The following is a 244,440-nucleotide window of genomic DNA, read 5'->3' as shown; positions in this document are numbered from 1 at the left end:
CTTGGGTTGTTTCCAAGATGTGACAGTTACAAATATACAGCTATAAACATGGGTGCACATATATCACTGTGGTATGATGTTTTCAGTTCTTCTGGGAAAATACCCAGGAGTGGGATAACTGAGTCAAATGAAATATCTAATCCTCACTTTTTGAGGAATCTTCACACTGATTTCTACAGTGGTTTGCAGCAGCCCACACTCCTACCAGCAGTGGAGAAGTGTTCCTTTTTCCCCTCAGCCCTCCCAACATTTGTTATTGGTTGATATCTTAATCTTGGCCATTCTTTCTGGGGTGAGATGGAATCTCAGAGTTGTTTTAATTTGCATTTCTCGAACGATCATTGATGTTGAACATTTTTTTGTATTTTTGTTTGCATTTGTACTTTTTCATCTGTGAAGTGTGCATTCATCTCAGATGCCCATTTTTGAATGAGGTCTTTGAATTTTGGGGGCCTGATGTTTTTTTAATTCTTTGTATGTTTTAGGTAGAAGTTCTTTGTTGAGGGGCAGTTGGCCAAGATATTTTCCTAATTCGTGGGTTTTCTTTTCACTCTGTTGGAGATTCCCTTTGACATGCAAAAACTTTTTAATAAGATGAAACCCCATTTGTTGATTATGGGAAGTATTTCCTGTGCAGTTTGATTTTTATTTATGAACTCTCTGCCTATTTCTTTGTTGTGAGATTTTTACCTACTTTGTCTTCCAGCATATTTAGTGTTTCTGTTTTAGAATTTAGATCTTTGATCTATTTTAACTTTAGAGAATGGTTATAGACATGGGTCTAGTTTTAGTTTTTGGCATATGGAAAGCTAGTTCCAGCACCGTTTGTTAAAAAAGTTATCTTTCTTCTAGTAAACATATTTGGCCTCTTTGTCAAAGATGGGGTGGCTGAGTAAGTTTGTAGCTGTGGCTGCATCCTCTTATCTACTCTATTGATCCTCAGATCTGCTTTTATTCCAGTGCCATGCTGATTTTATTAGAGTAGCTTTGTAGTATAACTTCAAGTCAGGGATTGTGCTGCCTCCTGCCTTGCCGTTGTTGCTTAGAATTGTCTTTGCTATTCTAGGTCTCTTCTGGATCCAGATAAATTTTATGAATGATTTCTCTAGATCTATGAAGTATGCCTACGGTATTTGGATTGTATTAAATCTGTGTAACAATTTTGGGAGAATAGCTATTATCACAATGTTTGTTCTTTCTATCCATGGACAAGGAATGTCTTCATTTTCCAAAATTCTCTTCAATTTCCTTCTTAGAGTAATGTAATTTTCAACGTATAGATCTTTTACTTGCTTTGTTAAATTGATTCCTAAATATTTCATTTTTCTGGGTGCTATAGTGAAAGGTATGGTTTCTTTATTTCTCTCTCAGTGAGTTTGTGTTTGTGTATAGGAATGGTATTGATTTTTGGGTATTGATTTTGTATCCAGCTACAATACTGAGTATGGTTATTACATACAGAAGTCTTTGGAGTTTTGGGTGTCTTCTATGTCATGTATCATGTCGTCTGCAAATAACAATATTTTAACTTTTTTTCCTGTTCTTATTCCCTTTATTTCTCTATCTTGTCTAATTGCTCTGGCAATGTTTCTAGAACTATATTGAATAGGAGGGGTGATAGTGAACATCCTTGTCTTGTCTTCCTGATTTTACATTGAAAGCTTTCAGTTTTTGTCCATTTAGTAAGATGTTGGCTGTTGGTTTATTGTATATGACTTTTATTAGATTGAGGTAAAGACCATCTATTCTAATTTTCTGTAGTTTTTTTTAATCATAAATGAGTGTTGGTTTTGTCAAAATCTTTTTCTGCATCTATTAAGATGATCATGTGATTATTGTCTTTGATTCTGTTGATATGGTGTATTATGTTTATTGCTTTGCATATGTTGAACCACACCAACATTCCTGGGATGAATCCCACTTGATCATGGTGTATAATCTTCTTGATGATTTGTTGCATTCTATTTGACAATATTTTATTGAGGATTTTACATCTATGTTCATTTGGGAGATTGGCCTGTAATTCTCTTTTTTGGTTGAGTCTTTTTCTGCTTTTGGTATTAGGGAAATACTTGCTTCCAGGAGTGAGTTGGGGAGAATTGCTTCCCTTTCAATTTCATTGAATGGCTCGAGGAGTGTTGGCATTAAGTCTTCTTTGAATTTCTTGTAGAACTCCACAGTGAATCCCTCTGGACCTGGGCTTTTCTTTGTTGGTAAGGATTGAATTGCATTTTCAATTTCATTAATTGAAACTGGGTTATTCAGCAGTTTTACATTTTTGATGCAGCTTTTCTAGGAGTATTTCTAAGAAATCTGTCTGTTTCTTCTGTGTTATCAAACCTATGAGAGTAAAGGTTTTCAAACTAGGTATTTATGATCTGTATTTCCACAGGCTGTGGAATGATTTCACCCTTTTCTTTTTTTATTGCATGGATTTGAGTTTTTTCTTTCCTCTTTTTGATAAGGTTGACTAGGGGTTTATCAATTTTATTTATTTTTTTCAAAGACTCAACTCTTCAATTCATTAATTCTTTGCATTACTTTCTTAGTTTCAACTGCATTAATTTTTTCTCTGATTTTTATAACTTCCTCCCTTGTTTGGTCTTTGGTCTTTACTTGATCTTTTTTTCCTAGAAGAGTGAAGTATAGCATTAGGTTGTTTATTTGTGTTTGTTCCATATTCCTGATGTGGAAATTTACTGCTATAAATTTATCTTTGAGGACTGCTTTCATTGTGTCCCACGGGTTCTAGTAAGTTGTATTTGCATTTTCATTTGATTGTAGATATTGTTTAATTTCTTCTGTGACCCATAGATTGTTTAGTAGAGTTTCCATGTGTTTCTGGTATTTTGTCATTGATTTCCAAGTTTATTGTGCTATGATTAGATAATATGCATAAGGTTATTTCAGTTCCTTTGCATTTATTTAAGCATGTTCTGTGGGCTAGTATAGTATCTATTTTAGAGAATGATCCATGCAGCTGAGAAGAATGCGTATTCTAATGTTTTTGGATGGAACACTTGATACACATCTACTAGATCCATTTGTTCACAAGTTTGATTGAGTTCTGTTATTGCTTTGTTGATTTTTTGTTTGGTTGACCTGTCTCTTTGTGACAATGGGGTGTTAAGGTCTCTGTCACAACTGTATTATTGTTTATCTGATTTTTAATGTCTATTAAGATTTGTCTTATATAGTTAGATGCTCCCATATTTGGTGCATATGTATTTATGATTATAATCTCTTCCTCTTCAAGTTGTCCCCTAACAAGTATGTAGTGACCTTCTTTATCTCTTTTGATCATTCTTGGTTTGAAGTTCACATTATCTGCAAACAAAATAGTTACTCTGGCTTTTTTCTGGGTTCCTGTTACATGAGTATTGTTTTCATCCTTTGACTTTTAGTCTATGAATTTCCTTTTGAGTTAAATGTGTTTTTGTACCCATCACATTGTTGGATTTTGATTTCTTAATCCACTCTGCCATTTACATTGATGGATATAACTGATATGTACTGACTTATCCCTGACATGTTATTTTTCTGTTGTTGGTTTTCTGCTTTTTCTGTTAATTTTTTGCCCTGCTTAGTGGCTTCCTTCTGCTATTGTTCTTAAATTGTATTTATCTTTGTCTCTTTCTAGAGTATTTTTCAGTACTCTGTAGTGTTGGTTTGATGGTCATAAATTTCTTCAGTTGTTCTTTGTCACTGAAGTATCTTATTTCTCCATCAATTTTCAAAGATAGTTTTGCAGGGTACATTGGTCTGAGTTGAAAGTTGTTTTCTTTTAGGACTTGAAATAGTTCACTCCAAGCTCTTCTTGACTTGAAGATATGTGTTGAAAATTCTGCTATGATTCTGATAGGCTTTCCTTTTTAGGTAATCTGTTTCTTTGCTCTGACAGCTTTTGGTGTTATTTCTTATGCTGAATTTCTGATATCCTAATTATCATATGTCTGGGTGAGGATTTATTTTGGTTATGGCTAATTGGGGTTTATATGCCTCACTTATCAGACATCAGATTCTTTTCACAAATTTGGAAAATTTTCTGCTATCATTTCTGTAAATAATCTTCATATGTCAGACACCTATTAGTCTTACGTTGTTTCTTTTTGCATTATCTTGCAGTTGTTGAATTGTTGTTCCCCAGTTCCTTGTTATTTTTAAGAGATATTTTCTTACATGATCATAAACTGTCTTCAAGGTCTGAGAATCTACCTTCAGCTTCATTCAAGTGGTTTTGCCAGCTTTCAGTGGAATTTTTAATTTTCTGAAAATCCCTTTGAATCTGTTTTATGCATTCTAATTCTGTCTTATATTGTTCATTCAAAGTTTCCATCATTTTCTGATGTTCCTCTATTTTTTAACTAGATATTCTTTAGATACACTCAACATTTCTCTCATAATGTTTGTCATCTTTTTTTTTTTAACCTGGGAGATTATTTTGGATCTGACTTCCTCTATACCTTCATGGAGTTGTTTATTTACTTCAGTTGTTGCCATTTCAGAAAGTTCAGTTGTGTGATTTCTACTGCCTTCCACTTTAATATCTCCAGGGTTTATTCTTGGTGGGCTGGAAGACTGAGACTGCACCTTGCTCTTTTATTTTGTCATTTTCCTCTGGAACCTGTGTCGCTGGCCAGCACACTCCTAATGGCTTTTATTGGTATGCAGTGCTGGGAAGAGCTTCAATCTCAGATAACCCTGTGACTAACCAGGGTACACTCCAGAACTATGGTGCCGGGAGCCTTGTGCTCTGTGACCTGTGAGGCTGGCTGGGTGTTCTGCTAATGGATTGAGCCTGGTTTCACTGAGACACTGGACTAGGCAGAGCTCACATCCTCCATGCAGCTAGAAAAGATGCACACTTAGAGTGTAGTATGCTGGTGCCTTGCACCTGGTTGGGTAAAGTTCAGAACATCCAGGACCCAGGCTGCTAGCCAAGATGCATCCCCAGGGTGTATCACTAGGGGCTTGTGCCTGACTGAGTGGAGTTCAGAACCTCCAGGACCCAGGTGGGTAGCATGGATGCACACCCTGAGTGTGACACTGGGGCTTTGTACCTGGCTGGCTGGAATTCAGAACCTCTGGGACGTAGATGGATGCGCCCTTGGAGTATGGTGCTGCCGGAGCCTTGTACATGATTGTAAGGAGTTTAGAGCCTGGGTGTACCCCTGGCATGTGGGGCCCTTGTTGTATCTTTATGTTCTTTAAAAATAGACATTTAATATTTGAGAAAGTTTAATATGTTGCCTTTAAACAGACAGTACATACAATCTGATAATCTAAAATTTTTAAGTAAAATTTTCTCTCCCTGTCTCAATAAGTAATATTTCATGGAATCCCTACTCCCTACCATGAAACAATTTTGATCTCCCTCACTCTCAATTGGTGACATCTCCTCCCCCATGTGATAGACAAAACTTGTGTCCTCTCATGACTCTCTCATATTCTTCAATTCCTCAAACTTGCTCGCAGACTTTTCTCCATCTGCTCCCAATGAAGAGGTGGTTTTCAATCCACAGAGCACAACAACATCGTTTGGGGAGTTTTTTTTTTTTTTTTTAAAGTAGATACTCAGGACTTTTGCTGGATGATCATATATTTCCAGGGATAGGGCAAAGCATTAGTCATTTTCAAAAGCTCCTTAACTTTTTCTGATGCATAGTTAGTACTAGTATATCTGAAACAAGATAAACGAGCTCTTTTTTCCTTCTTACTTTAACTTCTCTTTCTTCCTCTTCCATTTACAAACTTTTCATCCCTAAAACCATTATCTGGGTAGAGAAAGGAATGTCTGTGGTGGGAGAGTAAGGGAGCCAAGATGACTCAGAACAAAAAATTAGAACCTAGAAAAGTCGCCCAGAATACTAGTGTTTTGGTGACAAATCAGACTAAGATGGGTGAGAAGGTAGCTGGATGGAGGGCTGGCCTTGTGAGAGATATTAGAGCCCAGCAGAATAAGGAAGTATCTTTCTAGAAAGATCTGCCTAAACGAGACATTCACATGAGGAGTATCAAAGAAAAATTTGCTCTGGACAAGGCAACTTCAAAACTTATCCTCCCCCCCCAAATTTAAAGAGCCAACCAAAAGTAGATACCTGAAGTAAGAGATACTTCTCAGATGAACAAATGTAATGGTCAGGGACTTCTGGGAGAACATGGCAGACAGATAAGAGCAGCTACAGAGGCTCTCTGAGATAGCCAGCTTAGATTACAGGAATGATGCAGTGTGGGGAGTCCTAAGCAGGGGGAGATATACCCTGCCAACCCAGGAACGAACTAAGCTGAGAGAAACCAACTGGAAATGCAATCCCAGTGCTACAACTGGAACAGCTAAAGTCTCAGTGCCGAAGCTCAAACTTGCACCTCTGGAAACCACAGCTTGAATTTCCTGCCGCCGCTGCTGCATCTGAATCAGCAGAGCAGGGATGGAGACTCGAAAGCTCTGAGAGCAGGAATCAGCAAACTGAATTGAGAGCAGAGCTGGCGGGGAGCCCTGCATCAACCTGTGGTGAGTGAGAGGAACGGAGACCCATCCATAGACAAGGAGGCTCCAACAGAGGACATTCTGGGACTGGGCAGATTAGCCAGAACAGGACATTGCAGTGACTTAAGTCACATAATCTCCTCTCAAACAGGATTGGTAGGAAGCGCTTGACCTGGTTGATGCCATGGACTAAGACTCAGTAGGCTACCACAAACCAGGTCCCTGCGGCTGGCAGTACACCCTAATGCAGTGAGGCCTTCAGCAGGTTGGCTGACCTGGAGGGGTGGGCTTAGGATAGGCTGCCCAGGTCTGTGTCTCCCTAGTACATTGTAGTGGGTGGGAACATATAGCCGGCACAATTCAAACAATCTGTAATCAACATTGAAAGAAACTGGGCCTGCTATATATGCTTGTATGGAAGGAACAAAAAGTATGGGAAGAGGGAGTAACAAGAAAGGGTCCTCAGTCCCCAATCCTGAGAACACTGATCCAGGAAAGGTAAATGCAAAGGAGAATGAAGACAGAAAACAGGCAATATCAGGCATGGCACCAATAGACATAAAGCAATATCTACAGGACCTCATAGATGAGTTCAAAAGTGACGTATTTAATGAAGTAAAGCAATATATAAGTAGAGTAGTTAAAGAAATGCTAAGCACCCCCCCAAGAAAAAACAGATGGTGGAATGGAAGAACACAAAAAAAGGGGAGAATTGTTTGATGGAGAAGATAGAGAAAACATAGAATACATGAAGCAGGTTCAAAGAGATTACCAGGAAGCTAAAAACTCTATTGAAAGCTGGCATAACAGCTTGAAAGAAACTAAGGTTAGATTATCTGAACTGGAGGACAGATTTGTAATGTGGGAGCATGAAATGAAAAACTTCTTAAAAATTACAAGGAAACAAGCAATAATAATACAAAGGCTAGAAGATGATAAGAGGATATATAAATTAAGACTTAAGAATGTAAAGGAAGAAGCAGGGATAGAAACAAATGAACTGCAAAGGCTATTCACAGAAATAATAAAGGAGAACTTCCCTAATATAGGAAAAGGTAAAGATACTCAGATCTATGAGGCATACAGGGCCCCAGCCACCTACAACCCAAACAGAGCTACACCCAGGCATATAATAATCAAAATTTCAGAAATCCAATATAAGAACAGAATATTAAAAGCCGTCAGAGATAAGAAACAGATCACTTACAAGGGAACATCCATCAGAATTATAGCAGACTTCTCAGCACAAACCATCAAATCATGAAGAGTGTGGGGGGAAATAATTCAAGCTTTGAAAGATAATAACCTCCAGCCAAGATTGATATATCCTGCACAACTGTCCTTAGAAATTAATGGAGAAACAAGGTGCTTCCAGGTAATGAGGAACTAGGGGAATTTGCAACCACCAATTCAACTCTACAGAGAATACTGCAGGATATTCTAAAAGAGAAAATACCAAGATTCCAGAAACAGTGGCAGAGAGGCCACAATGAATGGAACAGAAAGTGAAATGAAGAAGACAAACTGACAACTAGTGACAGAAAAAGAGCTCAACAGAAATGAGGCAGAGAAGGTTGGATAGTAGGAACAGCTATTTTGGAGAAAACAAGACATCATAATAGCTAGAGCTGATTTAATATCATCTTGTTTTGAAATCCCATCGAGCTTTTGTTCTTCTGTCTCCATCAGTCTTAACATGTTGTATCTATTGGATTTTTTTATATGTGATAATATAAATAAAAACTTTTATAGACAAGGAGATTATACAGAAACCATTGTTAATTTTCTGTTAGTTGATCCTAAATACCCTGCAATACTGTCATTCCCTTGAATGGTTTTACATTGTCTTGATATGTTTGATGCTACAGTATACGGAGTTATATTCAAAGATTTCAAAGAAAGAGACACTATGGTAGCTACTTTAATGTCAGGATATCTTGTGGTGAAACACTATTTTGCTTAAATGGTTATGTTTTTACTGGTGCTGTTTTGTTGATATGTCCTCTTTTATCTCAATCTCCTTTTTTATTATTTATTTTTTTATTTTTAATGAAGGGAAAAAATGAATAAAAAATAGCAGGATATATTATAGCAACCCACTTTGATTTCTTATTAACTTGATTTGAAACCCTGTATTGCTCTCACCATTTTGTTTTGACTGATTTTACTCTGTTCTGATTTGCTTGATAGTACCAAGTTTGAGAGTATAGGCAACAATTGTGAAGACAATAATATTCACTATGAAGCCTGTTCTGATTTGGCTACTATCTTCTTTTGAAGTCCTATAATGTCTCCAATGTTTTGGTTTTATTGGTTTGTTCTTTACTGTTTTGTTCAATTTTATTATAACTGATGATATAGGCAATTCTTTTTAAGATAGCAAGAGGCATTATGGTAACAATTGTTGATCACCTTGTATTGTTTTTACATTATGTACTACGTCCATCCTTTTGATTTGACTGACTCTGTTTTGTTATGTCACATTTGGTTTTATTCTCTTTTAAAAAAGTAATAAGAACGGTGGGAGTAATAAAACCCAAAATGTGTAATTGTCATTGTAAAAAAGAGAGGAAAAGTAAGTGCTCTAAAGGATATAACTGCATGTATATTTAAGCATATAAGTTAGATAACTATATTACTGAGTTTTTGTTGGATCATTGAACAGAACTGTCTGAATATCCACTTTATATGCTTTAATTTTGTATCTTGAACAACTATTTCTAAGATGACAGTATGTAGGGGAGAACATGGTGGACAAATAACAGCAGCCACGGAGGCTCTCTGAGATTACCAGCTTAGAATCCAGGAGCGGTACCATGTGAGGAGTTCTAAGTGAAGGGAGATGTACCCTGCCGACCCAGGAACAAAGTAAGCTGAGAAAAACCAACTGGAAATGCAATCCTGATGCTATAACAGGAACAGATAAAATCTCAGCACAGAAGCTGGAGCCTGTGCCACAATTTGAATTTCCTGCTGCCAGTACTGCGTCCCAATTGTCACGGCAAGGAGAGAGACACGTGAAAGCTCTGAGAGCGGGAATTGGCGAACCAAACAGCGTTGAGAACGGGACTGGCAGGGAGCCCTGCATTGACCTGCAGTGAGTGAGAGAAATGGGGACCCTTTCATAGACTAGGAGGTTCCAACAGAGGACATTCTGGAAACTGGCAGACTAGCCGGAACAGGGCCCTGCAGTGACTTTAGTCACATATTCCTCTCTCAAGCGGGATTGGTGGGGAGTGCTTGGCCTGGTGATGTCATGGACTAAGATCCAGTAGAGTAGCCCAAATCAGGTCCCTGTGCCTGCTGATGCACCCTATTAGTGAAGCCTTCACTCAGTTGATCTGGAGGGGTGGGCCCAGCAGAGGCTTGCCCAGGTCTGTGTCTCCCTAGTACACTGCAGTGAGCAGGAACACCTAGCCGGCGAATTCAAACAAACTCTAACAGACAAAGAGAAAAAAAAAAAACAAAACTGGGCCTTCTATATACGTTTGTATGGAAGGAACAAAAATATGGGGAAAGGGAGCAACAAGAAAGGGTCCTCAGTCCCCAATCCTGAGAACACTGATCCAGGAAAGGTAAATGCAAAAGAGAATGAAGACAGAAAACATGCAATATCAGATAGGACACCAATAGAAATAAAGCAGTATCTCTGGAGCCTAATAGACTAGTTCAAAAATGAAGTATTTAATGAAATAAAGCAAGAAATAAGTAGAATAGTTAGAGAAATGCTAAGTACCCCCCAAGAAAAAACAGATGGTGGAATGGAAGAACAGAAAAAAAGGGGAGAATTGTTTGATGGAGAAAATAGAGAAAACATAGAATACGCGAAGCAGGTTCAAAGAGATTACCAGGAAGCTAAAAACTCTATTGAAAGCTGGCATAACAGCTTGAAAGAAACTAAGGTTAGATTATCTGAACTGGAGGACAGATTTATAAGGTGGGAGCATGAAATGAAAAACTTCTTAAAAATAACAAGAAAACAAACAGCAATAATTCAAAGGCTAGAAGATGATAAGAGGATCTATAAATTAAGAATTAAGAACACAAAAGAAGAAGTAGGGACACAAACAAATGAACTACAAAAGCTATTCACAGAAATAATCCAGGAGAATTTCCCTAATTTAGCAAAAGGTAAAGATACTCAGATGTATGAGGCATACAGGACCCCAGCCACCTATAACCCAAACAGAGCTACACCCAGGCATATAATAATCAAAATTTCAGAAATCCAATATAAGAACAGAATATTAAAAGCTGTCAGAGACAAGAAACAGATCACTTACAAGGGAACACCCATCAAAATTACAGCAGAATTCTCTGCACAAACCATCAAATCATGAAGAGTGTGTGTGTGGGGGATAATTCAAGCTTTGAAAGATAATAACCTCCAGCCAAGATTGATATATCCTGTACAACTGTCCCTAGAAATTGATGGAAAAACAAGGTGCTTCCAGGATAAAGAGGAAGTAGGGGAATTTGCAACCACCAATTCAGGTCTACAGAGATTACTGCAGGATATTCTAAAAATGAAAAATACCAAGATTCCAGAAACAATGGCAGAGAGGCCACAGTGAATGGAGCAGAAAGTGAAGTGAAGAAGACAAACTGACAACTAATGACAGTAAAAGAGCTCAACAGAAATGAAGCAGAGAAGGTTGGATGATAGGAACAGCCATTTTGCAGAAAACAAGACATCATAATAGCTAGTGTTGATTAATATCATCTTGTTTTGAAATCCCATCAAGCTTTTGTTCTTCTGTCTTCATCGGTTTTAACCTATTGTATCTTATTGGATTTTATTATATGTGATAATATAAACAAAAACTTTTATAGACAAGGAGATTATACAGAAACCATTGTTTCTGTATAATGGCTTTACATTGTCTTGATATATCTTTTTTTGGTCTTTTTCCTTTTTATTGGTACCAGGGATCGAACTCACGACTGCCTGCTTTCAAGGCAGGCGCTTATGCCGCTGAGCTAAATCCCCAGCCCCTGTCTTGATATGTTTGATGCTACAGTATATGAAGTTATATCCAAAGATTTTAAGGGAAGAGACACTATGGTAACGACTTTTATGTCGAGATTATCTTGTGGTGAAACGCTATTTTGCTTAAATGGCTTTGTTTTGACCTGCGCTGTTTTGTAGTTATGCCCTCTTTTTTATCTCAATCTCCTTTTTATTATCTACTTTTTCATTTTTATCCTTTTAATTAAGGGAAAAATAAATAAAAAATAGCAGGATATATTATAGTAACCCACTTTGATTTCCTATTAACTTGATTTGAAACCCTGTGTTGCTCTCACCATTTTGTTTTGACTGATTTTCCTCTATTCTGTTATGTTTGATAGTACTGAGTTCGAAAGTATAGGCAACAACTATGAAGACAATAAGATTCATTATGGGTTGACTATTATCTTCTTTTGAAGTCCTATAATGTCTCCAATGGTTTGGTTTTATTGGTCTTATTTTTACTGTTTTGTTCAATTTTATTATAACTGATGATATAGGCAATTCTTTTTAAGATAGCAAGAGGCAGTATGGTAACCATTGTTGATCACCTTGTATTTTGTTTTTTATATTATGTATTATGTCCATCCTTTTGATTTGACTGACTCTGTCCTGTTACGTCACATTTGGTTTTACTTTCTTCAAAGAAAAAATTAATAAAACCCAAAATGTGTAATTGTCATTGTACAAAAGAAAGGAAAAGAAAGTGCTCAAATGGATATAACTGCATATATATTTAAGTGTATAAGATAGATAACCATATTATTGAGTTTTGTTGGACCATTGAGCAAAAATGTTTCCAGTCTCACTGTTTGAAAGTCCTCTCTATATGCTTTAATTTTGTAACTTGAACAACTATTTCTAAGATGGCAATATGTAATTAACTAGTGATTTCCTACTGTTTATTTTTTCTAAAATTCTGTAATACCTGTACCCTTTTTCTGTTTTTTTTCTTTTTTCTCCTTAAATAAAATTTAAAAAAAGATGACAGTATGTAATCTATTAACTAGTGATTTCCTACTGTTTTTTTGAAATTCTGTGTAACATGTAACATTTTTTTTTCTTTTTCTCCTTAAATAAAATTTTAAAAAAGAAATATAATGGTCAATAAATACATAAAAAAAGTTCAACATCACTTACAATTCTCAAAATGAAAATTAAAACAACACTGACTTTCCATTTCACTCTGAAAAGAATAGTTATCACCATGAAGTCAATCAGTAACAAATGTTGGTGAGGCTGTAGGAAGAAAGCCTTCCTCATTGCTGATGAGAATTCAAACTGATAAAATCACTAAAAGTTAAAAATAGAAATTCCATTTGACCCAGCTATTTTCTTTCTTGGTATCTGCCCCAAAGAGTTAAAGGGATCAAACCACAGTGATATCTGCATACCCATATGTATAGCAACACATTTTATAATGCCTAAATCTTGGAAGCAACCTATATGTCCATCAACAGATGAATAGATTTTAAAAAATATGGCATTCACACACAATGGAATACTCCTCTACTTTAAAGCAGGATAAACTTGAGTCATTTATAGAAAAATGGATTGAGACTATAATGAGACTATACATTGAGACTATAATGTTAAGTGAAGTAAATCAAACACATAAGCTAAAATAGCATATGGTTTCTCTTTTATATGAAAAACTCAAAATAAAAATAAAATTCAAAATAAAAGATACAGTGGTACCTCAATTCATGAATGCTTTGTTTGGGAACAGAAGTGTTCTGCAAAATTTGACCTCTGTTTGCAAACTTTGCATCAGGTGACATTGAACTTCATTGGGAAATTTGATTCAGTTTGTGATGGATTCTGTTCACAACCAGAGTTGTGCGAAGAACTAAGTTCATGAACTGAGGTACCCTATAATAAGAAAAAGGAGAGAGAAAGTTATTGTAGCTGGGGATTTACCTCAGTTGCATAAATACCTTCCTGGCAGGTGTGAGATTGTGAGTTCCAACCCTGGTACCCCTCTTCCCCAAAAGTTATTGTAATCCAACATGGACAATATATCTCTAATTGTACTTTGATTTAGTATAATTGTCTTATGTGTTTTTGCCTATTTGTCTGATTGTTAATGTATATGATGATTAACTTTATAAAGATTTAAAAGATAAATAAATGAGCCTGATGCTGGCTGTGATGTACAGTTTAAATCTAACTATTTGGAAATACTGTCCTAACCTAAATTGAGGGACATTCTAAAAATTAAGTAAGTCATGATCTTAAAAGTGCCAAGGAAATGTCGTGGAAAATTTGAAGAACTGACCTAGATTAGAAGGATCTAAATGCATCACTTGATTCCTAACTCTATCGTTTTACTATAAAAATTTTTTTGAAACAACTGGTGAAACCTGAGTGAAGTGTGAGGATTCATAAAAGTAATCAAGGTTACTACTGAAATTAAAATCCAGGAAAATCTAACATCTAAGGTTAACATTGGAATTAATGTTTTGATTTGGATAATTGTGTTGCAGTTATTTTTCCTTGCAGTATTGTTAAATTTTTTTGTTTGTTGAAACATATACTAAACTATTCTAAGATGATGGGACATTGGATGTAAATTGTTTATTTAAAAATTTTGTTCTTGTATTTTTTATTCTTCTATAAATTTGGTATTACTGAGTTATAGGCTCACGATTATATATGAAAAAAAGAAACATAAAATTCACATTGTATAACAATATCCCTAGCCACTGATAAGGGAGATTTGTGAGTAGCTTTTAGAAATCCATTCCCTCCTTAATTATCAGGGACTTAATTTCTCTTCTTTCATCTATACTTTCAATTTCCTGCTTTAAATGATATCTGTCCCATCAGTATAAAAATATGCTCACAGTCTATAGGCCTTCCTGGAATTTTACCATCCTTGGATGTATCCATAAACAATATAATGCTCAATTTTGTTTACTGGAATTGGATTGAATGGATTAATGTATTCAACATGGTTTCTGATGTTTATCCACATTAATGTGGATAACTAGTTCATTTTTTATTGCTATTAATGTTTAATTGTATGAGTATGCTCTATCTTATCCATCTTTCAAGTGACTAATATTTGGCTGAGGTGACGTAGTTTTGTCCCTGCCTGCTGATCCAAATGAGCAAAAGATATTTTAGAGAATATAACCTGGAGAGGAACTGCTGGGTTTATAATGTACATACGATCATGTTACTAAGGAATAAGGCTAAGGTATTTCCCAAAGTTGTCACGCCAGTTTACAATCCTCTTATTAATGAATTAAGAGTTCTTCTTACTGTATATTCCAGTCAAAGCTTCATAATAATCCTCTCTAATTTTTACCACTCAAGTAAGCATTAAGTCTTATCTTGTGGTGGTTTAACTTTGAATTTACATTATTAATGAAGTTGGAAAATCTTTTCATAATGTTTAGGGCTGTTTATGCTTCTTTTTTAATGAAATTCTTTCATTTCTGTAGTGTATGTCTTGGTTACTTTTCTCTCATTGCTGACCCAAAATGAAGGAAGAAAGGTTTATTTAGCTCATTTGTGAAGGTTTCAGTCTATAATTAGCTAGCTGCAAGGCAGGGTGGCATGGCACTGAGGCAACACGTCAAGGCGGCAGCCAGCAAAAGCAGCCAGAGCAAAAAGGGGGGAAGAGCAAGCCTCTTTTCCTCCTTTATATTGCATATAAGCCACCCCTCCTTCAGGGTGGGCGTAGCACTCAAACCACTTCTGTGCCTTCCTGTTGCACAGGCTGAAAATTAAAATCCAGGAAAATCTAACACCTAAGATTAACACTGTAAGTGTAAGTAAGAATCCTGGCACCCTGAATCTCTTAGTTAAACTCTAAACTTCTCAAGGTGACAATGTATTAACCGTAAGAGTTTATTTGCTGGGTTTGAACTTTCTTGCCTTCTGCCTTAGCCTCTTATAATTCTGGGGTTACAGTCATGTGCCACCATACCTGGTTAAGTGTGTTCTAATATGGCCTGTATTTTAATCTTTCATCCCCTGCTTGTTTTGCAAATACCTTTTTGTTTTTATCTTTTCATTTTGTGATGATGAGCAGAAGTTCTTAATTTCAATGTAATTAAATTTGTTAATCATTCTCTCTTGTTTTTTCTTGTTGTGTCTTATTTATTGTTTTGGTTTTTTTGAGACAGGGTCTAGATATGTGGGACAAGTTGGCCCTGAAATCACTGGGTAGCCCTGGCTAACCTCAAATTTCCATTGATCTTCCTGCCTCAGCTTCCTGAGTGCTGTAATCACAGGCATGCACCACCATGCCTGGCTGCTTTTGTATCTTATTTAAAACATTACTTAGCAGTCATAGAATATTCTTTGGCTAATATTTTTAGTTTTATTTCCTACCTAGAATTTTTTATATGGAGAGTGTGATATAAGTGAGTCCAATTTCATTGTTTTTAAATTTAGCTGATCAAATTTCTCAACACTTTCTCTCTAAAAATTCTTCCTTTTCATACTAATCCACAGTGTCATACCAGAGTTGAAGACTGAAATATACTTGTGCCTATTTCTAAGTTTCATAAACTGTTCAGTATCTACTGGCCCATCTTTTCATGATAACAATACTACCTTAATTATGTTAAATTTCAATATTCTTGATGTCAGGTAAGGCTCGTTCCCCCAGCTTTTTAAAAAAAAAATCCTGGTTATTGTTGTGCTTTTATATATACATTATATTAATCCATATATGTATGTATCCAAATATATGTGTATATCCAAATTAAAGATTTTTCCTTTACAAAATTCAATTAAATAAATAAAAGGGAATATAAAGATCCCCTAACATCTCCAGTCATATTTAAAGGGTCATGATTTTACTCCATAAACTTAAAGTGTTAATCATGAAGTTAGAGACAATATTCCAAGAACTAACATGTAGCATCTACTTTTAAAATAAGAAAAAAACAATAAAAAATTCCTGGAAAATTTGGAATCCTCTTATCTTATGGCAAAATCAAAATGAGTCAGCGGGCAACCAAGGGGAAAGATACAAAAACCCCTGAGAGTAGAAGCCCTAGGTGGAGCCGCTCACGCCTTGATCAGAGGAAAGCAGTGAAGAGACTCAAGAAGAGGCACGGTTTCCTGACGTGAAATACCTCTAGCAATTAAAGAAAAAAGATGTCATCAACTAGATCAGATCCATAAGGTGTGGCTGATAGGCCAGAGAGGGTGCATTTGCCTTTTCACACTCACGCACACCAATTATCACAACTTAAAGTTGCCTCTCCCTTTTCCTCTTCAGCAGCACATATATCAGTGGAAGAAATAGAAACAGTTGCTAAAGAGGCAAGTTGAAATTCTCTGAAAAAGGAAAAAGGTATAAATCCTTAAATTACAGTAACTACAAGGGACATTTAAAGGTTATTTCCTAGATCCAATGATTCTGTGGCTTTGCCTCATTGGAAGAATGATCTAGATGTCCCTTCCATGTGGGTCCATTACGTATCATGGTCCCAGACACAAGACCAAACAAAATTCCATCATTTAAATCCTCTTACATTAAGTTAGCTACATAATAAATAAATTCATCAGGACAAAAAGAACACAGTCCAATTTCAAATATAACATTAATTCTAAAGTCATAATATAAACCCTGCAGGACATAAGGAAAAATAACCAGTCATTTAAGCTGCACAACTAACTTTTAAAATCTGCTATAAAACATTGTACTTATAGTCAACAATGTGTTGTACACTTAAAAATGTGTTATGGTATATCTTACCTTAAGTGTCATTATTACATTAAAATTAAAAAGTTGAATTGCATAAACCTACAAACCACTTGACAAAATGTACCATAAATAAACTGAAAAACATTGGTCAACCAAAATAATTATTTTCAAAACATCTAAAATGCCTAAAACAAAAGAATTTTCTTTATTCATGGGGAATCTGTGCTGATGAGTAAGAAACAAACCCTAACAGTTCAGATAAAAAATAAGCAAAATGTATTAAGTGGATTTTTAGGAAAAAATTACAATAACTAATAACCAATATTGTCAACTTCATTCATAATTGAATGCTTGAAATCAAAACACTGTAATAAAATAATTTTTATATCATATTGCTAAATGAAAAAATTAAGATTTAACATTTGGGAAGATACAGGAAAACAAGTAAATTCATACATTGTAGATAAGAAATATAAATCAGAATAATTTTGTTGGCTGGCATGGTAATCTAATATCTATTAAAATTGTAAATACACATGATTGAAACAGACTTTTGAGAAAATGGAGAAAAATATGAATGTAGCAAGGTTTTTTAAACATTTGAAATATGTTTAAACATATGACAATTGTATGTATGAAATGTTTTGAAATATGTATGAAACATATGAAAAGTGATAATTATAAAGGGAAAAATGATAATCTGGACCATACATATAGTGACATAGATATAGCAAGTAGAAATCTTATGCACTGATTGGCTCATAGAACGTTAGATATGTTTAAGAAAACTTAATGTGTATAATCACCAAAAGACATGTACAAGAATGTTCATGGAAGATTTATTTACATTTCATCAATCATACAGTGGAGAAATAGTGGTAGCGTTATAGGACAAAACACTATTGTGAAGGTAATGAATGATTACATGAAATATAACGATGAATGCTAAAGAAATCAGGGATGAAAGGCTATATAAATGGTAGAGTGGTACTTCTGTTCACAAACAATTCCCTCCATGATTGTTGTTGTGAACTGAATTGATAGGAAATTGAATGAAATTTCCTCATAAGTTTCAAAATAGGTAAGATAAATCCATTCTGATCCCTACAAATGTGGTTTCAAAGCAATGTTGGTCTTGAAGTGAATCAAATTTTCTCATGAAGTTCATTGTAAATAAGGTTCATCACTTCTGAACCATACTTGTGTTTAACCACAAAAAACGAAGCAAAGTCCACTACAGTATAAAGAGAACACTAACCTTACTTAAGTCATTGTTACTCTGTATGCTCTTGTCACCTTTATTACTGCTCTGCACTTTATTATTACCATCATGCTTGTGCTCTTTGGAGCCCTGCTGGATTGGATAATACTGTACAGTACTGTCTGTGCTTAAAAGCACACAAAAGTGCTCCACTGAACATGCACGCAGGTCTGTCTGTATCAGCGATCTCCACTAGAGGAAACCACAACAGAGTATCAGAGCTGGAAGAAGGATGCATTTATACTCACTGGGGAAAGACAGCTGTGGTCAAGTTCATCTCGATGTAGAGTTCATAAAAAGAAGCAAAATCTTGCCAAGCACTTCTGCTTGTGAATTGGATTGTTTGTGAAGAGAAGTGTTGATGAACTGATGCCTTACTGTAATATCATATTTACCATTCATTCACATCACATTCACACCACACGAAACTACCCTACAAGGGGAGAGTGCAGAGTAATGGTTGGCTTTGGAGGATAAGTAGGGACTTAATGGGAGTACAAGGATACATTCTGGAATGTTGATAATGTTCTGTTTATTAATTTAGGTGCTGGCTACACAGCTATGGCCACTTTGTGGAAACTCATTGAGCTGTACATAATATGTGCACTTTTCTGTATGTATTATATATTTTTTATTATATACTTCTATGAAAAGTTGATTCAAATATGTATTCATACTAGAAAAATATATCTAGCAAAATCCTTAGCTAAGACTTTAAGAGAAATTTCAAAAAACACAGGCAAACATTTGTACAAAGGTATTTGTTATTGCCTTTTGGTAATAAAAAAGAAAACTTAAGAAGAATCCAACAGACCACAGATAAAAATTGGTAGTATGTTCATACAATTATATAGCCATTATGGTAATTTTGGTAGCTATCTATTGGAATGGAAAGATTTTCAGAAATCAATGAAGTAATTTAGAACAGGTTGTATTCTGTGCTCCCATTTTCCCCAAAAACTTAAAAAAATATTCAAGTATATAAAAATAGACCCTGCACATACATATATCCACATAAGCTAGTGCATGCCTAACTTTTTTGAAATTTACCAGGTGTCTGACATATTTATTTCTGAGGAAGGAGATCTGGGGCTTAAAAGTAATGAGAGATTAAATTTCTTTCTTTTCCTAACTTTCTGTTCTGTTTGATGTTTCCCATGAAATGTACTATATCTATTTGTATTGTATTTATTTAAGAAAAATTTGAATTGTTAGAATATACAGTATAGACATAGACATAAATATGGAAAGAGAAATCTATGAATGTAGACACAGATATAAATGTGAAGCAGAGAGAGAAACATAGGAACTTTCAATTCCCAATTTGTTGTTTAATTTGAGGGACATTAACTGGTGGTCCAACAAATTCAGAAAGGGAGTACAGAGGAAAAATCTGGAGGTCAAAATTAGGAATAAAACTAGTTTAAGTCCAAATAAAATGTCTAACTTGTTAAAATGAGTACATTTTCATTTATTTATTAAATAGAATAACTAATGTAAGTCTAAAGAAAGCCTAATCAGTTTATGTGTAATATTCTCTAATAAAATGTTATGGCAGAACTCTAACCAGTGCACCTCTGTCTTGTTCTGTATGCGCCATCTCGATAGGGTTAAGTTTCTATTTCTTGTAAAAACTTAAGTTTTAGCTTCTTGTAACTCCCCTACCCTCTTTCTGCATGTTATTGCAGGTGTGCTGTTCTGAGATAATGTTTAACCTCAGGGTGGGAGTAACAGAATGCACCAAGAGTTCCAGAGGTTATCAGAACTAAGTCAACAACTTTACAGCTTTGCAGTTTTTAGCTTTAAATATCCCTCCCTTAGTCTGCTAGGCATGCAGTCTCTGGGTCGATCCTAAGGGGGCTGCATTGCCAGGCCTGGAATAAAGCCTTTGCTCCCAATTTCTTGCTTCCTTGAATTTTATTCCGGAGTCTGAGCTATCTCATAAAAATCTACCCTTGAGATAACATTTTCAGTCATGCACAAAGGACACAAACTGTGAAACAGTTTGCACATCATCTTTTATGACAAAATATTCAAATTTAGTATTGTTGATAATGCATGTTATGATGTCAGAGAAGTATTAGCATATTTTCTCAAACTATGATTTGCTTAATAAGAAGTTTGTTTTTCTTCCATGTAAAAGTCCAAGGAGGTAGCTCACAACTAATATGAAAACACAAGTAGTGTCATGTTCCAAGCACCTTACATTTTGTTACTTTGCCATCCTCAACATAAAGCTTCCAGACCCAAGATGGTTGCTCTGGCTGCTGCTAAGATGTTTATCTTGCAGCCATAGCTGGTTGGAAAAGGAAATGACAAAATGGCAGATACTGTTTTGTTTTGAGAATACAATATAGTAGTACAAAAATATACATTAGGGTTCTCTAAGAAACAGAATTAATAGGATATATGAACATATTTACTACATATATGTAAAAGTAGATTTACTATGATGAATTGGCTTACACAACTTTGGAGGCTGAAAATTTTCATAGTCTGCTTTCTATGTAAGTCTAAAGGCCTGACAACCAGGAAAGCTGGTGATATGAATTCCAGTTTCAGGACAGGAGAGGTTGAGATGCACTAGCTTGAAAAGTGATGGAGGGGAAAAGATACAAGTGGCTTCTTCCATTTTTTTCTCTGATCAGATCTTCAACAGACTGAATGGTGCCTATTCACATGGGGAGTTCAGTGTATTTTACTAAATCAAATGCGAACCTCACCCATAACCATCCTCACAGACATGCTCAGATAATTTTATATCTGAGCATCCTGTGACCCCCCCTCAAGTTGACTCTTAAAACTAACCATTACAAATTCAACTTGTGTCAAGATAGCACCCATATACTTACCTTTAACCATACTTAATCTCTAAATGAAAACAATTTTTTTTTTTTTTTGGTGCTGGAAATTGAACTTAGGATCTTGCACTTGCCATGCAAGCCCTATGCTACTGAGCTAATATTCTCAGCCCTCTAAATGAAAATAATAACAGTCATAATTCTACGTAACATGACACAACTACCCTGTGTATAAACAAACCTCTTCTCCAGAAAGTAAAATTCTCAGGTGAAGTTTACTCTTCTCCATGAAATACTGTAACTTACATGGTATGATGTTAAAGAACAATACTTAAATAATATGACATAAAGTCAATGTATCATATACAATAATATAACAAGAAGAAAGAAAACAAACGTACATTTATAGCAACCTAAGGAGGAAATGTTCATGACTTCTGCAAATGACCTTGTGGTCTTAGTTGACACAGAAATACCTAGATACACAAATACTAGAAGTATTTGGCAAAATACTTTGGCAGTGCAGGCACGGTGGTAAAAAGAAAGTGCAGCACAATCAGCAAAACTGACAATATTGTCCCGTACAAGAAAGAAAAAGACATGAAGGCTCTGTAAACGTGACGTAAAGAACTGTGCAAGAAAAAAGACAAGTTGTAAGTCCAGTTGGTGGGTTTTAAGTCGAACAGTTGTTAGACAGTTTGGCCTGTGAACTGGGAATGTGTGTGTTGGAAACAAGGTAGTTTGGGGAAAGGTAGATGGATAGATCTTTACAAATGATTAGCTACTTTTGTGCCTTAGGTTATGCTCACAGGAAGCATCTACTAAACAGAAGGCACCAAACATTCAACTTGTCTACAAAACAAAGAAACTTAATCTACAAAGTCAGTGGCCCCTGGCCTTCCCCACCTCACAGCAGGCCCTGGAATAAAAGGTCCATAATAACAAGTTCAGAGGCCATATGTCCAATAGAAGGATCTTTTCCCTTGAAGTTGAGCATAGTCATCACTTCTGCTTATTGATTCTTAGTCTGTTTTGTTTTACTATAATGTAATATTATGAGCTAAATGGTTTATAAAGAAAGTAAACAATTCTCCCAGTTCTGGAGGGTTGGAATCTCAAGGTTGCACATCAAATGAGGGCTCAGTGTTGTGTCACCCGAGTGGAATGCAGAAGGGCAAGAAAATGCAACAGTGAGCAAGAGGGTGGAAGGCAGACCTGGTATTATATGAAGCTTACTGTCATGATAATATAACCCGCTCCTGTGGGAATTACAGAATCAATATATTCATGAAAGCACACCCTTTATTACCTGATCATCACTTATTAGTTTGTATCCCCTAATTCTGTTTCATTGGAGATTAAGTTAATATCAGGAAGAAAAGAAAACTCATCACTACTGATTCTATTTATATTAAGATATAGCAAATAGTATGAATAACTGCATAACCACTAATTTGAAGTGTTAGGTGGAATGGAACAATTTCTTGAGAGACACAAAATAGCAAAATGCACACAAGAAGAAATAAATAATCTGATGAGTCTGCCTGTTAAAAATATCAGATCAGGAATTATTAACTTTACCCAAAAGAAAGCCCCACAACTATATGGTTTCAGTTGAGAATTCTACAAAATATTTAAAGAAGACATAATAGCAATCACGTATAATCTTTCTTGGAAATTAAAAGCTGACAAAAATATCTTAGCTCATCCTGAGCTAAAAGCATTATATTCATATTAAAACCAGAAAAAATGAAAATTACTGACCAGTATTTCTCATGAACATAAAAGCAAAAATCCTTAATGAATACAACAAAAGGAGTTATGCATCACAATAAAGTGAGATTTAAAGAAGAAAAACCATGATCTAATCAAGTGAAAAGGTAAAAGTGGTAAAATTCACTACCCATTCATAATAATAATTGTCAGTAAAATGGTATGGGAGAAAATTCTTCACTTGGTGAAAAAAACCTACAAAGAAACTATAGTTAACATCATACTTAGTGTGTGAAATCGGAAAGATTCTCCCTGAACTCAAGAACAAACAAAGAATCCTCACTTAACATCCTACTCAACATTGTACTGAAAGTTCTTGCAAGTGCAGTAAGGTAATAAAGTAATATTGCAAGTGCAGTAAGGTAGTAAAGTAATTTGTATCGAGGTGTCCACCCACGACCTCATGCGCTCCTTGAATTTTTTATTTTTCTAACGTCTTTTCATAAGAACAATTATTGATTACAACGAAAGACACTTTTATTTTTTTTGACACGTTTTTAAACTGGATGCACCGTATTTTGACATATTAATCATTTGTACAATAAGCTATTCAAGATAGTGTAATAAATATTCTTATGTATTCATCTTTGCTTTCATCATTTCTTAGACTAGAATTACTGAGTTAAGGTACCTAAATGTTTTAAAATTTTATAATACATATTACCTGATTTCTTGCCAGAAAGTTATTTAATCAAACCCAAAAGACAAAATATAATTCAGAAATGAAGATGTTAATTTTATACCAGACTGCACAGAATGCTTTAAACTAACATTTTGTAAATTGAGACTATAGGTGGCACTAAAGGATTAAGGAATGTTTTGTAACCACTTTCAGAATCCTAGGCTAAGTGGACACCTCTGCCACCTTCTTCTAAAGCAGGTAAACTAAAGACAATTCATAAAAAATCATCCTTTGTGTTCTTAATGTTATCTATAAAAAACTGTGATTACACATTTCCATCCCATTCTTTTGGAATGATCTGTCATCCCTGAAATGCTTTAACAATATAATCCTGTTTGAATTTATATTATCCTTTAGCCTGGGGAAGTGTATTTTCTCATGCCATTTGTAAAATATTCCTTAAAATACCAATTGTTTATAAAAAAAAAAACCTTGCTATCATTCATTCTTCTGCTATAACTTTTCAAGAAAGGAACATAGAAGTCACATGTCAGGAAGGCAACTCTCTCATGATCTAACAAAGCTTGAAACTGTAATACTATAACTTTCTGTGGTGTACTTAATTTGCTATTTTCTATGCTAACTTTCAAAACTTGTACTATGAAAATTGTAATTTAAACAAATGGTGTAGATTCCAAACTATTGTGTGCAGCTAAGGATGGTTTTGAGTGTCATCACTCGGCACTTGAGGATTTGCACAATCCAATGGCTGTGAAGCAAACAGATTTTTAGGCTTGCTTTTTTGGAATACCAAATGCTCCAGCTGGAGCCATACACTAAGTACTCTACTGCTTGCCTTCCCTACCTTGATGTAGCTTTCACTATATAAGCTTCTTTAGCAATGACAATAGAAAATAATTTTAAATTTTAAAAAAAGCTTTAGCTGACACACAAGTGTAGATGTTTATGGAGGCGGTGTGCTTATCCAATACCTGTATACAATGTGTTATGACTGAATCTGGATACCTAAATGTTTATCATTTTTATTGTGAACCTTTGAATCCCTCTCTTCTGGTGCTTTATAAACTTTATAAACTCTTGGTACTCTGTTATGCTACAGAACTTATTCTTCCTATCTAACTGTATTTTGTTAATTATTGTCTGATGTCCCTCTATCCCTTCTCCTCCTTCTTAGCCTATAGTGACCATCTACTGCCAGATGGTCAGGGCTTAGAAGTATCAGCCACATTCAAGCAAGATGTCATCCACAGGGCCTGTTTTTTTCTCTACCACTTCTTGTCCTTGTAATATTTTTATATTTATTAGTGTGTGTTTGCAGTACATAATGGTTACTTTCATAGTGTGGGATTGTTACACATCGTAATTCTTTTCACTCCCCCTTCCCTCTTCTTGTTCTTTGTTCCTTCTGTTTCTTTATCCTGTTATTATTTACAGACTCTATCCCCCCTTTCCTATTGTCTTTTGTGATTGTTCTGTTTTTTTCTTTTGTTTTTGCTTTATTTTGTACCAGAAATGAAATTCAGAGCCTCTCACTTGCCAGGCAACAGCTGCACGGCTGAGCTACATCCCCTGCTCTCCTATTATCTTTTATTTTGTGCTTTAAATTATTTATATCTCAGGTTCCTCATATCAAAGAAACCATACAAAATTTAAACTTGTGTGCCTTATTTATATGGTCTCAAGGTGCATCTGTTTTGCTACAAATGACTCAAATTTAAGGGAGTTATACTCTCATTATAAATAGGACATTTTCTTTATTCATTCACCTGTTGATGAACATATAGGCTACTTCCAAGACTTACCTATTGTGGTTTTTGTTTCTAGAAACATGAATATGCATGTATCACTGTAAAATATGCTGTCTTCAACTCTTTTGGGATGATACCTAGAAGGGAACTATCTGGGTCAAATGGAATTTCTAGTTTTAGTTTTATGCAGGAAACTTCATACTGATTTCCATAGTGGTTGTACTAGTTTGCACTCCCATCAACAATGTAGCAGAGATCCTCTTTTTTGCTGCCTCACTAGAATTTGTTATTATTTGATTTCTTGATTATAGCCACTTTTTCTAAAGTAAGATGGAATCTCAGTGTTATAATTTGCATTTCTTTAGTGGCCAAAGATGATGAACATGTTTTCACGTATTTATTGGCCATTTGTACCTCTTTTTTTTTAATTTTGAAGGGACTAAAACCAAATGAGAGAAAAACAAAATGGTGTCAGTCAAAACAAAAGATGGCCATAGTACATGACTTAAAACCAAAATACAAGGTGATCTACAATGATGTAGGTGGTAGATGTCTACCATGATATCTCTTGTTATCTTTAATAGAATTGCCCATTTCATAAGGCATAATAAAGTTGAACATTAGCAGTACAGAACAAAATCAATAAAAACAAAACTTTGGAGACATTATAGGACTTCAAAAGAAGGTAATGGTCAAGCTAGAATGGGTATCATAGCGAATCTTATTGTCTTTAGAGTAGTTGCCTATACTCTCAGGCTTTATACTATCAGACTTAACAGATTTGAGTAAAATCAGTCAAGACAAGACAGCAATCGAACAAAACAGATTCAAATAAAATAAGTCAAAATAAGACAGTGAAAGCAATACAAAGCTCTAGATTAAGTTAATAGGAAATTAAAAATGGTTACCATAGTATATCCTGCTATCTTTGGAATAGCTGTCCATGCTCTCAAATCTAGTACAAGTAGACAAACTGGAATAGAATATAACCAAACTAAACAGAACAATGAAAACAATATGAGTTTTAAATTATGATACAAGATTACCAATGTCCTCTGCCTTCCCTTTTTAGACAATTCCTCCCCTGTCACTTTCACAGAGTGCATTGTACATTTTGTATACCACTAACTCCTTTAGTTTTTAGATTAGGGAGGCAACCTGCTATTTACTTAAGTGGTTCTGAACTTTTTTACCCCTGAGCTTGATCTCAAGTTGTATCTATTTTTCTATAAAGAGCCTCATGGTTTTCCTTCTTTATAGCTGAGTAGTTATTTATTATATAAAAGTGTTATGTCTTTCCAACCAACCTGCAGCTGAAAAGGGAGCCACCCCCACTTTTTTCTGGTTCCCTGTCACATAGAGCATTATTTTCTCACCTTTGACTTTCTGTCCATAAACGCTCTTTCAGGGTAATTATATTTCTTATGTAGAGCCTTTTGATGGACCCTATCTCCTGATCCACTCTGTCTGTGTTTCTTTTTATTAGTGTATCAAGACCACTCATGTTAGCGATTTTGGCCCACCTTTTCTGCCTCATTTCTGTCATGTTATTTTTCTGTCATTGTTTGTCTACTTTCCCCCCTTCATTTCAATGTCTGCCTCATTCAGCAAGCCCCTCTGCCACTGTTCCTGAAGCCATTTTTACTGAAGTCTTTTTTCTCTCTCTCTAGAATGTCCTTCAGTATTTTTTGTAGGGTTGAATTGGTGGTCATGAACTTCCCCAATTCCTCTTTGTCATGGAAGCATCTTGTACCTCCATTAATTTTGAGAGATAATTTTGCAGGGTACATCAATCTGGGTTGGAGATTATTTTCTTTCAGGGCTTGGAATACTTCACTCCGAGCTCTTCTTGATTTGATGGTTTGTGTCAAGAAGTCTGTCATGATTTTGATGGGTTTTCCTTTACAGGTGATCTGTTTCTTTTATCTGACAGCTTTTAATAGTCTGTTCTTGTCTTGAATTTCTTGGATCTTGATTATTTATGCCTGGGTGTAGATATATTTTGGTGATAGCTGGCTGGAGTTCTGTATCCCTCACTTATCTGAACATCATTTCCTTTTCCTATGCTTGAGAAGTTTTCTTTAATTATTTCTGTGAATAGCCTTTGCATTTTATTTGTGTTTACCCTGCTTCTTCACTCATGTTTTTTATTCTTAAGTTATAGATCCTCTTGTCATCTTCTACCCTTTGTATTGTTACTTCTTGGTTCCTTGTTAATTTTAAGAGATCTTTCCTTTTGTGATCACACATTGCAAACCTGTCTTCAAAGTTCGATAGTCTATTTTTAGTTTCTTTCAAGCAGTTTTGCCAGCTTTCAATAGAGTTTTTAATTTCCTGGTAATCTCTTTGAATCTGTTTCATGTATTTTAGATTTTTAAAATATTCTTTGTTGAAGGTTTCCCTCTGTTTTCTATGTTCCTCCATTCTTCCATCCATGTCTTCTTGAGAGGTGCTTAGCATTTCTTTTATTTTTCTTATATCTTCTTTTACTTATGTTAGTATTTCTGTTTTAAGTTCTTTTATAATTTCTTGAAAATATTTCTTTATGTCAGATGCTGTTCTGCAGAAACTACAGATGTGCAACCCCTGATCTCTTCTGTGTTTACCTCTCCTAGGCCAGTTCTGTTTGGTTTGGAGGCTGGAGACTTCCTTTCGTTTCTTCCTCTTGTCATGTTTCTGGTTTCTTCCAGACAAGTGGATAGTGGGGGTTCCTGGCACTTCCTGTATTGGTTAAAAATACTCTGAAGCATGCTGGCTAGGGATTGCTGCCCTCCCCAGCCTGCTGGTAACACTGGAGTACAAGCTGGGGCAGGACAGGTTGACTCCTCCCTTATGAGCTGGTCAACCACTGGGAGTCTTCACCACCTTAGTGTGTGCTGCTAACAGTCAGGGCTGGTTAGGGATAGTTTCAGGGAAACTTTGGTCTTGGTTATTGGATCACACACCGGGGTGGGACTCAGTCGAAGCAATTCTCACCAATCTGCTCTGTGCTAGGAGTGGCTGAATGAAGCCAGGTGCAGTTCTGATTCCAGGCTTATCCTGCCAGACTCCAAAATGTTGCCTAGCCAGTTGCCCACTCCCGTGGGGGGACTGAGTTCTTCACACTCACCGCCAGCCAGTGCCATTTTCTGGTTCACCACTCCCCTCCACGACTGCATCTTCTCACTGAGGCCCTTGGGCTGGCCAACTCCCAACTTCACCATGACTTGTGTCTTCAGATTCCAGTGGCATTTCACACACAGTGGGACTGGTTCTGGTGAGAGCACATCTGGCTACAGTCTTCTGTTCATGTTTTTCTTTTCTTTTCTTTTTCTCTCTCTCTTTTTTTTCCACTTTAGTTCCTTCCTAGGTCAAGAAGATCCATCTCCTTCCATCTGGTGTTCTCCAGGATGCTATATTCCAGCATCTGAGCTGTTTCTTCCAGAGAGGCTTTTTACTTTGCTACTTATTGATCTGCTATCTTCCCAGCTTCCAATTTGTGGGCTTTGATCCTGGCTTTTCAGATCTGCCTCTGTTTTCTAAAAGGACTCAGTGGGCTGCTCCTGAAAATGGGTTGCAGATGTGTTCAAAAGATTCCAGGGTTAATGTTTGATAGGAACAATCAATCTTGTAGTATTTGAAAGCATCCTGAGTGCAGGCCATGCCAGGCCATAATGGAAGAGAGGGCAGGTAGGCATTTTGAAAAGTTAATATCTGGGAATGAGGCAGTCTTCACTGTCAAGATTATTACACTCTCTCAAACTCTTCATTTTAAGCCAGGAAGATGAATATGTGTCTCTCCATTGTGCAGCTTGAGGGTCCCCGAGGATCTTTCCTTTGCAGATGGTAGCTTGTAAAAGTCACAGAAGGCAGCCCATCCAGCTGGGGTTGTCTCCAAATGTGCTAGGGGCAAGCAGTTTGGCACTGTGACACCGGAAGAGCCCTCTGATTCTTGATATATTTCTTGAGTAATTGAAATTTTATTCAGATTCAAATTTTATTCTTGCTAAGGTCTACATCTTTAAGAGTTTTACCTATTTTATCTTCTAGAAGATTCAGTGTTTATGTTTTAATATTACATGACTGATTCATGTTGATTTTAGTTTTGTTTGAGAGATATGGGTCTGGATTCAAACTTCTTCATTTGGGTAGCTAGTTTTCCCAGCACCATTTATCTTTTCTCCAGTACTTTTGGCACCTTTGTCAGATCAGGCAGCTGAATGTGCCTGAGGCTGTTTCTGAATCTCATGTTTGTTCCACTGACCCATATGTCTATTCTTGTGCCACTCACATGCTGTTTTTATTATTGTGGCTTAGTAGTATAACCTGAAATCTGAGAGTATAAAGACTCCTACTTTGCTCCTATTACCCAGAATTGCTTTGCTGTTCTGGTTCTATATGAATTTTAGGATTGTTTTCTCTAGTCTAGCTGAGTCAAATGTGACCATTATTCTCTGATTTTTTGAAAAATTTTGACACTAATTTCCACAGAGGTTGCACCGGTCTGTACTCTCACCAACAGTGGAGAAGGGTTCCTTTTTCCCCACAGCTCTGTCAGCACTAGACATTGGTTAATTTCTTGATGATAACCATTCTTTGTGGAGTGAGGTGGGATCTCAGCATTATTTTAATTTGCATTTCTTGAATGACTAGTGATATTAAGCCTTTTTCATATATTTATTTGTCATTTATATTTCTTCATCTGAGAAGTGTGTATTCATCTCAGATATCCATTTTTAGATTGAGTCTTTGAATTCAGGTGGGTCTGAGTTTTAAAAATTCCTAATATATCCTAGATGTAAGTCCTCTGTTTGAGGGACAGTTGGCTAAAATTTGTTCCCTCTCTGTGGGTTGTCTTTTCACTCAGTTGGTGATTTCTTTTGATATGCAAAGGATTTTTAATAAGATGATATTGCAGTTGTTGATTCTCTGCAGTATTTCCTGTAAAATCTTGTTTTGTTCATGAAGCCTCTAGCTATACCTGCATCTTCAAGATTTCTACCTACTTTCTCTTCTAGTAGATTTAGTGTTTCTGTTTTAATATTTAGATTTTTGACTCATTTTGACTTTTGTTTTGTGCATAGTGTTGGACATGGGTCCAGTTTTAGTCTTTGACATGTGTAGAGCCAGTTTTTCCAGCACCATTTATTAAACAGCCTGTCTTTCCAGTGAACATGTTTGGCCCCTTTGTCAAAGACATTGTGGTTGAACATGTTTGTAGTTCTGTCTGGATCTTCTAATAGGTTCCACTTAAGCTTGGGTATTTTTTTGACAGTACATGCTAATCTTATAATAGTAGCTTTGTAGTATAATTTCAAGGTGGAGATTGTGATGCCTCCTGCCTTGCCTTTGTTGTCCAGGGTTGTCTTTGCTATGCTAGGTCTCTTCTGCTTCCAGATGAATTTTAGTAATATTTTCTCTAGTTCTGTGAGCTTTGTTAATGGTATCTTTTAAAATTAGGATTGCATTAAATCTGTATGACAGTTTTGGTAATATGACCATTTTCACTATGTTGGTTCTTCCTATCCATGAGCAAGAGATAGCTTTCCATTTTCTGATGTCCTCTTTAATTTCCCTTTTCAGAAAACTGTAATTTTCCAGTTCTTTTGCATCCTTTGAGAGATTGATTTTTAAGTGTTTCATTTTTTGAATGCTATTGTGAAGGGTTTGGTTATCCTAATTTCTCTGTCAGTGAGTTTGTTGTTTGTGTACAGGAATACTGTATTGAATAGGAGTGGTAATAGTGGACAGCCTTACCTTGCTGATTTTAGAGTGAACATTTTTAATTTTGTCCATTTAGTATGATGTTGGCTGTTGTTTGTCATAGATGACTTTTATACAATTAAAATAAAGATCATCTTACTCATTTTATATAGGATTTTTATCATGAATGAATGAATGTTGAATATTAAAAAAAGCTTTTCTACATCTATTGAGATGATCATGCCATTCTTGTCTTTAGATCTGTTGATATGCTGTATTATGTTTCTTGATTTGTGTAGGTTGAACCATCCCTGCATTCCTGGGATGAAGTCCCATTGGTCGTGGTGTATAATCTTCTCGATGATTTGCTGCATTCTATTGGCTAGTACTTTATCGAGAGTTTTTGCCTCTGTGTTAAATAGGGAGCTTGATCTGTAGTTCTTTTTTGGTTTGGTCTTTGGTGTCAGAGTAATACTTGCCTCCAGGAACTAGTTAGGTAAGGCTTTCCTTTCAATTGCCTTAGAGTTTGGGAATTATTGTCACTAAATCTTCTCCAAATGTCTTGTAGAATTCAGCAGTGAATCTCTCAGGAGCTGAGATTTTCTTTGATGCTAAGTTTTTACTTACATTTTCAATTTCATTAACTGATATTGGGTTATTCAGAATTTTTATATCTTGTTTATTCAACTTTTATAATTCATAATTACCTAAGAGTCTGTAAATTTCTTCTGCATTTTCCATGCTATGAGGGTAAATATTTTTTTGTAGTAGGTATCGATGATTTGAATTTCCACAAGCTCTGCAGTGATTTCACCCTTTTCTTTCCTCAATGCATGAATTTAAGTCTTTCTTTTTTTAATAAGGTTGGCTAAGAGTTTGTTAATTTTATTTATTCTTTCAGTGAACCAACTCTTTTATTCATTAATTGTTTGTATTTTTTCTTAGTCTAAATTGTGTTAATTTCTGCTCTGATGTTTACAATTTCCTCCCTTGTATGGCCTTTGGGCTTGACTTGCTTTTCTTTTTCTAGCGCTTGAGGTGCAACATTAGATTTTTTATTTGTGCTCATTCTATTTTTCTGCTGTGAGAATTTACTGCTATAAATTTCCCTCTCAAGACTGCTTTTATTGTGTCCCACAGGTTTCAGTATGTTGTATCTGCATTTTTATTTAATTGTAGTCAGTGTTTAATTTCCTTCCTTAACTTCATTTTTGAGCCATTGGTTGTTCAGGGGGTTGTTATTTAATGTACATGTATTTATGGACTTTTTGCAGGTTTTTTGCCATTAATTTTCAATTTTATTGCACTGTGGTCTGATACTATGCATGGAATAATTTCAATTAATTTGCATTTACTTAAGTATGTTCTTTGGGCTACTATATAGCCCATTTTACAGAATGTCCTGTGTGTATCCGAGAGGAATGTGTATTCTGATTTTGTTGGGTGGAACATTTAAAGTCCATTTGTAAACATGTAAAGTCCATTTGTTCACAGGTTCATTTCATTTCTGATATTTCTTTGCTGATTTTTTTGTCTAGCTGATTTATCTCTGTGACAATAGGATATTAAGGTCCCCTGTTACAACCATGTTATTACTTATTTGATTTTTCATGTCTATTAATATTTGTCATATAGTTGGGTGCTCTCATATTTAGTGCATATATATTTATGATTATTATCTCTTCATCTTGAAGTTTTCCCCTAAGTAGTATTTAGTAATCTCCTTTTCTTTTGATCACTCTTGGTTTGAAGTTCACTTTGTCTGTAGAATTTCTTCCCCTATCTTTTTCTGGGTTCCTGTTGTATAGAATATTGTTTTCTATCCGTTGACTTTCACTCTATGAATTTCTTTTTGAGTTAAATGTGTTTCTCATACACAGCATATTGTTGGCTTTTGTTTCTTAATCCACTCTATCAGTCTGTTTCTTTTGATCAGAGAATTCAGGCTGTTTACATTAATAGTTATAATTGATATTTATTGGCTTATCTTTGCCATATTATCTTTCTGTTGTTTGTTCCCAACTTTTACCCCTCTGTTTAATTTCTTGTCCTGCTTGTTGGTTGCTTTTTTCGCTTCTGTTGTCATTCTTGGAATTGTGCTCTTTGTAGGGTTGATTGGGTGGCCATGAAATTCTTCAGTTATTCTTTGTTGTGGAAGTACCTTATTTCTGCATTGGTTTTGAAAGGTAGTTTTGCAGGTATCTGAATCTGGGTTGGAAGTTCTTTTCTTTTCGTACTTGAAATGCTTCACTTTATGCTCTTATTGACATGATGTCTTGTGTTGAGAAGTCTGCCATGATTCTGATAGGTTTTCCTTCATGGGTTCTTTTTATTTGTTTGTGTTGATTCCTGCTTTTTCATTGACACCAATTATTCTCATATTATTTTCTCTATGTCATCTTGTAGCTGTTGAATTATTTCTTCTTATTTTATTATTTTCAAGCTATCTTTCTTTTCATTTTCATCAACTATGATTGTGTTTTCAAGGTATGAGAGTCTGTCTTTATTTGTGTTCAAGTGGTTTTGCCAGCTTTCAATGGAATTTTCAATTTCCTGAATATCTGTTTTAATCATGCATTCTATTTATTTCCTATATTGATCATGAATGGTTTCCATCCTCTTGTCATGATTTTTTTATCCATCTCTATCTAGGTTTGCTGACCATTTCTTAATGATTGTTCCCATTTCTTTTTTTTTTTTAATCTGAGAGATTATTTTTTTATTTAAAGAAAAGGAAACAAAAAATACATGGAGATAAAAAAGGGTAGAAATAATACAAAATTACAGAAAAGCAAATGGTAAGAAATTGCTGGTTGATAAGTTACATATTGTCATCTTAGAAATAACTGTTCAGGTTATAGAATTAAAGTATTTAGAATGACATTCAAAAAGTGACACTACAAACAGTTCTGCTCAATGATAGAACAAAAGCTCAGTAATATGGTTATCTGTCCTACACATTTGTTTTACATCTCAAAGAGGGTAAGATTAAACATATCAAAACAGAACAAAACAGTTAAAAAAACAATTTAAAGAAATACAGATTTCAAAGCAAGTCCACTGGAGATCTTCACTGTCTATCTAACTGTCTCTAGTTTCTTACAAATAGTTGTCCCCATCTTCACCCACTTTATATACTTATTGCATATTATAGAACTAATCAAATCATTACAGGATGATGAAGGCTTTTTAGGTCTTCAAGTTCTAACATTAGGGAAGACAATAATAACTACCATCACATCTCTCATTCTCTTTGTGATAGCTGTCCCCATCTCTACATATGCTGAAGTTGAGCTCAAGAAACTAGTCCAATGTCATTCTAATCAGCAAACAATAGTATTGCTAGAATTTATATCATAATGCTACAAAATTAGCCTTGGGTTTCTCAGCGTCTCTTCCTCAGAGTATCTGTTCCTTACATCTTGCATTATATAATCTGTTCCCGTAAATAATTAAAAAAAAAAAAACCCATGTGTGAATTTCTACATATATTTCTATCCTCTCTGTATTATAGGGAAAACCAAGTCATAGCAAGACAGCAAAACAATTTCCTAGAAAAACATGCAATGGATAAGACATATAAGACTACAATATAAATGATCTTCCATTGCTACTATGTTTTCTCTTGTTATTTTCAATAGATTTGTCCACAACACTGGCTTATTATAGTTAAACATAGTATCACCTATTTTTATAAAAACTTAACTTTGACAGCATTGTAGGATTTGAGAGCTGTTACTAATTAATACCAGTATGGATATCCTTTACAACTTGTCATGCTCAGAGTAGTTGCCTCTACTTTTAGGGTTGATGCTAACAAGCATACCAATTTCAAATAAAATCAGCCAAGGCCAACCAATAGTCTTATGATTCAGATTCAATTAAGATCAGTCATAGTAAGACAATGTAAGTAATACAGGATTTCAGTTTAAGTTAATAGGAAAGTAAGGATAGTTACCATGGTATAACCTGCTATTTTTGGTTCTAGGGGTCTGTGCCCTCAAATCTGACATGAGTGGACAGACCAGAACAAATTAAATTCAAACTAAATATGGCACTAGGACTACTGTGTCTTTTAAATCGTTATACACCATTAACAATGACCTCTGCTTTTTTTAAAATATAATTTCAGAGCTGTCTATACCAAAGACTATAGCTTACTATCTCTGCCTCATGTCTGATACTCCACTTTTCTGCTATAATTTGTCCACCTTATTCCCTCATTCCGTTGTCTGCCCCATTCATTGAGGCCTCTCTGCCACTGTTGCTGGAATCCTGGTATCTCTTCCTCTCTTTCTCTGTAATGTCCTTCAGCACTCTTTGTAGGGTTGGATTGGTGGCCATGAACTCCCACAGTTCCTCCTTGTCTTGGAAGCATCTTATTTCTCCATTAATTTTGAGAGAGAGTTTTGACAGGTATATGAGCTTTGGTTGCATATTATTTTCTTTCAGGACTTGGAATATTTCTCCCCACTCCCTTCTTGACTTAAGAGTTTGTGTTGATAAGTCTGCTGTTATTTTGATAATTTTCCCGTTGTAGGTAATCTGCATCTTTTCTCTGGCTGCTTTTAATATTCTGTTCTTTTGGTGGATTTCTGGAATCTTGATTAATAAATGTCTAGGCATAGATCTGTTTTGATTGTAGGTAGCTGGTGTTCTGTATGCCTCTTTTATCTGGATATCATTTCTTTTTACTATACATGGGAAATTTTGCTTTAATATATCTGTGAATATTTGTATTTCATTTTTGGTTGCTCCTGCTTCCTCACTTACATTCTTTATTCTTAAGTTATGTATCTTTTTGTCATCTTCTAGTCTTTGAATTGTTTCTTTCTGGTTCCTTGTTATTTTTAAGAGGCTTTTTCTTTCATGATCATATGCCATAAATCTCTCTTCAAGTTTCAGAAGGCTGTCTTTAGTTTCTGTCAAGGGATTTTGCCAGTGTGCAATGGAGTTTTTAGTTTCCTGGTAATCACTTTGGATCTGTTTCATGTATTCTAAGTTATGTTTAAATTCTTCTTCAGAAGTTTCTCTTTCTTTTCTGATTTCCTCAGTTCTTCCATCTGTGTTCTCTTGGGTGGGGCTTGTCATTTCTTTAATTAATCTCTTTATATCTTGCCTCACTTGGATCAGGAGTACAGCTTTGAATTCATCTATGAGGTCATGAAGGTATTTTTTTTGATTTCGGCTGATGCTGTGTCGAGTATTGGATGGTTACTGTGCTTGTTCTCTTCAGTGTTTACTTCTCCTGGACTTATTTTCTCATGTTGGGCAGCTGGAGATTTTTGTTTATTTTTGTCTCTTGTCATGTTTCTGGTTTCTTTCAGACTGGAGTGTCCTGGGGGTCCCTGGCCCTCTCCGTATTGCTTAGGGCCTTTCAGAAGCATGCTGACTTGAGTTTTTGTCATCCTCCCCAATTTACTGTTATCTGGGGCAGGCTGGGATGCAGGGGCGGTACAGGCTAGCCTCCAGCCTCTGTGCCAGTCAATCTGTAAATTAGGCTGTACTTTCTGGATGTCACTGAGTTGTGACTATTTTGTATCTGCTTATTGGACCCCAAGCAGAGGCTTGGTTTAGCTCCAGTAGCTTCTGCCATTTCTCTCTGTACCAGAAGCAGCTGACTAATGTCACTATGGCACAGGTTTCTGCCCAAATCCCAGCTGTTCTCTTCCAGACCTCTCTGTGACAGGAGCACCAGGACAGCAGGTCTGCCCAAATCCAAGATGTCTTACACTTGTTCTCTGTATGATGCTGAAGCCAGCATGGTGTCAGGCTCTGCCCAATTTCAAGATGTCTTCCACCAGACCTCCCTACAGTGGGACTCAGTGATGTCACCGAGCTGTAGGTTCTGCCCAACTCTAAGATGTCTGCCGCCAGACTCTATGTTATTGATGTCCCCGTGGTGTCGGGCACTGCCCAGTTCCAATATGTTCTCTGGCCAACCCCAGCAGCCGTGGGGTCCCCAGTACTCACCAGGGTTTGGTGCAGGTCCTCCTCTTGTGTCTACTGCACACCATGCCGCTCGCCCTTCCTGCGCTCTCGGCACAGCATGGAATGGTCAGAAAACTGCACAGCGTTCGGCTTTGGAGCTCCAGAGCCTTTCACAATTTCCTCTGGTGCAGCGGGGCAGTCCTGGCTGCTTCTTGGGGTCCCAGGTCTCAGTTTCCAGCAGTCACCAAAAGCCAACACAGCTTTTCCTGTTGGGTCCACGGGTCAGTTTGTTGATTTAAAGGCACGGGATTTGCAGCCTCCCGTTATCAGCCTTCACAGTCTCAGCACGACTTTAAATCCTCCAGCTGCACTGTCTTGGTTAATAAGAATCATTATCCTTTTGTCTGGCCCTCTCCATGTTGTCATATTCTAGCTTCTAATATGATTTCTCTGGAGACACTCTCCGCCCGATCCCCTAGCAAGCCACCATTTTTTTTCTCTGAGAGATTATTTTTGATCTGATTTTCTCTGTAGCCTCATGGATTTTTTTCTTTAGTTGCTACCATTTCAGAAATTTCAGGTGTGTGTCTTCCATTTTCCTCTATCTCGTAGTTTCCTGGACTTGTCTGGGTGAGCTGGAGGGAGATTGCATTTTGCTTCTGCATCTTGCCATTTTCTATTCCAAAATTTTTATTTTGGTTTCATTGTTTATTGCTGTAAATTTTTATAGTTGGTAACTATATCACTATTAACAATTTCAAGGAAAATTCTGTTGTTCAGGTATATCTTCTGTGTGTAGAAAGTTCTTGATTTGTGTCTGTCTCAATATCATAGCTTCTCAGTTAATTAAAAGTGCGATATTATCGATTTGGCTCAGTGTGAAGTCCTTTTTTGTTGGGGTGTAGTGAGGTTATTACTCCAGAGCTTCTTGGTATTGTTACATAAGGGAGAACAATTGATTACAACAAATATGATGTTCTAGCTAATGTACTACAATAGCTTCAAGCACAGTTGAGAAATGGACAAATTGTGGTAACTATTAATCTTGTATCTAAACAATAGGAGCAAAATCTACAATTACATAACAGATTAAGTCCTAAACTGGAGGAGTCCATGCAAAGTGTTTCCCCTTGGTAGAGTGGTTTTACCCTGTGATGGGGAAATTTAAAGATAGTGCATAAAACAATGATAAATGAAAAGAAATAGAAGGGTGGAGGAGAAAGGATGATCACACAAGCTTTGGGAAACTAAAGAAGAAAACAGCAGAGAAAGAATGATGGAGTAAGCAAGGGATTATCAGAACTTGGTTTTGGGGGGATAGGATTAGTTTTTTGTGTCTGGAGTTCTCCCCAACCATTTAGAAAAGAGAGAGAGAAAAAAAGATAAGACAAAAGAAAAGAAGTAAGAAAAAGAAAAAGAGTTATTGTTATTAGATCTTCCCTGTGTTGCTGGAGAATTTGACAGTGACATCATTGAGACCCATGTTCTTGGGAGCAACTTTTTAAAACATTACTTACTCAGTTTTATTGCCTGTTAGGGAATTGGGCAGGGTTTTTATAACTTCTTGATTCCCTCTTCTTTTTGCCATTACATTATATGCTGGCTCCACCCCTATGTGGGTGTAACACTGACACCATCAATCCAAGCTCCAGACAATGAACCAATCACAAAGGCATAATGCAAATGCATGAGACCTGGGGACCACTGACATAAACCATGACATGGACTATGGGTTTACGCAATGTCTCCCTTTTCCAAAGGCCCTTCTCTTTACCCCAGGCTGTCCCAAACACTCAAGCTGTGATGTGTCCTTGGTCCTGTCAGTAGATGGGAAAGGCAATTAGACTTCACATCTGTGCTAAATGTCGAAAGCAGGACAAGGAAGGATTCAATGCCAGTAATTTCAGACCCAGCCATTTCCATGTGCAGCACAAGCCTGGTCTGACTTCTCACCATGAAGAGTGGGCCCTGTGTCTTTCTCAGGTTGAGCCCACTCCCTGACCTTGACTTTCTCCCATAGCTGTCTCTCACCCAGTCACTGTTGATGTGCTATACAGGGATTGAAGTCATTTTTTGGTTGTTTTGAGTTTCAGACTTAAACAATCAACCTCTTCCTGAAATAACAAATTATTAAGCACTGTCTTGCCATATGGCAGGCACCACACTGGATTACCTCTCTGAATGTTGCCTATCATTTGAAAGGAGTCAAAACCTTGAAGCAAAAACCTATGCTGTTTTTGCTATTCATAATAACTGTGGGCCCTTCCTGGGACCCAGACTGGCAGCCTGGGACACCACTTCTCCTTGAAACTGCCCACCCTGGGTCCTTATTTGGTGTCTATGAAGGCAGATTTCTTTCTCTGGTAGCAGAGATGAGTGAGCTTCCAGATTGCTTTTTTTTTTCTATGCATTGTGCTCCATTTCTTCAATGTCTCTGTAGCTTCTTATTTTCCTGTCAATTTCTTGCTGATTCCTAGAAATCTACTTCTTAATTCTCTTGCCAAAATATTTTCTAGGTAACTAGATTCCTGATCTTGAACAGGCTGAATTTTACTGCTGATCACTGCTCTGCCATTTTCTCTCCAGTTCTCATTTGACTGACCATGCATGAGATGATTCTCTTGTGTTACCAAATGCTTACAGTTATTCATATGGACCAGGTTGTTTCTTGCCTCTCTGCCTTTTCCCAAAATGTTCTTCATGCCTGAAATGCTTCTCTTCCATTTCCTCACCAGGCTAGTTATTTCTTTTCTTTGGCAGTCCACCTCAGCTTATTTCAAGAAGACTTATGTGAGTCTTCTAGACTCAATTTGATGCCCACATTTAAGCTTCAATAGCATGTACTTTTTCCATGGTGAGTATATGGCATCTTCAGTATTTTGCTAGTATTACTATAAAATATTCCATCTTTTTCTTTGACTAGATTGCAGGATCTAACATAATTAAACTTAAATTTCTAACCAAATTCCTTTCCAAGTACCAGACGTGTTTGCATAAGTTTACTAAATATCCGCTCCTGAAAAATCTACATGCTCCTTATTTGCATATCTATCTGCCATAGTTACTCCTCATACATTAGAAGTCATGGTTCATGTTACTTTTGGGAATTCCCTGTCCTCTAAAGCTGGCAAGCTCCTCTTAACCCCAAAACCCTACATGCTTTAAGAAACCATCAACGCCTCTCAAGGAATTAACCACTTCTTCCACTGCTCTGCTTCTAATTTTTACACACTTCAACTATTGTGTTTTGAGCATGGTTTTATGATTCTCATCTTAGTGCTTTGCCTAGATGTATAGTGAGAGTAACTGATGTAATTGATCTCCTGGAGCTGTGTGTTTGGAGGAGGTCACTGTGAGGTAAATTCAAGGCAGAAATCACCTCACTCATTCTCTTCATGCTTTTTATGAGCATGGAAATCTGAGGATCTAAACACCTAAGTCTCAGTTTCTCTATCTGTAGAATGTCTTGTGATAAGTGATCTGTGGGTCATAAGCTATCAGTTATTTTACAGGTAGTAAAGAGATTTTACTGTTATAATCCAACTCTCATGACATTCTACTTCTTGAAGAACAAAACATTTTGATAAAGTATCAGTGAGCTGCAAGGAAAAACATCTCCTAAAGTTATTAAGTGACCCTGGGATCAAAGTCAGAGGAACTTGGTTATTGGAAACACAGTAATTATTTGTCTCATATAGATGGTGTCTTTATTAAATATACAGAGGGCAGGCAATTCAATGCACTGCAATTCAAAAGACATTTATTGTCTCTGTTTTAAAGTGCACATGCTGGGTTAGATGCCATAATGGTCACTTGGAAGACCTACCCTTTGTAGACAGTTTCTGAAGTCTCAGTTGCTGTGACAACTGTATATTTAGAATTTAAGAAGCTGCTTTGAAGTGTCAGAGAGCATCTGTTGTTAACTTAACATAAAGTTCTGTTGAGGATTTTCACATGCATGAGAATAATCTCCCAATTTATGCTGTATTGATGGTAAGTCATTGAGCTGTCATCTTTCCTAGGAACATATTCAAATGAGAAAGTTCTTAAGCAGAAACAAACAATTAAATAAACTGTTTACTGGATGCCTGATGGTACTTGAAATGAATACAACGAATACATAGAATCCCAAGGTAAGTTTGGCGGGAGATACATTAGCAATGACTCCACTCCTGGATGTTATTTTAACTCATGTAGTGACTCATACCCTGGGCTTGGAGCCAGTGACTTAGTTCAAAGATCAACTCTGTCACTTGACTCCTGAAATTTTGATTTCTCCACCTGTGGAATAGGAAACTATTCTAGCCCTCAGGATTGTTGTAAAGACCAAAAAGGTCATTATGTGAATTTACAAATTTCAAGGTGAAACTAGTAATCAAAATAAACAGTATATCTATGAGATCAGAAGAAAGGAGAGAGTAACAGGTTTAAATCCCCATGTCTGTTCTCTGTGTCCATGAGGAAATAAATACCCTTGTTTTCTTATTCCCTCATGAAACTAAAACATGTATTTATGTATATTGGAATATGAACTTTCTTTTTTATAATTTTTAATTTTATTTAAGGATAAAAAGAAAAAACAGAAAAAGGGTGCAAGTTACACAAAATTAAAAAAAATAAACAGCAGGAAATCACTAGTTAATAGATTACATATGGTCATCTTAGAAATAGTTCTTCAAGTTACAAAATTAAAGCATACAAAGTTGACATTCAAACAGTGAGACTGCAAACAGTTCTTTTCAATGATCCAACAAAAACTCAGTAATATGGTTATCTATCTTATACGTTTAAATACACATGCAGTTATATCCTTTAGAGCACATTCTTTTCCTCTCTTTTTTACAATGACAATTACACATTTTGGGTTTTATAACTCCCACAGTTCTTACTACCTTTTTTTTTTTGAAGGGAATAAAACCAAATGTGACATAACAAAACAATGTCAATCAAATCAAAATGATGGACATAGTACATAATGTAAAAACAGAATACAAGGTGATCAACAATGGTTACCATACTGCCTCTTGCTATCTTAAAAAGAATTGCCTATATTATCAGTTATAATAAATTTGAACAAAACAGTAAAGAACAAAACCAATAAAACCAAAACATTAGAGACATTACAGGACTTCAAAAGAAGATAATAGTCAAACCATAATGGGCATCATAGTGAATCTTATTATCTTCACAGTTGTTGCCTGTACTCTCAAACTTGGTACTATCAAGCAAAACAGAATAGAGTAAAATCAGTCAAAACAAAATGGTGAGAGCAATGCAGGGTTTCTAATCAAGTTAATAGGAAATCAAAGTGGGTTACTATAATATATCCTGCTATTTTTATTTATTTTTACCCTTAATTAAAAAGATAAAAATAAAAAAATAAATAATAAAAAGAGGAGATTGAGATAAAAGAGGACATAACAACAAAACAGCACAGGTAAGAACATAACCATTTAAGCAAAATAGTGTTTCACCACAAGATATCCCGACATAAAAGTAGTTACCATATTGTCTCTTTCCTTGAAATTTTTGAGTATAACTTTGTATACTGTAGCATCAAACATATCAAGACAATGTAAAACCATTCAAGAAAATGACAGTATTACAGGGTATTTAGAACCAACTAACAGAAAATGAACAATGGTTTCTGTATTAGCTCCTTGTCTATAAAAGTTTTTATTTATATTATCACATATAATAAAATCCAATAAGATACAACATGTTAAGACTGATGGAGACAGAAGAACAAAAGCTTAATGGGATTTGAAAACAAGATGATATTAAATCAGCACTAGCTATTATGATGTCTTGTTTTCTCCAAAATAGCTGTTCCTACAATCCAACCTTCTCTGCCTCATTTCTGTTGAGCTCTTTTTCTGTCATTACTTGTCAGTTTGTCTTCTTCATTTCACTTCCTGCTCCATTCATTGTGGCCTCTCTGCCACTGTTTCTGGAATCTTGGTGTTTTTCTCTTTTAGAATGTCCTGCAGTATTCTCTATAGAGTTGAATTGGTGGTTGCAAATTCCTCCAGTTCCTCTTTATCCTGGAAGGACCTTGTTTCTCCATTAATTTCTAGGGACAGTTGTGCAGGATATTTCAATCTTGGCTAGAGGTTATTGTCTTTCAAAGCTTGAATTATTTTGCCCCATGCTCTTCGTGATTTGATGGTTTGTACTGAGAAGTCTGCTGTAATCCTGATGAGTGTTCCCTTGTAAGTGATCTGTTTCTTGTCTCTGACAGCTTTTAATATTCTGTTCTTATATTGGATTTCTGAAATTTTGATTATTATATGCCTGGGTGTAGCTCTGTTTGGGTTGTAAGTGGCCGGGGTCCTGTATGCCTCATAGATCTGAGTATCTTCACCTTTTCCCATATTAGGGAAGTTCTCCTTGATTATTTCTGTGAATAGCCTTTGCAGTTTATTTGTTTATATCCCTGCTTCTTCCTTTACATTCTTAATTCTTAAGTTATAGATCCTCTTATCATCTTCTACCCTTTGTATTGTTATTGCTTGTTTCCTTGTTATTTTTAAGAAGTTTTTCATTTCATGCTCCCACACTACAAATCTTTCCTCCAGTTCAGATAATCAATCCTTAGTTTCTTTCAAGCTGTTATGCCAGCTTTCAATAGAGTTTTTAGCTTCCTGTTAATCTCTTTGAACCTGCTTCATGTATTCTATGTTTTCTCTATTTTCTCCATCAAACAGTTCTCCCCCTTTTTTTATCTTCCATTCTACCATCTGTTTTTTCTTGGGCGGTGCTTAGCATTTCAACTATTCTATTTATATCTTGCTTTACTTGGTTAAATACTTCACTTTTGAACTTTTCTATGAGATCCCAGAGATATCATTTTATGTCTATTGATCCTGTGCCTGATATTGCATGTTTTCTGTCCTCATTCTCCTTTGCATTTACCTTTCCTGGATCAGTGTTCTCAGGATTGGGGACTGAGGATCCTTTCTTTTTGTTCCCTCTTCCCATACTTCTTGTTCCTTCCATACAAGTGTATATAGGGGGCCCAGTTTCTTTCTTTGTTTGTTACAGTTTGTTTGAATTGCACTGGCTAGGTGTTCCCGCCCACTGCAATATACTAAGGAGACACAGACCTGGGCAGACTATGCTGGGCCCACCACTCCAGGTCAGTCAACCTGCTGAAGGCTTCACTGCATTAGGATGCACTGCAGAGTGCAGGGACCTGGTTTGGGCTAGCCTACTGGGTGTTGCATTGGGTGTTGCATTGCCCAGGTCAAGCACTCCCCACCAAACCCGCTTAAGAGGGTAATATGTGCCTGAAGTCACGGCAGCGTCCTGTTCTGGCTATTCTGCCCGGTACCAGAATGTCCTCTGTTGGAGCCTCCTAGTCTATGGAAGGGTTCCTGTTCCTCTCACTCACCACAGGTTGATGCATGGCTCCCTGCCAGCTCTGCTGTCATTTCAGTTTGCCAATTCTCACTCTCAGAGCTTTCACATCTCTATCCCTGCTGTGCTGATTCAGATGCAGCACGGGTGATGGGAAATTCAAGCTGCAGTTTTCAGAGGCGTGGGTTCTAGCTTGGGCACTGAGACTTTAGCTGTTGCAGTTGTAGCACTGGGATTGTATTTCCAGTTGGTTTCTCTCAGCTTAGTTCATTCCTGAGTCAGCTGGGTTTATCTCCCCTTGCTTAGGACTCCTCACACCATACCATTCCTGGAATCTAAGCTGGCTATCTCAGAGAGCCTCTGTAGCTGCTGTTATCTATCTGCCATGTTCTCCTGGAAGTCGGAATATGAACTTCCAAAGAATATAGAATAATGACATGAGTACACATTGGTATATACAGCCACATAGAAGCAGAAAATAAAACTCTTCTGAAAATAAAATTTTAATAAAGTAGAGTGAAATACTTCCTTATATGCTAAGGAGTATGTTTTTGCTAATATCTGTTATTGCAATAACACTTTAGAAGGCACCTAATGTAGAAGAGATGAAGGATAATAATGTCTGAATGGATGCGTAGCTTCACTGAAGCAGGCTTATTCATATGGAAGCATAAATGTCAGAAACCAAGGAAAATTGCATCTTATTTGTAAGTATTTTATATTTTGTTTAAAATTCTATCCCTAAAATATGATTCTTAAAAATAAAAAGCAATAAGAAATAAAATAAAATAGAGAAAAAGAATCACTACTGGTATTCTATTCCAAGTTAGAAGCAATAACATAAAGTTAAAAACTAGCAGTAGCTAAGATTATGCTTAGTCATAGGAAAGAACTTCAGGCTGGTTTTTAAAGATTAATTTGTTAATTAGGTGAACATCTGGGTTTTGGTTTATCACTTCCGTTGGAAACCTTGATTAATTTATGAGATTTTCATCCCCATTTACTAAAATAAGCAGTGAGTTGCATGGCATTACACACCAACAATAACTAAAGTTAACTGGATTCTACATCTTTTCACATTTCTCCCTTCAGCAATTCCTTGCTACTTTGAGTGAAACCACACGCTAAGGGAGGCTGTGTGTTTTTGTATGTCTGAGAGATACAGAAATGAGGAATAATAAGTAATTGAAATATGAATTTGAAAAATAAAAGAATATATGTTTTATTTCCTTAGATTTATGGTGACAAACTCTGCAGAGGTAAACAAAAATATAGCCAAACTTAAAACTAATGAACACATTATCTTGGTGCATAATTTTTATAGAATTTCAACTTGGAAATCATGTGAATGTGTTATTGTCTTTCAGCAAAGGGCTTCCTCAGATTGTCTATGGAGTAAAATGTTTTAGGGTTGGGTTTAGGAAGGCAGACACAAAGACGCAGTCACATTTTATTGCAGTTTTATGAATGATATATCAGGGAAACACCCCTCGGAAGAAGAGGAACCAAGACAGAGAGGAGGGGACAGGTAGATGGTGACTGCCAACACCGACCTGCCTGATCCTAGTCCTGCAGCTAGGTCACGATCTTTCCTATCCTTGATACTTACAAATCACATTCAGTTTAGGAACTCATCCATAAGGATGTACCTGAATATGATGCATGCTCTTGGTGGTATAAAACCATTTTTGTGAACAAAGGGGAAGTAATCACAGTGGTTATTAACCTTATTTCTGCTTTTGTTTAGCCTCTCATTATTACTTCATCCAGTTTTTCTTATCAACTTTACTTTTTGGGCGTATGTTACCTTGTTATATTATACATTTATATGAGGCACAATAAATTCTTTCTGGAACTGGAAAAATATGATTAAATATATAAATAGCCAAACTAGGGAAATGCTAACGTTGTTTTTAAGTAGTTTTAATCATTTTAGGGTAAATCTTCTGCATTGCCAAGCATACCTGTATGTTTACAATGAACATAATTTGTTTTATAACTAGTTAGATAATGCAGAAGAAAATGTTTGTGGAAGAGCTGATTGACCTTTTCAAGAGAAAAAAGTATGTAATTGTGGTGGAGAAGGCCAGAAAGGAAGAGTCTTGGGATTTAGTCTAAATTTTCTTTTCACTATGTGCTCCTATGAAAATATAGAGGTACAATGTAAATATGTAGGATTGCTTGAAATATTTTAAGAAAGAAATTTTCCATTTTCTAAAGATTTGCTTTTCCTCTGTAAAACAACCAGCTGTGGAAAAATAAGATTTTTATTTAATAGTTGTCTGTAACATACTTTATTGTACTTTGAAAAATAAAAAAATATCCAACTCTATATCTAATTGTGCATATAGGATATATGTTTTTATTATACAAGACTAAGAATCAAAATCACATAGAGTAAAAACACAATTTATTTGGATTCATTTTTATTTGAACAAAAATTAGTAAGGCTTTAATAGTCCTTTAAGTATTTTTGAAGTCTTTTTAAAAACACTTGACAAAGAAAGTGACTCACAACCACACAGAAGGCACAGTTTTTTTACTTTTGTGATACAAATAATAAGAAATAAATTTGGGAATAAAAATTTAGCCATGCAAATTCAGTAAAATAAAACCTGCTGAGAAATTCACAAATGTAAAGTTTCTACATGTGTAGGTGAAATAAGAGAGGGTAAATGTTGGTGGAAAATGAAGGTAAAAGAATGAATTGATGCTTTTTAGGAAAATTTGATATAAAAAGACTGATTGGAAATCTTCATTCTTTCCTTTCTGTCAGTCAGCATGATAAAGAATGTCTACCATGCGCCCTGGTTGCACAACACATTGGTTGCACACACTGGAAATCTTGCAGTCCACTTTGTACAGATATATCTATTCTGTGGATAAAAAAGTGGTAAGAGATACTGTAGTAAGAGTAAGAGGCCAATTTCTATCCTCTTCCCAGATGAATATATGTTCCCATTGTTTTTCCTCAGATGTTCCTTCATTATTTCACTCCAGTGTACTGCTCTGTGAACTCTTCTATGAATTTCCAGGTCTACGAATAAAAGAACCTTAAATTATTTATTACTTTCCATAAATGCAAGTCATATAAGGGCTTTGATATGGTTCGAGAAAATTATATTTATCAATAAATAAATATGAAGAGTAAGCAATCATTAAATTCTGTAGATAATTACCTTTGAAACTCAAGGACTATTTAATTGCATAACCTGTTTTCAAGCTATTAACAGTCAGCCTTGGCTTTGTAACAAACCCCGTTAAGAACCTTTAATGGTGTCAATAGACAGCTTTACAATAAATATTCAGTAAGCAAGTACTTAGGCTGAGTACTAGAATATGAACATAGACCATTTCACCAATTTATTATACATTGGTCCAATTAGCTAACAGTCACACAATTAGCTGGTAGTCTTTTGCCTAAGAATCAGTGAATGAAACTTTTTGGTTGTCTTTCTTATCTCAGATGTGATGGCCAAATAAAAGTATTAGAAATTTGAAATTCTTTCATTAGACTACCATATTGATTTTGGAAATGGGGGATAAGGGAGGTTCACTAAGCACTTGTAAAACTACATTATTCACGAAGTTGATCTTTGAACTTGAACCTAGAGAATAAAATCTTAGGCAACTAGGAGAGAAGAATGGTCTTGGTATTTATAGACAATATTTGTTCCAAGGAGGAGTATTTATTTTATGAAGGAACATTAATTTTTAGTTAAAATAAGCAAATAGAAGCCCACTAACCTATAGCACACTAAAATGACTGCCTTATTTAATCTTTCACCCTAGTCATGATAAATGTCCTAGAAATGTTTGTAAATAAGTGCAACAATTGATGATTAAAAAAAGGGAAACTATTCTACTTGTTTTTTAAAATTTAGAATGAGTAACACAGATTTGTATTGAAATTGAAAATGTTGATTTAAAAATGTTAGCTTTTTATTAGGATGACTTGGAGATAGAGGAGGAAAATTTTAAAAAAGATTTTAGGGAGAAGGGAGACAGTCTTAAAAGAGACAGAAGAGAAGAAAATCAGTCAGACTGAGAAAGGAAGTACTCAAAGAATGAACACGAAGGATGAGAAAATTACTGGATGACAAACACATGCAGAGAAACAAAACAGAAGAAAACAAAACACAAACAAACTATACTCAGAAGATGGGGAGGAGACTGCACAGGTGTCAGGGGAGAGAGGTCCCCTAGGTTGGTGGGAGAATGAGCTGAAATCTGGGGGCTGTTTGCCTTTCAAAGGAACATTGTCTTCCATGTAAATTTTTAACTGTGCTTGAAGGAGTATCCCTGTTTTGTTTGTTTGTTTGTAACCAGAAGCAACTCAAATACACAATCTTGGGCTTGGCAGGCAGGCACTGTGCCACTGAGGTATATTCCTGGCCCTAAACTTTTATATTTTCAGGAAATTCTAAAGATTTTGTTCATATCTGTTCATGTCTGAAAGCATCAAGTTTCAGAGAGTGACTTTTTAAAAAAGAAAATCAGTTTTTCACATGCAAAACAACCCAATCATTTTATTTTTTGCTCTGAAAGTTGAGCTGCCATATCCACAATTTTAACTTTATTTTATCCTTAGAAAACTTAAGAAGAGAAACCTAAGGTTTTTACTTGGTTTGTTTGCATTCCAGTGAAAAAGTAAACACAGTATTTAGAACAAAGGATATATAGAAAATGAGTGAATTTAAATAGGATAATATCTTTGCTAGAAATAAAGAAGTAAATGAATCTAAATAGGATATTTTACAATAAATATTCAGTAAGCAAGTACTTAGGCTGAGTAATAAATAGGATATTCATATAAATATGTATAATTACTATGCATTAACTTAAAAAAAGAAAAGAAAAAGGAAGTTAGAAGAAAGAAATGGTCCCATAACTTTCCTTTCTAGAAAGTACAGAGGATTAGGTATCATTTAGATTTTTTGTTTTTAAATTATTATGTAATAATCTTCTATTTGTGTAATATTCTACTAGATTTAAAAAGTTACAAAATAAAATTTCTGTAAATAAATTTTCTTTTCTGTTTAAATCGGTAATTTTTAGCTCCATTAGAGGCTCTTCCGAATGTTCTCGACTCCAGGTAAATTTTATCTGATGGGATCCTCTGAAGTACTTATTTCCCCTTTACATGACTGCAGAGCCCCTGCAACCCCAAGACTGGATTTTCTCCTGTCAGATGATTTCCCATGTATTCATTCAGTCCTGGCTTGTTATTTTTGATATTCACCCAAAGGTGTGCATGAATTACTTTGCTGAAACTGTTTCTTTTGCTGGAGGGGAAGTTCCTGTGTGTGGTTAGTGATGTTCTGTTCTAAGTCAATAAATGACAAAGACAAAATGTTAGATGATTTGTGGCAGTTATCCCTGCAGGCAGCCACAGTTCACAAAAATACGAATTTCATTTTATTGTATCAGAAGACTACGGTTAGATTCTCCAAGACAAAGAAGAAACAAAGACTTCTTAATGGCTGCCTTGAGGTTAATTGGCTAAGCAATTTTCTGGTTTTGGGCTCAGCACAGGTTTGTCTTTCTGTAGTTCTCTGCTTGTAAACAGACTTCTTTGAGTTGGAAAAGGTTGGGCATTTGATGCTGCTGTTGCTATGGATCTTTTGTGGGCCTTTTTTCTCCTGGCTTTGTTTTTAGTGTCAGATTTTAGTTCCAAAATTACCATGGGCACTAAAAAATCATGAAGACAACCAAGATGGCTTAGGTACTGGCCTGCATGTGCCCTTCATTCCCTGACGTGAATTCCATGGGATATGCCATGGGCAGGAGAGATACACAATAGACAGTTTATTCAGGAGTTCTACATCTAATCTATTGGCTCAAGTGCATGGACCCAAAGATATTTGTGCATTTGCCTAGTGCTTAAAATTATTTTCAGGTAGGGAGTGTTTTGTTCATTTTGATATATACAGAAACTACCATTTCTTTTTGAAATATTTTTTTCTGAGCCTTCCAATAAATTCTGAGGTACAGAGAGGCTAAGTGCTGAGCTCCCACATAACGCCACCAAACACGACTCATACTTACTCTGGATGGTCTTCTTGTAGGGCAGGGATGTGCTGAATAACTTCATAAATTGTGCTGTGCAAATCTTGCCCTGATATACCATCAGAGGTGGGAACAGATCTGCTTGACACCTTGAAAAGTGGTATGTCAAAAAACCAAAAATTAACCCAAGTCAATAGTGTTTCCATTCTGTTGTGTAGCTGAAAACATCTGGCAATAGTGATGATTAGAGAATTAGAACTGTTTCTCAAGCCTATAATACTTATTTCCTCCTTGCCAATTTTCTGCACTTATCCTTTGGTGGTCTGCATAGCAGCATAACTATAAAGTCAGAAGAGGAATAGCTTTACAGAGCTACTGTATTTTTTCTTTAAGAAAAAAGTTAGCAATACCATTAAGTAAATATAATAGGAAGAAATAGCAAAAGTGGAGATATGGCAGTTTGGAACAAGAGAGCACATATTCTTATCTTTTTTATTACATCTTAATTATTCTTCTGATATTATTTGCCAACTACATGTGGGAAGTGGCTTAAAAGAAAGAATAGTGTACAATAAATAGCTCTAGTCACATTATAAGTAAGCAAAGGCAGTACCAAGAAACAGTGTGCAAAGAGTGATGTTTTGGTTAGAAAATACTAATGGGTCCTAAAAACTAAAAGCTTCACTAAAACGAGAAAGACTATTGTAGTTGTCTAGAAAAATATTTTATTTTGTTGAAGATACTTTATTGAAGCTAATGTTCATGTTTTATTAATTCTCATTCCTTCTATGTTCTTCTTCCAAAAAAATACAGTCTTCTAATTATTTAAGGTCTGATTTTCCTTGCCACTCACTTTCTGTTTACGTCATGCTTTCGTGTATTTTCAGTCTTTCGTATTTGTATAGCTTCACCCAGAAGAGTCTGAGGAGGTCTCTTGTCTCATCTCAATCTGACCTGCTAGGTTAGATTGGAACACCTTGGTTTTATGCTCTTCTGGAGTCTCCATTTTCATTCCACTTACTAAAGCTCTGTCCTATCATTCTGTGTTGAGAGTATTTGATCTACACTTTGTACTTGAGATAGCCTCTTGATTTCTTTGGGTATGGTAAACCCTATCTATAGATGATCACTAACTTCTTTAACCTAATATTAGGATGATTAAATAACAAATGTGTTCATTTTATACAATTGCCTTCTGTCTGATTCCTGAAAGGGGTGCTAAATGTACCTCTTAAATGTAATAAAATATACAACAGGTTGGATGAAAGTATTTTCCTTATACATGCAACACAAAAAGGGAATTCCAAGAGGTTATCTTGATTTTTAAAAACTAAAATATTAGTAATTCCATCTATCCCATCCCCACTTTGTAAAGTTAGTGTGGGTTGAGCCCTGGACTTTTGCACTGAGCTCAGCACTACACCCTGCCCCCCCCCCAAGTGCTGTTATTTCCCTTCTTAACTTCAATCTTCAGATTTGATTTTGTTAGTGTATCTCCTTTTCTTCTTACGACCATCATCTTTGGGTGCCAGCGTTCACATGTAACTGCTATTCTGGCTGCTGCTCACTCCGATCCTCCTCCTCATGTGCTCACCCTTATTCTCCTCCTTCTGGTTTTTCACTTCTTCCCCAAACCACCTGGGTCTGGGCAATTCATAATCCCAGCAGAATTCTCAGGAGGTTTCAGCTTTGCAAATGGGCATGGCTCCAAGTCAAGTTCTATTTGTGACAGAAAAAGTGGGGCTCTGAGATGCAATTAAAGGATCCATTTCTGTGCACCACCTTTTGAGGAATGTTAACAGTTTGAGCCATCAATAGTCCTCTCAGTATCCCAGCCCTTGTCCTGATTAATCACAATCTAAGCTTAAAATTTCTTATAAAAAGCTAAATCACTTCTGATGAATTCCTAGTAATAAAAAGTGTGAATCACTGTAAATAAAGAAAAGCCCCTTGCCTCAAAAACCCAATTACAAAGGTTCCCAGCTCTTCAGGGTCCCCCTCTATCATCTGAAGCCACATTTTAGGGAGTGGTTTCTGCATCTGTGAATAGTTATAAATCATTAGTTTGCCAAATATTTATTTTGTCTTTTTGTTGTGAAAGTCAAGGGTGAGTCAACACTGCCCGAGATGGAATAGGGCTGGAATAGGGCACTGCATAGCCACTGTAGGGAAGTTCTCTTCATCTATGACAGTGTGGTGCTGTGCTGCTGACCTACCCTTAGGGAGGGGGAAACCCAATCACAATGACTCACAGGACATTTCTGAAATAGTCTGTGGCTAAGAGACCGGCTGCATGAACCTTGCACATGGATAGAATGCACTAAACCAGTGAAGGAGCCATTTCATAACAAGAAGTAGTCCTTCTAAAAAATGGAAGTGAGAATGCCCAGACCCAGGCAACCCCTTAATGACTCCTTCCATAAATGGACTATCGTAGGGGACCAAGGAAGCAGAAGAAAAACAAGTCCTACACAAACCTGCAACAGTGTTCATGAACTGATTAGCTCAGAGACATCTTCTGCATTAAGAGGTCTTAAACAAGACTTATTATTTTAATAAATTTTCCCCTCAGACTGAATAAAGGCTTTAACTGTTAGCAGCTCTCTCCTGCCTTTACTAATGCCCCCATTAGGATAATAATAAAAATTTATACCTGCATACTTTAGGTCTGTACTGTATGATAACTTCTTTATGAAGAGCACAGGTACCTTCAAGGGTATGATAAATTGTTTTTGAAATGCACTCAAGAGTTATGAGAAGGGAGTGAAGGGAAAATGAGGAACAGAGAGAGTTCAGTAAAATTATGGACTGCAACCACTAAAATAATTCATGATAATTTCAACCAGAGTTTCCTGATCCTCTATTGATTCGGCTCTCTCGTACTTCAGCCTAATTAGTTCCATCCTCACTGATTTAGGAGTAGAGGATGTTTATTAATTAGCATAACCATATTAGCTTTACTTATAAAGCCTGAGAAAGATGCCTTAGCTCCCCAGATTCGGCAACACCCTCATTGCAGAGTTAATGCAGTAAAGGGTAATGCAGCCTTTTGACCACATTTCCTGAGTGCTTAAATCCATGCTGCTTGCACCTCTGGGGAAGCAGAACTGTACTTGGTTAATTCACCACTAGGAACACCAACCCTGGAAACACCCGAAGCATCTGGAATAGCAACAAATTCGTATATTCCGAAGTCATCCAGAGCATCTTCATGGCCTGAAATGGAAAACAATACTACTCACAAACCCAATCTTTTGATTCGCTATTGTTTTAAAAACCATTATAAAACTTATCTTCATTGTCGACTTTAAATGGTATACAAAGCCCACGGAATACTCCTAAGCCCCTTTGGTCATATTGATGCTGAGTAATACTGGAAATGAATTGTTCTGAAGCTGAAAATTGAAACTGAACTGCAACAATTACTCTTAAAGCCTGACACAGAACCAATATACCACACATTCAAATATGCAGAGGTGGACAGGCTTATCTTTTGCAACTTTCACTCATCAGAGATTCATGGACTCTAAGGCTTCAGCCAGATGTCACAGCAGCTTTTGATCCACACATAATACCCACTTTCCACTGCTGGATCTAACAGAGATCATCAGAAATGAAAACAACATGTCAATAACTATAGCTGCTTAGATATACAAAACAGTATAATGCAATGTTACTATTTGCCTCCCCTTCATCTGTAAAATAATGGGCATGGAGGTGGTTTGGAGGAACTGGATGGTCTGACATTGAATCCTATTTAAGTGAGCAAAGCCTACAAAAGTGGGACAACCATATTTATTGAGCATTCAGAGATCATATTAAGGTCTCCACCTATATCCTTTTATTTTTCTCATAGAAGTCCTAGGTGGAATTTTCTATATTTGTTATAGATGGGGAAACTGAGGTCAATAAAAATAACTTTTCTAAGGGGAAGGTGGCATATACAGGACAGAAATCCAGGTCTTGTGATGCCAAGGCCCAAACAAAAGCTCTATTATTAACACATATCGGAGTCAAGCATGAAAGCCATGAGAGTCGTGGAGACAAACCAGGAGGATGGACCCCTGGTCAGATCTTCCTTTTCTCCTTTCCTTGAGATGGAACTGCCAGGATTTGATGGGACTAACACAGGGAGAAACTTGTTTGGCATTTTCAAAACAGTAATGATAGGTTGATAACTAAGGGTTCAACAGAACACAGTAACTGTGGCAAGTGACTGCTCGCTCTGACCCTTAGTTGTCTTGCTGGAAACGTCCAGACTCATCTTCCAAATGTGTGTGGCTTACATTAACTGTACAGGGACAGCACTTATAAAGAGAAGGCACCATTCAAGGTGTAAGTATTTTTAATGCTGTACTAGTATTGTCTTATATGAATTCTATTATGTTAATAGCAATGTCAACTAACACCATTAATTAATGCCAACAATATTATTTAATATACTTTAACATTGATAACATAATATACTTTAACATTGATAAATACCTGAAAATGTTTGTGCTTTCCTGTATTCTGTGTCTGGCCTGAAAAGACAAGTAGATATATCTATTAGGGATAATAATAGAGGAAAAATATGCAAGAATAAAATTATTTTCACAGAAACATGTATATTACCTGCCTTCTAGCTTCTGTTTTATGACTAAAGTCAAAAGAAAGAAAACACAATGAGTTATATTTTAGTAGATATACAAAGCTTAAAACTTTTTAAAAAATGTAAACCTACCTCTGTAGGGTTGACATTTTTTCCAAATGAAGAGAAGAGACATAGACATAATCAAAAATAGTGATATTCCAGTTATAGTTGCTAAAGGGGACAATGATTTTGCTTTTTGTGCAAACTTCTCCAGTCCTAAAAAAAAGAAAAGTATGTTGTAATAATAAGTTACTATATAAATTGATGAGTTTATGATTTTTCTTTATCTTAAATAAGACAATATTGAAAATTTCTCTTTCACCATCCTATTCCAAGAAAGACACAAAATAAAAGGAATGTTCTTATTTTAGAATACATACACACACATAGGAACAAATCTCTTTAGGGATATTTGTACATGGAAATGTGACCTGCCTGGGATCATACTGACACATTGTAGAAGATGTAGCGAATAACTGATGTCCTACTTCTAATTGTTATTTGTCACCTTGACTTAGATCTGCTTCAGTTCACTATCTCTATATCCCAGATGCTAGATGGGCCCCTACTTCTCTCTCTCCTCTAGTGTAATTCAAGAATGTGAATTTTCTTAGGAGTTAAAATGTAGAAAGAAAGGTATTTTAAATATACTTGACTCATTTTTGGTCAATCAAGATACGCCAATTAAGATGCATGTGATTGTCAATAGATACTTAAAAGTTCAATTTTATGACTAAAATTCACTTTTTAAGTGATTTTTAAAATTAATATTACTGTAGAAAATGTGGTAATAGCTAACATCTGAGCATTTGCAGTATATCAAGCTCTGCCGTAAGAGTACATTACAGTACTCACAGTACTGTTACCCTAACAGTAACTCACTGAATCTTCCCAAAAATCTTATTAGGGAGATATTATTTAATGAACTCCCTTTGTGGATGAGGAAGCTGAGGCTTGCCTCAGGCCACTCAAGTTACAAGTGGGAGCTATGACTCCAGAATCTTAACACTTTCTGCCATCTCCTTTTAATACTACTTTAACACCACCTACTACACACACTTATGTTAATATCAGCTCCAGACTGTGCAAGAGGAAGTAGTTGTGATCTCCAATAAATTCAAGTCATAACTAGATGTCTTCTGCATCAATATGGGACTCAGATATTGAAACAGAAATGAATCATGATCTTTGACTATCTCTTCCCAGCTTAATGTGGGAGTGCAACTCATATGATACTATTTCCATCCATAGTAGAGAATGGTCTGGACAATTTGGGTGTGGTGAAGAACATTGTGGCCACTCAGCTGTGCAATAAATATCAGTCTGGTTCTGTAATCTACCAGAAAGCAAATCTCCAACAGCCAAGATAAGCAGGAAGGCTTCATTTTTTTCCCCTCAGTATTTAAACAGATATTAGACTACTTTATACCTTGGGTAGAAGAATTAAGTGCAAGATTCAAAATGAACTAGGATGGCGATTTATTGGATCTAGTTGTAATCTGGAACATTATAAAACTAATAGAAAGATGGCCTCCTTTTTCTCTTCGTTATGCATCGTAAAATACAAAGTATTCTCCTACTGTTAGAAAAATGGCCTTTTTGAACTCTGTTAGCATTTGGGTGATCTTTGTGAGGTCTTTAGCCTTTACATTTTTCTGTTTTACATTTTGTTTTTGGTGTTGTGCTGCTACTTCACAGATCTGTTCTCTCTAAAGACCTGCATAACTTTAGGTGAGCCACTTGACTTTGAAGGTTTTGATTTTCACAGCAGTAAAATGAGGAAGAAAGAATAATAGCTTTTAGATTGTATTCTTGTTCCAATACTCTACAATTTGGCATACCAAGAGAGAATTTATGTGAAACTTATTACATAAATCAAACACTATATCCAGTGACATACTAGTAACTCTGTCTCAAAAAATTGTTTGCACAAGTATATAACTGAAGTCACTTATTTTACTGATATAAAGGATAGGTAGCAAATAATAACAAAGAAGTAAAATATGCAATACTCTTTGTTGGTAATTCCACATAGATAATTGAAATATATATATATATATATTTTCTACCTATGTGTGAAATTCACATCTTGGTAAAATTAAACTTAAAATAAATACTGATCATTGTCCAATTTAGTAAAGTAATTGTTGACATCATTGATGAGCAAGTGTAATATTGACATGAGTGTCTGTTGGTTGGTGCTTACTAAGATGAATATGAAACAATGAGGTTCACTGAAACTTCATTCATTTAGCAGAGACTTGAAGGACTGCTGAATTGGTAATAGTTTGTATACTGAAAAAAAAGTTGGGCATGATGGTGCATCCCTGGAATCCCAGCTTACAAATTTTTTACTGAAGAATGTTTTACTTTTATGAAATGTCCACATTTTATCTGAAGTAATGTTTTTTGTTTTTAACAATTTTTCTAATTCTTTGATAAGTTATCTGATACTGGTGTAGATACACTGTCTTTCTTCTGGATATTTGCATGGTTTGCTTATTCAGCCTTTGTATACAGTTTCTCAATATCCTTATATATACGGCATGTTTCTCATAAGTAGCAAACAGAATCTTAAAATCTAGTTTAACAGTATTTGTCTTTTAGTTGGAATATTTAATCCATTGATACTTAATTGGACTACTTATACATTTTATTTTTGATCTTCAAATCATATGAGTTTTTTCTCTATTTTCTGCATTTTTGGTTTTTTAAAAATTTCTTTCCTTACCTTGAGTTCTACCAATTAAAACTACAACAAATAAATAAAACACATTCTGTACATTATGCCATTTCAGTTGTGTGGTGAAACTCACCTTTCCTTGAACTTTCTGTTAGATTCAGTATTCCTACATCATTTTGTTGTTCTGCATAGCAACAGTCTCCAAATTCTCTATTATCCTTAGGGTGCAATTTTGAAAGCTCAACAAAAGTTAGTTTTATTTTTAAACTACAAATTTAGAAGAATCTATATTCCAGTATAATTCTCAATAAGATAAAAACAAATAGAATGCTGAGACATTAGAAGTGATGAAAAGAGGAAAAATTGATTATAATACCAAATAATAAAAAAGCAAGATTTAAGATATATGCTTGGAGGGTCATTTTCAGCAAATTAAATCTCTATGTTTTAATTTTAGATTAGATATAAAAATCAAAATTAATGGAGGAATTTTCAGATAATATACAGCTAAATATTTGAGCAGTATGTACATAAAATCAGATGCATATTTGTTTCCCACTTGATATAATTTTATCATAACAGTAAAATGAAATTAATAAAAAAATTCACAGCTTCACTTATAGGTACAGGAACAGAAACTGGTATGCAGGTGTTTTTTTTAACTTGGCGGGAGTTATTTTTCCTGTTATTCTGTGGTCAAAATTAACTTTTATTTTTTAATTTATTTTTATTTTGTTTTGCACTTGGCAAGTAGGACTTTATAATTCAGTTTTTCTTCTAACCTTTTCTAATACCAAATATCAGTTACTTCAAAGTCTTTTACTTCATGGTAGCCAGATGGCCTTGACCAAAATTCAGTAATTCTGGTCCCCTCAAAAAAAAAAGAATTAAATTCAAGCTCCTGAAATGTGCTTTACTATGAATAAAATGGCAGAAAATCATTTCAGAATGGTATCAATTGTTTTGAAATTCTTCAACTTGAAAATATACAAATAGTTATCTCAGAGCACATTTCATTTTAATGGTGAAGTTTCACTTTGGCATACATCAGACAATTTGCCAGACAAGTCTGTGATTCAAAAATTGTACTAGGTTTATTAAAAAAATATTAGCTGTCTTATGCTAACATGCGTAAGCTGCATTTCTTCTCTTTCATTTTAACGTGTTGTCTCTTTTGATACATATTCACTAAGATGGCCAGATTTGCAATTCTTTCATATATAGGATTACACTCTTCCCTGTCCCATTTCTTGTTTGTTTAGACTCCTTTTTTTCTGCCCTCCTTCTTCCCTTGACCTGTCAGAGGACCAGTCTCTAGTGACCATCACCTGTCACCTGAAGCCTTGGAGCCTGAGGAATGGAAAGAATCCTTTTCTCAGAGCAAAAGATCTTTCTGGCCCTCTCCTCCTGGCTGTCTGCTTTTAATATGGCTTTTCTGAGAGCACACATTCAAGAGTACAGTGGCTGTGTCTCAGACCCAGGCAAGTGTGTTTTGGCTAGATAAACTTTCAGAACACACTTTATAAATAAGATGGTAAGAAAATTCTGACCCTATTACCCCAGAGAACGCACAGAGATCCCCAGTGCAGTTCTGGGCATTTGTGGCAGCTCCTTTTTTCTCTTTTCAGAGAGTTTACATTATTTGTTACCACATAGCATGCCATTCTCCCTATTATTTGAACATGATTGACTCCTTTAACAAAGCCTTAGTGCAAAAGCTATTTGATCCCTCCTTAGACAAACAAATAAAATGGAATACACGTTCAGAGCAAATACGGGCAAGAGGTGTGGTATCCATGGTATCGCATCCCTGCTGTTTAAGAGACTGCACCCAAAACAGGATAGCCATATGCTACCAGTCAGCGTGTGTATCTCTAGACCAGAATGGAGTCCTGAGCTCTCTCTCATCCAATCTACTTGATGATTATGGCAGCTGATTCTTATCCCTGTAACAATGAAGGCAACATACTGAAGTGTGTGCTATTTCCACACTCCACTGTGTTCGCACCCGACAGAATTATTCTGTGGTTGATACTAAGAGGGAGTCGCCCAAGGTCTCAGACTCCGAAATTCAGGGTTGTTGTTTTATCTCAATTGTTACCTCCAGTGACCTAAAGTGAAGGACATCTCCTGGAAATTATGACTTAAGAAATTTTTAGATAGACGGAAAAAATTAGTAAATTCATTTTCCTTCCTTGGGTCTTTTTCCTAGTCTTTTGTTATGAAAAGATGTAGAATACAAGTAATTTTTAAAATGGTAGATTTCTCAGGATTATATATAAATTCAAAACATTTGTATTATGGGCTAAATCTTAAACTACTGCCATATAGTCTTAGGGAACTCTACATTTAGATACTTTTAATAAATGTGAACATTTGATTTTTGAGCAGATGATTACATTTCCATGAACATTTTCATTATATATACATATATATGTATTGCACATCATAATCATGATTTAGGCTCATTTAAAACTTTCAAGTGGGAATATCTGCGTTCAAAGAAGTCATTAATTAAGACAGTAATTATTCTTCAAAATACAAATGATAACACATCATTTTAATAACTTTTTTCTGGGAATTTCTAGATATTATTTCAGTTACAGATGTTCGCATAACTCTTATGAAATTATACCTATATTAGAGATAATTTAGAATCTGTATTATATAATATCAAATTATCTAGGATAATGAGAAAATGTCTCTAAGACCACGTTCCTATCAATATTCTCAGTGACATCAAGGGCTAGAGTTTGTATGGTGGTTACAAAGAAAGTCTTTGAATTCAGAAATTACTTTATCACTTCCTAGGTGTGTGACATTGTCCATTATCTCTGTTTTCTTTAGGACATTTATGCTGAGATACTGAAAGGTCAATTAATAATATCTCAAATTAAACGAGCATTATGGCTCACAGAGGTAGAACTCTCCATCTGCTGTAGTTATACACAGACAAAAACAGATAGCTAATTGTAATGATCTTCTGTCTTCCTCTCAATTGAAAGTCCTCAATAAAATTTTTGATTATCTCTTGACCTTGCTATTTTCTTTCTGTATCTGTGACCTTGGAGACTTCATTGATTCAATTTTCTTTTGCTCTCCACATCCTATTGCTGAGAGTTTTTGACTGGCTGCATTTTTTGCCTCATTTAATGACCTTTGTCTATTTCCTACAGCTTCACTCTGGCTACACTAAACATCAACTCGATCCTGGAAATGTCTCAAAGGAAGATACCTTATCCTTCTAAATAATTTCAAATTCCCCACAGTTCTTAAGATAGCTTGCTCATCAGAGTGAATGGTCAGTGAGTACTCAGCTGATAATTACAAGTGATGGTCATTTATAATTGTAGGTTAGTGTACATGTAAATCTTCATTGCAGAGATCCATTCATTTGGGAGACTAAAAAATTAATACTTAATGAAACATGCTAATATTACTCATTTCTTCCTTCACTTTTCTGCTGTTTCAGTTAAAAGTTCTGTGGACATTTGGGAGTGGGAAAATGGCTCTGAAAACCACAAAGATGTCATTAATGTTGACAACCCTGGATCCCTCTGAAAAATAAGCACCTGCTCTTCTTATTTACTGTAATAACAAATGCCTGGTCTTTGCACAGGTCAAACAGGTTTGTTTAGATTTTGCCTAAGGCAGTTATATGACGTTAAGACTGTAGCTGTCTTGGGAACTTGGTAATAAGATCTTAATCAAATATTGGGGGCTTCTAATATTATGAAAATACTCTGGCTAAATATTAATAAAGAAAGTTTAGGCAGTGTGAAAACCTTAACTGTAATATACTTCTACATGTTATAGTCAGTTTCAATTGAAATGAACATAAAGAACAAGTCTAAGATGACACTTCAAGTGTTACAGATTTTTATATGCTTACTTATGGTTTGCTTTAAAGTTATGCTACTGGGTTAACTAGCTGGTCAGCTACTGGGTTAACTAGCTGATTAAGTCTATAAATATTTGGTAAAATAGAAAGCAAAGAATGTACCTTAGCTGCTTGCATGATTGTTAGCCATTTTAAGTTTTAAACAGGTATTACTGCTAGCAGGAATTATTTTTTCCTATAGTGTACTCAGTGCTATTCCCAGTGTTTGGTTTATGCTAAGTGAATGAGTGCTTAATTAATTAATTTTATTTTATTTTTTGGTGCTGGGACCTCGAGTTTGGCAAGCAGGCACTTATGCTGCTGAGCTAAAGCCCCGGCAATGAATGCTTAATTTAAAAACCCTAAACACATATATTTTGGGTGTCTGTAAGGAAATACATCATTTACTTCCTCCAATAAAACCTAATTAAGGTAAAAATTCTACAGCTGCATTCTCTAATATGGTAGTCATTCAAAAGTTGTGGCTGTTTACATTAAAATTAGAATTAATAAAGTAAAATAAAAATTCACTTAGTTGCACAGTCGTATTTTAACTGTTCAAAAGTTAAATGAGGCTAGTGGCTACCACACTATCATACAGATAATGAAAATTTTCCTCACTGAAGAAAGTTCCACTGGATAGCAATTCTCTAAAGAGTATTACATTTTCTCCATATTACAACATTCTAAAGATATCTTATAAATTCTAATATATGCCAGTGGTTTTGCAAATATGAATATCCTTAACTTTACAAAGTTCTTATCCAGACCCATCCACAAAATATTTGTTCATCAATCTGTAGGCGAACAATAGTCTTATAATTCTTTTTGGCTCTTTAAAAGCTTTTCATAAAATTTAAAATTCTATGTGGGAAAAAACAAGTGGTTGTCACACTTGTGTGTGTTATGTATTTAGTCTGCCAGGACGTGCTTGCAAGATTTTCATCCAGCAGGTCTGATGTGTCTTACTGAAAGGAACTTGCCAAGGTGATATTGATGCAAGTGGCCTAAGGGACACATACTGAAAAATTTAGCCGTAAGATTATAAGAATAGTATTTTTGTTTCATTTAATGTGTTGGGCTTCTTTCTTATGGGTCCTACACTAGGTACTATGGTTATAAATGTGGAGAGAGGGCATCAATGAAACTATCATCAATAAGCACCTCACCCACTGTTTCTTGTTCAAACTTGCCCCAGGTTTCCCCCAAGTGGAATCTAGTTTATACTTTTCTGTATGTAAAAGACTTGACAGTAGCAATAGAAGTAATAATAAAAGAAGATAAAGAAAAAAGGTGAATGAGAAGGAAGAAAAGAGGAAGGTGAAAGACGGGAAAGACAAATAAGAAAAGAAAGAAGTAAGAGAAAAAGGAGAGAAGTGGATGAATCCAAGAGGCAGGTGGAGGGAGAAGGGAGGGGACTTGGTGAGCGAATGTGGGGTAGGGCAGAATGCAAACGGAAGGAGTCTGGGGTGACATTAGATTTCTGTCTTAGATTGGTAAAGGGCAGGGCCATTCACTTAAACAGGAAACACAGACAGAATAGTAATTTATGGGTAAAGATAGCTCAGTTTTGATATTCTGGGCTCCTATTCTGCCTGCTAATTCCAAAACATCGGGGCATACAGTTCTAGAGCTTTAAAGATATTTTAGATGCACCAATGTTATATGAAACCTTGGGAATGAATGAAATCATACAAGAAATAATAGAGGACAGTGAAAGCATATTGACGGGAGGAGAGAAATGACAGCAAGGGAGAAGAGAGAGAGAGAGAGAGAGAGAGAGAGAGAGAGAGAGAGAGAGATTGAGAGAAACAAACAGAGAGGTCAGAATCGGAATTTGGTTGCATCCATGTTTTGATGATGGTTCTTAACTATTTTGGGTTGATGACATTTCTGAAAATAAAGTGATTTCTACAATTCATCTAATTTTATGGACTTAACACAGTTTTGTGACTACCAAGGTACTGAGATTCTTGAGAAGTTCCATAAATTTCATGTGTTTGAAGGGTGAACAAAAGGAATCCACGAAGAGCAATGATAAAACTGTCAAATAGAAAACCAGGTTCCCAGCTCTCAGAAATCTGCTTATGTGACCTAATGTGACTGCGTTTTGTGAAGTTTCTATTTGTTAAATCAGGAAAGCAATAATTTCCTTCTATTTCATTTCAAGTTATTTTTTTTCTTTGAATCACAGACACCACGATTTAGTTGACCTAGGAAAGAATTTTTCAGGGCACAGGTAGGTATGTGATTGGGGCAAACGAAGCCAGCATGCATTTGTGTCTTATTGGGATCTCTCCTTTTGTGTCACACTTACCCACAGAAGTGATGATAACGGTGAAACGCGTTTCATCTTGCCTCCCTGTTACGTTGTTGTAAGCACAGCACATAAAGTCAGTTGTCTTTTGGGTGACCTTGTCAGACGCCACTTCCAAGACAGGCCCGTACTTGATGACGTACGTTGCATTTTCAGTGTTCTGGATCCAGGAGTAGGTGTTAGGGGGATAAGAGTCAGCTGAACAATCAAATAGGATGGCTTCTCCCAGGTCAACGGTAAACACTTCCCCTACTTTCAGCCCTTTATCCGAATTAACTCGAAGTCCATAAGGTCCATCTGTATCAATGTAAAGAAGAAATAGAGAGGTAACATAAATAATCACAATACAAGCTTTGAGTTCTGGAGAGCTTAGTAGCATTTTATTGCCATTGAAAATCTTCACATGAGACTTTGGAAGACAGATCCTCCCAAAATATGATGAGGATCTAAATATATTTTGTTTTGAAAATTGTCATGAAAATTGAAATTATGTTAGATCTGCTTGAACTTCTTTGAAGTAATGAAATCCTAAAGTTTAATTTACAGTTATACATACAATTTCATCATCATTGGGATGTAAAAATTTCAATAATGTATTGGTAAATGTACAATCTTGTTAAAAACAGTCTTTCTGAAATAGAAATTGTACTTGGAAATCTTTTATCAGCATATTATGGTCACTGTTTTCTCTTTGGCAATCATGTTTTTAGTGCTCTCTATATTTCTTCTCAGTGCTAGGATAGGTCATACAAATATTTATCAAAGACTTAGTTTCACAAGGAACATAGATTTGTGCAAATAGATGTAGGAGTGTTATATATATTCATGACATTTTAACAGTTAAATAATTTTTAAACTTTCTTCACCTTAGCTTTGCTTAGGATTCCATTTAGAAAAATATATATCTTCACTTTGATTAACAAATATCTACTAATCAACAATAAACTAGTAAATCATGGATATCCCATGGTCTTTTTCCTCACAGTACAATACCCTTGAAACACAATTAGCATTCCTGTGGGATCTAATCTCCCCATGTGTCTTATTGCTGAGAGAAGAGAGAGAGAGAGAGAGAGAGAGAGAGAGAGAGAGAGAGAGAGAGAGAATTTTAAAAACTCCCCAGCTACATAGAAAACTCATAAGTCAACATTGTACAACTCAGTATGTCTGAGAAAACATAAGTTTTCCTATCTAGTCTAAATCATGGATTGCAATCTAAAACCCTTCACATTTTAGGCTGACTGTACACATTTTTCAGCTGATCATGACATTTATTGGATATTTGCCATGCAAAGATACTTCAAATCCATATAGATATGACCCTAGTTAGTCTTTAAGCAACCACATGAGGTACATGATATTGTTCTCATAATACAATTTAAAAATTTTATTTGTACATAGTCACATAGTTATTAAATAACGGAGCTGGGACTCTTAAAATATATGCATTTAATTATTTATATTACTTTCCAAAAAAGAAATAAAGTTTAATTCAAATAATTTTTACATCAGAAATTTTTCTTATTCCTTAATTATTAGTTCTACAATAAATTATTTTCTAATTGTGTATTAATTCTGTAATTAGTGAATCAATCAAAAAACATTTATTTGAAAGATACTAAGTATAAGGTAATATATTTAGTATAGAAGAAATGGAAACAATTTAAAAAATTTACAAACTGGTTTGCTCCATAATGACTTACTCTCAAAAATCCTGATTTTTGTTTTGAACAAATACCAATTACTCATCTCTAAATACTTGTAAAAGTCTTTAGACCTTACAGTAAGTAATTTTATCAATCATTAATGAAGTGTTCTTTAGAAGTCACATAAATTCATCTCATTTTCATCTTTAATATAAAAACACGGTTTTGCTGACTAGTTTCCAAAGTTTTTCTATCTTTGAAGCACCTTGATGCCATGCTAGTTATTTTGATACTACACAGTTGATCTCAAGTTTGCAGATTTCCAGAGTGGTTTTCCATGAAGGAGGCACCTTTTGACATAATCCACCATTGGGAAAAAAAATTTTCCTAAGATAAAACAGAAACTGATAACATCAAATAATGGATTTTATTTAGCTATGGAACACACACACACACACACACACACACACACACACACACACGCACACACGCACGCATGCATATGAATATATAGCTTCCTGCAAATCAGCACCATGTGTGGGCTAGAGAGGGGAAAGCCAGATGCCAGTCTTTTCCCATGAGTCAGCGCCATTCACGGACTGTAGGGAAAGAGGACAAGAATTCACCAAGAAGCAAGCCCTCTCTGCGAATTGGTGCCACGTGTGGGCTGCTGCAGCGAGAACCAGATGGCAGACCCTTCAGCACATGGGCTGGGAAACAAGAAGAGCCAACTCTCCCCCTGCCCCCGCGTAAGTGACGTAGTGATCTGGAGAAACACAGGCTGTGATGATGGCTATTGAGGTGGAATACTACTTAATGCTTACAGCGGTTAGTGTTCACTGACTTTGCAGGTCTGAAGCTGGAGGTCTGGTCATCTATTCAGAGAATGGCCGTGAGCAGTGTGGTATCTATGGGGGCTCTTCTGAGGGTGGTGGCCGTCGTTGATTCCCTATTATCTTGTTCTGAAGTTCTGAATCATTTTCACTGTTTTGTTGGGTTGGGTTTTGTTATATTTTGTTTGATTGTTTGTGATAGCCAATGGCATGGACAGCTATTTCAAAGATAACAAGATATATTATAGTAGCCAGTTTGGATTTACTATTATCCTGTTTTGAAGTCCTTTATTACATTCATTGTTTTGTTTTTATTGGTTCTACTCAGTTATGTTTTGTTTGATTTTTACTATGTCTGAAGATATATGCAGCTATTTTGAAGACAGTAGGAGACATTATGGTAACCACTGTTGATTTCCTATTGTTTTGAAGTCCTGTGTCACTTTACACTGGTTTATTTTGATTGACTTTGTTCTGTTTTTTTTTTTTTTGCCTTGGTTTTATTTTTTTTAATAAAAATAAAAATAAACTAAAAAATATATACACATATATAAGTGTGTACACACATATATTTGCTTTCTGTAAATGTGGAGAAATGTGAAGGAAGTGCATAAGTTAATTCTACTTTTGGAAAGCAAACCTAGAAGCTTGCCTCGTCATACCTTTATATTCTGGGAGACTGATATCAGAGTCGCCCTCAGGAAGCCAAATCCGCAGATGCTCAAGTCTGTGATATAACATGGTATAGTATTTGCATATAACCCACATATGTCCTTTTGTATATTTTACGTCATCTCTAGATTACTTAGTCTGAATACAGTATACATTACAGTATATATTACATAAATAGTTATAATACTATTATAACTATATAATACTATAATAGCTATTAATTAGGAAATAATGACCTGAAAAAAGTACTTACATGTTCAAAGCATGTGCAATATTTTTTCAAATATTTTTCAACCTGAGGTTGGTTGAATTTGCTGTTGGGGTATGGACGTATGGACTGTACTGTCCACAGGGTTGGAGAGAAGAACTGTACTTTGAAATTCAAGGTAATTAGGAATTATTGGTGAAGAATTAAAATGAGGAATGTCTGCCCTTACCTGTGACTTTGTCACACTGTGCTCTCACTTCAGGCTCAGAGGAAGTCTCAGGTGAAACCACCATGCTAGGTTTTTGAACAATGTACTTTTTGTAAAGTGGAAGGCTTTTATGCAAATTCCACTAAATAAGTAGTGTAATGGGGCTAAAAATTTGCTATCACTAACTCAACCAAAAGCATTAAAGAAATGTCGGTGAGTGCACAATGCTGTACGGGCATGGTGAGGGGACATGAGGTACTTGGAGACATGGTTCCTGAGACTGTTTCTCAGGCTCCGTGCAGAGGCAGGGTCATTCTCAGTCGTCAGCACTGATGGAGCACTAAGGAAGAAACACTTCTAACAAGGGGACCCCAGAAATTACTCACATGGAAGGAAACCAATGGCAGAAATGGACTAAGTGCAAGAGACCTGAGTCCGGGTGTACGAATTAAAGTCTAAAAGCCTTCCTGAGAGTACAGCAAGCTGAATACGGTGAAGAAGACAAGTGTGATCATAAATATACAGTCATTCAATTTAGACCCTTGACTTCCCCCTGGCTTTTCAGGTTTACAGAATATGGCTAATAAAACAGATTACTTCAGAATTTAACACATGTAGTCGTGAGTATTACTTTTTTCAGTGTGCTGACATTACTCAAAACCTTTTGTGAATTCCTCATTTGGGATTACCTTGGGACCTTAAAACATAATGGAGTATTCCCATGAGAAGTAATTCTTCAATTTTGGAGGGTGGGTTCACTTTCAGAGGAAGCCAATGGTCATTTACAGCCAATGCTGACAAATGACAATTATTGAATTTTTAAAAAATTACTCTAGAATAAAGCATTGTTTTAAGGTGAAGAACTGGATTATCTTCGTTTATCTTCTCTACTCACTTATGTTTGATTTTGCTACTTTTTCACATGTGCTTCATGACTGGCATAATTTTTTATTTATTTCTGTGTTATGTTGCATTTTGCTTTTCACAGTCAGCCTCAAAGCCCCTAAATTTTCAGGTACGGTGGCACATACCTATAATCCCAGCACTTGGGAGGCTGAGCAGGAGGATCATCACAGGTTCAATACCAGCTTGGACTACATACTGAATTCAAGACCTGCCTATATTACACAGTGAGATCCTGTCTCAAAAAACAAAAATCAGAACAAACACTTGAAATCTCCAGCTTCTTCCCTCCCCCTGCTGCCACCACAAGCAATTCCTCTAGGTCTTGGAACCCTACAACTGGAGGCATTCAGATTCCTTTCTTCTTGTCTGGTTCAGTGATAGAGCACTTGCCCAGCATACACCAAGCCCTCAAAAACAATGAAATAAATTCCTTGCTCTAACACAATTCCTTAAAATATTACATAATTTATCTGATTGTAAAATACATGTTATTGCAAAAACATCCTCAAATTTAGAGAAGCTGAACTATGAAGAGTCACTTGTAATTTTACTGCTCAAAGAACCAATATTTACATTTCGGTGTACGAACAGGTCTTTATATCTATCTCTCTCTACAAACACACATGCACACACATGCATGCATGCATTCACACACACATGCATGCATGCGTTAACACATACACACACATGCATGTATGCATACACACACACACAAATCTATCTAGCTTATCTCATGCCATACATGCTTCTTACAAGCTATATTCTTTTCACTACACTGATGTTATTTCCCTGGTCATTAGCCCTTGTGTTTACTTTGAGTTGGAGCCTAGAACATTATTTAAATGCATTTGGAGAGATTTGGAGTGACTCAACCAGAGTGGGCCTCTGGTACTGCAGAAGGATAGTTCCATTTTGACTTTGGATTATGATTCACTTTCTCGCCTTTGGCAGAGGGTTCCCAGTGGAAATGAACCCTTTGCCTCAGGAATAAGCTGTTTACTAAATGACTTGTAAAATCACCTATCATCTGTTCTCTTTAACAATTTATGGCTGGGTGGGAACAGTACCTAAATTTCCATCACGATGTTGCTTGCCACCCTGCTTGGGAGCAGATGGTAAGTATTTACCGAGAATGACCTTTTTTTTCCCCTTTAATTTTTATCACTGAGAGTACTCCCTTGCAGCAGTGCCATATGTTACAAACAAAATATAGTGGCTATTCAGTTATTATTCGCAGCTGGAGCTGGAAGGCATATACATTTTTTGAACTGCAAGTATATATCTGTCTGAATTAGCGACTTGACATTGTATTCCACTGAGGCTAGTATCAGTTTATGATATCATAACCTCATAAATATACAATCAATCTTGCTAGCTTTTGTTAGAACTTTTTCTTCTGTCAAAATATGAAACAGTTTCTGCTTTCATGAAGAAAACTGTCATGGAAACAGTGTTTTTAGATAATAAAATGGTTTATTCATACTGGAATTCTAAATTACAATGTGGACTTCTATGGGGAACATTAGAATATGACATTTACCTGATTATTGAAGAACTTTGCTAAAGGTCAGGGGAAAAAAAGGGATCCGGGAAGCACTGCAATAATGAAGCTGTTATTTTGTAGTGGGAATGTAACCTTTTCATAGTGTCATCAAGTTACTCTGGAATCTGAAAGGGTGTGCACAAAGAGAACCTATTTCAGTCAAGCTCTAAAACCTTATTTTGGTCTTAATCAGGTGTTGCTCTACAGATACTACGATGAGCAGGTCCTGCAGGTATAAAGCGAAACTCATCTGGGGTTGGATGCTGTGAAGACCAGGGAAAGCACAACACAGTGAGGCCAGGAGAGGAGTGCAGTGTGTTATCAGAGCACAGCAAAATGCTAGTGACAGCGTGGAAGTGGAAGGAGTGGGGACAGGTGAGCCTTCCAGACAAGATGATGTCAGAAGAGAGCAACAGCCAAATGAAGGGAGAGCAGGGAGGGATACACTCAGATGTGGCACAAATTCCCAGTTTACATGGGATGATACAGATCTCAAAGGTTCCTGCTACGTGAAGACCAGGCTAAGTGATGAATCTTGTACTTATTTAATTCTTGACACTTGGAAGCAAGAAAAATAAAATCAAAACAAGCAATAAAACATGGCTGAGATAATGATGGCAAGAAAAACTATTAAGCTGAGGAGCCCAGGCTGTTTTTCTACACGTTATGTAATAGGTCATAATTCTTAGTACAAGCAAGACCCTGATGTTTTTAATCAAATCGAACTATGACTGAGTGAATGAATATTGATGAGATGTTGACTAAGTGCATGTTTCTGTAATTGAACAAAAAAACCTAGATGTAAAATTAATAAAACTATACTCATGATTACTAATAGGGTCAAAATTTTTTTAACTATACAAATAAATTGTCTTTACAATGTGTAAATAGAACCCGGTTTTGTGAGTTTTCTAAATGTCCTCTTTTCTACTGTCAGTATATACTCATGGTAAATTTTCATAGACTATGTCTAAAGGAATGTAAAGAAAAAGGCTTATTTCGTAAGTAGAAAATATGTTTTATAGAATATGAGCTTATTCAAACTGGAATATTTTAATCTTTCAAATAACAGGAAACCAAAGACAGTTTTAGAGTTTAAAGCATGCTATTTAGCACTTACAGGTCTGATCATGATTTTTTCTCACATTTTTGTATTTGCAACACTGTGTATCTTTATATTCTGTGATAATGAGATTGGTATAAAGAGTTTCACATGTTTAAAAACATTTAATTCTCACTATTTGAGATTAAAATGAACGATGTAGCAAAATAAAAAATGTCTTTCAAAAATGATATTTTCATATGCCTGTTATTGCTTAATGATTTCTCCTAGGAAGTTTTCAGGTAAATTTATAGCAAGACTTTAAAGTAGGTAGGTAAGTGGGTGGGTAAGTGAGTGCTGGAATACATAAACAGAAAAGTCTAAGAAAAAATTGATGTAAAGAAGATGTTTTACTGTACAAAAATAAGCTATATTCAATTAAGGAATAATGTTTGGGAAGATAAAAATTCTCAGTTTTTTCTTTGCAGGTGTTTTCTATAGTATCTAGAAGTCTTAGACTTTTCTATATATCTTCTCACTGCCATGTTGTCAATGTAGTTTTGGTTTAAAAAAAAAGAAAGGGGGCTGGGGATTTAGTTCAGCAGCATAAGCGCCTGCCTGGCAAGCAGGCAGTCGTGAGTTCGATCCCTGGTACCGATAAAAAGGAAAAAGACCAAAAAAAAAAAAAAAAAAAAAGAAAAAAGAAAAAAAAGAAAGGTCTAACATTTATTGAGTTCTTGCTATATGTCCCACACTAATTCCTTAGTGTACTCTCACTTAATCCTCTCTACTCCTTTTGAGATAGATATTAGCATGACCCTGGAGACTTCACAGATTAGGTGCTAAGGGAACTGATGCACAAGAAAAGGAAGTCACATTACACATACTAATAAAGGTAGGTTAGGGCTCATACCGAGACTGTCCAAGTGTATAACGTGCTCATAATCACCATGGTATCCACTGCACTCCCTAAAATGCATGATGTTTGCTATAGCATACAGTCAAAACCAAACATGGCCAGGCTTTCTTCAATTAACAATAATCCCTTGATACAATGCCATTTTCTGTTATCTCTTACTCATTAAACAACTGTTCTTTGGGATTAGCATTTAGTATGTGATATCTGGCTGTTTTATGTTTTGTTTTATACCTTGTTTACTTTTTATGTGAATATCAAACATTTAAACTAAATCATCAGAACACAATTATACGTTCACGAGTCCTATATTTGATTTAATTAGTGTGTTCACATTTTCTTTTCCATGTGTTTTAATTCATGTCAGGATAACTTTAGTGAAGAAAACATATACAAACAGATTTCACCAGATCTGAATTTTTCACTCCAATGCTAATTGTGTAGTATATACAGTCAGATTATATTTCCTTTGAGAATCTATACACAAGCTCATGCTTTAAGGCAGACAGACTACTTCTATGATGTTATCTTAATATAAGATTATACAAAATCATTGTAAGATATATAGCCAACAGTCCAGTTACAAAAATAATGCCACTGTTACAAGTCCACTTAAATATCACTTTCTGCAAGAAGTATTTTCCCCAGTACTTTTTCTAGAAATAATGAGCTAATAATGTTAAAGTGATAATAATTTATACAGTACTTACTATGAGCCAGTCCAGTCAATATCTGAAGCACTTTGCATAGAGTAATAGGTTTGCTTTTTGCAATAATTCTATGAAGTAAGATATCATTATCACCATTATTTAAATGAAGAAACAGGCATAGAGAGGTAAGGTGGCCAGCTCAGGTTTGAACTCCAGCCTTTGTGTCCCAGAGTTCCTATTCCTAGCTACTATGCAGCTTTGCATAGATCCCTATGGTATCCATGACATTGTATTTTATATATTTTAATGTAATATTCTCTCTCTTCTACTAAAACGTGGGCTCATGCCCAGTTTTGGATTCAGTGGTTCTGTTTTCTTAGCTTCATCTTGCTGGCGTGAACAAAACATCTATGTATATCTGTATTATTATTTTGCTCTAGTCTTCTTCCCAGTGGTTCCTTTCCTGCCCTATTGCTGGTGCTCTCTTTTAGCCTTCAGTGTTATCTGGTTGGGAAAGGCTGCATTTTTCATATACGCTGGTGAATTTTTTTCAAAGAGCTAATAACACAGTCCCTCGAAAGAACTCCGTATCAATGCTTTAATGAAGAAAGTAGAATATAAATGTATTGATGATAAAATGGCCTCCATATACCAAGTGCTTTTTTTGTGTCAGTCATTTGCTATTTTTGACTCCTTTAGCCATAGCAAAGTGGTGAGAGGTTTTAACTCTACCCACCTTATGGAAAAGGATCTGAGTGATTAAGAGATTTATTTAATTAAGGCTCTGCAGGCACTGACTACACTGGTTCACTTCTCACTTTAGTCTCTCTGCCCACTAAGCATGTGAGTGCAGTGCTTTAGAGCCTCTATAATGAACGTGTCGTTGGCGAGTGATTGGAGGTATGGAACAAGCTTAATTGCCTTTTTATAGTGTAGCCAATGGAAACCTCTGCCACCATACACAGAGATCACAGGTTTTCTTTGCCACAACTCACTTTTATTAAGCTCTCACTGCAGTCATGCTGTGAGCTACATAGTAACTGGTAACAAGACTTCCTAATGCCATAGGAATGCCATTGGTTCTCAACTGGAGAGTATTTTCCCCCTAAAAGGATATGTGGTAATGTCCAGAGACGTCTTGTTACAATTGGAGTGAGTAAAAGTCAGGGAAACTGCTACCCACCTCTATGGTGCAGTTCCCATAATAAATAGTTACTTAGCCCCAAATGTCACTAGTGTAGAGACCTGAGAAATCTGTGCTAAGCTGGTAATTTCTAATGAATGCAATGTTAAACATAAAAGAGGTGATGCTATGGAGTAGAAATGACAGGAAAAAAAACACAACACGGAGAGTGAAGGACCTAGCTTGGGCTGGTGCTGGTAATAAGACATAAACTGAAGAGTGATCAACTTAATTCTGTATACGAGTTACACCAAAAAATAGAACCAAATAAACAGATAGGAATACTAATAACAACAGAAAAAAAAACCAAAGAAAACTGAAATCTAGAAATACTCATAATGACCAGTTTCTGGGGACCTGAGCTTACTCTGGAATAATTTGGTTTTCTCTGATGATGATGCTCCCTGAATTTTTCTTCTAAAAATAGAACTGAGGAAACGTTCAGAGAGAATAGTCATGTACTGAGTGTATGACCAATGCATAACTCAGGAAAACTCTTTTTCCATGGTGCCAGTGACAGAGCTCATTTTTCTATCAGTTTGTCATCCATTCTTCTTCATGGGAGGAGATTTTTGCTTTCCACTGTATATGAGATTCTACACTGGACTGAACTGCACATTGTATTCTTGACTTTTGAGAAGGGTTGTGCTAACAGATTTTATGACAAGACAGTGCCTAGGAAATGTTATCATAACTAGTGCTGAATGACAATAATGATCAAGACATCTGATTTAGATATGCTCTGTGCCTACTCTATGAGACCTTTTCAGCAAGAATAGAAGGTCATTAGTATTTAAAAACAACTGAAACAACTTACAGAATATGGTTGGTGTAATAATGTCACTTTCCATTTCACTGACTGGGTTCTTCACGAGGCAACTGTAATTCCCAATGTCTTCCTTGGTCACCGGTGCGATGTGAAGGGTGTTGTTTTGGGGAGAAAAGGAATAGGTGGAAGTGGTACGAACAGGCTTCCCATTTTTTAGCCACTGGTAAACTAGCCGGGTACCCCCTGCCACCTGGCATGTCAGGGTCATATTTCCCACATATTCCACAGCCCCGGAGGAAGGATGATTCTGCACCACTGGCTTTGTGACAGGGTCTGCAATATCAAGCGACAGAAATAATTTTTGCATCTAAAGAATTATAATAGAACTCCATGAAGTCTTTCAAATATTAAATCCTGGAGAAATAATACTAGTATTATATACTTTGAAAATATAGACTACTCAGGCAATAACAGGAATAAAATATCATACAAAATACAAAATAATATCATATAAAATGTTATTCGTAGTCAGAATTAACAAATTCTGGAACTTTCTCTCCACAGATTGTCTATGAAACCCTCCACTTTTTAGACGATGTGTTTAGTGGTTCAGAACCTTAGCTTTTTTGTTTCCTGTTCATTGTGCTTTCTCCTTTACCATAAAGATGTATACTCATAGGCAAATTTTATACAATTATTCACCTTTTTTGACTTCTCCTAATGTACCCAGAGTAGCCAAACAGGGTCAGTATGAGAACCCAGTTTTCCATCTAACATTTTCAAAATATTCAGCTCAGGTAAGTTATACTATTATACTATTGAGAGAAAGTTTTAGAGATTCATGCATGGACAATTTTATGTAAAAAAATGATTATATATTTTAATTATTTTGCATTTATGTTGCAAGATTATGTATATTTTAACAAACCAAAGTCTTTCAACTCTGACTCATTAAGATAATCAGAGAAAATACTGTGTTAGAGGTATAAAAAGAACTATAATAGAAATTTTTGTTCGAAAGTCAAGTCATAAAAAGCTAGCTTTATACTGCATTACCGGTATGGCACACAGTAGAAACTTAATACTGTGTTTGTTAGATAAGTGAATTTTCAAGAATGACTAAATATTGCCTCTCTGAACTTTAACTGTGAAATTTATGAATAAGGGTGGAAATTACGTATGCATTGATAACCATTTCATCAATATCCATCAATCTTTGAGTTCTTGGTTCTTTATTTGTTTAAAAATAGTGACTATTTCAGAGAGACATAGAATTCAGTGCCCAAAGGGTCCACGTTCAGTTACTTTGAGTCTGGCAGTGTTTCTCTCTTGCACTTTGGGTAGAGGTATATTTAATAATTTCCTTCACAGAGAGAATAAGACAATACCTAATAGACTAATAATTGGATCCCTATTCAAAATTTCATATCAAGCTTTTAGTTGAGGCAGACGCATTCTCCTCAGGTGTATTTAACTTGAATCACACTCACATTTTCCTATAATGGAAAATGCATACCAGGACACACACTAACAGACTAAACTCTCCAGCTCAGAGGAGAAAGAAATAAATGAAAGGTAAGAAGAAACAAGCTTTGAAGCAGTTTGTAGGCCAGCTGAGTGGTTATGAAACCTCCAGCATTTTTCAGTGTGGGTGCAGTCAACCCTTTGGTTCAATCCTTTGTCTTTCATGGCAATGGCAAAGGATTTGGAATATCATTTGTTTACATTATTAACACTTAAGAGGCAAAATGAATGGTGTCCATTTATTATTTACAAAATAATTGTGCCTCAAGTGATCTCTGTGTGGAAACATGTGAGGTACAGGATAGATAAGTAACATATTAGGGATCTTGAGTGAGAAGGAGCGATCATTAGAATAGTTATTGGCTTGAGGTCATACATTTGCCTGGAGCAATATAACTCAGATGTGGAAGTTTCCCTTCTGAGAAGAATTTTTTCTCAGGCACTAAAAGCATCTGAAGGCTTTACTAAATTTTTGGTTTCACTTTGTCAAAAAGATCCAATTTCACTGCACAATAACACATAAGGGATGCTCTGTTAAAAGTATTGAAGGAGACAGGATGTCACACAGGAAACCCTCATCTGCTTCCACATCCTGGGTCCCTGCTGCCCTGCAGCACTGTCTCCACGGCTGCCACTTACTAACCTGCAGATGGCTACAGAGTATACTCGTGAGCAGCACGGTTTTAGGTGTTGAGGACAAAGTAACAAACAGTGCGAAGTCCAGACTCCCATGGACCTTGTATTTTACTTAGGGAAGAGAATCAATAGATAAATACAAATGTGCAGTATGCCCAGATGGTAATAAATGCTACAAAAAAAGAGAAAAACAGAATGGAAGCTAGTGACTTTGTGACTTTATGGTGTGAATGTTTGAGGAAGTGAGTTTATAGCTTATACATTGCAGTTAGAAGAGGCTTCACAGATAATGTAATATTTGGGCTGAAATTTTAAATTAAAAAAGAGAAATATCAGAAAGAAAATCCATCGCAGTAGATTAAACACTTGGTACAAAGGTCCTGAGATGTGAGTGTGTTTGTCAGGCTCAAGGAAGAGCAAGACTCATGGCCAGAAAAGAGCAAGGGACAGGGTAGAGGTAACAATGGGATGAGTTGGTGCTGTGTATTCAAATAGGTGCCAGGAGTAGTTTCAGCTGCAGGAGCAGAAGCAGAGAGACCAGATGGTCGGCTATTAGAATAGTCTAGGCCACAGCTGGTGGTATCCAGTGGGACAGTAACCTTCTCTGGTGAGAAGTGGTTCAATTTCTTCTACATTTTGAAGGTAATACCAACAGATTTTCCTGTGGCTTGGATGTGGGATGAAAGAAAAGGAGTCAGTGATGATTGCAAGATTTTGGCCTGAGCAACTGATAAAATTGAATTAATATTTACTACAATGAGAAATACTGTCAAATGAATAGGTCTAGAGAAAAAAATCAGAAGTTGGACTTTGGGTGCAGTGTATTTAAGGTATATCATTTACTCATCTTACTTAGAAAAATTAACATCTGAAAGTTAACTGACCTCATTCTTTAGAACACATTTCCGGAAACTTTTATTGCTGTTATGCATGATCATTGAACTAATTCTCATACAAATAGTGCTGGACACTGTACATATCCCTTCATGTACATGTCTTATTTAATTCTCAGAAAGCCTCATGAAATAGATAATACTGTTGTTAGTGTAATGAGATGTTGAGGCTTTGAGACTTAATTACTTCATCCAAAGTTACATGGCCAGAACCTAAAGCCCACCAACGTTAGAGTCCTGGGCCTCTGCTGACTCCACACTAGCTTGCCATATATAGTCAGAGTAGACTCACCATCGACAGTGACTTGTATCTTCTGACTCGAGGATAGCGTTCCATTTCCTTGAATGTTGACCTTCACAATGTAATTACCTTCATCATCAAACTGCAGTGGATTAATGAGCAGAGATGCATTGGGCGGCCTCAGGGTGAATTTATGCTGGTATTCCAAGTCAGGAACTACAGACTTGTTCACAGAGCCCAGTAAGTATTTGGGCATTGTGTGGGGTCTCTCAAACAGCCATATGATCTGGATGCCTGATGCCACAGTATGGAAGCCGTAGTGCACCGGGAGGTAAAGGGCTTGACCTCTGATGCCATGGACAGTGTGTGATGGCACTGTCACCTTCAGTCCCAAGCAAGAACCTGCTACAAAGGAAAGGAAAGCTGTGAAGATCCTGGGCCACATTTCACAATCCAAAGAGGCACTTGCTGTGAGAACGCGATCTGATGATAATCCTTTCTAGAGAAGAGAGACTTCTAAGTACTGACCATTCTAGTACCAGTTACAGGTAGAAGTAAATATTTGCCTGTGAAACCTGCATTTTAAAAACTCCACCCAAAGACTATGCCAACTGCATGACTTCCCTAAACGCAAGATGAAAAGGAAAAGCAGAAGTTGTTAACTTGACTGTTGAAGAATAATGGGAAGAGAAAGCAGAAAAGGATGATTAGTTCTAAAGTCCAGTGAAACCACTGAAACATTTGTAATTATGACTACATTAATGTCTGTATCAAACTCTATCCTCCTCAAACTATGTAATTTCAGATACAGGTGGGTTACTCCCTTCCCAAAGCAATTTCCCAAAGCTTCTGAAGTGGCTTAACATTCCATTTTTTGGAAGTCTTCCTTTTAACCAAAACTTTGCTAAATATAAATAACTCAAGAAGAGTGGTATTAAACTATTACCAACACAACAAGTCATTCTTGCCCAGAAGAAGAATGAGACATGCTTGAGGAGCAGTGAAGGAGAGTAGCAGGTGAACAGGCTGGAGAAGGAACTCAGCAAGCTTTGAGGTCAGTAAGGGGGCCAGGATAGGTGGGGCGAGACCACAGAAACAGGGGTAAGACTGGCAATTTTACTCTGAAGTGAAAAATGCGACTGGCGATTTCTTTTATGTTTATTAGACTCACTTCAGTTGCTATGACAAAGCTTTGAACTGTGGATAAGAGCAGGAACGGAGGAGAGACTACTTAGGAAACAACTGCAACAAAACAGACAGGAGATGATGCAGCATTGGGTGGACCAGGGTGGCAGTCAGCAATTTTATGTTATGACTTAGATGAACTAGAAGAATGGAGTCATAGCTAATAAATTCATCGTGGTGAGAAAACTGGTTTTTATGGGGAAGATCAGGGGGCAGGTTTGGGCTTGTTCATTTTGAGACATCCATAGAAAGCCAAGAAGAAGTGTTGCGTGTGTAAACTGGAGATAAATGTCGGAGAGTAGAGTGTTTGGGACTGAGTTAGAGGCCTGGACAGCCCCGGGCACAGAGCACTGTTTACTACACAGCCCTGCTGTGCAAGATAGTTTAGGCCCAAGAAGTCGCTGTTGTGTCTCATGTCTGCAGCTTTCTTTATAGTTTCTGGTACCTTGGATATAGACCTATTTTATACTAAACCATGATACACTGTTTAAGGTTATTTAGTATTTCTATGCATTTGTATTGAAAAGAGAGTCTTCCTCAGCTCAGACTACCATATTTCTGGAACTCTAAATGCAAGCAAAGCACTTAGAGCTCATTTCATTTTAAAAGAAGAAAATGGTCTCTCCATCATAGGAATGTTTGAAATTGTGGGGGCAAGAGGGAGAAATTTAAATGTGAAGTACTTTGAACAGGAAGAAAGAAAAAAGAGAGTGGAATGCACAGTAGAAACAGTGAGAGTAGACACTCTGGAGGAGTTTGCTGGAGAAGAAAGCAGACATATGGGGTGGGAGCTGGGCAGGCTTGTAAAAGTGAAACTAGTTTTTAGCTATTAGGGTAGAGCCACTAGAAAGGGAAATGTTGAAGAAGTGGAGAACAGACAGGACAGAAATTAGGCACAAAAGGAGAAATTTTACAATTTTAATTTTCTCACATGCAAAGTACTTGTTCTGTTGATTGCTTTCTCTTTTTATTGTTCTCAAAAAGAGGGACTCCTTAAGCTTCATTAGATCATAATATGGAAGATCATTGATACAAAGAAGGAAAAAGTCTCTTTGTCTTTCATGAAGTTATTTTTGGAGAAACTCAAACACACAGGACTGCTTCGAAGAAGAATCAAATCTGACCAACTGTAAATTTCTCTTTTTCTTTTTCTAGGCAGAGGTGGGAGCAAAGCTTTCCATTGTTTTGACCTGTGGTAGGCTATAAGTACACAGTGAGAGGTTGGGGGCTTTCAGGAAAGTTAGAGCTAACAATTCTGGAGAAGAAACACAGAAGAGAAGAGAAGGTTATAAAGAAAACAGATTCCTAGACATTGACCTGAAACCAACTAACAGGATGTAAATGCATGACTATAGGGAAACAGACTTTGTCATACAGCTTGTTTGGTCTCTGTGTGTACTTGTGGTTAACATAATTTTTTTCTGATAACAGACTATACTTGTACTTTCCTTTTAGTGATCTGTTCATATCCCAGGCATTACAAAGGTATGAATGTTTTGCTTCTGCATTCTGTTCTGGTAAGTTCAAGAATGTTAAATGTGGAGTTTTTGTCCTTCATATGAGTGATTACAAAAAGAGGGAACTATGTACTGGGAAATCCGTAGAAAAGATAAAGTGAATTTCAGAAGTAGTGGTTTTCACCGGGAAATGATAAGTAAGGAAGATGATAAAGTAAATCAGCGTCTTGAAACTAATAATGCCAAATGGGTGTGAGGGCATATGCTATAAGTACGAGCACTTTGGGAGGCTGAAGCAGGAGGATTCCAAGTTTGAGGTCAACCTGGGCAACTTTGTTACTTAGCAAGATCCTGTCCCCCCCCCAAAAAAAAAAAAAAAAACAAAATAAAACAAAAAAAAAAAGTGGGGAGGGGCTGGAGATGTAGGTCTGTTGGAAGGCTCTTTGTTCAATCCCCAGTACTGAAAAACAGACAACCAGTGACATCTAATTTGAATCAGAGGCTGAGTCTTGAAATCATAGATTTATAAAGACTTTGGGCATTTGGATGGGAGCAGAACAGGAAAAGATTTCTTCTAGCGTATGTGTCTTGTGCACAAAACAATCATTCACATGTTTTTCACTTAAATAGGAGACAAGAAGCTAGTGAAAAGTTCCTGGTAAACAATGAATAAAAACTAGTTTTTAAATATTCATCATTACTGATTCAAGATACATACTATTGTGTGCATTATTGTATTCTTTTTATTTGAGTGAAAATTAAAGTATTTATGAGAATCTCACAACTCAGTTTTAGTCTTGGATTCTCTGTCTCTACCTATTAGTTAGTATTAAACTTGTCACGTGTAAATTGCCCTGAAATAAGGGTATTTAGGAATCTATTCTGTAAACTTGTAGTGAAATTACAAGACTGGATATTTTGATAAAGGAAAAAATCCACTGAAGCATTAAGTCTCAGTAAAAGCCACACATTAGGAAAAAATAGTAATTAGTCTGTTTTGTAACCTTAGATAAGATACTTTATATCTCGGCCTGTTATCTAATTTGTGAAAAAAGATCAATATTAGTTGTAGTCTAGGCCTTTCTTTAATCTCTAAATGTTTATGTCATGACACCCTTAGGTGATTTTCTGAGGGTAGCAGCTAGGTAGAAGTTGAAGGGGTCAGAGAATTTTACAGTATTGCATCTCAGTTTCTAGTCTCCTTATTAAATTGTGTGCCCTGGATATTATGAATGACGTGCTGGGAACTCACAATGCTTTGAGAACACACTGGGAAAAGCTGCACGGCTGCTGACATAAAATGAGATAGTTACCTCCCACAGGGAGCAGTTTTGCCATTGACTTCCTGGTCCATTTAAGGCATGTCACAGATCAACCTAGAAACTACAGCTAGACTGAGATGTCAAAGTAGGTAGCCTAGATGCAATTTCAGCTCATCCGTTCTTGTCCTTTGGAGAACTTGTTATAGAAGGATTTGTGTTTTGTTTTGGGGTGTTGGGGAAAGCCTTGTATTGTTTTGCTTTTTAAAGGAAGAAACCCTTTTAGTCTACATTCTTTGTAGTGGCAGTTGAAGGTGATTGACTGGGATTTAAGTAACGTTCTGGAAATGGTTGGGAAGCACCTCACTACTGCAGGTTGACTACGGAATGGAAACGTTGCTGACTTTTCTTGATTCAGAATAGTTAGGTTTTAACTATGAAAAGACTAGTTAGGAGGTCTGTAAGTAAAGTTGTAAGGAGAAAATTTTATTTAATAAAATATTAAATATAATGCAAATATTGCATCCTGAAGGAAAAAGAGAGTACTTCAGTAGGAAATTACATTTTTTTTTTTATCGGTACCAGGGATCGAATTCATGACTGCACCCTTGCAAGGCAGGTGCTTATGCCGCTGAGCTAAATCCACAACCCCGGAAATTACACTTTATATGGCATTTATGATTGTTTAAAGTGATGGTGGGAATCTACTTCATTAAGACTGTACTATGTAATAATACCTTAAATAATATATTGATATTGACATCTCCGAATATATCCAGTGTTTCCATAGGAAATGATAAAAGTATTTCAGACATATATGCTTTCTTATCAAATGTGTGCATGACAGTGACAGCACAACTCCTAGAATGCCTACACCATTTTTATGAAATAAATAATAGAAACAAATTTTTAAAATGCAGTGCAGAACCAATTTTTCTTTAAAGACTATCTTACTTCGGGTACCTAAAAATCTATGCATTTTTTTCTGGGATGTTATGAACTTATTGACATGACATAATCCTTATGATAAAGTTTAGAATATAAGCAGACAGTCAGATGCTTTCCCTACATTTTCATAATAGTACTCCTGCCACTATGATTTCCACTATAGATGTGACAAATTCATGCTGGCAAACACATTAGTTTACTAATTTTAGGTAAATTGGCATTTTCAGAGATTTTCAAGTGCTCTTTTCTACTTTAGACAGTCAGACAAATGTGGGCCCTTGAAACATCAATATAGAAGAGAATGGTGGCTGGAGGTTTACTCTCTGAAGGCCAGGCTTCAAGAAAAAGAACTACTTACTCCTATACTTCTAGGGATGAAGAACAGCAACTGATACTCCACATATGTGTCGGTTACCTTGGTGGAGGACCAAAACCTCCCACTCCTTCCAGGAAAGTCTTTGTCCTTCTCATGTACGCTTTCTATGTGACTTGTTTCCCCATTTGATCCCCATTTAATCAGTATTACCTTAGGAACTACACTTGCTGTATAATTTTGGTGGATGATAGTTTTGTGTCACTTCATACCCATCCTATGATTTGCCATTGGATCAGTATTACCTAAATGACTATACTTGAAATATCACTGATTACAAGCCTTCCTCTCCTTGTGGTTTTGCTCAATAAACACCCTTCAGAAGCAGGGTTGGCAGACATCCCACTTTCTGGGCCCCTTCTCTCCCTTTCAGATAGAAGCTTTCTTTCCCACAGCAAATTTTTCCTACTCTTAAAAAAAAAGACCCAAAGAACTAAAACTGGTGATTTTAGAAATACATCTTCTATAAGAACAATTAAACTTCAGGAAAGTAAACACTATAAAATTAATGAAGTCTTAACTGCCCCTTAATACTCCAAATATTTTAAACAGATTAAAATTCGTTACACTTATTGATGCTTTCTGAGAAAAAAAAGGAAGACAGATTTTTGAATCTAAGGCAGTAGCACTAATCTAAAGAGAATGATAATTCCATTTATAATCAGGGATATAAAAATTATAGCACTCATTTCTCTTTTAGAGGCTCTTAAGATACATAATAACAGTATCTTAAAAAAGTATACAATATTAAAGAACATTTGATGATGTACTATTCCAGTAACAAAGGACTTTCTAGACCAGTTTCATTGTATTGAACATAATCATAAGGCTTCACAAAATGACCTCTGCTGTAGCTTAAAATAGTTGACATTTATTTCCTCATCACCATGCATGGCATTAGCGAGCATAAAACAAACACTGCTGATTGAAAATAAACCATTGCACCTTTGAAGAAAATAGAAATTATGAAGTTGTATTTTGAAAAGCTGAGCCATATATTTTAGGTTTCAAATTTTTAGGTATTTTTATAAAGGAGATAGCAACAAAATTCAATATCGCTAAAAGACAAGTTTCCATATTACTTAAATCTTTAAAAAAAATACCTGTCGTGAAAAGTAAGACAGTGCATAGAAAGACAGTTTTGAGATACAACAATGGTGTTAACTATGGATATGTGATTCCTCTGAAATATACTTTAATTTTATTTTAGTCAAATTTCTCAACTGTATTGTCTGTAAGTTTTTCTAAAGCTTATTTTGAAAAACAGCATATATAAAATGAGTTTTATTGTTTTAAAGTAAAAAATAGGGAGGACACTCACACAATATACTTTCAAAGTTAAAAAATATCACAGTATGGTGATAGTTAAATTTTTCAGAAATTTAAAAAAATGAAAATCTACCACAGGCTTAAATTTGATAACAAATGCTATAATAACAGAAACAACTACAGAACACAACTACAGGAAACTCAAACACTTTAAAAATTTATAGATTGCACATTTCATATGTGAGAGATATAATTGACAAAAACAAGTAAAAAAGTACACTTACCATGGTAATTGCAACAAACTACATTAGTGAAGGTAAAGCTTCACATAAATGAGAAAGCCTAAAACTGAAATTGCTTACATAGTTTAATTTGTTCTTTAATTTAAAGAATAAATCCTTTTTTGAATTCTCATCTGTTGAATGTAAACAAAACAAAGAACTAACTTGACTTTTAAAAATCTATAAATAGAAAGAATGAAAAAGAGAATATCTGGTGAATATAATGTTGGTGGATATAAACAGTGGGAATGTTAAAGGAGGATTTCTTTAAACTCTAAGGAGAAAGAGGAGGATGAGAACAAAAATTAAGCTACAAAAAATTAGTAGGACTAGATGATGGGCAAAGGAAAGCCAAAGACATTAGAGAAATAATCCTTTCTAACATAGTTACCTCCTTTGTCGATTTAAGACCTTTTCCCATGTTTTACAGTGTAATAGGTAATTTAAAATAAAGCAGAATCAACCCTTTACAACAATAGCTTTTAAACTGTATCTTTAATTAAATATATTTAATTAAAAGAAAACCACTCCTATAGATTGTTAAGTCTCATTCTAAGCATTAACAATTCCATGGTCTAATTAAATTTGCCAAAATAAATGCATTAAAGCTATTGAACCTATATATAAACACTGTTTAAAAATTCATTCTATTTTTCTAATGCCTTAACTTTCTTAATGACTGCTGGTGACAATAATTGTTGTCCTAAGAAAATGGTAGCCATCTACCTATTGAACCCAATTTCTCCTAAATATTATTGATTTGTTGCTGGAACATTGTGTTAATGTTAAAAGATACTCACCTGCTCTTCAATTTTCTGAGAAAAATCTACACCCTAAGGCAAATATTTACCTTATGCCCACAACTAAAAACAAAACAAAACAAAACTTAACTAAAATTCAAACACCCGAAGTGTAATTTCTTCAAGGCCTTACCTAGGAGGAGGAGGAAGAAAAGGAGGAGGCTTATTTTGCACTGGAAGATCCCAGCAGTGCTGCTGTGGGGCTCCATGAGAGCATCCTGCCCCATGCACACAGTGCCCTGTTCTCAGTGGTAACTCGTTTCGTGGACCAGCATCTGCTGGTTTATTTGCTAGGGAAATTAGCTGTGAGGTAACAGACCCTATCCTGCCTCTTGCTCCTGTGATTTGAATACAGAATGATGTGTATACAAAGGACACAGGGAGTGGGGACACCTGTTATGTGCTTTGTGAGAGTACAGGCTTACGACTTACAGTATGGTTTCTTAGGGATTATCAGTAACTGTCAGTGTGTTTTATAAATTATTCTTTGTTATTATTAATCACAAGAGGAAAAATATCCTTTTGGATGACTTTTGGATGAAAAATAGCATGCTTTCATAATAAACAAAAATAAAAATTCCTCTCATGCAAAACTATGCTGTTGTTGTGAAACTTAAGACATTTTTATGAAAATTGAAATAGTTCATGTATCTACTAAGCAGTTATTAATCTTCATGATGTCACCAATCAACATGTAAAGATCACACCAAAGATACCAAAAAGAACACCAGAGTATCTTTAAAATGCATTTTTTCTATGTAGTATTTTTTATTACAAACAACTGCTATGGTTTTTCTTACTCTTATAGATACATCTGACTTAGAAGCAGATCCCAGGTGTGTTTCCAAGTGAGGCCGAAGCTCGCATCATGCTTAATGATAACAAAAAAGCCTGGGCCAACAGATAATACCTGAGGCCAAATTTCATTGCTGAAAGTAAGAGGAAGCAAACCAGTCATCCAAAAAAGATCTTGCCTGTGGCCTCCTGGTACAGTGTTCTTGCCTGGCTATTCTCATAGCAACAGGTAGAACACTTCTTAATCTACTAAGTTATAAGTTAACTTCCACTTGCAAGAAGGCTCCCACCACATTAAATCAAAGGTATATTACCAAACCCATATCGAATCAAGTACAATTCCTTGCATAAGGCAGACAGAGAGGGCTCGCAGAAGTTCTGTGATAAGAGGGGAAAGAAAAGCATTGCTCCAGTGTAATTAAAAGTTAAAAGGAATGATAGCTATTTTGGAATCCAACTTGTTTAGAAAGGCTTCCACAGGCAAACAAAGTGGCTACTGAGAAATCTGAGTCCTTTTCGGAGGTCATTTTATGATCCCTCCATGCTTCAGAAACATGGCAAGTGCTCCCTCAACTGCAGGTAATAACTGTACCATGATTTTCCTTCTGTAGCTCTAGATCTTGTACATAGATTTGTTGTAGCACCTAGCACTCAACCTCAATTTGTTTGATTAGATATTTATTTTTACTTCTGAGTTCCTCAAATAGAAATATTGAATTTCTGGACCCTTGGAATACAAGCATAGTGCTTTACTAGCATTTTTGTCAAGATGTTTACCTCTAATTAAACTTCAGATGCTCTTTGGCTATGCCTTCTGATTCACATGGGATAGGTAAGAAATGCACATAACTTTAAAAGTTAGGTTGCATAAAGTACAGTGTGGATTTAAATGGCACTGGTATCACAGTTGTCCCAACACAGTAGAGATCAATATTGATCTCCAATTTCTCCTATCAGATATTTCCTTTGTATTGTTTTCCAACTAACTTAAGGCTCATTTTTTAGGTCCTTGGCAAAATGAAAGAAATAAAACAATGTGCATTTTCCCTAATGTTAAATGTACTTAATTTGACTGTTTTTATGATTTTTCCTGTTTCTTCTGATGCAGAAATTTTTTATAACACCAAGTGATGGTTGATGTTGTATAAATAAATCAATAGCATGATGAACTATACTTGTGATCTTTTCCTGTCATAATATACAGTAAAAAATTTACAATGCCTGTGGGACACAGTTTAAGGAAGTGTTCAGTGGCATAAACAGGACAAGGCGCCCTCTACTGGTAGGTTGGTACAAGTAAATTCTTAACTGCAGTAGTAATTTCTGAATTCAGGATGTTTACACAGGAAGTTATATAAACAATGTTAAAATTTAAATTCAAGAGTTTTTACACAATTCTTAAAAATATTTGGAAGTGTTTTATCAGTATAAGAAATTTACCAGCAATATCTTGCATCACACTTGGAACCTATTTAGGAAGCTCTGCTCTATTATAACTTACCAGGATAAAGGGACTTATGGCCTTCTCATTTACTTAGTTATGTTTGCCTTTAAAATGAAGTGACTGATTAACCTGAAACAATCTATATCCATGGTGATCAAATTGCAAACAACGCAAGGAGCCACTGGGATAGTGTGTGTGTTTGCACTGGTATATGAATATATACACAGTATCATGCAGGTGAGTTCGTGCATTCGTGTGTGCGTATGTGCGTGCATTGAGAGGGCAGGGCTTTTGTTACCTTCCAGGTCACACTAAGTTTATAATCTAGTTTATTTAAACTGTAAGGTTGGTCTTGCTTTATACAGCTACAAGAAATTTCCAACACTCAGTCTTCAGTTCACATTCACTGAATATTTTGAAATGGCAAAAACAGTGGGAGGGAGGTTGTGAAATGCCACAGTCCACGAAGAATAGTGAGATTTATGTAAGAACTGGGGGAAAAAAGCTTTCTTGTTGTAATTAGAACCTAGAAAGGCTCTATCTGCGCCTGTGAAGCTCTGCTAGGCTCAGCGTGGTGCCTGCCCAACATAGCAATGGGTCCTAGAGGGACAGTGTATTCCTCCAATGTTCACTTCCGTGTTCTTCTAAATTGAAACTGAACTTCCGGCTTCTCGCGCGCAAGCTAACATTCCCGGAATCAACTGTCAATACATGATTCTTCCCGCCCCTTCAAACTCCACCCTCTGTCAAACCAAATAAAAGCCTGCTGCATCATTGTCTGCCTTGGAAGGATCTTGCACTCTTCTGCAGCCCTTCCTGCAATAAAGGCCTTTTCTCCTTTTTCTGCTCTTGCTTCTCTGCTGCACCTAGGAAAAGCCTAACATCTACTAGAGGTGGCTATCTTATACACCTGTGTATGTGCTAGTGCTCATGTATGTATATAATGCTGCTTTCCACAATAACTAGCTCTATCTTTTGTGGTTGCTAGCTGAAATGTAGCAACATCTTTCCTCTGAGCACCTAACCATGTCACTGCTTTGCTTCAGAGCTATTCTATTTGCTCAGGAAGCATAGTCAGACTGTCCCAGAGGGGCCTACTGATAAGAGTTATTTCCAAAAGATGAAAAATATTAACAAAAGATGAGAAATATAAAATAAAAAGCGGCCTTTATTCTGAGAACACGGAGAGAGATGACCGGCAACCCCACCGCTGGCGTCCGGCGATCTCTCCGGTGGACACTTGGCGTGGGGGCCTGTAAATAGCCTCGGTTTGGGGTGGAACCTAAGGCGGGCATTAGGGATACACAGGTAGCCCATTGGTCCTAGGTTTGGCGCCATATGTAAATTCCCAGGGGCGGGAAGATGGCGTCACAGGTAACTTCCTAGGGGCAGGGCAAGATGGGGCTTCCTGCTTCCGGTTGTGGCTTTCCTGGCTACAGTGTCCTGTCTGGGCCAAAACCTTTCATATCCCGTCTTATGGTTATTATTATGAAAAGGGGCGAAGATTTCTCTCTTTAACTACTTCCTGCTGGCAAAGGGCGCTGTTCTGGAGCCTAGGGGAGTCGACAGGATGAAGGTTGATGCCCAGGTAGACGCTGCTGCCAGGTGTTTTAGCCAGGACAACTTCACTGGTGAATGCACGTATGTCACACTGGAAAAACAAAGAGACAAAATGTTATGAGGAGACATGGCACTGTCATATTTAAGGACCCAGGTGAGGTAGAAGGAAAGGTGCCTTTGATTTAGACTTATCATTCTATCAGGACCATGTTGAGGTAGAAACATTTCCACGGTAAGGCAGAATTCTGAAAATTAAACGTGGGGTTAGGAGGAGTGGAGTTATGAGAGGTGCTTACTCCCCCATCTGAAAGCATAAAAGTTAAGACGGTAGGTTGGTGAGGCTTGTCTCTGGTATGCATGATGTTGCAGTCTGTAGGCAATACTGTTAAAGAGTCCTGCTGTAAAAATGATCATTAATAGAATGTAAGAAATTGGGAACCAAAATGAATAACAAAACATGACTTAGCCCGTTAACTGTGGCTGCAAGGCCTTTGTGAGACGGAGACGGGTAGGCGACAGAAGATGAGGTGACCACTCAGAATGATCAGATTTAGGGCTGGAAGGGCACCTCTTAGCCTGAGTGATGTGAAACCAGAATGGCAGTCTAGCAACTTTGATTTAAGCATGGGTCGCTGCAACTTGGTTGTAGTCCTTGGAATGATTTGCTGTAACAGAACTTTAGCAAGTATGAGAAAGGCTTTTATGTATCCTGAAAAAGTATAAACCAAGTGAGAAGATAAAAATGTATCTGAGAGTCTTGACCAGGGTACCTGAGAAATTGGTGAATAAGATAGGAAGGGTGGTGGTCTATATCACTGAGGAAGGGTCCACCAGTGACAACAGGTGGAAGCTGTTGAGGCCTCAGTGTGTCTAAGTCAGCCTGTATAAAAGGCATTTTAAGATTTAGGACTGGGACCTGCACAAAATAGGCCCTGTTTGTAAATGGCATAGGTTGACCATCAATACCCCATGATAGAGATTGAGGACTTAATATAGCAGCCTGAATACTCAGGAAGAACTCTGTATATATGGCCTCTATGTCCACAAATATAGAGAATGTCTTACCTGAGACTGTAGTGCGACTTGGAATCTGAGACGGACACCTTAAAGGGGGCTGTTGTTGCCCTGAACTTCCTCAGTCTTCAGCAGCGATTTTCTGTCGGTGACGAATCTGGCAGTGTCAACATTTCCTATGAGGGCTATTACTTAGGATGACTTACCCACTCTCTGGTGGCTAGGACAGTCCAGTAGCCCTGGAGTAAGGTCTCAAAGAATGCCAGGATGGGGCGTTCTGTTGCCCAATGTCTTCTGCTGCATTTGAGCATGGTCCATGGAGGGGCCAGGCAGCTCCACCTTGTGTAGGTTTACCTGTCTCAGAACTCCAAGTGTCACAAGTGTTAAAATATAAAAAACCATATTAAGATCTCTATAAGGTTTGAAGGTCAAGTTTTGCCTTTTTTGTTTGGGATTTGGACTATAGTAGAATTAAGTAAGTATGCAGGAATTTAATATTGGCATTTTGGATTAGAGAGCAGGCTTTATCTGGATGGCATACCGCTTTTTTTATAGGGTGACACGTAGAATTAACAAAAAAGCTTTAGTCTGCCAAACAAGGCTTTAATGGAAACGTTTTGCAGTAAAGGTTTAGCAATCTTATGAATAAATCTATCAAAACTGATCTAATACTGTCAAATTCTGAACACATTTACTTTTAAAGTTGTTATTTGCAGTAGTATGAACCAAGACAAATAAAATAAAACTTTGAAGAAAACCCTTGTCTTGAAATAGAGCTAGTGGTTCCCAGCAAAAAGGAATTTATAACCTTAGTTGTTAAACAGGAGATTGGTGAAGGCTTTGATTGATAAACAAGTCTGGTAAAATTATCAGGTGGCCAATAATCTTGATTAAATGGTTTGAGAATTGTAATAAAAAAGCATCTTTTGAGTGGAACCAAATTGTAAAAAAAAGCATGCCTGAGCAGAGCCGCTGAGCTGCTGTTTTGCGGCATGCCGGCAGAGCACGCCCAGTGGGTGGGGCAAGCACTGGGATGTAGCGCGCAGGGGCGGGCTCGGACTGCCCCCGGAAACGTGTGTAAGGTGGCAGCGGCGACGACGGCGCATGGGGGAGAGAGGGGCTGGGATGGCGCATGGGGGAGGGGCTGGGAGGCGGCCTGACACAGTGCGCAAAGCTGGAACTGTTTGCAGAGCTCGAGGATTAGAAAGCCAATTTAGGAACACAACTCGGTTTTGATTAGCCTCCTGGACCTATTTTAAAAGTTTGTTATAGTTAGTATGTTTGACCTGCTCTGGCACAGCTATAGGCCCAGAGTCATTATAAACGTCCTTAAAATGTAAATCATAACAATTAGTAATGAATTTAAATTGCTGGATATAATTCTGTGGGTCAACAGAGAGGCTACCTAATTTAAGGGTAAGCTGGGATAGATCAGAAAGGGAAAAAGGCACATGGATGTTAACAAGTCTCTCGGGGCCAGCTTGCTCCCGAAGTGGAAGCAGAGCCTGAGGAGAAGATTCCAGAGCAGAGGGCCATTGAGCAGCTATCCTTCCGGTAGGCACATGTGAGCAATCATCTGTAGAGCGGCTACAGAGCTGCTGCCGGTCACCCTGGGAAACATGAGCAGATGGCGTCTCACTGTGTGCCTTGCAGCTAGAGGACTGCTGTCGGCAGCACAATGAAGCGTCATGTGCACTGCAACAGGGCGGCTGTTGTAGTTCACAAGAGGAGCCACAAGGAGACGCCTGTTGACAGTGAGGGTCCTAGAAACATGGCGGCGCCCTGTCACGTGACCCGAAACATGGCGGCGCCTGGGAACATGGCAGCGCCCTGTCGCCATGTGGCCCTCCTGAACATGGCGGCGCCATGCCACGTGGCAGAGGGTTGCAACATGGCGACTGTTCCCCGCGCAGGCTGGAACAATCTCGCGGCCTGCTGGAAGGACATAGCGACCGAGACCTAGTATGGTGGGTGGGTGGTGAGAATGCTTTTGGGGATACAGAATTCTCAGGAGAGGAAGTCAGAGACTTCGGGGAAGTGCTAACAGAGAGATCAGAGCCGCTGGGAGAGATATGGGTCCCTGGAGACGGAGGGGGAGAGGATTGAACATCGGGAGATAACTGCGACACAGAGGGATTAGAGCTGCTGGGAGAGTTATGGGTCCTGGAAGGTGGAGAGGGAGAGGATCGCACAGCGGGAGGTATCTGCAACGGAGAGGGATTAGAGCTGCTGAGAGAATCAGGCATAGGGGGAGGAGAGAGCGGTCCGGCGGGAGGTAATGGCAGGGAACGAGTTTGGTGGTAGGCAGGCGGCGGCTGGGAAAACAACAGAGGGCAGGACGGAAAAGTTTGCGGCGCAGTAGACTTAGCTAAAAGTATCTCAGCTGGAGCACAAGACTTAATGAGAGATGGGCGTGTTCTCAGAATAAGAAAGGCTTGGACATAAGGGAGTTCTAATAACTTGTTGCCAGCTTGACAAAAATCATACAAGTTCCTGAGAATGCAGGGGTCAAATGTTCCTTGCTGAGGCCAAGGCTTGCCGATAAGCGGGTAGGTTGGCCAGACCTCCTGGCAGTAAAAAGTTAGTTGTTTAGTTTTTATGGTACCTTTAATTTTTAGAGTACGTAAATTGGAAATTAGGCATTGTAAAGGCGTCTTTTGGGAGTTAGAAAATTCGTTCCCCATGACTGATTCAGGCAAGAAAAAAACCGGAGGTCCAGAACAAGTCGTCACTTATTTGTGGTACCACGCGGCGGCTACGGTTCCAAACCGTAAACTCCAGTCGTCACTGAGAGATTTAGGAATGGAGTCTACGTGGGGTCAGTAACAGTTTTGCCCGTGAAAGCGCAAGGCTTTAAGGGAAATGAGGCATTCTTTCAGTGTGGGCGGTCCCAAAAATCTCTGCTTTGGGCTATCCGAACCCAAAGAACGTGAGAGATTTTGTGGGCGCAGGTTTGCCCAGAAAGAACCCTGCCCTGGGTGGTCCTAAGGACGTGAAAATGTACAGACCCACGCAGACGGGGAGAACATTCCACTGGGGCTGCCCAGTGCGAAAAGTTCCCCAGGGGAGTGCTCACCTGAAATCAGTCGGCCGATGCGGAGTGCAGGTGGCTGGCGACAGGAATGTCTCGGGAGAGGAAAAAGCTCGGGATTAATCCAGGATGTTATCTGGTTATCGGCGAGGAAACTCTGGGTATGTGGCCCAAGAGTCAGTTGCCTGCCGATCGAGTCACGGCACCAAATGATAGAGTTATTTCCAAAAGATGAAAAATATTAACAAAAGATGAGAAATATAAAATAAAAAGCAGCCTTTATTCTGAGAACACGGAGAGAGATGACCGGCACCCCACCACTGGCGTCCGGCGATCTCTCCGGCGGACACTCGGCGTGGGGGCCTGTAAATAGCCTCGGTTTGGGGTGGAACCTAAGGCGGGCATTAGGGATACACAGGTAGCCCATTGGTCCTAGGTTTGGCGCCATATGTAAATTCCCAGGGGCGGGAAGATGGCGCCACAGGTAACTTCCTAGGGGCAGGGCAAGATGGGGCTTCCTGCTTCTGGTTGTGGCTTTCCTGGCTACAGTGTCCTGTCTGGGCCAAAACCTTTCACCTACGTTTTCCATCATGTTTGTATTTACAGAATGACAAGAATATTTTGGCATTTTCCTAATTGCCCTAGGACTTCAGTTCATGTTTGAGCTTTGAAAGGCTCCTCCTGTTTCAGCCATCAGAAACATGCCCTTATGCTACTAAACTGCTAATGCCATTATCCAGAATAAGATGATCTTGCTTAACTCTGATCTGTAATATTCCAATCTGCAAAAACTGCTCAGGCTATCCTTTTCAAGGGACTATTATTTATGAAGGTTTCCATAAGACTTGATCTCAGGCCATATAAACTTTCTACTAGTTTTACTGGACTACTATTGATAACAATAAATCATATCAATTGCAAAATGGGAATGAAATAATATATTCCATTGTTTCAAACACGGTTACACTGGGCACTTTTATATAGTAAAAGGGTATGTTGATAGTTTACTTAACATCAAAAATCTACTACCTGTGTTTTCAGTATTTTACTTATGGCTTTTGGGTTGTCCAATTCTTAGGCTCACAAAAAGTAAATTAAAATGTAGAATATTACAGTAAAAATTTTAATGTTTTCCAGAGTCGCACAGCTATGAGAATAACTCACTTTTCTAACTTTGGGCAATAAGATAAAACAAATACACTGGATTAAAACAACAACAACAACAACAAAGCTTTTTAGGATCACTCTTTTTGTAGTTGTGTGTATGAGGGAAAAAATTCTGGAACTGAATCTAGGTTCTGGTTCTGGATCAAGCTCTAGTGAAATATATGGATTATATGCCTTGTATAGATAAATATTCTCATTGCTAAAGAATGGATGTGAAGTGCTGGTCTGCTTATAAGATTCACTGAAGATCTGAAACCAACAACTGGAAAGAAAATAGTAACAGTAGCATACTCTTCAAGTGAATCTGAATAGTCACATTGGAGAACTACTGAAATTAGATTGCGCCTAAGATGTGATTTTTCAACTGTGCTTGAGATCACAACCATACCTTACAAATGCACTTAATACTGTATAGTGTTGCCTTGTGCCCCCAAATCAAAAATATTTATTGAATTAGGTTTTATTTTATATGCCATTATGGTTGGCAGTTTCTATGTCTTCTGATGCTTTCAGAAATTTTCAACATTGCATATTTTCACACAACAAAAATAGTCTAAGATTAGATCAGATAAAGAATGAACTAGAATTGCCCTAGAGTGAATGAGTTTTTTTTGGTGGTGGTGGTACTGGAAATTGAACCTACAGGCACTTTACCACAGAGATATATCCCCATCCTTTAAATTTTGTTTTATTTTCAGACAGTCTTCTTAAATCATGCAGGTGGGACTTGAACTTGAGATTCTTCTGACTCAGTTTCTCAAATGCTGGGGGCCAGATTTTTTTGGTGGGGGTTCCTGGGGGATGGAACTGAGTGATGCTCTACCACTGAGGTACATCTCCAATCATTTATTTATTTATAATTTTGGGAGAGAGTGTTGTTAAATTGATAAATTGCCCAGGTTGGCTTGAATTTGTGTGATCCTGGTGTCTCAACCTCCCAGTATTCTGGGATTACAGTTGCATGCCATCAGGCACTACTGGAACTTTTTTTATGAGGTTAGAAATAACAGAATAAAGGATATATATATGTAAATGCATAATTTCAAAAGGAATTTCTAAGTACAGAAACAATGACAGCAGTATGTTCAAGGTAGTCTGTTCGAGCAGAAAACTGGGCAGAATTATGAGTGGTATCTCATAATGACTGGGCACTCTACAATTTATAAATTATATTCACTTACATCATCTCATTTTATCCTTACGAAATCCTATGTCAAATATTACAACTTCTTTTGTAAACTGCTTTTTAATAAACTTCCTTTAATAAGTCTGAGAGCTCAAATAGAATTTAAGATTTGAAAATAGCTTTTATATCAACATTATAAACTTTAGTCATTTGTAAACCACCTTTATTATTCTTAACCCTATTTGACTGCCCCTAGTTTTGCTTAAAGAATATTTTTCATAAGATTAACATGATTTAACATTTTTATTTATTCTATGTAGTATTTTTGAAGTCATATGCTTGTTATATCTTTCCTTAAGAGGCATTAAAATAAATGCCAATTAAAGATGTCATTTGTATCATGCTTTAGGACGCTTCAGTACAGAACATGAAGCCCTTTCTTAATGCATCTGAACAATCAGTTCTTCCATTTTTGCTTGCTCATTTGGGGTAATCTTAGTCAAGTTCCTTAACTTTTCTCTACCTGCTTCATTATTTTTAACGTGGAGATAATAGTAATAACCTTAGGATGCTCACGTAGACAAATGAGATGTTAGACGTAAAGTTGTTAGTCGAGTTCCTCTTACTCAGCAAGCTTTCAATAATATCAACTACTGTCAGGTCTGTATATTTTTTTATAGTCTCATAATTTTAAAATCTTTAAAAATAGAGTCCCCAAAGACTTTTCTATTATTTAACTAAACTGCTAAAATGAAAGGACTTCAAAGTGAAGTGTATATGCATTATTATTGCTATATTTTTTGTCCCAACTTGCCTTCGGAATTATAGGAAGTAATCACACAGATGGAGGTCAATCAAAATTCTGTCGTTTTAGGGCTTTTGCAAGGATGCCAAGAACAAAGGGAGAAGTATCTTGGCCAGAAGCCTCTTGGCAACCTCGACCCTGCCTTTCTTCAGGTCTAGCCTACAAACACGTGGACAGTGCCAACTTTTCAGGTCACCTAGTGGAAAATGCCCTTTCCTGAGGGCGTCCACTTTTGTGTTTGTCTCAAATTCTGCCGCCCCGCCCTTTAGAACACACCAATTTGGTTTTTGCCTCTTTAGTACTTGTGGATTAGTTCAATGCTCGGTTACCTACTACTGTGGTTTTAGCACCGGTGAAGGAGCTCTTTCAATAAAATTTGTAGGGCTAAGCCAGACACCCGCGGCTTTGCTTGCTGGAAAATGTAGTTCTCGGGCTGCCTTTTTTTCTTATGGTACCAGCCAGCGGCTGAAGGAAGACTACAGCTCCCAGCATGCTTAGGGAAAGGCAGGCTGACCCGAGCGGCGGCTTCACGTGACCACCCACTATGGCTGCCATGTGTTAGGACCCGCGGTGTGGTGGCTCGGTGTGATTTGTTAGCTCCTTGTAGTAGTGTACTCGCCTCACGATTTCGACATGCAAAAAATCAAATCTCTCATGACCCGACAGGTAAGTCCTGGTGCCTGAAGCGAGGATTTTTTTTTTCATCTAGGCCGGGAGAGAAGCCGGGATGTTCTTTCCCCAGGCACTGTGGGCGGAGACCTAAGTTATGGGTGGGGGCGAAAGTCAAGACCCCAGGTTGCTGCGGTGCACCTGGTAGACACGCCAGAGCTGCCTTAGTGGGATCACTGACCTGGTGGGTAGCGCCGTCCTACCCACCAAGTTCTTCAGACAAGGTCAACGAGGGAGTCAGACTATTTTTCGCTCCCCTTTTTTCCAGCTTGCCAGGACAGCCCAAATTGTCTCACAGAGTCCCCTGCATTCTAGTTGGCTGTCGTTTGTGAGGAGTTGGCCTGGAAAGAGAAATAGGGTCGGTACAATAAAGAGAATGGGGAAAAATTTTTAAAGAGCGGATGATCTGAGGACAGAATTTGCAACGTTGTGAGCTTGGGCAGATTTCCAAACCTTGTAGCTTTGTTTCCGGATGTGAAAATGAGAATAATCATTATTCTTTGTACACTGTATCTTACAATTCTGTTAGAAATGCAACTTTTAAAAAATTGTCCTTGTCATGGCAAAATAATGGTCTCTTTGACCAGAACAATAATTCATTAATAAGAACTTTTAAAATAACTTTAATAAAAACGAAACATAATTTAGATGCGAATTGTAAATCATTGTGGTTTTGAGAAGTTGGGAGAATATGGACGAAAATCCCTTAGTGAAAAGTTCAGTTGGGATTTCTTTTCTTTCTTTCTTTTTTTTTGTTTAAAAAAAGAACACAAATTCTTAAACTTTTGTTTGAGAGTTCAGAGTTGTAGAGATATCTAGACAGATTAAATGATTTCTGATGAACAATATACAAATGATCTCTGCGTGATTATTTTGATTTTGCCAATTACATTGTTGATGTCATGAAAATATTAAAATTCTATATACAATAAAAAGATTTAAGTGGGTAGTAACATTTAGCAGTCGTTAATATTTTTTTGAGTACTAGTGCAGTGTTTCATATTACTTCTTATTTGAGAATAAATTAGGATCCTGCAATAGCTGTGTGACTTTGGGCAAATTAATCTTTTTAAGCGTCTGGTTTCACACCTTTAAAATAGGTATTATAATGTGTTTCTCATTATACATTACTTTCTCAATGTACATTATACTATCATTATACAATAATTTTTAATTGTACATTATACTATTAGTCAGTTGGCTTTGTACTGCCAATTTGAACTTCTGTTCACCAGCTGAGTTTGTGCTCACACATTTGTCTGCTATATGTGTAAGTCATCATTGCCTTAGTCAAGAGCTGTGGTTGGTTTGTCGCTTGTGAATCTTCCATTGTAAAATTGACTAGAAGAGTTAAAAATATGAAATTACTGATACCAATGATAATAAGTTTATGTCACCTAAATGTAATGAAATTGTGCTGGAAATGTAATTCTTAATCCTCAATTAGATGTGTATTGAATATGAATTGAATCTGTTTAATTGGACTGGCAAAATCTGAACAATATGTGCAAACAGCTTTTTATATAAGCTTTTTACAAACAGCTTTTGACAGCTTATGTAAAAAGTGGAGTAAAATTAGTTTTACACAAATTTTTAAAGTCATCCTAATTATATATTTTTTATGACTTTCACATGGTTCATTATTACATTAACAATGTACTTTATGTTGAGTTAATGTAGAGAGATTCAAAATGAAGAGATTTGTTTTTGGCATTTTGGCTTTCCTAGCATCTTTGTTTGCAAAAAAGTGAGGAGAGAGGGCTTTGTTAGCTCTATTTAGATGAGATCTGTTATTGGTCGTCTTCATTTGCCGGCCTCTGTACTTTCAATTCATTCAAGAAGTTGAATGCAGCTGTGTGTGCCAGGCACTGTTCTAAGTTTGGGGGATGCAACAGTCAACAAAATAGACAAATGCTAAGGCTGACGTGATGATAAATACTTTAGAGGAAAAGAGGATAAACAGTCTTAAGAATTGTTGGCAATTTGGAACCGTTTGTAATTTTAGATAGGGTTGTTCGTAGAAGACCTCATTGAGAAGATAATAAAAAAAGCCCAGAAGGAGTTGAGCAAGGGAAACATGTGGGTGTCAGTGGAAGAAAAAAACAAATATAGAGGCCCTGAGGCAGGAGCGTATTTGAGAAATAGCAGGGGGCCAGTAAAGGTGGAGTACAGCGGGTGAGGAGGAAAGTAGTGGGGCTGAGGGAAGGAAGCAGGATCATGGAGAACCTTATAGGTTATAACAAGGCTCGGGACTGAGTTAAATGGCAAGCAAAAGTCATGTGTAATCTGACTTGAAGAGAGATGTAATCTGAACTAAAACTTTAAAAAGACCATTCTCAGCTATGTTTTAAGAATAGATTGAAGGAAGAAAAGAACAAAAACATGGAGGCCAACAAGAAACTTGCTACAGTAGTCCAAGGGAAAAAAGTTGTGGGCCTTGCTGGGGATGCAAGTGGCTGAAAGGTTGAGAAGAGGCTGGATTGTGAATATATCATAAATGTAGAGTTAGCAGGATTCTGGAAGGATTGGATTTGGGCTGGGAGGAAAAAAGAAGCATCAAGAACACATAATTCCAAATGGTGTGGCCTCCATAATGGGGAGAATGAAATTGCTCATTACTGGCCTGAAGATTTGCCTCTACATTCTAGATAAAACTGAGGGAGGAGCACATTGAGTGAAGATAGTTTTTTGAATCTTTCATTCAAAAGCCTATTAGATATTTCAGTGGAGAAATAAATAGCCTAATAGTCTGATTTTTTTTTTGGGAAAAGTTGAGTTACAGATAAAACTTGGAATTATAAGCATATTGATAGCAAAAAAAAAGTTATCAGCAGAGTAAGTATGTGAAGGATCCAAGGATGAAGCTTGAGAATTCAGTGTTAAAAGATCAGGGAGAAGAGGTTAATTCTTTGAAGAAGAATAAGAAGTAACATCCAGTAAGGTAAGAATAATGAAACAGTTAATGTTCCCTGCATCACAGATTGCAATTTGCATATAGCGGAAACTCAATGAATAATTATTGAATGAATATTTGATAAAGGAAGTGATCAGGAAGAGTGGGTCCTAGAAGCCAACTAAAGGATTTTAAAACGAGGAGCGACTAGTAGCATTGAAAGCTACAGATTTTGGGACTGAGCAGATTGAGGATTGGTAGTGACTCACAATAGTACTTTCCATTAAATGGGGAAGGAGATAACTGGAGGGTTCAAGAGAATATAGCTAGAGAAGTTGGAGACTGATTGTAAATTGTCTTGAGCTTTGCTAAATAAAGAAAACAGATCATTGCAGGTGCTCCTTTTGATTTGGTAGGACATAAATTACATAGCTCATAAATAGAAAGTGAGGATTCATATAGCTAGTACACTGAGGTAGTTTGGAAGGTTAATCTGACAAGAACAAAGCAAGAAATTGCAGACATAATTGCTACTTACAATGAATTTTTAAAATTAACCTGACAGTATCAAAATAAAAAATCAAATACAAAAGAAAAGATAGATAATAACTAAAATGAAAATTTCAATTTAATAAAGGCAAATTTCTTTCTTTTTTTTTATTTAACTTTTTATTGGCAGGTGCTTATGCCGTTGAGCTAAATCCCTAGCCCCAAAAAGGCAAATTTTTACAGTTATAACCGTGACTTAGGGATTTAGAGAGACAAATATAAAATGACTTTATATTTGTTAGTAGAAACTAATAAAACTGTGAATTAAAGAGATGAAATTCTATAATCCTGAAGTACTGTTGAGTGTTAGATGTACTTTGAGATACTTATGTAATTCTTTTTTTCTTCTTAATTCATGTTTTGGTAAAAGAAACATTTCTCTGTGGCCACAATATCTTTTAAGAATAATGCGTAATACTTAAAGAATGCTTGTAATGTAGATACCATTTTTGGCTCTAAAGATGCATTTATATTTTATTCCTGATAACAACTTAAAGGTTATCACCATAAGTAGATACAATGCACAGGTAGGATAGGTAAGTTGTTCAAGACCACAGTGGGAGCGTCCAGATACAAAGCCAAGTGTTCTGCTGCAAAGCTCATGCCTTGGATCCCTCCGTTTCACTGCTCCTACCCTGTACACAGTTTTGAACTTCCGTTGCTGTTGTCCATTGTCAAAAACGGCCATGTACTCTCTGAGTAGTTGTCTGTGGTGACTAATTTGGAGGTAAAACCTTTTTCTAATATCCGTATAGGGCACATTTGCATTTCAGGTGTTGATTTCTTTACTGAATAGCTCTAGAGAAAGAGAAAATTTTAGACATGTTATATTCCTTCAAGGATATCTGTTAGCTATACAAATCATATTTTAAGAAGTATTAATTTAAGAAACGCAGCAGTTAAATTTTTAAAAGGATATTTTAGGGACAGTCATGGCTTTAGGTCAAATTAGAAATTTTTACTTACCAGTGTGTGTATGCGTATACACACACACAGTATACTATGTATATTATGGACATACCTAACTCCACCTTGACTTCTTACCACTTTGATGTTGTGCCCTCATGCTGACTCTTGGTAAGAAGTAAAGACAAGGAAGATCACACAGCTCAAGGCTGGTAAGGGATGCTACCGCCACCCCTATCATAAGGCATGTTAGATCACTGTAGGCTTTTTTTGCCCCCAGCCAGCATTCCTGAAAACTTAATTCTGCAGTCAGTTGCACATTTCCTTGGGAACAGCTTGCTGCTTAGGTGGAAACTGGAGCCTAACCAGGGACATCTACCAAATATCTTACTCATTTCTTTGATGTTTATTCTGTTTCTGAAACTTTGTTAACCACTGGGCATTACAGACAAATAACCGTTGGTTCCTTCCTTCCTTTGGGTCTTATACTCTGGAAGACAAACAGAAATGGACAATACTTAGAATTTAAAACTTCACTGTTTTGGCTGAGGTAGTTGTCTTAGAAAATGTATAGTTGTGTTTCTAAAACCGAAGTGATCATATGAGTCACCTGGGTGCCAATGAAAATGAAAATTCCCAGTCCTAATCCAGAAATACCTAATATTAGGTCCGTGTTAGATCCTAAGAATCATTAAAAAGTGTTCTGGGTGATGCTGATAGAGATGATCCTTGGCCTGAACTGAGAAATAATGTGTTCTTTGAATCACAGGGTTTAGGAAGACTTTATAGAAGAGATAATCCTAAAGGTGACCTATTGTTTTTTAGTTCTTTGTGTGTGGATCTGCAAGTGGGTGGAAAGAGGGAGCAAGACAGCATGAGAATGGAGGTGGGAGGATTAGATACTCAGGAATAATGGAAGACTTAGTGATTAGACAGTGTTTGGTATAACATTTGTAGATTTGACTGCTGGTATTTTATAACTTAAAGGTACCTTTATACCTTTATAATTTAAAGGTAAGCAAGTATACTTCTAAATCTCAAATAATTAATATATACATACCTTGTATTTTGGTTACTAAAGACTCCAAAGGGCCAATACAGGAAATCTAAAGGACAACTCTACTAGATCAGAAATCCTCAAATTAATGTACTAATTTTGCCGGAAGACTATTATTTCTGCTTTGAATAGCTTGTTTTAAAAACACACATACAGGTCCTTCAGAATCCTTCAGCTGATGGGTGTACGGAATGTATGAGGTCCCAGACAACTAAAAAAGAACAGGTAGAGAACAGTGAGATGTGGGATTTAAATCTGAATTTAGGCAGTACAAATTGAATGCATTAGTGACAAATAATCGAGGAAAATGAAGCGATTGTGACTATATTAAGAAGTTTTGATTATTTCAGTTAGTATATTTGTGAATTGAAATATTATTGCCTGGACCTTTTTTTCCAGATGAATTTGCTAACGATTAATAGTTAGATACTTTTATAGAACATGATCTTTAATAGAATCTTAGTTTCCTCTCTATTGGCTGTTTTTAACTGAGTTAAGTTACACGTCCACCATCAGTTGTGATGGTGCCATATTAAAATACTAAAAGTTCATTCTTAGTTGATTTTATATTAGTGCAGTATGTATTAAGTCATAATTGCTTTTAGAATATGTTTTCTATGTTTTGAAGCAGGAAAATTTCTATTTTTAAAATGATAATTTCTGTTTCACTAGGTATGTTTTATCCTTTTAAAGTTCTTTAGCACAGTTAAAATGCTCTTTATCTAAGTACTTCTATTTAATGATCTTAAAAATACCTTCTTATTTATTTTTTAGGGTCTGAAAAGCCCTCCAGAGAGCCTCAGCGATTTTGGTGCTCTTGAAAATCTCCGGGTCCCTGGGAAGGTACTGACCCATGCATGTGGGCGTGGCTTTTCACTTTCTTAAGGAACTCTTATTTTTCAGAATAATTGATTCACAGAAGCTTCTTTTTCCCACAGGCAAATGATTGCTAGTGATAAGCTTTGTAAATGTTTGTCATATCGTAGGTGTAGGGCTTAATTTTTGCTGTTATTACTCATTAAAATGCAGCATGATTCATTATGGTAAGGCAGAAACTGTAAAAATTGATAAATTTAGAGTTTATTATATCATATTCTTAGCCTGAAAGCTTATGTATGTATTAATTTACATATGTTTAACTTATTGATTAACCTACCTTAAATAGGGGGAACAAGCAAAATAATTTACTATTGAGTTTTTATACTGTAACATTCTGAGCCAGAAATTATAATTATATGTTTGTTTTGGATAGAGGTTTCTGAATAAACAGCTAAAATATAATTTTGTAATAAATTGTGTATGTTTCAAATTTTAATCCCTTGGTAAACCTCTCAGCTTACAACTTTCATGTGTTTTCTGAAAACTAACAGGGCTTCCTCCAGGAGAATCATTAACCATTATTAAATCCCTGCTGCCTCTCTGGAGAGGTGTTACTCTGAGCTGCTGATGTGAATAATGATTCTACCATGGATAAAAATTGGCACTTCAGAATTTCTCTTCTTAAGGTTTTTAATTTGAGGATCGTATTTGAATGTACTGTTTGTTTGGTGTGTCTGGTATCTTAATACCTGGGCTTGTTTTTCTTGATCGCAGTCTAAGGCTTCTCCTTACACTGTAGTGCCAGCTGCTTCATAGTCTGATTTCCATTTCAGTGAGTCCTCTTGCTGTCAAAGTGAAGTCTGAAATTATTTCTAGGACTTTTTGTTAGGTCTGACTCAAACTTATTTAAATACAATAAAATTCTATTCTTTTTTTTTTTTTTTTTTTTGGGACAGGGTCTCTCTATGCAATTCAGGCTGGCCTTGAGCTCACTTTGTAGCCTAGACTCGTCTCAAGCTCGCAGTGATCCTCCTGCCTCAGCCTCCCAAATGCTGGGATTACAGCACCCACGCCTGGCTTAAAATTCTATTCTTGCATGAAGTGGTTCAGATAAAAACTTTGACATCTTTGAGTAGTAGTTTTATATATAGTTATTAGGGATTATTGGCTATGAATCAATTGGAAAATAAAGGCTAACCACACACCCTAAGCAGATCTCTATCATTTACTTACGCAAAAATACTATCATGCATTGTGAACATGCCTGGAATTATGTGTTTCAGAAGCTATGTCAAATGGATGAGTGAGGGTAAGTAAAAATACATTAATGTATGCCTAAGAACTTTTTGGTGTCTTTAAGCTTGGAGCCTGCATACTGTTCTAGTAGTTGTAGGGAGTGACTTTTGACAATCTCACTGCAGTCCTCTTACAAACTTGGTACCCCAACCACATCAGTGACCAGTGCTGTGTCCTGAGATAACTTTCCTGGGATCAAAAGTCAGCAGGCAAAATATGCTTGAGGTAAAGGTAAGCCTTTGGCACATACTGGGAAGCTGAGTTACTTAGATTACATGGTAGTCTATAATGAGATGCCTGATACCATTCTGGAAGCCACATGTAGCCTCACTCTAAGAAGAACTCCTGCCTGTTCACTTGTGCTCACTCTCAACACTGCAAGTGCTAGAGGGTGAGTGGCACTGCTGTCTTTTCTCTGGATGGTTCGGGAAAGCTGAGACTCGCTCAGCTTTGTGGTGTGCAGGGTTCATTTAGTGTGAGTAGAGTTTGCAGTCAGTACTGAGACTGACAGAAAAACAGATTCATGTTCCGATGTTTCCCTTACAATGTGTCTTGGAAGAACTTTAATGCCGAGTGTGCTTTTCACAGTGTAATGTGACTTTATATTTAGATCACATATATGTAGTTTAAGTGTTTGTTTTTGTATAATAGGTACTACTTTTATTCACACACTTTCATACATATATCATACCCTGATTATTTTTGATCCCTTTGATTTTCCCCTCTCTGACCTCTCCCATCTCCAGAATGCCTGCCTCCCTGTTTCCTGTGATCTCTCCTTTATTGTGTTTTGAGTTTCTCATATAAGAGAAACCATGTGATAGATCACTTTCTGTGTCTGACTTATGTCACTTAATATTATAATCTCAAGATACATCTATTTTCCTGTGAATCACATGACTTCATTCTTTATGACTGAATAATATTCTATAGCATGTATATGTGTGTGTGTGTGTGTGTGTGTGTGTATGTGTGTAGCATTGTGACATTTTCTTCATTCATTCTTCTGTTGATAGATACCTAGGCTATTTCCAGATCTTAGCTCTTGTGAACTGTGCTATAAACATGGCTCTGCAGGTATCATTATAGAATGATATCTTTTAACTCTTTTAAGATTTATATCCAAATGAGGTATAGTTGAGTCAAATGGAATTTCCTTTTTTAGTTTATTTTTGAGAAATCACCATAGAGATTTCATAGCTGTTGTAATAGTTTACATTCCTGGAAAAAATAGAATGATCTAAAATTTCACTCTTGGTAACTAAGAATTAAATTTCTTATTAATGGAATTTTCACACAGAGGTAAAAGTACAAGAAATGAGATAGTATTTACTGACTAAATCTCGTAATTCATTTAAATACGAGTTTTCACATAATTGGTGGTAAGAATTATGAAGAACTATGACTGATATTCATTGTGACATATAATCATAGTGGCCACAAAATTATAGTTAACTTATTGGTACTATGTTTGAGAATAGTTGTTTAACCCTGATTAAAAAATAAAAATATCAGTATACAGTACCTTATAAATCTGTATTTTTAATGAACACCTGTTGTAATGCTTCCACAATGACTACATATTATAACCTGAAAACAGTACTGATACTAATATTATTTTAGGAATTTTTGTTGAAGCACTGCCTTCTAATAGTAGTCTTTAAAGGTAAAGTTTGGGTTTTTGTTTTCTGGTCTTGATTTAACAGCTCAATTTACCAAATACGAATAGGACCCAACTGTTTATTTCATGATTGATTTATGCATACTTTTTTTTCATAAAAGAAAAATACAAGGTAATGGGACAAAACAAATACTTGTTGCAATCAAAATTTGATAATCCATGATCTCGATAGAAAGAAGGAGGTTTTGGTTAATTAGTTTTTTTGAATTTTTAGGGCAAGGTCTCACTGTGTAATCCAGGCTAGCCTTGAACTCACAATCCTCCTGCTTTAGCTTCCTGAGCACTAGGATTCAGGCATGTACCACTATGCTTGACTTGTTTTTAGTTTTATAAATAATCTATCCAACAAGTATTTATTGGGTACTTGTCTCCTCTGTAACGTTTCTGTTATACTGTATCACATTCTGGATGTTTGTGCAGAATATTTTCTACAGTTTAAGGTACTTCTGTGAGATAAGATAAATGGATTTGATTTGACTTCTTAGCGTTGGTAAAAAGAAACCTAAAATAACACACTGACTGGAGAGCTCAGTTTGCAGAGATTTATTAAGGTGCGTGGAATCAAGTCAAAAGACCTGCTCAATTTGCACATTCAGCTCATGGAAGGGAAGTTAATTTAAATTGCTTTATGTCTCACTTTCCTTGTCTGTGAAAACATGTGATTGGACTGATGGTGTTTCAGAGCCCTTTTAACTTTGATATTTTATACTTTCCATATTGTAATGTTTGAAAGAGAAATAATAAATAAGAAATACACATTCTTTTGAAAAGAATGTACTGTGCAGTTTTTAAGAAAATGTGTGTGTTGGACAGGCTTACTTAGCACTGAGGTTTGTACCTGGATTTTGTTAAGTTTAGTGACTGGGGACAATAACTTTCAATTTACAACTCTGCATCATTTAGAACAGATGTCTTCTGCAGGTGCTGTCATGGGAGACTGTAATCAGGGGTTTGTAAAATTAGACTTTTTGTTTGATACTTATGGCTAACAGTATTTATCTGTGTAATTTAACCATTGCTAAAATTACTTCTTTTTGTTGTTTTTGTTTTTTGAGACAGGGTCTTGCTGTGTAGTTCAGGCTAGCCTTGACTTCTCAGAAATCCTTCTGCCTCAGCCTCTCAAGTTCTGGGATTACAGGCTTGCAACGCCATGCCTGATTTTAAAATTCTTTTTCACTTCTCTCGAGTATTTTGAGATTCTTAATCATGTTTCAGAGCCGGTCCAGTCCATGTGACAAACACTTAGGAAGACAGGCAGTTAAATATTTATCAAAGGTACAAGGGGTCTAGGACACTGCCTGCCGCAGAGAGGGAGGCAGGCAACAGTGGACAGTGCAGAATTGCAGCAGGGCCGATTAAGAAGAAAAGAACATGAGACCCAGGACGTGGAGAGGAATTCAATTTTAGGAGCATTTTAAAAGGGGCTGTTGTTGGATGTGGAAGGTAAAAGAGTGAAAAGTAGGATGAAAGCGCTGTGATGTCTTTTCTCTTTAAAAGGTGTGGTGAGATGTTTTATCGCTAAGAGAAAAACGTCTCACACTGGATTTTTTCCCATATATTAATATGCGACATGTCATTGCTCTGGTGTTGGTGCCTGAGTGGGTAGGCATGTGATAGATGACTTAAGGTGGTTCAACAAAGTTGAGGGACAGTTTTGAAGACAGCTTTATAAGGAATTTATCTCTAGAATTATTTCTATCAGTGTTTTCATAGTACCTAATTTAGGAAAACCCTTGTAAAAAATATAACTGAGCCTAAAACTTAGGTTGGCATTTTTAACTGTAGAATAAAATAAACAAGTAAAAATGTATGATAATCAAATATGAAATTTAAGCTATGTAGTTGTGTAATTTTGTAATTTTTCATTTATATCAACTTAAATTTCTGTGACTATAGTTTTTATTACATTATTCATGCTGTATTTTTGTCTATAAAGTGATAAAATGCATTTTAAAAATCATAAATATGGTGTAGGTCTGGATTAAAATAATGCTGTATAATATCTTTTAAAATAATTTCCTGTCATTTTGCTGAAACGTCTTTTCGGATTGCAACCTCACCACTATTCCACTAGATGGCACTGAAAGCCCGCTGGAAATCGGGAGTTAATAGCCATTGTATTTAAAACACATGGAAACTGACAATCCGGCTACCTTTGATGAATTATTATTGTTGTTCTAGTTGGGTTTTAAGAAAGTGTAACTATTTCTCCATGTAATCAGACATCTGGTAATTCATGATAAGCTTATGTGGTACATAGTTTAAGGTATCAGTGATCTTGAAGAAGGTTTTGGATTCTGTTTCATTTAGAATCAAACTATTTGTTTAGTGATTTATGACTTTAATAATACTGAGTAAATATTGAAAGTTTTATTTTTCTGTTTTAGCTCTGTATAGATGTTTGTAGCTTAACATTTTTTCTCTCAATTAGATCTCAAATGTGATGTTAACTTAGCTAGACTAGGGTTTCTGTTTTAGAATTTGTTATCAAAGAATAGCTCTTTTGTCTTAACTGATGAAAAAAATACCAACAGTAAAACAAACAAAAACCAAATTTATGCTTTACAGGAGGAAAATTTAGCTGGACATGGTGGCACAGATATGTAATCCCAACACTTTGGGAAGATGAGACAGAAAGATTGTAAGTTGTAGCTTAGCCAAGGCAATTTAGTGACTTAATAAGACCCTATATAAAAATTTAAAATCAAAGGACTGCTGTGGGGGGTATAAGACAGCACAAGAGGCCCTGCTGCAATCTCCAGTAGTGAAGAAAAAAATTCCCCACTCATAACTTCCAGCATATATGCACGCGCGCGCTCACACACACACACACACACACACACTCACATTCACATAGCGGATTTTTCCACTCAGGTATGTAATGTAATGTAAACTGTGATCTGATAAGTACAAAAAGGGAGTTACAGTTTTAGTATTTTGTGTGCAAATTTTTTTGTAGTTTTGAAATCAGACCTGTGTCAAGTGAAGATTTTACATCTCTTTGTTACAGTAAAAACCTAATACTGAGGATTACAAGTTTCTAAACTGTTCTCTGCATTTAAAAAGTAGTTTAAATTACTTTTCAATTATAACACTTGAGTTTAATAATGGTGAAGAGAACCTGTTAAGCAGTTTAAGCAACTTTTCATATTTATAAATGTATATAGAATTGAAAGTCCTAAATTTGGGATTGGATTTTTCAGTTAGGGTAGATTTTGGATAATTTGGAAGCAGTGGTTAAATTCAGAATTGGTAGTCTCTATTTGCCTTCCTAAACTCGATATAGTCCCTGAAGAGGTGGACCCTTAAGTGGAAATTGCTTTGTAATGTTATAGTCTGATTCCTTAGAAACCGTAAATATTCTGGCAAATTTTTTAAAACACTGTACATTGGAAGGAGCAAATTACTTTATAGACCTAACTCAGTAGTTCCCACAAAATTGTTTATTTTTATGTTGAGAGGAAAAATGGCTTGGCTAAATTAAAGATGTTGACTTAAATTTCTGTTAATATTATGTATGTTCACTTTTCAAAAAATTACATTATAATGTGCATTTTATGTGTATATTCAGGTACCTTTTCTCAGAGATAATCCTGTGAAACATTAAATAAATTCTTTGTTGTCTAGCATTTTTAAAAATGATCTTGTTTATTAAGAAAATATTGAACTATATTTTGATGTAGCCTCTAATACAGAGATACATATATATAATGTAATTTTAATAAAGTAAAATGTAACTCTAATATATATGGAAGGTTTAAGGACATGTCCTGTATGAAATATGTATGTGTATAAAATTTTAAAAGCCCTCTTGGCGCCTCCTGCTGTCTGGTGGTGTATGTGCAGATCATCCCCTGCGGCATCTTTGTGCGCTCTGAGGAGCCACCCGTTAGTGCTTGAAGCTGTTGTGTGCCTTTCTGTTACGCTGTTTTTACTGTGGCTTTGTTTTCTGTTGTAGCCCTCTCCCTGCAGTTTCTTCAGGTCAAAATTCTGCCCATCCTGTATTCTCTACATGCTGCCTCTTCACATGTGTGAGCACACCCCTGCTGGTGCCCTTGGCTCCACTCCTACCTCTCTGGTGTCTGCTCAGCACTGTCGCGGTCATTGTCCCTCTCACGTCAGCAATATCTAAATGATGAGCTGAGTTTCACTTTGCTCCTGTATGATCTAGTCTGAGAAGCATGTATGCAATAGGATAAAAATTGTTTATAAGGGCAAATTATATTGACTGGGAATGGAAAAGATAGAGAAGTGTGAAAGTGGGCGGGTTAGCTGCTAGCGATGATATTCAAGAGAGATTTGTTTATTTTGTCTTTTGTGCTTTTTTTCCCCCTTGCTGTTAAATTCATTACTTTATTTATTTGTAGTTGCTCCAGCTTTCATTCTGGGGCAATGTTATACATTTTATTTTAGTTGTAGTTGATTAATATTGGCAGGCAAGTTACAGCACATTTGGTAGTCTATAGTTATTGATAAATTATCTTGGATTTTCAGATTTTTACAGAGTACTGATACCACCATTAAAGGTAATGCACATTCAGTTACTATGTGACACAGCATTTAGTATAAAAAACCATCACAAACATTTTATTAATAACGCTTTGTAAGTTGGAAATATTTTATTCCATACTTAAATATTGCAACCTTTTTTTATTTCACAGATTTTAATATGGTTTAAGGAGTTCTATTTGATACTCTTTTGCCTCTAAAACTGTTTTATAGGGAATCTCCTGTTCATTTTATGTACATGAAATTTTGCCTCACAGATACTGGTTGTGGTCTTGTTTGTGTTTTAGGTAAAAGATTATGATTCCATACATTTCTAATTCAAGGAGAACATTTTATATAATGGAAAAATTATGGAATCAATAAGAATATACAGTGTAGCTTAATTTTTAATATATGCATGATATATTTTAAAATCATTTAATATTTGTTATTTCTAGTTAGAAAACAGACATCTTTCTAAGTGTGGAAATTTTTGACTATCAAAATGAGCTTATTGTCTTTTTATATCCATTTTTAAAGATAATTGACTGATAAATCAATTTTGCTTTGATCTGTGATTATTATGTGCAGTGTGCTTTGGTACTACAGAGTGTGATGATGGAGAATAAAGAGCACTCAGTTCTCAGGAAGTGTGTAATCTGATTGAGCAGGCAGGTCTAACACCAGTGAAACATTTAGCAAATGATTTAGTGGAAGCAGCTTTACGGACTTCAAATGTAGCAGTACTGCAAAAAATATGGTGATCGTGATTCTTTTCAGAATGCAGTTTGTCTGAATGAATTTAAGTGTGTGTTTCACAGGGAGGCTGGAAGGAGAGACCACTTTCCTGTGCTTCAGTGTTGCAGGAGGGTGTGTGATTTGGGTTGTATTCTGCATTGTGTGCTGCTTTGCTTTTCCTTCCTTCCTGGGTTCCTCTATCTCATGAAGGTTTCTGTGTTAAGTGTTTCATGCCATTTCTTCAGGATCCTATAGATTTGCCTGCTCTCTGTGATATTAATTGCTTAGTTCTATGGGAAGGAACAGCATTTGACCTTTTATATACAAACACAGCTTGTACTCTTTTTAAAGGTTCATCACATTTTGAAATGTACATGCGAGATTTTTAAAAAATGAGATTGTGTTTTCCTTTTGGCATTCTTAATAATTTCTGTTGAAGGTATATGTGTGGTGAGGGGGGAGGAGAGAGAGAGAGAGAGAGAAAAATAGAGAGACTTTTATAGATAAAAAGACAAAAAACCCCACCTAGTTATGAAGAAACTAAAATTTCCAAGCAAAGTTGCAGCTAAACCCTAAGTGTCTTTACCTCAGTCTAATTAGGAATTGTGTGAGGAGCCTCGGTGAGATGTTACAAGTTGATGGCATTTATGCATAAGATAAAAACATCATTGTAGTCTATTTGGATTTTTAGCTTAGCCATATACCTGATATTTCACTTTTAGCAATATTTTTCATGTTTTTCAATGGTGTTTATTTGCTTGGTCATTTATTGCTTGCGATGCTGCAGAATTCTTAGGGGGAAGGTTTGCCATATCCTCCTTGGAACCTTATTCCGTTTCTGAGCTTGCAGCTTTGAAGATACTTCAAACGCCTGTGGACTCCTAGGGAGGGAGTTTGTCGGGAATTTCTGACTCCCTCTGCTCTTTCACGTCTCACTGTCATTTCACATTTCCAGTGGGTGTGTGGAGTTTGTTTTTGATAAGCTAGATGGGGCTCTTTCCTTCTTCCACAGTGGTGTGGGTTTGACCCTAGTCTGTGCCCCAGTGCCACTGTCCCTGGTGTTAAGTGGATTAATGTGTAGTAGTGCAAACCTCCCGGACTCCCAGAAGCGCCGCTCCCACTTGGTTTTTCACTGTGTGCATAGTGCCTGCTTACAGGCTGAACCAGTGATGGCTATTTTTTTCTTTTCTTTTTTTTTTTGTCAGAAAGTGTATTTTATAAGTTGAGCTTAATTTACAGATCTTTTATGTGACTTTGCCTTCTCTTTTTGAAATTTATGGGAATTTAAAAATTACTAATTTTTTTTTTGGTGTGGTTAGAGGATGAACTCAGAGTATCATTCACATAAGGCAAGTGCTTAACCCTTGAGCTATACCCTTGCTCCCACTGCAACTTCAAATTTAAACCGTAAGCAATTTCTGGTTTCTGGTTCTAATGTTTTCTCTTACCTTTAACTTATAATAAGGGATACTGTATTTATTTATTTGGTTCAGGCCCTTGTGCTTGCCAGGCAGGTGCTTGTGCCACTGAGCCATATCTCCAACCACAGGGATACTTTTATAGTTAATAATTTTACCAGTATGTATGTTAAACTCTAAAAGACATCCAAGCTAGCTCTTTTTTTTTTTTTTAAATAAATGAAAGGTAGACCCTGAGAGAAAGTAATACAGAATGTCTCTACTTGAAAACAGTGTCCTTTAACTGAGCAGATACATTTTGTGTATTAGTAGTGATTCCCTGAGATTTTGGTCAAGTATGAGTTTAATGATTGTAAAATAATTTTAAATAATCATTTCTTTTGGTACTCTTAAATGTGAGTTTAAATGAAAGTGAATGGTTAAATTATTGTGTCTATAATAGTTTTAAGTAATTGTATGGTTGAGAGTGGGTAAATTATTGAAATTTCCTAATTAATTGTCGATTTTTTCAGTTATGTAGTAAAATTGTAAATGATAAAATAGCTAACTTTAGGGTCAGGATTTGAGTCAGACGCTTTTGTTATATAACTCTATGCACAGAAACCCCATTCTGTATTATTAGAAATAAAGCATTGTTTTCGAGTACAGAACTTTGGGTTCATAAGCAGATCATGAATTGTGGTATTGGTGCTTTTAAGGAAATCTTGTAGGACTACAGTGCTAAGCTGTGCAGCTTTCCTGCAACCAGTTTTTCTTAGCTCCATGCTGAGATTTTTCAGCAGGGTAAGGGGGTAGTTTTTTCTCTAGTTGATGGCAGTTATTAGTATTTAACTGTTTCCTAGTCTCCCACAAACTTTTCTGTTTTCTAATCAGTTTGTGCTTTGGTCAGATTGGTTTTCAGAAGATAGTAGCTGCTGATGACAACTGCTCATTTGTTTCCACTCAATGGAATTTTAACAGTTACCAGTATTGCAATTGTAACTTTTATTTTTATTTTTTTAAAGGAGGAATTTAGGGAACTTCGAGAACAGCCAAGTGATCCGCAAGCTGAACAAGAACTAATTAATAGTATTGAACAAGTATATTTTTCTGTGGACTCATTTGATATTGTTAAATATGAGCTGGAGGTAAAAGAAAACTTTCATTAAAACATATATAAACCCTGTTTTGTTGAGTGATTGAGTTGGAAGATTTGAATGGTTTTTAAAGTATAATATCAGAATATCAGCCAGGAAAGTATTTCTATACTTTTGGTTTTCAACTGTTACTGTCATATGTTAGTATGTGGCTTCTATCATATTTTATATTGGCTAAGTATGTTTAGACAAGTTCTTGAGACTTTTAATGATGGTTGTGTATTATGAAAGCCCACTGTACAATAATATTGGCATTTTAAATTGATAGAAATTTCAGAAAGTCAGATTGGTAAAATTTTTAGACACTGAGTGAAGCGTGTGTATTTACTGTATATGTAGTATGTAGAGTCAGTCAGTCTCCAGCTTATGCAGTTTCATCAGTCAGTTGATGTGATTTGGAGTCTGTTTCCCGTTTATACAGTGTGTGCATGTTTTCTTAGTTTCCCATCCTACCCTCTAAAAACTAATATAATCCAGATTGTATTCCTACAACTGTCACACATACTATAGCTCTTAGTTACCATCTGTAATATTCCAGAGGGGCAATCTTTGTTGAGTTCTTTCGTAGATAAATAGAAAAGTATCTGTGGCTGGTAGAAGGAGGAGTCAGAATTAGGAACTTTTCCCACATCTCCTTGAACAGGCCATGGAAACATTATCTTCCAGCCAGAGGCTGTGTACTCCAGTGGTGGTGGGGTTTCCTAGGGGTTGAACTAGCGACAGTGGGGGTAGTAAGGCGTGGTAAGAGTTGTAACCAGATGTTTGTGTAAAAAAGATGTGTTGGCTTTTGTGCTGGAGTCTAGTAAAGGCCATTGGGAGGACAGGAAAAATGGAGGGTAAGGGCATGCAATTGTGTTTTATATGTATATATGGCAGTTTGCAAGTTAGAAGTGTTCATGTAAATGAAAGTAAATTAAACAGTTAATTTTTATCTTTGATGATTTCTTTCTATAGAAGCTCCCACCTGTTCTCAATTTGCAAGAATTAGAGGAATACAGAGACAAATTGAAACAACAGCAAGCTGCAGTGAGTAAAAACTGTTTTTTTTCCTGACAAAATTGTAAATTAAATACAATGGACAGGTCTCATATTTGTGATTTCATGATTTTAAGTGATTGATTAATGTATAAACAAATCCTATCAGGTGAGACATTTATATTTTTATACTGATTTTAATACCAGTTTTCATACCAGTGCTGTTTTGCTTATGTTACTTGGATATTTGCTCCTAGAGCTTATAATTCTCTCTGGAACCCTAAATGTGTGATCAAATAATTTAGAACTTGCTTTTCATTAGTAAGTAGCTTTAGGCTCCTTGTAATGTGAGTATGACTTCCATTTTCTTACCCATAACATTTAGTGGAGCATTTTTATCTTACACTGAAGGTCTTGATGTCTAGTTGTGGTTCCTATTTAATATTTTCTTAGAGAGACTGTATTATTTTAGGCTATTATTAAACAGTCCTAGGGAATCTTTGTAGCTCTTCAAGTGATATTTAGGGATAGTTTTAATCTGTTTTCATTAATTGAAGTCTAAAAGCTACTTTGAGTATGACCTTCTTAACCTTAGTAGAATTATAAGTCTTTCTAGACAAAAACAAGTGTATCTAGAAAAAATTCATATAATTTAAAAATGTTTGATGAGAATTAAAAAAACATGAAATGTTTAATGTAGTTCTTTCATATGTATGCAGTGTTTTGTACTCATTTGACCAGCCATATTTCTTGAGCAAACACTTGGTCCATTCCGCGTGTCATGCTTCATGCTAGATATGGTGTTTCTTCAGTGCAGTTGGCAAGGCCCCTGCAAGGTGAAATAAGGGCTTCAGGCTTAAAATCAGTACAATTCTAATATGTGTACATTAGTATCATTCATGGAATGACCATATTTTCAACTTTTTAGAAGTAAAAACCAAAGGGTTTGTGTAGTTTCTCTTTATCAGAGTTGTTTTCATAAAGTTGATTAAAACTTTATCTGAATAAATTAATCTTAATAAAATCATAGACAGTGCCTGTAAAGATAGCTACTCTTTTGTGCATGTTTGTAAAATCAGATGATATTCATCAATACAGATATCAACTATTTATTTAATTTCTCATAAGGTTAGGTGCCTTGTCATGTACTTACCATACTAATGTATTTTATTAATTTTACATCCTAGGGAAATGTAGAGAGTAATAGCCCTGCAATAACTTCTCTAGGAGTTATTGTTAAGACCCATAGAATATTTTCACAAAAATCTTAAATATAAAATGTAATGAGAAGTGTGAACTTTTGCTTTTACTTCTTTCATTTGATTGCATATTCTTGTAGGTCTCTAAAAAAGTAGCAGATTTAATCCTTGAAAAGCAGCCCGCTTATGTAAAGGTAGGATAATATTTACTATTTTCATAGTAATATTTTAAAAATGGTTGAGTGGCATACTAGAAACTGATAAAATATTATTATTTTTTTTAATAATCATGTGTGTGGGGCTTGTATGTCGCTCATTTTGGGCAATTTTCCAAGCCAAAGAAGTGAAATAAGTTTATATAAGAGTCTGATGTGATGCTTTTGTTTTTCAAACTTTACAAAAGCTAGTGAAAATTCCTTCTATGACCTTTCTAAGAAAAAAAACATAATTTGGCAATGTAACAGTTTGACTCAATGATAATATAACAGTCTTTCTTTAAAATATGATAAAATTGGAACTGTCTAGCTGAAGAATCTGTGTTTTCATCAGAAAATGAGAGCTTTCAAAATTCATAGAAATGTCTTGCCAGTGTTTAGATCAAGATTCATTATCAAAGTATTTTAGAAGACAGAATTATATTCTTTTTTTTTTTTTTCCCGGTACCAGGGCTCGAACTCACGACCGCACACTTGCAAGGAAGGCACTTATGCCACTGAGCTAAATCCCCAGCCCCAGAAATTATATTCTTAAATAGTTTGTGATGTTTTGTTGGGTAGAAGCATGTAAATGATTGTATTATTGGTATTTATTTTTGTCTAAAACAGGTTAGTTTAAATTTTTTTACAAGGACTACTGACTAAATATTTTGTCATCTTTCATTTTGAGAGTCAATTGGAAATAGTCATTTTAAATAACTTTGAACATTTTTTAGTTTTTCAGGTTTGGATATTTTTGTTGTTACTTTGTAAAGCAGGCTTTTCTTTGAAGCTGACTACAGCTTTTATTGAATACCATAGAGTAAGAAAGGAAAATAAAATGCCTCATACAATAATGTGTACCTAATCTTCCCACAGGAACTTGAAAGAGTTACCTCATTACAGACTGGTCTTCAGTTGGCCGCTGTAATCTGCACGAATGGGAGAAGGTAACTGTTTTCTGTGGAATTTTGTTTACTAGGCTATGAAGTATTTCAGAAAGAAGGATGAAATGTATCAATACTTGACATTTAAAATTACAGCTGTAGTTTCCAGAATAACATTGCTTACGCAAACATATATTATGATCTAAAAATTACACTGAAAAGGCATGTAGGAATATTTATAATTCCATGTACAGGTTAAAAACATTCCTGTTTGTGAAATTGTTTAGACTAGTGCTCCTACTACTCATGGTGGTAGACCAGTGTTTTTCCCGACTTGTCTCAGGCTATTTTTGTAAAATGTGATAGAAACAAATTATGAGGAAAATGAAATAAAAGAAAAAACAAAGACATAAAGCAGTCCCAATTTTTAAATTATTAGATTTACATAGAATACAATTATTCTGTCACATTCTACACTATAGTTTTAAATACTTCTTTCAGTTGTTGTGCTTTTCTTACTGTGGATCACTGACAGTTTGCAGATTGGCATCAGTAGCCCACCACAAATGAGCAGATAGCATTCGCACTTCCCACTTTTAATAGGAATCCAGTGACTAGTGGCTTACTTGCTGTGTGTGGATAGTGTTCTTGTTCTATTAAAAATTTTTTAACTCTGTGTTGTTCACTTTTACAGACACTTGAATATTGCAAAGGAAGGTTTTACTCAAGCTAGTTTAGGTCTTCTTGCAAATCAGAGGAAACGTCAGTTGCTGATTGGACTTTTGAAGTCTCTAAGAACTATAAAAACACTGGTATATACATATCATTTAAAAAAAATTAAATCTTAGTTTTCTGTTTGAAACATATATTACCTTTGATTTTTTTTTTTTTTTTTCCAGCAAAGAACAGATGTACGTTTAAGTGAATTGCTAGAGGTAAGTTAAGAAAGCTTGGAAATTTGGTGATGCTTAATATTCTGTAGAAAATTGATAGTAGACAAAATTCAAATAGGAATTTTTCTCAAGTTGGTGGGTACTCTAAAGAGCATTTTTAAATAAAAGTACTTGCCCTGGAGCCTTTTCTATTGGTAGAATACACACTTAATAAGAAAAACAAATTTGTTTGAAAAACATTTACTTTTTAGTAGTATTGCAATGCTGATTTTAGTCTTTTGAGTGTGTTGCATCCAAATACAAAATTATGTTTTGTATCTAACCTATAGTAGCAATTTATGGAGTATATAGTATTTTTAATTTAGTATTATATATTTATTGGTTTTCTGTGTGAGCCATCTGCTTTTTCTTTGATACTCTGAGCATTCGGTGCCTACTTCTATCATAGTGAGGTTCACCAAAGCCTAATGAAATATGTTATGTTTTCCCATCATACTTGAGCTCCTTATGGTAGGTGCTATGTCATTATCTCAATGTTCCTAGCGGTTTAAAAAGCATTTGTTGAATTTAGATATGAGCACAGGAAAAGTTTTTATGGTTTTCTATATAATCATTGTTTTATTTCTGAACTCATATTACTAACTTAGGTTTGAGAGAGTCATATGAAAAATTAGTTAGATATTAAATTACTGACCAAGTGATAAATATGTTGTTATAATTAGTATTTCACTTTTTCCCAAATATATTTCCTTGGAAATGTTTTACTGATATCTTGTTGATAGAACTGTTGAATTTTGATTACATTTCCCCAATGGAGTACATACTGTTTTGGACCACTTGATATAAACATTGTTGAAAGGAGACATGTTAGTAATTAAAGGCTTCATTATGTAGCAGCTTATAATTGTTTGTATACTTATTTATCCATAGGTCATGGTTTCAGAGGATTATACAGTATTTTTAAGAGTACACAATATTTTATTATTATAATTTTTTTTCCTCTTGATATCTTAGGCCTGGAGTTAGTTGACTCTGTATCTTGTTACTTATCTACTATTGTTATTCTAAATTTTGTTTAAGAGGAATTACAGTTTTTTGATTTGGTAACTTTTGGTTAGAGTACAAGTGAGATGTTTTCATTAGAGCTTTTAAGACAAATGTTTTCAGTCTAATGAATTCTGTTGTTGTGTTAAGGAGGAAGACTATCCGGGAGCTATTCAGTTGTGCCTAGAATGCCAGAAAGCTGCCAGCACTTTTAAACATTACAGTTGCATAAGGTAAGGGAATACAAAAATTTTAAATGTCATTTTATTGTCAGTTCTTTAAAAAATAATAGTTATAGAACATACAATGTCAATAAATATTGAAAGTTAATAGACAGTATTTGGTCTAGTTTAATATTCATGTTCATAAAAGGCAGTTCAAGAAGTGTATAAATAATAGTTCTTAAGATGTGAGAGATCAGATATCCTTTAATTTTGCCTCTTTTGTCATCTTGTAACTTTTTCATATTCTTCCTAGTTGAATTGGTATCATTTTATAAGTAGTAGACCAGGATAATTATGTGTTCATATCTTCACTGACTCTTGAGAATCCTTCCGTTTAACTTTATCCATCCTGTAAATATTGAGAATAATATTGCAGGCTGTTTTTAAGATCAGATGGTTCAAGTGTTTGGTTCATGATAAATCTTTGGGAAGCTGAAATCATCTTTGTAATACTGTGATTAAGTGATTAAGAATGTACAGTTATAAAATGTGTAATGCAAAAATGCTGTTGCGTCTTTTGCTTTTGGTTCTAACTTTATTAATACTTTTTTGGTTTGTTTAAAAATGGTTTGCATTACTTGTGACTGTATCTAAGATCCCTAAATATACTTCATTCCTCCAAACCTACCCGAATGAACATACCATCTAAGTAAAATAGTGTGCTTGTCAAGCAAACCTAGTTTTAAATTAAGTCCATAGCTGCTCATGGTGTGTCCTTTTCCTCTCAACTGTGTAGAAATTCTGGCAGTCTGTGAGTGTGACTCACTGGTGGTACAGATATTATTTGCTGATATCTGGAAAACAAAAGGATTATGATTGTTGTAGGTTTGAATTACCTTTTTATTTTTATATATCCTATCATGTCTTTGCTTAGTGAAGGCCGAGAGCTAGCTATTTCCCTTGCAAAGGGCCTATTTAAATATTGCTCTTATTGTGTTTCTTCACTAGAATCATGTAGTTTGAAATAGCATACTTGTTATTTCTCCAAGATGTACATAATAGGAAGGGTAGCAGTGATATTTTGGCTTTGTCCATCTTGAGAGTGGTTAACTGTCATTACTAAAAACTTGACAATGTCATTTACACTTTTTAAGTTTGAATGAATTGAGAATTAGCACTATTCTGTTGAATATCTTTAAAAATTTCAAAGAATTATGGATAGGAAATTCTGGGCACTGAGAATGAAGTCTTTCCTAATGACATGCCAAGGAAAATGAAGACTGAAAATACAGCAGCGAGGAAGTCATCTTTGACCTTTTTGGGGACAGATTTGGGAGAGCTGATTGAAATTTAAGACAAGGAAATTTTATGAAGAGAGATAGGACAATTTTATCTGAAAATTGATGGGAAACAATGACAGGTTGAAAATAAAAGAGAGAAGAGAATAATACATTAATATTTTGTAGAAATTATAGCAGTGATTGACTTTAAAAAGTCACCAGGTGTCCCATAATAAAGGATGAGTGTGCAGGAAATTGAGGTAACATGATATGTTGAAACTAGATTTCACATTAATTAATAAATTCTTTTTTAGTGATGCTAAAGTAAATAGATTACACGATGAGAGTTACAGAGAATGGTTTCAAAAGAAATACTTACTTGAGCTTTTTAAAGTTAGCATAAATGGATTCTGAGCACTTTCAGAGTCATGTGTACAGTAGTACATGGAGCTGTGACTACAGCGACCAAACAGTAAAAATTTGAAATTGGAGTCTGTGATGACAATTTAAATTAATTTTTTAAGGTAATGCAGTGTTTAATACTATATTTACATAGATGAATTCTACTTGTACTATTAAGAAATTTGTCTTTTTTTCTACAAATAAGTAGAAATGGATCACAGATCTATTCAAATTCCCTCAGTAAGTCACTGTGATAGGATTTCACCTTAGGTTTACCAGGAAAACTGTTAGAATTGTGGTTTTGAGCTGGTGACTCAGTAACAGTGTGAGATTGGCTCTCTTCGCTGGTGGTGACACCCACCTCACATCAGGAGTCCTCATCCCAAATACTGCTACAAGTTGGTTTGTTAGCCACTATTCATCCCACCTAAAGTCATTTCCCCTTTCTCTTCCCAGTCGGGAGTTTGTTCTCACCCACCTGCCACCTTTTAAAAAAAATTTAGTGAGTGAAATAAAAAGAGATGGGAGACAACAAGGAGGTAGACTTTGTGCAGCTAAAAGGGTATCAGGGTGGGGTGTAAGAGAGGCAGGCAGAGGAAGAAGTAAAATGATCAAGGTGCAATGTGTATATGTACTAATTGCCCAACATGATCTAATTATCATATATTGCAAACTACACCAAAAATAAAAGTTATTTATTTAGATTCATGTTGGTATATGCCCTTTAATATATATCAGCAAATTGTAATTGTGTATATTTATGAAATACAAAGTGACATAATTTTTGAAAACAGTATTGAATGATTAAGTCGAATTAATTAACTTACCACCTCTGACCTTTGACGTTTTTCCTGGTGAAAACGTCTGAGATTTTACTGTCTTAATGCCATTGAGATACAGTGCTCAGTTACTAATTTATTCATTATTGCACAATAGATCTAAAAAAAAGTCATCAAACTTAGTCTTTCTGTCTTAGGCTTTGTACCCTTTAACTATCATCTCCCCGTTTCCCAACCTTCAACCTCTGGTAATCATGATTTTACTCTCTGCTTCTATAAGTTCAGTTGTTAGATATCATCTAAAAGTGGAAACACTTCTTTTGTAGGTAATGTGATTTGGGAGGTAGGGGCAGGGTTAGTTCGTAATGTGTATGGGTGAGTACACAGTGAAAATCACTATATTCTAACATTCTTTGGCTTTCTAAACTAGATACACTTTTGTTATTCTGTGCATTTACTTTCCTTTTGCTCCTTTTTCTGTGGTGTTCCAAACACAATGTTTTATCTTTTCTTGAAATCTCTAGTTCAGCTTATGTATATAGGATTCATCCACACTCTAAAAATTTGTTTAGTTGACCTGAGCTTGTGGAATTTAGTCAAAGACAAGAAGTAATCTTCGCTTGGACCCATGTGACTCCGAGTGAAAAATCACTTGATTTTACTCTGGTAATCTTAGGAATGGTAATTAGTTTTCAGTTGAATCTGTGTGTCCTCACTTTTTAAAACACTTAAATCTTTAATTTTCATCAAATGCTATAGAATCATAAACATACTTCTCTTAGCAATGTCTTTTAATGGAACCATCCCATGATTTAGAGCATTTTTGAATTCTGATATGATTTTTTAAAATTTCATCAAGTTCCTACAGTGTACCTGTCATCTGCTTCTTACTTTTTCTTTAGTTGATCATGTGGTCCTCTTTTCATACCTTGTCACATTACTCCTCTGTTGGACATAAAATTTTTGATACAGCACAGAGACCTCATGGTCTAAGGAGAAATACTTGGAGTGCATCTGTAGAACAAGTTAGTTCTGTTTCTTACGATTCTGTAAGCAGGAAAAATAACTCATATATTTGTTTCTGCATAAAGAAGCATTGACTGTCTATAAATTTCAGATAATTTGACTGTAGTTTAATGTATACAGTATCTAATAATATTGTAAAGTAGTCAGTTGGTTACAAAATGTATGAAAAGTACTACTCTTCCATACCTTCTATCTTCCTAAAAATGTGCTGTGTTTCGCTAACTTTAATAAAAGAAATTGAAAGGCAGATTTTGTTTACTTGTAACTGACAGCATTTTTACATTATTTGACAGTTTTTGAGTTGATTGACAGAGTTACATAGTTGGGATTTACAGGGAATAAGAATCAGAATTGTTTATGTTAAAATATGTCTGTGAATGAAGCATCTAATTTCTTTTTCACTGGGAATCCATCTAAATTAGTTTTATGAAATGTTATTCTGGGAAATCAAAACTAGTTTATTTTTTATTTCACTTGAGAGAAGCTACTTGAGGGAACCTGAGCGGTTTCTACATTGTGCGCTGGAATGTCTGTGTATTATTTGAACTACTTTGTTGAGCACTGCACTTCTATGATAGACAGCTGTATTTAATTTCTCATCATCTTTAAAAACTATTATTTTTCTCAGAATACAGTCTTCACAGTTCTGTGGAAATTGTGGATTGTAGAACTTCGTCAAGTCCTACAGCAAATGAACATAGCTTTTTGCTGTAAATACACCTGTACCACAAGCATTGGCACCCTTCTAGTCTTTGATCCATTTTTCCCAAGAAATGCCTGCTTTCTGTTTCTGTAAGAGGCTCAGACATAGAACCCTGCCGGACCCACGGTTTTTGTCCTAATTCTGCTTGGTTATTTTGGACCAAGTTGTTGACATCATGCTACTCTGACATTGCCAGTACTTCTTACCTTTGATCTTAACTTGTTTTTCTCTTTCTCCCTCGTCCATTAGATGGTGTTCCTAAAAGCTTTAAAACTATTTTATGCAATAATACAATAAAAATGGTACAACAAAGACCAGCTTAAATAAGCTAACTTAAAATAAGAAAATGTACATGCATACTTGAAAACCAATATTATCACTGTAACCATTACTGGTAATCACTGTATTTTACTGGCCAAGCACCCACACGCATGTGAATTTCCATTGGACTGTGTGGTAGGTGTAGGAGGTGGAGTGACGCTGCACTGTTCTCCCCCTAACATGGTGCTCTGTTGTTAATTATACTGCCCCTAGAGGAGCACTTTGCATGAAAACATCACTAAACATCAAAGAACGTGAAAAGTTTATGATCTTTGTGTGCTGGGCTACTTGTTGTCCAGCGGTGCAGGTTATAGATACTGATATAGATACTTCATGGTATTTCAGGCTTGTTGGTTTAGTTTTTCTCTGAGGTCTGTTGTTACATTTTCTTGCTTCCTGTGAGTGCATTCAAATCACTGGAATAGGATCTATCTAAATAGAAATTTCAGGAACCATGTTTATTAGTATTATTATTAGTATAAACATAGACATCTATTTACTTAAGTTAATTCTAAATATTTTAGAACTTTTCCGAACTGTGTACAAAGATGCAAAGATGTAATAATTGAGTTATTTGTGCCTGATACCTTAAAATCATAAGATACTAGAGCTGGGATCAATCTTTTTCTTTTAGTACACACATATAGAAAACTGAGGCTTGGAGATATTACTGTACTTGACTTAAATCACATGACTCATTAATAACACACCCATGAGAGATAAGTTTAATATTGTTAATTATCGCTAAATCAGCTTGTCTTTTTATCTGATCAAATTTGTAGAAAATTTTGATTTATTTGCAACCTTTCTAGGATCAGTTTTTACAAGTATGTCTTAGAACAGTTTGTTTAAAAAATACTATTAATTATTTACAGATGTTATTTTTCCTATTTTCTTTAGTGATGGCAAATGCTTTGCAGAACTGTTCAACTCATTCTATTCAGCTTGCAGAATAGCTTTTAAAAGCTTCAAGCCTTTTTGTCTTAGAATTAGTAATTTTTTTGCTAATAATGTAGCTCTTATTTATCAAAATGTTTATGGGTAGATCCTTTTAACATTCTCTGATTAATTGACTGAAATGGCTTGTATTCATATTTCTGAATGATAGCTAAAGGCTTCTTTAAAAAGCCATATAGTTAATGTCTAATTCTTAATTAACAATAATTTTTAATGTGTATATATTCAATTCGTAGTCAATTGTCAGAGTACAGATGTATATTTTCAACGCTTTTTTAAACAAAACAATTTTTGATTTATCGATTTTATATTTATAATGTTTCCTATATATTTGTGTTACCTTGTTTGCATTATCTTTAAATAATAGCAGTGAAAACAACAGATAGATTTATGGTAATTTTAGAATAAATACTAATACTCAGCTTAATAGAGAGACCAAAGAAACTTACTCTCATCTGTGAATGATTTACACACAGTTTTGAGTTACTGTTGTTCCAGTTGTCTTTACGCTGTGTCTGTCTCTAGCTTTAGCCTTATGTGAACTTTCACATCCCATATAATGAGCTCTTCTCACTCCTTTTTCTTCTGCTGAGGGGCCTGCAAATTTAGTCTGGTGTTTCTCTTTTCTTCTAAAACATTCTCCTCCTTTTCTTCTATCTCTGTATTATATTTATTAGACAGACAGTAGTTGCCAAGTGTAAAACGGTATAATTTTGCTATTTTTATTTGAATTGGGAATTGACTCATTTATTACCTACTCTGTTCTGTAGTGAGCTTAGTTTCAGTGAGTGATTAAACAAAGTGGTGTGTCTTGGAAACTTGTGTTTACTGTAACACATAGTGCTGTGAACAGACAGTTACGGGAGCTACTGGAGTAGCTGATGAATAGGGAGGACCTCCCAGAGGAGGTGGAGTTTGAATGGGGCCTGGAAACACAGATGGATATTTGGCAGAGAAAAAGTGGGGTATATACATAGAGAGAGACAGACGGACAAGAGGGAAGAGAGAGACAGGAGAGGGGAGACAGGAGAGGGCAGACAAAAAAAGAGAGAGGAGAGGAGAAACAGGAGAGGGAGCTGGTTATTCTTCTTATTATAAACACTGTGTAGGAACAGAGGGTATGAAGGCCTGCTGTTTGAGGAACTGCGCCCAATCCATATGACTAAAATAATCAGAAAATTAATGAGATTTTTAAAAATTTCTGTTGTTAAGGGTCTCATGCACTGTACTAATTTTGGCTTTATCCTTAGTTTAATGAGAAGCCAGCGGTGAGTTTTAAAGCAGGTCATTAATGTAATTCTATTTCTGCTTTACTAAGAGCTGATGACTCAGTCATCCTCAGGAATCAGGCAGGTACCATGAATGTGAAACTGCCAGATAGAAAACATCGGGAAATGGTAGGGCTCAGAGTACAGGAGAGTACTTGTCTTCTGTAAAGTCATTCCCACCCAGCCTGTATGAAAACTGTCTTCTGAATGACAAGAAATGCTGACCATATCGATGTGCAGTTATGCCCCTGCTCAGAGCTATTCCCTTACCACTTTTTTGGAGAGCATCATACAAAGTTTGGCCAGTGGTGTTTGTCAAATGAATGTATGAATGTGTGGGGTGTATATATTGCAAATGGGAGATTGTTTAAGAGGTAATTCAAGGAAAAAGTGATAATGCCTGAGTTCAGACACAGTTGAGAAAGTATAATCCTAAGAGGATAAGGAAAATACTAAAAGAAAATGGAATTATAAAGATTTGATTATCAGTTATATATCAAAACAAAAGAAGAGGATAGGATTTTCCACTGATTGATGTGGGTGTTACTACTTTGAATCAAGGCAGAGAACAAAAGGAACTGCTGCGGAGGAAAGAAGATACTGATTTTTGAGGTTTTCTTTTAATTTTTATTATGGAGTAATCATTATTCTGTTCTGATAATTACTGTTCTACTTACGACTTCCATGTGATTATCTTAAATTCTATATGTGATAATATGTGGTATTAGCCTTTTAATGCCTGGCTTATTTCATTTAAGGTGATGTCTTTTAGGTTAATCGCTGTTGTCACAAACAATAGGATTTATCCTTTTTAATTGCCGCAAAGTACTCCATTGTGCATATAAGCCATCTTTTCTTTTATTCACCTATTCTTTGTTTTGCTTTGGTTTTGAGAATGGAATAGGATGAAGTGAAAACTTATTTACTTCTTTCTTCTTTATAAGAGTACCATTCTTAGTCATCCTTCTTGAAGTATTATTCTAGAGACATTAGATCTTGTTGTTATTTTATTCATTCATTCATTCATTCATTCATTGTTTTTTTTGGACAAGAAATGCCCCAAATCATTTTTGAAGGGAATCTTAATTTTGTCTATGAGAATTTTCTTAACCTAGCACTGTAAATTTGGCTTAGATCAGGTATAAGTCCTTGTTAGAGATTTTAATTTTTCTAGTAAGTTATGCACCCAGTACTGCCAATTGTTAATGGGTATGGTTTTACTCATTCTCAGTTTATACTTGAGACTATCATTGCCAGTTCTCCTTATCTTCATTCTAAAATATGTTTATATTTTACAAACTAGCATTTGTAGAAAATGATGAATTTCCTATAGTGGTTGGGAGATTTATCTTTGAGACTATTGAAAGCTAGACATGTGTCATGTTGGTTTTACTTTGTAACAATTACTCTGTGTCTGAATACCTACATATTTGTCTCCCTGGTGTTACCTCCTGGGCTTGCACAGAAGGCCTCTGTAAGAAGAAAGTGCAACGAGCTCTGTGTGTACATATCTGAAGGATGATGCTTTTGAGCCTTTGGAGATACAAGGTCCTCTTTCTCAAGAGTTGCAAATTATCTCTCAGAACACAGTAACAACAAAAATGATTTTTGTTTCTTTATCTTGTCCCCACTTTGAGGTACTAATATTTATATTATGGAGACTGAATTGTGTACTATGGCTTTCCCTGTTCGCTCTAACTACTAGGAGTTTGAGTGCTAGGTTTGTAATTAGCAGGTAATATTTGTAAAAACATTATAAGGTTTTGGTATGTTAAACTACATTCTTTACTTGTTCATAGTGTTTTAAAAATTTTATTTTTTATTTTAAAGAGAACAAAACAAAACAGAATAAAGCAGATCAGAACAGAACAATGCAAGTGATACAGGACTTCAAAACAAGACCACAGGAAATCAGCAATGGCTAGCATAATGTCTGTCATTTTCTGCAAATGCTTGTGCATACCACCACACACAACAAAATCAAACAAAACAAAATAGGATGAAACAAAACAGAAGATTGAAAGCATTATAGAACTTCAAAACAAGATAATAGGAAATCAATAGTGGTTTCCATAATATATCCCGTTATCTTTAAAATAGCTGCCATTTTCAGGCACAGTGAAAATCTAACAAAACAAGACAGAATAAAACCAAACTTAACAAAATTATGAAAACATTACAAGAATTTTTAAAAATAATTTAAATCAATCTATTTTGTTAAAATATTTTATAATTTTACTTATTTTGTTTGATAGTCCAAATTATTTTTAGTAATGAGATATAAAAATTTAAATACTGGTTTTAAATTGCCCTGCATTTTGGTTAGATGTGTATCAGGACTAGAGGTACTAAAAAGAGTTGTGTTAGGTTTCGGTAGATAAAGTGTTCTAGCATCATAATGATTTTTCCTCCCTCTACTTCATTTACTTCACACCACTGCCAACATTTGGTGATGCCAATTTTGATTTTTTAAACATTTTTTGGCCGTTTTATTACTATAGCACTTTTTTTTTGGTAGTTTTAATTTACTTATCCTGAATGACTAATCAACTGAAGTGTCTGTTGGGTGTCTCCTATGTCAAATATCATATCCTTTGTCTTTAAATCAGTTTGTGTATCTTTGAGTCAGTCTTACACTGCTTTTCTGCTTTAACTTTGTCTATTTCAGTATATGCTGTTGAACAGTCTTTTTTAAAACTTTTTTTGGGAATCTATTCTTTGCCCTTTGAATTTCACATAATTTTTAGAGACTGCTTATTTTTTCTACAAATAAAACGGCATGATGTTGATTATAATTTCTGTTATTTTAGATCATTTTGGTGAGAACTGTGTTGGAGGTTTTACTCTGTTAAGATGGTATAAACTTCCATGAAGTTAAATCTTATTTTAGTTTGCTGTTGTATTTTGTAGTGTTTTTTTTACACTTATTCTCAAGTATTTGGTTTTTAAAAATGGTATTATAAAAGTGTTTCATCTTCTAATTCTCTTTTCTTACTATATAGAAATTAATTTTATCTTTAAAATTTTACTTTTATGTCAGTTATACTTTTTATGTTTAAAATTGAATCACATTTTAATTCTTAAGTCCTAGTGTAGGTTTTTTTTAGGATTTCCTACTCATTCAGTCCAGTGGCTACATTAGTGACTCATTTTCTTTCTAATTCTTTTTCTGCTATTTCTTTCTTGCCATGTTGTATTGTGTGTAGAATTAGCAGCTTGTCTTACTGCTCATACTATTTGTATTTGTTATTTCAGCTGATGTATTTTTCTAGCACTTTTAAAAATAGATACATCTAACTCTGTTTTATTTAATAGTGAGCTGAATTCAAAGCTGCAAGATACTTTAGAACAAATTGAGGTAAGAAGGGTTTTATTGTAATGAAGTAGCCCATGTTCAGAGGTGTTTGAATAGCTCAGGTGCAGCATTACATTTTGCCTTTTGTGTTGTTTCCAGTGTATTTAAATCACTACACTTAAACTATTGTTTTTTTTCTGTTTGGAGTATTCATGCATTGTCATGGTAATGTTAATATACTTGTAAACTCAAAACTTTTGGTACTATCAGAGCTCAAAATAGTCCTTGGAAATATTATTTCTAGAAAAATCTCCATGCTACATAGATATTTTCTTAAGTAAATAATTTTATAGCCAAAATACTATTAATTATAATTTATCTACTACTTGTCCATTTTATTTTAGTTAGTTATATGTAACTATTGGCTGATGAAAATCCCTCTAAATGCATGAATCTCCTGCTAATATCTCATATGGTTCATCAAAAATGCAGAAACTGAAAAAGAAAAGATGTAAACATGAAGTCCTGTTTTTCTTCCTACATTTATATTTAGAATTCTTGTTCTTCCTTGGTAATCTTTGTAAAGCAGGGTGTTTATTTTAATAAACTTACTAAGAATTAATTTTCTAGTATTATATTATTGCTTTCCTGATAAATGCTGAAGTTGAACTTTCAGATGACCTTTTGTGAAAGTAGCCCTTATTCATAAATGCAGTCATTTGCTGGTGTGAAAATACTAATTTATTTGATAATCACAAAAACAACTGCCTTGAATTCATGAAGTAGAGTTTCTGACTACTTTAAATAAATGAGGGCTTGCTGCGAAGAGCTCAATTTTATTCTTAATATGGTATAAAATACTACGTTATATCTATATAGAAAATCATTAATTAAAAATGAAGTCACAAACAGAAACCCATAAACCAAGTAGTGCATTTAGATATAACAGCTTAAACTTTGAAGTATGTAACTTTCAAAATTAGTATTTTGTTGGGAATTACTTTTCAGTAATTATAGAAGGATTGTTTTATTGCATCTCAGTAGTTCTAGAAACTCTCTTTTTGTAATTATAAGAGCCTGGCAGATGCTTAAGGAATCATCAAGTTAAAAATAAAGATTTCTTAAGAAGCTGTTATACTTACTTTGTTTTCCTTAAAGTGCTAAACAAGGGTTTTAAAGCATAAAACTCACATTACTAACATCTCAGTAAACTTGATTGTAGTTGCTAATAAATTAAAATTACTTGTTTATAATTTTATTTCCTTGCCTACTAAATCCATTGCAATAGTTAAGTATATTGTAATATTAATTAAAAGTGAGAGACTAGTCTTTTTTTTCTCCTAATCTTGAGAACCTGATTCTCTAATCACTTTTTTTCTGTTTTAATTGCATAGGAACAACTGGATGTAGCTCTTTCCAAAATCTGCAAAAATTTTGATATTAATCATTATACTAAGGTTCAACAAGCTTATCGGCTTCTTGGAAAAACACAGGTTAGTTTTACGAAGATGTTCCTTTGTTTTCTGTTAATCAAGTATGTATAGACTTTGTGCTATTTAAGTCTGAATATTAGTAGTGTAGTATTCTTTAAAAAGTCTCACTTTAAAAAGTACATTTTTATGTTGAATTAATAGTAATATTGTTTTTATGTAGACCCAGAGTACACATAGTGGATTAAAATATTATGTATGTTTCTTTTGAACTGTAATATGCTTGCCAGATTTAATATTTTTGCATTTTTGGATATGATTTAGGAAAAGTACATTATAAGATAATTCAGTGGGAGATAAGATGTAATCTTTTTGAACTCCACTTTTAGTCCTAAAACATGGCCTTTTAATGTATTATCAGGCTTCATTAGTTCCCAGACAGGCTAGTGTGAGTCCCTCAAGATGGTATATAAAGTGTGTGCTTAGCTATAAAACAGGTCCATTACATTTATGAGATTTTTCAAAGGATTCTATTATTCCCAAAATGTCATAGCTTCCCTTGTAATGCATGGCTTTGCATATTCTTACTGTTGAAGGACTTCCTTGAGAAAATTGGAGCAAGGGCCATGGTTTGAAAGCTAAGTGTATATTCTCTAGGTACGGGATTCTGTGTTTATCCATAGAGTATTTAAGCATGATAGGTATAAATGTTTTTTCCCTTAAATGATCCCTTCTCTTATAAGAAAATTTAAGGCTTTGCCAAAATATGTAATTTACATTTTAAAATTTTACATTTTATTTACATTTTACATTTTAAAATCTGAATTGTCGAAACTTACTAATTTTTCCCCAGGCACAGTCTTAAACTATACTTGGGGAAAAATACAAGAAAAAAGATACTTGATAATTTTGAATGAAATGTTTAAAGACCTTTGATTTCTAATTTCTTCTGCAAGATTGTCTTTATTCATCAAATATTTGTTGGTACTAGATGCGTTACTCCAGGAACCTGAATATAGGCTGTCATCTGTATTATCTTCTCTTGAGAGATACAAACATTAAATAAATGAATATGCTGTCAGGTGATAAAAAGTACTAAAAAGAAGTACAAATCAGTGTAAGCAAACAGAATGTTAGAAACTACTAAGGTATATAGGGTAGTCAGGGAAGGCGTCACTGAGAAGGTCGTCTTTGAGGAATGAACTGAATGAGGTAAGAGAATGGTCAGTTGATGGCAGGGAGAATCCGAAGGTGTGATTTTGCATACCACATTTGAAAAATCAAATGAATGCCAGTTATAAATACAGACAATCACAGCAGTGTTTGCAATTCACACGTATTTTAAGTGGTATAGTGTCCTTGGTTATATGAAAGGTTATTTGCAAACTGCACATTACAGAAAGTTCTGAGAATAATGGTGATCAGTGTGCTATAGTAATGACTGATGAAGAATTTTCCCTGTGTTTTTTGAATCTGTCAAAATTTAAGAACATGAAGTTATATATATATATATTTTTTTCTTTCCAGACTGCAATGGATCAACTTCATATGCACTTCACCCAAGCCATTCATAATACTGTATTTCAAGTTGTCCTTGGTTATGTGGAACTATGTGCAGAAAACACAGATACAAAATTCCAAAAGCTGCAATATAAAGATCTCTGTACAGTATGTAATAGCTTAGTTATTGGTCATATGTCTTTCCCTTTCTCAGGTTTAAAATTCATATTCCCCTTTTCTTTGTACTCACCACTTGAAGACTATACTGAGAGAAAAAATGTGTGCCAAAAGTTTTTACTTCCATTTCGTTCTTTCCTCATAGAAAAACTGGAGGCTCAGTCCACTGGAGATTAAGGTTGCTGAGATTGGGGTACAGTGGCTTCCAAATTGACTTTGTTCTCACTTGTAGCTTCTCTTACTGACTCTGAATAGTCTGTAGTTGCATCTTGGGTGCTTCTAAACAGTCATACACGCTGTCTCTGTATCTGTAATCAGTTTTTCCTTTTCATTTTTAAAGAAGCATTAACTCTTCAACAGATGAGAAATGGATGGCGTTGCACTTTGTTTCAGAAGTTGTTCTTGCTGATGAGGTGATGTGGACTATGAGGGAAAGACAGTGGTTAGCTTCAAACTGGGAGATGGAAGTATCATTAGTGTTGCCTGAGAATTATGGGAAGGAGCAAGACTGCATTGGAAAATCAGGCCCTCAGGTAGCTGTTAAAGTCAGCTGGACTTTGTGAGGCAGTTAGATGAAAGAATTTAGTAGGAAAAGCAGGGCTAAAGTTACAAATTTGGCTGCCATCAGTGTCTGCTTGTATTTAAAGTGATAACGCTGAAGAAAATTATGGAAAGGGGTGTAATTAAGAAGACATTAGGGCTGTGTGCTTTTTGACAGACCTCAAGTAGAAGAGTAGAAATTAGAAGAATATAAGAAAGACCTAGCTGGGGAAGAGGACAGTCAAGAGATGATATCACATCTGCCTGAAAGGAAGTGACTCAAGAATAATGGAGTGAAGACCTGTGTCACATATTGCTGAGTTTCTGAACACGGTCATTATCTTGTAGGGCGGATCACTTGATTTGAAAATGTGGAAGTCATTGTTTATCTGTTTTCATTCATTCTAGTTTAAGAATGCTTCTTCACTCAATACATCCTGGAGCTTTTTCTAATACAACTAAACAATTAGAGCACTTCCAGGAAGTAGGTATCTGTTCTTCTTTGTGATTATATCTAGGAATTAGTGTGAAAGTAAGCTCTTCATCATTGTTGAGTTTGAGTTTGTGAAAAGTGCAGGTTATATTTTGGGAATTGGAGAAGTTTTCACATTTGAGCTACAAGTGTTTGGGGAGGTGTGATTATAAATGGCATATGAAAGATGTTACATTAGCAGTAGTGATGTCAATATGACTGGAAGCCTTTTTAAATAATTCATAAGTCATGAAGACTGTTTCACAAGTTTTATGATTAAGTATGATATAGTTGCATAATTACATCTTTAAATACTTAGCTTTAAGTATAACTATCATTTGATAAGTTTTGGTAATTTTGAAATATGTTATTTTTCTTAGTCATATGTTTTCAGATTGATAGTATACATTTTGCATTTGTTACAAACCCAAATAATTACCTTTTGATTCCATTAATGTCACTATCATTAGTAGATTATTTAAATGGTAAAGCAATTTATTACAATATCACAATTTTTATGCTAAAGCAGAAAATTATTAGTAATTAAAAGAGGTGTTTTTTAAAAAAACATTAGCTTTGTCCTTTCATTTTTTTATATACTAGTTAAATCTGGTATGTATTTTTGTGTGTATAGTATACTTTGTTATAACTTTAATACACTTTTAAAAGTCAGAGACATATTGATGCTTATTCTTCTTGAGAAAGTCTTGTGCCATTAGATAATATGAAGTTGAAAGTTATACATTTTTGTGAATAAAAATTTGTGATCATATATTTCTTCTGAATTTCTTTCATTTAAAAATAAAGCTGATGGTAGAATAAGCTTTTAAAGTATTTGTGTGTACTTAAATCATCAGCTAATAAATTTCTTCTTGACTTCATATTAAATAAGTACTTTTTAAAATTATCCCTCCCCTCAAAAACCTTCTGGTACATCATTATAAAATGATCCATGTAGATGTAATAGTAAAGTATACATAATTAAATTATGGAAACAAATGATGATATGTGTACTTTATTAGTGTTCTAGAGTCAAATCACAGAGAATACACATAGAACAACAGCAGGCACATACTTTATCATGCACCCACCACCATGGTGCGATTATGGTCTATGTTCAAGTTGCACTAAAACATTAATTGAAGGAATTTTGGTTTGAAATGGCATGAATAACAACAAATATTAGCAATGTCGTTAGGGAAGACTTTCTTTTGGAGAAAATAGTTAATTAACATAGTAAAGATTGTGGTATATATTATAATAGGTGGCCAATTTTATTTAGTACCATTTTTGATTTTAAAAAAATTCAAAGAAATTCAAAAATTGTCCTGAGGTTCCTAGAAATTATCTCAGAATTCCTTGTCAGCGATCACATCTCTTTTAAACTTTCAATAAGTGTTATTTCATTATACTGAGTCACGTTTGATGTATTTGAATCAGTAAGAATAAGAAGAAATTATTCCTATCCAGTTCAGTTTGTCGATTATTTAGTTTGATGAAAAGATGGGAATTTCTAGTAGCTGAGTTTTAGAAAACACAGTAGGTAGCTGACTCAAGAAAGGAAACATAAATTCATCTCTTTGAAGATGAATAAATAAACTAATAAAAGGCAATTTAAATGTATTTTCCTAGTGGGAACATTCTCTGGAAGGAAGATGATTTGTGAAGGAATCTTGTGTTAGGAGTCAGGGTTCTTAATTTTCCATCAGTGGTAGTGGGAAGTCATTTTCATCCTTGATGAAAAGCAGGTGTGGCTCAGTGGCAGCCTGCTTCCCCAGCAGGTACAAAGCCCTGAGTTTGATCCCCAGCACCACAAAATAATGAAAACAAACAAAAGTAGCTGATAGAAATTATGAGGGCATGTTTGCATGAGAGTGAATGTGACAGTGGCCTATAGGATAGGAAGTAGCAGGTCTTCAGGCATATACGAGGGGTGTTCACTGTGGCACAGTTTTGAATGAGAAGAGGGAGATTAGACATTTTGGCAGTTTATTTTCTTATTCTGTGACAATATTTTGAAGGAAGTCTTCAAAACATTAACAGATTTTTAATAAAATTATAGTAATTGAATGGTACAGTGTAAAGGGGTGATGGAGTCCCTTTGAGCGGGCAACAACTGTTCTTTCTTTAAATGGAAAGAGATTAAAAATAAAAAGATAATCATCTGCTTGCTTTATTCATAGTATTATTTTCATCTATTTTCAGATGTCAGCCTAAATGAACTAGAGTCAAATTAAGCTAATTTTTAAAAAAGAATCATTTTACAAAGGAATCTAGGGTAACCTTAGTATTGTTTTTATTAATTGTCCTGAACAGAATCTTATGGCAGGAAGGATCCTGTCCCATAATGAAGTTTCTGCTGTGTATTCCCTTTCTGCTATATATTCAGGTTTAAAAGCTTACTTGGTTTGAGCTTTTAAAAATAATTTTGTAACCGAATATGTCCATTTTTTGATGATTTAACTGTTTCTAAGTGATTTAGAAGCATTGTATTTCTTCCTACAATTTGTTCTTTAGTTTGGTTTTTCTGTTTTTCTTGAAAGTAATGGCTTATTGTTTTTAGACAAGTTATTTAGGTTCATTAAAACGTGTACATTATTTTGAAACCAATGACTCATGCTTAGTAAAAATTTAATAGGAGAATACAACTTTATTGCTGGAGAGGGACAATATAAAGAGCTTCATGGCAATTTTGTTTACTTAAAAAATTAAACTTTATTTTTATTGGATTTTCATTTTGATGTAGGCTATATGTTTAGACCTTTATTTGGAAAGATTTATAGAAATCCCATGGGAGTCCTGAATTTATTGACTTTATAGCAAGACCTTTTGTAGCTTGAGAGTATATATATAAAGTGTTTATCTGCCTTATTTTATTAACGTTGTTTGGCAGAATGATGGCTTTTCTTGGGTAACATTTCAAGATGTTAATTAGGGTGTTAATTTATGGTAATAGAGTTGACTATGTTGGCTAAAAATTGTTAAGCTTTTTCAGCTATTTTGCAAATGATCTTAATGAGCTTTGACTTCTGTTCATAATATAGTCATACTTTGAGGTAAATATAGTGATCCTTTTGGAAAAAGAAACTTTGACGTATTTCAGTGTATGTTTTCACAGTCTCTGGCACATGAAAGTCATTCAGTAAATTATCTGTAAGTGAATTGGGTTGCCATCTTCTTCCAGGTGGATGGCATTGAAACAATTCCTATCTATTAGGTTACTGGGCACTGAGCACCTTGGGTGCTGTGTTTTTACAGATGCTTTGTATGTGTACATTATAGGGAGACAAACTAAAGTCTAGTCTTAATTTTTCATTCTTACAGGTTTTTAAAATTTTATTCTTATAAATAGTATCTCCTAAAAATTCAGTCATAGTCATTTAGTGTTAGTTTTTGATGTCAGTAAATACATTGGTAAAGCTCCCATTGAATATTGTTTATTTTGATATTCATATTAAAAAAACCTAAAGACAAATTCTTTCTTTAAGTATAAAACATGTTTCTGTTCACAAAATCTCAGGGTACTTTCTGATGTGAAAAAACACATTTTTTAATCAGATAGTGTGGGAGGATAATGGCTTTTTTTTTACTGTATTTGGTAAGCCTGTAGGAAGTTTAGGACCAAATTTACTCATGTTTATTTATAGTATCAATCTTCCCTTTTGGTTCTCTTTAGAATTAGCTGCCTCTTTATTTCTTTTTTGTTTTATGACTTTTTAAAACAGTCTCATTGCTATATTTGTATGTCATACATAGTCCTTATACTTAGGATTAATACGGATATGTAGTCATCATTAATATGATGCTATGTAGTATTAATATAATGACCTTAAAATATATTAATTATAGGAGAAGATAGATAAACAAGAAGAAAATTTATGCATGCAAAGCTGGTTCTTTTAATGTGTATATAAGCAGACTTTAAAGGTAGCTATATATATTCTCTTGTCATTTTTCCCACTTTTAAATAGTTTTCCATTTCAATAACAATGCAGTGCGCATAACTTTTAATGATACCTTTTCGGTATAAGAGATCCTGTGGTTTCAATAGCTAGCTTCCTCCTCTTAGATGTCTGTTTCATTTCCATCTTTTGTCGTTATGAACAAAACTGTGGTAAATATTCTTAAAGCTAAATCTTTGCTTTGATTATGAAATTCTATTGTCAAAGTCTGTATATTTGGAAGGCTTTTGGTTTATGTTTTCCAAATTACTAGGAAATATGTTTTAAGTCATACTCTACATCAGTAATTGCTCTGTAATACTTTTTCCTGAACATACAAGTGCTGATTATTTTTTTAATAGCTTAATTGTCAGATACCAACAGATAGATTGTAAAAAATAACTTACTGCTTATTACGTGGACAAATTTGGGATATTAAAAAAATTAAACTAGGACATACACTGATTATTAAGTTGTTTTGTTGGGTTTAATTGGATTTCAGAATAGTCTTGGTTAGAAAGATGGATGGATCTTTCTTTTCTTGCTGAATGCTACAAATTTGAATAGTTGGTCCAAAGAAGAAACCTTCATGGTTTAAGAGGTATTATTGTTTGTTATTTATTATTGTAGGTTCAAGGATATGTCCAGAGGAAACACTGTGTGCACTGGCATGAGGGAAAGGAAGAGAAGAGTGGGTTGTCTGGCTTTGTTTGGCCAGATTTCAGTATGGTGATTAGATCGTTTCTGGTGTACCAAGACACTGAGTACCTATAAAGCACCTGCTTTAGGCCATAGTTACCTGGATAACCTGGCTTCCATCCTTCATATTGAAGTGAAGGACTTTTCTGCTAACTTGAAACTTGCATGGGTGTGACAAGGCCTCTCCATTGTAATAGTCTAAGGACCCTTAAAGCTATCTGTGTAATTAATGTATGTTAGAATGCTACTGGGTGATTTGTCAGGGGCAGGAATTGGAGGTATAAAGTGCCAACTTATTTTTGGAAGGTGGCATATGATTGCCAGCAGAAATCAGAAAAAAAAATTACTTGTGGAAAACCATTTTTGAAACCTGCCCTAAACTTCCTACCCTTAATTTAATAATGATTTTATATTTAAACTGTCTTTTACTATGATCTTAGGTAGCATCAGGATAAATGAATGACATTTTATAGCATGAAACTTTGGAAGAGATGTATATTCTAATTACACATCCTTTACTTATTTTACAGTATTAAGGTACCACTTGGTTAAGGCAGTTAATAGGCATTAGAAAAACCTGAGAATAATATTAAAGTAGGACTCTGTATTTCGCAGTTCACTAACTGTTAGCTCCTTAGTTCCAAATTTGGACCACTTATATCATACATATTACATTGTCTATGGTTATATACATATTTAGTGTTAATAACAAATGCCTAGGAGATGAGAATAACTATTTTCCCCCATGATACATTTGTTTTTAAATCATGCATGAACCAAGTGTATATTTATTTTTATCTATAGAGTGTTAATGGAGACTAGGTGATTTGCTTTAACTGTTGGGATTTACATACTTGAAGTGATCTGCAGGAGTCATGACCAAGTAACTCACAAGGTTGGTCCCCAAACACAGATACGCTCTATCCAGGTCAGTGTTCTTGCTGCTGTATCTAGTACCATCTTTCTGGTATCTTATGATAAGAACATACTTAAGATATTTTTAGCTTGGAACTTACAGAATTAGAGATTGAAGGGGTCTTGTGATGACTGCTTGGTCCAGACATTTACTTAGGTCAAGTTTAGTCCCCCTGCACAGAACTTTTTAGCTTCTGGGCCTAGTTCTGTTTTACCCGGTGGCATATTTCTAGAAGGGTCTTTAGGTAAGTATTCTTAGCAGCTCTGGTGACATGAGCTTACAATGATAATAGTATTCATCTAATACTACTAATAACCTTTTGTTGTTTTTTTGAAATTGGGGTGTGTGTGTGTGTCTGTGTGTGTGTGTGTGTGTGTGTGTGTGAGAGAGAGAGAGACAGAGAGACAGAGAAATGTAGGGTGCTGTGAATTTGGTATCTGAGGATGCCAAATATCTGTTCTCTTTATGTTTGTTAGGATGAGAGTGCTAACTCTAAATGTTAAATAAAAACAAAATAATGTTCTATGGATACTTCTAAGAATTTTCATTTTGATCTTATAATATGAAAAAAATCTTCCTGAAATTTTTGTAAAGACCTGGTAACGGATTTTTGATGAGTATGAAAGAAATAATAAAGTAAGTAAAGATTAACTCTAGCACCTCTTTTTTTCATGCTAATCACTTTGTATTTAATCAACTTTCAAATGATGACATTCTTAATGTGTGCATCAAATTTAGAAAGATTGCTTGTAGCTATTGCTGGATTTACATTATTATTTGAAAATGGCCTCAACTTATTATTTATAATCACAGCTAGCATATTGCTGCTTTTGATGAGTTAATTTCACATTCTAGTTTTGATCAGGGAGGCAGGTTGAGAGGATAAAGATGGAAGGTGTCAGCTGTTACTCTGAATTAATGATGAGATGAGAAACCAGCTCTGTAGATTTCATCAAAGCATTATTAAAGATTGAATTAAGAGCCTGTTTTGGTGTTCATGTTGTGAAGTGTAGCAGAAATACCATGTTAATATTTTGCATTGTAATATCTGGATTTATGAATCTTCTCCACATCCTGTATCCCAGGATATTTGTCATGGAAGTTATAAGACATGTCTTTATTATACAGATAGTGAAAAGTTTTAAGTCTCAGTTTTGTAAAAAAAAAAAAGAAAATCCTTTATTTTCTGTATCATTTTAAAAAAAATGTTCCTAAAAGAGTATACCTTTGTTTTTCCCCTCATCATACAACTTTTACTGAAGGTAAAAATGTAAATAGCTATAGAACATAAAGATACGTCAGCAATGAAATTTCTACTTCTTATTCTTAAAAAAAAACTCAAGATATGTTGTATAGTTCTTCTGGATGTCTCAACTGTGTGAAAATTTTCTAAAATAACTCATTCAAGGTGTTCATTGGTTTTTTCCTTATATAGTATGGACATAGAGCTGGAATTAACATACAGTGTTGTCATGAGATACTCTTGCATATGCCAGATGAATCCTCCCTGAATTGAACCTTGAGTTGAGTTTCAGTGTTACGTATTTGCTAATTGGCAAGTGACTTAAGGCAGGGATGAGACAGGAAAATTTATGGGGGTAAAAACACTTCTAGAGTGCCCTGGTTGTCCAGTATCATGTGACTGGTTAAGTTGTGGAATTGGTACAGGTCGGAATACAAGGCATCTTATTCCTAGTGTGTTTCTCTTTTTAAAATGTTCTGCAGTATGAATAATTGATGTCTGAGTAGAAATTGTATGGGTTGTTGAGAAATTTAGGTCTTCTTCTTGGCCTGCCCTTCATTTTGTAATTCCTTAGCCAATTATTTGTCTGTCCTGTAAGGTTCTCTATTTGAAATTTGGAGATGATTTTCATAAAATAATTAAAAAATGCTAGCTGCAAATGATTTTAAGGACATGGTATTAAAGACAAGAGAAGCATCCGTGGCTGAGTGTGAACAGTGGTTGATTACATCATATAATAGAAAGTGGTCAGATTTTAACATGGATGAATCCAACTTATGACCAGCACAGTTAACAGTTACAGAAATTAATAAATCTGGGTGTGAATCTATTGAAAACATCATTTTTTATCTGTTCCATCTTTCCTTTTTCCTTTGAACTATTTGTTGTATTTATATTTAATAAAACAGTCTCTATAGTTGTCTCTATTTTAGAATAAAAACACAAGAGTCATCTTGTTACTCAAATTATTGGTGCTAAATATGTGTATAAATATGACTATATTAAAAGATAATATTTGAGTACTTTTCAGAGACTTTAGACAAGTTCCGTGGCTTAGTTTTGTGAATCATTCTTGATGTCATAAAAGAACTTGTTATAAATTAACTGCATTATCTCAAATTTAAAAAAAAATTACATACATGTCTATATGTGGTATCATACAAATCTATTCAGTAAATCTCAAGAGACAACAGGAATTAAATAGGCAAATAGCATAGGCTAGATTGTGGCTGGGGGAGAACAGAAGGATGTAGATCTAAGTGTTAATTTTCTATTTTGTTAAACCATGACAAGTATAAAAGAAATTAATTGGTGACCCATAACACAATTACTTATGAAATTGTTCTTTGGAACAAATATGACTAATACTGCTTTCTTCTTATCTACCAGAAACGATGTTGTGATATGCATAGATTAAGTATAATGTCATCATATAAATGTATGCAAAGTTGAGTTTATGAAAATTAGAAAAGATGACTTGCAGAGAAGTACTTTTATTTGAGACAGTGACTGTTGAGTTGCAGTTTTTGCTATGTGTTTTGCTTTCTTTGCTGTCTGCTTTTAGCCTTATCGTGATGTGTCGGTGTTGGTTAGGAGCATGTGTGGGTAGTGGTAAGAAATGGCTCAAGTGTAATGATATACTGAAGTAAACTGAGGAAAATGAAGTGAGACTGGTTCTTTGTAAAAGTAGCAGTTACAAAATTAAGCATGACAACTTAGCACAAATTACTTTTCACAATTGTGTAGTACTTTTCTGGATATATGAGTGACAGTTTTTTCTACCAGTCTTCTGTGATTTTAACATTTTATAATTATAAACAATATTTTTGATACCAGGAATTGAACTGATGTCTTTTAATGTATACCCTTGTTTCTTTGTATTTCACATTTTTGAGGTATGTCTTCAGGAAATATTTCTAGAAGTGAGATTGCTAGGTTAAAGTGAAAATATAATACATTATCAAAAAATACAGTGAATATTTAAATTTTAAAAATTGTTACAATAAAAAAAAACACATTGTCATTAGTTCTCCTCAAAATACTCCCTCTAGCTTCTGGAAGTCCTGTTTTGCGTTTTTAGTTGTGCAGTTGCTGCCTCAATTCACCTTTCATGGCTATTTTGACTTTGGACAAGAGCCAGAAGTCTCAGTAACACAAATGAGGGTACACTACAATGTTTTTATCACCTGCCTTTCTTTTGGATGGCATTCAGCAGCAGCAGTGACTTTACTTTTCCTAACATTTTTTGAAGAGAAACTCATGAAAGAGGACTTCCAGAGCTGCTTCACGAAGTATAAAGAATGATGGGATAAGTGTATTCCAAGCAAGGGGATGGGAAGCATTTTGAATATTTTTTCAAGTGTGTCACTTGCCTGTTGACTTCAATTTCACTTATTGTTTGAATTAGTTTTATCACTGATTCTGTGGGAACATCCAGGTTTTGTTGTGTCATTAGCACAGATAGTTTTCTTTTCCCATCTTTTGCCTCTGATGTTTCCTCTTGTCTAATTGCATAGGCTGGAATCTCCAGAACTTTGTTAAATAGTGGAGAAGATGATGAGCTTCCTTTGTTCCTGACCATAGTGGTTTATGGCTTAGAATTTTCTCATTTTAAGGAAATAGGCAAGGATTCTCATTTTTGTGTTAGTTTTAGTGAGGAACAGATATTAAATGTTATCAAACGTTCTTCAGCATCTCTTTTGATAATCATTCCTTTTTTCCCGGACCTTATTAGCAGGGCAGATAATAGTGAGTGACTTGGAAGATTAGGTCATTGTAGCATTTTTACCATAAAGCCTCTTGGACAGTCAAAATCCAGATTGTAACTCTTATATTGCTACTTCAGTTTCAAAGATGAGACATGTGTATATACAAAGTGTACATACAAATAGTATGGAGTCATACACTTTAGTGTTGTTAATAGCTACATGAATGCTTGATAGGTGAAGAAGGGTAGAGATTATCATGGGAAGAAAAAACTTTGAGAGAGAAGACTACTACCAACTGAATCACCTTGAGCATCAGCTACACAGCTGTAGCTCTTTTATACTAGTTGTGTAAGTTGGAGGCCAACTTACACCATAGTGTTAACCTTTCAGTGTATTAGCAACATGATCAGTTGTGGCTAGTAGATCACAAACTAAAGGAATCATAGAAAATTTCAAATGATGGAGCACATACTGCAGTGTGACAAATGGGAAGCCTGCAAAATAGAAATTAGGCAGAATTACATTTTACAAAAGATAGGAAAAAATAGTCATGCCTTCTCATTAGAGAAAAGATTTGTGATCACTATTTCAAAACTATATATATGTATATATATTATACATAGAGCTTTATAATTTTACTGTCTGTTGTGAAATATCTGTATCCATTTGATTTAATGAATTTGGAGATGCTCAAAGCTATTTACTTAAATTTACACAAATGAAATGAGTAAATTGTAAATCTGCCCTCCATTTTTCTAGTTGTGACTTGGATACAAGGATAAATAATAAAAAGCTAGGTTTGCGTGTTTAGGAGTGTGTCTTTGAAAAAAACATTTGAGAGAATTCATACTGTATGTGAGAACACCTGCTAATTCAGTAGTAGTTTGTAGACTCAAAGTGTCATGTTGAAACGAGAATTCAAAAAATTTTGTCATTGAATTTTCTCTTATGTTAGTAGAAAAAGTTTTCTTTAATTTTTAAAATAATTTGATTAGTTATATAGCATTTTATTTTGATAAGCTGTATATTTAAGTAAACAATAATTTACAAATTGGCTTTTCTTGTTTTCTTTAGCATGTTACACCAGATAGCTATATTCCTTGCCTTGCGGATCTGTGCAAAGCGCTGTGGGAAGTTATGCTCAGCTATTACAGGACTATGGAATGGCATGAAAAATATGACAATGAGGATGATTCTTCAGCTTCTGGTAGGAATTTATTCAGATTTTACTTTAAAAATTGAACTATATAAAATGTATCACATTTCTGAAGAAGAAAGAAAAGGAACAGGATACTTGTAGGAATGCAGATATTATAGTGACAATAGATGTTGCTATAATAATGTTATTATAGATGTTGCTATAATAATATAGTTAAGTGTTTATCAAAGAAAGTTATTCAGCTCCTATAAAAGCTCTGTAACCTTTGGAGATTAACTAGGCCAAAGTATTTTTTAAGAAGCCAGTAGTACCAGAATCCAGGAGTATGCAATAATGACCTTAAGACTGAGTTGCAGGGAAAAGTTTTTTAAAAAATGATTTATTTAGTTGGCATGGTGGCACATACCTGTAATCCCAGAACTAGGGAGGCTGAGGCAGGATTGCTGTAAGCTCAAGGCCAGCCTACACTATAAAGTGAGACCCTATTTAAAAAAAAAAAAAAAAAAGATTTACTTAATATTATTAGTTGCAAATTAAACAAGACATTGGTCTATTCGAATGTACTATGGAGTTATTGCTAAATATTCAATATTAACCTGTTTTGCTAATCTTTACATTGTACTAATAATGCTACATTCTAAGAATTAATAATTATATTGATACTTTACTTCCAGAACATATGTGAAGACCTTTAACTTTTTTTAAAAAATTAAAATACTGTTTTATGAATGGGAAGTGCAACTTTAAGTGACTATGATTTGGACAACTAAGTAATAAACAACAAGTCTGACAAATTATTATATTATTAGATATTCTATTAAAATTACTGTTTATATAGTTGTGTGTGCTAAGTATCTTTGAACAATAGTTGATTAGCTATTGAAAATGATTTTAAAAGCAATAAATTATTTTGTCAGCATTTTGTTTGATAGGTGTAAAATAAATTACACTGTACCAGTGTTTTTTTTTTTTTTTTTTTTATCTCATGCAACTTTATGTAGCTAATCAGATCAAGTTAGTTTATAAACTGCCAGCTTCTAAGGGTGCTTGGTTTCTCTTGTTGGGTGGTATACTAAACATAAGATTTTGATAAGGTTAAAGTTTACTTTTTCATTTGAATCATAAGAAGCTTATTAATGCAGAAAGCAAATAATAAGAGGAAAAAAAATCTATGGATGAGTTTCATCCATCTAGAAATACTGTTGGGGAAGACAATGGAAGGAAAAGGCAGGAAAAAGTAGGAAAGGTGGGTGCCTAGTCTTCTAGGTGTTGAGTTGAAATGTAAAGTACCTTTGGTGAAGTACCAAGATTTAAAAAAACAAAGCAAGACCATACAATTCTCAATGGATTGTAGGCCAGACTGTTTTTACCCACCATTGACCCTCATGCTACCTCTGAAAACATGCACTGAGCCATGGGCAGCTTTTACTTCTTACAGCCACTTACCAATATGAAAACGTAAAGAAATTTTCTTCTCTATCTAGTCTTTAGTTTGTTCCTTAAAAATACTTCTTAAAAGTTTAAACAGAATATAATGTAGTTGTTAATATCATGAAAGGATTAATATAAGATAGCCATACGTTTTTTTGTTTTGTTGCTTTTGTAATTTCTGGGCTTACTGGGATTCCACTGTTAACAAAGATTATTCTGTTTTGGCAACTTTTATTTTTTTTCTTTTGTACTGGGATTCAAACTTATGACCTCACGATTGCTGCACTGGCACTGTGCTGCTGAGCTTTATCTCCAGCTTTTATATTTTTCTAGATAATGGACACTATTCAGATATTTCAGCAACTCTTTTTCTTCTTCTAGTTCAATATTTGAGAAATTGTAGGAAAAATTTGCAACAGAATTAACACATATGCTAGGTCTGAGAATTTATAAATATATGCAATTACTATGAGTCAGTAAAAAATTAAAAATTGATAGAATGTAGAGGACTGTATATATTCATTGTAATAAAGCCAGCTTTTTGCAGTACTTTACATTTATTGGAATACTGAGTCAAGCTCAAAAGTATTTCCAAAAGCCTCGTATACTCAGTTCTTGTTGCCAAATATCCTTTGACCTCAATCTTGTTTATTGCTTTTTGGTTTTTTAAATTAAACTCAGAGTGCAGTTTGTGTATTCTAGCCCCAGACTAATATTCAAGTACTCTGATTATCACTGTAGCAGTTTCATGATAATATCTGTGACTCCGAAAGTTACTTGTTCAGGTTAAATTAATTCTTTCATATTCGCATTCAGTAATAAAATTGTAGGAATCAGTAATTTGAAAATTATTCTTAACAGAACTTCATAAAGCTGAAGAACACTCTAGAATTCATCTATCTGTAGTGATGTGATTTGATATGCCTAAGACCTTAAAATTCTACATAAAACTCTGAACCTATTGTTTACGTTTGCTACCCATAGTTACTGAGTCTCCTGTAGTCTGAGTGTACATTTAACAAAGCTCTTGCATTACTTAAAGGTAAACTAGGTTTGTAGTGTGTAGGTAAACCTGGCCAGGCTATGCAAGGACTGAGTCCTGATTACCAGTTTACACCTTGCTTACCTGATACATGGTAATATACTCATTAATTTTCACCTTCTTCACACAAAAATGTGCTCTTTAATTTAAATTATGTGTGTTAAATTTAATTTAAATTATAATGGTAATATTATACTCATTTATTTTTCAATTTATTCACACAAAGATGTGCTCTTTAATTTAAATTTAATTTAAATATTCAGTTGATTGTAGAGGTAAATATATTTTGAACAGATTATTGATTTTACTTATTGAACTGAACATTACAATTATTTATCTAGAATGAAACGTACTTTTATATTTATTTCACTGCATGAGTACTTCTATAGTCTGTATTCTTGTTGGCATCATGTTAATTGGTAATTAGGTTCACTGGTTCTGTATTTTCTGGGTGTCTGTCTGTCAAATGGTCTTAGAGTAGGCATCATGTGTTGATCTGAAACCCGCTTGTGGGACCACACTGCTTGAGTTGAAATGCCTGCTCTAGCACATATGCACTGAGCGGTTTTAGGTGTGTGCAGTGATTCACTCTCAAAGATTGCTTCTCTCATCAAATGACTTTAATTCTAGTACCTATTTTTTTTTACATTGGTTTGAGCATATGAGAATTGGACATACAGTATTTTCTATCTCTTACGTTGGCACAAACATAAGAAACCAAGTGGAAATTATTTGGAAGAAAGTTGAATTAAGTCTAAAACATTTGTCTTCTTTTATTTTCAGAAGGGAATAACATGGTGGATACTGAAGAAACTAATTTCCATCGTGGATATGTGAAAAAGAAATTAGAACATGGACTTACGCGAATATGGCAGGTTTGGTTTTTTAAATTTTTTCACAAAAGCAATGGAAACTTTCATATTGAAGATATTTTAGAAATCTAATTTTTAAATTTTCTACATTCATTTTTTTGCTGATTCAATCCAATGATAGTTTCTCTTGAAACTAGGCTATTACTTAGTTTCTATAATTTATCTCTCAATTGTGTTAGTCTACAGTTAAAAAGTCTTTTAGTTTAAAAATCTCCATTGGAATCCTTCATAAATTCTTTATTAAGTTTTTGCTTTTATAGTCTTAGTAAATGTATACTTTTCTAAAGCAAATTTTACTTTCTTGAGATGTTCTTTTATTGATAGTTCCTTAATTTTCTCTAAATGATAGGAAGGGGAAAATTAAGCAGGTTAAATGTTGGTGAGGCTCTAGTATTTTTTCTCAGTGAGCAATGTGAGGGTAGGAGATTTAGGTCCTGGCATAAGCGCCTGCCTAGCAAGTGCAAGGCTGTGAGTTCAATCATCCATATCAAAAAATAAAAAAATAAAAAAAAAATACTGAGTCTTCTAGCTGAGCGTGGTGGCATATATCTATAATCTCAGCACTCTGGAGGCTGAGGCAGGAGGATTACAGTGAGTTTGAGGCCAGCTTGAGCTACAGAGATATCCTATCTAAAATATAAGTAAAAACAAAACAAAAAAATTGAGTCTTCAATGAGCATTGTGTCTTTGGGGGAATCTTATGTGGTTATTGATTGCTGGAGGCTGAGAAGTTTTAAAATCAAGGCACTGACAGGTTTGGTGTCTGGCGAGGTCCTGTTTCCTGGTTTGTAGGTGGTGCTTTTTTCCTGTGTCCTCACATGTTAAAACAGGAGGAGGTGCCCATGGGCTTCTTCTAGGAAGGCATAGCCCTCTTTTGAGAACTCTGCCTTTCTGACCCCCGCCCACAAATGCCCCACTTCATAAGACCATGGTGGGTAGGGTTTCAGCATATGAATTTTGGGTGGACTCTAACATTCAGACCATGGCAATATCTTTTCAAACTTTTCTTTCAGTTTAGAGGCTTAATAGTTGTAATCAGATAAATTTTAAATTTATTAAAATTTGATATTTTCTAGGTCAAAGTGTAATTTCTTTGAGGGTAGCTTCGTTTTGTACTCAAATCTGGGAAAACTGTAGACCCTTTGCCCATGATATGATCTTTTAGAATGTATTTTTGTTTTTCCTAATGAGGCTGATTTTTAATTTGGAAGAAAGTTGTTCAGGAAAATAAATACTGAAAATACATTTCCTTAAGAATCAGATAACACAATCTAGTGCTAGTCTGTTTTTTGCCAACTTTATTTTAGATATGCTTTTTAAATTTATACTTCTGCATTTAAAAATATTTGTATGATAATTGTAATAATTTCAGTTTCTGAATTTTCTTACATATCATATTAAACCAATTTTTAAATGACCATTAATCATGAGTTTTGGCTGCCTTTTTTCTGAGTATTATGTTTAAAGGAAAAGAAAATCTCATACTCATTAAACATACATACAAGTCAGATATGAGTCATTGCTGGTTTAGTCACCTAATAGACCCTAATTGTGCATAGTGGAAATTATAGCATCCTGGTAAAAATTCTGGTACTGCAGTATACTCTGAAATACCTGGCTAGTTTCCATTCAGTCTGGCAGCCTGAGGGCATTCCTAATAGAAGACTCTGGTAAAGTTTAGTAAACTGCTGTCACTTAAGCAGTAGACTAGTTCCTAGATATCATCACGCTTTGAGTATAAATTACTGTGTTCTGGGTTTCAAGCCTGCACATCTTTGTCCCTACCACTCAGTCCCTCAGCATCTCTGACCTAGTCTTAACCTATGCTAGAACGTGACTTTACATGTTTTAGCGACTCATTGAATGTTTTTAAAATTGAAATGAAAAAAAGATGGGTACAATTGAAAAAGCAAATGCTGTTAAAAACTTTTTAAAAAAATTTGGTAACACAGTAGGCAGAATCCTGCATTGAAGTCATGTAGCAGCAGAACTTGGCCAGTATTATCTTTTGGCCACAGCTACTATTTATTATCCATTAAATTAGACATTGATATATTCCAGGAATATGAATATATTTGATTTAGGGTTGTTGCCAGTCCCTAAGGTAGGGATGTTATACAAAGTATATGCTTATATGTACCTTATTTCCTAACATCTGGAATTCTGAATTCCAAAGTGCCTTGGGCTAAGGATGTATTCAGATTAAGCAGTGAACAAAGTGAGAAGATGGAATAAAGTGAGAAAATTTACCTGTAATTCAAGAGAATGCATCCCGGCAGTACAGAGGAGTCAGTTCTTATATGCAAACTAATTTTAAGTCCTGGTAGCAGACTGTGTGCCAGCCAATAACCTATAATACTATTCTGCTGTTTCTTGTAATATAAATTGACTTAAAATTTCTGCATCTGGCTAGGATGCAGAGAGGTATAAAAGACCTCTCTTCTTTAACCTGAGAAATAATTAAGGTACACTACATAATGACTTCATTATATAACATACATATTTTATATAATATACATACATTGACTTGAGTGAAAAGGTAAAGAAACCTAAATGAACAAAATTAAGGTCTCGCTTTTAAAATTCTTCCTGAAACATTTGGAAATCAGTTATGTAGTTCCTTTGAGTTAGTAATTAGATTCTCTATATTTTAAATTAAACTTGTTAATTGTATTATTCTGCTCTATATCTTATTTGTTGTCATTTTCTTAATCTGAAGTTCTGAAAGAGTTTTATCCTTCCAGAATGTTTACACTTTTGTCAAGCTTTCCTTTTATTTCTAACAACTTTTGCTTTATGTTAGGAAGCCATATTGATGCTGAAATGCCAACAACCCTTTTACTTTCCATAAACATAATTCTCTACATTGATTAAGATAGTAGTTTTGTTTTTGTGTTTTTGTTCTAAGGCATTTTGCTATACATTCTAGTTGGCTTGATGATTTTGCTACCACTTATACCTTTATTTTGCTTATATCTGCCTGGTGAATGTTTGACCATCTGTTTTTTTAAGTTGTTTTTGGACTGTGTTAGTTGTGTCCCATATAATGTAAAAAAATTACTTACCTATTTTAAAATTATGTAGCTAATTAACATTACATAACCTATTTGTCTTTAACCTAGTTGTCTTTGTTGATTTCTCTGTTTATTGCTAATACTTTTTAAAGTAGTTTTAATACATTTAATATAAGTAGCACAGGTCTCTAACATTACTTGTAACTTTTAACCTTTACAAAGCTTTATTTTTTAAAAAAGCAATTATGGCTTTTTCTTCTAGGTGAATTTTAAAATAAAAGTTTTTGTTGTCTTTTTGTTAACATTTCATTGAATATAATATTAATTTGAAAATTTTCCATTGTTGTACTATATTTAGTGACCCATGTACTTCTAGTGGATTGCAATTTCTTTCCAGATTTCTTTTAGTATCACATTAGAGTTGTTAGTGTCTTCTTACATGTTGGAAATTTCTTAAGATTATTCCTACTATGCTTGATTGTTTTAGTGAAATACCTTCATTTTAAGTACTTGGCAGTTACATGAAAGTTGTCAGTTTTTATACACTGGCTTGTTCTTCAGTCACTTCACATAGTTACTCAGTTTTTAATTATTTTGGGGTATCTGACCAAAGTTGCATAAAGATGCATGCAGCCCAATTGTTTTTTGTCCTCTTATCTGTTATGAGGATATAATTCTTTGTATGTGTATGTGTATCTTTTTAGAACTTAATGGATGGTCTCTATTATTATTTTGCCAAAGGATGCTGGCTGTTGGCCAAAATACATATTGTTCATCATGTTAAACATGTATTCCTGTATCATTTTGTTCCGTAACTTAGAATAAATGGTGCTGCGAACTGTCTTCTATGTTTTGAATATTTGAAATCTTTTTTTTTTTTTTTTTGTCTCATAGGATGTTCAGCTAAAAGTAAAAACCTACTTGCTTGGAACTGATTTGTCTATATTCAAATATGATGATTTCATCTTTGTTTTGGATATAATCAGCAGGTAGTGTTTGAATCTTGTCTTATTCTTTAGTTTGAATCATTCAACCACAATAATCAAAGAAATCACGAATTAATGAGTTATGTAGAATTTCTTCATGGAAATGAAGATAATTATACTTTCATAACTAATTGCTGCTGGGTTTGTATGTGCATGTGTTTAAATATTTCTACCCTTTGGATGTTTATAAAACATTGTGAATTTTTGAACTTTAGAACTTTTTCAAATATCTAAATTTTTATGTTTTGTTGTCTTTGAAGGAGAGCCTGGGCTTTTTTTCACTGTAAGATATTGCTGAAATTTACATAAATTTTTCTGTCCAACTAGGTTAATGCAAGTTGGAGAAGAATTTTGTGGTAGTAAGTCTGAAGTTTTACAAGAATCTATTAGAAAACAAAGTGTCAATTATTTCAAGAACTACCATAGGTGAGAACTATGATACAGTGTGAATAGTCACTGAGAATATTTTTGTCTAATCTTTACTCTAATAACATTGATTCAAAACAATTACTTTTGAATGATTGTACTCCTGTAGTTCTTTTTAGTATAGTAAGTGTTATTTTACCAAAAATAAAATAAAATAGCCTCATTAATTATTAATTTTCAATCAGTATATTCTTTCTTGAGGGGGTCAAAAATACTGAACTAAATATTGAACTGATTTCTTTAGGAGTAAAAGAAGGCTCACTGAGAGAATTAGGCTTCTGTCTCATACACCTTGTATATGGTTTGAGAAGTAAGAAAGAAGAAAGTCAGTAGAGGCAGTACTCTGTGACAGTGTCTGCTTTTTAGGAGGAAGAAGGCTTTAGCAGAGAGGATGTGATACTCAGAATGCAGCTACACAGCCAAGACTGTGTCGTGCATTGCTTTGGGTAATTAGGAATGGTTTTGGTGATGGACACAGATGGGGAAGAATGTTCATATAGCAATGCATTGTAAGCTTAAAACAGCATTGAAAGAAAAAGAGAATATTTATTAGACTTCACTTGATGTAAACTAGACCTTGACTTGTTTCCTTTATATGCATTTTGTTATTTGAATTGTTTTATCTTTCTTTCTAATTAGAACTTTCATCATTTGATTATTTTGTTACTTGGTGCCAGAAAGTATTTTGAAACTCTGTTTTCTGTTTTTGTGCATACTGATTACATTTACTGTGGGGATGTGTACCTGGCATATCTTAATTCTTTTTATGTTCCCTTAGGTACAGCTTCTCTATGTTGATTGTAAACTGTTAAGTAAATCATTTAAAACCATATATAACTTGAATCCTTTTTGTTTAATAATTGAATTAAGATAATTTTTAAAATAATTTTAGATGTAGTTGAATAAACCTTGGGGAAACGATGGTAAGGAAACAACTTGAGACCCTATCATTTATTACTTTCTTTTCTGCTATAACAGAAAGTTGACCTATAATATTACAGTACATAAGGGATGAGTTGGGGGGCTATTAATCACAGATTGAAAAAAAAGAAACCACCAGGAGCCATGAGCCCCAGTTCCTGTGCCATTACGAAGGCAACCAGCTACCTGTTTCCCTAAATACTGCATTGTACTCAGCAAGCCAACTGGGAGACATTTTGTTGTTTCTATGTATGGGAGGGAGGGGCAAGGTACAGATAGTGATTCCTGGAGTGGCCTCATTGTCAAAAACTGTCTTTTGTGGCAGTGGTCATTTTGTTTTAAATGCTGACCACAGTGGATATCTTTCAGGAGTTTATCTTGGTAAGATAGATCAATGAATTATTTAATATTTATAAGGCATTCAAGATTTTAAAGGACTTCTCTTAGAATATTTATGAAACTTGTTTCTCATTGACAAGGTTGTAGTGTATTGATAGAAGCTAGGCTGAGAGATAATAGACAGAGATTCTTGTCCCTCTTTTTTGCTGCTTCCCATCTCATTGATACTGGGCAAATTACTGAACCTCTCTGGACTTTGGTTCTACTTATTGTAAGGTAATTGAACTGAAAAACTCTCTCTAAGGTTTGCCTGTATTCTTACCTTTATTCTACATTGTGTATTATAAAGAATAGAGTAAGATGAAAAGCAGAGTTAATTATTTGTTAGATTCTCTTCCCCCAGTATTTAGGCAGATGGTATTTCATCCTTTTTACATTTTTTTTTTTATCAGTACCGGGGATCGAGCTCAGGACTGCGCACTTGCAAGGCAGGCACTTATGCCGCTGAGCTAAATCCCCAGCCCCCATCCCTTTTAATCTCATGACAGGATTTGAAAAGTATTGGCAGTAGATCTTTTCTGAAGTTCTGGTAAAGTTCAGCAGTAAATCTATTGATTCCTGGATTTTCTTAGTTGGTAGAATTTTTATTACTGCCTCAGTTTCTGCATTTTATTGTTCTATTCAAGGTTTTAAAGTTTTCTTAGGTCAATTTTGATAAGTCATGCGTTTAGGAATTTATACATTTCTTCTAATTCTCCAATTTATTTGAATTTAAGTTTTCAAAATAATTTCTTGCAATTCTGTGGATCTTAACACTGTTGTGATTTTGCCTTTTTCATATCTAATTGAATTGATAGGGATCTTTTTCTTTTGTTAAATTTGACTAAGGGTTTTTGAACTCATTCTTTCAAAAAAAACAGTGCTTTGATTCATTGATATTTTACATTTGTCTTTAGTCTTGATTTCATTGATTCCTGCTCCAATCTTTATAGTTTTTTTTGCTTCTACAAATTTTGGGTTTGGATTATTTTTGCATTTTTAGGACCTTGAGTTGCATTTTTAGAACCTTGACTTGCATAATTATTTATTTTGTAATGCTCTATTTTCCTAACATACACCTATAAATTTGTTTATTAGACAGTGTTTTCATTGTGTCCCACAAGGTTTTTGGTATGTTGTACTGCCATTGTCATTTGATTTTAGGAACTTTTTATTCGTGGTTTCGTCTGTGATTCATTGATTTTTCAAGAAAATATTATTTAATCTTAATGTGTTTGTACAGTTTCTGTGGTTTCTTTTGCTGTTGGTTTCTAGTTTTATTCCATTGTGAACTGAACGGATTTAGGAGATTGAATTCTTTTGTATTTATTGAGCTATGTTTTATGGCCCTGGAGAGGGTCTATTTTGGAGATTCTGTGTGTGACCAACAAGAATGTGTATTCTGCTTGTGTTGCTTGAAATACTCTATAGATATCTGTTTGGTTCATTTATTTACTGGTATGGTTCAACTGTGGTATTTTTTTTTGTTGTTGTTGTTGAAATTTGGTCTGATTGACCTATTTGTGAGAATGGGGTATTACAGTCCCTACTCTGATTGTATTTGTGTCTGTCTTTTTATGTATAAAAGCCTTTGTATTATGAAGTTGGGCACACCAACATTCAATGCTTCTATATTTACAAGTAAATTTCTTTTGAATTGTTTGCGTTAGCATGATCTTTGATCCTTCTGATCAGATTTTGCCTGACTTCTAGCACTGCTATTTGCTTTTGGCCTCCAGTTTCATGAGGTGTCATTTTTCATTCTTGCACTTTCAGGATGTGTGTTTCTCTGTGGAGGAGCTATGTCTCTTACAAGGAACATATAGTTAGGTTTTTTTCTTTTATCTAATCAGCCACTCTGTGTCTTGAGGCGTTAAGCTCATTTACATTGAGCATTATTATTGAAAGATATTTATTGATTTCTGTGTTCGTATTATTTTTTCAGTACTAATTTCTTTCTTTTTTTTTTTTTTTTTTTTTACTGCTCCTCCAGTTAGATATATTCTTTCTTTTGGGTTCTTTGATGGTACTGTCCTTGGCAGTCTCTGATCATGTCCATTGGCATGATTTTTAATTGTGTTTTTCATCTCTGCTTGACTCTTTTTTATAACTTTTAATCCTTTACTAAAGTGGTCATTTAAATCCTGCATTGTCCTCTTTAATTTAATCAGCTTCTTGTGTCTTTTTTAAGTCATGGAACATCTTATTAAGCCCTTACTTGTTTATGTACATTCTCTTTAAATCCATTGAGTATCTTAGGCATTTGCTTGTTTCTTCTTTGATCTGTTCAAACTTTTTAACTAGTGAGGCTTTGAGATCTGTGCCTCTGAGAGTAGCTTTTGGGGAGTTATAAAGTTTTTAAAATCATTTAAAATCATTTATTGCCAAAACATTTTTATGTTGAATATTACTTGGGCTAGGAAGTCTTGCCACTATAATAGAGATCACTAATGCTGAACTGCAAAGAGAGACCAATGACTGGCAATATCAGTATCCAAAGATTCAATCATGTATTGGTATAAAATTTAGAGCTTGGATGGCAAGTTTTCTACTCCTTTTTTTTTTTTCTTCCTTTGGTGCCAGGGATCAAACTAATGACCTCACACTTGCCCAGCAGGCGCTTGTGCCACTGAGCTAAACTCCCAGCTTTCTTTCTACTCTAAATAACCTGGAACTGCAATTCGTAATGGTAGAGAAAAGGCTGGTAGATAGGAAAAGATAAAAGGAAAAAGGATTTTTAAAAAGTAAATGAAATAAAAATTGAGGAAAAATGAAAGGAGACCTAAATAAATAAATAAATAAATGCAAACAAAGAGAAGTTGTAAACTGCATGTACTGCAAACATGTACTACTGAAAAATTTAAAAATACACAGTAATTTAAAAAAGAGAGACATTAGTTTTTGAGGATATTTTATTTATACCAGTGAAGAATGGAGGACAAAAAGGAGGTCTTGAGAGGACATGTGTGAGAGCTGAGGGAAAGGTGAGGAGGAAGGGACATACAAATAAAAAGTAGGAGATCGTATCCAGTTTATAGGGTTGCAGAAACCTTGCGTTAGAAGACATAAGCAAGCCAGCTTGGTGAGCAAAAACCTGACAAAGCAATGTAAAACACTGTTAAGACAAAACACAATGTTTAGTAATTGTTCATAGACATGTCTCCCTCACACTCTAAAATAAAATAAAAGGTAATAAATTTTTATATGCCAGAAAAGCAGAGATAATTATGAGAGTATGAGAGAGGGAATAAAAGAAGAACATAGACTGTGGTTTCTTCCAGGGGCCCTCCGAGTGCTACTGCCTGTAGCGCACACACACATATAGCTTTCCTCTTAGAATTTTTCCTGATTCTTCCTTTTTTGTTTTTTGGGTTGTGTTGCAGTTTGGACAGTTTTGGGTTGACCTGATTTTGTGTTACTGTCACTGTCTTCTGGTATCCCTAGTCTGCTGTTCACTTACCAGTCTTTAATTGGAGCTGTTGTGTTGTTCAATTCTGGAATATATATTTGATTCTTTTTTCAAATTTGTTTTATTATTGTACTTATTTGGAATTTTCCTTTCTATCCATGTATATTTACGTCTGCCTTATCTATCCTGCAATAGTTATCATAAAATACTTGCCTATTAACTTCAATATTTGGAGAAGTTCCTGCTTTTCATAAAGTCATGTATTTATTTTAGACTATGTGGATTTAAAAAAAGTCTAGATTTCATTTTAGCCTGGATTCAATAGCTTGTGTTTGTAGAGATCAGGCTCTTACCCTTTTCAACTGGAAATAGAATTTGTTTTGCTGTGACTCCCTGTGTAACACTGCAGATCACCCAGGATAGACAGAGCAAAAGCATTAGAGAGAGAAGAGATCAGTGCGACATAATGTGTTTCTTATCTGCTAGCTTAATTTGTAAATGCTGTGTGAGGATAGGTGCTGAGCTAAAGATCTTTGAAGAGAGATTATCTTGATGTTGTTGCCTTAATATAAATATGGCCATTGTCTATGATGTTTAGCATAAAGCTTGTATTATTATGTGAGGTATTATTGTGACCTCATATAATCTGTATACTATTTCTCTGTTCTGATATTGACATAAGATGAGCCAAGGAATTATAAATACCTTATTTGGTGACAGAATTTCAGCATAGTCCCTTAATCAAAATGCAATTTCCTACACATTCATTATTTTTGCAATATAAGAAGTATTTGGCAGAGTTTTTCTTTTAGAGGTGATGAAATATCAGGTAAAAGTAAACATTCATGTTTACTATATTAATCTGAGTGGGCTCTCAGAGTTGATTCCTATAATGATTATGAATATATGCCTGCAATTGTGCTGTGTTTTATTTCCTGAATTTCTATGTGCAGTGTACTTTTCCTTTTTAAGAGTGCTCATTTTTCTTTTTTAAGAACACGACTTGATGAACTGAGAATGTTCTTAGAGAATGAGACTTGGGAACTTTGTCCTGTCAAGTCAAATTTCAGTATCTTGCAACTTCATGTAAGTTTTTCTTAAGAATAAAATCTGTCTTTCAGTTATTTTTGTAACTTTTTTAAAAACAGTTAAATGAGAGCATTTATAAAATAATCAAATTAAGGAATAATTCCTTATTTTCTTTCCTTAACAGTCATTAGTAGCAAGTGCCTTTTATAAGAGTGATGTTTTATGAATATGGAAAAAATCTGTCTTTACAAAATTCAGTTTACATTCTTCAGGAAAACTTTTGCCTAAAAAGAGTTACAGTTAAATTAATATTTTTCTCTTTCTAATTCAGAAGATGGTCTACTGCTATATTTAAATTTTTTAGAACACTAATGGTATATTTTGGTACTGTTTGATAAAAAAATATTTATAATACTTAGATATGCAAACTGTCATTTCTTGAAGGGACTAATAGGTCCTTGAATTATATTACAATTCATTAATTTGTCTGTATTGAGAAAATGTCTCAGAAATGAACAAGACGCTAAGAATTTTCTTTTTCTTTAAATTCTCATGGAATAAACCATCTGTGAAAAGGTCTTTAGTTGGCTTGATTTTTTTTTTTACCTTTATTAAAACACATTATATGGATAAGCATTCTTGTGTTGTGCAAATACCAAGGGTCCAAATGTAATGCATATACTTAGATCCATGTTTCAATAATGCAATGTGTTTATCTTTTGCCTTTGGCTTTCTAGAAGCCATTTTCTTAATTTTGATAAAAGTAAAGAATACATGACTAGAACCAAGTGTGGGAGCACATCCCCATAATCCCAGCTCTCAGGAGACTGAGGCAGGAGATTGCTACAACTTCGAGGCCAGTGTGGACTACATAGTGAGTTCAAGACCATCCTGAATTACAGTGAGACTCTGTTTCAAAACAACAACAACAACAAAGAATATATAATTAGAACATGTTTTTTGAACTGGTGGTCTTTATATTCATATTGTATAAAAACTTCTTATTTTTATGCCTTCCTAATATAGAAGTATTAAGAACCCTGAAATATGCCTCATAAATACTTCAAGCACAACAAAATTAACACCGATTCTAGTTAGTAACAAAATAACAACATTAACAGAATCTATAAATTCTGATATAAAATATTTCCTTAACATTATTATGAATTGTAAATTTAACATTAATTTTAGAATGTTTATTTAAATTGTTATATAATCACCCAGTTGTGCATGTTTGCATGCATACTTGGTATAATTATAAGAAAACTTTTCAAAAGAGGCATGTTGAAATAGTACCATCAAGATGAGCATTATTTCTTTCAAGGTAGTCGGTTATCTTGAAAACTGTTCATAACTTGTTGTTCATTTGACACATATATTCTTGTAGATTTTTTAAAAAAATTGTCTCAATTTATATTGGGCCCTTTTTTAGAATTATAAAAATGAGGGCATAATTCTTAGGCATTATGATCTGATCTATTGTGTAGTTGAAATTTAAAAAGAAAATGAACACATATATCACTTAAAACTTTAATCAACCAATGTACTTTTTAGGAATTTAAGAATACCTTTTAATAATATCATTGAATATGAAAAATTTTTTAATTTATGATTAATGTCCTTAGAAGAAAGCTTTATGAAATTTTGATAAACTAACAAATCAGTAGTTTTGCAATTCAGAGGAACTTTTGAGGTTATCTCATCTTTTTCTCTAATTAGCCATTTAATCGAATTAGCTTTCTCTAATTAGCTTTATACAGATTATACTTATTTACATGATCTCATTGACTGAGTTGTCTTTAGAAAAACTTTTGGATGTGTATTTCCAGGATTGTAATTTTAAAAAACTTGGAAGATTTAAAAGTGGATAGATCGTAAATGTTTTTTTTGACTAACTCTTCTTTACATTAATAGAATATATTTATGTACTTGATTTTTATTACTGCTTTTAAAAGGTGTCTGTTTTCCTTTTTTTAATTAATTAAGTTTATTAGTATATTTTAGATACACACATTCATTATAGTGAATTTGTATTATATATGATTTGACTTTATTTTGTTTTTCTCCCATTTCCCTACCCGCCTTTCAACCTCTCTGGTTTCCTTTTAAATGTTTAGGAATTTAAATTCATGGAACAGTCTCGTTCCCCATCAGTTTCCCCTAGTAAGCAACCTGTTACAACTTCGTCCAAGACAGTGACTTTATTTGAACAATACTGTAGTGGTGGAAATCCATTTGAAATTCCAGCCAACCACAAAGATGAAGAAACAGAAGATGTCTTGGCTTCTAATGGGGTATGTGAAATGCAAGTAAGATTTTTTTCTTTTTTTTTTTGTCTTTTTCCTTTTTATCGGTACCTGGGATCAAACTCATGACTGCCTGCTTGCAAGGCAGGCACTTATGCCGCTGAGCTAAATCCCCAGCCCCTACAAGTAAGATTTTTAATTTGAAAATATCTACCTAATGAGCAAGCTAATATGTTAGATTTATTTATTCACCTATTCCCCACCTTCCTATCTACATGCTTATGTGCCTACAATATTACTACTTATAGTGACTTTACAGTATGCCTTGATGATATTACCCTCCTGAACAATGAATTTTGCCTTATTTATGCTTTCTGTTCTTGCCATGTTACTAATATTTTGCCAGTATAGATTTTTTACTGAGTATTTATATAATTTACTCTGCAGAGAGATGAGTAAGAAAATAGATCATCTGCATTTTCTTTTTCTACTCCATTCCTGGGTAACTAAGTAAGTTATTTTGTTCCATTTTCCTTTATCTGAGAGAATAATGTTTTCCTTAGTTGCCTGACAGGAATGTTTATAGGATTGGAAGTAATGTTCTGTCAAAAACAATATTAACGTTAGTTAGTAGAAAAAACTTGAAGGCAGGTAATGAGTATAACCTTTGTTACTAACTAGCTGTGTGGCCCTTGGCAAATTATTTTGTGACTCAGTTTCCCCATGTTTGCAGTGAGGATGATGCTTGCCTCTCAGTTCTCACAATGTGTTTTCAGAATACTTCATTTGGCCCAGGTTGTTTGCTGACTCTTTCTGACCTTCAAATTTCCAGAGAAAGCCACTGTGATTTTTATTTTAGATTTGATAAAGGCACAGTGAAAACTGTGAAGATCCAAGAAAAATCTTCAATTTGTCTTCATATTTTACTTTTGGAATTTCTTTTTATTAATAAAGACATTTTTCAAAAATACTACCAGGAAAATATGCTGTTAACTTGCTTTATCATGGACTTATTATTTCATATGAAACTGTTTAAAATTATAGTTCAGGGAGTTTTTCTGACATTTTTCCTCTATGAAGTATAGACTAAATTGAGAACTAAAAGTCATTCCAGGAAAACATATCTTCCTATAATAGTGATACATTAATTAAAACTCACATAGCATTTGTTTCTCATTATTTGTACAGTTGTAGTCTACAGAATTGTTGTGAACTTTGAGGTAGCAAATGCAGAATCATTGCTCCCAGGTTCCCCATAAACCACAGGTCACAATATATTCCCTAACATGTTAGTATATAACCCTGTTTTATATATGCTTCTGATAAAGGCATTATTTAAAATAGACTGTTGAATCAACACAGTGAACTCATAGTTGTACCATTATTCATGCCTAAGTAGAGTTGATCTAACACAGGCATTTTCTCTGCAAGGCATACCATAACCTTCTTGCATTTAACACTGCATAGAACTTTTGTACTGCATTTACTATAAATGTGAAATTACCCATAAAAAACAGCATTCAAAATATGCCGCACGAAGGCTGTATGTGGTGGTACACTCCTGTAATCCCGGCACTCAGGAGACCTGAGGCAGGCAGATCGATGCAAGTTTGAGACCAGCCTGCGCTACAAAATGAGCCCAAGGTCAGCCTGAACTGCATAATGAGACCCTGTCTCAAAACAAAACAAAACAAAAAAAAAGCACAAAATAAACCATGGCCAAAACAAAAAAGCAGAGCATTGCCTTGTTTGTGATAGGTTGGGAATGTGCATGTTGGATGACCAAAGTTTTTGCTTCTCTGCATGTATCTGTGACTGACCACAAAAGTATCTTAATTATTGACTATGGGGCTGTAAATGTATGTTAGCATGTAAATAGATTTGTAGGTATTGAATCCTTAAATAATAGCAACTGTATTTTGCAATCGTGAAGCTCTGTTGTAACCTGGAACTCTTGCATGTGTGAAACACATGGCATTGGGATCACACTGTATATAATTATAAGAGAAGGCCTGTGATACTTTTTTATATTTGTTAATGTGCAATCTCGCCTTTTTAGGTATGATTTAAATCCTTGAGTATCTGGGTTCATCTGTTGCTTAACATAATGATTTTCATAGTCATTTTCAGCAGACTCTCAAATAAGTTGTTGCATTAGGTCACTGAATTTTTTCTATGTTGCTACCATATTGATTTCCTTAACTGCTATGTGGATAAGACTTCTTCATAGAATTACTTTTAGGATTCAATGAGATTATCCATGAAGCACTTGACATAGTAGGTGGTCAGAATTCCAATAAATGTTAGCCATTATTTAATCACATTTTTCCATTAATTGACGATGATAAAGGTGATGCTGTTGTCACTGCTGCCTTTGCTTTGTGTGAATTCCACTGCCCTTTCCCTTGCTAACATGGGCCGTGGTACAAAGGTGAGGAAAATATTAGGGAGGTATCTGCTTCTCAGGAGAAAATGTACTTTTTATTTTTTGTCCTTTTCTTAGGTAGTCCTTGGGTGCTAAGCATAGCCTTTTAAGCTGCTCTTGGATCAAATGGAACATCAGCATGTGTGTTGTATGTGTTTATAAAGCTGAATTAGTACTTCCAGAATGCCAAAAGTGGAACACAACCACTTTAAAATGAATTATCAAATTGGAAATAAATAGGATGCAATTTCTAGGAGTTTTTTTTTATTAAAAAATCAAATATATAGTTGTTTCCTCATTTGAGGTCTAATAGGTCTGTTATTGTTTTGCTTTTGTATGTGGAGGTTTGATTTTGTTGGATATTTTCAAGCTTTAACACTAATATTTTTTATTGTCCTTTCGAGCTGGCTGATATAGTATGATAAAGAAGAAGTAGCAAATTGAATAGTTTTATTCTGTTGAAAGACCCCAATGCAGGTGTCTCTATATATGCATTGTTGAATGTATCTGTGTGTTCTCTTCAGTATGAATCTGATGAACAGGAAAAGAGTGCCTATCAAGAGTATGACAGCGACAGTGATGTCCCTGAGGAACTCAAGCGGGATTTTGTAGATGAGCAGACAGGTGATGCTCCTGTGAAGAGGTAATTGTTCTTAGAGTCTGTGGTATTGGGCATTTTATGTTGTGCTCTCAACACGTCATAGTTCTTTTGCAGGTTGAGAAAAAAACAAAAGATTGAAATATTTTGGTGGTTATAATATCATAGGACAGAAGTTAATGTGTTTTCAAGAATGATTACAGAAAAGCTGAAAATGTAGATTTCCCTTTGTATTTCTTAACAATGAATTTTCAAGAAGTATAAGATTTATATGCAAAGCTTTATTTAGCAGTTTGTTTTTTTGGCATTTTACAAGTCACTTTTGTAAGTCATTGTTACTGTGTTAAAAGTGCATGAATTCATTTTAAGTGGTTAATAAAAGCAATTTTAAAGTAGTTTTTCTTTTGCTTTATATTGCATGTCTTTTTGCAACACGATTCTGATTACTTTTAAAAAAATGTGTCACAAGTTAATGTGGTTCAAATGTTTTAAAAATTATTATCTTGATGAAAAATTAAGTATGATTAAAGAGCTTTTAATTTAGGGATCAATAGTTTTTGCAGAAGAAAAAAATCTTTAGGTTTATAAAATCAGTGTACCTTTGGGAGTGATTCATGCTTCACATAGATCAGAAAACCTCAAGGAAAAAGTAGTTTTTTGCTTTGTACATGGAAGTTTTGCCTCAATCTAGGAAACACAGCAAATCTCTACTTATTTTTCCCAGTGTCTTTTGTATCCTCTGTTTGAACCTTCTATTAAGTTTGCCTCTTAGTGGTTGAATTTTGTTTTATGTTAAATTGGCCTCCTCAAAAATATGATAATTAGAATTATTGTCACCCCTTCCCGCTTAAAAGGGCCTGATTGTGATGTGTGAAAGTGAGTCAATAATAGATATTTAGTTAACATAACTACACTTCTTTAAAGTGGTTGATTTAAACATACTCTTCCCTATTCTTAAACCCCAACATACTTAGTCAATACTTGATTAACTTGAAACTCTGACTAAAATTATTTCTTTTGTATTAGTGAATCATCATATAGTTAGAGATAAATTAATTGGGAAAGTTACTTTTAATTGGCTTTTCCATGTTTGAGTTGAACACTTTTAAATGTCTACAAATATGACCCACTTTGAAATGAATAGAACTATTTTGTTATAGGTCTTCATTAGATATTTTGGGGTGTATTTGACCAAAAGAAAAGTTCTATTTAAATTGAAATGAATAAATAGTACAGCATTTTCTAGTTAGTGTATGTATATATATATATATTTGGTAGGCTTAATGTAGCCTTCCTGATGATGTAAGCTAGCTAGAAGAAGTTTGAATGATGTGAATTACTAACTGAAGCCAATCAGTTAATAGTTACTTTTAACTCTAACTTGTGAATGTCTCTTGAATATGTATGTTTTTCTCAGTTAGGATATAGTGATCATCCTGTTTTCATGCCAAAGGTGTCTCTGTGCCCAGTAGTCAAATCACCCTTCTTAGGTTTACTCCTTATCTCCCGTCTTGTCCCCTTAGACATAAATTTAAATATTTTTCTTACAAATTCATATACTTTTCCTGGCTAAAGTTTTGATCAGCTCACTATTGTGTTCAAGATACAGTTCATACTCCTTAGTAAGGAGTGGTTGCTTCCAGTGGCCTTTGCTTCTTTTCCTGTTACTTTTCCTTCTTCTGTCCCTCTCAAGAGTACACTGTTTGCTCTCCTCTGACCATGTTACAGGCTGTCCCTTTTTCCCCCCATTTACCATACACTTTCTACTTTTCCTTTTATTTTAGTGCTGCCCTAAACCCTAGACACTATCAAATACCTTATATTTCATTCACATTCTGACAAGTAAAGTTTTTCATAAGTTTCTGAAATCAGGAATCTTGTTACTTTTTCATCTAGACGTATAATTTTCCTAAATTTCCTTTTTTCTTTTAAAATGGCAGAACTTTTTTAAGGGTTGATAATGTCTTAGAATCAAAGAACCACATTTATAGTTCTTTATTTCTTTTCTTATTTCTGTTGTTCTCTGGACTGTGGGTTTCCCTTATACATTGTTTCTAGTAAATATTCTAGTAAATACTAGGTTTTTAGTAAATTTTCAATAAAGGAAAGTTAAATACTAAGCTGAATAAATATTGTTTTATTATTTGACAACCCTAATTGCATTTGTTTTGTTTTTCCATTTTTAAGTGTTTCTCGAGAAACTCTAAAAAGCAGAAAGAAATCAGATTATAGTCTAAATAAAGTGAATGCACCTATCTTAACAAATACAACCTTGAATGTAATAAGACTTGTTGGTAAGTAACCATACCGTTTTATGAGAAATAACTGTAGCAATTTAATTACTCTGCTTTTGTTACTAAATGATTTTTACCTGATGTTTTCATTGAATGCTAACTTTATTACTGCTACCCTACAAGCAAGGAATTTAAGAATATCATGTTAATGCATCTCATGCTGTGTTCCAACTAATAGAAATAAATATTGATGCATTTTATTTTTTCAGTTAAGTACTTATTAACTTCTACATTTTGGAATTTTTCTAAAATTTTCAATCAATTGAAATATAATAAAAATTCTGTCACTGAATTAGAGGTATTTGTAGGATGATGGTTGTACCGTTTTCACATTTGTACTATATTTTTCTATTTCATTGTTCATAGATCTCTTATAACCGTTCTGTTAGCTGGGGAGAGTGATTCTTTGGTATTTTTAGAAGTGTTACAAACTGGATGTTGAGATCATCAGAAGTGTTAACAGCCAGTGAGACCTTCACTGATGATTGTACAGGAAGCAAACAACATGGAGAAAGGCCGTTTTAAACATACATTTTTAAAGATGATGTAGATATTTTAATGTTAGTATTTCAGCATTTTGTGTCTCTCAGCTTTTATGTTTCACAAATAGATCCATAGATCTGATAAATAATGTAGAGTATCTTCTCATATTAATCATAATCTATGTCAATTAGGAATTTAGAGATTTTCTATAAAAATAAATATTGCAATTATGCAGATGTCATTTACTTTTTGCTTTGCTTGATTAGTCTTAACTCTAATGAGGTAGTCTGTGCAATAAATTAATTTTTGAGTTTCATTAATGAATAAGATAAAATGTATAAAATCTTTAGTCTTATTTTGTTTAAAGAAAACACTGAAAATTAAGAATGGATTGAAGAGAAAAGGTACACATTTTTACGACAAAAAGAGATGACAGATTCTAAAAAGTCATTCTGTGGCTAATTATTTTTAGATTAGCTTTTCTTTTATTCAAGAAAGCTATCTGAACAGTGTCACGAGTAACTTGTGAATTTAGAGATTCAGAGTTGGAAGGGTGGTGAAAGGTTATCTGATTCAGGTTCTCACAAAATTAGAGTTTCTTTCAGTGATGTCAGTAATGTGTGGTGGGTATCAAGCTTTTGTTTCATGACTAATAGTCACTCAGAACATATTTGTAATACTGTTCATTCTACCAGACTGATCTGAATGCTAGAAATCTATCCTATGGTTATCAAAGTCTTATCTCTCTTGCTAATTCTATCCGCTGGACTCAGTGCTGTCGTTAATAAAAAAGAGTGAAGCCATACTTACAAAAAACAAAAAAATAAACAAAAACAAACAAAACCCGTTTTCTGCTGTTCTTCCCATGTGGTCCCTCTTCAGAAAGGCGGTGGTAGTTACTCTGTCCTTCCTGTCCCCATCCCTCTCACTCCCTGTCCAGGCTTGCCTCAGTGTATAAATATTTATTACCTGATCCTCTCTGATAGAAATTCTGAACCTTTCAAATCTTTATCATCCCTCACCTAAGTTAAATTTACTGGTTTATGCAATCTGAAGTTACTATTCGAGGTGTGGTTTGTCCTCTTGCCGACTGCACTGAAGAACCAGAGAGCCCTGACAGATCTGACTTTGAGCCACAAGAAGTGTGGTTCTGCCCTGGAAGCAGCTCAAGGTGAAGGAAGTGGACAGGATGCGTATCGCTCCAAGAAAGAATAGCAGAGCAAGTAATTGGGTAAAGAATACAATCAGCTACATGTGCACAGTTATATTTCTTAATTTGTGTAAGTCAAAAGGGACTAGAGGTAGTCATGTTGTTCTTTATTCTAAAAGGATATATTCATTATGGTCAAATAAAGACTAAAATAAATTGAGGGAAGGTATCTTTTTATTCAGTTAAGTGCAAGCATCAAATTCCATCCATAACTTTTTGATGGACACAGGAAAATGAAGAAGCAGTATGTTCTGCTATTCTGTCAAAGCAGACTCTTGCTCTTAAAATAATGCTAGAAATGTGCTCCTGCTGTTGAATTCAAAAGATAGTAACAAATTCTTATGTAAAGGGTAATGATTGACAGTACACATTGTGAGTTTAGTTTTTTGTTTTTGAGTCAGGATCTTACTAAGTCAGTGAGTTACCTAAGCTATGTAAATACTTGAAATCCTCCTATCTCAGTCTTCCAGGTTCTTGCAGTTACAATATATGCCAGTATTCCTGACAAGGGGTGTAGCTCATTCGTATAGTACTTGCCCGACATGCACTAGGTCCTCGGTTTAGGCCCAACACAGTAGTAGTAGTAGTAGTAGTAGTAATAGTAATAATAAATATTTTAAATTTCAAAACAGGATTCCTGGAAAGTAAAAAAAAAAAAAAAAAAGCCACCTTATTATGGCTTTTTGGTATATTGATCGTATAAAGTAGGGCACAGTCGAGAATAAAACCTCACTCAATAGTGTCTGAGCATTATAATCTCAGCTTTCTCTACCATCATATCTTTTAGTGGAGTTGTAACTAGGAAATACTACTGAGTACAGTAATTTAACTTTTCCTGCCTTCTCATGTAGTACTGGCATAAGATGCTGCCACTGTTCCTTATTTTCTCCCAACCAGTTCATGCCCATCACTTTCTGTCTCACTGGGATGTCTTCATCTTCAGTTTGTACAGATTCATAACATAGCATTTGAAGGGAACCAGTCACAGGGTCTCCTCCTAGAAGCTGCACCGTTCCATACCCTGCTTTTCTGAACTGGCACAGGCAATTACCTCTTTTCACAAAGGAAGAAGTATACTTACGTGACTAAGATGGGTTAATTCTGGGTACTTTGTCTGGGAAGACAAAGAAACCACTTAGGGACTGGAGAAATGTGCGTTAAGACATTAAAGGCATGTTCAGAATGTCCTTTTCACATAATGTTTACTGGGCAGATAATTAGGAGAACCTAAATAAGAGTATCAGTGGCATTCCAGCCCTGCGTGGTATCTGAGTTGCTTAGGAAGACTTGAGATTTTCAATTAGTGCAGAGGGGTAATTGGAACTCTTGCTTGTTTAAAGAAGAAATCTCATTAGCCTGATGAATTCTTGCAGTTAAAGGTAGAAAAACTTTAGGAAATGTGTCTAATGAAAGTAGCTTTACATTCAAGGTCTCTCTTCAGAGGCAGCTGTCATTTGAACACTTGTGACAGGTCCTAGAGGAAGGGGATAGGTTACCAAAGCCATGCTTGTCCCAGTTACAGATCTTCCAGCTACAGTCATTGCTTTTGTAGCTGAAAAAAACTACTCATTAGCATCAATACTTAAAATGCAATATTCATCTGAGGATACTGAGTCAGAATGTGGCTAAGATACAGCTTAAGTGGTGGGGAGAATGCAGAACTGGGAGGAAAGCAATCCACTCTTCTATTCACACATTCTTTTTTAAGGGGCTTTAACTATTATTATTGTCAGTGAGTATTTTGAATTGAAAGATAATATATGGAAATGCTTAAAGTTAAAATACCTTAAAGTATAAACAGAGCCCCTGACCTCCCAATCTTGCTACTCAGTTGATCTTGATTTCTTTTGGCATGAGTATGCTTTTACAATTTTTTTTCTTTTCTCTCTCTTTCTTGGTTTGTCACTGAGATTTCAAAAATTGGGTAATACTTATATGATAGTTACCTGGCGTTTTAAACTTCCAATATCTTAAGATTATGTGAGTATATTAAGATATTGTATATCATAATGTATACAGAGCTTATTCTTTTTCATGTTATTATATGGGTGTACCACAGTTTGTTTCACAAGTCCTCTAGTTTTGAATATTTAGGTTGTTGCAGGTTAATACTACAAACTATACCACAGCAAATGTCCTCGAAGAAATCACAACTGTGAGTAGTATTCCTTTCTATAAATGCTTCCTCGAACTAGATCAAAGAGTATATGTATTTTCCATTTTGATGGACACTCCCAGTTTGTCAGAAGTTACTGGAGAGTTTGCTAAAGCAGTTCTGTTATTTGGCCCATTTGCCAGTGTTTGGAAGTACTGTATCTCTTTTTCCAACTCTCATTGTGTATTGTATAGCTTTGGATGCTTAACAATCATGGGTTGAAATGCCATCTCATTCAAATAGATATTTAATAATGTTTGAGTTTTAGCATCTTTCATATGCTTAAAATACATTTTTACTTATTTGTGAGCTACTTATTCATATCCATTATTCATTGTTCTATAGTAAGGAAATTACATGTTTGAATTTTTTCTTCTTTGTTCTTTTTGAGTATCTGTTTTGTTCTAGTCTTTATGTTTATGGAGCCCAGCATAGAAAATTTAGATCAAAGAAAAAGTTTATAATGTGGTGTTGTAAACATAAACAAGCAAGAAAGAGACAGAAAGAGTGATTAACTTCCATTTTAGGTAGTAGTAAAAGGACTGATTCATTGTCAGGTGTTGGCACTCTTGTTGACTTTGAAAGGTGGATAGATTTTCATAGATGAAGAAGCTGGTAAAGGCATTCTGGGTAGAACAAAATATGCAAGACACAGGGTATTCAGAGAACACATCAGCTTAGTTTGCTGTCATGCATAAAGCATTATGGGTGGGAGCTAGGTACAGGAGTTGATATGGCAAGGAAGATGGACAAGAATTGAATTCTGAAAGTGTGGAGTTTAAACATGGGTCCTTAAAGGTTAAGAGTTTCAAACAGAGGAGTCTCAAGCAGTTTACTCTAGTTACGGTGTGAATAATGGATCCACTAGAGGTATGAGGAAACCAGGAAGGTGAAGACCAGAAGGCAGGGTGTTGAAGTCCCCTAGCCAAGAGATGAAGCACTGAGGCCTGCATAAAGCTGGGGCCACCACTGGAATAGGGAGACAATAGGATGACAGGTTCGAGAGCTTTTAGAAATATAGGATAAGGTTATGAATTAGCTATGAGGAATCACTTTAATTTTTAGGTTTATGTGAGGATGCAGTTGAAATGCTACAACTGAAAAAGAGCAAATGAGAGAGGAAGACCAAGTCTGGAAAGCTGATGATGATTAGATTTTAGATGTGTAGAAGAACCTAAGAAGACATTTAAGTAGAAATAGTCTAAAATAGTCATATATTGTCGTTGGGTGTGGAGGTCAGGACAAAAATGTTCAGAAAACAAAATTTGAAACATTGGTATAAAATTTAGTGAAATCTGTGTTAGTAGATGAGTTTAGTTTGGCAGTGGCTTTTAACCTTTTGGGTTCGTAGCGTGTCAGATAGAGGCTCTTTTACCTCCACGGAACACATAAGCATCTAAACACAGCTCAGCACAAAGAGGTGTGGGTGGGAGAGAAGGGAGGCAAGGGAGGGCAAGGGAAGTAAAAATGTTTAAGATTTGTAACTTTTATATATCCTTTGCTGGGCTCCAGACCAGAGCATCTGACTCTGTAGGTCTGGGGTGTAACCTGAGAATGTTGTTCTTAACAAGCTTCAGGTCCCAATTATACTGTTGTTGGTCCATGGACCAGACTTTGAAAAACATTTGTTCCATTCTGTGTTTTCCTAGTTAAACTGTAAAAGCAGTATGTGCTTAAATAAAGAAAATTCTTGATGTAATAACAGGTAATTCAAATGGTAGTTTCTTTTGTGTTAAGCAATTGCTCCAGCTGTTTGCAAAATATCCATGTTTCAGATACCATTTTTTAAATTCTTATTTTAAAAATTATAGTTTGAAAGCCTTTTCATATTGTTTTATGTATCTTCCTGTTACACATCCTCCTGTTTTCTGTAATTACTATTTTTCTTCTTTAGTTCGTTACTGTCTTTCCATTGTTTCAGCGTCCATTTTAAACTTCACACACTGGCTTTTCCCCTTGCATCCAGTGGTTTTTTACTATCTGCTCCCATTTAACATGAAGGAGTAGACAACTCCTGCAGGTCTCTTCTGAGTAGCGGAGCTGTGTCTGAGCTGGTGCTTTCTCTTCTTTAGGAATTTGGACTAGGAATACTGTGTTATTTTATGGGCACAGAACCCCCAAGTCCAGAATAAGGCAGACTGGAATCAGGTCAGCCAGTATCCAATCTAGATGTCTTAGCTTTCCTAATTTATTATTATTTTAATTTTGGTTTGGTTTGTTTGTTTACCTTTTTAAGAGAGGCACCTAAGATTTTTTTTTTTTTTTTTAATATGATGAGGTATGTTGGTAAATTTTGGGAGCCATTACCTCCAGCTGCTGGAAAGGAGGGGCGGGGACACACACTCTGGTGCAGTTGTCATATTTGTGGACCTGACCCTTCATCCCTTTTCAGCCATGTCTCTCTCTCTTCAACAGCTTGATCGTAAGCAGTCACTGCCCGTGGAGATAGCATCCACATTCTTTGTAGCCCTTAGTCCATTTGCTTCTTACTTTTCATCACTCTGTTCCCATCTGCCAGAACAGGGCTTGGCAAACTATCATGTAGATCAAAGCAGGCTGACTGCTTGTTTTTGTACATGAAGTTTTACTAAATTATAGTCATGTGTTTATAGCCGTACCACCGTGGACCTGCCCGATCTCACAGAATACAGTCTTGCTCCTTTGTCTCTGACTGCCTTGTGTAGCAGTGGCAGAGCTGAGTATTCAAGGCAGAGCCCAACAGAGCTGCAAAGTTGTGACAGCCTATGTGATGTGCAGTGCCGGAACCATCTATTCTTATGGTCCTTTTCGGGAAGGGTTCAACAACCCCTGCTCTAGAAATGTTTTGAGATTTTTCATTTTCTTCTGATCAGACCTACCTGCCCTTGCCTTCTTACCTCCTTCTCTTTGAATTCATTATAATTTTTTTTTTTTTTTCAGTTTGTAAGATCTGTGGAGGTGTATAAGTTCTCTCAGCCCTCCAAACACCTGGTCTTTTTCTGTTCTGTCCTCTTGACCTGGAAAGAGTCTTTATCCTTATGTATTATAATAAATTGGTGATCTGTTTATTAACTATGGTTTTCCATGTATAACCTTTTAAGGTTTGAGAGCAAGGACTTTGAATAGTTCCTTGTACTTCAACACTAGCACAGGCGGGTTTGAAAGCTTTTAGAAATATAGATACCCTCCAGAAATGTGTTGAATGAATGAATATCATTATGTTTACTTTCATCGGAGTGGTAAGGAACAGTGAGTTGTTTTTTCTTCTGAATATTCATTTAAAGAGCCTTTATCTACTAGTAAGTCATTTTTGTGTCTTTTCTAGAGCCTAAAGTATATGGGCAATAAGTCTTAGAAAGAATGAAAAAGAGTTGTGTATTTGCAGTCTGTTTAACAATCTTTCTTAACAGTGTCATTGTATGTGTTAACTAATTATGGTTTATAGTTCCTTGTGTTTGAAGCAGAGGAACTATCAGTAGATTGATTCAGAATGTTGTAAGAATATATCCTTCAAATGTTAAAAATTAACATCTAAGTGTGTGAAATAGTTGCAAAAGATTCTGAAACAAAAATTTGTAAATAGGAATAAAAATAGAACCCAAATTGCATGTTTGTAAATTTTATTTTGATGTATACTTGTGTTTGAGTTTCTTTTTCTGGTGGTAATCTAACAGAACTGTCTATCACATATGTTAAGGTAGATATACTGAGTTCTTAGATAATGAGATGGTTTTGATAGTAGACATTTCTGTTGGAGTAAATTTTTCATTTTTCCTGCTGCAGTTAATGTGTTTTCTTTTGACTCATGCTATCTTCAGTAGTACCAATTTAAAATTCATAGTTTCAGGTCATATTAAGTGGATTCAGTAGACAAATTATTTGAGACTTAATAAATGTTCTGTTTTAACATTTTACTTCTGCATAAAGTATAGAGCATTTTTATTAGATCCACCTTTTCTCCAGTCGTTCTCCATAGGAAAGAAACAGAAGTTGGGAACTTGTGGTTTTTATTTGATTCAGGCCTTCTCACATGTGCCCTTCAGATTCATGAGTCTTTACATGCAAATACTTGGTTTTAAATTTTTTTCTTATGCTTTTTACCTGATGGTATGTTTAGAGGAGAATAATACAATATTGGCATCCCCAAAAGAAGGAATGGGGGGCACATGTTTGCGCCATTGGAGCTCACTGAGCTCGTGAGCGATGTAGTGTTCTTGCCCTCTGACATGCACATTCACAGGGCTGGAGCAGAGGGGGAGGTCAGTGCCCTGTTGATGTCTTAACTTTTGCCATGTGTATGTCTAAACTTATTTTAAAAGAAGCACTTGTCTCAAGTATATTGTGTTGTGCTTAATTTTTCTTAAATATTTTTAAAGAAATTATTTTAAATGGATTTTCCTAGAAAAAAGAAACTTTTGTTGTATGTTTATAAAGAATTTGTAGAAGACAGAAGTTTCATAAAAACTTAATAAGAAAAGTATAACATTAAAAACCATAGTAGGTGTCATTCATCAGTGCTGTCCAATCGAATTTCCAGGATACTGAAACTGTTATTAATCTGTGCTATCCAGTATAGTAACAGTTAGTCATATGTGAATTTTTGAAATGTGGCTTGAAATGAAGAATGCAATATTTAACTTTAAATATTTTAATACAGTATTTTCATTGTCCTTTTATAATTGGAGACTGACAGATGTCACATTGTTTCACCCTAATTTTAAATTTTTTTCTTTTCAGGAAAATATATGCAGATGATGAACATTCTTAAGCCAATTGCCTTTGACGTTATCCATTTCATGTCTCAGCTATTTGATTATTACTTGTATGCAATATATACCTTTTTTGGTCGGAATGATTCAGTAAGTCAACTTTTAGAAGGAAAATCTTTAATTTCTTTTAAAATTAATTGATTTTTTAAAAATGTGAAGTAAGTTTCTTCATTTTTTTCTGTATAAGATATACAGCATTGTTTTGGGAAATTGTTGATCAATGTGTGTGTGTGTGTGTGTGTGTGTGTGTGTGTCCATGTACATGTGTGATCTTTTTGCCTCTGCCTGACTGGCTTATTTCATATTAATTATAAGCTTTGATATGCTACATTATTTAAAGTTTTGGAAGAAAGTTTCAGTGCATTGTCTATTCTTAACCTTGATATACTTTGGTAACAGAGAGTGTACAGGTTGCTATATTTAAATATGGACCTGTGAATAATTACCACACAGAAAATGAGACTTTTTGAATGTTAGCTAACAACCTGAATGACAACTAATATATTCAGAAAAAAATGAGAAATATTTAATAAAATAATGAAGATTTTGTAACTGAACCAGTTGCCTGCCACAGAATTAGTACTACCTGTACTTTCTTTTTGTGTTTACAAAAGTCTTATTGAGTTGATCTTTTTCTACTCCTAGTGGATCCCTCCCCTCCAGGGTGAATATAGCTCTCACAAAATCTCTGTGCTTTCTTCTTGCACAGGATGAGAATATTTACAAAGTAAGGATCCTGGCTCCCTGCTGAGTCCCTCAGTTATACTTCTAAATGTCTCAGGTTGACATAATGTATCAACCTAACACCACTCCTAGATATTTTACCTAGGAGAACTGAAATAATGTATGGTCAGACAGACATACATCTGAATATTCAGAGTGGTTTATGCAAATAGCCCAAACTGGAATACAGATATTTAGCAACTTGGGAGTTAGTAAACAGATTGTGCTGCATCTACACTACGTAACAGTGTGAAGCTGTAAAAGACTATAAATGCTAACTAACCCAAAATACTAACTAACTCATAAGCATGCCAAGTAAAAAAGTCAAAACACAAGGATAATATACTGTGTGATCCCACTTAGGCAATATAAGAAAGGCAAAGCTAGTTACAACAGATCATAGGTTGAGGATGGGAGAAGATGAGTGCAAAGGTCCTGAGGATATTTTCAAGGGGGAGAGAATTATGTGTCAGTTGTGATGCTGATTGGACAATTGTATCCAGTTTACAAAATTAGTCAAAGTGTATGTTTGAAACTGATGAGTTTAGTTTATATATGAATAATAACAATGGAAGAGAGACAAAGAATAAAGTGCAGAAAATCTAGAGAAAATAAAATGTGTTACAAAATTAACTCATGTTTTATGCAGTATTATCACAATTGTTTTAGCTTGAGACTAATACATGTAATTGTTTTTCTTTCTTGTATCAGATGAGTAAAGAGTAATAGTAAATGCATGTTCATTTTTATAGGTCTCTAAGGTCATAATCACATATAATTTCTATGAATGTGTTAATGAAACCCTATATTATATTTTGCTGTTAATAAATAATGTTCATTTGGGCCAGGGATATAGTTCAGTGGCACAAGTTCCTGCCTGGCAAACATGAGGCTGTGACTTGATTTATAGTATCAAAAAAAGAAAGAAAGAAAGAAAGAAAATGAAAATACTCACTTTTTGGCTCATGGAGACTATTTTAACTTTGTTTTTCAAATGATTATGTGATTACTTATGATTACCTCTCTATTAAATTTGTCTTCAGCAACCGAATCATCATACAGGGACCTGACCATTGGCTTTAATGGCTTAATCAGATCACTCGGTTCATTCATGGTGTGTGAAGGATTTCTAAATGTTTTGACTTTGTTTAGTAAATACAGTTCTCTACTGTGAAATGTTTATTAAATCTGAGAGAAAATATCATTTATTTTATCAGTAAGGATTTTGGTTTTCTCATTTGTAACAGACATTAGCAATACCCTACGTTTTGCTTTTGTATTAATATAGTACAGTGGCCCTCAAGAACAGAGTGTGTCTAAAATCTCAATCTTTATAATTAAAATAATAGCTTGTGAAAAAAATTCTACTGAACTCTTTTCTGATGATTTGTAAGATGGGTAGGTGTTAATGTCATCCATAAATGCTCACAAGTAAAAGATTCTTTGGTTCCCTGGGGGATAAGGTTTGAGTTCATCCACTGATGTTGCAGTTTTTAAACAGCATTTGGAAGCCCTCTCTGAAGGCTAAGTAATTAAGCGAAAACTCTTCAAACTTTTGATTAATTTGAAGATGTATTATTTGCAGGATTATTAGAGCAGTGTAATGTGCTATTCTTTTTCTTTCAGTTGGAATCAACAGGACTTGGCCTTAGTAGTAGTAGACTAAGAACAACTCTAAACAGAATACAAGAAAGCCTTATTGATCTGGTAAGTAATTAACTATAATTTATTCCATTGAGTTATATAAAGTAGAAATCAGTTATGTGATCAACTAGATGTGCTTATATATTTTTATGAGTGCCAGAGCACCGTAGTATGATAATAAGAGCATGTAGGAAGTAAAAGAAAGGTTACTTGTCGTCTGGCAAATCTTTGTGATAGGGCACTGGTATATACTGAAGAGAGAGTATCTTGAGATGCCTTTGTAAATGACTGAGAATCAAGGAAAATGTTTGTGGTTAGCTTGCTATGCATTCGGTGGCCCCAGTTTTGACTGTTGTGTCACATGATGAAATGCACATTTTTAGAAGACAGGTAAGGCAGCGACACAAAAGTGACCCTAATCTATGTTAGCATATGTATTTTAAATAAGAAAAAAAAAAAAACAACTTTTCCTTAGTTGCCCAGAAACATGTTTTTCAGGACATTTCTCTGCAATCTTTGAATTTTTATGTAGTCTATCAACTTCTAACAATCACTTTATTTATTTATTTATTTATTATATAATTAAGTTTATTGGTGCATTTTAGATGTACACAATTATCATATTCATCATAGGGAACTTGTATCTGTACATGATATATTTTGATTTTGCTATTTTTCCCCAATCCCCTCTCCTGTGTTAAACCCATCTTTCCCTCCTTATTTACAAAAGATTTGTTTCCAGTTCATCCTTTTTGTAAAATTATTTTTCCCTGTTCCCTTCTTTTCTTTCCTTCTCCCACTCTAGTTCTTTCTTTTTGAACAATTTCTTCCTGTTTCACAATGTCTGTTGTACATTTAGTCCTTATTTATACTTTCATTTTCTCACTCCAGTAAGACAATGTGATGTTTACATATGTGTGTCCAATTTATTTCACTTAAGAATACGGTCTCAAGTTGTACTCATATACCTATAAAATTTACAAATTTGTCCTTTATAGCTGAGTAGTACTTCAATATATTAAAAGACACATCTTTATTCCTCAGTTCATGGCCATTTGGGTTGTTTCCATGATTTAGCTATTACAAACTGTGCTGCTATAAACATGGGTGTGCATATATTGCTGTAGCGCAATGTTTTTAATTCTTTTGGGAAGAATTCCAAGCCAGTCTTGAATTCGCAATATTTTTCTTGCCTCAGTCCCCTAAGTGCTAGAATTACAGGCTTGATCCATGTATTTTTTTGTTTGGTGATTTGAGATCATTAACATTGCTGGTTATAACTGATATGTATTCACCTTGTCCTTGTCATGTTATTTTCTTATTATTGAGTCCCCTTTTCCCCCTTCTGTTTAATTGCCTGCTGGCTGGATTCATTCCATTGGCGTTTATGGAGTTGTAATCCTTGTTATCTCTTTGTAGAACATCCTTCAGAATATTTTGAACTGCTGGTTTGGTGGTCATGAATTTCCTCAAGTGTTCTTTGTCATGGAAGTATCTTATTTCTCCATCAATTTTGAAAGATCATTTTTTCTGGATACATCAATCTAGGTTATAGGTTGTTTTCTTCTAGGATTTGAAATACTTCAGTCCATGATCTCTTTAAATTAGAGTTTTTGTTGAGAAGTCAGGGGTGATTCTGATGGACTTTCTTTTGTAAGTGCTTTATTTCTTTTCTCTAACAGCTTTTAATATTCTGTTCTTGTATGGAATTTCTGGAATCTTGACTATTGTATGTCTTGATACAGAGTTTTTTTTTGTTCGTTTTAAATCATGCCTAAATGAAGTTCTGTATGTCTCATTTATCTGTATGTCAATTTCTTTTTCCCTCCCTTGAAAGTTTTCTGCCAGTACTTCTGTCAATAGGTTTTTTTAAATGTCATTTTCAGTATCTCCTGCTTTTTCATTGACTCCAATCAACCTTATATTATTCTTCTTTGCATTATCTAGCAGTTGCTGGATTGATTTTTGATGGTTCCATGTTATTTTTAAGAAATCTTTCTTTTCGTGATTGCTAACTGCAGTCCTGTCATGTATATCTGATACTCTGTCCTCACATTGGCACTCTGCTACATGTACTTTAAGTGGAATTTTTAATCTCATGGATATCTGTTTTAATCTATTTTGTGGATTCTGTTTCTTTCCAATTTGGGTGTTCATGGTTTTCATTATTTTCCTACATTTCTCTCTCTTTCTCCCCACCCCCCCATAGTCCCTAGGCACGTCTTTCATTATGATCACCTTCTTTGTGGTTATTTGAAAAATTATTTATTACTTGATTTTTTGTAGAGCCTCATTCGTCTGTTTTATTATTTCCACTGTTAACACTTCAGAGAATTCTGGTGGTGGCTTTGGAAGTATTTTACTTCACTGCCTCTGTGTGTTTGTGTTTGTCTTTTGGTTAGTCTGGAGTTTGATCTTGTTTGTTTCTCATTTTCTTTCTTTTTATTTATTTATTTGTTTTTAGTTTAATACCTGGGTTGATGCTTATAAATTGCTTATGGTAAGTATCTTTTTGTTAGTGTGTAGAACCCTTAGAGAATGGCTTAATTATTAGAGGTGTCTCCTAGATGTAGCTGGCTTTCAGATTTTAAGTCTGTTGCAAGAGCATACTCTGCTTCCGTGACCCAGTCTCTGATTCTTTGGCCCTGGCTTACGGTATTTCTTATGATACATTGGCAGTCTCAATCTTCATATGCCAGGAAGAACGATTGATTAAAACAGTTATATCACCTTGGCTAAAGTGGTACAATCTCAGAATAACATTAGTATGAAAATGGCCTAGAAAATGACAAACTGTGGTAACTATTAATTTGTTACTGGTACCAGTATGGGCAGACAGAGTCCAGAGTCAAGTTGGTTAATCCCAGCAAGGTAGCCATAGCTTAAAGTAGGATACAGGACAGTCCCAGCCAGCCTGCAGGTTTTATTCCACTGAAGTTCAGTCTAGTTTCTGACTGTGAGGCTGAAACCAGATTTCTGTATCCTGTAACAGTCTGTAAGTCTCCTGCTGGCTTGAACTCAGCTCCCTGTCTCCTTGAACTTGGCTTCCTGACCTTCTGTCAACTTTAACGTGGCAAACTTAGCCCCAATGGTTCTGAGTTCCGAGCTCAGTTGGCCCCTCTCCAAAATGACTACTGGCCAGGCGCCATCTCCAGAGGTACATCTGAACCCAGATAACTCAACCAGCCACTGTAGTCCCCTGCATTCATTGCTCTGTTCCACTGGTGCATCTCTCTGTGGAGGCCTCTGGGGTTGCCAGCAGTTACCATGTATCTGCAGGTTCAAGCCACCCCTCTCATGCAGTGAGTGCAGGGTCAAGGAGAAAGTATTGCCACCTGCGTCTTCTTTGTTGAAGTCTCTCTCATCTCTGGGCTTCATTTCCCATTTTGGTGCTTCCTGGGTCCTGAAGACCCACTTCGTTCCTTGTCTTCTTTACATGCTATTTTCCAGTGTCTGAACATCAAATCTCAGAGAGGCTTTTTCTTTGCTGCTCACCACTCTGCTGTCTTCCCAGGAGTGTCCATCTTTGAATCTTTGATAATAAAATTGTGTTTTCCATTTGTCTGGAAAAGTCTAATAATGTAAATTATCTACATACTGGTAAATTAATGACAGCAAAGGCTAAAAAATAAGTCTTTTACTGTGAGAATAATTACTGATTATAGTTTCATTTCTCCAACAAATAGGTATATCCTCCTTTACTGACTGGACTGAAATAAACTAAAATCTTGATCCAGTGTAGGAGCTCTTCATTTAAGTGCATATAACACATACCATTTATTTGTGTCAGCCTGACATTTTGTGATATCTTGCTCTCTTTTGATCCGGCCTGCGGACCAATCTATGGGTCTCAACCTGGAGAGGGGATCGGGGATGGGGGCAGGGCAAGAGAAAAGAGAGATGGAGACAGGATGAGATTCCAATCGAGTCTCGTTTATTTTCAAAATGGCTACAACTTACATAGGGTGGGGGCGGGCCATAGGCAGGAAGAGGGCACAGAGTGTTATCTGATAGGTCACCATCACATCCGGATATATGACGTAAGCAGGAGGGGATTGTGGGTAATGTAGGTGGACATGAGGATCATGGGAAATGTAGGCTGACACACAAAATGCCCTCAGGCAGGAGGGGCAGGGCAGCAGCAGCTATTCAAAGCCGCTCCCTACATCTCCTCCCTTATTATTATATATATTTTTTGGAACATGGCAGGCCCTGGGAGGACAGCGCCTGTCTTGGGTCAAGGACTCCTCACTTGAACCCAATCGAGCCTTACCCGTCATGGGCCTGCAGGACAGCTGTTGGTCCTGGACCTGTCTTAGGTGGCCAATTGGCATTACATATGTGTCCTAGTTGCCCGTCTCTGACTGCCTGTCCAGTGCCTCAGGGCGTCTGGGCCACAGCATCATGTGGGCCGTCAGTGGGTGAATTTTCCCGATAAGTTTGCTGTTCTGCCATTTCCAACCGATGGTAATATACCTGAATGGGCTTTGCCATAAATGTGTCAACCTTGTTATTAACATTATTAATGAGTGTCACGATCCTCTGAAAAATACAAGGTCCTACAGTAAGCAGCAACAGCAAGGCAGCTAGGGGTCCCAAGAGGGGGGCAATGTAAGGGAAGAGACCCCCCCACATGGAGGAGAAGGTGGTTGCTCCGATGCGCTCCTTTTCTCTCTCTTTGAGGCGCTCTCTCAGTAAACTCATGGACTCTTTGACTACTCCTGAGTGGTCAGCATAAAAACAACACTCTTCCTTGAGGGCTGCACATAAGCCACCCTCCTTCATAAATAGGAGGTCTAGTCCTCTTCTATTTTGCAGGACTACCTCAGATAAAGACGTCAGGGACACCTGTAGAGCTGTCACAGATGCTTCTATTTCTTTTAAATCCTGATCTACTGCTGCCTGTAATTGAGCTAGATGCTTATTTCCCAACACTAGAGCTGTGGTCCCTGTCCCTATTCCCGTTGCTACTCCTAATCCTAGTAACACAGCTAAGGTGAGCGTCGCAGGTTCTCTCTTAGATATATAGCTGATCTGCGATGCCTGGAGGTAGTAGTCTCCTGGGTGGAAGGTTATGCGAGGAAGAACCTGTACAAGAACACAAAAATCTGCAGACTTGTTAAAAACAGCAGTTGCTATACAGGGTGATAGGCCAAAATTGCAGGCCCAAGACGTTCCTGGGGGTGGAATGAGGTAATTATTTGGCTTGAATTTGGAATGAAGCTGGGCACAGAGTTGTGCTGCCAGTGCTGGTGGATGGCTGGAATCCCCAAGACAAGTTCCTCTACCTGAGACATCAGGGAGAGTCAGCTTGTGGTGATTGTCCCAGTCACAGGCAGATGAGCTAGAAGAACTGACAAAGGTTAAATTGAGGGCCTTTCCTTCATAATATGGGGGAGGAGCAGCCAAGCATAACCAACATGATTGGGTGAGATCAGGTTGGGTATGATTTAAAGCCATGTATGCTCCTTTAATCAAACTGAATAGGTTAGAATGTGAATATTGAGGGGCAGGTACATGATCTGTCTGGTGTAGCGGAGCTTGAGAAACCGTTATGGCTGAGGGACTTACTGTGGTTATTGGAACAGTAGTAACAGGACCTGTAGTGGGCTGATTGTATTTTGGATTTGGATATTATTTTGGCTTTAGAGCAAAGTTTGGGCCTATGGGCAGAAATGAAGTCTGTAGGGGAACCTTTTTATGAGAATAAGACTTCCCCTGTCTTTACCTGACTCATAAACTCGCAGTCTGCAGGTGCGTCCTGTCAGCCAACCTGGGTCCTCAGGAGTGGTGACAGTGACGTTTAGAACTTGACAGGATCTTTGATTGGCCGATGGGTAGTCACCTAGGCTGCACCCCGGCGGCCCCCATGTCAGTTTAAAGTGTTTATCGGGGAAGGCAGGTTGCCACCCTGTTGCAGCTGTTTCACAGCCCCAATAAGCACAAAAATATTCTCCCGGGAAATTACAATATGATCTGCCCCCAGTTGCTGCGGGACAAAGGTAAAAATGACTTTGTTTGGGACATTGGAGCCCTAGAAAGAACCAACAAGATGTGGGCGCAAACCATGGACTTCCTGATCCTATCCAAGTCAAAACCTTTTCTTCCTCATTCCAGCGGCTAAGCTCCCATTTCTTTCTTTTTTTTTTTTTTTAAACCTCGACTTGTAAGAATGGATAAGCTCCCATTTCCAGGGTAGATAGGGAGGTAAGGAGAAGGGAGCGTGGCAACGCCCCTTTTTTTTTTTTTTTTTTGTCTTTTTAAATAAAAACAACCCTACATTGCTCCCAGTAAAAACGTAAGGGTAGACAAAACAATATGAACAAACACTTTACAAATACTCCCAAGGCAAACCACTTAATCAGCTGCCTTTTTTATATGGGTACACACTATAATTGACATTTATCTCAATTGTCTGCCATTGCTTCTCACTGCTGTCTTAATTCATTGATCATTTTTAGTTGGAGACACTTTGCAGCAGAGTAATATTATCTCCTTTCAGCATGATCTGACCCAGTTGTTTTCTTGACTTGGTTTTAGAATGAATTTCTTCTGCATCATCTAATCACTGTTTTTTTTTTTTTTTGTATTTTATTGGCACCCGGGATCGAACTCATGACTGCCTGCTTGCAAGGCAGGCGCTTATGCCGCTGAGCTAAACCTCCAGCCCCTATTTTTTTTTTTTTTTTTTTTTTAACAGTACCGGGGATCAAACTCACAACCATGCACTTGCAAGGCGGGCACTTATGCCACTAAGCTAAATTCCCAGCCCCCATTTTTTTTTTCTTTTACCACCAGAGTCAGTATGGAGGCGGCGCCATTTTGAGTATCGGGCAGTGAACGCCATTTTGAGTACCCTCGTGGCCTCCAGACAAAGGGAGTGGCGGCATGTCGCCATCTTGAAAAGGCTCCAGGATATCAAGGACCACAGAGCCAGGAGGGCTGGGTGCCTTAGATAAGCTGGGTGGAGTACAATTGCAGAAGGCAGATAATGCAGCCTCACCCTGGGCGAGCCTCTCTGCGACCTGGGATCTACATGAGGTTGTATCAGCAGCTCAGAGATTAAAATCCAATATGAAAAAGCAGTTACAGGAACCTTTTTTGGACCAAAAACTTCATAATAGTCTTTAAGAGCATCTCCTACTCTATTCCACCTGTTTAAATTAATGGTACCCTCTAGGGGGAACCATGGACACACTGAATGCATAAACTGAAACTACTTTATCAAATCTTTGTCTCATTACCTTAATCTCTCTAGTCTTGAGTGCCTCCCTGAGGCCAGTCACGAACAATTCGTGCTGAGTGCTTGCCCATGCTAATGCTGTTCACCTACCGTGATTCAGGCGAGACTTAAGGTGGCCGTCTGCACGGATCACAGGAACAAAGTCCTTGAATCAGTCACGCTGGCCAGCGCTTTACTCCTGTGAACGGTCCCGCGTCGTTATCCCTCGTGCCAGGTGAGGTCCCTTCGTGGTCGCCACTTGATCCGCCGCACGTTGGGCGCCACTTGATCCGGCCTGCGGACCAATCTATGGGTCTCAACCTGGAGAGGGGATCGGGGATGGGGGCAGGGCAAGAGAAAAGAGAGATGGAGACAGGATGAGATTCCAATCGAGTCTCGTTTATTTTCAAAATGGCTACAACTTACATAGGGTAGGGGCGGGCCATAGGCAGGAAGAGGGCACAGAGTGTTATCTGATAGGTCACCATCACATCCGGATATATGACGTAAGCAGGAGGGGATTGTGGGTAATGTAGGTGGACATGAGGATCATGGGAAATGTAGGCTGACACACAAAATGCCCTCAGGCAGGAGGGGCAGGGCAGCAGCAGCTATTCAAAGCCGCTCCCTACACTCTTTATTTTAGAGCATTTATTTCCCTAAATGTAAACACAAACTGTTAGATTCAAGCCAATGATTGCCATAATTTTTATGCCTCAAATGCCGGTGTTCACTGGGAACAAAAGAAAGCATTTTAATGAAAACCTTTCAATTTAGGGCAGCAAGTCTGTCAATCTCTGAATATTTCTTGTGAAAGCCCTATTAAGTAAAGGGGAACTCAATGCCTTGTGTTAAAGGAACTAAGAAGGTAGTTGGGTAAGTGCTTCTGGTTCCTCCTGTCACCAGGAGGGGAACTGCATTTCTCTTAGATAACCGATACCCTTTTGTGATCTACCATTACCTTCCAGCACCACCTACTTGCTTACTTTTTCCCAAACTCATTACACATTACACATCAATTCAGAGAAACTTTCAGTTCTATAAATAATGTTGTATGCATTGTGGTATGTAATCATAAAAGAATGAAATTAAAAGTAACTTACTGTGTGTAGTCTTGATGATCTTTGAGATATTTTGAGTTTGAGTATTGTCAAGAAACTCATGCCAGATTTAATTTAATTATAAAATATTTTTAAAATGAGAAACATTTGTTAGAAGGAAATTTTGTCATACTATTGGAGTGTAATACTACAGATTTTAACCAAAGTTGTAGAAGAAAGCTCATTTCTCCACAGCCTTCATCCATGTCTAGTAAGTGTCAGCTGCTGCTTCAATCTCTTCAGTTTTGTAGAGCTCATAAGCATCCATGCTGCCTTATAGTCTGCCTGGTGGAAGGTGTTTGTTACGATGTGGCAAAAGTTGTCTCTAAAATATTTTGTTATTGCAATGCCTCCTCCTTTGGAACCATTTCGGCTAGCGTAGTTATCTTTCCCAAGTGAGTTTTGTCTTCCTCTAATTTTTTTAATTGGTTTTTCATGTTTTAAGATTTTAACTCTCTTCACCATTCTTTGATTTGTTCTGACATAGCTATTTACAATTCTGAACTAACAAAAAAATACCAAGTAATTTAAAAGGTTCCAGCAACAGAGAGAAGGGAAGGAGCCAAGTGATGGAGGTACAATATAAAGTACAGGATAGAGGAATGTTTATTATCAGTTTGTTCAGCCATGAGTACTGTGTGTGCTTAATTTCCTTTTGCTAGAATGATGGTCCCTCTAGTGAAGGAGGCAGATAAGGAATAAAAGAAAATCTAATGTCAACTTGTGTTGAGAAGTAGGTGCGAAGCATAGAAAAGAAAGAGAGAAAGTGCAGTTTTATGTGGATAATTAGGGCAAAGCCTAAGAGTAGGTAACGTCAAGGCAGATCCCTGAAGCACATGGGGAAGTGAGCCACCTGGATAAGAATTTATTAGGTTAACAAGCATTTATTCAGTCCCTGTCAATGGAAGACTTTCTGTATGGTGGCAGACACTATTCTAGGAGTTAAAGACATAGTTTTGTGATGAGAGAAACCAGGAAAACTCCCTACCCATGTGGGGCTTATTTTACTTTAAGGAGACCATACCTGGGCACAAAGTGTATTAGGTTGAGAAAATAGGAAATGCACAGAGCTTGAGAAAGGAGCATGCTTTCCTATCATAGTAACAGATAATAGGTAATGCAATTGGAAGGAGGTAATTAGATGAAGGCAGAGAGATTGCCAGGGCTTATATCGTGTAGTGTCATACTGCATTATTTTTCCAATAGGCAGGTACCTATTGGAGAGCTTCCTGTTAAAGAGTTGATATAATCTGCATAATTATTTTAGAAAAATTTATTTTGGCTACTGTTGGTAGCAGTGTAGGAGAAACATGAGATAGCTTGCATTGACGCGTCAGTGAATAAAATGTTGCAAGATGTGGTACAATTCTGAATCTTTTGAAGTTTTGTCAAGGGACTGGAAATAGGGTATGTAGGACTGAAAGAAGTCAAGGATGACAGTTACCTTATTGAGAGAGAATGGGAGAAGCATTGATGGAGATCGGTAAGGCCTTTGGGATGGACCCATTTTAAGAGGACTTCAGAGTTCATTGTTGGATACTAAGTGCGGTGAAGGTAAGGGAGAAGTTGGAGCCAGATTTAGAAGTTTTGCATTTATTAACACACAAGAGGCTTAAAACTGGACTAGATGAAATATCTGGGGAATAGAATGTAAATATAGAGAAGTCTGTGGACTTAACTTGAGGGTACCAGAGTTTAAAGTTCAAAGAGAAAGACAAGGGACCAACAGAAAGAAAGACTAAGCAGAATGTGAAGTTATTGGATCTATAAACAGAAAGTTTTCCAAGATCAGCTGTGTAGGGTCCCACAGGATGAATATTTAGGGTTTACTATTGGATTTGTCTATATGGAGGTCATCAGGGACCTCCATAACTATTTCCCTGGAGTGCAACAGACAGATGGTGGATTGGAGTGGTTTGAAAGAGCCTAAGAGGAAAGGATGTAAGGTATAGATTATTATTATCACTGTCATCATTGTGTTCATTAATTGAAGACACTCACTTTTTCCATTGTGTGTTTTTGACCTGTCTAAAATTAGTTCTGTATGTGGAATTATATCAGTGTTCTCTATTCCATTCCACTTACCTAATTGTCTATTCTTTTGCCAGTACTGTGCTGTTTGGTTGCTATAGTACATGGTTTATTTTGAAGTAAGGTTATGTGACGCCTCCAGTTTTGGGTTTTTTTTTTTTTTTTTTTTTTTTGTGTGTGTGTGTGTGTGTGTACCTATGGGATATAACAAAAGCAGTTGTATGAAGTAATAAAAACTATTTAGGCATTGTTTTATTAATTTATTCATTACTATCCATTGTATAAATATTATTTAATTAGAATGTCCACTGCAGATTGCTAAAGGACCAGGTCTCAGGGTTAAGTAGTGATACCAGGAAGGAACAAATAAGAAAAATATCTATGTAGGCAGCGTTTCGGGTGTGGGAATGAGGAAAAGAGAGAGTCATGAGTGATTTCAAGGTGTCTCACTCGAATAGACATTAAATAACCATCAGAATTAAATAGCAGCATGGGCAGCCAGTGGGTAACACACAGTTTTTAAGTTTGTGAACTTTCTTTCTTTTTTTTTTTTTTTTTGGATATAGTTATTTCCTTTTAGTACAGGGAAATATGTAATGGAGAGGCAGCATTGCTTAACTTGTACAGGTCTCTGGTTCTGATTCTCCCTAGAAAATGAAGTTAGTTCAAAAACAACTTTTAAATATTGGTGAAGTAATGAAAACTGGAGAGAATCAGTATATTTAGCAGATCAGAAATGAAAAGAATAATTGAGGAATAAAGCCATTTTTATTTTGAAAGATTTTGTCATTTGTATTTCTATTTTGCTAAACTTGTAAAAATAAAGTGTACTTGCAGAGTCTCATGTGTTTGGTGATTCTTATTCATCTGAAAAAATGTTGGAGACTTGTGATTATAGAATTGCTTCAACATAGACTGGCATTTTTGCATACTTTTAGGTTTATTTACATCTGATTTTTATGTGATTTCCTTTGAGAGTCATTTAAAGCACTTATATTTGCATTTAAATGTGTAATTGTGCTATCTGTTCATTCATATGTTCTTTGAAAATCCATAATAGAGATAACCCTTTAATGTTTTCCATTTTGAAAGTAGTCTATAAACACAAAGGGTTGTATTAGATAATGTCTAACATCTCTTCTACCTTTACCATTCCATAATTCAATCAAAATCTTAAAACTTTCCTAAAAGATTGAGTAGTAGACCATATATAGCTCAACTGCTATGAATTATTTTATTTATTCTTTGAATTTTTTCTTCTTGTAAACCTCTCTTCTGGATTTTTTTCTCAAAATGTAATGCATGGAGTTTATTGCCATGTCACACTGCAAAAAGTATTGTATTTCAACTAAGATTATAATTTCCATCTTTAATCCAAGCTGTTAGTAAAAATAAATATGACTAGAAAAGTTTTCCATAGTAAAGTTACTTTGAGATTATAATGCCTTTTGTGTTATTAGGAAACATCTAGTTAGAACCAGGTTTCCATGGAATTTTCTTTTTACTCTGCATTGAATGTAGCAACTGTTTAGGTAAGTGATGTGATGGCAGTCCTCATAAACAACATTCTTTCATGTTTGCTGCTCAAAAGGAAACTGTTCATCTGAATGTATCCCTACTAAAATATGTGGAGTGATTGGAACTTGGGTTGACATTCTTCTAGTTCTTTGTTGGCTACTGCAGGTAGCCAGTCCAGCACCTCTTTGTCTAAGATCTTGAGACACTCCCACCTGGCCCAGCATGAGGGTATGTTTCTGTGAATTCTAAGAACGTGCATGACTCATATCCTGGAAACTCCTTGCCTGGCATCAGAATATCTGGGAAGATAGTGATGAGAAGATTGCTAGTGAGTTATAACTTCTATTCACACTGACCGTCTTCCTTCTCATCAAAAATGTCTCCAGTCATATACAGGGCAGTTGTTTCTGTTTCATTTTATAACTACGTTGTAGTTCTGCCTTCTTGAGATTATATCAGAATTACCTTAAGATTTAAGTGTGAAATGGTTGATCAAACCATACTTTACAGGCTTTTTTTTTTGTTTTTGGTACTGGGAATTGAACTCACTACTGCGCACTTGGAAGGCAGGTGCTTATGCCGCTGAGCTAAGTCCCCTGCCCCATACTTTACAATTTTAGCAGTCTAGTTCTCAAGAGGCAGTCTCATTTCCCTCATTGGCAAGTTCTTGAAGGATCTCACTGTTGTCTCTGAGAATTATCTGTTAATTCATAAAAATTTCTTGTGTTGTCCAATGTTAAGTCTTGCACTGATGTCACATGTGATGGTATATGATATTTAGAGGTATTTCCACTTAGTATAAAAAGGAAAGTTCAAATAGTTACAAAATATAAAATCAGGGGGAAAAACCTGAAACTGAATGCAATTGATGTATGCCTACGATTATTTTAATAATAGTTCTAGTTTTACCAAAACTTTTATTGCTACTATTATGACGGTGTTTACTATTTATTACTGTCATTACTATGGTCTATTGATGTTATACTTGTATATTGTGTTTTCAGGAAGTTTCAGCTGATCCTCCTGCCACACTCACAGCAGCAGAAGAAAGAAAGGAAAAGGTCCCCAGCCCTCACCTTAGCCATCTGGTGGTTTTGACATCCGGGGATACTTTGTATGGGTTGGCAGAAAGAGTGATAGCCACTGAATCCTTGTAAGTTATTAGAAACAGTTGCTTTGCCCTTAACTATTTATGAAAGGTTCTATAGGCAAGCATTGTATAATTAGACTTCTACAATTACCTCCTCTGTCATGTATTTCTGAGAAGTATATGCTAACATGGATTACCAATTGATTTTTAAAATTGCAGTTAGCTTTCAGTTAGATAAATGAAGCAAATCTAAGTTTTGATCTTTAGTAACATGATCCTTCCTATAGTTAAAACTTTAAGCAGTCTCATATTGTACTTTACATTTCCCCTTTTAATGACTGAAGATTCTAGAGAAACTGTAGTTAGTGTTAAGTGTAACTCATCCTCTACAAATCCCCAAATTTGTTAATTCACTTAAAGTATGTAACTTCTTCCATAAAATGGCCAATATAATTTAAAAATTTTGGCATACATAAGAAAAAAAAGAGATGAGCAGCACTGGATCCCAGTTTATCTGCAGGTTGTGGTCCAAGTTCATTCACCAAGCAGGTAGCTGCCTGCCCTGGAGTTCACCCCTGTGCATGGGTACATGGGCGAGCACATTTTTCTGAATGTTATGAATGTTTGGTTAACTTCCCAAAGGTTTACATGTTGAATCGGAACTCAAAAGTTGTTGTATATGATGGGAAGGGATCTTTAAAACATCCTTCAAAACTAGTATATTCTGTTTTCAATCTTTTATGATATCTGTGCTTGTATCTTACCTGTAAAAGAATGAAATTCTATACATTGTGGTGACCTAATTATCTCCTTTGAAGTCACTCTTCTTTTACAGCAACTTCCATTCATTAATTGTTGTATAGACTACCAATCAATGTGTCAAGGTCAAACTATCCTAACTTGGAAAATAATTTTAATTTTTATCGTTTTGCTTAGAGATCTTAAAAGATTAATTATATAAAAACCTAATTGGCTCCATATCCTATAATTTGTTTACTGGATGATTATTTTCTTCCTTTAGGGTGTTCTTGGCTGAACAGTTTGAGTTTCTTCAGCCACATCTGGATGCTGTGATGCCCGCAGTCAAGAAGCCTTTTCTGCAGCAGTTCTATTCTCAGGTCAGAGTTGCTCTTGTATTATGTTATTTCAAAGGGGAGTAAGATGGGACTGTCACCAATTATTTAAGTTTTTGTTTTATTTTTCTACTAAACTTGAGTCTCCAAACCCTAGGAGAGGTGGGTAGAATTTCATCTACTACCTCATGTAACCTTTAGTTTAGTGAGTCAGTTAAGACCATGTCTATAGAAAGGTATAGTGAGAGCTATGATGAGGAGAAAGAACAGTGACAGCACATTTAACCCCTACTGGAGGAGGGGAGAACTGTGGCAGGGAGAAGGCTGTCTAGTAAGGCTGTCTGGAAGAACTGTTGTCTACCCTGTACCAGCTAGGTAGCAAGACACTACCTGAACTAAGGCAGTGGTGTGTGTCAGTAGCCGAAGGTGAAGGAGAGGCTGGTGTGCATTAGCACCTGGGGAAAACTCAACTTCAGAGGGCTGATGATGAGAAAGATGGTTGTGGTGATCAGTAGGAGCCCAGCTTACCCAGTGCTGTCACCCAAAAGTTGAGCTTTGTCCGGAACACACAGGGCAATGCCGGAAAAGTTTGGGATAGTTGAGCAGCATTGCCACATGTGTGTTTTTAAAGGAGTTCTTTGGGGACAGGCTGAAGAGTGGAACTTCACGGCAAGTGTAGGGACCAATTTGAAGCTGATACATACTGTAGATGGCAGACCTTGGATTTCTGAGGTAAATCAGGGCGTGGATACACAGAGAAGTAGAATTTGAGCATTAATTGCTAGTCTTCATGAAAATCTTGAGCTTTTCTAAATTTTGATGTAAATGACCTTGAGTTTATTGAATGTTTCAAAATTGTGTTTTGAATAAGGCCTTTGGCTTCACATTAAAATTTTTTCATAATTTCAGTCTCCAAGTGTTTTTCTTATTTTCAGATATGATAAGAACAAGGAAGTATTCTTAACAAATTTGATACTTTTTGGAAAGTGATTATTTTTATTTCTGTGAAATTTATTTCAGACAGTTTCAACTGCTAGTGAACTACGGAAACCGATTTACTGGATTGTAGCTGGTAAAGCCATTGATTATGAACAGATGCTGCTCCTAATGGCTAACGTGAAATGGGATGTAAAGGAGATTATGTCACAGCACAACATATATGTAGATGCATTGTTAAAGGCAAGTACTCTAGGACATCTTTACTAAAGATAATTTTACAAAAAATGTTCTTTTATAGCAGTGACTCTAAATGTAGTGAGATTATAATTACTGCCTCATTTCCATTGTGGTATTTAAGCCTCTGAATTAGCCTAGGCTTACTTTCTGAGTTTTGTGTTCTTATTTAGATTGAAGAATAATTCAAAGGTATTTTGTTTTGGCTCGTAGATTTCTCATGTTGAGTTAGTGTTTGATTATTGCATGTCATGGCGGACTTTCATACTATATAATACCAATAGCCATGATTCTAATGTTAAGAAGATACATCTATTTAATTAGAAGTTATTTCTGTAGGTTAGTTTGCATATTCATTAGCAAGAAAGTATGCCCTTAATCATTCTCGGTTGTTTTTCTAGGAGACACATTATTTTTGCAGTGTGTCATGCAAATGGTTCTTGCATTCAGTGACCCTGCCTTTGTAAGTTTCCTGCAAAGAACTGTACTTTATTTTTTCCCTATGCATAAGTAGATATTTATAGCTCATCTGGCATTGTTATACAGTGGCAGAGGTGCTGGCAATGTAATTGTGAATTAAAGCACCTACCTGCCTCTAGGAATTTATATGCCAGTGGAAAGATAGGAATAAACGGATAAATGGAGATATGATTTCAGGTGATGCATAATGCTGTGAAAAAAATAAACCAGCTAAAGAGAGATGAGGAATGACAGGATTTGGGTGAAAGGGAGATACCTTTTATTGGCACTGGTCACAGAGGGACTCAGATAAAAGGAGTAGAAAGGTAGCCTAAGGGGAGTAAGGAAATGAGATCTGGATATATGAAGTGAGGAAAGAACATAGGAGAAGATGCAAGCATCTTTCAGAAAAATTGTTTTTCATTTTTGTCAATGAAAAGAAATTGGCCTCTCTTAAGGTCCTAACTTTTGTCTCAATTATACAATCATTCTAAATTTCTTAGCTCAGGGTGATAAATGCATAGTAACCTGGGTTACCTGAGAACTGATGAAGTCATAGGTGAAACAGCAGTGTAGTCCGTCTGTTGTCCCCACTAACGGCGATTTAAGGCACCCTTCTGAGGCATGGTGAGGCTGTCCCCAGACTCAAGGGACTTGGTAAGCAAAGCCTAGGAGTTCCCATGGTGACCGAGGGAGCACTTGATGAGGGTACTCTTTATTGGCTATCTTACATCATTAGCTTTAGTCGAGATAACTGAAGGAAAACTTTGGTTTCCAGAGCACCTAAGAGACTTTGTATTGCAGATTTTAATTTACAATATAAGCGAGCCATTTAACTTACAAATAATGCCACCCCACTTCTAGTAACAATTTAGTTTGTGAAAAACTGATTCTTATTTTTTTATTACATGCTATCTCAATCCAGTCAAGCTGCTGTAACAAAATACAATAGATTGGTTAATTTATACACAGCAAATTGTTATTTCTTACAACTCTGGAAACTAGACAGTTCCAGATCAAAGCTCAGATCAATTTGTTGTCTGGTGAGAGTCCAGTTTCTCATAGTTGCCTCCGTCTCGTGTCCTCGCACAAGGAAAGGGACACAGTAGCTCTCTGAGTCTAAAATAAAAGCACTGATCTAGTTTTTGAGGACTCTGCTCTTATGATGTAATTACCTTTCAAATGGCTCCTCTCCTGTACTTTCAGCCGGGGTCAGGAGCGCAGCTTGTGAATGGGGGAGGGGCACCATAGTATTCAGCCCATGGCAGATGCCAACTGCAGTACTCACAGGGACTTAAGAAGGAACTCTGTACACAGCAGTGTACATAGAGAAGACGGCTACCTGCTCCAGTTATTTTTAATTCCAAGAAAAATGATTTTTATAAGGGAGAACTAATGCCAGTGTTACTCTGCTTATCAACCTGAACCCAGTATTTAGCTTAAGCCTTTCTTTAACCCTAAAGGTTAATGATGTGTAATAACTTCTGTTTTTTACTATTAATTATCTAAGTTTAAATGAAGTAGAAGCAGCCTTCTTTTATTGCACCAAAAAATATGTAAAATGAAATGATTTTATTATTCGTGTTGCAATCAGCCTTGTTGAATATCGAATTTAGCAGTGAGAATGTCATTTTGTATGGTAAGCGTATAGCTTTGTCTTTAAAATACTAATGAAAACCATTCAACTATGACTCTTGAAATCCAAAGCAGTTTACTATAACAAATGCATAAATAAATGCCATAGCAAATGCTACTGCTCTGCTACGTCCCAAGAAATGAGACAACCAGTGAGGAACAATTTATTTAATTTTGATTTTCAAGGATAACTTAGTATTTGATGATTCAGTTCCCTAAAAGTAAAGCAAAAGTGATAAAAATAAGTCAGCAAAAGAAATTGTGATTTCAGAAGTAGCAAAAGACCACAGGATAACACAATTATCATGGTGTGCTAGCTTGACTGGGCATGAGAGACCAGCTAATTTTTTTTCCTGTGTCTTATTTTCTATTTGAACATATGTCCACGCCAGCTTGTTAAATATTATGTTGTCTCTCTTTTCAGGAAACCAAATCAAAACATCATTTTATACCACTATAAGTTTATTTATTATATACTGTCAAGGAAATGTCAGTGGAATTTGTTTGTAAATGAGCATATTTGGATGATATCATTGATTGAAAAATACACTATCTTCTGCTTTTACATAATTGCTTAGGTTGTCTAAATTAGTTAATTTTTCAATATTTAGTATAATCATTTAAAAACTTAGCACAATAAAGTTTAGTTTTTCTGTACATATTAGAAAACATTGCTTTTACTTTGTATTAAAAATATGCAGATATGACATGACTTTTAAATCATTCGGTATGTACCAAGAATGTTTAGCAACAAATTATTTTCCAAGAATGTTTAGCAACAAATAATTTATCAGATTTCTCTCTAACAAGAATAGCCACAAATTATAAATAGTTAACTTTGAATTGAAAGCTTATTGCAATATTTTTTTTAAATTTTATTTAAGGAGAAAAAGAAAAAAAAAAGGTTACAAGTTATACAGAATTTCAAAAAAATAAACAGTAGGAAATCACTAGTTAATAGATTACGTATTGTCATCTTAGAAATAGTTGTTCAAGTTACAAAATTAAAGCATATAAAGTGGACATTCAAGCAGTGAGACTGCAAATAGTTTTCTGTTCAATGATCCAACAAAACTCAGTAATATGGTTATCTATCTTATATACTTACCTATACATGCAGTTATATCCTTTAGAGCAATTTCTTTTCCTCTCTTTTTTAAAATGACAGTTACACATTTTGGGTTTTATTACTCCCACAGTTCTTAGTTCTTATTACTGTTTTTTTGAAGAAAATAAAACAAAATGTGACATAACAAAATAAGAGTCAGTCAAATCAAAAGGATGGACGTAGTACATAATGTAAAAACAGAACACAAGATGATAACAATGGTTACCATAATGCCTCTTTGTATCTTAAAAAGAATTGCCTATATCATCAGTTATAATAAAATTGAACAAAACAGTAAAAAACAAAACCAATAAAACCAAAACATAGGAGACATTACAGGACTTCAATAGAAGATAATAGTCAAACCGGAATGGGCATCATAGTGAATCTTATTGTCTTCACAGTTGTTGCCTATACTCTCAAACTTGGTACTATCAAGCAAGACATAATAGAGGAAAATCAGTCAAAACAAGAAGGTGAGAGCAATACAGGGTTTCAAATCAAGTTAAAAGGAAATCAAAGTGGGTTACTATAATATATCCTGCTATGTTTTATTTTTTCCCTTAGTTAAAAAGTTAAAAATAAAAAAAATAAATAATAAAAAAAGGAGCTTGAGATAAAAGAGGACATAACAACAAAACAGCACAGGTCAGAACATAACCATTCAAACAAAATAGTGTTTCACCACAAGATATCCTGACATAAAAGTAGTTATCATAGTGTCTCTTTCCTTGAAATCTTTGAGTATAACTTCGTATACTGTAGCATCAAACCTATCAAGTTAGTGTAAAACCATTCAAGAGAATGACAGTATTAGAGGGTATTTAGAACCAAAAAACAGAAAATGAACAATGGTTTCTGTATTATCTCCTTGTCTATAAAAGTTTTTGTTTATATTATCACATAGAATAAAATCCAATAAGATACAACATGTTAAGACTGATGGAGACAGAAGAACAAAAGCTTCAAAACAAGATGATATTAAATCAACACTAGCTATTATGATGTCTTGTTTTCTCCAAAATAGCTGTTCCTACCATCCAACCTTCTCTGCCTCATTTCTGTTGAGCTCTTTTTCTGTCATTAGTTGTCAGTATGTCTTCATTTCACTTGCTGCTCCATTCATTGTGGCCTCTCTGCCACTGTTTCTGGAATCTTGGTTTTTCTCTTTTAGAATGTCCTGCAGTATTCTCTGTAGAGTTGAATTGGTGGTTGCAAATTCCCCTAGCTCCTCTTTATCCTGGAAGCACCTTGTTTTTCCATCAATTTCTAGGGACAGTTGTGCAGGATATATCAATCTTAGCTGGAAGTTATTGTCTTTCAAAGCTTGAATTATTTCACCCATGCTCTTTTGATGGTTTGTGCCGAGAAGTCTGCTGTAATTCTGATGAGTGTTCCCTTGTAAGTGACCTGTTTATTGTCTCTGATGGCTTTTAGTATTTTGTTCTTATATTGTATTTCTGGAATTTTGATTATTATATGCCTGGGTATAGTTCTGTTTGGGTTGTAGGTGGCTGGGGTCCTGTATGCCTCGTAGATCTAAGTATTTTTACCTTTTCCCATATTAGGGAAGTTCTCCTTTATTATTTCTGTGAATAGCCTTTGCAGTTCATTTGTTTGTACCCCTGCTTCTTCTTTTACATTCTTAATTCTTAGGTTATAGATCCTTTTATCATCTAATATGCTTTGTATTGTTACTGCTTGTTTCACTGTTATTTTTAAGAAGTTTTTCCTTTCTTGCTCCTACATTACAAATCTGTCCCTCCAGTTCAGATAATCTATCCTTAGTTTCTTTCAAGCTGTTATGCCAGCTTTCAGTAGAGTTTTTAGTTTCTTGGTAATCTCTTTGAACCTGCTTCATGTATTCTATGTTTTCTCTATTTTCTTTATCAAACAATTCTCCCCTTTTTTTCTGTTCTTCCATTCCAACCATCTGTTTTTTCTTGGGAAGTGTTTAGCATTTCTTTAACTATTCTACTTATATCTTGCTTTACTTCGTTAAATGCTTCACTTTTGAACTTGTCTATGATGTTCTGGAGATACTACGTTATGTCTGTTGGTGCCCTGCCTGATACTGCATGTTTTCTGTCCTCATTCTTCTTTGCATTTACCTTTGCTGGATCAGTGTTCTCAGGATTGGGGACTGAGGACCCTTTCTTGTTGCTCCCTCTTCCCATACTTTTTGTTCTTTCCATACACTCATATATAGGAGGCCCAGTTTATTTCTTTGTCGGTTACAGTTTGTTTGAATCATGCTGGCTAGGTGTTCCCGCCCACTGCTGTGTACTAGGGAGACATGGACCTGGGAAACCTATGGTGGGTCCGCCCCTCCAGGTCAATCAACCTGCTGAAGGCTTCACTGCATGAGGGTGCATTGCCAGGTGCAGGGACCTGGTTTGGGCTAGCCTACTGGGTCTTAGTCTAAGGCGTCACCCATGTCAAGTGCTCCCCACCAGTTCCACTTAAGAGAGGAATATGTGACTGAAGTCACTGCAGCGTCCTGTTCCTGCTAGTCTGCCCGGTCCCAGAATGTCCTCTGTTGGAGTCTCCTAGTGTATGTAACAGTCTCCGTTCCTCTCACTCGCTGCAGGTCAATGCAGGGCTCCCCACCAGCTCTGCTCTCAATTTGGTTCACCAATTCCCGCTCTCAGAGCTTTTGCGTCTCTATTCCTGCTGTGCCGATTCAGATTCAGCAGCAGCGGCAGAAAATTCAAGCCACGGTTTTCAGAGGCATGGGTTCCAGCTTTGGCACTGAGACTTTAGCTGTTCCAGTCATAGCACCAGGATTGCATTTCCAGTTGGTTTCTCTCAGCTTAGTTCATTCCTGGGTTGGCAGGGTATATCTCCCCCTGCTTAGGACTCCCCCATCCACACCAATCCTAGAATCTGAGCTGGCTATCTCAGAGAGCCTCCATAGCTGCTGTTATCTATTTGCCATGTTCTCCGGAAGTTGAAATATTTTTTTTTAAAACTGGATTTTTGAAAGATATCTTTTTTTAAACTAAACTTAACTCTCTTAGTCCATAGTGATCAGCACATAGAAAATTTGAGATGTAGAAACATTTGGACATTGCTTAACTGGTTAATAACATGTTTCTTTTGAAATGAAAGGTAGTGTACTTTATTTTGTAACATAATCCATTTATTGTTTAAAAAAAGAACCATCACCCTAAGTTCAAATTATATTTGGCATTGATCACTCTTTGTTTCATTTGATTCTAGATCGTTCTAAATTTTTTGCCTTTCTTTTTTTCTATTCCTCTTTCCCTCTCTCTCTCTCCTTCCTTCTTTTCTTCTCACCCTTTTTTCTTTTTTTTTTGCTATTTTATTATTTTTTTTTACTATTTTTATGGAAAAGTACTGTGGCATTATAATAATACTCATGCATGCCCTAATTCTTGTCATCTTAGGAATTTGAGCAGTTTAACAGGAGGCTAAATGAAGTTTCTAAGAGAGTTCGGATACCCTTGCCTGTATCTAATATACTTTGGGAACACTGCATACGATTGGCTAATAGAACTATTGTGGAAGGGTAAGTTTTTCATGAAAGCATTATTTGCTTCTTAAATGATAAAATATAATATATGCTATCACTAATGGATGGTGAGCATAAAGATTATCAAGTTTGAAAACTGATTATTAGAATGAACCATAAAGCCCACAGTGTCTTGTCTTGCTTTATTTTCTTTTGGTGATGTATAGCTAGAATGAGTGTGGAATGCAAAATCTACTACTGATTATCTGAAAATAAACTAATAATACTATTATACTAAAATTTTTATGATGAGCCTTATTCCTCACATCTGTTGAGCCCTGTGTATCGTTTACAGAACTAAACATTATATCATCAATCAAGGATTTTGTATCATTAAATCCCACCTTAAGTCTGTTTGATAGGTATTATCTCTGCTTTATCAGTGTAGAATCCTGCACTCAGAAAATCAAGGCTTAAGAAGGTTAAGGTAACTCGTCCAAGTTCATAGTTTTTATAGTCAGAGAAGCCACATGAACTCCTGATTTTCTGATAGCAAAGTCAGTCCTCATAACCCATGTGTCACTGCTAACCATTCTCCTCATGTGGCTGTGAACTGGGTAAAATCTTTGCTCTGCTGAGAGCGTCCAGATCTGTCAGTAGTAACTCTTCTTCTTAGTCAAGAGACTCTGCTTACTCTGCTCACAACATCTAAAACAGAACTAACTTAAAACATCCCTGAAAGTTAGCTAGTCCCCAAACTACACACAGTGATCTAGAATTGCACATCAGCTGAATTTTCACACTATCATTATCTGATTTCTCTTTAGTTCTCATTTGTTATGAAAAGAACGTATTAGAAAGTGGGAAGGTTGCTGGTAATGAACTGACAACTGTCTTGGCATTCCATGTTGAAGCCAACAATGCTATAAGAAAACGGCTGTGTCAACAATCGTGACCGAAAAGTATTTTCAGTAAATTTGTTTAATAAAGTAGAAAAGTGAGTAATATGTGTTAGATTATTTTAAAAAATGCTTGGTCACTTTAAATAATATGAGTTGGTTTCCTTACAGATTTCTTTAGGGGAAATACCTTATTTTCTGAAGTTGAATATTCCACAGTCTGTATGACTTAGGAGTAATAAAATATTATACTGTTATGGTTAACATAGTTGATGTTTATTGCTAGTCTCCCTTAAAATATACAGTATTTCAGTGGGTGTCAGAATAAGTCTATAAGATTGTTTTATCATAGAAAATAGGTATTGTGTTCATGGAATTATTTCATTTGTTTTCTTTACATAGAGTAGTTGCAATATTGAATAATTTTATAAAGCTAGGGTTACTTTGGAGTATTTAGAGTTTAGTTTTATAAGTAACTTGGCAGTGAGATTAAGTGAAATATTGCTTTAACTTTCCTACAGCTAGTTACGTTAATTGGGTGCAGTCTGTACAGCAAAAAAGTTAGTCGATGTCTTTTCTTTACAAATGAGGAAACTGAAGGCAAGATAGAAAAATAACTTTTTTTTTTAAATCAAAATGACAAGGCATGAGTTTGTCTACTCCTTCTGAGTCCAGGTGCTGTTTTTCTTGAACCCTCTCTTTCTAGATAAGTGTGTCAAAATGGGTTTTAGAGAAAGGTTCACTTACTAAAGGTTTCTTTTCCTAACCCTAATCCTCCTATCATTTATGTTGTCTCGTTATTTTGTATCTTAGATATGCCAATGTCAAGAAGTGCAGCAATGAGGGTCGTGCCTTGATGCAATTGGATTTTCAACAGTTTTTAATGAAACTTGAAAAACTAACAGATATCAGACCCATTCCTGATAAGGAATTTGTGGAAACCTATATCAAAGCCTACTACCTAACCGAGAATGACATGGAACGCTGGATCAAAGAGCACAGGGTGCGAATGGTAACGCTTCATGGGGCGTTTCTTTCTTTCCTTTGTGTTCTTGTGTAATATATTATGTAATAATTACAAGAGTGAAATTTGCTTTTTAACAGTGATTACTTGGATCAGTTTACTATTTTCAAATTATGTTTACTTAGTGCCCTTTGCCTAAATAAATCCTTTTGAGCCCTTTTAAACTACCACAGTAATTATTCAGACATCTAGCCAAAGTTAGAACATGAACTGTTTTTCCTACAACTATGTTGTAGGAAAATGCTAGAGTTGGTTTACCTCAAGGTGTAATGTTTTATGAAATAGCCCATGTAGAACTTAAATCTTCTTATCTTTCTGTACAGTGAAATGATAACATGCTAATCACACTGACCTGTATCAGTAGTATTTGAAGATAATAATATTTATATGGCTAAAGCTTAAATGGCATCCTACAATAGATTTTGTCTGTAGTACAGATTTAATTATTTTTCTCTTGTGACTATACAAATAAATAGAGGAAAATACTATTTAGTGGCTTTTTAGAATGCTGAATTTTTATTACTGTTTAACTTAGTGTATACAACTTAAGCATGGTTGGTACAGTTTGCTTTAACACACTTATATGTTATTCGTCAAATAGGCAGTATGAAAAGATGGATTTAATAAAAGTAATTGAAGTATTTAAACCACCACTGACTCTAGTGTTTACATTTAGTTAGACTCTAAACATCATAGGTAAGAGCTAAGTAATTCTGTATTATCAGGGTCAGCCTTTGGATTTGAATACTGTAAAAGGAGAAAATAAACTGTAACTTGGAACATCAACATTAGCTCAGTTTTGTGTAAGTTCAGTTTTGTGCTGATTGAAAGGAAAGTACAAATGTACATGTCATTTTACTGGTTTGATCTGTAAGCGAGAATGGAGAAAACTTCAACACTTGTAGCTCCAGTGATATTCGAGAACTAAATGCTAAGAGCATGTTGATAGTCTACTGAATGTTCCTGGGCTTCATTTATCAAAGTAAGTCATAGCCACTTCAGCTTTCATACTGAGGAAGGATTTGCAGAAATAGTACAAAGTAGCCATGGTCAAAGGCGCAGATCTCAAGTATCTAGTATTTGATACAAGAATAAGATCTATATTAGGGTTTTTTTCTTTGAATATAGTGTTTTGAAATTTTTTAGGTGAGTGTTTTGAAAGAATGCTACGTGAACTCTGAAATTCAGTGATGTTTCCCATCAGCAGCAGAGATTTTAGAGGAACTCCCAACAGTGGCAGGGCTAATGGTCTGTAGGAGGGCTGCTCACTGAGTGCTGACTGGTTAATGAGATTGACCACCAGGCAGTGGCAGGTGCCCTCTGCACACATGTACAAACTGAGCAGTTTGCTAGGTTTTGGATGAACTTGTTCCATCTTATCTTTAATGGTTACCTTCAGTAAAAATGTTATACAGCCTGCTACTCAAAATCCAGAACCAAAGCAGTATGCAAAAATTTTTCGTGAATCCACATTTTTTTTTTTTCATCCTAGGAGCGCATTGTCTGAAATTCAAGAACCATATGAATTTGAATAGTGGAGATAGTCTTTAGTTACTGTCTATCAGTTATAACATGAGGGGTTTTTTTTAATTTTATTTAAAGAGATTAAGACCAAAGAGGACATAACAAAGCAGATTAGATCAGAACAATGCAAGCAACACAGCATTTTACCACAAGACAACCCATAATTAACAGTAACTACCATAATGTCTCTTTCTTTGAAATAGTTGAGCATAACTTCATATACCATAGTATCAAACATAACAAAACAATAAAAAACCATTCAAGAGAATGAAAGCATTATAGGGCTTTCAGAACCAAATAACAGAGAACAAACAATGGCTACTATGTTAGCTCATTTTCCATAGAATATTTGTTTATACTATCACACATAATAATATCCAATAAGATATAACATGATAGATCCAAAGGAAACAGAAGAACAAAAGCATAGTAGGACTTCAGAGTAAGGTGATATTAAATCAGCACTGGCTATTCTAATGTCTTATTTTCACAATAGCTGTTCATACTATCACAGATAAACAGGATATAAAAACAGTGACTTTCTCATGCTTGTTCCCATATTCATTTTTTGGATCTTAGAAGAGTTTTTATTCTGTTGATTTCTTTTTAATGAAAGTTGTTTATAAAATGTAGAGTGCCAGAAAAACTTATAGTCAGTAGCATTTTAAAATTTTGAGATGACAGTATATTTGATAACCCAATGAAAATACCACAGAAATCAGTAAAGAATTTGCAGAAATAGTACAAAGTATGCAGGATGACCTTTTAAGTGATAAAAAGCCTGGGTACGTCAGATTATTTTTCTAGAGTAAGGCAGATTCTGCTGCTTCTTATTTCAAGTGTATACTACAATATCCTTATTCCCCACTTTTTAGCTCAGTAAACAGTTTTTCTTTTGTGTCCTCGCTGTAACCCTTCTGTGTCCCGCCACTGTTCTTCATTGCTTTGTCATACTGGGAGCTGTCCCCCATGCCAGAGTACTGTATCTGACTGTTCTTCTGGTGCATCGGTCAGATGCATGTCTTCAGTGCACTAATGTTGGATCTTCTTTCTTTGAGCAGGAATATTCAACGAAGCAGTTGACCAACTTGGTAAATGTTTGCCTGGGATCTCATATCAATAAGAAAGCCAGACAAAAACTTCTAGCAGCTATAGATGATATAGACAGACCTAAAAGATAATGAACACAACTGTTTCTCCATCAAGGCATTGGTCTTTTCTCAACGTATGTGATATGAAAGCCAGTTTTTTCATGCACTGTTGACAACTACAGGCTAAGAAAATGTTGTGCATGTTCTTTCCACCTGGAATGTGGAAAATAACTGAAGTATGCGTGGTGTTCTCAAATGACTTTTACACTTTTTGGTCTCCTCTCTTCAATTGTTGGTTCCGTTTGTTGTAATCTTTTCCTGAAATGATGTTATTATTTCATTAATAACTATTGTAATGTGACTGTAATTATATATTTTACAGAAGAATGTATCATAAATATATAGTTAGAAGAAATAGTGGCTAATATATGTGTGAGCAGTTTTTGGTGAGAGGATTGATGTTTACTTTTTTTACCCCTTGAATTGGGTTCTTAATAAGCCTAATATGAGAGGGTCAATGTACAGTATTTCCTAATTATGAGTATTGCATGAGAATTAAAAAGCGCATGTAAGTAAAATAGTTGAAAAGTCAGTATATTCTGTTTTTAAATGTCAAAGTTTATGTCACTTAATTTGGTTATAAAGTGCTCATAAATGATGAAATTTAATAAATACTGTACTCTAATGATCAGCCTCTGTGAAGCTACCTTTTATTTGTACCTGGCAAACAGATTTCATGACACGACAATATAATTTTTCATTTTCTTTTCTCTTCTTCTTTTTTTTTTTTTTTTTGTACTTGAAATCGAACTCAGGACCTTACCCTTGTCAGTCAGGCACTGTGCCACCGAGCTATATCGTACCTTTATATAATTTTTTAAACATGTTTTAGTTGTAATTATTTTATATTCTAAAACCAGGGATGAGAAGTAATTTCACTATATATACTTTTTCAGTGTCAAATGTAGAACTTTCTTTTGTCTTTCTTTATAAAAATACAAAGTATCTTTTATACAAATGTTCCTCCCTAAGGTTTTGTATTTGGACAACAAAACCTGGGTTGACTCTCCAAGGAAAGAATGTCTTTTAATCAAGCATAACTATAGGGCCATGTGTTTACCTTTCTTCAATATCTGTAACACAGGTACCAAATAATGTGTGTTTAGCCCGTGATGAACTTTAGAAACCAATGGTAGTAACTGAACCATTTCTCTAAACTTTCCCTGAAGCCAGGTCTTTTTACAGTACATATGAATTATGAAAATTGATTTTCTCTGCATAAATGCCAACTACCTAGTAACAGATTTTTTTTATGTATTCTTTCTGACTCATGAATGCATCTGAGCTTGGGTGGCGTTGGTCCTGAGATTACTGTCACAATCTAGAGCATTACTAGTGATGGGATCCTGAAGAATTTCATCAGAAGCAGACTTTCTGTCCTATGAGTCTGAGGTGTGTGAAATGGAGGAGACAGCTGCCATTCATTGTCCATCCTGCAGCTGTCCAGACTGGCACAGTGTAATATGAAGCACTTCTAGCATATTTTATACATGCGTGTGTCTGCACGCTATGTTTTCATTTTTGGCCTCACATTTCACAGTTCATTTACTGTCAATTTAAAAAGATGAATTTGGTGGCACGGTGATCTGCTTTGTGATACTAGATTGTGTACTTACAAAGTAGATTTGCCTGTAGCTTTTTTTTTTTTTTTATCTACATGCAGCCACTTGAAGAAAATAAGCATGAGATAAGCTTGGTCCTTGTGTTTAAATGGCATATTCAGTTGGGCACATAAAGAACTAATCAATCTTTTTATTTCTCAACTGATCAGGAGCTGTTCATTTCTTCTGTTACAAGGATTTTATGGTTGGACCCCATTAATTTCCACTTTAGTTGGTTCTAGATAAACTAAACATCATTTATGACCTGTTAGAGCTTGGTGTTTTCTAGGGTGTTAGGGTCTGATGCAAAGTAATTACTTCTTTTGTTAGATAAGAGACTCAAACCACACAATCTGCCAGACGTTTTAGCCTGGCCTTACTTTGCTTTCACTATCTTCAAAATAAAAAAGGTTGAATCTCAGTGCTTTTTGAAAAGGATTTGGTTTTGTTTTTGCATTAAAATTAGTGAGAACCAGCATCAAAACTGTAACAGGAGATTTGAATTGTGAAATTACTTAAAAGTTCCAAACATGTCTCAAATACATTCGGCAATGGTACTGAATTAAAACAATATGACATCTTGTGAAACTAATTGTAAAATGAATGGAATTGAAAATCTGAGAAGGCAAATAAAATTGCACATATTCTACAAACTACTGTAGGTACCCAAAATTTCTCTTGAAATTTCAATTTCTCAGACTTTTGACATTTTATATGAGAATGTCCTATGGAATTTGAGATTTTAAGTATGGAAGCCTGGTAAGTTAGTATCCTCTGAGAAATGATGCTTATTTATATAAATATATTAGTTTGCACTTAAAAATATTAGGAAGATACATAGCAATTCAAGTGAACTAATTTGCTTTGAGGTTTGGTGGTTTTTTTTTTTTTTTTTTTGTACAGGGGCTTGAACTCATGACCTCACACTTGCCAGCCAGGCACTTATGCCACTGTGCTAAACCCCTAGCCAGTTTTTTTTTTAATAAGACATAAGTTCATTTACCCAGTCTACAAAATTCATTTCTCTTGAGGCCAGGACTATACTATATTATATCATACATTAAGGCAGAAGGTTTTAAAATATTTATATGAGTGGTAAGGTGAAACTTCAAACGGATTTTTCTTCATTCACTGGAAAGCAGTTGTGAAAGTTTACAATTCAATTCACTTTGAGAGCATAATTACTTTTTGTAACGAAAAATTGAACCTAAAGATGAATAAAAGTTGTGCTCAAATCAAATAGTGTGGTACAAGAGAAGGAGGGAATATATTTGGAGTAATCTTGATATAGACTTCATGGTTAACAAAATGTCTGGATGACATGATTAATAACGAGGATTATTACTATTATGATGTGAGCTATGCAAATGCTAACATGGGTTCAGTTTTCCATAGACTGTTTTCTTGTTAAGGAAAATAATTTGGTCCATTCTTGTCTTCAAAAATTTTTAAAGGTCATCAGAAGGCCACTCTCACAGGGCAAAAATGTGTCCAATTTATGTATAAGTATTTTAAACTAGTTAAAATTGAATAGTTGAACAGCCAGAGACTTAACTCAGTGCCACAAGTTCCTGCCTGGCAAGCACAAGGTTGTTATTTTGATACCCAGTACCCAAACAACAACAAAACAACCATGAGCAGTCAAAGTGAATAGAGGAAAATAATTCATTAGCATTGATACCCTTCTCTTGATTGATAGATACATCCTTGGGGGATATTGGTAAATATACTTGGATCCCTTATTTTTCAGTTTAAAACAAAAACAAGTATATGTTCTTCACTTGGAAAGATTCTCTAGGATTGGGGTACTTTATTGATGTGATTAATGTAAGATATGCTGTGGCTGTTGTTTTCTATGAAGAACCATATTTGTGACTTAACTTCAGTGATCACTTTTCAGTCTCAAGAGTGGAGAGACTTGGCCTGCTGAGAATTTCCAGATTTGTTCTTAAGAAACAGTTTTTCACATTGAGCTGAATCTTTCCATTCAGCAAAGGGAGTTTTATTTCATTTTTATTTTACTTTGTTTCTTCCCAATACCTCTTCATTCTCTCTATCAGTATCTGAAAGAATTTCTCTCCTAAAGAATAGATGTTTCAAAGCTGTAGGCATTTTAATCCTGTGATTAGAAGAGCAAGCACACTAGCATTTGCCTTTAAAGAGAGAGAGGCCTTTGTAGTCAACATTTCCATTTTGAAAGAGTCCAGCTCTCCATCTGTACTAAAGAGTGATTACACTAATCAGGTAACTATTGAGAGATAGTTTTTGCTTGCTGTCTGCTATCGTGCTTTTCTTCATTTCTACATACTATTTAGAGTTGCTTTTTAAGACTTCAAGTACAGTGCTGTCTTTTCTGTGAAACTTCCCCTTCTCAAGGATAGGTATTAGGGGGGAAAAATCAGTAAGAAACAGTGGTAGTTACAGAAGGCCTCCCATGGAGAGAACTGAGGCCAGCCCTGTGGAGGCAGGGTGGTGTTGCAGACTCAGAATGCTGAGTACAGTAGTCCTATAGTGGAGGCTGCTGTTTAGAGAACAGTAAAGAAGCCAGCCTGGCCAGTACATTAAGAGAGACCAGAGAACGGTAAGAATGTGGTGAAAGGAATCCTACAGTAAAAGCCTGTGAATCATGGAAAGGGCTTTGGGTTTAACTTTCAAATCAGAAGCATTTGGAGGGGTACTACTACAGAGTGAGGACCTGATTTATGACTTTGATTTTAGAAAAATGACTATTCCAGAAGAGGCCATGGAGGAACATGCCCCAAATCAAGGAGACAAGGTAGGAAGCTGAGACAAAACCTTGTGAGGCATGATAATTGCAAGGACTGCGATATTGATGGAAATAATGTGATGAGAGGTGGTCAGACTTCAGATCATATGATTTATTGCTTGACATGATATTTGAGAAGAGAAGGATGATTTAGGACTTGCTTGAGAAAATGGAGGTCTAGGATTATGAGGATCAAGAAGATAGTTTGGGGCAGGAAAACTTGAGATATGCAGTAGAGGTATGCAGGAGGCAGCTGCAAATACAAGTCTGAAGTTGAGAAGATCAGGACTGTGGAAGTCAATGTGGGAGTCATCAGAATATATCAAAAAGCTCTACTGCCTATGAGGCAGAAAAGCCATACTACAGCCACGAATGTTAATGAATACTGGTTAGGCATGTTGGACTACTTTAGAGTCTGCTCTAAATCCAACTCAGGAAAAACTCCACACCATCTATGATGAGCTAAGAAGAATTTCTTGAATAAACTCATGCCTGGGACTGCGAAAGAAATGGAACAAGAGAAGGCACTGCCCCATCCTTTGGCCATTGTCACTGTGGCAGTCAAGATAGGATCAGGATACTGTATTGCAGAAATGGTTTTCTAGAATAATATGAGAGCAACTTAATACCTAAGGGCCTATCTGGTTGTTGACCAGGTTGGAAAAAGGAAATCACTTCCAGAAGATGTGTCCTGCCTCTGTTTGTCATGCGGGCAACCATGCAAGCTCTACACCATGCTGTTTGGGGACCTCTCCTGTACCTGTACCAGCGCTGGCTTGTTTCTGAGACCATCTAGTGGGTAACACAGATAATGCCTGCCCTCAGGGCACTGGAGGCCATAGGCTAAACATGTAAGCAACGTTCCTAGGCGTGCTGTGGAGTATTCCAAAGGAAAGGTCTGAGACAAAGGTCAAGAAAGACTTCCCCAAGAACAAAATACTCCAGTGGAGACAGGGTGAATGGGAGTTAGGTGTCATGGCTAAAGGAAGAGCTCGCAGGGTTCCTAAAGGCCAGTGTGGTTGCCTTTCAAAGGAGAGAAAGGTGCAAGCAAAGGCTGAAGAGAATCTGCAACCTGTGGGTCTCTGCAGCTAGGCAAGACACGCAGATGAGCAAGCAGTTGGTTTCAGACAGCTGAGTGACAGCTATTTTGAGACATAAACAACATGGCTGTGCAGTGCCTACAGCACTTAAATTGTTTAAACTATGCTTCCATGTGAACGAACCGTTTCTAGACCATTGTTGGCTGGGGTGGGGGGAGGCACATCTGTACAGAATAGACAATGATCCATAACTTCTATCTCTGTATTCCAGACTACTTAGCATAGAATCTTATTTAACTCAGAACTCTCAAGACAGATGAACTGTAAATACTTCAGCCTCTAGAACAGGGATCCTCCTGAAGAGCTGGTCAGTTCTGGATTCTCACAGATCTACTTCTTGAACTCCAGAGCACCCTAGGCTGGATCAGACACAAGATTGTTGTTTGTTTACTGCCTTCCCAATATAGTAGAAAAGGATTCCTCGAGAGTTTTAAGAACTGTATACTGGCATTTGAAGCTAAAATACTGGCAATTTAAGAAGTAGCAATAACTTAGTTCAAATCTTTGAATGTTTTTTTAAACATCTGCAGCCTTCCTAAGGTGAAATTTGACTTGTTTTAGTAGACTTTCCAATACCAGTGGTTCTCAAAGTGTGGCTCCAACAGCCTGATTATCACTTGTGAATACATTAGACAAACAAACTCTTGGGCCACCCCTACCTATCCCTTTGGATTCAGAAATTCTGGGGATAGAGCTCAGTTATCAGTTTTAACAAGTTCTGATCACACACACACGACAAATGGTCAAAAATGGGGTCTAAAGTTGTTCACCTAAAACTTTTTTCCTTTTGACAAAAGAGCTGCAGAAGAACTACTCCAGAAAGACTCCTGGGGAAAACTTTTTCATTTTTTAGACAATATTTCTCTTTTGCACAGTTTATTGTAAGAGCTTTTCCACAAGATGAATCTGTGTGGCATTGCCTTTCCTGCCTGAACCTCCAAGTGACTAGCATTTGAATTTGTCACCATGTATATTTTTTATTTATGTATTTATTTATTTTATCTTTTATTTATTCATGCATGTTGTTTGCCTTCACATTGACTAGAACTGAATCAGAAGGATGCTCCCAGGAGATTTTTATTTGGTGCATGAGTTATGAGCAGTGAGACAAATAAAACCAAGAGGATAACTAATGAAATGAATCATGTTTTACAGTGATTTAGTTTTTGGTTCATTCAGCAGTTAACTAATCAGTCTGAGAAACCATTCACAATTTGGTAAGCAAAGTTATCCAACCAGATGGCTACTGTTTGTGAATCAGCTGGTTGTAAAATTTCACTTTACTGACCAGTCTCTCAAATATAGGAAGGGCTTAAACATCTGGCTGAATTGCTTTGTGCAGCTGTCCTTGAAAACACTGAAGTTTTTGTGGAGGCATCTGTGTCCATTAGCCACAGCTGCACCCCGCAGGAGGTGTAAGAGCACATCTCTTAGAGTGCGTCAAATGGGGAAAAAATGGGGTAATTATGCTCAAGCTATTCTAAGATTTCCTAAAGCTCTGAAAAAAAGAAAAACAGGAAAAATGCTATTAGAATTATTTTCCTAATAGAATACATCAGAATAACCTTCTTCACCAGCTGGAATTTCTGGGGAGAGGAAAATGGAACAAGTGACTTTTAAAAGCTGACCAAGGACATAGGTGAAGGTTTTTCTTTTTAATGTTTCTTGTGAAGCAAATTCTAAGACCTTCACTTCTGACTCCTTGAAGGACCTATTCTTCCCCAAAACAATGTGAACAACTTACTTTTTGTCTTGCACACAACATTGGTAGTCAGCTTTTTGTCACTGTTACAAAATACCTGAAAATAAAAGCTTAAAGAGCAAAGGTTTGTTTTGGCTCATGATTTCAGAGGTTCCAGTCCGTGTCAGCTTCATTTATTGCCTTTAGGCCTATGGTGAGGTAGAAACATCATGGCACAAAGGTGTGATCGAATCATTTCCTGAAAAAACCATCAACCGGAAAGCAAGCCTCTAACACAATGAGCCTTTGTGAGGCATTTTGGGTGCCAGTCATTGCAGCAGTCTACAGAACAAACAGTCCTAAGCTGCCCTCCTCTGTAGAGACATCCGCTGCTGGGTCCTTCTAGTGGTTCTTTGTCATCATTTTCTAGTGGCCTATATATCCTGATTGTTTTGAGCAAAGTCTCTCCATCACCATCTTCAGGATTCTCAGTGAAGCTTTCCCTCCATTTCTATAAGCTCCCCAGCCCTGCATCTACACCATTTTTGTGCTATGACAGTGCTATCATAGATCACCTTGCTTTGGTCTCTTGTGGGCAGACTAAGCACTGAATTTGTGCTTCCTCAACATTTGGCCAAGAACTGAACAGCTAGTAGCAACAGTCTTAGTGAATCAGTAAATTCTGTGCAAACCAAGCTCATGGTTTCATGAAGGTGAAGAATGGACTCAAGAACTGATAGGACGGAGTTTCAAGTCTTACAGGAAATATTAAGAAGAAATAGCTTATGATTGGTGTAAATTTCAACTGTCATGCTCAGTTCTACTTTAGTTGTGGAAAAAAGCTTTCCTTTGTCCTTGTCAAGGTGCACGGCTCTCCCACCTGTGTATTCTGGAATTAAGCCTGAGCTGTTGAGTGCAGGTGGCCCACAGTGAACAGATGTCCTACTTGTGGCAGCTCAGCGATGAGCCTCTCCTAGTTTGTCCCATGCCTGCACAATGGCATCCCTTTCCCCCTTTCTGGTCACTCCCCTGTGCCTTTTCATCTCATCTCAGTGGCTTCTACTGCATTCCCTTTCCCTGGCGCCGGCCATATGATATTTTGGAAAAACAGAAGTGTTGCAACTAGGTACATTGTAGTTCACACATTTAGATCAGTAGTTTCTTAATATTTATTATTTCAGCTTGCTTGAGGGTTAAAAGAGGAAAGGGCATCAGATGCTAGTGGGAAGAAAATAAAATGGAAATATACAGAAAATGAACAGAGGCATGAATGGAGTTATAACCTTGCCATTAATCAAGAACTTGAAGTTGTTACGAGAGTACTCTCAATTCTTTAAGTAGAATTCGTTGTAGTTTGTAAATTTATAACAACAAAAACCTTATATTTTTCTCCTATCATGTATGGGCACATCTTTGCTCACCCCCAATTTCACTGACTAAACAAACAAATGCACTGCCTGCTATCTGTTTCTTCAGATAATGGGATGGTTATTTTAAAATGTATTTAGGCTGAGGTCCATCGGTTCCCTCTTTTGAGTCATTAATCTTAGGGACAGGCTGTTGTGAGCAAGCTAACTGCAGTTTTTCTGTCTGGAATTTAAGTGTGTATCAGTAACAAAATTCTAAATGTGATTATAATTAGGCCCATCCAGAGAATGAGATATGGCAGTACCTGATATACTTCGTAAATTCTTTATTTATAAAAGTTAGGAGACTGTTTAAATACTCTTCAAATCATCTTGGGGGGAAAAAAGCCAAGATGATCTTTATTTTTGAAGTTTCACAGATCATTTTAAGCATAGTAGAGGCATTTTTAACATATTTGCAATTATTTAAAGTGTTGTTTGGGATTTACCATGAAGATAGGAAATTGGTTCTTGTGGTCTAAAATGATTAAGCCATCTGTGTGTATGTCTGTGTGTGTGTGTGTGTGTGTGTGTGTGTGTGTGTGTGTGTAAGTTTTAAAAGGAAAAACAAATTTTGTCAAATCTCTTTCTCTGTCTTTCTGTCTGTCTGTCTTTTTGATCTTTTGCCCCTTAGATTTCATCTTCATGAGATTATGAGGAGGAATTTAGGAAAGAGACTGTGACGTAATACTTGTGATGATGGCACAGAAGATTTGGTGCAGGAGATGAGCTGGAAAGGTTTTGATCAGGCAGTACTATGAACTGTTGCTCTTTAAGCTTCATCGATCAATATAAATGATGGCATTTGAAGCAGGAAGCTTAAGAGTGACAGTGTCACACTAGGCGTGGCCATTTGGCAAGATCATGTAGGACAGTCAAAGCTATGTTGGTGGAAACAGGTAACCCTCAACATGCAGAAGAAAGAACTGATCAGGTCACTGTGATTTGGGAAGTCCACAGTGGATCTGTGTGGAGGCGGGATGAGAAATAGGCTGAGAGGGTCAGCAGTCTTTGGTGAAGCTGGAGTTCAGCAATATAATGTTCACCCAATATCTAGTGACTCTGCCTGAGTCACACAGCAAATAATATTATTTAGAAGTGTGCTGCTTAGCTGTGAAGTGTTTAGAGATTTTTCTGTTATCTTTCTATTATTGATTCCACTGGAGTCACTTCTATAGAGAAAGGACAATGCAGGAAAAGCAATTTGAAAGAAAATTTTGTGTCCATTCACAACAAAAACTTAGAAAAATATATAAAAAGGAGCCTATTCAACTTGGTAAAAGGCATCTACTGAAATGCTACCACTAATACTACTGTTCACAGTGACAGATTGAATTCTTTCTCAAGGGTGGAAACAAAAGCAAAGATGTCTGTCTTCAACACTATTAACTGCTGCTTTTGCTTTGACATTTCATAGAGCTACAATTATTAAGACAATTTAGTGCTGGCCAAAGACATACGGACCAATGAAACATTACTGAGTGTCCATATATAGACCCACATATACGTGGTCAATTGATTTTGAATAAAGCACAATTTATTGGAAAAAAGGATGAAAGATTATCTTCCACAAATTATGCCAGAGCAGTTCAATACATGAAAACAAGAAATGAGCATAAATGTGATAAGGAAAGAAATATGAAAAGAATTAAGATATATTATTCACATGATGAATGAAATCATATAAACGTACTAACAAAAATAAAAATTAGAAACACCAAAACCACTTAAAAGCAAGTTGGTCCATATCTTGCTTCACATACAAAATTAACTCAAATTCTAGGCTACATATAAAATTCAAAATCAAAAAAATGTTAGAAAAGAAATAAATTCTTTGTAATTTTGAGTCAGAGATTTTAATTCAATCTCAAAAACATGATCCATAAAATAAATATTCCCAAATTTAACTTCATAAAAATTAAAAACATCAATTATTTGAAAGATATTAAGAGAAAATAAAGTCACAAACAGAAAAAATTAAAAATCACATGTGATAAATTCTAGTTAGACTATGTAAATAAAGATAATCTCAATAATCAATATTTGGGGATCAAAAACAATTTAAAAATGAATAAAATACATTAATAAATAGTTCAACACATAAGATATGTTGACTCACAATGAAACCATGAGAAAATGCTCAGCATCAGTCTCATCTTCCGGGACCTCTCTCTGCTAACACCTTAGGACAACTGTGGGGACCAGCACGGTGCCTGGAAAACAAGGATGGAGCTGGTCTCCACCATTCCCATTGCCTTTTGCCCATTCTCAAGTTTACCCCCACGACAAGCTACTCACTGTTCCTCACCTATCAAACGCTCAAATCCTCAACCTGTAGCTGCCTTCCACAAGCATTTTGCCCTCATACTCCCATCTGGCATTCTGCAGAAATTCAGAGTAAAGAGAGATATTGCCCAGCACCATTTTCAGCTGAGACAAAATCTTGAGGAAAATCTTTCCTTGGGGAAGGAAATCCATACTAGGAACACAATTGTTTGGTCATCGTCTTGGCATTAGGGGAGAAGGTAAATACATGATATTTTATTTAGGCTCCTGTAGAAGTGAGAAACAACACAAAGACCCTCTAAATAACTTCTACTCTCATTTATTGTCACATTTGCTATGAAGAAGATCTGTCTGGCTCTGACATTCAAGCTCTTTTGGCTTAATGTTTACTGACAAATACTTATAAAATATCTCCATCTAGAAAATTTACACCATTGGCAGATAACTGAGGATTAATTAAGAATTATTTTTGCTTTCAACAGTGGTTAAATAATGTTTATTAACTTAGAGTCATCACTCTCAGAATTAATTCTCAATATTCAAACATGTCAAAAGAAATGTAAAAAATAAATGTTATCTGCATGTTCTCAGGTTGACTAAATTTTTACTAAACTTTATGATTTGTTCTTTTTACTGTGCTCTTATTAAAAGGAATATTGGGAAAATACTGTTAAATCAAAGCTTGTGATTAGTTTCCATCTTTATTTTAAATCTTGTCAATGGATATTGAAACCATTTGATTCTCAACAGAGAAGTTTACAGTTTTTAAGGTCAGTGATAATATGAAGAGAATTCATAGCTTTAAATATTCTCAATACATCTACAATGCACAACATTTAATGAGGTGTAGTTTGGATTGCATACACACAAAGGAACATATTTGTAGCATTTCTGGACAGAGGCACCCTTTGTCCCCAAATGATTGGAGCATTAATCTTTAGACGAGTGGATAAGATTAACATTTAAGTCAACTGACTGAGTAAAGCAGGTTGCCTCCCCTTGTATGAGTAGATTTCATTCCATAAATTGAAGTCCTGAGTAAAATCAAATTAATTTACCCCCTGAAGAGAGAATTCTACCTGATGATCTTTCAAGTAGGACTTTGACTCTTTCTGGATCTACAGGAGATTTTGACCATTGTACTTAAAATGGAATATCAGCTCCACAGATTTTAGGTTTGCCAGTGTCCTCAAGCTCATGGGCCAACTCGTTATTACATGTATAAGGAATAAAATAAAATCTACGTATCATCTATCATGAATATCATCTACTATTTATCTTCTATTACTGTACTGTATATGAAAGGTATATGTATAGGGGTCATAATAAAATAGACTTATTCTCTACACAATGAAGTAATTCTTGAAAACTTCTTTCTCTATCCTCTCTCTCTCTCTCTCTCTCTCTCTCTCTTTCTCTCTCTCTCTCTCTGTCTCTCTCTCTCTGTCTCTCTCTCTCTCTCTCTCTCTCTCTCTCTCTCTCTCTCTCTCTTTCTCCCTCCCTGTTTCTCTCCTCTCTCTCTTTTTGGTACCAGGAATTGAACTCAGGGCCTTACACAATGCATCACTGAGCTATATCCTCTACCCAATGAAGCAATTCTTGATTAATTATCTTATCTTCTTTGTTCTTTTGGGAATTACATCTGTCAGGCTCTGGAAATCATTCTTTCCACTATTTCAACTATGGGGAAGTTTTCACAAAACACTTGCTTGGTATATTCTCTCCTTTCTGAATAATTTCTTTGTCCTTATTAACCCTTGACAAGTGCCGTGTTCAGTAACCAAAGGCACAACTTACAGATATTTTAAAGCCCAACAATTATAATTTTTCCTTTTAATATCATAGCTTCTAGATTTATATAGTTCTTTCTATGGTAACTAGATTTTTCTCAGGACTGTGTGTTTCTTTACTTTTGGTAAAACATTTTGTCTCAGTGAAATGACCTTACCCAGTCTTTCTTTGATCTGTGGATGGTTAAGAAGGGATTTGGGATTTTATTTTGTTTTTATATATTTGACATAACCAAGGCTTTTTGTTTGTATTTACTCCCCCAACATAGAATACTTTCTTATTCTTAAAAAACACAAAAAATACAAATCTTTTGAATTCATGATATTCTTGAGAAATTATTTTTTACTTTATATTTCCTAAAGTTTCTACCAATATATACACATAGTGTTAGAAGCAGAATGATCACTCTTATATGGGATAACTGCGATAGATAACTTTTTTCTTGACAAAGCCATTGAAAACTGACATTTGCAAAACACCTGTTTTGATGCTGGGTCAAAGCAAAATGTTAATTATAGTGCTTTTTAAAAATGCAATCTGTAGGAATTTGTTATGTAAATAAATTTAGTTTGCGATTTTCTAAATATGATTTCTAATAGACTATCTAGAAAGATTTTGCTTTTTAAAAATAGCTTTTTAAAAAGTACTTTTACATTTTCATTAGGCAAAACTTTGGTCATATTCAGCTTAAAAATACATTTGTAAAATTAAAATTGGAAACATTAAGAATATTAATACAAACAATATGTTACTCTCTAAACAGAGAAACCAATCTACTGAGAGAAATACTTTTGATAAAGCATGACTCCCAACTAGTTAGGTGTCAAGTGTGCCAAGTTCATGGATCCACAATATCAAGGAATGAAGTCATGAACCAAGAGAACTTGGGAGAGAAAGTTTTATTGGAAATAAGAACAGAAGAATAGCTCCTGAATTTCCAGGAGGAGTTCCAAGTGGTAGACCACCGAGACCCTTTGTCAGGGTAACTTATACAGCAAAGTCACAATGTGGCTGCAACATGTGTCAAAATACAGTCAACCTATAGGAATACAAGTGTAGCCACTTAGCTAATATTGATCCAATAAGGAAACAGATCATGCAGCAAGGGTACATGGAAAGAACAATGGAAATTTGGGGAAGGGATGTGTTCGGATGCTCTGGTCACTCACCTGGGTAAATGATGCCTATCAGTACTTACTGGATCAACTGGTACTAATTATAGTGTAATTCTAAATTCCTGTTTATCCCTAGCAAGTCGTGTAGGCCTGGCCATTGTATCTTCATCCTGATGGAAAATTAGAATGCATCTTCAGATGCGTCTCCAGCCACAATTCTGTCTGTATTTTTTTGTGTGTGCTGAATTCCTTAAATGCCCATCCTCTCTCTGACTATATATTAATTTCAATCTCATTTATATACTTTGTACACACTTTCTGTATATAATACTTTCAGATAAACCTTTGGAAGTAGAAATCCACCTAAGATAAGTATATTCTAATTGTAAGGAAGACATAGACTTTTAAAGGAACTAAAAAAACATAGACCAAGAAATCCAGCATAACCTCAGGAGGCAGTATGTCCCTTTGTCCTATTATGAGTACTATACTCGGTCCTAGCCATCTCACTGGCTGAGAAATGTAGGCAAATGGAAGACCTTCAGAGGTAGCAGACATGACCAAAGATCTTGAAAATCTCATCCATGGGAAAGATACAACAAAAGGCCAAAAGTCCACTTGAAAAGACTAGATAATCTATTTGAGCAGACATTGGGTTTTACAGATTAAATCTAAAAGGTCCCCCAAATTGTAAAGTGTTCAGAGATGAACTTTTGGAAAGTGATTGATTCATGAAGGTGCTATAACATCAGTAGACTGATCCACTAATGTTCATAACTAAATACGTTATTAGGAAATGGGGTCTGGTTGGAAGAGATGTGTTACTGTGGCATGCTTTTGGAGTGCATGCCCTCTCTAGTTCCTCTCGTACCTTTCTGATTCCTGGACACTATGGGGTGAGCAGCTTTCCTCTGCCATACACTCCTTCTCAATTTTCAATCCTCCCTCTGAAGAGCCAATCAACCATGGACTGAATCCTCTGACAACCACTCGCTAAAATATAACTCTTCTTTAGTTTGTAAGTGTGGGGTATTTTGTCCTAGCAATTGGAAAGTGATTAATGCACTGGAGGATAATAGTATCATAGGAGACATAGCTATGTGAAGGTTAAAAATATAGTAGAGTCAAGTTCATTAGCTATTGCAGAATGAAAGGTCAGTAGGATTGTGAAAGGAACAAGAAAGTGATATTAAAACTATAAAAAGAAACTACAAGTCTATGTTAAGGATAATTCCATTTCCTGATATTTGAAGCTGAGTGAAAAACTCCAAAGTGTATTTGGAACCAAAATCTTTAGATTTTGTCTTTTGTGATGTAATGTTCTTTCCTTGTAATGAAAGATTTGCTTCATTCTATCATCTCACAAAAGCTCAAAAATGGAAAATTTACTTCTTCCAGAACTCTACAAAATACTTCCAGCACCAAGAAACTATGCAAATATTTACCTTACTTGGGAAGGGTTTCTTTTCCTACTTTTTATAAGGATCTTGTATGTGTTAGCAACTCTTCTGGCAATTAAGACCAGGTAAGTTATATTTTGTAAAAGCATACTGTGCAAACTTTTCAACCAAAAGCAAGGTGAAGAAAGTTCCTAATCTATATGTCCATGGATGGATAATGGTTAAAGAAAATGTGGTGTATATACACAATGGAGCATTATTCAACTATAACAAAGGATAAATTTGAATGATTTGTAGGAAAATGGTTGCATCTTGAGACAATAATGCTAAAGAACAATTGAGGATACACCTCAGTGGCACAGCACCTGCTGTGTAAGGTCATGGGTTTAATTCGGTTTAATTCCTGGAACCAATAATAATAATAAAAATAATGAGATAAAGCAGGCACAGGTTAAATATCACATGATTTCTCTTATATGAGAAACCCAAAGTGTAAATGAAGAGCGAAATATAAGATAGATGATAGGAAACAGAAAGATAGACTATGGGGAGATGAGAAAGACATTTAATGATGGGAAAAGATGTGTGAGAAACGCGGGGAAGAAGTAGTAAAAGGGACCAAAATGTGGTATATATATGTACCAGTTTCTCACAAAGATTATATTTATTATGCATTACAAACATACACTCATAAAAAAGGGGAAAACAGTGAACAAAGCTATCATACATTTTAGTATATATTTATTTCATATTTTATCTAATTTATACAAGTATTTTGAAGTGATTCCATTCTAAGCTCAAATATTTAAAGGGGCCTGAATTATTAAAGTACATGAACACCTAAGAAATTTAAACTAATCTGTAATTTTTGAGCTACAGACAAAAATGTTTTAATAATAAAAATAAAGATTCTTTGAAGAATAATGACATTTTTTGTTCAGTATATACAGTTAGATTATTGTTTCTGGCTTAGATCAAAGATCTTTAAGACTATTTATGAGTGTCTTTTGTACTGGGATGTAGGTGCTTGGAGGGGACTAGCAGAGACAGAGAAATTCATGAATGAAACCACTGTGCTCAGAGGACCCCTTTGAAAGATAATTTGTGTCGTAAGAGATTTCACCTGAAGTATTTGCAGCAGAGAAATTAAAATGGAGTCACCCATATGTGGCCTGAGAAGACCTCTGGTGGTTTACAAAGCAGCCATAAATGTGCTGGGGGAGCAAACTACTTTTCAGGTAGGAGTGAACACATCATGGGGCACAGCATGCTTTATCTGATGGCTGCAACAATCTCCAACCGGAGGAGCGATGATTTATTTCTTATTTTTAAAAATGTGATTGATTTTAATGTGCAAAAAACAAATTATCTCAGTGTCTCAGATCCCCCAAATATGGGTATAGTAACTGCTTATTAGTTAGCTTTTTCCTTTTTGGTACTGGGTATTATTACTATTACTATTTTTTTTTTTTTTGGAAGAAGGTCTTCCCATGTTGCTCTGGCTGGCCTGTGATTTGAGATCCTTTTCCTCAGCCTCCCAAATAGTGGAATCCACATGTGGTGCCACCATGCTGGGCTCAGTAAAACTTCTAAAGACTCTGCAATAAATGTGATAGGCTAATGACCAGCATCTCATGTGACAAGTTATCTGCTTTTACCTACAAATACACATTAGTTCTCATTGTGTCTTTAAAATGTATGAAGTGGTGGCTTCTGTGAGACAGCACTCAAATGCTTGCTTATTACGAATGATGACAAAGATGAAGCAACACCTGGTTCCTGTGTCCACAAGGGAGGACACGTCCTAAATGAGAAGCTAGAACAGGGTCTAGAATTTCCCTTTCCCTACTTGTCTTCAGGACAAGTGCAGGTTAACCAGATCATTCATTCACAACACTCCATCCGGGCTTCTGAGTCAACCTTTGGGTTTAGTATCAGCAGGGCCCTGATCCCTAGAATTTTTTCCAATAAATACAGAAATAAGTTCATACAAGGTGATGATGACACCCTCTAAGAGGAACAGGTGGGACACCTGTACTTGCAGAATAGTGAAGCCTTCTCTGGGTCCTTCAGATTGGATCAGTGCCCAACCTTGATGATTATAGTTACCATTTTCCTAAGGCACGTGGGGTCAGGGGAGCAGAGGAGAGGGAACCAACAAAGCTTAGCTGAGAAGAGGAAGCGGAGAGACTTAGCAAGGGCCTGAGTGTGGCACTCAGAACTAACGTGCTAACATGGTGCAGGAAACAACTTAAGAGTACTTACTCTTCTTTACAATCCCAGGATCAAAACTCCAACAGCAGCTCACTTGCTCTCTCCTTTGTCTCTGTCTCTTCCTGAATCCCTCTCTTCATTATTAGCATCATTATTACCTATGTTCCAATATTTATTTTTACTGGAAGCAGGAATCAGGGAAGATGTGGTCATAAAAAGACTCAAGAGAACAATTTCTCTTGAAACTCAGTAAGATTTCTGAAGGTGTAGAATCAATGCTAGTCCAGACTTTATGGAATCTAACACAGAGATTAGGTGTGATGGTTCCTTTTATAATGGGCTACGTCTTGTTTCTTTAGCTGATGAGTCTGTTTTTAGCTCAGGACCATGATATTTTTTTTTATTTAAAGGAAAAAAAAAAACAGTATAAGGGTACAAGTAACACAGAATTTCAAAAAAGAACGGTAAGAAATCACTAGTTAATAGATTATCGTCTTAGAAATAGTTGTTCAAGTTACAGGATTAAAGCATACAAAGTGGACATTCAAACAGTGAGACTGCAAACAGTTGTGTTCAATGATCCAACAAAAACTTCGAATTATGGTCATCTATCTTACACACCTAAACACACTTGCAGTTGTATCCTTTAGAGCACTTTTTTTTCCTCTCTTTTTTACAACAAAATTTACACATTTTGGGTTTTATTACTCCCATAGTTCTTATTACTATTTTTTTGGAAGAGAATAAAACCAAATAGGACAAAACAAAGCATTCAGTCAAAACAAAGGATAGACATAGCACATGATGTAAAAACAGAATACAGGGTTATCAACAATGGTTACCATAATGCCTCTTGCTTTCTTAAAAAATTGCCTATATCATTAGGTATAATAAAATTGAACAAAACAGTACAGAACAAGACCAATAAAACCTAAACATGGGAAATATTACAGGACTTCAAAAGAAGATAATAGTCAAACCAGAATGGGCATAGTAATCTTATTGCCTTCAAAGTAGTTGACTATACCCTCAAACTTGATACTATCAAATAGAACAGAACAGAGTAAAATCAGACAAAACAAGATAGTGGGAGTAATTCAGGGCTTCAAATCAAGCTAATAGGAAATCAAAAAGTTACTATAACATATCCTGCTAATTTTAAAATTTTTCCCTTAATTAAAATAATAATAATAATAAAATAAATAAAATTTTTTATGAAAAAGGGGGAGATTGAGGTAAAAGAGGACATAACAACATAACAATACAGGTCAAAGTATGACAATTTCAGCAACCTAATGCTTCACCACAAGACAACCCGACTTAATAGTAGTTACCATAGTGTCTCTTTCCTTGAAATATTTGAATATAACTTCGTATACTATAGCATCAAACATATCAAGACAGTGTGAAACCATTCAAGAGGATGGAAGTATTACAGGGTATTTAGAACCAGCTAACGGAAAATGAACAATGGTTTCTATATTATCTCTTTGCCTATAAAAGTTTTTGTTTATACTACCACATATAATAAAATCCAGTAAGATACAACTTGATAAAACCTATGGAGACAGAAGAACAACAGTTTGGTGGGACTTCAAAACAAGATGATATTAAATCAGCACTAGCTATTATGATGTCTTGTTTTCTTCAAAATAGCTGTTCATATCATCACAGGCAATAATATCAAACAGCCCAGAATAAAGCCATTCCAATTAATGAGTGAAAACTTTATAAGGCTCAAAGCCACATAATGGGGAATCATGATTACCACATACTTTTATATTGAATCATTTCTTACAATAGGGTAACTATTTGGTATTTCTACATGTGAATTTGATTTATTTCACTTATGAGTATGGTCTCAAGCTGCTTCCATTTATTTATAAATACCTCAATGTGATCCTTCTTTATAGCTGAGTAGTACTCCATTGTATAAAAATACCACAACGTTTTTTATTCATTCCTCAGTTTATGGACACTTAGGTTGTTTCCAAGATCTGGCAATTACAAATTGTGCTTCTATAAACATAGGTGCACATATATCACTGTGGTATGATGATTTCAGTTCTTCTGGGAATATGCCTAGAAGTAGAATAGCTGGAACAAATGGGACTTCCAATCCCAGCTTTTTGAGGAATCTCCAGACTGACCTCCACAATGGTTGCACCAGTCTACACTTTCACCAACAGTGCAGGAGAGTTACTTTTTCCCCACAGCCTCTCCAACATTTGTTGTTGATGGTTTTCTTGATCCTGGACATTCTTTCAAGAGTGAGAGGGAATCTCAGTGTGGTTTTAATTTGCACTTCTCTAATGACTAATGATGATGAACATTTTTTCATGTATTTATTTGCCATTTGTATTTCTTCATCTGAGAAGTGTGTATTCATCTTAGATGCCCATTTTTGGATTGGATCTTTGAATTTTGGCAGTCTGATTTTTAAAAATTCTTTATATGTTTCAGACAGAAGTCCTTTGTCTGAGGGAGAGTTCACTAAGATTTTTCCCCAGTTTGTGGGTTTTCTTTTCACTATGCTAGAGATTTCTTTTGATACGCAGAAACTTTTTAATAAGAGGTGGTCCCAGTTATTGATTCTGGGAAGAATTTCCTGTGCGGTTTAAGTCTTGTTCATGAATTCTGTACCTACCCCTATGTCTTTAAGGTTTCTACCCAATTTATCTTCCAATAGATTTAGTGTTTCTGTTTTAATATTCAGATCTTTGATCCATTTAGATTTTAATTTAGTACATAGTGATAGGCATGGAGCTAGTTTTAGTTTTTGGCATATGGAGAGCCAGTTTTTCCAACACCATTTATTAAAGAGACTGTCGTTCTTCCAGTGAACCTGTTTGGCTCCTTTATCAAAGATAAGGTGGTTGAGTGTGTTTGTAGTTGTGGTTGTATCTTCTAATCTATTCCATTCATCTTCAGCTGTGTTTTGATTCCAATACCATGTTGATTTTACTACAGTTGCTTTGTAGTATAACTTCAAGTCAGGGATTGTGATGCCTCCTGCCTTGCCTTTGTTGCTTAGACCTGTCTTTGCTATTCTAGGTCTCTTCTCGCTCTAGATGAATTTTAGGAGTGATTTCTCTAGATCTATGAGGTATGTTGATGATATTTTTATTGGGATTGCATTGAATCTGATTAAGAGTTTTGGGAGAATGGCCATTTTCACAATATTTATTCTTCCTATCCATGAGCAAGGGAAGTCTTTCTATTTTCTGAGATCATCTTCAATTTCTTTTTTCAGTGTATTATAATTTTCCCTGTATAAGTCTTTTACTTCTTTCATAAGAGTAATTCCTAAATATTTCATTTTTTTGGTTGCTAGTGTGAAGGGTGTGGCTTCTCTTATTTCTTTCTCTGTGATTTTGTTGTTAGTGTATAGGAATGCTATTGATTTATGAGTATTGATTTTGTATCCAGCTACATTACTGAATTTATTTATTATATCTAAGAGTCTTTCAATGGAGTTTAGGGGGCTTCTATGTAGAGTATCATGTCATCTGCAAACAATGATAATTTAACTTCTTCTTTTCCTATCTTTACCCCTTTTATTTCTCTCTCTTGTCTAGTTGCTCTGGCTAGTACTTCCAGTACTATATTAAATAGGAGTGCTGATAAAGGACATCTTTGTCTTGTGCCTGATTTTAAAGTAAAGGCCTTCAATTTTTGGCCATTTAGTATCATACTGGCTGTTGGTTTGTCGTAGATGGCCTTTATTATATTGAGGTAAAGACCATCTATTCCAATTTTCTGTAAAGTTCTTATCATGAATGAATGTTGGACCTTATTGAAAGCTTTTTCTGCATCTATAGAAATGATCATATGATTCTTACTTTTTACTTTATTGATGTGGTGGATTACATTTATTGATTTACATTTGTTGAACCATCCCTGCATGCCTGGGATGAATCCCACTTGGTGATGGTGTATAATCTTCTTGATGATTTGTTGCATCCTATTTGCCAATATTTTATTGAGGATTTTTGCATCTGTGTTCATTCTGGAAATTGTTCTATAGTTCTCTTTTTTAGTTGGGTCTGTCTCATGTTTTGGTACTAGAGTAATATTTGCTCCCAGGAATGACTTAGGAAGGATTGCTTCCCTTTCAATTTCATTGATGGGTTTGAGGACTATCGGCACTAGGTCTTCTTTGTATTTCTTGTAGAATTCTGCAGTGAATCCATCTGGGCCTGGGCTCTTCTTTGTAGGTAAGGACTTAATTACATTTTCAATTTCATTAAGAGAAATTGGATTATTCAGTAGTTTTACATCCTCTTGACCTAGCTTTGGTACTTCATATGTTTCTAGGAATCTTTCTATTTCTTCTGAGTTATGAAACCTTTGACAGTAGAGGTTTTTGAAATAGGTGTTGATGATCTTCTGTATTTCTATAGAGTCTGTAGTGATTTCACCTTTTTCATTTCTTATTACATGAATTTGAGCTTTTTCTTCCCTTTTTTAAATAAGGTTGGCTAGGGGCTTGTCAATTTTATTTATTCTTTCAAAGAACCAACTCTTTAATTCATTGATTCTTTGGATTGTTTTCTTAGTCTCTATTGCATTGATTTCTGCTCTGATTTTTATAATTTCTTCTCTTCTTTTGGCTTTGGGCTTCACTTGCTCTTCTTTTTCTAGCTGTTTGAGGTTTAGCATCAGGTTATTTATTTGTATTTGTTCTGTTTTCCTGATGTGGGATCTCAGTGCAATAAATTTTCCTTTGAGGAAGGCTTTCATTGCATCCCACAGATTCTGGTAAGTTGTGTTTGTATTTTCATTTTCTTGTAGGTATTGCTTAATTTCTTCCTTAATTTCCCCTGTGACTCACTGATTACTCAAGAATGTGTTATTCAGTTTTCATGTGTTTGTGGGATTTTTGCAGTATCTTTTATCATTAATTTTTAATTTCAAAGTGCTATGATCCGATAACATGCAAGGGATAATTTCAGCTCTTTTGCATTTATTTAAATATGTTCTGTGAGCTAATATATGGTCTCTTTTAGAGAATGACCCAAGTACTGCTGAGAAGAATGTGTAATCTGATGTTGTTGGATGGAACACTCTGTATATGTCTATCAAGTCCATTTGTTCACATATGTGATTCAGTTCTATTATTTCTTTACTAATTTTCTGTCTGGTTGATCTGTCCCTTGGTGTCAATGGTGTGTTAAGCTCTTCTGTTACAATTGTGTTACTGATAATTTGATTTTTTATTTCTGTTGATACTTTTTTATATAACTGGGTGCTCTGGAATTTGGTGCATATATATTTAAGATAGTTATCTCTTCCTCTTGAAGTTTTCCCCTAATGAGTATGTAGTGACCTTCTTTGTCTCTTCTGATCATTATTGGTTTAAAGTTCACATTGTGTGCAAACAGAATGGCTACTACTGCTTTTTTTTTTTTTTTTTTTGGTTCTTGTTGCGTGAAGTATTGTTTTCCATCCTTTGACTTTCAGTCTGTGAGTATCCTTTTGAGTTAGATTGGTTTCTTGTAGACAGCATATGGCTGGATTTTGTTTCTTGATCCATTCTGCCAGTCTGTTTCTTTTAATTGGTGCATTGAGACCATTTATATTAATGGTTATAACTGTTATATGTTGGTTTATCGTTGGCATGTTATCTTTCTGCTGTTGCATCTTTATCTTTGTGTTCTGTTTAATTATCTGCTTTACTTAGTGGTTTTTTCCTAAGTATATCTAAAATATCTTTCAGTATTTTTTCAGGGTTGGCTTGGTGAACATGAAGTTTTTCAGTTGTTCTTTGTCATGGGAGTATCTTATTTCACCATCGATTTTGAATGATAGTTTTTCAGGGTACATCAGTCTAGGTTGGAAATCATTTTCCTTTAGGATCTGGAACACTTCACTCCATGCTCTTCTTGACTTTATTGTTTGTGCTGAGAAGTCTGCTGTGATTCTGGTAGGTTTTCCTTTATAAGTGATCTGTCTTTTCTCTCTGACAGCTTTTAATAATCTATTCTTGCATTAGATTTCTGGGGTGGTGATTATTATATGTCTGGGTATAGTTTTATTTTCGTTAGAACTATTTGGAGTTCTTTATGCTTTACTGATCCTGATGTTGGTTTCCGATCTCATGTTTGGGAAATTTTTGTCTATTACTTCTCTCAATATCCTCTTGACAATCTTTATGTCATCCCTTTCTTTTTCATTAATCCCTATCAATCTTATGTTGCTTTTCTTTGCATCATCTTGCAGTTGTTGAATTGTTATTTCCTGATTCTTTGTTATTTTTAAAAGATCTTTCTTTTCCTGTTCACTAGCTGCAATCTTGTCTTCAAGGTCTGAAATTCTATCTTCACTTTCCTTGAGGTGTTTTTTACAGCTTTCAATGGAAGTTTTGATTTCCTGTATATCTCTGTGCATCTGCTTTATGTATTCTGTTTATTTATTATATTGCTCATCTAGGGATTCTATCTTTTTGTTTATTTCTTCCAATTTTTTAACTGTGTTTTCTTTAGATATATTCAGCATTTCTTTTATCATTTCTTCTTTTACCTGGGAGATTATTTCTAGCTTGAATTCCTTTAAAGCTTCCCGGAGTTGCTTGTTTATTTCAGTTGCTATTATGTCTGATATTTGATGTGGATGGCATATATTTTCTTCTATATACATCGCTCCTAAGGTTTCTTGGGGTGGGCTGGAGGTTTGAGATTGTAATTTGGTCCTTCATTTTGTCATTTTCCTATATTTCTGTGTTTCAAGTGTTATTCTAAGGCTTCCTCAGTGTCTGTTGGAAATGCTCTTGTATGCCCTCAGCTCCTGGGACTCTGGCACCCAGTTCCCCCAGGCCACCAGGCATCTGGAACCAGTGGCACTCACCTGCTTGCTTAGAACTCAACAGTCCTCCAACCTCCGGAACCAGGAGGTGGATGCAGGTGCCCCAGACCCGCCTAGCTGTTCCCGTGCACCCAGAAGGCTCAAGGCTCCCAAACAAGCTGGACTCCGGAGAAAGTGAGCACCTGCCTGCTTGCTTAGAAACTCCACAGTTCTCCAGGACCATAATGTTTTAATTACAATTGCTTTATAATTTATTTTGAAATCTGTTAGTGTGGCTTGAACTTTAGCTTTTTGGCTCAAGATTATTTTGGCTTCTTGTGGTATTTTGTGGTGCCACACAAACATAAGGATTACTTTTGATGTTTGTGCAAAAAAACAGAATTTTGATAAGGATTGCATTATATCTGTGGGTTGATATCAGTTGGAAATTTTGACAATACTCTTTCAATGCATGAGTATATCTTTTCATTAATGTGTATTTTTGTCAGTTTATTACATCAGTGTTTTATGGTTTTTAGCATGTAAATCTTCTACCCTTAGTTGAATTTATACCCATGTACTATTTTTGTTTGTTTGTTTGTTTCTTTTGTTTTTGGAGACAGAATTTCAATGTGGTTCAGGCAGGCTGTGAACTCATTAGGTAGCCCAGAGTGATCTGTAACTTACAATGATTCTTGCCTCACCCTCTCAAGTACTGGGATTATGGAGTATGTGCCTCCATATGCCACCATACCAGGCTATGTACTTCATTTTAATTTTTTGGCTTCTATGTAAATGGACTATTTTCTTAATTTCCTTTTCAAATATCTTAGTAGTAGTGTATAGAAATGCTATTGAGTTTTGTGCACTGATTTTATATTGTCCACATTTACTGAATTTATTATTTTTGACAGTTTTTAAGTTTTTTTTTTCTTGGAACATTTTCAATTTTTCCACATACAAGATCATGTTCTCAGGGCTGGGGATTTAGCTAAGCGGCATAAGCACCTGCCTTGCAAGCACACGGCCTTGAGTTCTATCTCAGGTACCGATTAAAAAAAAAGATTGTGTTCTCAGGAGAAACAATTTTCTTTCTTTCTTTCTTTTTTATTAGGATGTCTTTTATTATTAAAAGAGAAATAGATTATTCTGATATAGCCCATAACTATTAAGTGACAAGCTGTGAATCACTGCAAATTTAATCTGAATACATTTTAATTAGACAAGAGCTGGAGCAAAAGTAAAAGAAAGGAAAGTCAATTTTGGTAGTACTTGATTTAACTTTTGGTAGTACTAGGAATAAAGGCCCATAAATTAAATGAAGGATGCTAGAAGTTTGGCTGAATGCAAGTGCAGATACAAATCACAGTAATTTAATTTTTATTTTTATAAATTAAGAATAATGCAATAATGCTGATAAATCAGAAATATGTTCATCTGTAAATCTCAGTATCTTTTTTGGAAAGATAATGTAGTCTACCTAACTTTTTTCTCTGGCTCTGGATAAATAACTAGAAATTCTATTTAACTTTGCTCTCTGTGTGTATATTTCTATAGTGCTTGTCACTGGCAGACCTTCTAAATAGTAATGCTGGTTTGATTTAGCACACAGTTGCTTTAAACTGAGACACATCACTTTAAAATTACTTTAGATTGTTGATCATAGGGAAATGTGTGATTCTCCTAGCATGTTGCAAGGAAATAACCATGAGATGTCATCCATGGTTTGCCAGTGACTAGGAGTGTGACAACACATTCTTACAAATGAGTTCTTATCTTCATCTTCAGTTCATGTATTTTTAGTTTCTCAGAATTCATAATAGGAGGATTGTAGGACAGGCCATGAGGACTTTGGGCATGCACACATTCAGAGAAGACCATCATTAAAGTGCTATAACCATGATTCATTGCAGCTTCTTGGGATGCCAGAGCAGGACTGACCCATTTAGGGTGATTAAATTTTTAGGGCTCTCCTATCTTGGAATGAAAACTTCTTGGCACTGAAAATTTAAAGATTTGTAGACAGAAGAACTAATTTGTAACCATCAAAACTACTTTTGCCTTTTCAGGTAATTTAATAAAACTGTCAAATATTTCCTCAAAGAATAATGTCTCTTGCTGATACTATAGAGTGAGCATATAAATGTGAAATGCTATAACTGCAAAGAATAGCAAGAAGGAGAATATTAAAGTTGAAACAATATTTGATTTGATTACATATCATCACCATGCAGTAAAATGGATTTCTTGAATTTATTTCTTCTGCTTAGTGAGGATAACTCTTTGATGAGAAATAACATAAGATCCTAGCAATCAACTAAAAAAAGTCAACTGTAGCCCAAGAGTTCAGAGATTTTATTATACTTCTCCAGCTGGCTGGCAACATATCCTATTCACATGATAGAGATACATTTTTAGATTTTGCCATAAAAATGCATGTAAAAAGCAACACCTATCAGAGCAGCCTTGTCTCAGTGGGAGCAAATGGGCAATCCATCAAGGTAAAAAGTGCCAGGGGAGGCCTGAACTCCTTGGAGAGCTTCCTACATTCATGGATTTCTTTTACTAATTATAGAAATGGACAACACTTGTGCTTAGACTTCTTGTGATGTAGGAAATGTGTGTGTGTGTGTGTGTGTGTGTGTGTGTGTGTGTGCTGCTAGGGACTGAATCCAGGACCTCATGCATGGTAGGCAAATGTTCTTCCACTAAGCTACACCCCTATCCAGTTTGTTTTTAATATCAGAAACAGTCCTTATTGAAATTTGATGGAAAAAACATTCAGGGGATTGAACAGACAATCTAAGATGCTTGGTTTTCACCATCATGAAGGAAAATGGTTTCTACCCAGAGTCTTAGTACAGTAGCACTGGAAAAACACTATGGTAAGAATATTGAATTAAACATTTCACTTGACACTGCAGAAATAATGATTTTAATTAAAAAGTGTTTCTCATATCAAACATTTGGTAACTTCAGATGCACCTGAAGCTTAATATATGATGTTTGTAATGTTAAATATAAGATAAATAATGTGAATCTGAAAACCTTCACTTTCCATCAGTTTGTAGGTACATGTTTGATAGCCTTCTCCTGTGTTATTATGAAGCAGCTGTTTTCTGTATAACAATTGCCAGTGTGGCTCGCATCATAGGCATAGTGCTGCAGTCCTTTAAGCACAGACTACACTGCTTTGTTCCACCATCATCAGCCAAGACCTGTGGACATTCTCTGTGGTTGTTCATGTGACCAAAGTGGGGATGTTGTCTTTAGAAACAGCCTAAAATGTCATCACCTTCAAATATTAAAATGACAAGATCTCAAGGTACAAAACAGGGCTGTATCTCTTCCACCCTCACAGTATCTCAGTCCCACCATGGTCTGTGTGAGTTGGTTGTCTTTTTCCACCTCCAGATTCACTTTGGATCTGAACTGGAGCATTATTTCTCATGCTAAGAGCCTTGACAAATGTCTTGTGAAAATAGCCCTTACATTTCCTGTTGGAAAACTACCTTTCTTAGAAACCCAAAAGTTGGCTGTATGGAACCAAATGAGGTCACATTTTGCTTGCAAACTTTCCCTGGTTTCTGATAACAAATCAACTCCTGCCATTAGGCCTTGGTGTATTGCCACATCAGCCCTTCATCTACAACATACTTGAGCCAGCCAGGACCATGCATGATGAACAGAAAAAACTATCTTTGTTGCAAAGACAAGAGTGTGTGCTTGATTCATAGTACAATGCTGTGAATAAGAGTGCTGGGATAAAAAATTAGTGATTGCTGGACTGAATTGGTACCACTATAATCCCAGCAGTCTGGATAAGATAACAGAGGAAGAAAGAGGCTTTGTGTCCCCTTTTGTGCTTGCTGTTTTTGCTGTCTTCTGCTACCATGACCTGTTTTCTCTCTGCCACATGCCACCATGCCTGGGAACCAGATGATTATGGACTGAAACCAGTATAGACTGTAAGCTAAATAAACTTTTCCTCCTTTCATTTTGGGTCAGGTATTTTGGCTCAGCAATGGGTGAAAAAAGTGAGATAAAAATGTAAGCAACCATGAGTTAGTGCCTTAAGGAAGAAATGATACTTTATTTTTGGAAATTCACTAATGAAATTCCAACTTATCCTTTGAAAAACTTTCTGCAATAAAATGGTTCTTAACAAAGGTGCAGGGAGTTACAGAATTTTAAATGTTCTTGCAGATGTAGTCAAGATTATTGACTAATTTCTTTTTTTAAAATTTTATTTAAGGAGAAAAAGAAAAAAAGCAGAAAAAGGGTACAAGTTATACAGAATTTCAGAAAAAATAAACAGTAGGAAATCACTAGTTAATAGATTACATATTGTCATCTTAGAAATATTTATTCAAGTTACAAAATTAAAGCATATAAAGTGGACATTCAAACAGTGAGACTGCAAACAGTTCTGTTTGGTGATCCAACAAAACTCAGTAATATGGTTATCTATCTTATACACTTAAATACACATGCAGTTATACTGTTTAGAGCACTTCCTTTTCCTCTCTTTTGTACAATGACAATTACACATTTTGGGTTTTATTATTCCCACAGTTCTTATTACTTTTTTTTGAAGAGAGTAAAACCAAATGTGACATAACAGAACAGACTTAGTCAAATAAAAAGGATGGACATAATATATAATGTAAAAACATAATACAAGGTGATCAACAATGATTATCATAATGCCTCTTGCTATCTTGAAAAGAATTGCCTATATCATCAGTTATAATAAAATTGAACAAAACAGTAAAGAACAAACCCAATAAAACCAAAACACTGGAGATATTACAGGTCTTCAAAAGAAGATAATAGTCAACCAGAATGGGTGTCATAATGAATCTTATTATCTTCACAGCTGTTGCCTATACTTTCAAACTTGGTACTATCAAGCAAAATAGAATAGAGGAAAATCAGTCAAAACAAGATGGTGAGAGCAATAAGGGTTTCAAATCAAATTAATAGGAAATCAAAGTGGGTACTACAATATATCCTCTATTTTTTATCTATTTTTCCCTTAATTAAAAGGATAAAATAAAAGGTAAATAATAAAATCGAGATTGAGATAAAAGAGGGCATAACAACAAAACAGCACAGGTCAAAACATAACCATTTAAGCAAAATAGTGTTTCACCACAAGATAATCCCAACATAAAAGTAGTTACCATATTGTCTCTTTCCTTGAAATCTTTGAGTATAACTTCATATACTGTAGCATCAAACATATCAAAACAATGTAAAACCATTCAAGGGAATGACATTATTACAGGGTATTTAGAATCAACTAACAAAAAATGAACAATGGTTTCTGTATAATCTCCTTGTCTATAAAAGTTCTTGTTTATATTATCACATATAATAAAATCCAGTAACATACAACATGTTAAGACCTATGGAGACAGAAGAACAAAAGCTTGATGGGACTTCAAAACAAGATAATATTAAATCAGCAGTAGCTATTATGATGTCTTATTTTCTCCAAAATAGCTGATCCTACCATCTAACCTTCTCTGCCTCATTTCTGGTGAGCTCTTTTTCTGTCATTAGTTGTCAGTTTGTCTTCTTCATTTCACTTTCTGCTTCATTCATTGTGGCCTCTCTGCCACTATTTCTGGAATTTTGGTATTTTTCTTTTTTAGAATATCCTGCAGTATTCTCTGTAGAGTTGAACTGGTGGTTGCAAATTCCCTTAGCTCCTCTTTATCCTGGAAGCACCTTGTTTTTCCATCAATTTCTAGGGATAGTTGTGCAGAATATATCAATCTTGGCTGGAGGTTATTATCTTTCAAAGCTTGAATTATTTCGCCCCATGCTCTTCGTGATTGATGTTTTGTGCCAAGAAGTCTGCTGTAATTCTGATGGGTGTTCCCTTGTAAGTGATCTGTTTCTTGTCTCTGATGGCTTTTAGTATTCTGTTCTCTATTTTATTTCTGGAATTTTGATTATTATATGCCTGGGTGTAGTTCTGTTTGGGTTGTAGGTGGCTCGGGTCCTGTATGCCTCATACATCTGAGTATCTTTTTTTTTTTTTTTTTCTTGTCTTTTTCCTTTTTTATCGGTACCGGGGATCGAACTCACAACTGCCTGCTTGCAAGGCAGGTGCTTATGCCGCTAAGCTAAATCCCCAGCCCCTCATCTGAGTATCTTTACCTTTTGCTAAATTAGGGAAATTCTCCTGGATTATTTCTGTAAATAGCTTTTGTAGTTCATATTTTTGTGTCCCTACCTCTTCTTTTATGTTCTTAATTCTTAAGTTATAGATCCTCTTATCATCTTGTACCCTTTGTATTGTTACTGCTTGTTTCCTTGTTATTTTTAAGAAGTTTTTCCTTTCTTGCTCCTACATTACAAATCTGTCCCTCCAGTTCAGATAATCTATCCTTAGTTTCTTTCCAGCTGTTATGCCAGCTTTCAGTAGAGTTTTTAGTTTCCTGGTAATCTCTTTGAACCTGCTTCATGTATTCTATGTTTTCTCTATTTTCTCCATCAAACAATTCTCCCCTTTTTTTTTCTGTTCTTCCATTCCAACCATCTGTTTTTTCTTGGGAGGTGCTTAGCATTTCTTTAATTATTCGACTTATATCTTGCTTTACTTAGTTAAATACTTCACTTTTGAACTCGTCTATGAGGTCCCAAAGATATCCCGTTATGTCTGTTGGTGCCGTGACTGATATTGCATGTTTTCTGTCCTCATTCTCCTCTGCATTCACCTTTCCTGAATCAATGTTCTCAGGATTGGGGACTGAGGACCCTTTCTTGCTGCTCCCTCTTCCCATACTTTTTGTTCCTTCCATAAAGCATATATAGGAGGCCCAGTTTATTTCTTTGTCAGTTACAGTTTGTTTGAATCGTGCTGGCTAGGTGTTCCCGCCCACTGCAGTGTACTAGGGAGACATGGACCTTGGAAGCCTATGCTGGGCCCGCCCCTCCAGGCCAGTCACCCTGCTGAAGGCTTCACTGCATTAGGGTGCATTGCCAGGTGCAAGGACCTGGTTTGGGCTAGCCTACTGGGTCTTAGTCTTCGGCATCACCCAGGCCAGGCACTCCCTAGCAATCCCGCTTGAGAGGGGACTATGGGATGAAAGTCACTGCAGCGTCCTGTTCTGGCTAGTCTTCCCGGTCCCAGAATGTCCTCTGTTGGAGCTTCCTACTCCATGGCAGAGACCCCGTTTCCCTCACTAACTGCAGGGGAATGCAGGGCTCCCCGCCTGTCCCACTCTCAACTCCGTTTGCTGATCCCTACTCTCAGAGGTTTCCCGCGTCTCTTTCCCTGCTGAGCCAATTCAGACACAGCGGTGGTGGCAGGAAACCCAAATAGAGGCTTCCAGAGGCGCGGGTTTCAGCTTCTGCGTTGAGACTTTATCTGTTCCTGTTATAGCACCAGGATTGCATTTCCAGTTGGTTTCTCTCAGCCCAGTTTGTTCTTGGGTCAGCAGAGTATATCTCCCCTTGCTTAGGACTCCTCACTCTGTACCATTCCTGAATTCTAAGCTGGGTATCTCAGAGGGCCTCCATGGCTGCTGTTATCTGTCCGCCATGTTCTCCCAGAAGTCCATTAACTAATTTCTTATCAATTTTTTTTTTAGAAATTTTAGAAATACCCTTGACATGATAGGCTTTCAAATGCACTGTTTGGATCATGTCTTAGTGACTTTTCTTTTGTTGCTGAGACAAAATACCTCATACCTTTGCACTATGAATCAGTCACACACTCTTGGTTCAGCCATCTCCAAAGGGAAAAACAACTTATGGCTTCAAGAGGCTTTGGGGGGACATCTAGACACAAAGCATAACAGGCTACTCATAAGCAACCCAGAGGATCAAAAATGTGTGGTCTGCTGAGGAAGCTAGGATAGATGAGGGAGGAGTTAGGGTAAAGCAGGACAGTGTTACATTTTTAGATCCCAGGGAACTGAAGAACAAATATCTCCACCCCCACCTTGAGAGCTGGTATGTGGATCTCTGAGGTGGTTCTTGAATCTTGGAGGGGAGCTCACAGCAGGAGTGCAGCAGAACTGGTACTTCTTGGGCAATGTAGAGGAGCCAGTTTATATTTCTGAAGGAGCTCAGTGCTGCTGGTGCTAGCAGAGCTGAAAGAAGTTGGAAGGTGGAGCTGCTATCTACAATTCAAAACCGCGGACAGCATTCAGAAACCCCCCAATCCCGACCAGCCAATGACTGCGACTCCTGTTAGGAACCTTAGCTGGAATCCACCTGGCCACGGAATCTGGGATATGCAGTTTCCAGAGTCTTAGATTTAGCATCTTAGTACAAAGCAAACGGTTAGCATCATGAGACAGTAGCCAGTGGTCCATATATGCAGCTGCCCTACCCACTCTTCAGAAAAGCTGGCCACCTTGCCTAAAGTCACAGCTGCTAAGAGGAATGGTTGTAGTTTTCTTAGGTACACAGGATGAAAAACTCTTTTTTCCATTGTGTCAAGCTGCTTCCAAGTGAAGTAAACATCTCGATTTTTAATGTTACTTATTGAAAGTAAAATTTTAGAGAATGCCATATAATCCCATAGTGGACTGGATGATTATTGATAGTATGTGAACTTTATTGCTAAGATCACATGAGAAGGATTTTTTATGAATACACTGTAACATATAAAATTGAGAGACCTGTATGATTCTCTTTATTTCCTTTTCAAATATGAAGGGATATATTATGAATTTAAGAGAAATATGTATTACTATAAGAATTCAGAAAAAAATAGAAGCATTTAAAGAAGAAAATAAAAACCCCCAAATAGTTTAATTAAATGGCCAAGATTAGTCTCTGCCAATTATTTGGTAAGTGCCTCTTTAATATAGAATACTGTGAATTAAAACAGTCTTTATATTTTGGGAGAGCTGATCACTGTGAAGGAAATCTTTTGTATCATCTTAGAATTGTAGACAGATGGAGCCACAGAAGCAGACAGTTCACGAAACGCTAGAACGCTGGTATCTGGACTCCTAATTCTAAGTCCTTTTAAAAGGCTTCAACCCACCTTCAGTTGATCTGTCGTTATTGTTTTCATAAACTAGAGTTGCATTTACCAAGGAAATGAAACATACTCTGTAAATAATATTTTAAAAAAGAATAGACACAATTTTTTTTGTTTCCCTGTAATGATTTAGATATTTGAAGACAGAGAACAAAGTTGGTTGATAATCACAGACTCCAAATTGATCTTGCAAGATGCTTGTTTCTCTAACGGGACCATGGAGGAGACCTCCCTGTGCGGGATCATTTTCAAGCCAGTAGCAGGTACTCAGATATTTGCCAGCTGGAGTGAGGGTTGCCACAAATATCTGACAGACTAAAATCACCATCTGCAAAATGTTTTCCTGTTAGAATGCTTTATGAAGTTGTGTATTCCTGAAAATTATGTCAACGAGTAATTAATGTAATTAAAGTAAAATTTTATTTGTAGAGTTGAAAATTGCTTTTATTTGTCCTATTGTTTGAGAAGAATAATTTTAAAACACCTGGGTTTTATTTTCTAGGCTCATGGTCTTAATTTATCATGTTGTTTTTCTCTTGTAGGTAGAAAATAGCATTCAAGTAGGATAATATATAAATGTGACTGTCGAGAATTTTGCTCTTTGAGTTTTTCTTTTGCATATTTTAGTTGTTAGACTTCATTTTATGGAAATTTAATACCGTTTAGTCATTGTTTGGGGCCACCATGAGAAAGGTGTGTGTTCAGCTCAAAAAATGAAGGGATCTGTTTGAAAAATTAACAGTTGTTAGTCATCAGTTAACTACACCCCTGGACAATCACTTTTTAAATTTTGACTAAAGATTGAATCCAGGGTCTTTGCAGGAACCTACATTCCAGCCCCTTTACTTTTTTTTTTTGTTTGTTTGTTTTTACTTTTACTTTAGAGAAGGGTCTTGTTAAGTCACTAAATTGCCCAGCTGGACTTAAACTTGTGATCTTTCTGCCTCAGCTTCCCAAAATGTTGGAATTAGCACCACTTACACCTGGCTAAACCAAAATTTTTAATGTAAATTATTTCTTTTTTTATTAGCACTTGTTTGCAATCCATGAAGTTTACTGTCTTTTTGGGAAAGGTTACATGAACATATTATAACTTAAAAAAAACTTCTTCCTGAAAGAGTTTTGCCCTAGAATAATTTACAGGACATTAGGATGGTAGAATCTGAGATGCTTACCCTGAGGTCACTACCTCCTTCCCCTATTACAACTTCTTTTTTCCTTTCCCAGTGTGTGTGAAGAAAATTCCAATCAGCCCCTTGCATGTCATCAATGCCTGCCCTAAGCACCACCCCCTGTCAAGGGTTACATATACCCCATGCCCTATATCCAAGCAGAGAAGAACCCAGATCACTCCCAATTATGGGCTCTTCTCCTCATCCTTGGAATAAAGGCCACTTTTATATTCTGCTTCTTTATTGTGCCAAAAAACAGGACACTTTCCTCCTCCCCCCTCCTCTAACAGTTCCCCAATCCTCTTTGTTATCCTTATTTACATTACAGTCTTAGCTAATATTATGGCTTATAGTATCTACATTAATTGGGGTTGTTAGGTTCCTATACACGGCACATCATTAATTTTCTTGTTTCCTCTTCCTCTCCTCCTCACCCCTCTTCCTTGTTTCTTTGGGCTACTTCCCTATTGCAAGACCCACCCACTTGTCCCTTTCTATCTGTGTTATACCATTTTCTTCTTTTGTACTTTGCTTCACTCAAATGAGAGATCTTTGTGTGGTACCCAAGCTTGTGTGTCTGGTTTATTTCATTTAATATTATTCCCAAATCTGTCATTCTGTAGAGCAAAGTAGTATTTCATTATATATAGATACTACATTTTCTCCATCCAGTCTATTGATGGATAATACATAGGCTGATTCCAGGATTTAGCCAGCATGCATTGTGGTCCTATGAACATTTATATGGAAATTTTACTGCAGTATGATGTCTTTAGCTGTTGAGGATGGTACCTAGCAAGGGGTTGGCTGGGTTGAATGGAATTTCTAATTTCAATTCTTTGAGAAATCTCCATATTGATTTCCATAACAACTGCACTAGTTTGCATTCCTACCAACAATGCAGGAGGGTTCCTTTTCACCACAGCCTCACCAGCATTTGTTATTGTCTGATTTCTTAATGATTGCTCTTCTTTTTGGAGTAAGATAGAATTTTAGGGTAGTTTTTTTTTTTTTTTAATTTTATTTAAGGAGAAAAAAGAAAAAAAAAACAGAAAAAGGGTACAAGTTATACAGAATTTCAGAAAAAATAAACAGTAGGGAATCACATTGTCATCTTAGAAACAGTTGAAGTTACAAAATTAAAGCATATAGAGGGGACTTTCCAACAGTGAGACTGCAAACAGTTTTAATTTGCAACTCTCTTCATGGTCGAAAGTGCTGAGCATTTTCTCATATATCTGTTGACCATTTATGTTTCTTCCTCTGTGAAGTGTCTGTTCATTTCTGTTGTTCATTTCTTGACTGGGTCTTTAAAATTAAATGATTTAAAATTTTTTTTTTAATTTCGAGTTTTTTGTATATTCTAGATATTAGTTCTCTGGCTGAGGAGTATCTGGCAATTATTTTTCCTATTTTGTAAGTTGTCTCTTTACTACTGTAATTGATTCTTGTCCCGCATAGAAGCTTTTTAGTCATATTTAATGACAATTGTTGATTCCTACTGCTATTTCTTGTACAATTGAGGTTCTGTTTAGGAAATCCTTTCCTCCACCTGTCTTCAAGTGTTTTACCTATCTTATCTCCTAGAGGCCTTAATGTTTCCATTTTAGTGTTTATAGACTTCATCTATTTTGATTTTAATTTAGTATATAATGAGAGATAAAGATCCAGTTTTATTCTGCAAACAGATAACCAGTTTAGCCATGACCACTTGTTGAATAGGCCATCTTTCTTCTAACATATTCTTTTGACCCACTGGTCAAAAATCAGAGAGTTGAATATGTCTGGTGAGGTTTTGGTATCCAGTGACTTTTTTTCTGTTTTAATCAATTTTAATTTGAAGTTAATCATGTCTGGTATTGGAATTTCTATCCCTTCTTGCTTTCAGGATCCTGGAACATGAAATGTTTTCCATCTTTTAAGTTTTAGTCGGTGAATATGTTTTTGGATTAGACGAGTTTCTTGAATGCAACAGATTATTAAATTCTGCTTTTTGATACAGTCTTCAGTGTGTCTTTTGAGTGGAATTGAGGCTGTTAACATTGAGAGATATTACTGAAAAGTATTGCTCGGTTACTATCATTGCTGCCTTTATCTGTTGGTGTATAATTTTTCTTTTCCTGATTTTTTTGTTGCTGTTTATCCACTGACTTCACTAATTTCCTTTGTGTTTTTAGCTGTGTCAAATTCATTGTTTATGTCAAGAATATTCTTAAGTGTTTTTAGAGCTGGTTTAGCACTCATATATCTTCTGAGCTAGTCTTTTTCATGGAAATACCTGGTTTCTCCATGTACTTTGAAGGATACCTTTACTGAATAAGTTACCAGGTCCTTTTTAAAGGGGAAGAAATCTCATATCTACCGCAGTCTAATCCTTCTTTTTCTTCTTTTTTAAAAAAAAATCTCTGCATGTGTGGATACATGCACACTTTGAGACCTTGATGTTTAAGTGAAATATCATTTATACAAGCTTAAATAGTACATACTTTTTCTTACATGACAAACCCAAAAATAAATAAAGAGCAAAATAAAGAACAAATAGTAATAGGGAGATAGATCTTTTGCACATAGAAGGGGATCAAGAGATGAAGGGGAGGAACAGGGAAGAACAAGGGAATGAAAAAGAATTAAGATGTGTTATATACATGTGCCTGCTCCCATAAGGGATGTAAACATTATGTACTGCCAACATGTACCAATAAAAAATAAACAGAAAAAGAAATCAATGTTGTATTTACATTGTTGAATGAAGACTCTTAAAAAATGTGATGATTTTGTACTCAGGGCTGCAAAAAAGAGTATATAAATTTTAATGTTGGCATTTGGAATTTGGCAAACATGCATCTGTGCTGCTGCATGCCAGTCCGTATGAACACAGTCATCAACAACTGTCTCCAGAGCTGCACATTGACTCGTAATAGATTTCCAAATTAGTGCAAATTTGCTAACTAATTAAAATTCTGAACACAAATGAGCTATTCAGGAAATCCGATGTACATCAAAACCATCAAAGAAGTCTCCCAAGTACACTTAGTGTTAGTAAAGTGTTTTCTCCCCCTTCTACTAAGTTTTTAAAACTTAGAGAAGTCAAAGGAGAAGAATGTTTATCTGAAGCATCAATTGACATTTCAAGCATTGTCACATAAAAATAACCTGCTGTGGATTAGGTGTGAGATTTGGAGTGCAAAGGCCTACATTTAAGTTTAGCATCTATCATTTAGTTCCTAATTAATGCCACAATAAACTGGCAATTACAGTATCTACATGATAGAAAATTGAGAGGGTATCCTAAAGAGTTAAAGACATCATGTAAGAATGATGCATGCATATTCATATTTATAGCATCACATATCATAATAGATAAATCTTGGAAGTAGCCAATATATCCATCAATAAATTCATGAATAAAGAAAATGCATGATTTACACATAATGGAGTACTACTTGGCCATAAAGAAGGATAAAGTTGAGTTCAGAAAATGGATATATCTTGAGACCATAATAAGTGAAATAAATTAGAAACACAGGCTTATATAGCATATAACTATTATATGAGAAACATAAATTGTGAATAATTTGACAATAAAACAAAACATAGTGGCAGAAATAGTGAGATAGCTTTTTTGAAATGGAGGGGAATCTAGGGATGAAGGGAAGAGAAAGGAGAAAGGAAGGGGATTAAAAAGAATTAAGGTGTGCTAAGCATCTGTACCTGTTCCCTAAGATGAATGTAAACATAAGGTACTGCAAACATGTACCAATAGAAAATTTTAAAAAAGAAAATTAGGAGAAGAAATTTGTTGGCTCCCCACCATAAGTTGAGAATAATATTATATTTACATATTAAATGATTTAATTCTCAAAATGCTGTGAAATGAGACATTATCTGCATTTACTAGTTGAGGGCTATGATACTATGTGGTGAAGTGAATCTGAGCTAAATGTATATCTGATAGTGTTTTACAAACTTACCTCCTGAGAAGAAGCTTATGAGATTTATATTCATATGTGTTGTTTAGTATTGTGAACTGAATTTCAAAATAAGTCTTTGTGTCCAGTTTTAACTGAGACCACCATGGCCAAGAACAATATGTTAGACGTTTGCTTCCTTTCTATCATAATAAATGCACTGATAAGAGGGTCATTCAGAGAAGAAAGTGTGATATTCTTAACAAAGCATAAGAAAAGACTGGTGTCTGTCTGTGATTGTGTGGCTGGCTTGAGGCGCTCCTACCAGATGGCAGGCAGTAAGAGTTTCTGGGTTTCTATCCTGTGGGACAAAAACAAATGTCCTCCCAGGACTCAGTGTGGGTACAGTGAAGGGGACAGGCCTGGAGCGATGAGAAAACCTTCCTGGGCGGGTGGACGGTGATACCACGGGCTAGGAAACTCCCTGCCAGGGTGAGCAGCATCTCCCCACTTCAAATTCCTTCCTGCTGGAGGGTCGGAATCTCTGAGGAAGGACTTCTAAGAAACAGCAGGTCCTTCAGGACCTATGCATGCAGAGGAAGTTGAGACAGACCATAGGGGTCTCTGCTTCTACTCCCGCCATCCCTAAGCCCAGCATTAGTTAGGGTCTGTGCAGAGAAATCCATTAATACCATCTGCTCCTGCCTTGCCAAGGTCTTCTCTGCTGGATTCCAGGACTGAGGGAACTAGGAAGCAGAGACACTAAGCAGAAAGGAGTTCTGAGTTCTGTAATTATTATTGTCTTTAACATTTTAAGTCCTGAAATGAGATCATCCTGGTGCAAAGGTGCTTAATAAATCATCATCCAGCAGTAGAGGAGGGCCAGTTTATAAATGAACTCAAAGGAAACCATAAGAACATATAATACTACTTGTGATTTTTCCCTCCAGAGGTGAACTTGTTTGCCTAACAGCTTTCTAATATTGTCCAGTGTGAGGCTTTGTCCCTGGTCCTCATTTATACACACCAGGTTGCCTGTGATGTTAGAGGACAGTTGATTCAGATTTCCTGAGTGAGTTAGAGACCTGGAAGGAACCCTTATGGTCACCTAATGTCTAATACCCAGCACAGTACCTGATGTCTTACAAATATCAAATGTTTCATAAACATGTGTGTAACTCAATATAGTACAAAAGTCTCATTTTACAGATGTAGAAAGCGATGTGCAGAGAGGTTATGTAGCTTGACTAAGGTCAGATACCTAGTTAAGGTCAGGACTGAGAGTACCAGATTGTGGCACTGCTGTTATTTTTCACACTGGCAAAAAGCACTTCAAAAAACCCAATTAGGAGTCTGGGTAGGCTGAAATATATTGCAATAAGGAATTAGCTTTCAGAATGTGGATATAATGTAAGAAAGTTTTATTTTTTAAATGGGCCTCAAGAATGCTACAGATAGGCTGGGGGCTCTGCTATGGGGAAACCAGGGTGTTAGAGGCTTGCCGTCTTAAGTCACATCTGTGACTTCCAGAATTCTTACAGAGGATAAAAAAAGCAATAGAGAAGACATGTTTTTTTTTTTTGTTTTTTGTCTTTTGGTACGGAGAATCAAACTCATGACCTCACACTTGCCAGGCAGACACTTGCGCTGCTGAGTTAAATCCCCAGCTATGTTGTCTTTTTTTTTTTTTTTTTTTTTTAATATCAGGGATCGAACTCACTATCTCGTGCTTGCCAGGCAGGTGCTCACGTCCCTGAGTTAAATCCCGGCTCCTGTGTTGTCTTTTCTTAAGCAGAATGTATCACATCATTTTCTGCCCTCAGGCCTTTGGCCAGGAGAGCATGTAGGCCCATCTACTTGCAAGGAAGCAAGGAAGTCCTTCAATATGCTCATGATCAGGAGAACTGGAAAAATGAATCCAATAATTTCCAGCACAGTCAGAAATCAAAACATACTTTAACTTTTGTTCTTTTATCTATAGAAGCTAAAAATCAGCTAGCTATGAGGTCACATAGAAAAGTGCTGGCAAGTGGTCAAATCAAAATATATTTTCTGAAGCTTTTCGTGTGTCCTGTATAGACCCACACCTGTTTAGCAAATTGCTGCCAAGCAGACATGAGAGTTGCTTAGTACTGCAATCGAATAGAGCAAGGTAGTAGAACAATGTATAGTTGTGCTCTGGTAAAAGAAAGTTCTGTGGTGGGATGTTTCATGGCAAATACTATGTCCTGTATCTCCAAATGTGGGAACGTCTCAATCACTGATTTCTCTTCCAGCAGAAAGCTCATACCACTTTCATAAATAATACAGTGAATGGCATCTCAAACATTTAAACTTCCCCAGCAAAGTAGATTTTTATTGGCTACTTTAGTTTTTAAGTCTGAACAAAGTGATTACTATTTGGAGGAGTCATAAAGAGACATGAGATAAAATATTAGGAGTTGGATGAAATGTAATGTAGATAAAACTGAAATGAGAATGGGTTTTGCTCATGTGGTCTCTGAGTTATAATAAACATAGTTCAAAATTTTCATCACTCAAAATCAAAATTTTCATCACCCAAAATTTTGGGATTATAAGGATTATACAGCAAACAATGGAAACTTATCAAAGCATCTTTGTAATTTTGTATGACAATAACTGTTACTCTTTGCAAATGTGTTTAGCTATAGGTAATGTACTACCTCCCTCACTATGCATACTAAATATTTTCTCCAGGTACATTCATGTGTGAAAACACTGGGCAAACCAGTAGCCTCTCACAGGATTTAAGAGAAACAGATTCTCAGGTCCTACCCAGACCTATTCAATGAGAACCCACCTTTTGAGCCAAGTTCAGGAGATTCACCTGCACCTTAACATTTGGGTTCTGCCTCCCTGACTGACATGGCTGTTTCTGAGGGTGAGGAAAGGTAATTGAGCCTTCAGTCATCACTTGTTAACTTGGTTGGCGGTATTTCTGGATACTTTTTGGCCATGTAGCTTATACTAAGATTCTCAAGAACCCAAACCTCAATAATTCTTGATATTGCATTCTTAATTGCTTCTGGAACACACCTGAGAGACTAGCATATTGGTCTTACTTTACGGATTATTTGTGCTTGGGAAATGTAGCTTGGACTCTGCTCAGTCATTACTGCCAAACATGAAGATTTTGCTTTTGTCTGTAATATTGTATGTGTGACTATGTGTGTGTGTATCTTTGAGTACTCAACTTGAAGATGATTAGTATGAATTTTAAGTAGAGTGCTGCCTGTCTTGATTCCCTGGGATATTTGACAATGATGTTGGTTTTGTACCTGCCACAGTAACTCCAACTTCTTTACCATCTGAAGTTCGCTTTCCTTTTTCACACTCATTTATGCATCGGAACCAAATGGAATGAAAACCCAGCTTGCAGGAAATGGTTTATAGATAGGGGACTACATACAGTAATTTATAGGTAAAACAAGAACACTTGAGGCCCCACTAGGATTGTTCTAGAGAGCCTGAGACTAGTGGCTGTCCTCTTCACAAAGGGGTCTCTAAGGGACTCTTATAAATGCTATGATTACCATCTGTGTAAAGTTTAAAGAAAAGCATGGAGAATGAG

The 244,440-nt window shown here is 35.5% G+C and overlaps 2 protein-coding genes across 9 annotated transcripts; one reads left to right on the top strand and one right to left on the bottom strand.

Annotated features, from left to right (window-relative positions):
• Window positions 1-46,760: 46,760 nt before the first annotated feature.
• Window positions 46,761-85,637, bottom strand: Hepacam2 (HEPACAM family member 2). Of its 4 annotated transcripts, none has more exons than XM_013158140.2 (10): window positions 85,465-85,637; window positions 77,811-78,164; window positions 74,514-74,798; window positions 63,890-64,186; window positions 55,100-55,225; window positions 54,991-55,015; window positions 54,862-54,899; window positions 53,519-53,592; window positions 50,416-50,525; window positions 46,761-47,404 (listed from the first exon to the last, which is right to left on the bottom strand). In XM_013158140.2, the coding sequence occupies exons 1-10, from the start codon at window positions 85,556-85,558 to the stop codon at window positions 47,389-47,391; spliced, it is 1,419 nt and encodes a 472-aa protein (XP_013013594.1). In that variant the 5' UTR covers window positions 85,559-85,637; the 3' UTR covers window positions 46,761-47,388. The 4 variants fall into 4 exon arrangements, with proteins under 4 accessions (XP_013013594.1, XP_063098769.1, XP_063098770.1 ...); XM_063242699.1 differs by having other exon boundaries at window positions 77,811-78,161; window positions 85,465-85,602; XM_063242700.1 differs by lacking the exon at window positions 46,761-47,404 and having other exon boundaries at window positions 50,412-50,525; window positions 77,811-78,161; window positions 85,465-85,604.
• An 11,140-nt stretch (window positions 85,638-96,777) lies between these two features.
• Window positions 96,778-203,242, top strand: Vps50 (VPS50 subunit of EARP/GARPII complex). Of its 5 annotated transcripts, none has more exons than XR_010045361.1 (28): window positions 96,778-96,939; window positions 103,122-103,190; window positions 113,792-113,914; window positions 114,878-114,949; window positions 116,238-116,291; window positions 117,171-117,241; window positions 117,873-117,990; window positions 118,078-118,113; window positions 119,266-119,348; window positions 129,331-129,373; window positions 130,705-130,803; window positions 132,268-132,408; window positions 144,011-144,143; window positions 147,352-147,443; window positions 151,349-151,443; window positions 151,768-151,866; window positions 157,570-157,660; window positions 159,721-159,912; window positions 162,799-162,917; window positions 165,060-165,166; window positions 173,731-173,852; window positions 176,112-176,192; window positions 189,005-189,153; window positions 190,112-190,208; window positions 191,184-191,342; window positions 197,949-198,070; window positions 198,841-199,010; window positions 199,726-199,884. XR_010045361.1 is itself a non-coding variant. In XM_063242698.1 (28 exons), the coding sequence occupies exons 1-28, from the start codon at window positions 96,907-96,909 to the stop codon at window positions 202,639-202,641; spliced, it is 2,895 nt and encodes a 964-aa protein (XP_063098768.1). In that variant the 5' UTR covers window positions 96,778-96,906; the 3' UTR covers window positions 202,642-203,242. The 5 variants fall into 5 exon arrangements, 4 of the variants coding, with proteins under 4 accessions (XP_063098768.1, XP_063098767.1, XP_063098766.1 ...); XM_063242698.1 differs by lacking the exon at window positions 198,841-199,010 and adding an exon at window positions 202,522-203,242 and having other exon boundaries at window positions 159,721-159,897; window positions 199,726-199,915; XM_063242697.1 differs by lacking the exon at window positions 198,841-199,010 and adding an exon at window positions 202,522-203,242 and having other exon boundaries at window positions 159,721-159,897; window positions 199,726-199,924.
• The last annotated feature ends 41,198 nt before the right edge of the window (window positions 203,243-244,440 follow it).

The sequence above is a fragment of the Cavia porcellus genome, unplaced genomic scaffold (genome assembly GCF_034190915.1).
Source record: "Cavia porcellus strain 051 isolate PalLab524CR breed Dunkin Hartley unplaced genomic scaffold, mCavPor4.1 scaffold_2, whole genome shotgun sequence".
Classification (NCBI taxonomy): domain Eukaryota; kingdom Metazoa; phylum Chordata; class Mammalia; order Rodentia; family Caviidae; genus Cavia; species Cavia porcellus.
The sequence above is the reverse complement of the archived record's forward strand: the minus strand, read 5'-3'. Positions and strand labels throughout refer to the sequence as shown.

Excerpts from the sequence above, each read along its gene's own strand:
- Hepacam2 (XM_013158140.2), bottom strand. The coding sequence starts at position 85,558 with ATGGGGCAGGATGCTCTCATGGAGCCCCACAGCAGCACTGCTGGGATC. Across the intron at positions 54,900-54,990 it reads AAACAGAAGCTAGAAGGCAG|GCCAGACACAGAATACAGGA; the intron begins GTAATATACATG and ends TTGTCTTTTCAG. Across the intron at positions 53,593-54,861 it reads GAAAGCACAAACATTTTCAG|GCCATGAAGATGCTCTGGAT; the intron begins GTATTTATCAAT and ends TTTCCATTTCAG.
- Vps50 (XM_063242691.1), top strand. The coding sequence starts at position 96,907 with ATGCAAAAAATCAAATCTCTCATGACCCGACAG. Across the intron at positions 159,913-162,798 it reads ATGGGGTATGTGAAATGCAA|TATGAATCTGATGAACAGGA; the intron begins GTAAGATTTTTT and ends TGTTCTCTTCAG. Across the intron at positions 176,193-189,004 it reads AAGAAAGCCTTATTGATCTG|GAAGTTTCAGCTGATCCTCC; the intron begins GTAAGTAATTAA and ends TTGTGTTTTCAG.